This window comes from Mastigoproctus giganteus, chromosome 1, assembly GCF_048544385.1.
Source record: "Mastigoproctus giganteus isolate SK-2022 chromosome 1, ASM4854438v1, whole genome shotgun sequence".
Taxonomy (NCBI): Eukaryota; Metazoa; Arthropoda; class Arachnida; order Uropygi; family Thelyphonidae; genus Mastigoproctus; species Mastigoproctus giganteus.
Window position 1 is genome coordinate 108,382,715 of NC_143575.1, and position 255,849 is coordinate 108,638,563.

The following is a 255,849-nucleotide window of genomic DNA, read 5'->3' on the forward strand; positions in this document are numbered from 1 at the left end:
GCTCAGAAAACTTCATATCTGCCTGTACAATTACCCCCATGGCCTTTTCATTCTCGACCACTGTCAGTATGGTACCACAGAGTTGATACGTTACTCTGGGATTACTGCTTCCCATATGTAGTACTTTAGATTTGTCAATGTTAAACTTCATTTGCCACCTCTCAGATCATCTGCTCAACCTTTCCAGATCCTGTTGCAGCAGCATAGTGTCAGTAGTGTCCTTGACAACCCTGCCAACCTTTGTATCGTCTACAAACTTGGACATTAAGCTTGATATACCATCATCAATATCATTTATAAATACCGAAAACAATAATGGACCCAACACTGAGCCCTGAGGGACTCCACTAATAACATTAGTCCAAGATGAGCAGTGTCCATTGATTACCACTCTCTGTCTTCTCCCCCTCAACCACCCCTTTATCCATAGCAGCAATTTGCCTCCAATGTCACACTGCTCCAATTTGTGTAGCAGTCTTCCATGTGCAACAGTATTAAAAGCCTTTCTAAGATCCAAGTATATAATATCAAAGCTATTCCCTGCATCCAGTTCTTTTGTGACTGCATCATAGTATCCAATCAAATTGGTGAGGCAAGACTTCCCCTTAACAAAACCATGCTGTGTCCGAACTATAACTGAAGTCTTGTCTAAATGATCCTGCAGTGCGTCTTTAACCAGTGCCTCCATTAATTTTCCTGGAACAGAAGTTAAGCTCACAGGTCTATAATTACTTGTGTCAGCCTTTGATCCTCCTTTGTGAATTGGGGTCACATTTGCACATTTCCAGTCTATGGGTACCTCCCCTGAGTCCAAGGAAGCTCTCATAATTATGGCTAAGGGTTTGCTTACTTCCTTTGCTGCCTCCTTTAATATAACTGGATAGATCCCATCCACCCCGGGTGCCTTTCTTGTGTTTATCTTCAACAGTTTCTCCTCCACTTTACTCCCAGTTATTTCAAGATTCTGTAGCTTACTGCTGGAGTTGAATACACCTCTGGCATTCCCCTCGCTGAATAACTCCTCATGTGTGAATGTCGATGCAAAATATTCATTTAGTTTGTTAGCTACCTGAGCAGGATCATCAGCAGTTGACCCATCAATATCAAGTGGACCAATCTGATTCATCCCCTTCCTTCTAGAGTTTACATAAGTGAAGAACTCTTTGCTGTTTTTCTTTGCATCCCTTGCCAAGGATTTCTCGTAATCTGCCTTCGCCTGCCTAACCTCCTTTGTAACTTGGTTGCATATCAACTTGTATCTATCATAGGCGTCTGTGTCATGTGTTAATTTGTAAGTATCCCATGCATTTTTCTTCTCTGCCATGTGCCTCATTAGTTCATCTGACATCCATTTTGGCCTAAATCTTGAACAATATTTCTTAGTTGGTATGTAAAGCCTAGTAGCTTCCAAGATAAGTTCTTTGAATGCTTCCCATTTTGAATTTGCTGTTGGTAACATCATCAGTTGGTCCCACTGTATAGAATTTAAATACTGTCTCAGTCCGTCGTAGTCGCCTTTACGGAAGCAATAACCCTTCCCTTTACCCCTAATGGTAGTTACCTCTTTGAGTAAATCCCACTTCAGCACACTGTGATCACTGCCACCTAGTGGTTCATTTATCTGCAGATTCTTAATGCATGAAGAATCACTGCTGACAATCAAATCAAGAGTATTACTCTCTCTAGTTGCCTCCCGAACATGCTGATGTAGAAAACAATCATCCAATAAATCCACAAAAGCCCTGCTAGCGTGTGAGTGACCAGCCTCCAAATTCCAGTCAATATCTGGGAAATTAAAATCTCCCATTATAAGACTCTCTGATTTACTGGCCCACTCTATTTCCCTGTACAGTTTCTTATTATACTCATCAGAGTCATTAGGCCTATAGCACACTCCTACTCTCAATTTTGATCTCCCAGTGCTTATGTCACACCAAACTGACTCAACACTGCACTGTCCAGCGATGTCGACTGGCTTCACTTCCTTGGTTTTTATGTGTTTCTTAACTAATAGCATAACACCTCCCCCCTTCCTATCCTGTCTATCCTTTCTGTAGACGTTGTACTCCCCAAATTCCAGTTCTGCATCCCTTATATCTGTGTGACACCACCTCTCTGATATCCCAACAATATCTGCCTTTGATGTTTTGAGCAATACCTCAAATTCATCAAATTTATTTACTAAACTCCTAGCATTGGTGTACACGCAAGTATACCTGCACCTGTTTCTATTCTTAGCTACCCTAACACAACCCATGTGTTTACTTGTACCGCAATGGCTCCCAGCAGTCATTGAAATATCATGCATCTTGTTTTTCAGGCTTCTGCTCATTCTAATAGAAGCAGTGCAAGAATCACTTTCACCTCTGCCAGTGGCTACTGTCAATCTATTGGTCTTTGTCTCCCCCCAAGCTAGCAGTTTTCCGACCCACCTAACACTGCCTCGATTGCATCAGCAAATATTCTTGCACCCTTTCTATTTAAGTGTATCCCATCCCTGTAGAACCAATCTCTCCTGTTAACAAGTACGGTCCAGGCTGAAAAAAATTCTACCCCTTGAGCCTTGCACAATCTCTCCAGGGCCGAATTGATCGACAAGGCTCTCATCATATAATTCCTCCTATCGTGTCTGGGCAGAATTGCAGACACTTTCAAATTCAACCCTAATTCTCTGCTTTTGTTCAACAGTGACCTGTACTTGTTAAGTAATTCTGCCGGTCTCCTACTCTTAATATCATTAGTGCCAACGTGTACAACTATATCACCAAGAAAGAGAAGAATGAGGAATCACCAAGAAAGAGAAGAATGATGATATCCAGCTCAGGACCCTGGACGTGCCAAGCCCATACTTACCAGATCTGAGCCCCGGTGGTTTCGACAAGGAGACACAAGATCTCCGAAGTTGTTTACTGCTGCCCTTGAGAAAGCTTTCAGATTAGACTGGTCGCAGAAAGGAGTCAATGTCAATGGAGAGTACCTAAACCATTTACGATTTGCAGATGACATTTTGGTCATAAGCCACGATCCCAAAGAACTAGAACAAAACTTTAATTAGTTATTCAGAGTTAGTAAGGATTTTGGACTAAAGATGAATATGGCTAAAACAAAAGCAATGATGAACAAGTATGCCACAGAATGGGATATAATGATTGAAGGAGCAGTAATGGAAAAAGTGGAGTCATATACTTGTCTGGGACAAGTCATTAGCTGTAATAATTATAAATGGCTAGAAGTCAAGAGAAGAATAAATTTTGGATGAATAGCATTGAGGAAACATAGTCTTATACTGAAGAGCAATATCCCAATTTGTCTGAAACGTAAAATAATGAACCGATGTATACTCCCCACCATGACTTATGGAAGTGAAACTTGGGCACTCACCAAAAGAGTGGCAGAGAAGCTGAGAACTACACAGCGAAGAATGGAACGAATTATATTGGGAATCAGACTGTAAGATAAGAAGAGTAACACATGGATCAGGCAGCAAACTCAAGTAAAGGACATTCTTATCAAAACTAAAGAACTAAAATGGCCTTGGGCAGGACACATAGCTCGAAGACATGATGACAGATGGACTAAGAAAATAATAGAATGGTACCCAAGAGGAGCTAGAAGAAAACCTGGAAGACAACAACGGAGATGGACAGATGAAATTCATGATTTTGTGGGTTGTAAATGGATGGCCATTGCACAAAACAGAAGGAACTGGAAAGTTGCTGGAGAGGCCTTCATCATGCAATGGCTAATGATGATGACGACACCGATAACTATTCGGTTCCTGTGACATCTACCTGGCAGCCATATAAAAGTAGTCGAGAATGGTCACTCCACTTCACACTTCTTTAGCTAGCCTAGTTTTGTTCTGCTGTAGAGCGCCATTATACTGTATTTTGATTACTGTTTTTAAATTTACCTCGCTATGCTTACTGGTTCTTTAAATCTACATTCTCTTTTTGCACTGTTATACAGCGCCATTAGTATGCAGTGAGAGAAAATGTAACTATTGTAGCTCTCCTGTTCTGGTTCGAAGTTTGTTTTCTGAATGATAATTGAAATAGGGAAAGGAACTAGATTTATCTGTGATTCTTTGAAAGTTGTTGTATATTAACGTTAACAGATAATCAGGATTATCGCGATTCAGTGTCACAATTGTCTGGCAAGGTAAGTAAATATTTTGCTGAATGATTAAGATTCTGTATAATTCCATTCGACGCTTATATGTAAACCTAGACTAAATTTTTATTCGGGGGAGAGTAACAAAGCTCGTTACTATATCGTTGTAAAGTCAGATTATCTTATTAGGTTGCCTATTAGAGTATAACTGTTATAAAATTACTGGAATAATAATAAAAAGAGAAGCCGAATTCACTCCTATGTCACAGTCCTGTTTAGCTTTCAACTGTGGGGTATGAGCGGGTACATTTGATATGTAATAATAATTTACAAGCTTGAAGTCTGTGGCTTGAAGTCTGTGGCGGTTGGATGTAATGTAATAATTTGGAGGTCCGTTGATTTCAAGTATAACCTCATCATTTGTTAAGACTCTCCTAACATTTGTTATATATTTATGTGCGTGTATTATCTGTTTAAATATATTTTTGAACGAAATCAGGTATTATTTAACTCAGTCATTGTAGTGAAGTTCTCAATAAAGCAGTGCGCTGAACATTGCATGCAGCGCGCTGCTTGACAAAAGCCAAATGATGTGACAGGGAGATCGAGTACTGGCGACATATGTACATAGAGTATTGGAGTTTGTTTTATATGAGAAAGAACGAAATAGTTAAAGCATGTGAAATTTATTTGACTGAAATTTTGTTTGTTAACCGTTGACTTCGTTATTATTGAAATATTTTTCTTTGAACTAAGGTATGATGATGCTTTGATTGTTACTCTGTATGCCGTATTCTGAGATTTTGGACAAATGAAGTTTAAGCATGTTCATTAGACCATGCTTAAACGTATATGTTCTTACGCGAGTGATAAAAAGAGAATGAGAGTTTCTGAGTTCAAACTAAGTAAATGTCGAGAGAATGTAGCTAATTAGAACTTATTCTAATTTAGACATACGTAACAATTCTGCGTGTGTAAAATTTTGAATGCATGAAAATGATATACTTAGCTTGTGTAAAGATAGTTGTCCGAATTATTCTAATAGTAGTGTACAAATAACATGTGTGTTTAAGTTGAACCAGTTCAAATTAGAAAAAAAAAAAAAAGTTGGTACAGTGGATAGTGTTCATTTTAGAACACTTTATTCACTTTGAAAATTAAATAATAGAGAACAGGTTATTATGTGAATGCCTAAGATATACAAGTTCACAGAACACTCCACTTGTTATTGCTAACAATTTTTTGCTAAGCTTTCTTTGCTGTTAAACATTGTAACATTTTATTTGTTCACAAAAAAACAATATTGAAATTCCTGTAAATAAAAATACTACAGATATATATACACAGTGCTTTTTTGTGACAGTACCTGTGTTAACAGTGGCTTGTGACATTTGGATGCAGTGCATTTCGAAATTAGTAATATTCCGTAAATTTTTTTACATGTTTATCTACTATTCAAATAAGCTTAAAATTATTTAACTAAATTTACATTTTTCACTGTCTGTTGTTAAGATATTTTCTATATAAAACTGTATAACCATTTTTATAATTCTAAATTGCTCACTTGGACCTCTGTTTAATTATTTTGAATTCCCCTTGGAAGTCACATTTAAAATAGTTTCCGTTGAGCGAGAAAATTTTCATGTAGTGAATGGATTAGGAGAGAATTAACTCGGTACGCACTGTTCACATTTCTGGCCTTCAGGCAATTTAGGCAATTAGTGCTGTTGAGCGAATTAAGAGAGCTAAAGGGATTACCATTCTATAATTTAGCGATACCTGGTAAAACCTATCCGACCACCTGTCCGGCGTACGGAGAAGTCACGCTGGTCAAGTGTGAGCATATCAAGGTGTATTCCAAATGGGCTCTGGCCCACCTTCTACTGCAGTGGTGTCCAACCTTTTTAATACAGCACCTGTATGGGTGCTGTATTAAAATTTTTTAATACAGCACCCATACAGGTGCTGTATTAAAAAATTTCAAAGTTAGATTTCTTTAGTGTGTTACATTTTCCATATCTTGTTGCATGTAAAAGTAAAATTGAAAATATTCAAAAATTTTATTAAGTATAATACACAATTACATTTACTGAACAAAACATTTAATGAGAATTTTTTTCATAATTAACAAAATTTAAAATGCTGTTTTAGTTCACTTTTCTCGCAGACTGTAGGTTCGCGAGGAAAGTGAACTAAAATAGCTGTAATCAACTGTAAGCGCTCCGTTCGAGAATTAGGAGAGAGTAATTTCTTTTACCCCCGACAAATAATCATCTGTTGTTTTGCGGAAGTGCGTTATCCACATTTTTCCGTAAATTTTCCCTATCTCTGTTTATATGGTCACAGTACCTGAATATCCGAATGACACTGACATTTTCAAAAAAAAAAAAAAATTCAAATTAAGAACTAGTGACCAATGACGAGAGAAGGAAAACGAGGACAACGAAGGTATTAAACCTTCTAAGCATGAATTGTTGGCATTTAGTGAAAATGAAGTTAGAAAATTGTCAATTAGGTTATAGTTAAATGCAATTCTTGGATTTCGGGGATACCTAATTGAAAAGATTGTTTCGGAAGAATTGATGAATTTGATGGAAGCTCTTGAGTATGATACCAATTTCATCAAGTGAATGTGAACGAGGATTTTCACAAATGAATCTGATTGTCAGCCCAACCAGAGCTTCGTTGATGACAAAAACACTTTCTTCACTACTGTTTCTTAAAATTGTAGGCCCACAGCTGACCTGCTTCGGAAAGGTCATTCAGCAAGAGATACACAAAGAGGAAGAAAAGAAGTCGGCATAGGGTGTCGGATGAGAACTTAATAAAAATTTGGAATATTCTACAAAAACTTTATTATAAAATTATTTTTACTTATGTTATTTATTTTTACTTATTATTTTTAGGGGCTATAGTTTAACGAAGGACTCTTAAGATGTCGCTCGGTTGTCTGCCTGTCCGTCCGTCTGTCACAGCATTGTATCTCTGGAACCACTCAACCTATTGACTAGAAATTTTGCATGGGTTTGCACATCAAGTGGGCCAACATAATGCCATATTGATCACTGTTAACAAAAATTAGTCTGAGAAATAGAGGGGAGGGTAAATGTGGGGGGATAAAATGTTGTTGACACCCTATAGCTATACCGTTGGAAAGAGCTCAACGAGTATGTTTAAAATATTTTTAAAATTAAAAATGGCGGTGTCGGACAGGAAAATGTAAGTCATTTTTGTGTCCACCCTATTTCCGTCGCTAACAGAGCTAAAAATTTAAAAATCACATTAACTATGCATTATTCGATGCTTATCAAGGGAAAACTATTCCGATTGAAGTCTATCATTTATTTTTGTGTTAAAATTGGTTCAAAATCTTTTTTTGTTGCACTTCAATTTATTGAACTTCAATAGCATGCTTCTTTTTACTAAGTAACTCTCCTTTTAATGACAAAAAGGTTGCTAAATAGTTAGTTAATAATTCTATAAAGGTCATTTATAAAATTTGCATCAAGAAGTATTTTTTAACAATTTTTAAAGCTGGGGTTGATTGTCTTGGCAAGGAGGTACTCAGAGAGCCAGTGTTGAGGCAGAGGTGGTGGGGAGGCGCCTACGCAGAGTCTTGCAGGGCCTCACCTGCCAGTTGCTTCCCCGCAAGAATTTAATCGCTTCTGCAGGAAGAAGTCGGAGTCGCTTCTCCCACCCTTGGTATTCACAACAACTGGAAAGACTCAAATAGACAACATTTTTGTTATTTCCTAAGTTTTAGGCCAAGCCGGGGTACTAGAAACTTTTTTTCAGTTACCATAAAGCTCTCTATTTGGGATACTACACTAATGACAATTCGTGTCATCCTGAGTGCCTGGCACTCAGTAGTTGACCGATTTATTTACTTATTTTATTCACATTTTACTTATTTTTCTCTATATACTTGAATAATAAATTTATACTTAATAAACTGTGTTAATATACTAAATTTGTTGTTCTTTTTCCAAAAAACATTACTACGAAAGTAACTATCAGAAAAAAAAAAAATTTTTAGAGTACTTTTCATATCCTTTTAATTTTCAATTTTTCCTGATAGCAAAGAATGAGTACCGGCACCTATTTTTTTACAAAAAAAGCACTGTACACACACACACACACACACTGATGAGCCAAAACATTATGACCAGCGAGTCATTGTGCAGATCGAAGCAGCTGCAGGCGAACTATGGTGTGTGCATGGGTCGGCACGTAGTATAAAAATCGCCTGATACTGAGCTCCATTAATCAGTGTTACTCTAGGTACACCCTTTCATGGGAAAGGCAGTGGACTTAAGTGAGTTTGAAAAAGGCCAAATTGTAATGGCCAGACAACTAGGTCAGAGCATATCCAAATTGGCACAGCTGGTGGGGGTGCTCACGGTCATTCATGGTTAGTACCTACTGAAAGGGATCTGAGGAGGGAAACCCATGAACCGACGGCGAGGTGTTGGATGACCACGGCTCATCGGTGTTCGAGGTGAGTGAAGGCTCTCCTGGATGGTACACGGCAACAGAAGGGCGACTGTGGCGCAACTCACCAGTAATTGGAATGCTGGTGACGGGAGTAATGTGTCGCAACAAACAGTACATCGAACCCTGTTGAAAATGGGGCATAGCCACAGACCGCTCTGAGTGCCCATGCATACCATGGTTCTCCGGTGACAGCGCCTACAATGGGCACATGAGCATCAAAACTGAACCTTGAGTGATTGGAAGAAGGTCGTCTGGTCCAATGAATCATGTTTCCTTTTGCACCATGTGGATGGCCAGGTACATGTGCGTCATTTACCTAGGGAAGTAGTGACGCCTGGATGTACTGTGGGACGAAAACAAGCCTGTGGTGGTGACATGCTTCAGGCGCTGTTATGCCGGGATACCCTGGGTCCAGTCATTTATGTGCCATTCACTCTGATGTCTACCACCTACCTAAACATCATTGCTGACTAGGTACATTCTTTCATGGCAACAGTCTTCCCCCTCTGGCAGTGCCATCTTTCAGCAAGATAATGCACCATGCCACATCGCCCCGGATTGTTTGAGACTGGTTGAGACCGCAGAACATGAGGAAGACTTCCAGGTATTGCCCTGGCCTCCAAATTCCTCAGACATCAATCCCATCTAGCATCTGTGGTTTGTGTTGGAACAGTAACTCCAATCTGCGCCGTCTGAACCACAGACCTGACAGGAGTTAAAGGATCTGCTCGTTACATGTTGGTACCAGATACCGCAAGACATTTAGAAATCTTGTAGCATCCATGCCTTGCCGGGAATGAGCTGTTTTGGCTGCACTTGGAGGACCCACATCATATTAGGTAGGTGGTCATAAGGTTTTGACTCATCGGTGTGTGTATATATATATATATATATATATATATATATCTTTTAATTTTATTTTTATTTTTATTTTTTGTGATCATATCAAAATTGATATAAAAAGTTAAATAACTGTTTCAGCATGCTGACCCTGATAGCATCCAATTGCTCATTGATGAAATGATTGTTGCCTCCATAAAGCAGAACTTTCAGAAGTGAGTATGACTTTATGGCCAAGATGATGTCAAAGATATGCCAAGATGATATCAAAGTGTGTTTCCGCACTTTGACATCATCTTTGCATTGTTTTTATTTTGATTTTCTTGCGCTGCATATACAGTGGACCCCACTTTACAATATTAATCCGTTCTAAGATACCATCGTATCTTTGAAATTTTCTCTTGATAACTAAGCTATTTATCTGTATAAAAGGTGATTTTTATAATGAAATTGTATTAGTTTTATGTTGAATACCAAATATTCTATTTAGTACATTTATGTCAAATAAGCACAACACAAAAATGTTGTGCTTATTTGACATAAATAAGGATGCAAAAAAAAAAAAAAAAAAAGCAAAACGTTTGCAAATGCAGCTATTGGCTAAGAGGAAGGACCACGTGATCTAGTTGGAGATGATTGTAAGTCTATCATAAAGTGAAAAAGTAGGCACCAGTTAATATGATCACTGGTTAGTAGATTTAGCCACTTTATAGAATAAAATTTCAAAAACCAATTAAAATGAAATTAGCTGCACTTTAATCGTCATCATATTTTTGGTTATAAGAATCAATTTTGAATGTCTTTGTGATATTTTTCTAAAGCACATTTTTGGAGTTCACTCCATAAAACAATAAAAGGAATATGCAGTTTCTGATTTATTGGGGTTTTCTGTTAGTGTAATTTATTATAAACAGGCGGTAAACTCAATTTTATTGCATTTACGATAAAATTGAAAGCTGGAATTTGTGGGTTTTTACATTATTATTAGCATTAGCAAAGGCACATGATGCAAGAAAGCAAGCTTATATAGCATCAGCCAAAAAAAAACACACACCCTTCTCATTTCACCCATCCACTTGCTCCAAATGTTTGTCTAGTTCTGGCTTGAATCTATTTAAGCTATCAACTTCTAAAACGGAAGATGGAAGTTTGTTCCAGCAATCAACCACCTGCTGGCTAAAAACAAATTTCCGCACATCTATCCTACAACTGTCTTCCGTAAATTTGAATTTATGCCGTCTCGGGTGATTATTCTGAGCAAGAAGAAGAATCCCATCAGCATTGAGCATGCTCAAACCATTCAAGTCTTTATACACCTCAATCAGATCATCTTGTAGGTGCCTAGTCTCCAGACACTGTAATTTGCAAAACTTAAGCCTTTCTTCATAAGAGCAACACTTTGTTCCATTCACTAATCTTGTTGCCCTTCTCTGCACTCGTTCCACAACCTCTACATCCTTCTTAAAATGAGGCCTCAAGTCTTGTATACAGTACTGAAGACGTGGCCTGACCATTGCCTTATCCAAGGGGATAATCACTTCCTTATCTCTGGTAGAAAAATTCTTGTATATCATTGACAAGACACCATGAGCTACTCTTGCAGACCATCAACACTGGTCAGAAAACTTCATATCTGCCTGCACAATTATCGCCGGATCCTTTTCACTCTGTACCACTATCAGTATAATACGACACAGTTAATACATTACTCTGGGGTTTATTGCTTGCCATATGCAGTACTTTATATTTGTCAATTTTAAACTTCAGTTGCCACCTCTCAGCACACCTGTTCAACTTTTCCAGATCCTGTTGCAGCACCGTACTGTCATTAATGTCATTAACAACCCTGCCGACCTTGGTATAGTTTGCAAACTCGGACATTAACCTTGATATACCATCATCAATATCATTAATAAATACAGAAAACAACATTGGACCAAACTCAGCCCGTGGGGGACTCCGCTAATAACATTAGTCCATGAAAAACGGTGTCATTGATTACCACTCTCTGTCTTTTTCCATTCAACCATCCCTTTATCTATAGCAGCAGTTTGCCTCCAATGCCACACTGCTCCAATCCGTGCAGCAGTGTTCCATGTGCAACAGTATCAAAAGCCTTTCTAAGATCCAAATATATGATATCAAAATTATTCTTTGCATCCAGATAGGAGATAGTATCTAATCAAATTGGTCAGACAAGACTTCCCTTTAACAAACCCATGCTGTGTTTGAGCTATAACTGAATTCTTGTGTAGATGATCCCGCAATGCTTCTTCAACAATTGCCTCCATTAATTTCCCTGAAACAGAAGTTAAACTAAGAGGTCTGTAATTACCTGTGTCTCCCTTTAATCCTTCTTTGTGGATTGGGTTCACATTTGCACATCTCCAGTCCATGGGTACCTCCCCTGAGTTCAAAGCAGCTCTCATAATTATGGCTAAGGGTTTGCTTACTTCCTTTGCTGCCTCCTTTAATATAACTGGAGATCCCATCCACCCCAGTTGCCTTTCTTGTGTTTATCTTCAACAATTTCTTCTCCACTTTACTCTCAGTTATTATAAGATTATCTAGCTTACTGCCAGAGTTGAATACACCTCTGGCATTCCCCTCCCTGAATAATGCCTCATGTATGAATGTAGGTGCAAAATATTCATTTAGTTTGTTAGCTACCTGAGCAGGATCATCAGCAGTTGAACCATTGATATCAAGTGGACCAATCTGATTCATCTCCTTCCTATTCAAGTTTACATAAGTAAAGAACTCTTTGCTGTTTTTCTTTGCATCTTTTGCCAAAGATTTCTAGTAATCTGCCTTTGCCTGCCTAACCTCCTTTATGACTTGGTTACAGACCAGCTTATATCTATCATAGGCTTGCGTGTCACCTGTTAATTTATATGTATCCCATGCATTTTTCTTCAATGACACATGTCTAATTAGATCATCTGACATCCATTTAGGCCTAAATTTTGAACAATATTTCTTAGTTGGTATGAAAAGCCTAGTAGCTTACAAGATTAATTCTTTGAATGCTTCCCATTTTGAATTTGCTGTTGGTAACATCATAGGTTGGTCCCACCGTATAGAATTTAAATACTGTCTCAGACCATTGTAGTCACCTTTACGAAAGCAAAAACCCTTCCCTTTACACCTAATGGTAGTTACCTCTTTGAGTAAATCCAACTTCAGCACACTGTGGTCACTGTCACTTAGTGGTTCCTTTATCTGCAGATTCTTAATATATGAAAAATCACTACTGATAATCAGATCAAGAGTATTACTCCCTCTAGTTGCCTACCGAACATGCTGCTGTAGAAAACAATCATCCAATAGATCCACAAAAGCCTTGTTGGTGTGTGAGTGACCAACCCACAAATTCCAGTCAATATCTGGGAAATTAAACTCCCCCATTATAAGACATTCTGATTTACTGGCCCACTCTATTTCTCTGTATAGTTGTTTATTATACTCATCAGTCATCAGGCTTATAACACACTCCTACTCTCAAATTTGCTGTCCCAGTGCTTATGTCACGCCAAACTGACTCTACACTGCACTGTCCAGCCATGTTGACTGGATTTTTTGTGTTTCTCCCTTGGATTTTATGTGTTTCTTAACCAATAGCATAACCTGTCCTCCCTTCCTATCCTGTCTATCCTTCCTGTACACATTGTACTCTCCAAATTCCAGTTCTGCATTCCTTATATCTGTGTGTACCACATTTCTGATATCCCAACAATATCTGCCTTTGAAGTTTTGACAAACACTTCAAATTTATCAAATTTATTTACCAAACTCCTAGCATTGGTGTACACACAAGTATACATGCACCTGTTTCTCTTCTTAGCTACTGTAACAGAGTCCATGTATTTACTTGTTCCGCAATGGCTCCCAGCAGTCTCTGGAATCCCCTGCACCTTGTTTTCCAGGCTGCTGCTCATTTCAATAGAATCAGTGCAAGAATCACTTTCACCTCTTCCAGCAGCTACTGTTAATCTGTTTGTCCATGTATCTCCCCAAGCTAGCAGTTTTCTGACCTACTTAACTCTGTCTCGATAGCATCTGCAAATATTTATCATCTGTTAACAAGCATAGACCAAGATTAGAAAAATTCTACACCTTGGGCCTTGCACAATCTCTCCCTGGCCAAATTGATCGACAAGATTGTCATCATATACTCCCTCCTATCGTGTCTGGGCAGAATTGCAGACTTTCAAATTCAGCCCTAATTCATGGCTTTTTTTCAACATTGACTTGTACTTGTTAAGTAATTCTGCCGGTATCTTACTCTTACTGCCGATATGTACAATAATATCACCTTTTGTGCCTTTAAAAGATGATATCTGCTCTACAACGTCATTATCCTTTGCCCCTGGCAGACATACCCTGGTCCTGTTCCACCTATCATTTTTGCACAATATGTTCCCTGTTTTCCTGACAATAGAATCACTGACAACAACTTCCTTTGGGACCAGCACATTCTGCTTTGGGGGTTACCGCTGTGTTGCGTGATGTTCAAATGCAAGCTCTGGCATTGATGTGGGCAGCTGAGAGCTTGATGGGCTCCTCAATTTAAATTCTTCGATGGCATCCATCCTGTCCTTCAAGCTCTCATATAGGCCCATAATGCTGAGTTTGCGCATTATTTCCTCACACTCCTTACGTTGCGCACATGCAAAGATATTCCCATTGGCAATATCATGTCCCGTTCCTGATTGTCCACAAACATCAAACAAGCAGTGCATTTGAAAAGGCTATGATTGAGAGGACAACCGCCTCCCTCAGTTCTCTCCTGAGCCACAGCACTCCCATTAGTTTGAGCTGAGTCATGATTTCTATTCAATTTCAAATAAAATTCCAATACAAAGTATAACCCTAAACTTATATTCCGATGCAATTAGAACATTATATATATGTATTTCAGTATTGAATATTATCACCAAGTTACGTTACACAACTTTCTTATCTCCTGTGCAATTATATGTATTAATTTATGTTACGTTTGAAAAATCTCGGTCCTTATATGTATTTAGTTAAAAAAGTACCATTTAATTGGCAGTGAAATTTAATAAGATTAGTAAATTTTACTGATTAATTGATACTACTATACTCACTCTCTAGTTTTACGTTAAACCTTCAAGCTATCTAGTTTGGGGTATGTGTTGTATTGTATAACAATGGTTGCAAGTTACGAACCTAAATCTACGGACACTAGGTATTAATTACTTTCAAAATCGCCTTATCTAATTTCAAAATAAACCACGGAGCTTGACTAGGTCTATAAGCTACTTATAGAAAATAATTTAAAATAACAATTAAGTCAATAAAATGGCTAAATATAATTAAAAACTTAGCGTTCATGAGAGCAGCAAAACTTGTCCAACATGTGAATTAGATACTCTTACCGATACTAAGTAATAACCTACAAAATCTCTATCTAAGTTCAAATTAAACTAAGTATCATTACTAGGAATATAAAGCACTTCTAGAAAATAAATTAATATGCCAATTTAAGTCAATAAAAAAGCAAAAATTTAAGAAAAACTTCTATTAGCTGGAGCTGTAAAAACTTTGCCTTTTCACATGTACTCTGATAACCAAACACTTATTGTGAAATGTTTTCCCTGCCATGAAATTTTTAGTCATATAAAAACATAAATAAATTTTCAGTATCTTCTCTTCATTCCTATTTTTTAAGCTTCGTAAACTTGTTACTACGTGTTATTTTCAATTTGTGTTCTGTGTTCTTTGTTATTGATTGCTTATCTTTTTTACTGTTTTAAATTTTACAACCCAAAAAAAAAAAAAAAAGTCAGTTAACTAAAATATCAACTAGTTAGTATGTGCATATTACAATATGTATTAATTAAGCTATATACGTAAGCTTAAATTTATTTTTATTCTGTTAACCTGTGCAAAATATTCTTCCGATTTTCACATATCATTTAATTTTGCTAATTGGTAATGTAATAAAGTGTAAATTTGTGATCTTTACTTTTATAGCCTGTGGTTAATATTCCTCCTATTTTCGCTTATTAGAATCACCATTTAATAGAATTAAAATTCAATTCGCAAACGTGATCACAAGGACCTGCATATAGTGAACGGTATTTTATTATGGAGAGTCCATTGTAAAATGATTTGATCATATAGTGAACAAATCGTAAAGCAGGGGTTCACTGTATTAATGTAATTAAATGATGATGATGATACAATTAAATAATACATTAAAAGTTGACCACTGTAGAAAGAGGTCATTTGTATGCTTGTTCCAACCCGTGTTTGCATCAGTAAAATTATTTGTTAACAGCACACAGTTTAATTAAATATTATGTAAATGAAATATGGGAGAGAAAAGAAAATGAGTTATTGTTTCTATGAAACTAATCTGAGTAGCTGTTGATTTTGGTGTGGACTTGACAACTGAAAAAACGATAAAAGATTGAAAAGAATATTGCACTCGGTTTTTTTTTTTTTTTCACGTGGGTAGTTAATTTCTTGCTCCACATTAAAGAAATCAAAATTAAAGATGATAGACAATGAATTATGACTTTGGTTTATAAAAGAAAGACGACATGGAAATCTACTCGGCAGATGCAAAAGCAATATCAATGAAAACATCAAATGACTGGTGCTGCAGAAAAAAATTTTATAGCAAAGTGAGGGATGGCTTGAAGGTTAGAAAAAATATATAGTATTGAGTATTAGAGGGGAAAGAATATCCATTGATCAGCCTCCTGCTCAACAATTTGCAGAAGATTTGTCAACAGAAAAAAATGATTAGAGAACTCTACAGTCCAGATGAAAGTGGTCTAAATTATAAGAGGTTACCTACAAAAACAATGGCAAAAAAATAAATAGATAAAAAGGAGCCTGTAGCATCAGGATAAAACAAATCAGAAGAGATTAGTGCAGTAGCTTCTTGTAGAAATACTAGTGAAACTCACCAATGCTGATTTTTGTTCCTAGTAAAGCAACAAAACTGGTATTTTTAAAAGCTTTTAAAAATATCAGTGTACTGCCACCTGCAAATATCAGCTTGGATGGACTCATTCAAAAATTTTTTTCTTATTGAATTTTTATCTTTTATAAAGAAACCGAAGAAAAACTTACCTGAAAAAAATAAATAAATAAAAAGGAGCCTGCAGCACCAGGATAAAACAAATCAGAAGAGAGTAGTGCAGTAGCTACTTGCAGCAATACAACTGAACCTCACAAATGCTGATTTTTGTTTATAGTAAAGACTTATGTTACCCATCTGTGGACAAATTCAATGGAAAAGTTTGGTGAAACTCAAGCAGTTGCTCTTGACATTTCAAAGGCTTTTAATTGTGTTTGGCATAAAGGTCTTCTAAATAAGCTTCCATCTTATGGTTTGCCAACTGTTTTTTGTAAATGGTTATCCAGTTTTCTCTGACTGCTCACTGTCGGTGATGGTGGATGGCTATCTATCTATCTTCTAACTTCTCCACTAATGATCGTGTTCCCCAAGGCTCAGTTCTTTCTTCCACTCTTTTCCTCTTGTATATCAATGACCTTCTTCCCTTGACTGGAAATCCTATCCATGGTTCTGCTGATGATAGCACATTTCATTCCACCTTCCAGTTTGAGAAATGTTGCCCTGCTCAAACAGTTTCAACATCTCGAATATCTATTACCAATTCCTTAAATTCTAATCTCCAGTGAATTCCCCAGTGGGGCAGAGATAACGTATTTGTATTCAGTCCTCCTAAAACTCAGTCCTATCTTATATCGCGCCGAAAGGATTCATTTGCTCCTATTCTTATCTTTGATGACACTCCGATTTCCTGGCAAGATCATATATTTCTTTTGTGGATTACCCTGACTTCTAATCTGTTTTGGCATAAGTGGCATAAATATTACATAAATTTGTAATATTTATGTAATATTTGGCATAAATATTACAAATATTTATTCTTCTGCATAAAATAAAAACTAGATTTTCTCTTTTACTCTCAACATTACTTTTCTTCCAAACATCTGTACACTCCACAAATTGCAAATCTGACCTACCATGGAATATTGTTCCCACATCTGGGACGGTGTCCCCAAAACTGCTCTCAGGCTTCTAGATTCCGTTCAAAAGTGGGCAGTTAGGTTAATTAATGACTCATCTCTAACAGAGTCTCTCTCTCTCTCTCATAGATATTCTGTTTCTGCTGAATGCTTTTTCTGTAGATACTTCCATGGGCACTGTTCTTTTGAATTGGCTTTTATAATTCCTGCTCTCTTTTCCAAAGCAGTCCGAACATGTGCCACACCCATTCAGCATCCGTTTCCTCTCCAGCTTAAAAATCACAGAACCAACTTTTCTTTCATTTATTCATTCAACTTCTGTCTTCTTGAACAACCTTCCTTTATTTGTATTTCCTGAAAGTTACAATCTACAGAAGTTCAAGTCTAATGTCAACAAATATCTTCTTTCATCTCCCCAGCCTTCAATCCATTCACAGTACTGAGTACTATAGGTTCTAATACCTCTCGTGATTGGGGTTTTCATAAAAAATAAAAATAATTAAAGCTATATACATAAGCTAAATTTATTTTTAATTTGCTATCCTGTGGATAATATGCTTCCAATTTCCATGTGTCATTTAATTTTGTTAATTGGTTGGTCAGGTTATAAAAGTGTAAGTTTGTACTTTATATCTTCATTTTTATAGCCTGTGGATAATATTCCTCCGATTGCCGTTTAGATTCAAAATTCAATTCACAAATGTCTTCACAATAACTTGCTCTTACTGTAATTATTTTCTGCCACCAGCATAAAAAAAAAATAATAAAATAAAAATAAATGTTGGCTCATTTGGATTATTGATGTTTCGAATTATTAATGTTCGGATTTTCGACACTACTGTAGTAGCAGGTTAATGTCTGTTATTATTGTGTATATTGTTAAATATTGTTTATGCAAAAATTTAGCATTCATTTAACCCTCCTATTGTGTTTGGGTCAATATGACCTGGTCGCCTTCTTTTAATGCCAATAAATCCTATATTTATTTAAATATTTTGTTGCCGCTCTATGACTTTTACTAATTTACCCTAATAACGGTGTACCAAGATTGACAAAAAATTTTTACAGTTAGTTTTTTTTATAAATGTAATTGTTACACTTATTGTGCTTGGGTCAATACGACCCGACGATCAGTTTTATTAAAATTAAGGAACGAATTACTATCATAAATCATATTTTATTGGTTTTGTTTTTTTTCTTCATAGAAACGACTTACATTACCATGTTTCTTGAACAAGTTTCAGCATGTGCATGCGGTGAATCACAAGTTGATGCCTTTTGATGCTGATGGGGGCTTGTCGGAGCCTTCTTGTATGTATCTGCCAGTGTGCACTTATGTGTCAGTTTCTTGGAAAACATCAAGCTTGGTGCTACTCTAAGAGACAACAGTAGGAAGAAATTGTTGAAGGTGTGTATTAAGAGATTGTTGATGGACAGTGAAATTGAGAATCTTTCATATGCTTCTGATTGTAATGATAGTACTTCTGAAGTAGAGGACCATTTGTCTGAAGCAGAGGTGCATAGGGAATCGGATAATGAAGAAGTGGAACCTATGATTTCAGATGAAGCTGTTGTGGCTAATTATGTAACCTCAAAAAATGACAATATAGTGTGGAACTGCAACACACCTAATCGACAAGGAAGATTTTCGTCAGAAAATATTATTACGTTGAATCCTGGACCAACAAGGTACGCTACATCTAGAATATATGATATAAAATCCTCCTACTGCTTATTTTTTATGCCAAAAATTGTAAACTTAATTTTGCAGATGTCAAATTTAGAAGGAAAAAGAATTTATGGTGACCAGTTGCAAGAACTAACAGTAGTTGAATTAGAAGCATATTTTGGTCTACTGCTTTTAGCTGGAGTGTATAAATCTCATAGGGAAGCAACCTATGGGATGGAAATGTAGGCCGCCATATATTCAAGGCAACGATGTTCCTACAACGATTCCATGTAATTTTGTTAATAATTCACTTTGACAATAAAGGAACTCAATCACAACGTCGCTAGACTGATTAATTAGTTGCCATACGGGACTTGTGGGATGAATGGGTTGCAATTCTACCTACGGTCTATAATGCTAATGAAAATGTAACAGTAGATGAGCAACTGGTACCTTTTAGAGGCCATTGCCCATTTAAGCTGTATATAGCCAACAAGCCAGCCAAATACAGAATCAAGATTTGGACTTTATGTGATTCTGTAAATATTTATGCATATAATATGCAAGTATACCTCAGGAAAAAAGAAGGTGAACCTCCAGAAAAAGGCCAAGGTAAAAGAGTTGGCTAGACCTTACTTATGGTCTAAAAGGGCAAAACATAACGTTTGATAATTTTTTTACATCTTACGAACTGGAGCAGATGCCATTGAAAAGAAAGATTACCATGCTTGGTACTATTCGAAAAAACAAGCCTTAACTGCCAACCGAATTGGTCTGCAACAGGAAGGAAGTCCTTTCTTCAAAGTTCTACTTCAGCAATAACACAGTGGTAGTTTCTTATATTCCAAAACGGAATAAAAATGTCACATGCATGAGCACCTTCCATCACGATTCCGGTGTGTGTGTGGTAAAGATCATAAAAAGCTGTTTATGATTTTAGATTACAATAAAACCAAAGGTGCCCTAGATACTTTAGACAAGTTGATTATAACATACACATGCAGACGACAAACTAAAAGATGGCCAATGTCTATCTTTTATAATATCATGGCATTTCTACTTACAACAGCTACGTTCTGTAGTGCGAAGTAAATCCAACCTGGAGTGCTGGCAAACTTACAAAACGTCGACTATTTCTTGAAGAACTGGATAATTCCTTGATCACTCCCTTATTGCAAGAAAGAAAACACCTTCCTCGGAGTATTCCTGCTGCTGAAATGGTTAGAAGGGCACGACCATCAACCACCACTGCCAAAGCAAGGGAACAGGCGACCACAAATAAGCGTAAATGATGTAATTTTTGTCCGTCTTCAAAGGACAAAAAAACCAATATACTATGTTGTAATTGCTCAAAATAAGTATGTAAAGCTCATGTATATTACTACTGCCAAGACTAAAAAACTAAATGTATGATATACATTCAGTAATGGATAAACAGCTGTTTATCCATTACTGCCATTCATAAACAACCTTTTGGTCAATAAATGCTACATATATTCTTATTTATTTTATTATTTAGTAAACACATTACTGCCATATTAATTTAACACCAATAAAACAACACCCATAGATGCTCGGGTCATATTGACCCGAACACGATAAGTGTAACCAAAATGCAAACACAATAGGAGGGTTAAATAACAATTAATAAAGACCTTCAATCCATTTGAAAATTCATGATTAAAATTCTTAAATACTCTACAGAATTTTATTTTATTTGTTTCACTTAATAGCTTTTACTGGAGCATATACAGTCATGGAGAAAAGAAATGGTATTGCTCAGTCGCGTGTCTCTCAAAGTGAAGCATTAGATCCTGGAACTAATAATGAACCACTGGAATTCATGGCAACCAAAAATGTGCAGAATAGTATTTCTGAAGATCAGGTTAAATATTATGAATTGCAAGGTTTGTGATAATTTGTATTGTTAATTTCTGTAGACTTTTTCTCTTTTCTGCGCTTTAATTTAAAAAAAAAAAATACTGCTCATTTTGAAAACTTTTATGGCATTTAATTTGAATATCAGTTTTGATTAGGAACAGCTAGTGAGAAACATGATGGAGTTTGATTATCAGAAAACCATTTAGTCATGTTACAGTGAATGCTTGTTTTTAACAAAATTCAATTTAACGGACTTCAGAGAGAGAGACATATCCACTTAACTGTGCTTTTCATCTGTATAAGACTGTGTGTGTTACTGTCTCAGTTTGATGGTATTTACCTTCACTTAAAATATTTTAATAGTGAAACATTTAAACTATAGCTCATGAGAAGGCTGGCTCTGTTTTCATTTATGAATACAGTATAAGACAATTAGATCGTAAGCAGAAATACTGTTATGAAGCATTTTTGTTCTCTATTATGACTTGCTGATTTTGAAATACTGTATCCAGTTTGTGTTTACAGTTCTTGCTGTTATGAAGAAATGGTAAATAAGCTGAAATTCATATGACACGGGAAAGTGTCCAATATACAAGCAGAATCTGTATGCTGAAGTGAGAGTGGTGTTAAGTTTTCTATCACAGTACTGCCTTCAAGCCAAAGTTGTCAGATATATTTAGGAAGTGATGATACATAGTTAATATCTAGTAAGATATAAAATATAAAAAAATGTATATATATAAAGACTCTATAAAAATATATAAAGGCTTATTAAGACACTTTTATACTACATGGATTGAAAAAAAAACATGATATCAATTCTAAATTGTCATCTAATATTTCAGGATTCTTTCCAGATCTTATCATAAGTGGGACTCAGTAAGAAAATCTCATTCACCAGACTCTACTGCTAAATGTTCAGCATTCTGATGTGTTGATATTGTGTTTGTAAAATGACAGAAGCATCAATAAAAACCTATTTTTCTTTTTTTTTCCAATCCTATGTCATATTAAAGTATCATAATATATATGTGCACAGTCAGACCTCTATGTAATGAAATCAATCGTACGCTTAAAAAAATTTGTTAAACAGAAATTTCGTTATAAAGAAATATGACCTTTTCAACAATGAAAAATACTGTAATTGAACATTCAGAAATATAGTAAAAGATGCGAAATAAGTGGGAATGAATAAATTTTCTAACATTTTTAAACAATTAATTTATTAATACATACATATTAAGAAATGACTAATTACAGTGCTTTCTTTTACATTTTCTTGGCACCCGTGCCTCTTTTTTTTTAATCTTCTATTTGTAAACCATTTAATTCATGTCATATTCTGTTGAATATTCCTAATTCATGTCATACTGTTCAAAAAATTTACACAAAATAGGCTCTGAAACTGAGTTTTAATGCAGCTTCTCTCTACAATTAGATAAGGAATCATTAGCACTTAGAATTTTGTTCTTCTTACTGAAACTTACGTCTCTGTTTTTTGTGACATTTCAATTTCACAAGTTCCGCAGGTGTATATATCACAAGTGATATGTATATATCACTTGTGGGAAAACAAAACATTTGGACAGTGTAATTTAATACCAGTAACTTGTTGGAGACTCAAACTTTACATTGGTGGAAGTAATGGTCATGATTGTGATATCATATTGAAGGTTATCTTGCTGGTTGGATTGCTCTAACTTTATAGCAAATAACTTTATTTCCTTTATATCAAAAGTGTAAATTTTCTTGATTGTTTACTTGCTTTTGTTTATGGGCACTCTTTATTTTTCATGAAAACTACAGATGTGGCAGGGATTACAAGTTAAGTTACCACATTTACTTGGCAAGAGACAAAGTTGTAACCATTATTTGGTGTGGTCGGGATTGTGAATAATCAACAACTGTTTGATTTGTGCACAGTTTTAGATTTTCTCAACGGTATATTTTTATTCATTAAAAAAGAAATCGTGACAATTAAATAACCGTATGATTGTATAAAGCAGCAGAATTAAGTACATCATAATATAAATGGTTTTAGATTTTCATTTTTGATTATAGTAATTTGGCTGATAACAATAACTAGTGATAATATTGACTTGCATTCACTGTGTGTGTGTGTGTGTGTGCCGACCGGGCTAGCCGGGTGGGTAAAGTGCCTGCCTGGCAACCCAAAGGTTGCGGGTTCGATTCCTGCCTTGGGCTTGGATCAGAGTACTGCAAAAACCTTGGGAGGTGCATTATGGCCACAGAAGCCTATGCACCAACAACTACCAAAAAAAAAAAAAAACTGTGTGTGTGTGTCTGTAAAAATCTGCAGCCATTGTCAATCCACTGCAGGATAGAGACCTCCTTAACAAGTCTTGTTGAAGGAATTGGACCATAACTTGCCACGCTGGTCCATTGCTGGTTGGCAGATTGACCATATTTATCATTCAGCTGCTTCAACCCTTGTTTACTCAAAGAGTATGTGCTACTGCACTCCTGCTCCCAACCATTTGGCTACATAGGCCTATATACAGGGTGTTTCAAAAGTGATGGTCAATAATTTAAAGGTGAACTGTACAGATTACAATATGCAAAAAAAAAAAAGCCTACTAAACATGGGTCCTTAAGTGAATCGTTTTTGAGATATTGCACATTTCTAGTTGGGATCCACCACTGACTTGTTTGTTTAAGTTAGGTTATGCTCATTCTCTCCATTTCCCCTCTCTCTCAATGCTCTGAGATGTATCAGGCATACTAGTACTCGTCAAAGGATTGTCAACATGGATAGAGGTTACAGCAATGAAGAGTATGCGGACATGCACTTCATGTACGGTAAAGCCAACAGCAGTGCACTCCAGGCTGCATGTTTGTACCAAGAAGCATTTCCCTGCCGAAGGCAGCCCAACTGGCACACATTCATCAGGGTACATCAACACTTTAGAGAACATGGGCACTTTGCACATGGAGTACGAGCAGGTAGGCCTAGAAGCATAACACCTGATGTTCAGGAAAGGGTGTTAGAAAGAACATCCTGTAACATCTGTAAAATCCTGTGGTGTTGAAACAAAAAATTTTAAATGTATTATCTTATGTTTAATAAACCACCCTTAGCAAATGTTTCACAGCTTTTTGCTAAACTAGTGCTGCATAGTCAGTGGCAGATCTTAACAGAAAATGTGCATTATCTTGAAAATGGTTCATTTGCTGCCTGATGTTCACTGGGACTTTTTTGCTTATTTTAGTTTGTACTTTTCACCTTTAAATTATTGACCATCATTTTTGAAACATCCTGTAAATATGTATATATTTTTTATCTTAAAAGCTTCAAAGTTCAGAGAGTCATTGGGCATGATCATAAACTTTATTAGTTGGTCTTCAGACTCGGATATATTTTTTTTTTATGAAACCCCCAAACATGAGAGGTATTAGAAACTATAGTAATTAGTACCATGCTTGAGTTGGGGGTTGAGAAGATGAAAGAAGATATTTGCTCACATTAGACTTGAACTTCTGAAGACTAATTTTCAGGAAATACATACGACGGAAGGTTGTTCTGGAAAACGGCAGTTGAATGAATAAACGAGGAAGATAAAAAGTTGGTTCTGTGAGTTTGAAGTTGGACAGTAAATGGATATTGGTGGCAGTGGCATGTGTTTGGACTGTTTTGAAAGAGAGAGAATGGGAATTATAGAAGCCAATTCAGAACAGTGCCCATGGAAGTATCTGTAGAAAAGGCATGCTGCAGAAACAGTACATCTGTGAGACAGCGAGTGGAGAGACACTGTTAGAGATGAGTCAGTAGTTAACCTAACTGTCCTCTTCTGAATGGAATCTAGAAGCCTGAGAGAGGTTTTGGGGGGCACCGCCCCAGATGTGGGAACAATATTCCATGATAGGGTGGATTTGCAATTTGTACAGAGTGAACAACTGTTTGGAAGAAAAGTAACGTCGAGAATGAAAAAGAAAACCAAGTTTTTTAGATGCGGAGGAAGCAATATTTGTAATGTGCTTGTGCCAAGAGAGATTAGAAGTCAGGGTAATCCCCAAAAAAGATATATCATCTTGCCTAGAAATCGGAGCATCACCAAAGATAAACATAGGAGCAGAAGAATCCTTTTTGTGAGTATAAGGCAAGACTGAGTTTTAAAAGGATTGAAATCAACTAAGTTGTCTTTGCCCCACTGGAGAATTACCTGGAGATCTGCATTTAAGGAATTGGTGGTGAATATTAGAGAAGTTGAAGCTGATTGAGCAGGGCAAGGTGTCTCAAAATGGAAAGTGGAATGCAACGTGCTATCATCGCCAAAATTATGGATAGGATTTCAAGTCAATGGAAGAAGTTCATTAATATACAAGAGGAAAAGAGGGGGGGGGGAAGAACTGAACCTTGGAGCATTAGTGGAGAAGTTAGAAGACAGAGAGCCATCAACCTCAGTGAGCGATCAGAGAGAAAACTGGATATCATCAGCCATTTTCAATCCACTGCAGGATGAAGGCCTCTCCAGCAACTTTCCAGTTCCTTCTGTTTTGAGCACTGGCCATCCATTTACTACCCAAAAACTCATGAATTTCATCTATCCATCTCCGATTTTGTCTTCCAGGTTTTCTTCTACCTCCTCTTGGGTACCATTCTGTTATTTTCTTAGTCCATCTGTCATCATGTCTTCGAGCTATGTGTCCTGCCCAAGACCATTTTAGTTCTTTAGTTTTGATGAGAATGTCCTTTACTTGAGTTTGCTGCCTAATCCATGTCTTTCTCTTCTTATCTAACAGTCTGATTCCCATAACTTCGCTGTGTAGTTCTCAGCTTCTCTTCCATTCTTTTGGTGAGTGCCCAAGTTTCACTTCCATAAGTCATGGTGGGGAGTATACATTGATTCATTATTTTACGTTTCAGACAAACTGGGATATTGCTCTTCAGTATGTGACTATATTTCCTGAATGCTATCCATCCAAAATTTATTCTTCTCTTGATTTCCAGCCATTTATCATTATTACAGCTAATAACTTGTCCCAGATAAGTATATGACACCACCTTTTCAATTACTGCTCCTTCAATCATTATTTCCCTTTCCGTGGCATACTTGTTCATCATTACTTTTGTTTTAGCCATATTCATCTTTAGTCCAAAGTCCTTACTAACTGTGCATAACTGATTAAAATTTTCCTCTCATTCTTTGGGATCGTGGCTTATGACCACAATGTCATCTGCAAATCGTAAATGGTTTAGGTACTCTCCGTTCACATTGACTCCTTTCTGCGACCAGTCTAATCTTCTGAAAGCTTCAAGGGCAGCAGTAAACAGCTTCGGAGATATTGTGTCTCCTTGTCGAACTCCTTTCTCGATTTTAAATTTGCTACTGTCATTGTCTAGTCTTATAAAGGATGTAGCACTCTCATATATTTTCTTCAAAATCGTAATATATGGAGTATCTATGCCTTGTCTTTCCAGTGCCTGAAACATTGCCTTATGCTGTATGGAGTCAAATGCCTTTTCATAATCCACAAATGCCAGGCATAATGGTGTTTTATATTCATTTGCTTTCTCCATTAGCTGTGGTATTACGTGAAGGTGATCCATAGTTGAGAATCCTGTCCTGAAGCCAGCTTGCTCTTTCGGTTGATTCTCATCAAGTATTCTTTCTAATCTGTTAGTAATGACCCTTGTGAACAACTTGTAGATGTGAGATAACAAGCTAATTGGTTTATAATTTCCAATTTCTGATTTATCTCCTTTCTTATGCAGCAAAACTATGATTGCATTATTCCACTGCTTAGGCATCACACCTTTTCTAATGCACTTTGTGAAGAGCCTTGCCAGTTTTTGTGTTATGTCTCTTCCTCCCAAGTTTAACAACTCTACAGTAACTTCATCTTCCCCCGGGGCTTTCCGATTCTTCATTTTCTTCAATGCATGTTCTACCTCATCAGGAAGAATATCTGGTATGTCGTATGTGTTGCTACTTTGCAATCCATCTTCCCCACTGCTGGTATCATTCCCTCGCTCCTTGTATAATTCTCTATAGTAGTCTTCTGCTAATTGAATTATGCCTTCTCTGCTGTTTAGAAGTACGCCATCGCTATTCTTCAATTTCAGTATCATTTGTCTTTCTGTATTACTGCTCATGGCTGCTGATTTAAATCCTTTGTTTTCCCTTAATGCTTGTTGTACTTTTCTTGTGTTAAATCTTCTTATGTCCTCTCTGAGTCTCTTTCTAATGGCTTTGCATAACTCAGTATACTCAATTTTCTCCCTGTCAGTGTTTTTCTTGCTCTTCATTTGTCGTCCTCGGTTCATCATGACAAGTGTTTCTTGACTAATTTTTTCTTCTTTGGATTTCTGTTTCCCTATAGGTTTCTTGGGCTTTATCACTTTCAGAAAGTTACAATATTCCTCGTCGATATCTTGGTCCTGAGCAGTCTGCAGAAGCTCAAACTTGTTCTTAAGTTCCAGTACATACTGCTTTTTCTCCTTCTCTGTTATCTCAAAGACCTTTGTATTATTTACTCGAGTCAGTTTTTTCCTTTCCTTTCCTACATTTATATCAAGTGTACATCTTACCATTCTGTGATCACTTCCAACATTTACCTTATTCAGGAGATATAAGGTAAATTACTACGGATATAAGGTGTACATTTACTAACAGAAGATATATTGTGAATGATGTTACCGTAACATCATTCACAATATATCTTCTGTTAGTGAGGATGAAGTCGATTTCATTAGTTGTTAATCCATTTGGACTCTTCCATGTCCACTTTCTGTTCAACCTTTTCTTGAAAAAAGTGTTCATTACTGACAGTCCTTGAGATTCTGCAAATTCCACAAGTCTTTCACCTCTTTTATTTCTTTCACCAATTCCAAAATTTCCTATAGTTCCTCTTTCTGCACTGTTTTGCCTTTTTCCAACCTTAGCATTGAAGTCCCCCATAATAATAGTGTAGTGGGTTTTCTGCTCATCTAGAAGACTCAATTTCGGTGTACATTTCTTAAACCTCTTCATCATCATGGCTCGATGTTGGTGCATAAATCATTATAATCTTTAGGTTGTACCTCTTAGAAATCTTGAGTATTAGTCTTGACACCCTTGGTGATGTACTTTTGAATTCCAAAATGTTGTTTTTAAAATCTTTATGGACCAGAAACCCAACTCCACATTCACTCCTTTTACTGTTTCCATTGGTGTACAGCAGATTTCCACTTGATAAACTTATAAGTGATTCATTTCTTCTTGTTTCAGCCAAACCGATGATATTCCAATTCACATTTTCTAATTCCTTTTCCAGCTCTAATATCCTGTCTTCACCGATGAGTGATCGTACGTTATAACAGGCCAAGTTCAGTTTCCGTGCATGGCAGCCTGGTCGTACCCAGAGATTCTTAGCACCCTCTGCTTCCACTGTGATCCTCTCGCTGCCGTAAGAGGGAGTGTGATAGTTGCTGGGGACTGAGGGCCATTTGTATTGTTGTGCTCTCATATGCTGGAGGGTTTGGTCTTTTCCTCTTCACGCTGACCAGGCGTCTTGGAGAGAACCACTCTACACGTTCGTTGCCACCTAAGTGACGTAACAGGGCTTACCATCGAGAAGTTGTGCATGAGTGGATTTTAGGGAGGCAGGCCAACCGGACTTCTCCTAAATCTTCTGTAATAGAGAGATATTGGATCCATCAGTGTTTTAGGCTGAGTGTCTGATAACATACAATATACCTGTTCCCCTCTTTAAGCCCCCTCTAAAAACAGTTGGCAAACCATAAGATGGAAGCTTGTTTAGAAGACCTTTATGCCAAACACGATCGAAAGCCTTTGAGATGTCTAGAGCAACTACTTGTGTTTCACCGAACCTTTCCATTGAATTAGTCCATAAATGGGTAACATAAGCCAGAATATCACCCATAGATCGACACTGACGGAATTCATGTTGGCGATCGTTGATCAGATGGAAGGTTTCTAGGTAGTTTAAAAGTTGGTGGTTAATTGATTTCTCCATTATTTTAGAAAGAATAGAAGTAATTGCAATGGGACGATAATTGGATGGAGGGATTTGTCTCCCTTTTTAGGAACTGGCTGGATATGAGCAAATTTCCAAGCAGAAGGAAAAACACCTTTGGAATAAGAAAGTGAAAAAAGCCGGCAAAGAACAGGAGTAAGTTCAGGGGCACAGGTTTTGAGAACAAGTGGAGAAATAGCATCAGGACCTGCAGCTTTCTGAGCTTCAAGTTTCTTCAAAATCCTTCTGACATCCTTTTGACAGATGACCACAGGAGGCATTGAATGGAGTGTTTTGTGAATGGTGGGAGGTGTTTTACCAAGATCATTAATACATGAGTTGGAAGAAAAATGGGATTCTAGCAGGTCAGCTTTATCCTTGGCTGAAGTAACAACAGAACCGTCTGATTTTGACATGTGGGAAACAGAGATGGGCAAAAGTTGTGGTCAATAGCTTTGGCAAGAGCCAGAATGCTCAACTACCATTAGGGCAAGAGGCAAGTTTTCTACTCTCAGCATGTTAAAATCTAGTTTGGACTGATTAATAACTGCTTTACAATTGTTGCGAGCTTTGGTGTAGGCAGAAAATGAAACTGAAGCATTGGAAACAAGCCAATTACGATATGCAGCATTCTTCTCTTGAACAGCCTTAGCACATTTATTGGAAAACCAAAGGAGAAGATTTTAAAGTGGAGTGTGGAATAAAGGATTCCATTCCTGGAAGAATAATTTCACTGACACAATCTGAGCAAACATTGACATCAGAAGTTTTGAAACAGTAATCCGACCAAGGAAAAGAAGAAAAGAAATCTTGCAGATCATCTCATTTTGCATCCTTGTAATGCCAAACAATGTGATGGTGGGAATAGCCATGAGATAGTCTCCATTGGAGAAGAGACAATCACCAAGTTGTGATCTGAGGTGTCTAAAGGACCACTCACTTTGACTGTTGTGCTTAAAAAGATCAAGTGTGTTGGCTGTATGGTTAGGATTGTCTCGTATTTTGGTAGATAAATGAACAATCTGTGCAAGGTCATTAGTAATTGCAAAAGCCTCAGCACCTTGACCAGCTGGGTCAGTGTGACTAGAAAATGTAAGCATGCCGGAGTTGTGAACATTAAAATCACCACGGAAAATTGCCTCACTGTTAGGAAAGTTGGACTGGAGGAAGTCAAGTTGCAAAGAGAGGAAGTCAAAAAGCTTCAATTGTAAAATCTCAATATTATTGCTATTAACAAAATCAGAAAAACATGGGAACATTTCAGTATTATTTTGCTCAAATTCAGTTCCAAAGATTAAGTTTATTTTTGAAAGCTTCTAAGTATTAATATATTTGTTCCGTGTCCTTGAAGACTTAAATTTAAATCATTAAGTTTTTCAAATATACCTACCAACAAGGTAGCTAAGTTTTCCAAGCCAGTTTTTAATTGTAAACAGTTGAGCAAGGTTCCGATCTGTATGTGATAAAAACTATAAAATTTCATGTTTGAGGCCAAAAAGATGTTGCATCACTCACTGGACAACCATCGTTACAAAGCGTAGTGAAAAGTCTGCTATTTAAGCTTCAATTCTCAATAAAGTCCATCATACTTACTTCATCTTTCAAAACTTCATGCAAATCAGTTTGCGTTTCCTTCGCTACCAATACCTCCCCATGTGTAATGCAATGATTAAAAACTATTTGGAGCAATTTCCTTTACTTTTCCTTTTAAACCTTTATTTAATGCAGCCATCAGTACAAATTGCAACACAGATCTTCCACATTAGATTATTTACTTGAAAGAAAAATTCAAAAATCTTCTGGCTTGTTGTTCTTCCTTCCAAAGCTTTTCAAATTAGAAAATCCTCTAAAATATCCCCACTTAGCAGTATCCATAATATACAATAAGTTGAGCGTGGTTTGAAATATCTGTGGATTCATCTAACTGTATTGCAAAAATTGGACTTTCTCTAAACCGATTTAATAAATTGAATTTTATGTTGTCCGATAACTCTAATACGCTGCGAGATATGTCTCTGGACCGGAATTGTTTTTAAATTGTTGATGTACGTTTCTCCATGCATAATTGAAATAATTTTTTTTGCAGCAAGGAGAATGCACCGAATTACTAAGCAGAATAAAGCTTGTGTGCTATATATTGTATACACACTTGCTATGTATAATTACTGCTACTGCACATTTGCACTTCTGGCCTTTAGGCAATACAGTACAGGCAGTTTGAGAATTTGTGCTTCAGGAAGCACGAATTAAGAGCTAAAGGGATTAATTGGGTACTTGTCAGCATTTGAGTAGTACTGAGAAGTATCAATACATATTGAGATGTTGCACTAGTCAACTGATTTTTGTGTGTCTGTAGCTGGTGAGCAAATTAGGCATATTCCGAAGTGGTAGGCAGTAGGGAATCTCAGACTTGTAAGGTCTCTATAGTATTGAAAAAGTAATTTTAACAACAGGTTTTTAGCTTTTATGTACACAAAAAATAAATTTATTTAAAAATTTCCGTGACCCCTTTAATTTATCCCGCGACACCCAGAGGGGTCGTGCACCACTGCTTAGACTGTACTGTACTCCATACTGCTCGTCTATAATATTATTATCTAATATATATATATAATATATGTTGTATAATATTGAAGATAAATCAAGCAGACAATACCAAGATGGGTTTAAAGAAACGCAAGGGATATAAATATATTAAAAAAATATATATATATATATACATACAGTGGAACTTCTCTATTACGAACTTCTATTTAACGAATTTCTCTATATTACGAATTTTTTCACAAAACATTGCACCTTGAAACGAAATTAAATGTAAAATTAACCCCATATAACGAAGTGTTAGTCTCTCTATAACGAATTTTTAAAAAAAAATTAGTAAAAGCATTTTTGAAGATTTTCAATCATTTACTGCTAAACAGCCGCTCAAATATACTGCCTCCTTCCTTCCGAAATTGCGCATTAGCATCTGGAATTAAATAATCATTCTTTTAGTGAACACTTGTGGCCATTGATGCCCGTAGGAGGGTCTTTGTTTCATTTTTGTTACAGTTATTAAACCAAATGGGTTTTCTTAAAAGTGGTCGTAAACTTTACAATAAATAGCGTAGATTTGTAAATTGATGTTGGCTCAGGGGAAAGCGAAATTCGCTGCGGTAAACCTTTAGCATGCTGCCGCGGCAATACATAGAATGCTACCATAGTCGGTTTTTAGTAACGCCTACTGAGTGATATTCGCTTCTCACCTCAACTGTACCACGTGACCTTCATATCAATCATTATATGATATGTCCGTTCTCGTCTAACTGGACCCCCAGTAGATGGTTTTCATGATATTTTTTTTTTTTTTTTTTTTTTTCATTCGTCATCAATCACATAGGCTATATGCTCTTGTTTTTTTTTTTTTTTGTTTTTTTTCTTCTGAAAAGTAACATACAGCATACGTTAATCATAAATTTTCTTTCGTGTATATATGAATGAAAGCGGAATAAAAGAAATTCAAAGTCGTATATTTCTTCAAAGGGAGTGATACTGTTGAATTGGCAAGCGAACGTCGTTGAGTAGGCGGTATCTGTACTAACAATTCACTGTATGGCCAGCGCAGCGAAGTTTGCGGTGTATGTATCGACAAAAGCTGCAGTCCAGTAATTTTTACAATTGCGAAAACAATGTCGAAGAGAAAGTGTTTAAGTATTAATGATAAAGCAAAGATTGTTATGATATTGACCAGGGTTTTAAGAAAAAAGATGTTGCGGAGAAATATGGCATATCTCTGCAAGCAGTTTATCTACGTATTTAAAAAAATCGAGAATCAATTTTAAATGCAATTGAAGGAGGAGCAGACAAGAAGCGAATTAAGTTGTGTATATACGAAGATGTTGATAAAGCTGTTCTAAAATGGGTGCAAATGATATGTGAAAAGAATATCCTAATATCGAGCCTAATAATTAAGCAACAAGCTCTGAAATTTGCACAGTCCCTTGGACATAAAGAATTTAATGCGAGCACTGGGTGGCTAGATAAATTTAAGAAGCGCCACAGAATTGTGGAAAAGGTTATTTGTGGAGAAAGTGTTAATGTAAGCGAAGAAGATTGCAACAGTTGGAGAAACAATACCAGTAGATTTTGGAAGAATATGAGCGTAAGGATGTTTCTAATGCTGACGAAATGGGTTTATTCTTTAAATGTTTACCGAATAGAACACTTGCTTTTAAAGATGATAAATGTTTTGGCGGAAAACAAAGCAAAGAAAGAATCACTGTGCTGGTTGGAGCAAATATGACAGGAAGTGAAAAATTAAGACTTTTGGTCGTTGGAATATCAAAAAACCCAAGATGTTTTAGAGGCACAAAATCTTTGGAAGTTAAATTTCATTATCGAAAGAGAATAATAATGAAGATTGTCAATACGTTATCAGAAAATAGAAACTTGGAGGTTACAATTAACCTTAGATTGCATCTCTGAAGTGACAAAAGTTTGGACAAACGATGTCACCGAATACACTATTCAAAATTGTTTTTCGAAAGCGGGATTTGCATTGAATACAGAAGTCGAACAACGACTGGACGAACAAGATGAACTGCCCCTTTCACAACTGAAAAACTTTTGGATATTATTAGAATCGTCTGGAAACATCGAAAATGAAATAACAATGGATAGTTATGTTTATGTAGATCACAGCAGATCATTCAAATGAAGATGAAATACTGCTGAATAGTGTTAGACGCGACCATGATCACGAAGAAATTAACGATGACACTGAAGAGACGCATCAGAACAACCCGTAGAAAAGCCAACTCGTGAAGAAATGATTAACGCTTTTAAAACGGTTCGTATGGGTCTACAGTTTTGTGAAAATGTTCCTGATAATTGCTCTGAACAAATGTGAGGTTTTCTTTGAGAATCAGACAATTTTTTAATTGTACTGTGCAATCGAAAATTACAGATTTTTTTAATTTGTGATATTTACCGGCAAAAATTGTGTAAACGTAATTTAAATAAGTATATATTTTAAATAAAATACATTAAAAATAAATGTAGATTCGTTTTCATTTTCTAATTAGATAACAATTTCTAATAAAAAAGATATTCTCTGTATAACGAATTTTTTCGCCAGATTTATCGAATTTGTTATAGGGAAGTTCGACTGTATATATATATATATATATATATATAAAACTTATTGTTGTCTACCCACAATCTAGGTGACTTCAACTGGGGGCAACCGTCCAGACTGAAGGCAAAAAACGACAAGGAGTTTCTTTAATGATCAATATCTGCTAAGATATATAAATTCAGAGATTAAGTAATTTGAATCTAAACCAATTAAAGGTGTTTTAAAAACTTTTAGAATCAAAAGAAAGATAGTATAAATGTAAGCATATATTGAACATCGTTGACCTGACAGAGACCATAATTTAATAATTAAAATAAGAATAAATGTAAAGTATAAGGCATATCTACCGTATCCAGGACATAATGTAGTAAACAACTAGTCGTCATGAAATAATAATCCCTCTAGTGAGTATATATGTGGTGACCCCTATGTGATGGATGTGGTAAAAATAATTAATTAAAATTAAGTTAACGCAAAGAGAAACATGCAGATAGTAAGAAGAATAAAAACTAATAGAGTAGGAATAATAGAACCTGAACTCCATGAAGGCGAAAATATAGTAGTACAAATAAGTAGTAGTTTCCCCTACATCCTCAGATTTTTTTTTTTTATGAAAACCCCAAACACAAAAGGTATCAAAACCTATAGTACTTAGTACCGTGCATGGGCTGAAGGAGAAGTATGGGGGGGGGGGGGGGGAACTTTGCTCTGGAGACTAAACATGGGTTTCACCACTTCAAGCCTCCAATAAGCAAAGTGGTGGTATTTCACCGGTTGAAGAAAGTCATCTACCACCTTAAGAACAAAGAGTGTAGGACAGCTTAAAGACAATACAAGATATAAGTTGTAGCTCAGGTATGCCCGGGATCGCAAACCCGTTCGTAAAATAGGACCCTGAGCTGAATTTGCATGTCACCTTAGCGTGAACTTAAGTATATACAGTGTGATTATAAAATAAGATAAGATAAAATAAAATAAAATAAATGATACACTATAATTTGCAGGGCCGGTGGGTACAAGTTTTCTAAGTCGTAAGATGCCAAGAAAGCAAAGCGCATTCCTATGTACATAATATACATGGCTCTAAATCCGTAATTATGGTAATTATATTGAAGCAATGCGCATATTCGAGCTACAACTTATATCTTGTATTGTCTTTAAGCTGTCCTACACTCTTTGTTCTTATTTCTCCGAAATAGGAGATTTCGATTACCTTCCAATTACCCCTAATCCGAGGATGTAGGAGAAACTGCTTCTTATTTGTACTACTATATTTTCACTTTCATGGAGTTCAGGTTCTATTAGTTTTTATTCTTCTTACTATCTGCATGTTTCTCTTTGCGTTAACTTAATTTTAATTAATTGATTGATTATTTTTACCATATCCATCACATAGGGGTCACCATATATACTCACTGAGGGATTATTATTTCATGACGGCTAGTTGTTACTACATTATGTCCTGGATACGGTAGATATGTCTTGTACTTTACATTTATTCTTATTTTAATTATTAAATTGCGTTCTCTGTCGGGTCAACGATGTTCAATATATGCTTACATTTATACTATCCTTCTTTTGATTCTAAAAATTTTTAACTACCTTTAATTGGTTTAGATTCAAATTACTTAATCTCTGAATTTATATATCTTAGCAGATATTGATCATTACAGAAACAGAAAACTCCTTGTCGTTTTTTGCCTTCAGTCTGGGTGGTTGGCCCCAATTGAAGTCACCTAGATTGTGGGTAGACAATGAAGATAAGTTTTATGTATGTGTATATATATATATACATATATATATATTTTTTTAATATATATTTATATCCCTTGCATTTCTTTAAATCCATCTTGGTATTGTCTGTTTGAATTATCTTCAATATTATAACAACATATTTTTTACACATTATGGTCATAATGCATAATTGCTCTAGCAAGTGCATTGGCCCATAAGTATTAGTTACAGTTTGTTACAATTTATTAACTTTCTTTCTTTCTTTCTTTCCATATTACTCATAAAAAAAAATATATATATATATATATATATATATATATACACAAAGGGTACTAGGAAAGTTTTGTAATACAGCTTTGTTTATTTAATTTTTTCAAAGTAATTTCCTCTACATTCAATACACCTCTCCATCCTCCGAAACCAATCTTTAAACCAGTTCTGCCAAGTTTCACTAGGGAGTAAAGCACACTCGTTGTCCCAAGCCCATAGAAGGTCCTCATCACTGGAAAACCGCCTCCCTTTTAGCTTCATTTTCACATGCGGGAACAGTGCAAAGTCGCAGGGAGCAAGGTCTGGACTGTAGGGAGGGTGCTCGAGAAGTTTCAGTCCTGTCGTGGTCAAATATTCGGTGCAGGCTTTGGCGTGGTGAGCTGGAGCATTATCGTGATGGAGGTACCAGGTGTCCATTCTTAACTTTGGCCGCAGGTTCTTCATAGATCCAATGACTTTAGGCAGGCATTGTTCAGTATACCACTTAGCTGTGACTGTCTTCTGCGTGTCCAAAACGACACGTGCCACAATTCCACTCGATTTGAAAAATACAGCTATCATTTTCTTCTTTACAGATCGGGATTTTCTGAAAATTACGGGTGTGTCGTCATCATCAAAGACCCAAACTTTGTTTTGAGCCTTGGTCGGCAGATCGTAATAGTACAGCCAAGTCTTGTCACCTGTCACGATGTTGTTCACATACCGAGATTGTCCCTTATCAAACTTTTTTAACATCTCCCGGCACCAAGTCACACGTCGTGTCATCTGCTTTTCAGTCAGTTGATGCGGCACCCAGAGAGAACAAAGTTTCTTCACGTGCAAATGATCTTGCAGAATCGAACGAATTGCTGGTGCATTTAGGCCCAAAGTATCCTCTATCTGTTGGTAGGTCACTCGCCTGTTTTCGTCAAGCATTTTCCTCACAGCAGTAACGTTTTCCTCCGTAACTGACGTTCGTGGCCTTCCCGGCCTCTCAGAATCCTCCAGAGTGAAATTTCCCCTTTGGAATTCTCTATACCACCTGAATATCGTTGTACGATGTGGACAATCATCATCTAGTGCAAGAGTCATTTCTCCTAAGCACTGGTCTATGGTTAAACCACGCACGAAATTATACCGCAAAACTGTCCTTATCTCATTTCGTGACCACGATGCCATCGCAAGCACTTTACACTCTCACTACTAATGAATAACAGCCCATCGACTTGGCGCGCCGGCTACTATGCACATATGAACATGCCTCAACATGCAGCTTCCTGTGATTCATTGTTGCGTCATATTGCAAAACTTTCCTAGTACCCTTTGTATATATATATACAGCAATACCCCGCATAGCACTGATAATTGATACTGAAACTGTTCCGTGTTACGCGAAACTGTGCTGATTGAGGTATAATTATAATGGGTTTTTAATTGAATGTGTACCAGAAATCTATGAACAATTTGCGCTTGATAGCCAATTAAAAATATTTGAAATAAAAGAATATTACAAAAATTTTATTAATGAAAAGGTAACATGAGAGATGAGAAAAAAGCTTTATTGTTTATTTAGGTATTTCAATAATGAAGTCTGGGGAAGTGGTCTCTTCTTTTCCTCGGCATCTTGCCAAATGGGGCAAAACATGCTGCCAAACAGAATGCATGTTGTTGGCAGTGATTTCTAGCCAAGATGCAGATATATTTTTGATCGCATTCCTGATGTTATAATTTTTCCAAAATGTTTGTAAAGATGATGATCCCACTCCTGTTGAAGCTTTAATCGCTTTTGAAAAAGTTCACCACAGATAATGTGTCTTGAATGTAGCAATTACACCTTGATTCATGGATTGTAAGAGAGATGTTGTTTTAGGTGGAAGAAAGCATATTTTTATATTTTCATTGAGATCAGAAATTTCAGGTGGATGGTCTGGTGCATTGTCTAAAAGCTACAAAATTTTGAACTCCATCCCTTCATCTTTGCAGTAACGTTCAACCGTCAGACAAAAATAATTTGTGAACCATTCTGTAAACTGTCTCTTGTAATCCATGCTTTTTTATTGGATCGCCAAATTACAGGCAATGTGCTTTTTACACAACCCTTTAGAGCTCTTGGGTTTTCTGCTCTGAAACGAGTACAGGCTTCAATTTAAAATCCCCAGATGAGTTTCCACCCAACAAAATTGTTAAACGATCTTTTGATGATTTATATTCAGGTTGGCCCTTTTCATTTTTCAGCTAAAAAAGTTAGTGAGGGCATTTTTTTTCCAGAACAGTCCAATTTTGTTGATGTTGAAAATTTGTTTGTCCTTGTAGCCACCTTCCTCAACAATGTCTTTCAATTCATTGGGAAATCTTGCAGCAGCATCTTTGTTTGCACTTTCACCTGAAATACGAACATCGTGCGGCACCTCTGTAGCCAGGTGGGCAGGAGCAGCAGTGCATACACGCTTCTTGACTAGACCGGGGTTCGAGCCTGTGACCACTAAATACGGAGGATGCGGAAAGTCAGGGAATGACCACTGCATATCCCTGGAGCAATATGGTCTTAGTTGCTAATGCTCCTAAAAAACAACAACAACGAACATCGTGAAGCCCAACACAGTTTTTAAATCGAAAAAACCACGACTGGCTGTAAATATTTCTTGTCTCTTCATTTTCTTCTTTTTCCTTCAGTGTGTTATAAAGGCTCATGGCTTTCGCTTGAATGATGTTTTGACTCAAAGGGATTCTCTTTTGATTACAATCTTCTATCCATATCAATAAAAGACATTCCATATTAATCAATAGCGAACATCTTGCTTAGTTATCACTTTCGTCATGTAAGATGCTATAGAAATTCCCTGCTCTTTATACCGATCCTTTCGAATAATCGTTCGCACTGATGCTTCATTCATTCCATTTTCACATGGGATTTTAGCATACGATGCACCACCTTCATGGTACGTGATAATATCTTTTTTTTTTTCTAATGTAAGCCATTTACGTTTAGTAGTTCCACCGCTTTCATTACTTTTCCTTTTTTGACTCATTGTTTTGTATTTAAAGGGGTAAAAAATAAATTGTGAAATAAAAAGTTTGAAAAGTTATTGCCTTGTCTCATCAGGATGGAACGCTGAACACTGTTTCCTCTGACTGCCTGAGGAGAGCTATTGGCACATGTGCATGTGAGACAATAGAGTTGGTACTGCAACATATATGCACGCATACCTAGGCTACAACAATACAGCATATATGTGGAGTACGTGTCTAGGCTATTACTGTAAATTTTCAACTTAAACTTAGTCGTAAAGTTTATTGCTTCCTCTGAAAACTAATAAATTTATTATAAGTTACAAAAATATAAACAAACTGGAGCTTTCGGGGCGATGGAACATTATAGTCATAAAACAATAAACTTTGACTATTATGGAACCCGATACCAGAGGCCTTGTCTGAACTCCATCCCTTCATCTTTGAACTCTGTATATGTAATTATAATTATATATATGTAATTATATATGTAACTAGGTTTCAAAACTCTTGCAAGTATCATTGCTATGGGATTTATGAAGTTTTACTGTATTTTTATAATAAATATTGTTTAATTTACTTTTCCGCAGGGGATGTTGTAGGGAGCAGCAGTCAGTATGGTGCAGAAGACTATTACTATGCTGATGACAGAAGGGAACAATATCAGGACAAAGGCCCATATAAAGAGAGATGGAATAAAAATAAGATTGTACATGACAGGATGAAAACTAGAGATATGCCAAGTAAGAAATTGAACTGATCTTTGTATAAGCAGTGAATTTAGGAAGTAACTTATTATAAATAAATTGTTAATTATTATCAATTTGTGTAAGAATAATAAAACCCATATCTAGGATAGTTAGTACTGAGGATTTGCTGGAATTCTTTATACCTTTTGATGATCTTCGGCATATTGTCTAAACAACATCATAGTACAGCAGTTATTAATCCCATTCTAGTGCAGCTCCATAGAGTGTGGAAAAAGTGTCAGAGTACATTCTGTGCTTTGTCTGACCAAGAAGTTCAGCCATCACTGTGTGCCAAGTAGTGTGATGGCTTTTGCAAGTAAGCAGGCAGCACGCTGAACATCGGAGTGGGCATGATCTTCCTATTTTTCCGTGCTTTAAGTTGCTGTTCTGGATGATTTGTCAGTTACTGTTTGTTTGGTAGAAATTTGTGTCCATGAAATCCTCAGAAGTTCACTGCTTTTGTTTGGTTTGAAAATAATGATTTGATTTTGGATCCAGATAGAAGCAAAATTGCAAATTTTTCTCCTAAAATTTTTACAAGAATGTTTAATTTTCAGTATTAGTTGAGTTCAAGTTTAATTGCTATACAATTTGGATATTAGTATTTGTATGAGTTGAATTTAGCTATTCCAGAAAATATACATCCCATGTTTAAAAAAAAATAAAAGTGAGCCAATATTATCATATATTTAGATTAATGAAAATAAGTTCTGTCAGTTTCTCTGAAGTTGACAGCCCTCAACTTACATTGATCCACATATACATGATTACCAAATTACCACTATTTATTATCTGTGGCAGTCTGACTTGTACTTTCTTTAATATTACATTTCATAAATACAGCACCAATACAGGCCATAGTGAAGAAAAATTTTATGTAGATAAATCATTTTAAAATAATCAAACTGTAATGTGTTAATATCCAAAAAAAATTATTTGAGTTTTCAAAAATATGCTTGTGGCAGTTTGACCTGTGCTTACAGAATGGTGCTGACACAGTTTCACTTCTGTATACAGAAAAGCACATATCACACAGTTAGTGTACTTCCCAAGCTCCAGTGTTAAACATCAGTGTATAGTGTAATTTTGATTGTTTTTAAGCATTTTGAATTATGAAGAGAAATCCGATAGCCGTTAATATGAGTAGGTTGTCAGTAATCCAAGTAATAGGTTATGCTCTTAGTATTAAGAAATAATCACCTATCAAACCATTGCTTGGTAACATAACCTCCTATTATTTCATTGTTTTTATGGGAATATTGTTTTTAACTTACAATACCTTTTATACAGGGAGGTTTTGTGGACTGTATTCAGATATTTCAATAGTGATCTTCTTTTAGCACTATTGATATTATTGAACAACAATTGATATTACACGGACAACTGTTCATGTAATATCAATGACATTAATTAAATATCAGTGACAAGAAATGCATTGAAGTGACAGAGTATAGTACATAAAAAAAAGCCTCTCCTTGTAGAACCAAAAAACTGCTGTAAGTCCAAGAATCTCCTGCACATATAGCTTTGTTGTGTTTTAGATTACTTTTCTGTTATGAGGTGTCCATTTGATATAATTAGCATAAATTTATTTGAGATGACACAACATAGTTTTTAAGAGGTACTTTTTGTTATATACAGCAACAACTTTGTTACTTACTCTAGAAGGAAGGGGATGGATAAGATTGGTCCACTCGATATCAATGGTTTAACTTTTTAGGATCCTGCTCACGTAGCTGACAAACTAAATGGGTATTTTGCATCTACATTCATGCATAAGGAATTCTATAGGGAAGTGGAGGGCAGAAGTATATCAAACTCTAATAGGGAGCTAAATGATTTTGTAATAACTGAGAACAAAGTGGAGGAGAAATTGTTGAAGTTAAACATAAGAAAGGCACCTGGGGTGGATGGGATCTATCCAGTTATGTTAATGGAGAAAGCAAAGTAAGCAAGCAAACCCATAGCCATAATTATGAGAGCATCCTTCAATTCAGGGGAGGTCCTCATAGACTGGAGATGTGCGAATGTATTCTCAATTCACAAAGGGTGACATGAGTAATTGCAGACCTATTGGTTTAACTTCTGTTCCAGGGAAAAATGGAGTCACTGGTTACAGAAGTAATTCAGGATCGTCTAGACAAGACTGCAGTTATAGTTCAGACACAGCATGTGTTTGTTAAGGGGAAATCTTGTATGACCAATTTAATTGGACTATGATGAGGTTACAAAGGAACTGGACGCAAAAAATAATTTTAATAATCATATACTTTGATTTCAGGAAAGCTTTTGATACTCTTGCACATAAAAGACTGCTGAACAAATTGGAGCAGTATGGCATTAAAGGCAAGTTGCTGCTATGGATAAAGGGATGGTTGAGTGGGAGAAGACGAGAGTGGTAATCAATGGACACTGCTCTTCGTGGACTAATCTTATTAGTGGAGTCCCTCGGGGTTCGGTGCTGGGCCCATTGTTGTTTTCTGTATTTACCAATGATATTAATGAAGGTATATCAGGGTTAATGTCTAAGTTTGCAGACGATATGAAGGTTGGCAGGGTTGTTAATGACAGTAATGATAGTATGCTACTGCAACAGGATCAGGAAAAGTTGAGCAGATTGGCTGAGAGGTGGCAACTTAAGTTTAACATTGACAAATGTGAAGTACTGCATATGGGTAGCAGTAACTCCAGAGTAGCATATCAACTGGGTGGTACTACACTTTGGATAGTGGAGAATGAAAGAGACCTTGGGGGTAATTTTGCAGTCAGATATAAAGTTTTCTGACAGTGCAGTCAGGCTGCAAGAGTAGCTCATGGTGTCTTGTCAATGATATACAGGAATTTTGCTAGCAGGGATAAGAGGTGATTATCCCCTTGTGATTGGCAGTTGTCAGGCCACACCTTGAGTACTGTATACAGGTCTGGAGGCCTCATTTTAGGAAAGATGTAGAGCTGCTGGAATGAGTACAGAGAAGGGCAACGAGGTTAGTTGAACAAAGGGTTGCTGTTACCAAGAAAGGCTTTAAGTTCTTCAAATTGCAGCTTCTGGAGACTAGGCACCTGTAAGGTGATCTAATTGAGGTGTATAAGGTCTTGAATGCTTTGTGCAAGCTCAGTGCTGATGGGATTCTTCCTCTTTCTCAGATTACTCACCTGACAGGACATAAATTCAAATTGAGTTAAGACAATTGTAGAATAGATGTGCAGAAATTTGCCTTTAGCCAGAGGGTGGTTGATAGTTGGAACAAACTTCCATTTGTTGTAGTGGGGGTCAACAACTGAAACAAGGCAGAACAAAAGAAACATTTGGAGTGAATGAATGGGTGAAATCGGAAGGTTGTTTTTTTTTTTTTTGCTGATGCTATATAAGCTTGCTTTCTTGCATCATATGCCTCTACTAATGCTAATGTTACAAATTATACAGTGACTGCAATCTGAGTTTGGTCTTGATCCTCAGTCACTGAAGTCTTTACATTTGATTCAATTTTTAAAGTTTACAGTGTAGTTGCCAATACAGTATAGAATCAGAAAATTCCAGGATGGAATTGTTAAAATTACCTGAATATTAAATGAGAAAAGCTTTTTATTTTATTTTGTGGTATAAAATGTATAGAATTCTTTATGGCAGGCGGAATTTTGTTGCATGTGCAAAATTTATATTTTAGTTTTTTAGAATGTCATTTTTTATAAACAAGATCTGTAAAATTTTGTATTTTACTGAAGAACTTGACCTCAGAAACTATAGAAATGATTGTTGAATTTGAAGCATGTGGTAAAAAAGCTTTATGAAGAGGTTGGATATTTAAATGGTATAAGTTCTTTAAAAATGGGCACTGGACACAATATCATTGAAGATGATACATGTGTGAAAGATAGTGGACATCAGCATATATCTAACTCATTGCATCACTTCTATTACGTTATTGGGCAAAAATATATTCTAACTTGAGAAACTGTCATCAATTCTTTGATGACAGTTCTCTTTTTCTATTTTCTTTCTGGAGAATGCTCTTTCACATTGCAGTTGTGAGGAACTCAAAGAAGATGTAACCACCAAATGTAACATCCTCGATCCAATCTGTGGTGGATCAAAGGGTTTTAGAGTATCTAAAGAGGTGACACAGGTGAAAGTACTGATTTGGTGTCAAGTCAATTTTGAAAAAAAATGGAAGTCACAAATCAAGAATCGTTAAAGTCATCATCATCAAAAATGTCTTTCCAGTGTACCACTAGCATATAACGAAATTCCAAGTTCAGCATTTGTTAAATCTCAGAGAAAACTTTGGTCCAAGGTTGATAGTGAAATCCTAGTGAAAGTTCTGAATTACTAGAAGATACTGAAGAACAGAGTTTATTAACTGATTTCAGGCAAACTGAAGGTTATAGAGATGTACAACAGTAGATTCAACAGGGTTTTCAACAGTCACCAATTTGTTGGAAAATTAAATTATGGACAGTGCAGAAACCATACACACCACTCCATGATGGAAATGGATCTAAATATGAAGAAGAAGAGGAGATAGAATCAAATCCAAGGCCAAAGCTTTCCCCTGAAGTCTCTAAAAATGCCCTAGTTACGGGTTTACACTATATTGAAGAACAACCTGATTCAGCAGTCACCCGTGTGATGTTTATAAAAGTGTGGTGGGACTGTGCTAAAAACACCACATTTCATCATCAAAATAGACGAGGATTACTGATTTTACGTAAATTAATGTACATGCATATATTTTAATTGAAAATAAAATTCTTAAGGTACATTGTATACTTTATTATTCTCATCATATACCCATTTAAAAAAGAGTACACTATGCCTTTCAAAAGAAACTCATTAAAACTAGTAGGATACACTTCACCTGCATTTTTGGAATTATAAACATGGCTGCTTGTGTGTGTGTGTGTGTGTGTGTGTGTGTGTGTGTGTGTGTGTGTGTGTGTGTGTGTGTGTGTGTGTGTGTGTGTGTGTGTGTGTTTGTGTGTTATTTTTTAAAAATTTTGTTATTGGTTCAAGTGCACATCTAAGACAACTGTTAGAACAATACACTTTCCAAAACACAGTCTGTTAGAGAATCTCACACTTTTTAAGTGCACTAGCATATTATGCATAAAATATCTATTGTCTGTCCGTCTGCATGTAGTAACTCAACTCTCAATAGATGGATTTTTGTGAAATGTTATACATAGCTCTTTTAGAACAATTTATCGTGCCTTCCCAAATTTTGCTAACTTAAAAAACCAATAGGAATGTGGCAATTGGTATTTCATTTATTTATTTATTTATTTATATTTTCATACATATCATATAGGCTATCCATATATTGCATATTGTAACTGAAGAAATGATTATTATGTTCATTGCTGTGCACAATTTGGAGGAATAAATGGCAGAAACAAAATGTTCTTGCTTCACACAAGTTTTTTTTTTCCATTATAAGTCATGAATTATTGCTTATTTGCTAATGTACCTGAAATGTAAGGCACTGTTTATGTACATTAACTAACTTGTTTTAGTTATACTCAGTAGTAAGCCAAAATCATACTTTCATGTGCTGAGGGCTGAGATTTTCTGATATTTAAAATCATAACAGTATGATGAAGTATCATAACATTTATACAAACCCTTTTAAAACTTAACATAGTAATGCTACAGGGTGGCGAACAAAATATTAACGTATTTGTATCATCAATTATAATGAAACTATTGGTCAACTTTCACTTAAAGTTGATGGAAGTCTGCACTAGTTCTTGAAAAATTTGTTAGAGAGCAACAGTGAGTCACAGCACTTTACATTTTCTTGAATCCTATCCTCCTATCATTAAGTAAAATGGCATAGAAGTTGCACCTCACAATTGAGCATAAGGCTAAAGTTGTGCTTCCTTTTTCACTGAAACAGAGTATAACTACGGATATAGAATTTTGGGCTCATTTTGAAACATATTGTGCACCTGCAAAATACATAATACTTTGTTTAATTCAGCAGTGTGAAGAGGAAGGCTGTGTAAAGGAATGAAAATGACATCACATGGACAGTGTTCATTCTCCAGAAAATGTTGAACCACCCTGAGTTGAGTGCAGTCTTTTCCAGAAAGGTCAGCAAGAAATGCAGCTTGTAACCTTGGAATGTATTAGCATTCTGTTCAATCAATACTTCAGTTGGAGTTGAAAATCTAAATCTCATAAAATATTTCTGTAAAAGATTACATTGCTGCTTAAAATTTCTAAAGAAGACTTCTATTTGCTTGCATGGGCAGAGGGAAGAAATGCAGCGTTACATGTCTGGTTTTCTGATGAAGCTTACTTTCATTGGACAGGACTTGGCATGCAACCTCTTCTTCAGCTCCATGGGGAAAAAAGGGAAAAAAAAAAAAAAATTAGCTATGTGGGAGAAATAATGAATGGTTTGAGTGGTCCTGTCAAGTTATGGTTTAATTGGACCCCTCTTTAACAAAATTTAAATCACAGCAGTAATTGCATTTACTTCAGAATAACTTTCTCTGCAGCTCATGAAAATTCTGCTTCAATTAACACCGAGTGATTTATGCAAGACAGCACCATGCCACATACGACTTGGTTGATTTTTTTCCATTGTTTTTAGCCCTCAATGTGAAGGAAGAAGAGTTTCAATGGGCTATAGTAGAAAGTTATTTGCAGATTTGATTCATAGGGATTCAATTTCTTATAAATAAATAGGTATATTTTGCAGATCCCTTAATTTTTTTAAGAAAATAAATTTCTTCTTTTATGCATACCAGTTGTATGAAAACCAGCTTCACAATAGCAGATCTCTACAGAATGGATCACATTCTGGGAACCATTAATCCGCAAGATTACTTTTTATATTCATTATTAGTCATAATAGTATTTGTTTAATATTTTAGTTAATTTATATTGATTTTTTTTTTTATCTTCCAGTTGATCAATTGATTGTGAACTTTGCAAAATTAGCCAACATGTGCAACTGCTAACTCCTCCAATTTAGTTCTTTTCTGATTTTTGGACAATTTTGTGTTATTTTTCAAATATGCATATATATTTTTTTCTTTTCAGTTTGGACCTATTAAATATAAGGACTTAATAATTCTGGATAATAGTGGTATGATTCTGAGTTTACTCAGAAATAAAAAAAATTCATATTAATGTGTGGAGAAAGTGTTATTTATTTTTCATCTAAAGATTCTTCGCCATGGATTGGCTTATCATTCGTTCATTGTCTTTACTCTTCATTATTAGTACTCTCCATGGTTCTGAAAGAATCTTGTAATATGCAAGATTTAATGTAAAAAGTTGTATATAATTACTTCAATATAAAAAGTAATTGTTAGATGAGAATTCAGGATTTAGTCATCAAGAGATTAAGATTATACTTATATATGGGTGTGTTCCACCTGTATTTTGAAGACAGAAAAGAGAAAGTAATTTGCCATTTTTCAATTTTTGATGCTGTGACATTAATATATCACACTGGGAAAAGGGGTTTTGCTTAACGTATTGAGTAAAACACATAGGAATGTTAAGTGTCAGGGATAAAAAAAAAATAAATACAAAGTTTTTTATTTTTATGTCAATCATGTTTATACATTCAGGATGTTTTCAATAAAAAGGCATTGGGTCGATCTTTTTTATTTTTAAGTTTTGGCGATTTATTGTTTGAACCTTTTATCATTAAAATTGGACTAAGTATTACCATTTAGATTTTACAATTTATAAGTTTAAATTCTGCCTCAGTAGCTGCTTTTTCTTCATTGGGAAAGTTGTTCCCCCTTGTTTGTTTAGTCTAAAAATGTAATTTTTGTACTTTTGAAACAGGCATAAGCTGATTTTTTTTTTAGTATTTGTAGTATGCATTTCTAGTATGCATGTTTATCTGTGGCAGCTATACGCTTGCAGTTGAGCTGGGAATCCTCATGCTACAACCACTGTATTGTTTTAGTTTTATTTAGATAAAATCAGTTTATGCTTGTTTCAGAAGTACACCAATGACATTTTTAGATCAAACTGAGGGTGAGAATGACTTTCCTATTGAGAAAAAAGCAGCTAATTATGCAAATTATTAATTTGGAAATTGTAAAATCAAAACGGTAATAACATTACCATTTTTGGTAATGTTATTACCATTTTAACATTAAATTCAAAAATAACAGTTTTAACATTAAATTCAAAAATCTCAGCCCAAATAAACAAAAAATATCCTGATGACAAATAGCCTAGTAAACAAGATAAACCCTGATGAATTTTTGTTGGCTGTTGCAGGTTGCTTTTCTTCTTTGCACCATTTTGATAATACTAATGTTTCATTTTTTAATAAAGATTTAGCTTCATTATTTTAATTTGCGCTCTTTTTTTGTGAAAGGCATTAAATGATTTAGCTGGAGTTTAGTGTGATTTTTTTTTTTTTTTTTTGTTACTGTGTTAATGGCACAATATGGCCTAAATTGCTGATGCACCTAAAATCCAACAACTTAGATAAGTAACCTGTTCTGTAGTAGTTAATTCTTTTTGTCTACTGTGACAGCACAGTGGTTTAGTCATTTGCTAATTTTCATGTTCTGCAGACTAAAAATCAATATTCCTCTGCCTTAGAGGAATAGGGATTTTTGGTGTACTGTCTAGACACTTGTCTAGTACACAATATGGCCCAAGTTGTTTTGATAAAGGTTACTTAAAATATGTAGATGCTTCATTTTTTTTTTAAAGAGAATTTCTTTGTGAAAGATAAGATTACTCTGAATTTCTTGAGTGATATTACTATGCTGTGGTAGTCGACTCACAGAAGTGGGCATGTTCTGTGGTCACCTTCAACAAGGTTGTGGAAAATAAATGATTTAAATGTAATTGAACAGGGGTGGGAGAGTTGAAATCAAGTGAAGAACTTTAAAATATAGTTATTAATGTTTCAGGGCAATATGTGTAATTTACCTGCTGCAGCATATGCATTAATTAGTTATCATTAATTTGAACTGTGTTGGAATGCAATGCTGGAGCATTCTGTCTGAAATGGGATCTTCTAAAATGTTTCCTGATTCCCAATTTCTAAAAGTTGGCAGGTATGCATATATAATAAGTTCAAAATAGTTCCGGGAATATGTGTGTGTTTGAAATATTTCTTCAAAGTAGTATTTTTAATATCAACGCATCTTTGTCAGCAAGAATATGTTGTATATAGACTAGGAGTGTCTAAGCTTCTTTTATGTTTAAGACATAAAGCAGTACATTTCATATATATTGCTACAGCTGAGGTGCAGTGATGAGTCATTTTGTATAAAATATGAATTATTTTAGGAGAACAGTATTTGTAAAAATAATGAGTATGCTGGAACCCGTTTAACTTGAGAGCAGAGGGACGATTCATTTATGTCAATAGAACCATTCCCCTACTGATCTCCCTCCTCCTCCTCAAAAAATTACATCAGGTGTCCCTGTTACATGTTGGGCAATAATTCAGTACATTGCACAAAATTGACCAAAAGCATTTATTTTGCAAAACAACACTAGAATCAAGCTAAAATTAATATAAATTTAGACATAAAATTACATTAACCAATTTACATTAAATTACATTAACCAAAGGCATCTCTTAAACCAACAACTACAGTAGTCTGTAGAAAAATGTCTAACATGTAAAAGTCCCTAATGTCTCTCTCTCTCTCTTTTTTTTTTTTTTTTCAGTTTTTTTCAGCTGTTCTTTTTCAATTCCATTCGCCACTGCGTCAATATGGCCAAGAATACTTTTATTACCACTTGACAATATGACATACTTTCTGAGAATGTGGGGGCATGCAAAGCATCTTTTACATTTGGGGGTGGGGTTGATTCATCCTCTTCCTCATTTTTCTCGTCACTGGGTGGATGGGTATTGGTCACTATGGCCAGGATTCCTTCATCAGTGCAAGGTGCAGAACATTCAATCCCATCATCGGCCTCAGCTGCTTCTTTCTCAAACTCTTTCTGCTGCATTCCAGTGGCCAAGTAGAATTCTGATCATCATGATCGTCAATTTTGGATGGATTGAAACCTTCAAATAAATCGGCATTGGCATCTGGCAGGAAGGCACACACACATCTTGTTTGTTTATTTATTTATTCACAAAACAATTGTGAATGGTCTCCATCTTCACTGTACCCCATGTTTGCTTGAATGAGTGCATGGCACCCAGAAGGTTCTCATCGTAGCACTTGCCAGCATCGAGCCATGATAGCTTCATCCTCATGATCATCTTGCCATGGCAAAATTTTAGATTCCGGCTAATTCCTTGGTTCATGGGTTGTGTTAAAGATGTTGCGTTGGGGGAAGACAAATCAGGTTGACTGATATCAAGCCTTGGTTGCGAAAGCAGTTGTCAACAATGAAGGCTACCTTGACAGCCTTGAGTCACCATCTGATGATCAAACTGGTGCAGCCTGGCTGCACCAGTTTGATCATCAGATGTCATCCAACAGCAATCATCCAAGCCTTTGTATCTGCCTCATAAGTGAAAGGCAAGTGTTGCACATTCTTAAAGCACCTTGGATTTTTGAATTTTCCAATGGTAAGCAAACCAACTTTATCACTCCCATCCATGTTTGTAGCCACTAGGACTGTCGCAGTTTTTCAGTTGTGTTCCTTGAATTGCATTAGCTCCTTTGAGTGAGTGTGTAGGTCTTGTTTGGGGTGCACTTGAAGAATGGGGCTGTTTCATCGGCGTTGTAGATGTCGGTAGGTGGTACTCTGCCAGCATAGTTTGAAGCCTTTCTTTCCAGTTTTCTAACTGTGACATGTCAGCATCCTTCCTGTGACCACAAATACACTTGTAAGTCAAGTTATAATGTTGCTGCTTAAAATGGGTAAACCATCCATTCAACAGAGTAAAATTTGTGATGCCCAGTTTTTTGGCAAACTGTTCAGCCTTTTCTGTATGCATGTTGAGCCCAGTGGGGAGAGTTGGGTCATTCTTGATGGTGTTGTAGTACCATATGTAAATGGCCTCTTCTAGGTTAGGATTCTTGGTGAGCTTTTATCTCTATTAGCCTTAGAATTTGTTTCCACTCTTGTACTGCTCCTTAATATTTTTCACCCGACCACTCAGTGTGTTGTGTTGTGTTTGATGTTAAATTGGCTGTACACATCTACTTACTTTTTTCCACATTCCAATGCTTTAATTATTAAATATTTCATCTCAACAGTGGCCAGTTCTACCTTTTGTTTTCCTAGCAGCCATTGTACATAGTACAGTACACACACACACACACACACACACACACACACAAACAAAAAATAAAATAACGAACGTTGAAGAATACACCACAGAAAGTAAAGTTTGCTTTTCACATGCAAGGAATAGAATCCTTTTAATAAACACACTGCAGCAACAATATCTGGTAATTTTGCATCAATAAAATTAAAAGTCAACATAGGAAATGACAAAAGTAGATCAAATTGTGTCTTGGACAGCAAAATCATGTTGAGAATGGCAGGTGAACATATTATATATCTCGACATCGAGTTATGTGGTCAAAGCGTATTAAATGCTATAGACAGGTGGCCCAGGACTTGAAAGAAAAAATTGTGGACAAATGTGGGATGTTGACATGAATGGGATTGTCTTAAACGGGTTCCACTGTATTCTGACTTACTTAAAGGGAAAAGAAAAAAACTTAAGTGCTGTATAGGAATAGTAAAACTCATAATTGATAATCAGTTAATAATTACTGTCTCTCTCTCTAGGGACACAGCAGTTATTCTGCAAAATCCATTCCTTGCGCTCATTTCATTCTTTTTCTTCAAATTTATTTCCCTGACATTGAAGGACATTTATCATAAAATGCTTAAATTGAACAAAACTCACCTTTCTTTTATGATGGAAAAATATTTCAATTTTCTTTGTTTGTTTTATGATTCAAAAAATGCCGCTGGGGGAATGTCTATTCAGAATTTCTTGTCTTACAGTGATATCCGTCTCACATTTGCCATTTGGTTCTTGGATCATACTAAAAACAATCTCATTGCCTTTGCTAATTTTTCAGAAAATGTGTTTTTCCTTGGTGCAGTTGGTTATGTCACCTGATAAGAATGATTAAATTTTTCCTGATATTTCCTATATCATATGTCAAGGAATGATATTGACAAATTTGTGGTATGTTTAAATATTTGCTAATGGCATGGCACCTACTACTGGAATTCCAACTTCCAGCTGTTGGCTTTGCACTTTTGCAGATTTGTCATTTCTCACAATATCTTGTACTAGTGGAAGGATGTGTGCATGCTTGTGCACACATTTGCATAATTTTTTGAAATGGAGAAGATGACTCTTTCAATCATCACTGTCATTTTCACTACCTCCAGGAAAATGCTTATGCCACTTGGCCATGTTTTCATTGCACCCTCACCATATGCTATCTGTAACAATAAAAGCATCTCAGCTTTTATTGTTACATGAAACTTCTTTTAATTGCGGAAAAATTTGTCATTAGTAGCCATCTCAAGTTATTAATATTTTGCTATCAATACACATGAAAACCAGAATGCAGTTTTATGAACTTAAATGGTGGACTGAAACTGCAGCCACCTTCAGAACTTGTATAATACTTCCAGATAAGCGTGTTTAACAAAAGATGAAATGTTTTGCACTCTTCTAACCAAGGGAGATTTTTATGATGTTTTTCTAGAAACTTCTTGAACGCACTTTGGTACATATTTTGATAAATATTGGTTTCAGCAATATTGTAAAACGTTAAATATTTTAATAACTTTATAAGTATTGACAGATAAGCGATTGGGGAGTGAATATTATACTTCAGTATTTAGCAATATGTTTATTTTAGAAAGAGGATATAGTGTAAAGTACCAATAAATTTTCTTGACATAAAAATGAATAAAAAGTTAAAATACAGTGCAACCTCGATATACCACACCTGGTTATACTGTGGTGTCAGATATAACATGAGTGTAAGCAGAAGCAAACTATACTTAACAGTGCAGAACCAGCTACTGTGATGGTTTCCAAAGGGTGGACCAAACTGTTGTATTCTCTTCTGCTGTGTATTTTCTCAATTAGGCAATTAAATTTTTTTAAAGAAAAAAAATGCATAACAATGAAAGGTTAATTGCACACAGGGCACTCACAAAATTAAACTTTCCTCTGAGAAAAGAAAGGTGAACTGGCTGCTACACTGCTCGACAAAATTAATATAACATGTTGAAAATGTGGTGTAACTTATGAAGCTTGCAATGAAGTGGGACAAAATTTGGTATGGTGGTATACCATAGAATAACAATGAAATGAGGAGACAGCGAGAAACTTCAGATAGGTATAAGGGACATTTATAGGAGTTGTATAAAAATTACCAAAACGGTCACATTACAGAAGTAAACACAAGATGCTCGAAAATATGATCACATGACAGAATGATGTGTGATCCCCTCCAATGGTTAAACAGGACTGATAGCAGTGAATCATGCTTGATATAAGAGTGTCTTTAAGATTCTGTGGCAACAAATCCTGTTCTTCCACCAGCACGGACCTTAGCTCACCAAGTGACTGAGGCGTTGGCCTTCGGTGTGCAATGTGTCGCCCAAGGGCATCCCGCACATGTTCAATCAGATTTTAAGTCTGGCCACGGCCATAGTTGGATATCTTTTTCTTGAAATATCAGTTTCAAGATATTTCTCCACCATTTTAGCTCTATGTGCAGTGGGGCATTATCATGCATGAAAGGAAAATCTGGGCCAACTGTATACCCTAAAATGTCACATATAGGGTTCTAGGGTCTGTCCTTGGTACCTCTGAGCAATTACAGTACCTCTATCAAAAATATGAAGGGGTGCGGCTGTTGATCATTATTCCTCTCCACGTGAGAACACCACCTCCACTGTAAGTGTCCCTTTCTCTAATGTTGGAGGGGTGGTACTGCATTCCTTGTTGTCTCCAGATGAATTGGTGTCTACAATCTGTTTGTAGGCTAAAACGGGACCCATATAACAGAACTGTACCCCATTTGTCAGTTGTTATTGTTTGTTATTTTGGTTTTTAGGAGCATTAGCAACTAAGGCCATATTGCTCCGGGGATATGCGGTGGTCATTCCCTGACCTTTCCACACCCTCTGTATTTGGTTGTCACGGGCTCGAACCCCGGTCTAATCAAGAAATGTGTGCTACACACTGCTGCTTCTGCCCACCTACTGAGGCACCTCCCATTTGTCGGGGCTCCAAGTCAAATGTTCATGGCACTAGTTTTAACGAGCTCTGTTGTGGTTTGGTGTTAATGGGATACAAACCACTGGCTTCCTTGCATAGAGTCCACTTGAATTGAGCTTTCTTAACACAGTCTAGTTGGAAATGTTTACACCTGTGGCTAGAGCAACCTCAAGAGACAGTTGATGACAGGACATCGTAGTGTTCTGTCTTGCTGTTAGAGCCAGATAGTGGACTGTTCTGATTGATGTAGCCTTCAGGTGACCTTGCCAGTTCTTGTCTTCTGAAACTGCTTCCATAGTGTTGAGATGACACTGCGTGACACATTAAACCAGCATGCCACCTGTGACTGCCTGGCTTCAAGTCTTCCAATGGCGCACCATCTCAAAGAATCATCTAAACAATGATGACTTGCCATCCAGAGTGCTGGAGATGTGGCTATCCCAGTGAGCAAGCCAGAAAACAGGAACGAAGTGATGTGGTCACAACCCTTGTTTTTATAGGCATGAATAATTTGCACAATGTTCGGCTCTGTAAGGTGATTGATTTCTCTTGGATATTTGGAATTTGTATTCTAGGATGCAAATTCCAAATGATATTTTATTATATCAAATATTTGCCTTTGGCAACACTGTTCACGATAAAATATTCAACGAAAAACATTTTGTTCTGTTAATTTTGTCAAGCTGTGTATCTATAAATTTTCATAAACAACCGCATGTGGCATGCTTTTCAATGATGAAATCACACCTAGAATGAGAAAAACTACTAAAAGCATTATGTAAGGTTGTATGAATTAATGAACAGTTTGTATATTTTTGTAACGCTGCTCCTGACTGCAGTTAATGTTCACCATAATTATACTGTGGTACTGTAAAATTCACTTGTTTTCCTTGTAATACAAAATAACATAGACCAAAATAATAGAGACCCAGAATGTAACTCACCGGTATTATACAATTTATTATGGAAAATGATTTCTGAGATATTTGTTGAGTTTTTTTCTCTTCAAGTATTTGCAGGAACTTATTAAAATGGCAACTCTTAGGAAACCCCCCCCCCCCCCCATTCAGTGTGTATAACCACTCAGCTACAATAGCTATTAGTTTGTGGTTTGTTATTATGTGGCTGAGCTGGCTTGTGCCTTATTGGGATGGTGTACTCTGTAAACATGTCTCATTTGGAAGTGTGGGATTATTATAAAAAATTGACAGTATTTACATTTTATTTTTTTTAAGTATGTGAGGCATTGGTGCTTAATATTTACATATTAAGTTAGAGCATTATAAAACACACATTACAGTAATGGTGCATTTTCTATTTAAATTATTTAACCCGTTTCAACCACTGATGGCAAAATGAAATTTGCTTATATAAAAATGCTTGCTTAATAGGTCTTTTTTTAGTAATGTGTTCATATTAAAAAATTGGAAAATAACTGGTTAAACTTTATTTTTGGCTGTAACATGCTTCACTGATAATGTGGGTGTTAAAGTTATCCCCCAACACCCATGTTATATCAAGGTTGCACTGTAGTAATTGCAGTATCTGTTAAAGTGACATAAAAAATAATAAAATTTTTTTAAATTGGGACATAAGTATCCATAAAAAAAAAAAAACACCATTGTATTCAAAACAGTTCATATATAACTTTCTTGAATTTAAAACTTTGAGCCTATATAGTCAGCATTGAGCATTCTACAGTTTCACAATTTTTCCTTGATTATTTCTGAGGCACTCCATTTGTTTAATTGAACAGGAGGAGGACGAGACATAGCTTTTAATCATCAATATTCCGTGTTTACTGCTGCGTCATCCCGAACACTTGCAAATAACTGTCCTCGATCACTTCCACTCCTTCCTCATAATTCTCATCCTGGCATGTTATCTACTGTAGATCCTTCTCAATGGTCATTGAATCCAACTGGAATGAACCCAATGGCATTTATGGGCATGTCAGGAGACCCTAATTTTATGGGAATGATGAATATGGCCAGCTATGGGCAGGTAAGACAATTGATATCATTTCCCCCACCCAGGACACTCATTTTATTGAAAATGTATATAAAATAAAATTTCTTTCTTAAACCACTGAAGTGTTGACTGCTAGCATAAATCAAGAAAATTCAGATTTTCAAGGTAATTAAAAAGTAGCTTCAACAGGTTCAGGAAATAAATCCCTGCAAGTAGTTCAGCAACATTGGGGTAGTAGGCAAATGATACTACCAAATGACTCAGATCCTGTTGCATATTTGTAACATCACCAGACAAGTTGAACGGTGTTCAAATTGCCTAGGTCATATTTGTGTCATTTCATAGTTCAGTGTGTTGAAATTTTCCATCAGGTGGTGTGTGAAATAATGCTTTGCCCTTGGCTTCAGGACTAATTTGACATTATATGAATATCAGTGTGCACTGTCCTAATTGTGATTATATTGAAATCAGGCTACATCTAATTTTATTTACAAAAATTCAAGGCAATGGACTGTGCATAAAGACAGCAACTTATATTACTGTGCACAAAGGATCTCTTTAGTATTAGTGTTAATACTAGCCTATACCTTCTTTAAATTTATGTAAGCTCTATTTCTCTAAAATGAAATAAATTATTTCAACAGTTAGTGACCCTTTGACCAGCAGATTTTTATATGTATATATATATAGTATACAACTATCCCTGTTATTTAATTTATTCACTTGTTTCAAAGTTAAATATCTAAACCAAGTCCCATGCAGATTATACAGTTCAAGAAAAAGCAACTGGAATTGCTTATTGCCAGTTCTTCGCTATGTTGTTAGTGTAGAAGACTAGTTGGACACATCAGACAATTTTTCATTTGAGGTTCGTTATGTACAGGGCGTTCAAAATCTTTTTCAAATGATAAAAGATAATGAATCACTCAAACCTATGTTGGTGTAATTATGTTTGTTTTCAAATTGGAAACATGTAGATAATGGAGTCAAACATTCTGTGGCATTTGCTTACCACTTCTTCGGTGATACCTATTTTTACAATATTACTATCACAGAAGGTCACTTCTGTAATGGTGACCTTCAATCGTCATCACAAGAACTTGTTCTTGTGATGACGATTGAAGAAGTGATAAGAATACAGTAAACCCCCGCTATTCGCGGTATCTGTATTCGCGGTTTCGCGTATTCGCGATCGCCGATTTAATATAAAATGAAACCTAAAAAAATGTGAATTTTAAAGCGCTGTGAACATTTTCCGCCATAAAAAACATGGGCGTGGCTAGAATTATCTTTCCCGGTCAAAACAGCGCTCAGTGGGTGGGGGAAGAGGGGTGACAAAATCGTGAGCGTGGATGTTTCTCGCTAATCCTTGTTCAGTATGTGTTATGCGTTTGTCATGGAAGGTTTCGTCGTTTGCTTTTAATTTATATGCTTATAAATTGAATAAATTTATCAATTTATAAATTGATATGCTTACAAAAATGATAAATCTACCGTTTTGCAGTGTAAAACAGACTTTTTCGAGTGTGTTAACGGAAGAAAATGACTTTATTGTGGACAAGTTCTTTCTAACCCCTACAAAAATATGGCTACGAATAACAAGAGAAATGTGAAAATATCAAAGAAGGTGATGACATTAGCGAATAAAATTGAGTTATTAGATAAAATTTCTAATGGTGAAAGTGTCTCCTCAGTGGCAAAACATTATAAAGTCAATGGTACGATCAATCAAGAAATTGGAAGAAAAAATCCGCCGTAGTGTCCGTGAAAACGCACTAATTGCTTCAAAAATTTGCTCTGTAACTCGTGATGTTAAATTAGAAAAAATGGAAAAAGCTTTAAATCTGTGGATAGAAGACCGAACTCAAAATAAAATTCCGTTAAGTTCACTCATCATTCGTGAAAAGGCAAAACTCCTTTATCAATACTTTAGCGAAACTGGTGATAGCACTGGCAGGATAAGTTTTTTAGCTAGCAAAGGCGCTGGTTTGAAAGATTTGCTTGAAATTTCTAATAAATATTACATTTAATATTAAATTGTTTCTTATTTTCATTTCGATGCCATATGCTTGCATTTCACTATGTACTGTCTACATAGTCATATTATGAAGGTACATATAATACATACATAGACAAAATTTTAGACTAGTTTTTCTTATATATTTCATACTTTGGAACGGAACCCCTTTATTACTATGGGAGCCATAACTCAGTATTCGCGTTTTCGGTATTCGTGACATTTCTCAGGAACGTAAACCCCCGCGGTTTACGTTCCTGAGAAATGTTTTGCCAAATGTTTTGTGATATACAGTAAACCCCCGCGAATAGCGGGGGTTTACTGTATATCACAAAACATTTGGCTCCATTTATGTACATATTTCCAATTTGGAAATAAACATAATTATACCAACGTAGGTTTGAGTGCTTTATTATCTTTAAAGAACACCTTATTATCTTTATTATCTTTATCTATGCACCATGCTACTCAAGGAATACTTTAGTTTCTCACATGGTCAGAAATGAAAGGTCAGTAACACACCTGACATCTTGTAAACAGTTGAAGTTTTGGCGCCTCCATAGCCAGGTGGGAAGGAGCAGCAGTGCGTAGCACGCGCTTCTTGATTAGACCGGGGTTCTAGCCTGTCACCATCAAATACGGAGGATGCGGAAAGTTCAGGGAATGACCACCACATATTCCCGGAGCAATATGGCCTTAGTTGCTAATGCTCCTAAAAACCAAATAACAAACAAACAGTTGAAGTTCATTTTATCTTGTTATGTGATATGGATACATGAAATTGCATGATCTGATTACAGTCAAGTCAGCATTCCACAGTCTACATAGCTTTCTGCTATGTTTAAAATGATGTCATGTTTTGGCATCATAACAAATATATGACTGGCTTCGTTTATCTTATAATGAAATGGCAGTGCAAAAGGTGAAAACGTGTGTTGCCACAACAACCTGACACTGCATGATTTAAACACTTGTATTACTTGTTCAAATGTTAAAAGAATGTTAAAAAACAGCAAACAGTTAGAAATAACTGTAAAAGAATGTTAAAAAACAGCAAACAGTTAGAAATAACTGTAAAAGAATGTTAAAAAACAGCAAACAGTTAGAAATAACTGTCTTGATACAGCACAGATCACCACTTACACTATCCTCAAGTATACCCCTCCTACCGCAACCACTGTGACACACTCCAATCTCTTAGGTAGATTGTCTATCAAAAATGATAGAATGCAATGGGTGTAGTAGTCCATTTCTTGTGCAACCTATTTATTGACCCGTTTAGGACAGTGAGGCTTTCATGTAATGTTCAAGTTCATTCCACAGGTGTTACCAAATTGGAACTCTGCATTTGCCATTTCAACTCTTTTACATACATGTTCATGATGCAGTCTTGAAAAGCACTGGCAGTATGTTATGAGGCATTTTCACATTGAAACAAACATGATGCTGTACCAAAAAACTACCACATCGTAGAAAGCATGGAATTGTCCAAAATATTAAGGTAGGTGTTGGTATTTGTGGTACTATGCACAACCACAGAAGTCCTAGCCTTGTCATGAGAAACAGCCTCACACTAACTCCATCTCCTCCAAACTTCATTGTTACCACAGTGCACTTCAAAGGCATTGTGCTTACCCGTCCATCTGATTGGAATAGGATCTAGCGAGATTCATCACTCACTTTAAACTACTCTGTGAGCCAATTATTATTTGTTACACTTTGAAAGGCAAGGCTGCTGATTGTGTTGTTGTGATGTTTGGCTTATGCACTGCTGCTCTTCCATGAAAACAGAGGCTGTGTTTAAGGCATCAGTGTTCCACTGATGCCTTAAACTTGTGGTTAATGTTTTACAGGGATTTCTGAGATTCTTGTATTATCCTTCTGAATACTCCTGGTCACATGGAGTGAGCTTCTGTGGGCTTCTTGTGTGTTGGTGGAATTGTCATATTTCTGTATCATAATAACATCACTGACCATTGACTGTAGGTGGTGTAGGCAACTGCATGAACCAGCAAGTCAGCGGCGTGCCATCTGATGATGACATCCGTCCCTCCCCATCTGAAAATCAGTTAGCTCAGCTCAATGTGCCATCATAAGGACAGCTAAGTGTTGCTTATGTGCTTTCCTTATGTACCAGTATGAGTTATTTGTTTATCCAGGAAGGCTTAGTCAATTATGACAACAGATATTGATGAAAGACTTAAATGTGAATACTTATGAGACAGAATAATTTTATTTTGCTATCCATATTATGTGCTTTCCTTATGTACCAGTATGAGTTATTTGTTTATCCAGGAAGGCTCAGTCAACTATGACAACAGATATTGATGAAAGACTTAAATGTAAATACTTATGAGACAGAATAATTTTATTTTGCTATCCATATACACAGACAACAGGTTCACTGTAAATAACTGCTAATTGAAGCCAGTGATTTCCTTACTGTGGAGTTAACTGAGTTGTCTTGTTTATTGAGGATTCTAAGACAGTACAAGACTTAAATGATGTTCAGTTGCAACATGAACCATCAGATAAGATGTATGCAAGTACCATCATGTGTATTGGGGATTGCTTATCAAGCAGATATACACATCCCTTCAAACGAATATGCATCTTCACATGATGTGCCCAGTAACTGCTGGCAATGGAAGAGGTATGTGTATATTTACTAATTACATTCTTAGTTGGAACTGTATGTTGTGACCATGCTAACCTGATCCAGGCAATTTGCTGCATGGCAAAATTCATTTAACAAAATTCAGCACTTCAACAACTACTTGCAGAGATGTGTTACTAAAGACTATACAGATGGTATGTATATAACATAAATCTAAATATATTTTCAGTCTTTTGGGGAAGGTATTTGCATTGCTCAAGGAGGTTTAAGTATAAACTAGTATTTTATTATTTTATTTTTTTCTTTTTGTCTCTGTTTGAGGGTGGGGATGACTTTCTCAGTGGATGCTAACTACCTTTGTCATGTAAACAAAATATAATATGTATCTTACAGATTGACCATTTTCTATAAATATAATAAAAGTATTAAATGTGTTGCTATTGCATCTCATTTTGGATCATATTTTTTGTAATTTTTATCTCAGTTTAAATGAAAGATCACTGGTAGCTTTGGATGTAACATAAATAAAACCAAGGTAAGGTGTATCATTTATTCCTATTAAATTAGCCAAGAGTGTTTTTTGCCATGTAAGTTTTTAAAAAGGTTAACATTCATCCAGTGTGGAATATTATTGGAAAAAAGAGGATTTGGAAAATTGAAAATGTTCACATAGGAAGCAGATACAATTAAAACTTTAAAATTATTATTATTTTATGCAAAAATAAACAACTAAATATGCTGTAGATAAAACTGGTGCAAGTGAAGTATGCTAAATCTGCATAAGATGGCTGCTATCAAGAAATAGTAATAAAAAAGTAAGATTATTAAATAAGAAAATACATTTAATGTGCTTCTCTCTTCACATAAGTAACTATCTAGATGACCTTTGAATTCAAACTTTGAACGAGTGCAGAGGAGGGCCTGCAAAGGCAACTTGTTTCAGCAATCAATGACTCATTGGCTAAAAGAAAATCTCTTACAGTCTAGTTTGAATTTATGCCCCCTAGTTCTGGAATTCTTTATAACATTGAAGTTTCCACCTACATTCATTTTACTAATCCCTTTCACAACCTTATGAACCTCAATCAGGTCACTTCTGAGGTGCCTGGTTGCAAGCTCTGTAGCCCACATGATCGGAGTCTTTCCTTGTGTAGTTGCCCTTTTGCTGATCTCACCATGCGAGTTGCCCGTGTTTTGAGCCTTTCAAGAAGCTCAGCGTCTTTTCTTCAGATGTGGTCTCCATACTTGAACACAATATTTCAAATGCAGTCTTGCAATTGCCAATATCTACAGGATAACATTTGAAAAATCATCTGTAGGTCATCTTGGTCTTTGCTGGCTGCCTCTTTACACTGCTTGGAAAACTTCATATCTGCTCATATTGTAACTCCCAGTTCCCTTTCTTCCTCTACTGTTTTTAATTCAACCCCACCAAGTGTATAATTTGTTTTGGGGAATTAAAACATAGCTGCCACTTTTCTGACCATTTTTGATCTGTTCAAGTCATCCTAATCATTAACGACTCTTTCAGTCTGTATGGCATCTGCAAATTTTGATGTCACGCCTTCTATCCCTTCTTTGATATTGTTTATGAAAATCAGAAACAAAAGTACTCCAAGAACCAATCCTTGAGAACCCACTTGTGCATCAGGCAACACAGCGGCAATCTTCAGGGCAGAATGTGCTTGTCCCACAGGAGCTAGTTATTGTCGGTGACTATTGTCAGGAAGACTGGAAACATATTATGCAAAAGGGATAGGTGGAATAGGACCAGGGTATGTCAGCCTGGGGCTAAAGTTGATGATGTTGAAGAGCAGATCTCTTTTAAGGGCACAAAGTGTGAAATTGTTGTACATGTTGGCACTAATGACATTAAGAGTAGGACATCTGCAACTTACTTAACAAGCACGGGTCAATTTTGAGAAAAAGTTGCAAGTTAGGGTTAAATTTTAAAGTGTCTGCAATTCTGTCCAGACACGATAGGAGGTAGTAGCCTCTATAGCCGACTGTTCAGGAGCCGGATTTATGTAGCACACATTTGTTGAGAAGACTGCAGTTAAAGCCCCTGACTGCTAAATATGGTCGATCTGCCAACACACACTGGGCCAGCGTGGCGGATTAAGGTCCATTTCCCTCAACATGAATCGTGGAGGAAGCTTCCATCCTGCAATGGATTGATAATGGCTGCAGTTTTTATATGATTGAGAGCCTTGTCAATCAGTTCTGCCTAGAGCGATTGTGCAAGAGTCATGTGGTAAAATTTTTTCGCAGCATGGTCTGTGCTTGTTAACAGGAGAGATTGCTTCTACAGGGATGGGATACACTTAAATAGAAGGGCACAAGAATATTTGCTGATGATATTGAGGCAGTGTTATGTGGGTCGGAAAACTGCTAGCTTGGGGGATTCACAGACTAATAGATTAACAGTAGCCGCAGGCAGAGGTGAAAGTGATTCTTGCACTGCTTCTATTGAAATGAGCAGCAGCCTAGTAAGCAAGGTAAGTAGTAAGCTGGGGATTTCCGTGACTGCTGGGAGTTATCACGGAACAAGTAAATACATGGGCTGTGTTAGGATAACTAAGAGTAAGAACAGGTGCATGTATACTAGCATTTACACCAATGCTAGGAGTTTAGTTGATGAATTTGAGGTGCTGGTCAAGACATCAAAGGCAGATATTGTTGAGATATCAGAGAAGTGGTGTCACATAAAGGGTGAAACTGTTGACAGATATAAGGAATGCAGAACTGGAATTCGGGGAGTACGATGTGTACAGAAAGGATAGTAAGGGAGGAGGGGTTATGCTGTTAGTTAAGCAACACAAAAAAATCTACGGAAGTGCATTCGGCTGACATGGCTGAAAAGTGTAATGTTGAGTCAGTTTGGTGGAACATAAACACTGGGAAGACAAAATTGACAGTAGGAATTCATCACATCTAACTGTGATGAATACAGAGAAATAGAATGGGCCAGAAATCAGATTGACTTATAATGGGGAATTTTAACTTCCCAGATATTGACTGGAACTTATGCATTGGTCACCCGCACACTAGCAAGACTTCTGTGGATATATTAGATGATTGTTTTCTAGAGCAGCAGCATGTTTGAGTGGCAGAGGGAGTAATACTCTTGATCTGATTATCAGGAGTGATTCTTCGTGCATTAAGAATCTGCAGATGAAGGAACCATTAGGTGGCAGTGAATGCAGTGTGCTGATGTGGGATTTACTTAAAGATATAACTACCATAACGGGTAAAGGGAATGGTTTTTGCTTTCATAAAGGTGACTATGGTGGTCTCAGAAAGTTTGCTGTTTGTAACCGATAATGTTACCAACAGCAAATTCTAAATGGGAAGCATTCATGGAAGTAATCTTGGACTAGGCTTTTTATACCAACTAAGGTGTAGGCCTAAATGGATTGCAGATGAACTAATGAGACTTGTGTCAGAGAAGAAAAATGCATGGGATGCATATAAATTATCAGGTGACACAGAAGACTATGGTAAGTATAAGCTAGTCTGTAATCAAGTTGCAAAGGAAGTTATGACAGCGAAGGCATATTATGAGAAATCTTTGCAAAGGATGCAAATAAAAAAAAGCAGACTTCTTTACTTATGTAAACTCTAGAAGGATGGGATGAATCAGATTGCCCCACATGATATTGATAGTTTGACTATTGGTGAGCCTGCTCAGATAGTGGACAAACTGAATGTGCATTTTGCATCTACATTCACACACAAGGAAGTCTGTACGGAAATAGAGGTCAGAAGCTTATCAAACTCTGGCAGGGAACTAAATGATTTTCAAACTCTGGCAGGGAACTAAATGAGAGCAAAATGCAGGCGAAATTGAAGTTAAACATAAGAGCTTCCATGGACTGGAGTTGTGCAAATGTGTTGTCAATTCACAAAGGGAATCAGAGGATGACATGAGTAATTACAGACATGTTAGTTTAATTTCTGTTCCAAGGAAAATAGTCACTAGTTAAAGAAGCAGTTAAAGTCATCTAGACAAGACTGCAGTAATAATTCAGACACAGCATGGGTTTGTTAAGGGGAAGTCTCTGACCATTCTGATTGGGTACTATGATGTGGTCACAAAGGAACTGAATGCAAAAAATAATTTTGATATCATATACGTGGAACACGTGAAAATTTATGATTCAGTTGCACATGAAAGACTACTGTACAGATTGGCATTTAAGGGTAAGTTTCTACAATGAATGAAAGGATGGTTGAGTGGGAGAAGACAGACTGGTAATCAATTGACATTACTCTTCATGGATTAATGTTATTGGTGGATTCTCCCAGGGTTCGTTGTTTGGCTCATTGTTGTTTTCTGTATTTATCAGTGATATTGATGAAGGTATATCAGGGTTAATATCCAAATTTTCAGACGATACGATGGTTGGCAGGGTTGTTAATGACAGTAATGATAATATACTGCTGCAACAGGAAGTAGGGAAGTTGAGCAGATGGGCTGAGAGGTGGCAACTGAAGTTAACATTTACAAATGTAAAGTACTGCATATGGGTAGCAGTAACCCCAGCGTAATGTACCAACTGGCTTGTACTATGCTCAGGGTTGTGGAGAATGTGTAAGACCTGGGGGTAATTGTGCAGTCAGATATAAAGTTTTCTGACAGGGCAGACAGGCTGCAAGAGTAGCTCATGGTGTCTTGTCTCATGCTGTATGTACAGGAATTTTGTTAGCAGGAATAAGGAGGTAATTGTTCCCTTGTATAAAGCAGTGGTATCCAGTACTCAGTCACACCTTGAGTACTGGATACAGGGTGGAGGCCTCATTTTAGGAAGGATATAGAGCTGCTGGAACGAGTGCAGAGGAGGGCAATGTGATTGGTGAGTGGAACAAAGGGTTGATAGTATCAAGAGACTTAAGTTCTGCAGATTGGTTCTGCAGATTGCAATCTCTGGAGACTAGGCACTTGCATGGTGATCTAATTTAGGTGTATAAGGCCTTGAAACTCACCTGAGGGGACATAAATTAAAATTGAGTTAAGACAATTGTATGATAGATGTGTGGAAATTTGCCTTTAGCCAGCAGGTGGTTGATAGTTGGAACAAACTTCCATCTGTTGTAGTGGAGGTCAGCAATTTAAATTAGTTCAAGGCAGAACTGGACAAACATATGCAGTGAATCAATGTGAAATTTTTTTTTTTTTTCTTTCGCTCATGCTGGCTTTCTTGCGTTATATGCCTCTACTAATGCTAAAGCTAATTCCAATTACAGGAAAACTGGCTGTATGTACACATTTATGTGCATTTGGATAAGTGAGTTGCTGAAAAAAAAAAATAGTGCTAGTGCTGGATGTATTCCAATGAAGTTTGATATCAGAAATTGTGGGAAAGTAAGAGGAGAGAAGTAGGAGTGAGAGGGAAAAAAATTAACATTGAACATACAGTTATTCTAGGCCTGGCAAATGCCTCATAAATAAATTCATTGACTGAAGATTATTTTGTCTTAGTCGTAGGCATTTTTTCTGCCAATAAAATTAATTGAGCAAAACTAATGAATAGCATTATATATATATTCGTTTATAGCATAGAAGTTAAATAAAGAGGTGGTAAAGAGAATGAAATGTATAAAGGATTATAGCCCTAGATTACTACATTGAAAGTAGAAACACCCCTGGAACTATAAGGAATGTAGATAGTAATATAGACTTTGAGTATGGGGTAAAGTATAGTCTAAGGAGCTATCTGTTGAATCCATAGTAAAAATGCATGTCAGTACCTATAAAGAAAATATTGTGAAATAAGTTTAATGAAAGTACTTAGTAAGGCCTCTGTTTCGAACATTTCGTTTATATATATATATATATATATATATATAAATAAAAACACCGTATTTCCCCATGTATAAGACGCTCCCATGTATAAGATGCACCTTAATTTTGGGGCCCGAAATTTGAAAAAAAAAAAAAAAAAACGTATTACATAAAGTTATTGAACTCTAATTTTATTCATCATAAAATTAATACACCTCATCATCACTGTCAAAACTCTCATCCATTAGCTTGTCCTCATCTGTGTCTGATGACGAATCACTGTCTTCATATATTGCCTCGTCCTCAGTTCCATCTATGGCATTTGAAATGCCACACTTCTTAAATGACATGAGAACGGTCTCAATCTTGATATTGGAGCTGGGATGTCAAGCCTCCAGGTACGACGGCAAGTTTTGTTTTTTGCTCTGCAGCAGTCTTCTTTGTGTTTTTTATGTGCGCCCTGAACTGAAGCACCAATAGGGCAGATTTGCTTACGTAAGAGCCCACCTGGTCTCCTGCTCCAAACTTTCTCAAACCAGATCTTCATCCCATCCTGGTCCATCCAACCCTTGTCGTGAACGTGGACAATCACTCCTCGAGGAATGTCTTCTTTTTGTTTTGCGTTCGAAAATCAGCATAGGAGGCAGCTTGGTTCCATCGGCACAACAAGCTAGAACAACTGTATAATGGCTCTTTTCATGTCCACTTGTCTTCACAGTTACAGTTTTCGCCCCCTTCTTATCAACAGTTCTGTTACTTGGGACATCAAATTGAAGGGGGACTTCGTCCATATTTGCAATTTGTCCCAGCTCAAACTGATGTCTCTTCTGACATTGAATGACAAAATGGTGAAATTCAAGGACCTTCTGCACATAGCTTTCAGGCATCTTTTGGGCAAGTCTGGTGCGTGTACGCATGCTTAGTCCATTCCGTTTCATGAACATGAAGCACCAGTTGTGTCCTCCTTTGAAATCAGTAACTTCTTTTTCATCAGCAATTCTTCTTGCCTCATGCTAAACCATCTTTGTGGATACAGGAATTCCAATTGCCCAAAAGATGCCTGAAATCCTTCTTCTTCATGGCCTTCTTCTGCCGTGGCGTTTTCAGTAGTGTTTCTTCTTCCCTTAGCCAGTCTCGGATTGTTTTCTCAGTTGGAGGAGGACCAAACTTACGTTCAGCAGCACGATTTCCATTCACTTTTGCAAACTGGATCACTTTTAACTTGAATTCAGCACTGTACGAAAATCTTTTCTGAGTCATTTCTGGGCAGAACGTGGCAAAATGTAACCTAATATACCGGTAACAAGTGCAAAACAATGAGCGCAAAGACAAAAAGCGGGAAATGCAAGTAAAAAAAATCTACAGCCACTGTATAAGACGCACCCAGTTTTTAGATCCCAAATTTTTCGAAAAAAGGTGCGTCTTATACATGGGGAAATACAGTATATTTTTTTAAATGACAACCTCTGGGAACCGGGGGAAAGCCAGTTGTAGTCAGCCTTTATGCAGTAAGTGGGACTCTGCTGCAGTCAACTTTCTCTTACTGAGCATCTCGTGGGATAAATGACATTCAAACCTAAAACTCTCCATACCACTCTTCCTATGATTAAAGCCTTTCCCTTTCAAAATCAGCCATGTGGTAGGCTGATTTTGAAAGGGGAAGTTTTGTTGTGATCTCCGTGGCATACCAACATGCCACAGAGACCACAACAAAAAGAATTCCAAAAGCTGTTGTTAATCAGATCCCTGATGTCACTGTATGCCCTACAAAAATTAAATTTTAGGAAGAAGAGGGTAAACATGGCCACATGTTTACCCTCTTTCTCTTACTGAGCATCTCGTGGGATAAATGACATTCAAACCTAAAACTATCCATACCACTCTTCCTATTATTAAAGCATTTCCCTTTCAAAATCAGCCATGTGGTAGGCTGATTTTGAAAGGGTAAACATGGCCACATGTTTACCCTCTGTAAAAATGTAAAAAGTTTAAAAGAAGAGAATTTAAAAGATGGAAATGGTCATCAGTGAAATGGATAGATACAAAACAATGGGTCTTTGGTTATTTTTTCTGGGAAAGACCAAGTAAGAGAAGGTGGTGTCGCTGTCATTTTGTATAAAGAACATTCACGGTATATCCTTGGATACAATACCATTAATAGTAGATTGATGGCTATTGTACTTCAGAGCCAACCAGTAAATCTCTCACAGTTTTAGTTGCATATGCACTGACATCAACAGCCACAGATGAAGATGTGAATGTTTATTATGAAAATCTCCAAGCAGCTCTTGACCTGATCCCAAAAAAAAAAAAGTGATATTTTGATACTCATGGGTGATTTCAATGCAATGTGGCAGGTTTGGTTGTGGTACTAGAAATGAATGGGGAGAAAGATTAATTGAATTTTGTCAAATGTAACACCTGCTTTCAGCAAAATTGACTGTATCCTTATTCAGCAAAGATGGCTTTCCAGTGTTATCACAGTGAAGACACTTCCTGGTGCAGATTGTGGCACTGATTATCAGTTACCTCACATTAATCTCAAGCTGAAGCTGAAAAGGATCATGAATACAGTTGTCCCTACACAACTGGATGTAGAAAATATTCCCAACGATTATATAATTGAAACAAACAATAGTTTTCAAGCTCTATTAGAACAGATGATGAAGAAATCTGCCTGAGGAAATGTGGGAAAATACAAAAAGCATTATTATGGATTCAGCAAATAGATACATTAGAGAAAGGAAAAATATTAGGAAACCATGGATTACAGCAGCTTTTCTCAAACTGTGTTCCACGGAACACTGTTGTTCCATGAGATGTGAACAAGTGTGCGAAAAATCGTAATTAATAATTAAAAAAAATAAAATAAATAAATTTTGCACATTTGTAGTGTACACCACTTTTGTATCATTATAACATTTAACATAATTTTTTTTTTGGTTAATATACTGGCATAGATTGATAATCTAATACACTGGCATAGACTAATAATCAAATAGACTGCGGAACACTTTATTTTGGCAGGCTTTGCATAGAGAAGTATGTGTAGAGGTAATGACACCAACGAAAAAGTAGCAATATAGTGATCTATATGCCATTTGTATGCAATTTAGCCTGGAGTACACAGGTTGAAGGAGAAGAGGAAGCAAACTGATATCATAACTAAACTCACTTGTATAAATTTTTTTTTTTTTTTTTTGATAATTATTAGTATTTTGAAATACAGCATTATTATTAAAATATGTGACTATGGATTTGTGGTTGAAAAAAGAAATTTAAAACGAGAAGCAAAGTACTTCTAATAGTGCAACTGGTTGATGAAAACGAACACAATATTGTCACACTTCAAAGTGAGATGAACAATCGCAGCGTTTTGTTCCCCAGAAATCTGAAGGGAAAAAACAGGAACCAACTAATAAAAGACCAAAAAGAAAGTATAATGACAGTTATTTGAATTTCTGCTTTATATGTGTTGGTTTAAAATAAAGATGCTCCTTATACACAGTGTGCCATACGTAATAAAATATTAGCAACAGTTCTGTGGCTCTCACTAAACTTGTGTTCCGTGAATGTGTTGTGAGATGAAAAGTGTTCCGTGACTAAAAAAGTTTGGGAAACGCTGGATTACAGAAGCCACTTTCATTTCCATGGAAATGTAGAGTATCAGGAACTGAGCAAAGTCATCAAACGTTTATGCTAGGACAAACAGGATTATATTATAGGATGTTCTAAACCTTGAATAGTATCCCTGAGTTATCACAAAATACTGTGGCTTCTAATTAGCTCTCTGAATTAGCTCCATTTAGCAGTTATATTTTTAAAAATCAGTCGAAAAGAGTATAAATGTCTGAGCTTATTATAGTCATTCTGTTTGTGAAAACAAAATCCCTTCCTTTTGCCCATGACAGTAGTTTTCTTTGAATAAATCCCATATATCAATAAGCTACAATCATTACCATCTAAGGGTTTTTTACTTGAAGATTCTAAATTAAAAATGAATCACTGTTGTTAATCACATAGCTGCCAACTCTCCAGATGTAGTGGAGACTGCTTTTTTTTTTTAGTTCCAATTTAAGCCTTCTCCATTACATTATCATAATATACTTTTATGATGAAGAGTCTCTGTATAGTGTGAAGCTAATTTAGCATCTTACTGAAAGCCATTAATTAGCTTCACACTATACGGAGAAACTCTTCATCATCAAATATATTATGATAATGTAATGGAGAAGGTTAAATTGGAACTAAAAAAAAAAAAAGCAGTCTCCATTACATCTGGAGAGTTGGCAGCTATGTGATTAACAACAGTGATTCATTTTTAATTTAGAATCTTTAAGTAAAAGAACCCTTAGGTGGCAATGGTGGTGTAAAATTTCAGTTGACACATGTGTAAGATTTTCCATGTATTGTAAAATCTGAAAAAGGGAACATGTTGCCGTGTGTTCAGTATATAGATGATATATTTCACTTTTAACTGGCTGGAAATGCAATGTAATCAGACATGCACAAACAGATAAGTTTAATGGCATTGTGCAGTGCATAGAAAGAAATGTAAATATAGATTATGTCATGTGTACCAAATGCTTATTTGAATCTTTTTTCATAGAACAAAATTGTCTTTTGAGTTGTGTTGATTGTGTGGGTGCATTGATCAGAAATATGGTCTCTGAAAGCAAAATTGCAGAAAATTATGGTTTTGGAAGAACAAAAACAATGGTCATTATTTGTGACATTGCACGGATAGGAAAAGAATATGAAGCGATGGCCCATTTTCAGTTAATAGAGATGGTAGTAATCAAAGTGATTTCACGTAATATCCCATTATGATGACTAAAAAAAAAAAAAGTCAAATCAGAAGCAGTTTGTTCTTAGTATTAGTAAAAACAAGTAGCAGGGGTATTAAAGAGGAGAGCCCTTGGTGGTAATAGTCTGCCCTTGTCATCTTTTTAATTTGTGTGCTAAAAAGGGTTCTATATGTTTTTTTGTGAAAATGGATGAATACTTGCTAGAACTTTACTACTACTTAGAAAGGAGTGCAAAAAGAAAAGAAAAGATAGATTTAAGCAATTTCAACTGATGAATGTCACAGAATTAAAAAAGATTTTGAAACGTGTACATGTCTGTCTTTGGTTAAATGGATAGCCCTGTCAACTTTTGACAGGACTATCTAAAAAAGTAGTTAGATTGAAAAGTGCACCAAGCATTTGCTACTGAGTTATACTGACTCATGTTCAGATCCAGTACATGATCCAAAAAGTTTTGAAAGATAAAGTGATGAACTTCTGGTAAAAGTAATCCTAAACAGGCCAAGCAACTGATAATTCTAGGCTTGTTATCCTAGCTCAAGCAGAAATTCTGTTCATGTTTCTCTTCTGGCTTGAATAAAGCAATTTGCTTATTTATTTTAAATGTTATGCCAGTATTTGAAAATCCAAACATAGCTCTTCAATACAGTGCATCTCACAACCATATACTGATGTCATTATTCTTAGATATGTTGAAGAAATGTTATATGCAAATTTGTTTTACCTACAGTTTTTCAAATCTTCCATGTTGGAAACTGAATACTATTGCAGTCTAAATAAGGTGGATTATTTTGACTTAGTCATAGGCATTTTTGCTGCCAATGTTGTGGAGAGTCTAAAACAAGAGAAGGTTCTGTTCTTTTCCTCAGTGAGGAAGTAATTTATGGATGCATGTGGACTGTGTGGTGCACAAGTTCTCACGGAAAAATGTTCTTATAAATCTTGCAGTAGCATAAATTTCATCAATTAGCAACTCATCATTTTCAAATTTCAAATTTTTGGACAAGTTTTTAGTATTTCTTGAAGCTAAAGAAATATGTTTTACAACATCAGTTCTGTGAGTTTCATCGTGAGAAACTACCAGATGCAATTATGAAAGAAGAAAGAATTGATGTACATTGGTACATCAATTCTTCCATGCCATGCTTGGCATTTTAACATTTTAATAGCAGAATAGAAATTGGAAGCAAAGAAAAGTTAGCAAAACAGAAATTGGAAAAATTTAGCCAAATAGAAATTGGAAATGCTAAGTCAAAGTTGGCAGCTATGTAATTATATCAACGATATTGAAGAATATTATTTGAATATATTTTGTATATGTTTTATTGTATTATTATTATTATTTTTTTATTGTATAGTTATATGCTCCAGATTCACTTGTTAACAATTCAACACACTTCGTCTAACAGTTTGTTTATTACTCTGTGCAGAAATTCACAATTAGCCAAATGTTGCTGAGGTGAGTAGTTTGAATAAATTTAATAAAGTTTTGGCCAAATTATTGGAAGGAATGGTGTGTGTGTGTGTGTGTTATGGAACCCCCAAACACAAGAGGTATTAGAACCTATAGTACTTAGTAATATGCTTTGATTGGAGGTTGTGAAGACGAAAGAAGATTATTTGTTGACATTAGACTTGAACTTCTGTAGACTGTAAATTTCTACATATGAAGCGGAAATTATAAAGCCAATTCAGAAGAATAGTGCCCATGGAAGTATCTATAGAAAAGCCATGCAGCAGAAACAGTACATCTATGAGACAGTGAGTGTAGAGACTCTGTTAGAGAGGAGTCATTAATTAACCTAACTGCCCTCTTCCGAATGGAATCTAGAAGCCTGGGAGAGATTTTGGGGACACCACCCCACATGTGGGAACAGTATTCCACGGTAGAGTGGATTTGCGATTTGTACAGAGCTGTTTGGAAGAAAAGTACCACCGAGAGCGAAAGAGAAAACCAAGTTTTTTAGATGCAGAGGAAGCAATGTTTGTAATGCGCATGTGCCAAGAGAGATTAGAAGTCAGGGTAATCCCCAAAAGAGATATATCATCTCGCCTAGAAATTGGAATGTCACCGAAGATAAGCATAGGAGCAGAAGAATCCTTTTTGCGAGATAAAAGACAAGACTGTGTTTTAGAAGGATTGAAATCAACTAAGTTGTCTTTGCCCCACTGGAGGATTACCTGGAGATCGGAATTTAAGGAATTATAGCAGATATTTAAGAAGTTGAAGCTGATTGACCAGGGCAAGGTTTCTCAAAATGGAAAGTGGACTGCAATGTGCTATCATTGCCAAAACTATGGATAGGATTTGCAGTCAATGGAAGAAGGTCATTAATATACAAGAGGAAAAGGGGGGGGTGAAAGAACTGAACTTTGGGAGACACCAGCATTAGTGGAGAAGTTAGAAGACAGAGAGCCATCTAGCATCACCCTCAGTGAGCGATTAGAGAGAAAACTGTATAACCAATTACAAAAAACAGTTGGCAAACCATAAGATGGAAGCTTGTTTAGAAGACTATGCCAAACACGATCGAAAGCCTTTGAGATGTGGTGGAAGCAGAGATGCGCAAATGTTTCCACCAATAACTTTGGCAGGAGACCAGAAAGCTTGGCTACCATTAGGGCAAGAAGCAAGTTTTCTACTCTTAGCCTGTTCAAAATCTAGTTTGGACTGATTAATAACCGCTTTACAATTGTTACGAGTTTTGGTGTAGGCAGAAAATGAAACTGAACAATTGGAAACAAGCCAGTTACGATATGCCACGTTCTTCTCTTGACAGCCTTAGCACATTTATTGGAAAACCAAAGCAAACATTCACATCAGAAGTTTTGAAACAGTACTCCGACCAAGGAAAAGAAGAAAAGAAATCTCGCAGGTCATCCCATTTTGCATTCTTGTTATGCCAAACAATACGAGATTGGGAATAGCCATGAGATAAAGGCTCCATTGGAGAAGAGACAATCACCAAGTTGTGATAAGAGGGGCCTAAAGGACCACTCACTTCGACCGTGTACTTATAAGGGTTGTTTGTGAGAAAAAGATCAAGCGTGTTGGCTGTATTGTTAGGATTGTCCAATATTCTTGTAGGTAAATGAACAATCTGTGCAAGGTTATTAGTAATTGCAAAAGCCTCAACATCTCAACCAGCTGGGTCGGTGTGACTAGAAAATGGAAGCCAGCTGGAATTGTGAACATTAAGATCAAAGAAAATTGTTGGACTGGAGGAAGTCAAAGAGCTGCAAGTGATTTAGTTGGGAGAACGGTAGAGACAATAGATGAATTTGACAGAATGAGGTAGAGAGATTTTAAGCCAGAGAAGATTCCAAATTACAAAGTCTCTGACACGGAATATCGGAACGGGAATATGCACAAGTACCACTTTTGAGGCGAAAGGAATCATACAGTGAATAATTTGGGCAAGTAGTTGAATAAACCGATAACTGAGATTCTGTCAGAAAAAGTACAGGGGTTTGGCATATTGCAAGTGGAAATGTACATCATTGAGATTAGAATTGAGACCATGTATATTTGTGAAATGAACTAGGAAGTTTTTGGGAGGTTTAGATCTTTTCGCAGATAAGCTTACTCTATTAGTTTGACAATTCATGGTGTATTCAGTAGTAAGAAAAAGTGTGTGGGGGGGGGGACATGCTGTATGAAGTAATGAAATTTTTGGATATGGTGTACACATGTTAAAAATATACCCAGATCCTTGATAATGCCCCCCGCATACACACAACTCGGACTCCCTCCAGTCGTAACTTTTTATAATATGACCGGTATTTGGCGCATTATAGCCTCAGTTGCTGATGCGCCAATAAAACCCAAACCAACCAACCAACCCTCCAGTCACTATCTGGCAGAGTAGAGGTAGCAAGATTATACAGTAGCCTCCTAAAGAGTTACCAATAGGTTCGGGCCGGTCTGTGAACACCATTTTAGAGCTGTACACTCGAAATGTAAGGAAGATTGGATCTCCCCAGGATGTTCATCATAACCTGAAAAGTCACCAGTCATACTGCATAATGGAAGAGATAGGGAAGGGTTGACCGGAACTTAGCTCTGGAGACTAATCATGGGTTCCACTACTTCAAGCCTCCAATAAGCAAAGTGGTGGTATTGCACCAGTTGATCAGCATTAGCATTAGCAGCAGACACATGGTGCAAGAAAGCAAGCTTATATAGTATCAGTTAAAAAAAAAAAAAAAATCCCTTATTTCACTCATCCACTCGCTCCAAATGTTTGTCAAGTTCTGCCTTGAATCTATTTAAGCTATCAGCTTCTACGACAGATGGATGTTTGTTCCACCAATCAACCACCGCTGGCTAAAGGCAAACTTTCGCACATCTATCCTACAACCGTCTTTCCTCAGTTTGAATTTATGCCCTCTCAGGCAATTATTCTGAGCAAGCGGAAGAATCCCATGAGCATTGAGCATGCTCAAACTATTCGAGGCTTTATACACCTCAGTCAGATCACCTCGCAGGTGCCTATTCTCCAGACACTGTAATTTGAAAAACTTAAGCCTTTCTTTGAAAGAGCAACCCTTTGTTCCATTCACTAATCTTGTTGCCCTTCTTTGTACTCGTTTCAATAGCTCTACATCCTTCTTAAAATGAGGCCTCCGGTCCTGTATACAGTATTCAAGGTGTGGTCTGACTATTGCCTTATATAAGGGGATAATCATCTCCTTATCCCTGCTAGAAAAATTCCTGTATATCATTGACAAGACACTGTGAGCTACTCTTGCAGACTGTCTGCACTGCTCAGAAAACTTCATATCTGCCTGCACAATTACCCCCAAGTCCTTTTCGTTCTCTACCAATGTTAGTGTAGTACCACAGATGTGATACGTCACTCTGGGGTTACTGCTTGCCATGTGTAGTACTTTACATTTGTCAATGTTAAACTTCATTTGCCACCTCCTTTAATATAACTGCATAGATTCCATCCACCCCAGGTGCCTTTCTTGTGTTTATCTTTAACAATTTCTCCTCCACTTTACTCTCAATTATTACTGCCAGAGTTGAATACACCTCTGGCATTCCCCTCCCTAAATAACTCCTCATGTGTGAATGTTGATGCAAAACATTCATTTAGTTTGTTAGCTACCTGCGCAAGATCATCAACAGTTGAACCATCAATATCAAGTGGACCAATCTGATTCATCCCCTTCCTTCTAGAGTTTACATACGTATAGAACTCTTTGCTGTTTTTCTTTGCATCCTTTGCCAAAGATTTCTCGTAATCTGCCTTCGCCTGCGTAACCTACTTTGTAACTTGGTTACTTACCAACTTATATCTATAATAGGCTTCTGTGTCACATGCTAATTGATATGTATCCCATGCATTTTTCTTCTCTGTCACATGTCTAATTAGTTCATCTGACATCCATTTAAGCCTAAATCTTGAACAATATTTCTCTGTTGGTATGAAAAGCCTAGTAGCTTCCAAGATTAATTCTTTGAATGCTTCCCATTTTGAATTTGCTGTTGGTAACATCATCAGTTGGTTCCACCGTATAGAATTTAAATACCGTAGTCACCTTTACGAAAGCAAAAACCTTTCCCTTTACACTTGATGGTTGTTACCTCTTTGAGTAAATCTCACTTCAGCACACTGTGATCACTGCCACCTAGTGGTTCCTTTATCTTCAGATTCTTGATGCCTTACAAATCAGTACTGATAATTAGATCAAGAGTATTACTCCCTCGAGTTGCCTCCCGAACATGCTGCTGTAGAAAACAATCATCCAATAAATCCACAAAAGCCTTGCTAGTGTGTGAGTGACCAACCCACAAATTCCAGTCAATATCCGGGAAATTAAAATCCCCCATTATAGGACAATCTAATTTACTGGCCCACTGTATTTCTCTGCACAATTGCTCATTTTACTCATCACATTCTTTAGGCCTATAACACACACCTACTCTCATTTTTCCTTTTCCAGTGCTTATGTCACACCAAACAGACTCAACATTGTATTGTTCACCCACATCAATTGGATGCACTTCCTTAGATTTTGTGTGCTTCTTAACTAACAGCATAACCCCTCCCTTCCTGTCTATCCTTTCTGTACACAGTGTACTTCCCAAATTCCAGTTCTGCACTGTTTATGTCTGTGTGACACCATGTCTCTGATATTCCAACAATATCTGCCTGTGACGTCTTGACTAGCACTTCAAGCTCATTGAATTTATTAACTATACTCCTAGCATGAGAGTCATCTACCCCCTAGTATTGACTGGTAACACAGAGGGGTGGCATTCCTCCATGTGGTGTGGGCGCCACACCTCAACCCTGCTTACGTTGGTTCACACCTGGGTGGTCAACCACAGTGTGTTTGTACATGGAGATTATACCCGGGATTACTAACAGTCCCACCATTGTGAAGATGCAAGCAGTGGATTTGGCTGTCACAGACGTCCAGACTTCACGTAAGTTTTGTTCACTTTACTTGAATGTCACCTGAATATTAGTTCCATCAGCATTTTAGACTCCCAGGTAGTAAGCACAGCTTGTCTGGCATATCTGAGATAATGTCTGTGATAACCTCAAGGACCGATGTGCTATTATTTTATTTTATTTTTTGGTTGGTGCTGTATAAGCTTTGCTTCCTTGCATCATGTTGCTATTATTTAATCCAGGGGCAGGGAACCTTTTTACATTGGAAGGCTAAATTTTATTTGACCAAGATACTATTAGGCCACATGCTGAAAATTAAATGTATACAAAAAAAATTATATTTTTGTAGGCATATTTTCAGTTTTAACTACAGCCCGTTATTGTATGAGGAATTTAAACAAAAAAAGACATTCGTTTAGCAAAGATGATAACAAAACTAAAAATGAACAAATTTAGACTACAAACCATTTAATGACTTATATGACTGCTTAATGCCAGATATGGTCTGATATTTGGTTCCAACATTGTTATGCATAGTTTTAATTGGTTTTCCAAGTGAATATCCATTATCTGAGAACTCAAGCTTGTATTTATTTGTGTCATATATGAAAATATTGAATTCTTCTTCGCGTCAAATAGGGACATCGCAATATTCTGAGAGCTTAGTTAATTCCATCTATAAGTCATCAGGAGGCGCCTCCGTAGCCAGGTGGGAAGGAGCAACAGTGCGTAGCACACGCTTCTTGATTAGACCGGGGTTCGAGCCCCGTCATCACCAAATACGGAGGATGCGGAAAGGTCAGGGAATGACCACCGCATATCCCGGAGCAATTTGGCCTTAGTTGCTAATGCTCCTAAAAACCAAACAAACAAACAATAAGTCATCAGGTGGGTGCGTTAGAGACATCAATCAATTGTGGTTGAAAAGCTAGTTTCAGTGTGGGATCATGTTTCTCAAAATCAGCAAACCCTTCATTGTATTCTTCAGTCAGGGAGTCTAGAACAGCTGTGTATTCTTTCATGTCGCATTTTCTTAAATTTGTTTATATCCTGTTCATTAATTACTTTTTACAGTTCAGGAAAGTGTTCGGCTGAAAGTTCCGATCAGTTAAGTAAGGTTTTGAAAAAGGTCAGCTTTTTCCAAAATGCCTGTATTTTAAGCCACATATCATATTTAGGTTTTGTTTTACCTTTCAAAAAAATATTCAGTTCATTTTGCTTTGACATTATATCACAGAAAAATGCAATATCTCTGCAGAATTCCACTTTTGACAATTCACACTGTTGATTCAGTTCCTCAAAAAAGCTTGTGATCTGTTTACACAAAGATATAAAGGTTTGACAAGTATTTGTCCTTGGGACAACCAGCACTCTTTAGACTGATATTATTATTATTATTATTAGCCATATGGTGTAAGGAAGCCTGTGGCTTATGCTGCAGCCAAAAAAATAAAATAAAATTCTGAATTATCCCGAGAGAGAGAGAGAGAGAGAGAGAAAGGAATTGAAATCAAAATGTTTGGATCTGGGAATTCTTTCTGTAGTAATGCAACAAATCCTTCATGTTTTCCTCTCATGGAAGGTATGCCATCTGTGCATACACTTAATAAATTACATAAATTCAGTTTTGCTTCACGGCATTTTTCTGTGAAGATGTCAATTCCACATGTCCTGGCAGTAAGGGTACCCAAAGCCAGTAATCTCCTGTGACAATGAAAAATCCGCAGTTATAACAGAAATAAAAAATAACACCTACACTGAGTTAATAATGTCAGTGGATTCATCCAAGGCGATCGAATAATAAATGGCTTTGCTTTGGCATATTACATCAAGTTGTTCTGTTATATTACGAGTTAATTTGTGTTGCCGATCAGTTATGGTCCTCGTTGAAAGAGGTAGTTGTTTATAATTATTAACCTTAGCTGAATCTAAACATCCCACAACTTCACCAATGCATTCTTTTACGATTTCCACATTGCTAAATGGCTTTCCTCTTTTTCCAAGTATATAAGTTATTTTGTGTCGCTTCAGTGATGTCAGTCCTTTGTCCTGACGTAGTTTTGAATACTTGTTGTTGCTTTCCATCTTTCGTTTTCTTAAGCGCACACTTTTGAGGTTCTCCTTCTAGTTTAGCATATTTATTGTCCTTACGAGTTGCATAATGCTGATATGCATTGTATTTCTTCACTGTTGCCAATATGGCATCGCGGAGCAAACATAATTTTATTGTTCACTGCAACAATGCAATACTGCAATTCCTATTCTTCATCGAATACTCTCTTTTCTTCCTTTAATGTTGTTTTCTTATTTCTTGACATAATCGGGTTACTAGTAAAAATTAAAAATGAAATATACATATTGAATGAAGAGTCAGTTTTAAAAGAAACAACCACTGGAAACTGATGGCACTGGGGAGAATGACCGGAATGTCAACTGATACTGACAGTGGTCAGCGAGATGAGTCATCAATAATAAGAAAGGCAACATTGCCAAATGAATTTCAGTTTCAAGTGGAAGTGATGCCATATTATCTATATAGGAAAAAATAATATTCTGTAACGAATAGTGAATTAGAATAAATGCTTTATTTTGTATTTACTTTAATATATAATTCATTATTATTTTCCTTAACTAGAAAAGGCAATACATACATTTTATTTAATGCAAACATTTCCTTTAACATGTTGCAGTTGTTTCTTAAGAAGCTCTCAGGCCTCAAATCACTGTGTGGTTGCCATTTTGTCAATTACTGAGTTGCTACCGACAGGCCTCTCGCTAACTACACAGTTACCGATATAGATAATTTTTCCTCTACACTTTGTTTTGTCCTCTATCGATCTATCCAATATTTTTATGCCTTTTATGTTTCTTTTGCTAATGTAAGGCATAATTGTAAACAAATTTATATGAGGAGAATAACAATATATAAAATTTACCTTAAAAGTATTTTGAGTTGGGTGTTATGTCATGAAATAAAAGGTAGATTTTGCATTTGAGAGAAATAGACAAAAGGCTGCAGGTTCCCCACCCCTGACTTAATCTTAGTGTATCTTATACACATTACATAAACAGTTTGTGTACTACAGTAAAGCAATGTACTGGCTCAGGTTTATTTTATTTATTTTCACCACTGTTCATTGTTGGAGCTATCCTCAACATATTGCTGTGGTTTGTCAATCTGAATTGCATCCTGAAAATTCAGTTGTATACACACACCAGGTGATATATAATAAATATGTATGAAGATTCCACTCTCCGAAATGACAGGAAAGACTCAGTTTTGTTTAGAGCAATGTATCCAGAAGTGCTGTTAAAACAGGACATAGATGTTTCCTTGCTTTTAGTGTTGGCATAAAAGATTTGTGAATATCAGTACCCAGTGCTTCTACTGTACAATTTTTTCCCCTATAATTGTCAAAATTTGTTCCCAATTTATGCCGTATGTCAATCTAAATAAAGAGAGTAAGTTATGTGCCTGTCGAGTGAGTATTTTTATATATATATACAGTGCTTTTTTTGGTATGGTACGCAGCGGTACGGCATGCCGGCATTGAAATTTGCAATATTCCGTAAATTTTTATCACATGTTTACCTACTGTTCAAATAAGCTTAAAATGATTTAACTAAATTTGCATTTTTTACTGTCTGTTGTTAAGATTTTTTCTATATAAAACTGTATAACCATTTTTATAATTCTAAATTACTCAGTCAGACTTCTGTTTAATTATTTTGAATTCCCCTTGGAAGTTACATTTAAAATAGTTTCCGTTGAGTGACGAAAATTTTCATACAGCGAACGGATTAGGAGAGAATTAACTTGGTATGCCCTGTTTGCTTTTCTGGCCTTTGGGCAATTTAGGCAATTAGTGCTGCTGCGCGAACTAATTGCTAAAGGGATTAGCATTGTACAACTTAGTGGTACCTGGTAAAACCTATCCGACCACCTGTCTCACATACGGAGAAGTCGCGCTGGTCAAGAGTGAACAAATCAAGGTGTATTCCCAATGGGATCTGGCCCACCTTCTACTGCAGTGGTGTCCAACCTTTTCCTGTACAGGGGCCATATTCAAAAAAATTTAAAGTTAGATTTCTTTAGTCTGTTACATTTTCGATATCTTGTTGCATGTAAAAGTAAAATTGAACATATTCAAAAATTCTATTAAGTACAATACACTTAATTACTGAACAAAACATTTAATTAGAAAATGTTTTTGATAATTAACAAAATTTAAAATGCAATTTTAGTTCACTTTCCTCGCGAGCCGTAGGTTGGACACTGCTGCAATGAATCAGCTGTAAGCGCCCCGTTTGAGAATTAGAAAAGTGATTTTCTTTTACCGCGACAAATAATCATCTGTTGTTTCGTGGAAGTGTGTTATCCACATTTTTCTGTAAATTTTCCCTATCTCTGTTTACATGGTCACAGCACCTGAATATCCAAATGACACAGTTTCAAAAAAAAAAAAAAAAAAAAAAAAAAGAATAGAAAGAAAGATGAAAAAAAGAAAAGAAGAAAATTCAAATTTCAGAGCTAGTGACAATACCAATAACGATATTGTCACTAGTTCTGTCACTAGAGAGAAGGACAGCGAAGGTATTAATCCTTCAAAATATTGAATTGTTGGAATTTGGTCAAAATGAAGTTATGAAATTGTCAATTACAGTTAAATGCAATTCATGGATTTCGGGGATACCTAATTGATAAGAAGGTTTCGGAAGAATTGAAGCATTTGATGAATGCTCTGAGTACGATACCAATTTCGCCGAGTGAATGTGAGCGATGATTTTCACAAATGAATCTGATCACCAGCCCAACCAGCACTTCGTTGATGACAAAAACAGTTTCTTCACTACTGTTTCTTAAAACTGTAGGTCCACCGCTGATCCACTTCAATCCAGCAAAATATGTCGATTCGTGGCTGCTTCGGAAACGTCGTTCAGCAACCGACACACAAAGAGGAGGAAAAGAAGTTCGCATAGGGTGTTGGATGAGAACTTAATAAAAATTTGGAATATTCTACAAAAACTCTATTATGAAATTATTTTTACTTATTTTACTCACAGTTTACTTATTTTTTTATATACTTGAATAATAAATTTATGCTTAATAAACTGTGTTAATATACTTAATTTGTGATTAGACCGGGGTTCGAGCCCTTCACCACCAAATACGGAGGATGCGGAAAGGTCAGGGAATGACCACCGCATATTCCCGGAGCAACATGGCCTTAGTTGCTAATGCTCCTAAAAAAAAAAAAAAAAAAAACGACTTAATTTGTTGTTCTCATTTTAAAAACATTACTACTAAAGTAACAATATCAGGGGGAAAAAAATTTAGAGTTCTTTTCATATCCCTTTAATTTTCAATTTTTCCTGATAGCAAAGAATGAGTACCTGCACCTATGTTTTTTTATAAAAAAAGCACTGTATATATATATATATATGTGTGTGTGTGTGTGTGTGTATATATGTGTATATATATACACACACACACACACACACACACACACACACACACAGTAAACCCTCAATATAATGGATTTCGAATTTAACGGACCGGACAAATAATAATACAATACAGGTCACCGCCGCTTAATGCTGATAATTTGTTCCGGAAAACTAGAGTGCTAAGTGAATCCGCGCTAAGTGAGCGCTGCATTTCCATAAGGTAACATATGTAAGTTGCGGTCGGTGCCATAGGATATTTCCTAATCAATAATAAACGGTAGTGAAAAGATGCACAAATGTCGGTCAAAATATTTAATATTCAAATATTTGTATATATAAAATATTCTGCATTACGTACGTATATAGTTATGTGGTAACTACTTACACAGTGTTTCCACCCAACAATCAAGTCAACCGGTCTTTCGCCGCTTTGAAACCTGGTGTGTTTTTTTCTTATTTCAGTATGAAACTACTTTTAGGCATTCATTTCCAAAAAAGTCCTGCTTCATCTATGTTAAAAACTTGTTGAGAAGTTATAACACATAATACCCCTCTACAATAATTTTGACAAGTTGTTTTTTGAAAGTTTCTGCTCCTTGATCTGCACTTGCGTCTTCTCCCTGGATTTTCAATCTATTCAACCAGCCCTTACTAGTTTTAAATGGTTCCACATTTTTTTTTTTTTTTTTAGATGAGTTTTTTTCAGATCATCATATAGGCTAATCTCTCTCTCTCTCTCTCTCTCTTTTTTTTTTTTTTTTTTTTTTGTATTTAACTTAACTGAGTTCTGCATTGGATATTTTCTTCAATAAAATTAGTTAGTCTCTCCATTTCGATCCTAATAGCCGGCTTAGCCCTAGTTGCTTGCAGTAGAACAGCTGTCTTTCCTGGTGATAAAATTAATTCTTTATTTTTTATAATTGTTCTTACATTTAAACTTGCCAGTCCAAAATTATGCTGTCGTTGACCGGAATCGATTTGCTTTAAAACGTCTAATTTAATTTTCAAATTCAGTCTTTTTCTTACATTTGTAGTCTTCGTACTGCGTCCAGACATGTTTCCCCCCCCCCCCATTATTATCCGCCATTTTAACTCTTCGAAAATGTAACCACGTTGGTTGCATTAATTATGATACAGTGTTCGAGTAAACTGTCCATTATGTGCAAGATGTCTAATACTGTACTGAGTGATGACTAGACTTCGGATAAATGCATATGATGCAAATATTACAAGCAATATACATGATCATTTTTTTAAAATGTTGATCTGGGAACTACGTAACAAGTCACTGTACTGCAATTAAATTAGCGTGCGAGAAAATTTCACCGAGCGTGGAAAAATTTCTCAAGTTGGCGTGGGAAACATTTTAATGCTGTTTTGCTATTCATTTTCAGCCTATCGACTCCATCAAATGAAACGATTTCGTTACATATTCCAAAAATGCAATCTTTAAAAGAGAGTTATAGTTATTTGTGACAGCATTATAGTCAGATATGGGTTATAATATAAGAACAGCATTATAGCGAATCAGCGTAAAGCGAACCGCATTATAACAAGGGCCTGCTGTAATGTACATATTATTATTATTGACTATATTATTATTTTTTAGATTATACAAAACTTCAGAGTTATTATTAATAAAAAATTAATAATAATTACCTATTTCCATTATTGTTTTGATAATTACCTACTTTTATTTTTATAATCAAATTCAGGAAATTCAGAAATCACAGAGTGTTTCTGTGATTTCTGAATTGTGACTTTATTTATTAAATAATTTTGCAATCCTTACAATTTAAAATGGCATCAAGTGATAGAGGAGTTAAAATAAAGCATGTGAACTTAAATGTGGCACAGAAATTAGAGCTAATTAAGAAATTAGAACAAGGCATCTTGGTAGCACGTGTTTGTGAAATTTGCAGCGTAAAGAAACAAACTGTTTCTGATATCCGTAAATCAAAGGCCAAATTGCAACATAATTTTATATTGTATTAAAGCTTTTTTTTACATTAAGAACAATAAAAAATGCCCTCCAGGTTACACTCGATTTAACAGACTTTCGGAATTAACGGACACCCTTTCTCCCCTATTAGTCCGTTAAATCAAGGGTTTACTGTATGTATCTCCTCTAACTTAGTATGTCCCATTTTTCTGCAACAGTGTATCCTGTTTTTAATTGTGATGGTAATAGATGAGAGGTATTATAGGTGAACTCCTAAGGTAAAATGCTGTTTGCCACTCTTCAAAAGTTAATGCTGGCTGTACCTCTTAATATATAACTGGTTGGATTGCACTATAAGTTAAACCATTTAGGAAGGTAAGCTATCTCTGACTATAGTTAGTTCTTGGTGATGGAATTGTTTGCTTGACCAATAAGATTCCAAAGTATTCTGGTGTAGAGAAATTGATGGGAAGGATTTCTTGGACAGAAACAGTTGATGTGAAGATTCCCATTACTTAGGTACTGTATATTCATTTCAAAATGTTAGGATTGGCAAATTGACATGGGAAGGCTTAGCTCATATTTGTCAAAAACAGGTAGGATCTATTCTTTAATACAGCAATTGTCAAAGTTAGGTTCCCACACTTTCAAAATCTAGTTGAGGGGCATGGAATCATGTACCAACTTAGTTGGCTTGGATGTTGGGAATGGGAAGGAGGTGGGAGAAACATCAGATTTTATTTGAAAGTTGTATAAGTGATCAATTGCTTAAAGGTTGTTTACACTAAAGACAAGCGTTATGCTTTCACAAACTCAATAAAAATTCATGGTTTCTAATGTCTTTTTTGCACTGTTTCAGATCAGTGACACCAGCTTTATGACTAGATGTAGCACAATATTCTTGAAGAAAATATTGTGCTATGTCTAGTCTGCTTTTTACATTGTATCAGTAGGCTCAGTTTCTATATATTTTCTATTCTATATACACTGAGTGATCACCAAATTATGACCACTTACCTAATACTTCGTAGTTCATCCTTTTGCCATCAGTAAAGCAGCTATCTGACGTGGCATTGATTCAACAAGATGTCGTAAGTGTTCGGGAGTTATGGCCAACCAAGCTGTGTATAATGTGGTTAGCAATGCAGGTATGGAAGTGATTGATGTATCCAGATGCTTGATATGCCTTTCCATAGTGTCCCACAAGTGCTCTTTGGTATTGATATCGGGAGGTTTTCAGAGGCCAATTGATATGCTGGAAGTCAGAACTGTGTTCCTTAAACCATTCCTGCACATCAAGTGCCAGGTGGCTCAGCGCATTGTCACCTGGAAGACACCATTGCCATTCGGGGGAAAGTGTAAACAGTCAGCAAGCAGTTGACAATAGCGGAGGCCAGTGATATGTTGTTACACATGCACCAGGGGTCCAAGTTTCTGCCAGTGTTACATGCCCCACACCATACAACCGCCTCCACCAGCCTGCACTTTTGATACCATGCATGATGGATCAAGAGCCGTATGTTGTTGATGCCAAATCCATACACGACCATCCACGGTGTGAAGTAAATAACATGACTATTCCAGTCTTCTAACGTCCAACTTCCATGCTCTTTGCACCAGGCAAGTCTTTTATGCCGATGAACCTTGGTTAGCAGACGATGCCATAGGGGTCGTCTGTTGGTATAGCCCATATGTGCGACGTATGGTCATGCCAGGTATTGTTCCGGGTTGGCCCATGTTGTATTGGGTAGTCAACTCTTGAACAGTGCTGCGCCTGTACGAATCATTGGACATGGCACTCACCCTCTAACGTCAACCTTTCACTGACCTTTACAGTTTTGTCGTCCGGTCGTTGTTTGGCCCTTTTGACTCCAGTCCTGGTACACTTTAACAATGGTGGCTCTCAAACACCCCACCAGTTCAGCCGTTTGAGAAATCGAGGCACCAGCTTGTTGAGCTCCTACAATCTGCCCTTTATCAAAGTCTGATAAATCCTTCCTTTTACTACCTACTGAACCACTGACACCTTATCTATGCTACGTAGGTCAACTAACTGCGTGCTCTCGTACCTCACGTGGTTAAAGGGTTGCATTCGGTTTTCATAGGGGTGGTCATAATTCAGTGATCACTCATTGTATATACTCTTTTTTCTAAGCATTTTAAGTACAGTTTTAAAAAACGTTCCTTTGTGTATTAATAAGTCTGAGAGAATACTGATTGTGTCCTTGAGAGACACTTTCATGATGGTGGTTGTAACCAGCATGTCAAGATCAACAAACCAATTAGCTATTTTAAAAGTGGCGCCATTTTGCAGTGGGGGTTGCTGTGGTTTGTGTTCTGGAGTAGAGTACACTAAAGCATTCAGTAAAAATGAGCAATGGTCAAATAAGCATCTTGCATTTGCTGTCAAAATTTTTTTTAAAATCGGATGACAGTTGAATACTACATTGTGAATATTCAACACAAATATAGATGCTAGTATCATTAGTATTTTCATACTTTTATGAAAATACTAATGGTTCAGCAGTTACGGTGACTTCAGTTCTATACAAGGAGTGGGTGTTAAATAACGAGACTGATGCATAAAATAAATAATGAAATATTTCTTACCTTACAAGTTATCCCATTCAAAATAATTGCTTTGGGCTTGTACACATGTTTCTTCCAAGCACAGACACATTTCTATAAGTCATCTTTTAACACTGGTTGTTTTTTCTGAATATCTTCAGTGGATTGAAATTGGGTTTCCTTAAGTACAATTTTCAGCTTAGAGAAGAGAAAAAAGTAACACGGGGCAAGATCTGGCAAGCAAGGTGCAGGTTCATGCAGAGGATTTTTTTTTTTTTTTTGGGGCAAAAACTGGTGAATATGTGTGCTTTCCGTGCTGCCGTGCCTTGATGGAGCATCCAACGATCCTTCCACAATTCAGGTCTCTTCCTTCAAATGTTTTCATGCGGCCATCATGTTTGATTAACAGTTTAATTTGGTAGGACTTATTCAGCCATAATAATTCCTTTAATATTAAAAAAAAAAAAAAAAAAAACCCAAGAAGCATGGTTTTCATTTTTGATTTTGACATTCTTGCTTTTTTTAGTCTGTGGGATTGTTTTGTCTTCCATTGCATTGACTGTGTTTTAGTTTCTGGGTCATACTAAAATAACCAACTTTCATCAAAAAGTAATTTACAGTACTCAAAGTCTGGATCTTCTTCAATTTTTTTCTAAACATTTTCACAAACATGGAATCTTCTCATTCTGTGATCTTCATTCAAAAAATGTTGGCACTATCTTGGAACACACACTTCTCGTGCTAAATTTTCAATTAAAATTGGTCTGTTTCTTTGGTCATATTCTGAAGCAACCATTCTAATGCTTAAATGGATGATCACTTCTAATGAGTGTCCTTACCTGTTCCACATTGTCATCAGTTTTCACAGATACTAGATGACCTGGTCATTCATTGTCTTCTGCATTCTCTTTTCCTTCAAAAAACCTTTTATACCATTCAAACATGTGAGCTCTTGACATAGTATCTCCCCATGAACTTAATGTAATAATTCATAAGATTTTGTTGGTGTTTTATTAAGATTTGTTAAAAATTTGATGTTGATTCATTGTTCATTTCTGTCATTTTTTTGGCACACTCAAAAAACACAAAAAGTAATGAATATTTGTCTAACTGCGAAGTGAATGAGCATTAGCAAGGGCACATGATGCAAGAAAGCAAGCTTATATAGCATCAACCAAAAAAAAAAAAAAAACACACACCCACTTCTTATTTCACCCATCCACTCGCTCCAAACGTTTGTCTAGTTCTGCCTTGAATCTGTTTAAGCTATCAACTTCTACGACAGATGGGAGTTTGTTCCAGCAATCAACCACCCACTGGCTAAAGGCAAACTTCTGCACATCTATCCTATAACTGTCTTTCCTCAATGTGAATTTATGCCCTCTTAGGTGGCGATTATTCTGAGCAAGAGGAAGAATCCCATCAGTATTAAGCATGCTCAAGCCATTCAAGACTTTATACACCTCAATCAGATCACCTTGCAGGTGCCTAGTCTCCAGACACTGTAATTTGCAAAACTTAAGCCTTTCTTCATAAGAGCAACCCTTTTGTTGGCCTTCTCTGTGTACTCGTTCCAAGAGCTCTACATCCTTCTTAAAATGAGGCCTCTAGACCTGCATACAGTACTCAAGGTGTGGTCTGACATACAAGGGGATGATCACCTCCTTATCCCTGCTAGAAAAATTTCTGTATAACATTGACAAGACACCATGAGCTACTCTTGAAGACTGTGTGCACTACACATAAAACTTCATATCTGCCTGCACACTTACCCCCAGGTCCTTTTCGCTCTCTACCATTGTCGGTGTAGTACTACATAGTTGATACGTCATTCTGGGTTTACTGCTTCCCATATACAGTACTTTGCATTTGTCAATGTTAAACTTCAGTTGCCACCTTTCAGCCCATGTGCTCAACTTTTCTAGATCCTGTTGCAGCAACGTATTGTCATTAGTGTCATTAACTACCCTGCTGACCTTCGTATCATCTACAAACTTGGGCATTAAGCCTGATATACCATCAATATCATTAATGAATACAGAAAACAACAGTGCACCCAACACTGAACCCTGAGGGACTCCACTAATAACATTAGTCCACGAAGAGCAGTGTCCATTGATTACCACTCTGTGTTCTTCCACTCAGCCATCCCTTTATCCATAGCAGCAATTTGCCTCCAATGCCACACTACTCCAATATGTGCAGCAGTCTGCCATGTGCAACAGTATCAAAATCCTTTCTAAGATCCAAATGTATGATATCAAAATTATTCTTTGCATCCAGTTCCTTTGTGACTACATCATAGTATCCAATCAGATTGGTCAGACAAGATTTCCCCTTAACAAACCCATGCTCTGTTCGAGCTATAACTGAAGTCTTGTCTAGATGATCCTGCAATGCTTCTTTAACCAGTGCCTCCATTAATTTCCCAGGAACAGAAGTTAAACTAACAGGTCTGTGATTACCTTTTTGTCTCCCTTTGATCCTCCTTTGTGGATTGGTTATATGAATCATGAAACAGTAGTGTGAGAAATCATTGGGGTCAGATTTGCACATTTCCAGTCCATGGATACCACCCTTGGGTCCAAGGAAGGTTTCATAATTATGGCTAAGGGTTGGCTTACTTCCTTTGCTGCCTCTTTTAATATAACTGGATAGATTCCATCCACTCCAGCTGCCTTTCTTTTATTTATCTTCAACAATTTCTCCTTCACTTTACTCTCAGTTATTACAAGATTACCTAGCTTACTGCCAGAGTATAATACACCTCTGACATTCCCCTCCCTGAGTAACTCCATTGTGAATGTAGATGCAAAATATTTATTTAGTTTGTTAGCTACCTGAGCAGGATCATCAACAGTTGAACCATCGATATCAAGTGAACCAATCTGATTCATCCCCTTCGTTTATAGTTTACATAAGTAAAGAACTCTTTGCTGTTTTTCTTTGCATCCTTTACCAAAGATTTCTGGTAATCTGCCTTTGCCTGCCTAACCTCCTTTGTGACTTGGTTACAGACCAACTTATATCTATCATAGGCGTCTGTGTCACCTGTTAATTAATATGTATTCCATGCATTTTTCTTCTCTGGCACATGTCTAATTAATTCATCTGACATCCATTTAGGCTTAAATCTTGAACAATATTACTTAGTTGGTATGAAAAGCCTAGTAGCTTCCAAGATTATTTCTTTGAATTTGCTGTTGGTAACGTCATCAGTTGGTCCCACTATACTGTCATAGAATTTAAATACTGTCTCAGACCACCGTAGTCTTCTTTATGAAAGCAAAACCTTTCCCTTTACCCCAATAGTAGTTACCTCTTTGAATATATCCCACTGCAGCGCACTGTGATCACTCCCACCTAGTGTTTCCTTTATTTGCAGATTCTTAATGCATTACGAATCAGTACTGATAATCCGATCAAAAGTATTACTCCCTCTAGTTGCCTCCCGAACATGCTGGTGTAGAAAACAATCATCCAATAAATCCCCAAAAGCCTTGCTAGTGTGTGAGTGACCAAACCACAAATTCCAGTCAATCTCTTGGAAATTAAACTCACCCATTAGAAGACTCTGATTTACTGGCCCACTCTATTTCTCTGCACAATTGCTCATTATACTCATCAGATTCATTAGGCCTATAACACACACCTACTCTCATTTTTCCTTTCCCAGTGCTTATGTCACACCAAACAGATTCAACATTGCATTATCCACCAACATCAATTGGATGCACTTTCTTAGATTTTATGTGTTTCTTAACTAACAGCATAACCCCTCCGCCCTCCCTTCCTGTCCTGTCTATCCTTTCTGTACACATTGTACTCCCCAAATTCCAGTTCTGCACTGCTTATGTCTGTGTGACACTATGCCTGTGATATCCCAACAATATCTGCCTTTGATGTCCTGACTAGCACTTTAAACTTATTAAATCTATTAACTATACTCCTACTATTGGTGTACATGCAAGTATACATGCAACCGTTTCTATTCTTAGTTTCCATAACACAGCCCATGTATTTACTTGTTCCACTATGACTCCCAGCAAACCTGGCAATCTCCATTGCCTTGCTTTCCAGGCTGCTGCTCAATTGCATTTCAATAGAAGCAGTGCAAGAATCACTTTCTACTCTGCCAGCGGTTACTGTTAATCTATTAGTCCATGTATATCCCCCCCCAAGCTAGCAGTTTTCCGACCCACCTAGCTCTGCCTCGATAGCATCAGCAAATATCCTTGCACCCTTCCTATTTAAGTGTATCCCATCCCTATAGAAGCAGTCTCTCCTGTTAACAAGCACAGACCAGGCTGAGAAAAATTCTACCCCTTGAGCCTTGCACAATCTCTCCAGGGCCGAATTGATCGACAAGGCACTCATCATATACTCCCTCCTCTCGTGTCTGGTCAGAATTGCAGACACTTTCAAATTCAGCCCCAACTCACGACTTTTTTTCAACATTGACTTGTACTTGTTAAGTAATTCATCTGGTCTCCTTCTCTTAATGTTATTTGTGCCAAAGGGTGATGTGTACAATAACATCACCCTTTGTGCCTTTAAAAGATGATATCTGCTCTACAACATCATCAAACTTTGCCCTTGGTAGACATACCCTAATCCTGTTCCACCTATCCTTTTTGAAGAATATGTTCCCCATTTCGCTGACAATAGAGTCACTGACAACAACTAGTTCCTTAGGGAACAGCGCATTCTGCCTTTGGGGGTTGCTGCTGTGTTGCGTGATGTTAAAGTGCAAACTCTGGCATTGATGTGGGTTCCTCAGTTTAAATCCTTCAAGGGAATCCACCCTGTCCTTCAAGCTCTCATATAGGCCCATAAAAACGCTGAGTTGTCGCCTGACTTCCTCACACTCCTTACATTCTGCACACACAAAGATATTCCCCTTGGCAGTATCATGTCCCGTTCTTGATGCTCCACAAACATTAAACAAGCAGTGCATTTCAAAAGGCTGAGGTGAACAGTTTTAATTTCATTTTAAATGAATTGATACTATTTACTAAGCTAGGAAATAATTTATTTGTGCCTTGTAGTTTCGAATTTAGATCATTGAGATGACTAGTAATATCAACTAAAAATGCCAAATCAAATAGCCAGTTATCTAATAATAAGGTTCTTTCATCAGGTAGTTCCTTTTCCTGTTCTAAAAAATTATAAACAGCATTTTTCAATTTCCAAAATCTACTCAAAACCTATCCAGAAAGCCAGCGCACCTCACAATGAAGGACAAGTTCACCATATTCCAACTCTAACAACTCACAATATTCTCTGAATTCTCATCTGTTTAATGCTCTTGCTCTAATTTTATTCACAAATTTCACAACTGGTAACATAACATGCTGCATATTTAAAGTTTTTTCATATAAGTGCCTCTTGGTGTATAATGCAGTGATATTTTAGTACAGGACGATTTAAAAAATTTTCAATCAAAGTTGTAGTGCCATTGACGGTGGTGCTCCGTCAGTACACACACTGATGAGTTTACTATAAAATTTTAGATTTTCTAGGCATGATTTTACTTTTTCAAATATGACTGATCCTCTTGTTTTACCATGCAATGACTCCAGACTGGCAAGTTCTTCAAAGACATTAAAATTATCATCAATTCCTCTTATAAAAATGCTTAACTGAGCTACACCACATATGTCTGTTGATTCATCCAAAGCTAGAGAAAAGAAAGTACAAGAATGGACAAGATCTTCCAGTTGCTGAGATACATCCTGAGAGAGTTGCTCGATACGTCTCGTAACTGTCTGCCTTGATATAGCAATTTCGTCTGCTTTCCTTTCAATACCTTTATTACCAAGATGGTGTGCAAATATTTGGAGACAAGGCTTAACAATTTCTTCTCAGTCAGAAAAAGGTTTCTTTTTTTTCGCCAATACTAAAGCAATTTCATAGGACGCTTCTATCATCGCCAAGTCTTCACAACTTACTTTAGCAAATATATTTTGTCTTCTTCTGATTTCTTCCTTTTTCTTAGTCACATATTCTTTTCTTAGCTCAGTCATTAAGGTGGTAGATGACTTTCATCAACCGGTGAAATACCACCACTTTGCTTATTGGAGGCTTGAAGTGGTGAAACCCATGTTTAGTCTCTAGAGCAAAGTTTCCGGCATCCCCCTCCCCCCATACTTCTCCTTCAGCCCATGCACGGTACTAAGTACTATAGGTTTTGATACCTTTCGTGTTTGGGGTTTTCATAAAAAAAACCCAAGAACGAGCTTCATTTTTCCTTCTATGTTAGTCTGATGCTGTGGTTTATAGTGTCTATTAAGATCATGTCTTTTATTATGTGAAAGAGTACTTTCACAAACAATACAAAACGATTTTCCTGATGAACTTGCTATAAATAACAACTCATTTTCCCTGTTCATTAAATTCACGTTTAATATCGCTTTCTGCTTTTTTTTGCTCATTTTCTTTTGCACTGTGGTGGATAGAAGGAATAAAAAAAAAACAGAAAAGTACAAAACTCTAGAAGTCTAAATGTTGAAAAAGAACAAACAGATCACAAGTATGTACGTCATATCACACAGAATATCAATTGTAAACTGTCGAAAAATTTCGACGAACTGATGAGCAGGCGTGACTGGGGAGGGAGCTCCCCCCTACTATTTCTTGAGTTGGCAAAATGCGATTTGGAAATGCGATTGATGGAAATTTCTCGTAGATGAAAATACCTCAAATTTATCATTTCATCGTTTCCCTTGTGCATAGAGTCGGGCACCAGAGGCAACGGCTGTACAAAAGAATGGACGACTAGGTGCTCTATATATTTTCATAGCCATAGATCACTTACGGTCAAAATTCAGAAATGCATTTTTTTGGAGACTATTTAATTTATTTCTTTTGCTAAATTGAGGGAATTGACACGTTTATGTGCGTGTGAGTGTCGTAAGCCATATGCGGAAAGACCTGAAGTGAAAGGAAATAGAACCAAAGAATCGGCAATATGGGCTTTGGGTACTAGAGAAATTTTATGATGAAATGCGCCACGTTTGGCGCATGCGCCACAGGTTTGCCACCCCTGTCCTATGGATACATTTCAAAGTTCATGAGAGTGCGTGGTCACTAACCACTCTATTTTTGGAAAAGTAGCACAATTAATGCATAGAAGAACTCAAAGTATAATAAACTTCACCATGCAAGAGAAAATTGCAACTTCACGGTAGTACAGCCCACATTGCATGCATGGTCAGTCTATGGTATCACTACATATTTAGTTTCACGCTACATGATACACTTATCTCACACCAGGAAGTAAACTACTGGTTACAGACTCTTATATGCCTTAGCACATTGACTAGCCTCATGAGTTTTTAATTTTACATATGTTCCCTACTCGTGTTATGGGCCCATTATTCATTATGAGTTCTTCCCATGGGCACTCTAAAGAGCAGGCATTCTGTTGGGGACCACTGCTATAAAGGAAATGTTTTAAAATCGCATTGTTTTTATCACATAGTTTGGCACCACACTCACGAGACTTTTTTTTTTTTTTTTTTTTAATTTTTTGGTTGTTTTTTTTTTTTTTTTTTTTTTTTGCTTTAGTGTTATTTCTTATAATCCAAAGTTTATGAAAGCCATCCACAGACACTTCAGCAATTGAAACAAAAATTATATAGAGCAATGGCAAGAAATATGCATTTAGTCAAAACTTAATAAAGAGACAACACTAACCTCAAAATGTTGTGGTTATATGAATCATGAAACAGTAGTGTGAGAAATCATTGGTTAAACTAAAAATGGAGTTTAAAGATCCCAATAAGGAAAGCGTAATTGAAAAACTTAGCCTAGAGGAGAAGGGGGTGCACCATATCATCCTCTAGTTGTCAAATTAAAAGCTGGGTAAATAAAATAAAATTATCTGAAATTAAAATTAAAAATTAAGAATAAAAAAATGGAATGAGGCCAATAGTTTTCCCTTTACAAAACCATGCCGAGTATCCTTTCGATAGATTCATCTTCAGTTGGTGATAAAAAGAAGAGCGAAAGGGTTGCTGTAGATCTTAAGTACCTGAAATGTTTTGCTGAACATGGTAGACAAGGTAATTGGAAGTTTTGTATTTAAGACGTCAAGATCGGTGCTGAGACGATACCATTGTATTATGAGGGTTTCGTATAGGAGGAGTTTATAATTTGAATTTAATTTGATTTTCTACTCTACCAATCTTTACATCAACTGCAAATTTAGACATCACCCATCCCTTCATCAATGTCATTTATGAAAATCAAAAACAACAGTGGTCCTAATACTGTTCCTTGGGGAATTCCACTTCTTACGTCAACCCAATCTGAGGAATAACCATTTATCACAATCCTCTGCCTCCTGCCCTGAAGCCATCCAGCTATCCATCTAAGGATTTTCCCCGTGATTCCAACCTGTTCCAGCTTATAAAGTAACCCCTCATGTGGGAGTGAGTCAAATGCTTTGCTGAAATCCAAATAAACAATGTCAAAATTATTCCCTGAGTCCAGCTCTTGAGTGACCCTGTCAAAATAGCTAACCAGATTAGTTAAACATGATTTTCCCTTTACAAAACCATGCCGAGTATCCTTCAGAATTCCATTTCTATCTAAATGATCCTGAATTCTGCCCTTGATCATTGTCTCCTTTACTTTCCCTACTACTGAAGTTAGACTAACCGGCCAGTAATTTCCTACTTCACTCTTAGAACCGCCCTTATGTATGGGAGATACTTTGGCACTTTTCTAATCCAACGGAATCACTCCCAAGTCCAGTGGTACTCTCACAATTAGCCTTAATGGTTCAATGCACTCACTTGCTGCCTTCTTTAAGATTATAGGGTATAATTTAAGGGTATATGCCATCAACCACAGGACCCTTACTGGCCTGTATGCTCGAAAGTTTTTTTTATTAAATAAACGTGAAATTTCAACATCATTAATTACATTTTTTTAAACTTCATTCCCATAATTTGTCATTGACATCAAGGGTTTTTCTTCTGTAAATATCGATGCAAAGTAACTGTTGAGTTCATGTGCAACTTCAGCTGGGGTATCTAATACTATCTAATATCGAGGACTTTTAACAGATCAGTTCAAGGACATAAAATGAATAATTTAATGATAATATTAATGCATTCGTGAAAAAGTTGGTATTATGGGAAAGAAACACGGAATTAACTGGTACTTTTGAATAATATCCTGGTAACAAACAAATGCTAGTAAAAAAAACTTTTCATTATCTGTTTTGGAAACAGTTTTCATTTATTTATAACATGTTGATGTTTCAAAATTTAAATGGTTTAGAAACCCATTTGCTGCTAGCATATTATCAGACTAACAATTTGTAATTTGTGAACAAGAGCAATACCTTGACATAAAGTGAAATGCATGTTGGCATAGGCAGACTAACTCAAATTTGGCTGCATATAAAAAAATAAGTATCCACGATATCAGACAAAGCATAATGAATTGATTTCTTTCATGACAACACCTTTGTGAGAAACTGTATTTTCTGCTGTTACAAATGATTGTGAATGATAATGAAAAAGAAACTTTGAGTTACCATTTCATGAATGACACAATTATTTCTTAAATTGTATGCTGAAAAGCAAGCTTATGCATCACATTAAATCGGCTTATGTTCAACCTGAAAACCCTTGTAAGATATCATCTTACAAGGGTTTTCAGGTTGTCTCGTCAATTTTAAAAATATCCTTTGCCTCATATTTTTCAAGGATGGACCGACCGTACCGAACACAACCAGTCTGTAGCCTTTTCTTTGGCGACTAATCCAGACTCACCGCAAACATTTCGCAAAACCAAGTTATTCCTGTCTGTAAATATTTGGAGTCACTATGAAGTCAATCACGGGATTAGTGACTTCACATATGAAGTCACTAATCCCATGTTGCTGATTTAGATAATTTGACTTTTCTTGCAAATTCGGACCTGATTTGGCAAATTAGATGCGCGCATTTGTTAGTACCACTCGAAAAGTTTTGTTTCGAGCTCCTCGTGTTTTGCACCATGAATTTGTTTCCTGTTTTTCATCGCTGCTCCAGTGTCACACACTTCTAGTCTTTTTCGGTTTTTCAGTAATGTAATTAAAGTAGGTAAAGGGATGCTGTATTCCTTTGCAATGTCCATTTTGCTTCATTCCATCCTATCAGCTTCTTGTATAATTTTTAGTTTAATTTCCAGGCTTAATTCTGTCCATCTACATTTTGTCTCCATAACACTGCTAAATAAGATTTAATATAAACAAATTTTAAATTTATTTAAAGACCAGTTCCGAAAAAGACATCAGATAAAATATCACAAAAAATAGATTGCTGTATACGATAGACTCTTTGAACTGGGATAACACTTCCAATTAACCTTATTCCCGTGGAGAGCGAGGGAGTGCATGTAAACAACTTAGAAAACTTTTTATTCTTTTGTTAATTTAACAACTCATCCTTCAGAAAAATGTTTTTCAGAGTGCACTTGACATTGCTACCATAAACTGCTTTTGTTTACACAAAACTCATTTCTAACAAGTCAGTGCCGTCCTTTGGGAAGTAGGGAGCCAGGTGTCTGGGAGCAATAATCGGATTGCTCTGCCAAGATTTGTATTAAACATACAAAATGTTAATATTTATTTCTCATGGGGTGAAAAAGAGCTTTGTAATACATATTAACCGAATTTTGTAATAAACTAATATATTTACATAGAAAAGCCCGTCGTTTCGAAGGGGAATGATATGTTCTTCATATAAATGAGTACTTTGTATAAACCGAGTTTGTATTAACAAGATTTTACTCTATATGACAGTTATTCACAGTATTGCTATTGTGGGTAGCATAGTTGGTAGAATCGCATCCGCCCTACCCTGTGTGGAAAAAACCTGGGTTTGAGTCCCATCCGAGGAATTTTTATGGGCCTTTTTCACAACATGGCTGAGTTAGTTTGTCTCATGTGAGGGTAGGTAGCATGGTTTTCTTCTGGCAAACAGAAAGTTGACCACAGAACACGCACAATTTACATATGGTATATATGGAGTTACTAATGTTCCTAAAAACCCAGTAACAAACAATCACAGTATTCATGGTATGTTATTGCAACAAGATCTAGACAATTTGGTAGATGAGCTAAGAAGTTGCAAACAAAGTTTATTTTTGACAAATGCATGGTACTTCATATGGGGGAGCAGTAATCCTAGATTAATGTACCAGTTATGTGGTACCATGCACAATGCAGTGGAGAAAAAGACCTGGGGATAATTGTGCAGTCAGATATGAAGTTCTCTGAGCAAACAGGCTGCTAGGACAGCTCGTGGAATTTGTGATTTTTCCACAGGGAAAAATCACAAATTCCACAAGTGATATATGCGATTTTTCCACAGGGAAAAAGAGATAATTATACCATTGTATAATGCAATGGTTAGACCACATCTCGAAGCCTCGTTTTAGGAAGGATGTGGATCTGTTGGAATGGGTGCAGAGAAGAGCAACAAGATTTGTAATAGGAGTGAACAGGTGCTCTTATCAGGAAAGAATTCAGTTTTGCAAATTGTAGTGTTTTGAGACTAGGCACTGTAAGGAGAACTGATTGAGGTTTTAAGGCTTTGAATGGATTGAATAAGCTCAATGCTGATGGAATCCTTCTTGTTTATCAGACCACATATGAGGGGGCATAAATTCAAATTGAGGAAGAATGGTAGCAAATTTGCTTTCAGCCAGAGAGTGGTAGATAATTTCAACACACTCTCATCTGGCATCGTAGAGGTGGGTGGTCTAACGAAATTCAAGGAAGAACTAGATAAACCATTAAGAGGAGATAAACAGGTGAAATGGGAAGTGTTGGTGTTTTTTTTTTTTTTTTTTTTGGTGATGCTGTATAAGCGTGCTTTCTTGCATCGTTTCTTATTAATAATAACAAAAAAAATTGTGAAAGTTGTTTCAGTGGGCCTACCTTCCCCAAGGTAGAAGTGATGGCTGAGGAAGATTGTGTCACCGTCGATTTACCACTACTGGACATAAGCCAATGTTAAACAGGTTGGGCTCCATAGATGGATGATGATATGAAGAAAAGTAATAACCATACTCCATCGAGTATGGCACAGGATAAAGTCACTTGTGCCTTAGGCAGATGGGTCAGTTCAAAAAGTTGGAGACAAGTTGGAGTGTGACAGTGGAGCAAGTGGCACTGTCCCCTGTATGGATACCACAAGGGAAGGGCAAGACTATCTACCCCAACCAACTGGAATTGTTAACCATGCTAGTGACCACTCAGGATGGAAGAAAACAGGAACTCATGAAGTGGAGCATCAAAATAAATAAGTTCATCGGGCGAGCATACTACAAAATAACCAAGCTAGAGACCGATATGACAAATGTACAGGTCGAGACTACATGTCAAGTGGTTAGAACAATTTCCGGATGTTCAGGTCACCGAACAATGAATAGCGGACCAGGGAAGGACCATTGTCATAAAGAACCCGATAGCCCCTGCAACCTTGGAAAAAAAATCAAGAAGGAGTGAGCAATCAACTACTAAGAACAAAGATTACGGATAATTCAGAACCAGAGGAGAAAGATTAAGAAAAAATACAACCTAGAGCAGTCGAAGTGGAAAGAGATGTTATGATATCCAGAATAGAAGATTAGTGGAACAAGGCCCTTACAGAATTTGAAGGAACGGACCTCACAAAGACCCCACGTGATACCAAAGCAGAGTCACAGACCACCTCAATTGGCAAATAATACTGCATACTGTGTTGCCGTAGCAGCCGCTAGGATTAATGGAAGAGAAACATGAGACCAGCAGCATAAGAACTAAAAAAAGAAGAAACCACCAGCTTGGGAAAGAAGACTTCAGCAGAATATAGAAGAATTAAGAGTCAAGATAGGCTAATTGACCCAGTACCAACAGGGTAATAGGAGTAAGAAATTGATTGAAAAAGTGAAGAGCATTCTCAAGAGAGACAGCATCCACAACAAACATGAGACCAAAAATCAGAGTAGAAGAATACTTAGACACAGAACCTGAAGCAGAACCTCCTCACACTCAGCAATAGACTACTACAAAGAGAGCTCTCAGAGGAAAATAAAAAACTGAATTGTCGATGAAAACCAAAGAGCCTTCTACAGGAGTCTCGAAGAAGACGGAAATGACAGAAACGGACCACCTGAGTTCAGGGCGATCAAGGTGTTCTAGGGCAACATATACAGGGTGTCTCGAAAATATTGGTACAAACGTTTAGGGGAGGTAGGTAACATCTAACGGAATGTGAATCGCATAAGAACCCATAACCGGAAACGTCACCGTAAGTCGGTACATGGCACTGTTCATCAGTTCGCGAGAGGGAAAATTTCTGGTTTACTCATTCAAGCAGTATCGCCGCGTGAAGAGCATGCATCGATATACAAACTGTGAGCTGGCAGACATGCACCTGGTGTATGGATTAGCAGAGGGCAATGGACGAGCAGCTCAACGAATTTATGGAGAACGCTTCCCAGACAGACATGTACCGGACCACCATTTGTTTGCACCTGTGCATCAAAATTTGTGTGATTATGGGTCATTTAGAGGTAACAGGAGTAGTGCGGGCAGACCACGTTTGACGCGAACTCCTGCCATGGAAGAAAGTGTGTTGAATGCCGTCCAGAATAATCCTACTACCAGCACACGTGCCGTTGCCTCTGCCTTAGGAGTGTCTCGTTGCAATGTACAGCGTGTCTGTTACTACGATTCCTTACACCATTTTCATCTCCAAAGGCTTCATTTACTGCTCCCCCAAGATCATCCTGCACGTGTGGCTTTTGCGCAGTGGTTTCTCCAAGAAAATGTTCAAGACTTGAATTTTCCAGCTTATGTTTTGGTCACGGACAAGGCTTATTTCACTCGGGAAGGCGTATTCAATCAGCACAATGCTCATGTGTGGGCTGGTATGGTCAGTGACTGCTTAGTCGGCCCATATCTGTTACCATCCTGCATGAACTCTGCTAAATATCAGATCCTTCTTGAACAAGTTCTACCAGGGTTACTTGGCGATGTTCCAGCAAATGTGAGACGCAACATTTGGTTTCAACATGACGGGGCGCCTGCCCATTATGGAAGGTGTGTTCGTGACCATTTGAACAGGCGTTTTGGGCGTCGATGGATTGGCCGTGGTGGACCCGTTGCTTGGTCCCCACGCTCACCTGATTTATCGAGCCTTGATTTCTTTCTGTGGGGGGGGCCCTCAAATCTATCGTGTATGAATTGCCTGTGGAGACGGAAATGGATCTTGTGGCGAGACTCCTCTGCGCTGCTGCTACTGTCAAAGAAATTCCAGGTGTGTTTGACTGTGTCCGCCAATCCATGCTTCGTCGGTGTCACGCATGCATCGCATCTCACGGTGGAACCTTCGAGCATCTGTTGTAACATCATGAAATGCATCCATCTCGTACTCCATTGTTAATATTATGTCAAATAAATGTTTGCCACTAATTACTGTCTTGTGTCATTTCTGCTTCTTGTGCCTCTACTACTACTTTCCCGTGACGTTTCCGGCTATGGGTTCCTATGCAATTCACATTCCTTTAGATGTTACCTACCTCCCCTAAACGTTTGTACCAATATTTTTGAAACACCCTGTATAACAGTAAAGTAAGGCATGAGAACTGAGCTACCTGGATAGAAATAGAATGGAAGAAAACCAAGGATGTACAAGAGATGGGAGAGACAAGAGCCTAGCAGAGCAGTTCGTCCGAATGATAACGCACCCAGAGTTTCTCAATCAAGGAATCACATATCTGAAGGCTAAAGACCAAGATACAAGAATCTTGGCAGATCACCTGTCTCCCAACGATGTACAAGATTCTGATCAGCACTATAACCAAGAAAATATCAGACTACTTGGAAAGCCAGAGCATAATGGCCGAACATTAGGAAGGATGCAAGGAGCAGTTACCCATAGATGCCTGAGTCAAAGAGCAAGCCTACAAGAAGCAACAAAAGCGTACATGGCCTACATCAATTATTGCAAGGCCTTCGACTCCGTGCCTCATAGCTGGCTAATAGATATGCTGAAGATCTATAAAGTCAATCCAACAGTGACAAACTTCCTAGAAACAACTATGGTGAAATGGAGTACCACCATCAAGGTCGAGAACATCACAATGAGACCAATCCCCATCAGGAGAGGAATATTTCAGGGAGATGCCTTGAACCTGCTGTAGTTCTGTTTAGCACTCAACCCACTATCCACCATGCTCAACAACAGCAAGTATGGATATAACCTCAAAGAAGGAAGAACCTGTATATACAGTACCATCTCCTTCCTGATGTACACAGATTACATCAAACTCTATGCTGCAACCGAGAAGCAACTCCAGCAGCTACTCTGGATCACTGAAGAATTCAGCAATGATATCAGGATGGAAATTGGTCTAGACCAGTGGTTTTCAACCGGGGTGCCATGTAATTTGGGTTTAAGTTGCTTAAACTTATTTTTTTTAAAACTTTATCACAAAAATACAGTTAGTAATACAACAAAATTATATATAATTAATGCAATGAATGTAGTTGTAACTAGGCTAAGTTTCGTAATATCTGGTTTAAAAGTACTAGTTCCAGTTTTTAAAGTCATGTAAATGCAGGTTAGACATGATCATATTTTTGATTTTACATATTTCGTTTTTGAAAAGGTCTGCATGTACATGTACTTCCAAAAATTGATGTAACCTTTCTTGCAAAATATTTGATTTTCATTTTTAAATATTGTCTTCAGTGCCTCATTAGATTGAAGATATACCAACTCTAATTGTAAATTCTCATCAATATCATTGACGGGTATGTCAAACAGAGTGACATACCCGTCATTTTGATCGACATTGACATTTTGAAAAAGTTCAAACACCTTTGAATTATTTTTAAAATCAGAAAATCTAGCCGCAAAATTTTCTTGCAACAAACTAACATTGTGAACAAAATTTTCAGTGGAAAAATTACAACTAGGCATATTTTTAGATAAATTGTTGCAACATGGAAAATGTGAAAAATTATTCTGAAATAGTTGACTTTTAAATAACTCCAGTTTTGTTTCAAATGCATTGACATTATAATACAATTCATTGACACGTTTATCTCGTCCTTGTAGTTTCATATTAAGGAAATTCAGGTGTTCACATATATCTGTTAAAAAAGCAAGGTTCCACAACTATTTGAGACCTGACAGTTCCAGAATAGGTTTAAATTTTTCATTCATAAATATATCTAGTTCGATTCTAAGTTCAAAAAATTGCTTCAACACATTACTGTGACTCAACCATTGTACTTCAGTGTGGTACAACAAATCACCGTATTCAGCCTCAATTGTTCCAAGGAAATTTTTGAATTGTCGATGATTCAGACCAGTCTTGCGAATAAAATTTACTGTTGATATTACAGTTGACACGTCCTAATCTACACCCGAAGACTCCTGCTGAATTATACAATGAAATTGCATTGGTTTTTTAATATTTTTACTCTCAAGGTAGTTATGAAGCCAACCCATGAACCCAATTTTACTACCAACCATATTTTTAGTGCCATCCATCGTAACCGCTGAGAGCAAATCCCAATTCAATTTGAGGCTGTCCATTGCTTCTGACACTCTCAAAAATATATTTTCACTTGTTGTATCTTTCAAGCTTTTTAATGCAACTAACTCTTCAGTTACTGCAAAATTTTGATTTTCACCTCGGATATAAATTAGTAATTTAACTGTGTGACTTATATCTTCACTCTCATCAATCGCTTTTGAAAAATGTATGAATTCATGAACTTTTTCTACGAGTTGAATTTGAACATCTGCTCCTAAATCTTCAATTCTTCTCGTTACAGTTGATGAAGGTAAACTTACAGATGCAAAATTCTTTACTTTCTCAGGACATACTTCTGCAATTGCCAAACAAATTCGTTTTACAAATTCTCCATCCGTAGAGACCCTTCCTTCTTCTGATAAATTTTGATGAGTAAAAGTTCTGCTGACTTGGAAAAGTTTGGGTTAGTTCTTGGAGTTTTTTCTGCCACAAAGCTCCTTGAAATTTATCATAATTTGAGGCATGTTTTGTAGTGTAGTGACATTTCACATTATATTCCTTGAAGACCAACAAGGCTTTATTGCAAATTAAGACAGGTGCAAGTATCATTGAGCAGTGCAAAAAAGTAATTAATTGGCCACCGCCCATTAAAAATGCGACACTCCGCATCAGCCTTTCTTTTTTTCGACATCAACTTCAACATGATTTTTCATGTTGATTTTTCAACATGATAAAAAAAAAATACTAGTGAATATTGAAGTAAGCAAGCAATGACATGTCTTAAAATTTTATGAAATATTTTAATATAAAGGTTATTATTATATTCATATAATAATAACCTTCATATAATTTATATAATAATAATTAATAATTTAATAATATTACTCATATAATAATAATTTCACTCTTATATCACGTGAAATTAATAATATAGTTTATTGTTTGCCTAATAAACTGTATGGTGAAAATCGCATGTTATAGGTGCTTGCAACAATTAGCTGGCTGAAGTGGAAGCTTGCGGTTGTTACAAGCATTCCCAAGTTACAATATTTGGGAATGCTCTGAGTGCCAACATTTGTTAGCTAGGAGGATGGTTGCCTCGGTGATCGGGTTGATGCGACATCCTCTGTTCCGGTTAAAGGAACTGCTACAACGCGAGATTTAGAGCAATTCCAACAAGGCACAGTGACGGTAGTTGCGGGATCGGTCAATCTCGACATTGTGGCGTGGATTGATGTTGTGCTGGGTAGACTGTTAGTGCTCAGCAGTCGCTGAGCACTAACAATCTACCCAGCACATTCTGCCGAATGGATGGCTTTCTTGTGCTCAAAGACCCGATTACTGAGTCTTTTACGGGTTCCCTCAACGTAGCAAGCGGTGCAATCACGGTACACTAATCCACTCTGCAGTGTGTGGGGGGAGAAACTGGTGTCTTAATCCTCAAAATGAGGGTCTGCAACTTTCTCTCTGGAAGTTTTAAACACTTTATCCCATGAGCCTAAGACTCTAGAAGTTTGTTGCAACAGGTTCAGGTAGTATGGGATAAATGTGGCCGAGGTGGGGTCATCATTGTGCGGGCCCTGCGGTTGGCAATGTGGTCACGGGCCTGTAGGTTGCATCTATCCAGGGCACTGGAGGGTATCTGCACCTTGCAAGATCTGCCTTAATATTAGTAATCTCAGTGCACCTAATCCTCAGAACTGGAGTGGGTCCAGTTGTGGGTTAGTAGGGTTCGCTCCTTGCTGAGAAGATGGCTTCATGCATGTGCTGACCGGTAGTTGGTGAATTGGCCAGCACACATATTGGTTTGCGGAAGACTGAAGCCTTTAAATTCGGACCCTCGTTCCGGACAAGGGTATCCAAGAAAGGAAGGGTATTGCCCGACCCCAGTTCAATGGTGAATTGAATGGGGTGGCATAGGAGTCAGTCTCCTGAGGAATGACCACGAATACATCGTCAACGTAGCAGCACCAAAAGACTATGGAATCTGGCAAACACACACACACACACACACACACACACACATGCGACTCTCCGGTTCCTCCGTGACTGAACTAACCAGTGAACCCATGGCTGTGCTGTGTATTTACCGATAAATGGACTCTCCAAGCAAAATGGATAGCCTACTAACTTGGTTCAAGAATTCCCCACTATTTCAAATGGCATGGGCAGTCTTGCCCACCAGGGATGAGAGCAGACTGAAAACAAACTTGGATAGTTCGTATGCTGGGGGACATCAACAGGAGATGATGGGTTGCAAGGGTACACCCTCCTTGGGCACCTTTGGCACCCGGTGGCATGTGGGTGCCAGCGTACAGACTCAGTGGAAGTTTGAAGTGATCAGCCTTGTCTATAGTTGGTTTCGATTGGGGGAAGGTCACCAAGTCTGTACAATGGCGCCTATGTGCCATCATGTGCCAAATTCCACAGTTCTATGGGCTGCCAAAGGTGCACAAGTAGGGTGTGCCCTTGCGACCCATCGTCTCCTGTTGTTGTTGTTCCCTGACATACGAACTATTCAAGTTTGTTTCCAGTCTACTCTTGCCCCTAATGGGCAAGACTGCCCATACCATTTCAAACAGTGGGGAATTCTTGGACCAAGTTAGGGTCTATCCAGACCCTGAGCAGCAGAATCTTCTCTAACTGCTGATGACATTTGCATCGCCCTTTGATTGTGCCTGACTGGTGGTGCTGTTACGTTTGGTGAGTCCATCTACAGACAAATGCATGGTACAGCCATGGGTTAACCAGTTAGTTCAGTCACGGCAAACATTGCAATGGAGGAGGCGCCTCCGTAGCCAGGTGGGTAGGAGCAGCAATGTGTAACACACACGCTTCTTGATTAGACCGGGGTTTGAGCCCGTGACCACCAAATACGGAGGATGCAGAAAGGTCAGGGAATGACCACCGCATATCCCCGGAGCAATATGGCCTTAGTTGCTAATGCTCCTAAAAACCAAATAACAAACAAACAAGAAGCAATGGAGGAACTGGAGGGTTGTGCGTTTGGCAGATCCCATAGCCTTTTGGTGCCGCTACATGAACGATGTGTTTGTAGTCATTCCTTGGGAGTCAGGAGACCGACTCCTATGCCACCTCAGTTCTCTTTCACCCTTCATTTCTTGGATACCCTTGTATGGTGTGAGGGTTTGCATTTAAAGACTTCAGTCTTCCACAAGCTGATGTGTGCTGCACATGCATGCAGCCATCTTCTTGGTAAACCCTACTAACCTGTGCCTGGACCCACTCCAGTTCTGAGAATAAGAGGCGCACTGAGATTACTAAGGTTAAGGCAGATCTGGCAAAGTGCAGATACCCTACCAGTGCCCTGGATAGATGTGACCTACAGTCCAGTGACCACATTGGCAACCGCAGGGCTCCGTGCAATGATGACCCCATCTCGGCCGCATTTATCCTGTAACGCCTGAACCTGTCACAACAAGGTTGTTTACAACTTCCAGGGAGAAAGTTGTGGTCCCTCATTTTGATGGTTAAGATACCATCCCCCCCACACACATGCTGCAGGGTGGATTAGTGTACGGTATTTCCTGCCATAATTGCACTGGCTGCTGCGGTGGGGAAACCGGTAGACGATTCAGTAATCAGGTCTCTGAGCACATGAAAGCTATCCGTTCGGCTGACATGGATTACTCAGCGATTGTTGAACAGTAAAGGTCTACCCAAAAAAAAAAAGTGCAGCCATTATCAACCCACTGCAGGATGGAAGCCTCAACAATTCATGCTGAGGGATATGGACCATAATCTGCCACGCTGGTCCAGTGCGGGTTGGCAGATCGACCATATTCAGCAGTCAAGGGCTTGAACCCCAGTCTACTCAAAGAGTGTGTGATACTGCACTCCCGCTCCTGACCACTCGGCTACGGAGGCCGTTGGGGTAACACAACATCAGTCCATGCCACGATGTTGAGATTATTGACCGATCCCGCAGCTACCGTCATTGTATCTTGTTGTAGCAGTTCCTTTAACTGGAACAGCGGATGTTACATCAACCCATCACTGAGGCAACCATCCTTCTAGATGGCAAACGTTGGTGTTCAGAGCATTCACAAGGATTGCAACTACAACCACAAGCCTCCACTTCAGCCAACTAATTGTTGCAAGCACCTGTAACATGCGATTTTCACCACACATGACCACCATGGCACGCACATGATATTCTGTATTTTTACAATAACGGTCATAGTCACAACTGAAGGACGTCCTCTGCCCGAAAGCTTTTGTGTTTATTTCTTTTGTTTTTGTTCCTGGTTTATTAAATGAATTTTAACTCGGTGCATTTATTTATTTCTATTTTCACAGTGACACAACATTGTTTCTCCATCGTAGATCATGATTGGATGCCACATCTGGAACTGTGACTTTTTTGAATTTTTCAAAATCATCGTGGTGGATATTGTTCAGTGATGGAAGATCGTAGGTGATATCTCAATAAAAAAAAAAAGGTGTGGACACACTCACATAACATGTCTGAAGAACCTTAAAAAGGCTGGTTCATGCATCACTTTTGTCATCTGCATAAAACATCACATAGTGGGCTCTACAGGTTATGGGAACATTTGTCAGTACATCAGCCATCCATGGGGGGACTGGGTTGTTGCAGTGTTGCACCCACTTGGTCATTTTGGACAATTATGTGCTACTTACATTGAGGTAGTACTGTGAAAACAGTGCCTGTCAGTATCAGCATGACAGTGTTCTATATCATTGAGTTAAGATCATATACGACTGTTTTGTAGACATTGCTATTGAAAATTTGGATTAGTCAGCCCAGAGCCCAAACTCACTGAACACTAGTGGGATGAATTAGAATACCAGATTTGGTTGTGGCCAAAATGGCCCTCTGTGAGAAGGCTAGTGCCCTTGGAATGGAGGAAATTCCACCCGAACACTACTGGTAGCTGCAAAGTATGTCCAGGCGAAAGGTGGCCATACGGTGTATTAGAATTTTAAATTGTAATTCCTTTGTGCAACTAACTGTGCTGCATGTTCAAATATTTTTGGGCAGTGATCATGTGGCATGTGTTCATGTGTGTTTGTATGGGTGAAATTAATGCAGAGCAAGTATAGTATATTCCATTTTTTAAGAAAATGACATACAATTTATGATATTACATTGCTGAAATAAACAGAAGTTGCTTTCTAATTTTCAGATAAGTAGTGATTTTTGATTATAAAAATTTTACTTATGAGAATTAACTGTCAAAAAAAATCCTTAGTACAAATTGCTGTAAAAAATATTTTAGATGGGTTTATTGAGGACACCCGAAACTGGAATGATCGTTTCACCTTTTTTGGGACCAGTAAAAGAAATAATTCAGTTGAAGGATTGTACTCTGTATCCACCAAAACCAAGTAAGTATACAAATTAATTTACATAAATTAATTTAAGTCCTTTAAAAAAAAAAAAAACTGTTCTTTTAAATCCACTTTTTCCTTAAAAACATTAACTACTCTACTGTTAATTCTTATAACCAGAGTAAAGTTTTAAACATTTATTAGCTATCGGTTGCTTATTTCTTATATTTAAAAAAAAACAACAAAAAAAAAACAACTGTATTTTCTTCTCCAAAAAGGTACTTATTTGGACAGATGAATCAGAAAGTTATTTCACAGTGATCTTCAAATCAGTTACTACTTCTTGGTGATTTTATGTTAAAGTTTGTTGTGAATTCTGCACTATGCAACTCACACATTACTAAATCATGTGATCTGTGTTATTTTTAATGTATACATATGGTTCTGTGTTCTTTTTATGGTATACATAGGGCTTACAATACCGGAATCACAGGATCTCGAATACCGGGATCCCGGTACTTTTTTTCCCGGTATTGATACAGAAAATACCGGTTTTTCGGTACTAATTTTAAAAAAATAATAATTGTTTATAATTTAATCACATAAAGGTTATAAAATCACCTTTATGTGATTATGACGCTGCTATCTCTACTAGCAAATGTTCGATAAATCATCAATAGGACACCATGGGCCTTCCTTGCAACCAGTCCACAATGCTCGGAGAATTTCATATCTGACTGTATCGTAAGTCCCAAGTCCCGTTCCTCCACTACTGACTTTAGTTCAACCCCACCAAGTGTATAAGTTATTTTGGGGTTGCTGTTCCCCATGTGTAAGACCTTGCATTTTGCTGAATTAAACCATAGCTGCCACTTTTCTGACCATTGCGGAAGTCTATCTAGTTCACTCTGAAGCTCGGCTTGCTGGCGATCATTAACTACTCTACTGATCTTTACATCATCTGCAAGTTTAGACATCACACCCTATATCCCTTCATAGATGCCATTTAAGATAATCAAAAACAACAGTGGTCCCAATCTGAGGAATAATCATTTATCACAACCCCCCTGCTGGTGCAATCAAGCCATCGTGCTATCCATCTAAGGATTTTCCCTATTATTCCAGCCTGCTCCAACTTATAAAGTAACCACTCATATGGGACTGAGTCAAATGCTTTGCTGAAATCCAAATAAACAATGTCGAAATTATTCCCTAAATCCAGTACGAGTGACCTGTCAAAATGCCTAACCAGATTTGTTAAACATGATTTTCCCTTTACAAAACCATGCTGTGTATCCTACAAAATTCCATTTCCATCTAAATGATTCTGAATTCCACCCATGATCATTGCCTCCATGATTTTCCCTACTACTGAAGTTAGACTGGCCGGTCGATAATTTCCCGTTACACTCCTAGAACCACCTTTATGTTCCGATTTACACCAATCCAAGAGAGCATCACTGGACAGGAATCCCTCCTGTCCAGTGATGCTCTCATAACTAGCCTTAATGGTTCAATGCAACTCACTTGCCGCCTCCTTTAAGATTATAGAGTATATGCCATCAACCACAGGAGCCTACAGGCTCCTGTCGTTGATGGCATATACACTATAATCTATAATTTTGTGCCTACACGTGTTACTCGCCTGTAGGCACAAAAGTTCTCATTAAATAATCATTTGAAATTTCAACATCTATAATTACATTTTTTTCAATTTCACTTCCATAATATCTCGTTGACAAAAAAGGATTTTTTTTATGTGAATATCGATGCAAAATAATGTTGAGTTCATCTGCAACTTCAGCTATGTTATCTAATACTATCCCACGTCCATTACATAAGGGTCCAATCTGATTTGTCCTTCTGTTCTTTGCATTTATATATGTGAAGAATTTCTTAACTGCACTCTTTGCTCTCTTCTTTATTCCTTATCCCCACTCTTTGCTCTCTCCCAGACTCAGTAAGGCTACTATAGTGAAAATTATACTTCGCTTAATAAAATTCTTTCTCCTTCAAAAAATGATGAACATAATTCAACCATGGAAGACCAACATGAAACAGAACATCAGTGTTCCGCAAATTCTTTCCAAAAAATAAGAAATTGCCTGACTCCAATGAGATTTTAAAAGATGAACTTGAGTTGGAAATTAATGAAATACTTTTATCTATTTTTGCTTAAAAAGTTCAAAGCCTAAAAAATATGGACTGAGATCATCTACGATTATCTCAGTACAACAGTACCAGAATACTGCAATAATTAAAGACAAACACCAGCCAAGGAATAAAAAATTTTTACTATAAAAATAATGTAAAAGATCCAGAGCTTTTGCACAATAATCTTCTTTGTTCAGTATAACTGTGGATCTGCCTTTATCGGCAGGTAACATTATAATATTTTCATCCTTACTAAGTTGTCTTAATGCTCTTTCATGTCTATGGCTAAGATTAGAATGCGCCGTCCTGGCCTGACTTAAAATAGCCGCAGTCCTAATCCGTGTCTCATCAGCTTGGGTCACGGGTAGTTTGTTGATGGCTTTTTCCACTCCCATAGCTATCTCTACAATGGGAAGCCTAGCAGGTACTAAAGCAAACTTTGGACCCAGGCTCAGTACTTCCTCCTGTTCTTTAGTAAACTGTTTGCCGCTAAGGTTATGAATAAAGTTACCAATGTCCCTATTACGTACCACCTCAGATTCCTCTAGCAACCTATTGAATTTGTTGATTTGCCTACGCTTATAAATGTCCGCAACCCTGGTTGCTTTATCTGCCACTACTCTCAAGATCAAAGCACAATGAACCGGGGTTAGATTGGTATAATGTATTCCAACATCAATCCAATGTGTCTTCTAATATCTATCAGATCATTATGTAATTTTGAAATTCAAATACTTAAAACTTTTCTTTGATAGAGTTTAGTAACTCTCCTTAGATGGTCATCATTAAATGGCATTCTGACCCGAAAGCCACGTGGCACCAACTCGTGTTTTGCACCTATGGGCGAATCTCAGATGTTGTCTCTGTTTAGCTTCAGCTATGCTAATTTTCTTGTACTCGTGTATGTGTCGAAGCATCAAATGGCCATAATTATTCACTATATCTTCAAACAGGCCTATGGGGCTGGGAAATTCCATACTGCAATAATTAAAGATAAACACCAGCGAAAGAATGAAAAAAAATTTTTACTATAAAAATAATGTGATACACTATCGGAAGACTAAAATATTACAATAAATTACGATAAAATAAACTACGATAAAACGTTAAAAATATACCGAAGCAATAAAATTATCTAAAATAAACTGGATTAAAAGCAATAAAACCTGAAGCTTTCGGAGACTGCTGTCTCCTTCTTCAACAGTATACTATTACTGCAATGAAACATCCTTAAGTAGCAGACCCATGGCACTCATGCACGTGGTCCATCAGACACATGGTCGGCATTCCCCACGCGCGCATCGGAAACGGAAGTGGCTCCAGAGCGTGTCAAACAGGGTGTGTAAACGTGTCCCCCTGTCCCTGTTAATAGTATTACGACTGGATGAACTGATTTGCAAGCTCTCGAGCCACTTGCGTTCCCAAAATCCATGGGCACGGTCCGTAATGACTGCGTCTTCAGGGGAGATCCGATGCTGCTTCTCCCAGAAATGTTCTGCCACAGCAGACCTCGCATAATTAGCAGTCTTAATAGCGGTCATGTGCTCCCCCAGACGGTCTTTTAAACGTCGCCCCGTCTCCCCCACATAACATTCCTCACAATCCGAGCACTTAATTTCATAGACCACACTACTAGTGTAGTCCTGGGCTACGGGATATTTAATTTGAGACACCACTGTGTGCAACCTTCGTCCCGGAAGCTACACACAGCGGTCTGACACTCCCGCAGTGCCCGTACAATGCGTTCTGAAAGGCCCAGATAGTAAGGAATGTATGCGGTAGCCACAGGGGCAGGCGACTCCCTACGATTGGACTCTTTTTACCCTATAAATATATTTGTCCAAGACCCTCTGGGGATACCCACACTTCCTGAGGTCTGCCGTGACTCTACAAATTTCCATTTCCTTATCCTTGGGGTACTACAGTGGGTCCCCACCCTATTCAACAACGCCCTGGCTACATTATTCTTATGATGATAAGCCTGTGCCGAGCTGTAATGAACATACTGGCCACGGCACATAGGCTTTCTATAAATCGTTGTCTTAATTCTAGACCCATCTCTGCTAACCAGGACATCCAGAAACGGGAGGGACCCAGCTTTTTCCACCTCCGAGGTGAATTGTATAAATGGGGAGAAGCTGTTAAGTAAATTGAGCACCTCATCTTCCTTCCCCTTTTTTAAAATGGTGAACGTATCGTCCACATATCTCCTCCACTCGCGCATGGGGAAATCCAACTGATGAAACATCCTAGTTTCCAGTTCCTCCATTGCCAAATTGGCCACAATGGCACTAATGGGGGAACCCATGGCTGTGCCATGGACCTGCTTGTACATAACTTTTTGAAAGATCATGGTAGTGCTAGCGAGGCAAAACTCAACTCCTTTATAGATATCATCAATACTTAGTAAACATCTAGCACTTAAGTTATCATCCTGCTCCAAGGCCAACCTTACACAATGCACCCCATGTCCAATAGGGATACATGTGAACAGAGATACGTCAAACGAGATCATAAGTTCATCTTCACCTATAGACTGGCTTCTTATAGAGTTCACAGATGTGGGGGAGACGGGGCGACGTTTAAAAGACCGTCTGGGGGAGCACATGACCGCTATTAAGACTGCTAATTATGTGAGGTCTGCTGTGGCAGAACATTTCTGGGAGAAGCAGCAGCATCGGATCTCCCCTGAAGACGCGGTCATTACGGACCGTGCCCATGGATTTTGGGAACACAAGTGGCTCGAGAGCTTGCAAATCAGTTCATCCAGTCGTAATACTATTAACAGGGACAGGGGGGACACGTTTACATCCCCTGTTTGAGGCGGTTGTCCTCAGATGGGATGGCCGGTTCTGTTTGACACGCTCTGGAGCCACTTCCGTTTCCGATGCGCGTGTGGGGAATGCTGACCATGTGTCTGACGGACCACGTGCATGAGTGCCATGGGTCTGCTACTTAAGGATGTTTCATTGCAGTAATAGTATACTGTTGAAGAAGGAGACAGCAGTCTCCGAAAGCTTCAGGTTTTATTGCTTTTAATCCAGTTTATTTTAGATAATTTTATTGCTTCGGTATATTTTTAACGTTTTATCGTAGTTTATTTTATCGTAATTTATTGTAATATTTTAGTCTTCCGATAGTGTATCACATTATTTTTATAGTAAAAATTTTTTTTTATTCCTTGGCTGGTGTTTATCTTTAATTATTGCAGTATGGAATTTCCTAGCCCCCATAGGCCTGTTTGAAGATATAGTGAATAATTATGGCCATTTGATGCTTCGACACATACGCGAGTACCAGAAAATTAGCATAGCTGAAGCTAAACAGAGACAACATCTGAGATTCGCCCATAGGTGCAAAACACGAGTTGGTGCCACGTGGCTTTCAGGTCAGAATGCCATTTAATGATGACCATCTAAGGAGAGTTACTAAACTCTATCAAAGAAAAGTTTTAAGTATTTGAATTTCAAAATTACATAATGATCTGATAGATATTAGAAGACACATTGGATTGATGTTGGAATACATTATACCAATCTAACCCCGGTTCATTGTGCTTTGATCTTGAGAGTAGTGGCAGATAAAGCAACCAGGGTTGCAGACATTTATAAGCGTAGGCAAATCAACAAATTCAATTGGTTGCTAGAGGAATCTGAGGTGGTACGTAATAGGGACATTGGTAACTTTATTCATAACCTTAGTGGCAAACAGTTTACTAAAGAACAGGAGGAAGTACTGAGCCTGGGTCCAAAGTTTGCTTTAGTACCTGCTAGGCTTCCCATTGTTATGGGAAGCTATGGGAGTGGAAAAAGCCATCAACAAACTACCCGTGACCCAAGCTGATGAGACACGGATTAGGACTGCGGCTATTTTAAGTCAGGCCAGGACGGCGCATTCTAATCTTAGCCATAGACATGAAATAGCATTAAGACAACTTAGAAAGGATGAAAATATTATAAATATTATTATAATGTTACCTGCCGATAAAGGCAGATCCACAGTTATACTGAACAAAGAAGATTATTGTGCAAAAGCTCTGGATCTTTTACAGAATACCAACATATATAAAGTTACCCATCGAAATCCGTTAGCTGGTTTGGAGAGACAAGTTAACAACATCATACAGGGCTGGCATAAAGCTGGTAAAATAACTAAAGAAGTTTATTGGACTCTTCATGCCTCAGGATGTCAATTATCCCGGTTCTATGGCCTCCCAAAGATGCACAAGGTGGGCATTCCATTGGGCCAATAGTATCGTTTGTGGGTAGTCCCGCCTATGCCTTATCTGAATTTTTAGCTAGAGTTATTGCTCCTATAGTGAGATGCACCAGTTTAGTAGTTATGGATAGCAAGGAATTTGTGAACTTTATAAGAAGCCAGTCTATAGGTGAAGATGAACTTATGATCTTGTTTGTCGTTGTATCTCTGTTCACATGTATCCCCATTGGACATGGGGTGCATTGTGTAAGGTTTACCTTGGAGCAGGATGATAACTTAAGTGCTAGATGTTTACTAATTATTGATGATATCTATAAAGGCGTTGAGTTTTGCCTCGCTAGCACTACCATGATCTTTCAAAACGTTATGTACAAGCAGGTCCATGGCATGGCCATGGGTTCCCCCATTAGTGCCATTGTGGCCAATTTGGCAATGGAGGAACTGGAAACTAGGATGTTTCATTAGTTGGATTTCCCCATGTGCGAGTGGAGGAGATATGTGGACGATACGTTCACCATTTTAAAAAAGGGGAAGGAAGATGAGGTGCTCAATTTACTTAACAGCTTTTCCCCATTTATACAATTCACCTCGGAGGTGGAAAAAGCTGGGTCTCTCCCGTTTCTGGATGTCCTGGTTAGCAGAGATGGGTCTAGAATTAAGACAACGATTTATAGAAAGCCTATGTGCCGTGGCCAGTATGTTCATTACAGCTCGGCACAGGCTTATCATCATAAGAATAGTGTAGCCAGGGCGTTGTTGAATAGGGTGGGGACCCACTGTAGTACCCCGAAGGATAAGGAAATGGAAATTTGTAGAGTCACGGCAGACCTCAGGAAGTGTGGGTACCCCCAGAGGGTCTTGGACAAATATATTTATAGGGTAGAGTCCAATCGTAGGGAGTCGCCTGCCCCTGTGGCTACCGCATACATTCCTTACTATCCGGGCCTTTCAGAACGCATTGTACGGGCACTGCGGGAGTGTCCGACCCGCTGTGTGCAGCTTTCGGGATGGAGGTTGCACACTGGTGTCTCAAGTTAAAGATCCCGTAGCCCAGGACTATACCAATAGTGTGGTCTATGAGATTAAGTGCCTGGATTGTGAGGAATGTTATGTGGGGGAGACGGGGCAACGTTTAAAAGACCGTCTGGGGGAGCACATGACCGCTATTAAGACTGCTAATTATGCGAGGTCTGCTGTGGCAGAGCATTTCTGGGAGAAGCAGCATCGGATCTCCCCTGAAGACGCGGTCATTACGGACCGTGCCCCTGGATTTTGGGAACGCAAGTGACTCGAGAGCTTGCGAATCGGTTCATCCAGTCGTAATGCTATTAACAGGGACAGGGGGACACGTTTACACCTCCTGTTTGAGGCGGTTGTCCTCAGACGGGATGACCAGTTCTGTTTGACACGCTCCCGAGCCACTTCCGTTTCCGATGCGCGCGTGGGGAATGCCGACCATGTGTCTGATTGACCACGTGCATGAGTGCCATGGGTCTGCTACTTAAGGATGTGTCATTGCAGTAATAGTATACTGTTGAAGAAGGAGACAGCAGTCTCCGAAAGCTTCAGGTTTTATTGCTTTTAATCCAGTTTATTTTAGATAATTTTATTGCTTCGGTATATTTTTAACGTTTTATCGTAGTTTATTTTATCGTAATTTATTGTAATATTTTAGTCTTCCCAATAGTGATATTTTTGTGATATTTTTTGCTTTGTAGTTAGAGAGTGAGTTTGTACTATTAGTGAGATGATGCTTTCCAATAAACCTGAAAAAAGGGTCTGTTACTGATGGATCACTTGCCCAGTCATCCTTCGGCTGATGTTTTGAAATCGAAAGATGGCAAGATCAGAGTCACATTTCTGTCAAGGAACACAACTACACTAATTCAGCCCATGGATCAGGGTATTATTTGAGCCATCAAAGCTTACTGTCATAGTGAGCTACTTGCTGCTGTTGTGTATTTAGAAATTCAAGTTGTAGAATTTCTGAAAACATTAACACTGAAAGACATTGCATACAATATTGTATTAGTGTGGGAGAAAGTAAGGTCAACAGTAATTGAAAACTGCTAGAAAAAATGCATTAAAAAGACGAGATCGCTAATAATAACCTTAAATTAGCAGCATATTCAGAACAAGAAGCAAAGGTTACTTGTAACCTACTTGGTATCAGTTTTGGAGCAAATGACCTGGCTGCTTGAGGTGAATGCGCAAGTTCCAGTTGTGTGTTACTTGAGTGAGGAAGAAATCGCTGCCTTTGTGCACAGTGGGAAAACAATCGAGAAACAGAAGGCCAGTGACATAGGAAGTGACTCAGAAGATAATGTGGATGACTCATGAAGGAAAAAGGCAATAAATTAACAAAGTGCTTGAAAATATTGAGATGATGGCATGGTTAGAATGTCAGAGTGATAGTGAACATCTTCATTTATTGTATCTGATCACTTTTAAGAATTATGTACTGAAAAAATGCTGTCATCAGTTCTATCAAACCAAATTACATGACTATTTCAGAATGGGTGGTGAAGGTGCAAGCAGAGGATTTGATAATTGCAGAATGAGTGGACTTCACCGAATATTAGTTTCAGCAATGATTTAGACTCCCAGATAGCAAGCCCTAACTCCCTGTGTGTGCAGTGTAGAGAAAACTTCATCTCAGATTGTTTAGTTACTTCCAATTGTTTAGTTAATTCTCAGGCAGGGAGCTAATTGAAGCTAGTAACACTCTGAGAGGGGTTGGTAAAAATGAAGGAATAAGGGATTTTCATTGTTCTAAAGAATTTTTGAAATAGGTAAATTCAAATTACACAGGAAAACGTTTATAGTAGATAGTATGAAATTTCCTTTTAGCTAGTGAATTGTTGATTACTGGAACAAGTTGCATCGACAAGTAGTTGAAGCTGACAGTTTAAAGAAATTCAAAGATTTTTGGATAGTTAGCTACATGAGGAGGGATGGGCATAATTGTGCTGTTTTCTTCGAATTTTTACTTCTCCCCCTCCTCTTGTTCAGGAGAAGCCTGTGGCTTCTTTGCATTATATGGAAAATACTATTTATGTCAATTAAGTTCCATTGTAAACAGTATTCTTTTAAATTGTCTCTCCTGGGTGAATGGAGGCAAATTCCAGCTGAAGTCTACTTGAAATTGTTAGAGTTATGAGTTATGTTTTGTTTTTTTTTTTTTTTTTTTATGAAAACCACAACCATCAGAAGTATTAGAAACTATAGTACTTAGTAAAGTGCTTGGGTTGGAGATTGAAAAGATGAAAGAAGACATTTGTTGACACTAGACTTGAACTTCTGTATACTGTAATTTTAAGGAAATACATATGAAGAAAGGTTGTTCAAGATAATGGCAGTTGAATGAATAAACGAGGAATATGAAAAGTTGGTTCTGTAAGTTTGAAGTTGGACGGTAAATGGATGTTCGCTAATGGCGACACTTGTTTGGACTGTTTTGAAAGAGAAAGTGGAAATTATAGAAGCCAATTCAGAAGAACAGCGCCCATGGAAGTATCTGTAAAAAAGGCATGCAGCAGAAACAATACATCTCTGAGACAGTGAGTGTAGAGACTCTGTTAGAGAGGAGTCATTAATTATCTAACTGCCCTCTTTCGAATGGAATCTAGGAGCCTGGGAGAGATTTTGGGGGTCACTGCCCCAGATGTGGGAACAGTATTCCATGGTAAAGCGGATTTACAATTTGTACAGGATGAACAGCTGTTTGGAAGAAAAGTAACGCCGAGAGCGAAAGAGAAAACCAAGTTTTTTAGATGCATTGGAAGCAATATTTGTAATGTGCATGTGCCAAGAGACATTAGAAGTCAGGGTAATCCCCAAAAGGGATATATCATTTTGCCTGGAAATTGGAGTGTCACCAAAGATAAGGTTAGGAGCAGAAGAATCCTTTTTGCAAAATATAAGACAAGACTGAGTTTTAGAAGGATTGAAATCAACTAAGTTGTCTTTGCCCCACTGGAGAATTATCTGGAGTTCGGCATTTAAGGAATTGGTAGCAGATATTCAAGAAGTTGAAGGTAATTGAGCAGGGCAAGGTTTCTCAAAATTGAAAGTGGAATGCAATGTGCTATTATCGGCAAAACTATGGATAGGATTTCCAGTCAATGGAAGGAGGTCATTAATATACAAGAGTTAAAGAGTGGGAGAAAGAACTGAACCTTGGGGGACACCGGCATTAGTGTAGAAGTTCGAAGGCAGAGAGCCATCTAGCATCACCCTCAGTGAGCGATCAGAGAGAAAACTGTATAACCAATTACAAAAAAACAGTTGGCAAATCATAAGATGGAAGCTTGTTTAGAAGACCTTTATGCCAAACACGATCGAAAGCCTTTGAGATGTCAAGAGCAACTACTTGTGTTTCACTGAACTTTTCCATTGAATTTGTCCATAAATGGGTAACATAAGCCAAAATATCACCAGTGGATCGACACTGATGGAGTCCATACTGGCGATTGTTGATCAGACGGAAGGTTTCTAGGTAGTTTAAGAGCTGGCGGTTAATTGATTTCTTCATTACTTTAGAAAGAGTAGAAGTAATTGCAATGGGATGATAATTGGATGGGAGGGGTTTGTCACCCTTTTTATAAACTGGCTGGATATGAACAAATTTCCAAGCAGAAGGAAAAACACCTTTGCAATAAGAAAAAAGGCGGCAAAGAACAGGAGTAAGTTCAGGAGCAGAGGTTTTGAGAACAAGTGGAGAAATACCATCGGGACCTGCAGCTTTCTTAGCATCAAGATTTGTCAAAATCCTTATGACATCCTTTTGACAGAAAACCACAGGAGGCATTGAATGGAGTGTTTTGTGAATGGTGGGAGGTGTTTTACCAAGATCGTTAATACATGAGTTGGAAGAAAAATGGGATGCTAGCAGGTCAGCTTTATCCTTGGCGGAAGTGACAACAGAACTATCTAGTTTTGACAGAGGTGAGAGCAGAGATGGGCAAAAGTTGCAGCCAATTGCTTTGGCAAGAGACCAGAATGCTCAGCTACCATTAGGGCAAGAAGCAAGTTTTCTACTCTTAGCCTGTTCAAAATCTAATTTGGATTGATTAATAACTGCTTTACAATTGTTGCGAGCTTTGGTGTAGGCAGAAAATGAAATTGAAGAATTGGAAACAAGCCAATTACAATATTCAGCGTTCGTTTCTTGAACAGCCTTAGCACATTTATTGGAAAACCAAGGTTTAGATAAAGGACAAGATTTTATAGTGGAGTGTGGGATAAAGGATTCCATTCCTACATGAATAATTTCACTGACATGATCTGAGGAAAAGTTGACATCAGAAGTTTTGAAACAGTAATCCGACTAAGGAAAGAAGAAAAGAAATCTCGCAGGTCATCCCATTTTGTATTCTTGTAATGCCAAACAATACGAGGTTGGAAATAGTCATGAGATAAAGGCTCCATTGGAGAAGAGACAATCACCAAGTTGTGATCTGAGGTGCCTATAGGCACCTCAGATCACAAGTTGGCTGTATAGTTAAGATTGTTCGGTATTCTTGTAGGTAAATGAACAATCTGTGCAAGGTCATTAGTAATTGCAAAAGCCTCAGCATCTCGACCAGCTGGATCGTTGTGACTAGAAAATGGAAGCCAGCTGGAGTTGTGAACATTAAAATCAAAGAAAATTACCTCACTATTAGGAAAGTTGGATTGGAGAAAGTCAAGTTGCAAAGAGCTGCAAGTGATTAGTTGGGAGAACGGTAGAGACAACAGATGAATTTGACACAATGAAGTAGAGAGATTTTAAGCCAGAGAAGATTGAAAAGAAGAGATTCCAAATTACCAAGTCTCTGACAATGAATATCGGAATGGACATATGCACAAGTACCACACAGCGAATAGTTTGGGCAACTGAGATGAGCAGTAGTTATATCAACCGATAACAGATTCTGTCAGAAAAAGTACATGGGATTTGGCAGACTGCAAGTGCAAATGGACATTGTTGAGATTTGAATTGAGACCATGTATATTTGTGCAATGAACTAGGAAGTGTTTGGGAGGTTTAGATCTTTTCGCAGATAATCTTACTCTATTAGTTTGACAATTCACGGTGTATTCAATAGTAAGAAAAAGTGGAGGGGGGGCATGCTGTATGAAGTAATGAAATTTTTGGATATGGCATACACATCGTAAGAATATATCTAGATCTTTGACATAACATGGCCTAGACAATGCCCCCCTCCCCCACATACACAATACACACTACTTGGACTCCCTCCAGTCACTATCTGGCAGAGTAGAGGTAGCAAGATTATACACTAACTGATCTTGAAGCCTCCTAAAGAGTTACCAATAGGTTCAGTCCAGAGTACTAACTAGCGGCTGGCCTGCGAGCACCGCTTTAGAGCTGTACCCTCAAAATGTAAGGAAGATTGAATCTCGCCATGATGTTTATCATAACCTCAAGAGTCATCAGTCATACTGCATGATGGAAGAGATGGGGAAGGGTTGACCAGAACTTTGCTCTGGAGACTAAACATGGGTTCCACCACTTCAAGCCTCCAATAAGCAAAGTGGTGGTATTGCACCGGTTGATGAGAGTCATCTACCACCTAGTATTGCCTGGTAACACAGAGGGGCGGCATTTCTCCATGTGGTGTGGGCGCCACACCTCGACCCCTGCTTACGTTGGTTCACACCTCGGTGGTCACCCACCGTGTGCTTGTGCATGGAGGTTATACCCAGGATTACTAACAGTCCCACCATCGTGAAGGTGCAAGCAGAGGATTTGGCTGTCACAGAACATCCAGATTTTGCCGAAATTAGGTCCACTTTACTTGATTGTCACCCGAATATCAGTTACATCTGCATTTTAGACTCCCCGGTGGCAAGTACAGCTTGTCTGGCATATCTGAGAGAATGCCTGTGACAACCTCAAGGAACGTGGGCAAGAAGACCCAGATTGTTGTGAAATCCAAAGGTGTGGCCCACTACTGATTGTAGTTTTGAATTAATAAGTAATTTTTGAAACTGTCTCTTTGTGTGCATACTTCTGGTCATGTAATGTCGATGATGTAAAAGTCAAAGCAAGTTTGTTGGCCTAGGAAAACATTAAAGTAGCACCTTTGAAATGCAAGAAAAAAATAAGAAAATATACCTGAATATATTTGTCTCATTTGGTGACTTAAGGCCTTAAAAATCCAGATACACAACAACACTGTTTTACTTAAAATAGTGATTCTTTTAAGCATAAAATAATCCTTGGCTTGCATAATAGTGTGTAGCAATTTACTGCCTCACATTTTTTCCCCCAGGCTCCATGGCTATTTTAGTTGTACTGTTATACTTAAATGAAAGGAAAGCAGTTTTTTTTTTTTTTTTTTTTTAACACAAACATATTGACAACATAAAAAATATATCAAAGCATTACAGAATTGACACCAGTGTCTGCTATGCCAACGAAAAAAGTTCCATCTTATATTGTAAAATTTACTGTTATCAAAAAAGAAGAGCAGGGTGGGAAAAAGAGTTGCATAAATTCAGAATGCACTTTCTTTCATGTTATAATTAAGCAGATATACCTGAAATATATTAATACTTGTATTTTAGCAAAGTAAAGATAAAAATGTTAGATTCAAACAGTATTATCTGAAACTGATTAGTTCTAATTTTTGTTGTTTAGATGCACCGCCTCCTACAACTCGCGAAAGACCACCTGGTTGTAGAACAGTATTTGTTGGTGGATTACCAGAAAATATAACAGAGGACACACTAAAAGAAATATTCCAAAGATGTGGAGAGTTATCTACAGTGCGCATGAGTAAAAAGAACTTCTGTCATGTTAGGTTTGAGAACGAAACTTTTGTAGATTATGCAATTTGTTTGTCAGGTAATTATACAATATGTTTTTTTTTTTTTTTTTTTGAATATACAAATTTTTACATTTTTATTGTTTAATTATTTATTTTGGTACAGAAATACATAAGCATAAAAAAGCTTGAATTGCTCTGTTTCATAAAGGACTTCACATTTCTGAGAATGTGGTTGCTGTTTATCCAATAGCATTTGTGTGCCTACAGAAATTTTCCATAATTGCAGCTAGTATTCAGTGCTCCTTTCTCTCTGATTAACTCTGATTTCAGTTTTAAATCTTAACCAAACCTTCTTTACACTTTGTCTTTTAAAAATTCTGATAAAAAGTAGTCATGTGGATTGAAATCTGGTGAGTAAAGTGGTTAAGGAAAAAAAGAAAGAAAAAAAAAAAGAACCACATTTCCTACTGGTCTTTTGATGGAAAAATGTTTTTTACATATTAATGCTCTAGTGGGGTGTACTTTGAGCAGTTCATGCAACAAAAACAGATAAAATATCTCTTAGAACTGTATTTTAGTGTGAATTTTAGTATGGTATTCACTCTCAGTTTATATCATAAAAAAATTTTTCTACTGCTTGGTACAGATGTACCAAGTCAACGCAAGACTCAATTTTGTGTTGATTTTGATTTTGTTTGTTCATGCTTGAGCACATTGGGTCCTTATGTGGGTAATGGATGGCTATGCAAGAGGAGACAAAGGATGGTCATTAATGGTTACTCTGTAATGTGCTAGGGTTAGAAGTGGAGTCCTGGGATTGGGCATGGACTGCTCCTCTTTCTGGTTTTCTTAAAGGAATGATGGAGGAATATGTGGTATGATGTCAAAATTTGCAATTGGCATGATGATTTGGAAAGTGGATAATGATGAGCATCAAGAAGAAATCCTTCTGGACAACTTAGCTGTGCTCCAAGAATGGTCAGCTAAGTGGCAACTTATCTGACTGCTGCGAAATGCAAGATTTACACTTGGTTAGTAACAATTCAAAAATAACATACACTTTGTTATATGCCATATAACTTTGTAAATAATGCTTTTAGTCTTTGATACAGATTTGCTTTTTTTTTTGAACAATCTTTTTATTCACCTTTAAAGTGATGCCATACAATTTTTCTAAAATTGAAAAATTTAGATAATTTTTTATATATTAACAAATTCTCAATGCAGATTCTTGTCATATGTCCCATAGCCTTCTAAGGATTGAAATTTCTTTAATTTCCACATTCAACTTTTATTTCCGAATGAACCCAGGCAAAAATTTTCCTTGGTTCATTGTATGTGGAACATGGCCTTTGGATGTAGTAGCTGTGCTCTATTTTCCCTTCACCTTTCAGCATTTCTGTTCTAATTTCATGTTTCTGTCTAATTTCACCATATTTTTTCTATAAATTTTCTACTTCAGCAATAGAAATAGCGGATATCCATTGATATCTTCAGCTCCCTCATTTGTGAAATCATCAAAATTTTCTCCATATCTAAAATCTCTCTCACCTGTTTTAACTTCAGCCTCATGATTTTTGATTTATTTAGCTATGATTTTTCTGATTATCAGCAGACCCCACCCACTTGCATTAGAAATCTTCAGATAGGTGGCAGTGATCACACTGTATTGATGAATATAAACTTACTTGCAAACTATGCACCTGCTCTTAGATAATTTTTTATTTTATTATTATTTGTTGCCACCTTAAATCTATTTGTAAAGTACCTTTCTTACGAAACAATCATAACATAAAGAAAGAGTGGAATGAGTAAAGGACTTGAGGAAAGTGCCACTGTGTTAATAGCGGTTGAATAATGTGTACACATATTAATTTGGGAAATATGTAGAGTGTTAAAAAGAAGTAACAGAGGGTTCAAAGTGACCACCCCAGGTGCCTTTTTTTTTTTTCGCCTCCTCAGCTTCAACAATTTCTCTTCTACTTTCCTTTCAGTTATCACAAAATCATTTAGCACGAATGTTGAAGGTTTTAACCATTAAATTAACTTGGTTTTCTCTATGTTATATGGTTGATAAGTAGAAAAGCGAAATTTTTTTATAATGTCAAATGATAATTCATCTTTTGAGAAAATTTGAAGAAACAATTAAAATAATCAAATGCTTACTTCATAAAACAAAATTTAGAATAGCATTAATGTTGAAAACTTTACATGTTTTCAAGCTATACAAATTATTATGACTTTCAAGGTAAGTTTCTTTGGTCATTCCAAGACAGCATGAGGTATCACTAAAATAATTATTGTGTGCACATGGACATGCACACACTCCCACACAAGAGAAACAGCATATGTGAAGAAAAAGGTTAATTTATATAGATTATAGTCGGTGAGGGAAAAAACTTGCTGGAGAAAGATAAATCTTTTAATTCTAGCTGCTACAAGACAGATTGACACATTCACCATTGAGACTTGTTGTAGATAGTTTTAATATCAAGTTATTTTTATCTTTTATTCAAGAAGCTTCATAGAAAGATTGATGCATAGATTTCCATTTGTTTGGATAAACACAGAACCCCTACGTGAGAATTTTTTTTTTTCCATATGAACCTGTGGTGGAAAGGGGGACAATCAATCTGAATATATCTTTTTCTGCCTGGAAGTTATTTGATTTGATTAACACAGGAGATCTTTGGCGTGATCTGTGATAGGGTGTGCTGTTCTAAAAGTTACTGATATTTTTATTGTTGTAGAACTTTCACTGGTAGCTGAAACAAGTCATGCATTTAACTCATCTGGTGATACCTTACAAATTGATGAAATCAATGATGTTTATGATGGTGTAGTATTAATAGTAGAGGCAAATAATGGAAGAAAGCAAGCTTAAACAGCATCAGCCAAAAAAAAACTTCCTATTTCACCCATCCATTTCCTCCGATAGTTTTAGTTCTTCCTTCAATTTATTCAATCTATCCACATCCATGACAACAGATAGAAGTTTGTTCCAGGATTAAACCACCCACTGGTGGGTGGTTTAATCCTGGAACATCTGGTTTAATCTGGAATCCTGGTTTAATCTCTTAGAATGGGTGAAGAGAAGAGCAACCAGTTTAGTCAAGAACAGAAAGGGGTATTCTTATCACAAAAGACTTCATTTTGCAAATTGCAGTATGTAAACCAGCAACTTCAAGGATTGAAGTTTTGAAGGCTTTAAAAGGATTGAATGAACCTTCATGACAGTGGTATTCCCTTTCTCAGACAACACACACATACACACAGGGCGCCTCCGTAGCCAGGTGGGCAGGAGCAGCAGTGCGTAGCACACACTTCTTGATTAGACCGGGTTTCGAGCCTGTGACCACCAAATACAGAGGATGCGGAAAGGTCAGGGAATCCCTTCCCTCCCCTTCCCACTGTTTTAAAATAGGAAAACGACTTCTACAGTCAGTGCGTGTTATCAGTAGTGGCAGTAGAAGTCCTTTTCCTATCGGGTTAAAACAGCGGGAAGGGGGGATAAACACCATAAGACTGAGGCAGTCTGGAGGGTGTACCCATAAGTAAATTTCAGCCCACTCATAAACTCCAATAATCTGCTTTTAATAATTTGAAGCACCATTTATGCCTTGTCGCCTGACTACTATATTAGTGCCCATGCCTAAGACAGACTGGTGAAAAGTAAAATACACTGCCCACTACAAGAAGATGTGGAAAAATCTAGAGGATAACAATTACACCAACAGTTGATGCCTTTTTCAGGGCAAATGATGTAAACTCCTTTGATTATTATTTGGATTTGCTGAGAGCGGGCATAAATCAACCCAAGGTATTTCTCAAATGTCAGCCGAATGAGAAGTGGCACAATCTGTTCAACTCGTTCATCTGTAACATTTTGAAATCAAACACCAGCATCCAATTCGTTACGGAGGAATGCTCTTGGCTTCATATATCATTGAGTATGTGAACAAGACGAACCGAGGGATCAGCAATTTAATGTGACATATGGTCGTGAATGAACACCCAGAATTCGTCATTGCTGAAATCACGAGAAAACTATCCATCGACATGCTCAACAGCGTCGAGATCACGAGTAAAGAAGCCATCTGGTACTTGCTACATCAGCCAATGATGGAGAGCTCTCCGGTGATGGTTTACATTCCCACTGTTTGGCCGACAGAGAGTAAGGAAGTCCAACTAAGAGATGAATGGGGAGAACCCAACGGCCAAGTGATACTTACAATGGCTTTCTCTATTTCTCCTAACAGTGACATACAGGATATAATTGACTTGGTTCATTTCGTTTTGCTGTCTTACCCAATTCAAGATGCAGCGCTGTTAAAGAAAGATTTACATAAAATACCCATGACTATGAGCAGAGATTTCAATGTTAACTTTAGATTGGAAGAAACTAAACAGTTAATTACTTTCCTGTGAGAAATATTTGAGCTAACTTTAAATGCTAATCCCTCAATTTCAACTACAAGATTGGGTACCTCATTTGATGCTGTTTTCCAGAGACATTTAGATATATTGCAATCGCAAGTATTTGTCTCTTACTTTAATCCATTGTATCTTGTCTTCCAGCTGAAATTAAGTAAATTTGTGAATGATCAATAAAATATTTACAATACAAAAGCTCTTTTATTTCGTAATCAATATACAGTCATCCCTCGATTTATGTGGATTTTTATTGTGCATTCAGGTATTTACTACCAAAATATTTTAGATTGTGCTTCGAGTTTCACTGCTTGCATGATTTTTGTTTATGGAGCTTCAAAAATATGAATGAAGAGCAGAATTTGAAAATTTATTTAACACGATTGAAGATTTCATTGAAGGGGAAATGCATTTCACCATAATAATGTAAAATCCCATAGAATTCCAGCTATTGGTATTATCGCAAATGCAATAAGATCGAGTCTACTACCCATTTATAATAGATTGCACTAACAGAAAAGCCCAATAAATAAGAGTGCAAATCGTTTTTACTGTTTTATGGTCATGACCTCCAGAAATGTCCTTTACAAAAATATCATAAAGTTGTTCAAAACTGATTCTTATAACCAAACATAGCAATAAACGGTGGTGTGTTTGTCCAGTTATTTTTGAAACAACTTCCTTAAATCGGGAACCCCCTTCATCAGTTATCCTACTTTAGTTGTTCAAACAGAATCCTTTTCTGGTTTGTGCAACATAAAGTATTTTAATCGGTAAGCATTGCTTTTGCTGATTTAATATTTCTTGTCTATATAAAGTGTGTTTAATTAGTGCCTAAAATAAAGAAAGCTACAACAAAAAAATTTTTAAATTTATAGGAAAATTAAGAATCATTGAGTTATAAAATGCTGAAAAGGTTGTGACATTGACCAAGAAATACAGCATAAATGAATCTAGCAGTCGACAAATTAGGGAAAATGATGAGAAAATTAAAAGGTTAGTTATCTGTTCCACATAATTGGCTGCAAAAAACAGTACAAAGGTGAGAAATCCTTTAATAGAGAAAACTGAAAAATTACTTTCTTTCTGGATAGATCTTATTCAAAAAGAATGCCTTTAGTTCAGATATTATTTGCACCAAAGCTCTGCAAATTTTTAATTGCTTACAAGAAGAGAAAGCTGGTCCATCGAAAGGAGATATCTTTTAAGCCAGTAAGGGTTGGTTTGAAAATTTTAAAAAATGTCAAAACCTTCACAATCTAAAATTAACGGGCAAAGTAGCCAGTGCAGATATGGAAGCTATTTCTTTGTATCTGAAAACTTTAAAGGATGTTATTGCTACTGAGGGCTATCTAGCAAATCAACAAGTTAAGTGTTTAATGCTGATGAGACCGACTTATTTTGGAAATGTATGCCAAGCTGAACATTCATTTCAAAAGAAGAGAGAACTGACGCAGGTTTCAAAGCTGCAAAAGATAGGTTAACACTCTTGTTATGTGGCAATGCAGAGGGTGATTTGAACTGTAAACTGCTTCTAATTTCTACTTCATTAAATCCTCATGCTTTTAAAGGAATATCAAAAACCGCCTTACCTGTTCGTTGAAAATCAAGCATGAAATCTTGGATGATAGCTAAAATCTTTGAGGATTGGTTTTTAAATTGCTTTTGCGTTGAAACAAAAAGATATTGCCTGAAGAAGAACATAGCATTCAAAATCCTACTCATTCTTGACAATGTGCCCAGTCATCCTGCACATTTGTCTGATCTGCACCAAAATGTGAACGTTACCTTTCTTCCAGCGAATTCAAGTTTGTTAATTCAGCCTGATGGACCAAGGTGTTATAGCTACCTTTAAACTTTATTACCTAAGATCTTTTTTAAAATTGGTAGAAGTTAGTGATGGAATAGGCAGTCTTTCAATTCGAGATTATTGGCGGAATTATAACATTCCGATGAAAAAAACTTGGGAGTAATTGTGCAGTTAGATATGAAGTTCTCTGATCAGTGCAGACAGGCTGCCAGAGTAGGTTATGGAGTTTTGTCAATGATATATAGGAATTTTGCTAGCAGACACAAGGAGATGATTATCCCTTTGTATAAGGCAATGGTCAGGCCACACCTTGAGTACTGCATACACTTCTGGAAGCCTCATTTTAGGAAGGATGAAGAGTTGCTAGAAAGAATACAGAGAAGGGTAACAAGATTGGTGAGAGGAACAAATGGGTGCTCTTGCCAGGAGAGGCTTAAATTCTGAAAGTTGCAGCATCTGGAGACTAGGCACATGTGAGGTGATCTGATTGAGGTGTATAAGGCCTTGAATGGTTTGAGCAGGCTCAATGCTGATGGGATACTTCTGCTTGCTCAGATTAACCTGAAGGGGCATAGATTCAAATTGAGGAAAGATAGTTGTAGAATAGATGTGCGGAAGTTTTCCTTTAGCCAGTAGGTGGTTGATTGCTAGAACAGATTTCGATCTGTTCTTGTGGAAGTTGATAGCTTAAATAAATTTAAGGCTGAACTAGACAAATATTTGGAGTGACCAGATGGGTGAAATGGGAAGGTGTTTTTTTTTTTTTTTTTTTGCTGATACTGTGTAAGGTTCCTTTCTTGCATCATATGCCTCAACTAATGCTAATCTAATTCTTGATGCTCTAAAAAATACTGAGTTCATGTGGGGTGAAGTTAAGAACTCAACAATGAATGCAGTTTGGAAAAAGCTATGGCCACAGTTAAAATGCTGGAGGTAGTTGAGATTGTGAGAATTGGCAAAACGATTAGTGGAGAGGGATTTGAAGAACTGGGACCAGCAGGTATTGCAGAAATCCTCGCATCTCATAGGGAACAGTTATCAGTGGACAATATTTTTTCACAATGTGAAGAAGATAGCAAAAATGATAAAAATTAAGACGATTCACAAAAATTTGACTGCGAAGGGACTAGCTGAGTTTTTAAGATTTGCAAATCAGCTTAGCCAAGAAGCTCTGGATGTGAATCCTAATTTGGAGAGGAGTTTAAAATTTTGCAGAACTTTATCATTGGCTTTAGTTCCTTATGAAATTTATAGAGAAACACAGCGTGCTTTCTAAGCAAACAATTTTAACTAATTTTTTCCAAAAAGTGTTGGATACTGCTGCAAGTTTATCACAAAGAAGCAATGAATTTAGATTAAAAATCTAGAGGTACATATTAGTAAGATTAATTTTATGGACATGTTTGTAATTTTTTCCTTTTTCTTACCGAATGAAGACAATTTTTTTCGATAATTTTTTATTTTTTTGTGTGTGTACAGGTACAGAACCCTCATCATGTCATATAAACTAAGTTTCACATTGCGCTGATTTGGACTCAGTACTGTTTTCCCGGAGCGTAACCCCCACACAAATTGAGGGATGACTGTATACAAATCAGAATACGTAAAAGAAATGTGAAGGATGTTTCACATAAAACCATCTACTGCATGTGCTCTCACGTGTGCCAATTCCCCCCCCCCCCCCCAAGTTTTAGTGATTTTGCTGACTTAAAAAAGCAGCAAAGTCTGCTAGTGTTTTAAAGTTTGGACTGAAAGTTTATGTATTTAATGCACACAGGTTGAAATTAAAATTTATTACTTTCTTTTGAAATTTTATGTATATTTTACATGAACAGTGGTGTCTGTATCTAATGTTTGGATCATTTACATAGATGAAATTGTTAAATTTATAACAATTTGTTCCATGAAACTGTTATTATGGAATAATATAAAATTGTTATTGTTTGACTATTTCAAAGTCAAGTAAACAAAACTAACAGTAGTTAATTAAGGAAACAAAATATTATTATATTCTTTAGGATATCGAGTCAAATTAGGTGATAAGGATGATGCCCCAAATACTGGACGTTTACATGTTGATTATGCTCAAGCAAGGGATGATCAATATGAATGGGAATGCCAACAAAGAGCACTTCAACGTGAAATGCGTCACAAAGAAAGACTTGAGCAAGAGCGTTTGAGACCAGCTAGTCCTCCACCAGTTGTTCACTATTCTGACCACGAAGCAGCTCTTCTTATAGAGAAATTAAAAAGTAAGTAATTTTATACTAGTTGCATAATTGCTTCATAATTATTTACTCCAAATACAATAACTGATATATGAAATAGGTTCAAAAGTTGCAGTAATGAATTTATCAATAATTGAGTGAAGTGTGAAACTTAGTTTATATGACATGATGAGGGTTCTGTACCTGTACACACACAAAAAAATAAAAAATTATCGAAATCTGATCTGAAGGCAGTTTAAATATCCTTCTGTTGAGCACTCATTTGAATTTTGCCACAAACTGGGTTAAAACCTGTGGTGACTGCAATTATTTCAATTCACTTGTTTATAGTGAATCAGATGCAGCATCGTCTCTGCTCATTAAAAGGAAAGATTGCTTCTACAGGGATGGGATACACTTGATTAGAAAGGGTGCAAGAATATTTGCTGATGCTATCCAGCCAGTGTTAGGTGGGCTCGAAAACTTGTAGCTTGGGGTGGGCTCATGATGACCCACAGCAGACCTTGAAATCCCAAGTACCAAGGAACTTGGGATTTCAAGGCCTGCTGTGGGTCATCATGAAACAGGGAAATGCATGAGCTGTATTAGGGTAAGTGACTAAGAGCAAGAACAGGTGCATGTATACTTGCATACATACCAATGTGGAGAATAGTAAATAAATTTGATGAATTTGAATTGATTGCTGTTCAAGTCATCAAATGCAGACATTGTGGGAATCAGAGACGTGTATCACACAGGTATAAGGAATGCAGAATTTGAATATGGGGAGTAAAATGTTTACAGAATTTATAGGGGGCAGGGTTATGGTACTAGATAAGAAGCATCTAAGGCAGTGCATCCAGTTGATATAGGTGGCCAGTGCAATGTTCAGTCAGTTTGGTTCATCACTCACATAATAGCAAAACTTTTCTTGATTTATTGGATGAGTATTTTCTATAGCAGTATGTTAAAGAGGCAATAAAAGAGAGAGAGAGAGAGAGCATTACTCTTTATATGATTATCAGCAGTTAAGATCTTAATGCATTAAGAAACTGCAGCCATTATCAATCCACTGCAGGATGGAAGCCTCCTCAACAAGGTTGGCAGATCCACTGCATTTAGCAGTCAGGAACTTGAACCCCTGTCTAATCAAAGAGTGTACTACTGCAACCCTCGCCCCTGATCACTTGGCTACGGAGGCTGTAAAAGAACCACTAGGTGGCAGTGATCACAGTGTACTGATGTGGGATGTACTTGAAGAAGTAGGCGCCTCCGTAGCCAGGTGGGCAGGAGCAGCAGTGCGTAGCACATGCTTCTTGATTAGACCGGGGTTCAACCCCTTGACCACCAAATATGGAGGATGTGGAAAGGTCAGGGAATGACCACCGCATATCCCCGGAGCAATATGGCCTTAGTTGCTAATGCTTCTAAAAACCAAATAACAACAACAACAACTTGAAGATGTAAGTATTATCAAGAGTAATGAGGAGGTTTTTTGCTTTCATAAAGGAGACTACAGTGGTCTCACACAGTGTTTAAATTCTATACAGTGGGACCAGTAACTAATCTTGTTACCAGCAACAAATTCTAAATGGGAAGCATTCAGGGAAAGAATCATAGAAGCTATTAGGCCTTTCATGTCAACTAAGAAATACTGTACAAAGCTTAGAACTAAATGGATGTCAAATGAGCTATTGAGACAAATGGCAGAGAATAAAAATGCATGGGATGCATATAAATTATTAGGTAATATAGTAGCCTATGATAGATATAAACTAGTCTGCAATCAAATCACAAAGATGGTTAGTGAAACCAAAGCAGATTATAAGAAGTCTCTGGCAAAGACTGGCAAGAAAAGAAGCAAGACTACTTATATTAACAGTAGAAGAAGGAGGGGGTTGAATCACATTGGTCCACTCGATGTCAGTGGCTTAACTGTTGATGATTGTGCTCGGCTTGCTAACAGGCTGAATAGGTATTTTGTATCTATATTCACATATGAGGAATTTTTTAGGGAGGATGATGCCAGATTTATCAAACTCTAACAGAGAGCTAAGTGATTTTGTGATTAATGAAAGGAAAGTGGAAGAAAAATTTTGAAGTTAAACATAAAAAAGGCACTTTGGGGTGGATGGGATCTATCCATATATATTAAGGGAGGCAGCAAAGCAGGTAAGCAAATTCTTAGCCACAATTATGAGAACATCTTTGGTTTCAAAACAGATTCCTGTAGAAGTGCAAATGTATCCCCCCATTCTCAAAGAGGGATTATAGGGTGACATGAAGTTACACAAATGTTAGCTTAACTTCATCAAAAATCTGTTTTGGTCTAAACTTTGAACAGTATCTCTTAGTTAGTATAAAAAGCTTAGTAGATGCTATAATCACTTCACTGAATGTCTCTACTCTAGGATTTGCATTTGGTAACATCATCAGTTGATTCTACTGACAAGAACTTAAAAACTGTCTAAGACCATTGTAATCACCTTTACAAGAACAAAATCCCTTCCCCCTTTACTTTTGACAGTTGATATCCATAAACAAATTCTACACCAATTATTATAATTTAAAATTTCCGGATAAAGAAACTAATAGGGGGGTTCCTTTATCTGGAAATTTTAAATTATATCTGATTTTTATGCATAATTTCAAAAATAATTCTTAAAATCCATCATTGTAACATCATGTTAAAATTTAAACTTAAACAGCTTTTTGAGTTTATCCATAATACATATACCTTGCTGCAATTGAGGGATATATATGACACATTTGGCCTTCAAAGCATTAACCAGTTCAGCTCTGTTTTTTGGGGCAGTCTCCCCTCACATGCATCCAATGATTCGATTACTCTCAGAGGTTCTCTGTACAATTGAAGTCAGGGTTCTGGGCTGGTCAGTCCAACTTTTTTATGCTCATGTAACCAAACCACTCTGTCAGAATCCAAGTGATGTTAAGTGGAATGTTCTCCTGCTGCTACAGATACAAGCCTTTCCCAATGTGCTGCCACAATGTAGGTAATGCATTATTGCCCAGGGCGTCTAGATAAACCTCAGAATTCATTGTTTTATCTGAAATAACCAATGGTTACAGGCCAAACCATGAAAAAAAAAAGCTTCAAACCATCATACTGCCTCCACCCAACTTCATCGTTGGGATGATGCATTCCAACAGGCACTTTTTCTGGGTATCTCACATCCAAACATGACTCTCAGACCATATACCATGAATCTTGTCTTGAAATCACAGCTTTTCATTGGTCTCTGGTCCAAGAACGGTGGGCCTTACATCAAACTAGATGGCATCTTACATTAGCCAAGCTACCTGCAGTGTTGGAACTGATGATGGATCTTCTTCACTTCTTTTCTCATCTTTGTTAGATCAGTGTTCCACCAAAATACTGTTATTCCCACAAGTTTATGCTTTTTCATTGAACAGGAAGATCTGTCTTATATAAGAGTATTTAAATTAAATTAGCTTGTCATTTTTATTCAAAGAATTCCAGTCATTTCAGATAATACATTTTCTGACTTTTGCTCAAACTTGTCCCATTTAGTAGCCTAACAAGAAACCTATTGGTGTCATAGACCAGTCTACTCCTTCCTATCACATCTTGGCTGACATGATGTAATTATGGTTACTAGTGTTATATTCTGCACATACCCTCCAATCTTGAATTTTAGCTCATATTGACATAGTACAAATTGTGAGATAAATGTATGATGTATTGTATATGGAGGAATAAGTTGGTGGATGGCCAATGACATTTAAGGTTTCCATCCCCAAGGCAAAGAGGTCTTCCAGCAGAATTCTTTTATCATTTGAAACCAAACCCACAATGATATTGAAGGGCCTGAGCACATCACACAACTTATGTAAGTAGGATATGCACAAGTCTGTCAATCTCCAAATGCAGTATAAGGAAATGACATACACTACACTATGATTTCCAGTTACCTTGCAGCAAACAGCTTGATCATTATGAAGTGATAATATCTTTGTCATCACTAAATCTTTGTTCATTGTCATAAGTGCTGCTTGAGGTCATTTTCCTTCATAAAGAAACCTGCAACAACTGGGATAACCATATATCTCATTCCCCACAACAGGTGGCTATTGTATTAGGGCCAATTCCATATAATATTTCTCTATAACTTGGCTTGGTTGTAATGCTACACTCTTAGCCCTTTGTATATTTAACTGCCAATTTTTTACTTTTATTCATAATTCATCCTTCTCTTTATGCTCTCTATAGCTTTAACATAATCAGAGCAATGAGGATTTATTGCAGTGTGTTTAGCTACTAAATATTTACAATTATATCAGTTTAGCTGCTCACTTAAAGAGGAATAGTTCTTAAAGGAGTATCCAGTGATAGACAGGTGAATTTTAACAATTTTGCTACATCTCAAAAACCTAAGCATTGAAAGAATTGGATGGCAGTATAAATTTATTTAAACTGTATTAGTAGATAAATCCATACATACCCCCCCAAACATACCTTTCCCCCAAGAATTACCAAGCAAGATCTTTAACCTCAATTATCCAGTTACACGAATTCCTTTTTTTTTTTTGCTTTATTGACTGCCTCTTCACATATCATTTTCCTAATATAATTTAAATCTTTTAAATTCTTCTACTGCATTTGATTTAGCAATTCATGATTGACATTGCAAATAAAACTTCATTCCCAACTTCTTTAGGTGCACCATAGCCCCAGCAGCTTATGCGCCATCTTTTAATCTTAGCAATGCCACCATCATTCTCTGTCTCTATAACAATACCTGTATCACTGTTTGTCTTTATATATTCTTAAGGCACCTCTGTAGCCAGTTGGGCAGGAGCAGCAGTGTGGCACGTGCTTCTTGATTAGACCAGGGTTTGAGCCCGTGACCACCAAATACGAAGGATGTGGAAAGGTCAGGGAATGACCACCGCATATCCCCGGAGCAATATGGCTTTAGTTGCTAATGCTCCTAAAAACCAAACAACAACAACATATATTCTTAAATTTCATTTCACTAAACTGTAGTTACACTTAGTTTTAACTTCTTCACTTGTTTTAAATATTTCCCTTCCAGCTTTTATTGAAATCACTTCAGGAGATCTTTCCTTTTTGATAATGTTTTTTCTTTCACAATAGTTGCATAAGACAATAATTTTTTTGCTAATTCCCTAGTAGTTTCTAGTAACTAGAAGGGCTGTTAGTAGTGGCATATGATGCAAGAAATCTAGCTTAAACAGCAGCAGCCAAAAAAATACACATTTCACTTATCCATTTGCTCCAAACGTTTGTATAGTTCTTCCTTGAATTTTTTTAAGCTATCAACTTCCATAATGATAGATGGAAGTTTGTTCCAGCAATCAGCCACCCGCTGACTAAAGGAAAATTTCTGCACATCTATTTTGCAACTGTCTTTCCTCAGTTTGAATTTATACCCCTTAGGTGCGTAATCTGAGCAATAGGAAGAATTCCATCAGCATTGAGCTTGCTCAAGCCTTGCTCAACACCTAAATCAGATCACCTTGCAGGTGCCTAGTCCTCAGATGCTTTCATATCTGACTGTACTACCCCACAGTTGATACGTTACTCTGGGTTTACTGTACCCATATGCAGTACTTTGCATTTGTTAATGTTAAACTTCAGTTGCCACTTCTCAACCCATCTGCCAAACTTTTCTAGATCCTGTTGTTAACTACCCAGCCAACCTTTGTTTGATCTGCAAACTTGGGCATTAAGCCTGATATACCTTCATCAGTATCATTGAGAAATATAGAAAACAACAATGGGTCCAACACCAAACCCTGGGGGGACTTCACTAATAACATTAGACGAAGAGCAGTGTCCATTGATTACCACACTCTGTCTTCTCCCACTCAACCATCCTTTTATCCATAGCAGCAACTTGCCCTTAATGCTATATTGCTCCAATTTGTATGGCAGTCTTTCATGTGGTATTAAACAGTATCAAAAGCTCTCCTGAAATCCAAGTATGTGATATAAAAATTATATTTTTGCATGCAGTTCCTTTTGACCACATTGTAGTATCCAATCAAATTGGTCAGACGTGATTTCCCCCTAACATACCCATGTTGTGTCTGAACTGTAACTGCAGTCTTGTCTAGATGATATGATCCTGCATTGCATCCTCAGAACAGAAGTTAAATTAACAGGTCTGTAATTACTTGTGTCATCTTTTGATCTTTCTTTATGAATTGGGAATGCACAGTTGTCCCTAAGTCAAAGCATTCACTACTTTGAGCTCTTTGCTTTGCTGCTCCAGTCTGAGGTATGATTTTAGCTCCAATCTGAATTAAAAATACAATAATAATGCTACACTATTCCCATGAAAGTGACAGTAGGATCTGCTATGCTATAAAATAACATAACAATTTACATAAGATATTCTTATAATAATAATTTTTATATAGTATGAATCAGAGCTGTATTACTCAATATGTTCTACGTTGGTAATAATATTAGTAAATTGATAAGAGGAGTTTACCTCAATATAGTACGTGGAACACTTCCGTAATAATCAATTTAACACAATTCAAAATCAATTCAAAACAATTAAAAATTCAAATTAACGCAATTAAAAGAATCTAACGAAAATATTCAAAACGATTTTTGAATATTTACGGAAGATACGGAAGTGTTCCACGTACTATATTGAGGTAAACTCCTCTTATCAATTTACTAATAATAATTTTTAAGAAAAAAAAAAGTCTATATAGCAAGTTTTAAATTGGTCCCACACAGTAGCTAGCCTCTGTATAACATTTTCAGCCAGCATTCTCATGATTTGTACTGTATAAAAGCACTAAACAAATAAGAGCCAAACCAAAATGGCAATCTAGTTTCAAAAATTGCATCTCCAGGATTTTAGGAAAATAGTGGGATCTTTGAACATCTTTTTATCAGTAGATGCCACACCATCATAATGCAAGATCTGAATATACACCGACAAGCCAAAACATTATGACTAGTGAGTCGTTATGCAAATCGAAGTAACTGCAGGTGGACACAGCCTGTGCATGGGTCAGGATACGGTATAAAAAACACCTGATACTGAACTCCATTAATCGGTGTTACTCTTCTTCTTTAGATGGGAAAGGCAGCAGACTTAAGCAAGTTTGACAAAGGTCATACCACTGGGTCAGAGCATATCCGAAATGGCACGGCTGGTGGGATGCTCACAGTCAACCTTGGTTAGTACCTACCGAAAGTGATCCGAGGAGTTTAAACCCACGAACTGCCAGCGAGGTGTTGGACGACCACGGCTCATCGATGCTCGAGTTGAGCAGAGGCTCTTCAGGATGGTATGTGGCAACAGAAGGGCGACTGTGGTGCAACTCGTCGGTAATTTGGAATGCTGGTGACAGGAGTAGTGTCACAACACCCAGTACATCGACAATGGGCACACGAGCATTGAAACTGAATATTGAGTGATTGGAAGAAGGTCGTCTGGTCTGTGTGTGTCACTTACCTGTGGTGTTGGTGGTGTTATGCTTTGGGCGATGTTCTGCTGGGATACCCTGGGTTCAGTCATTCATGTGCCAGGCACTCTGACATCTACCACCTACCTAAACATCATTGCTGACCAGGTACATCCTTTCATGGCAACGGGTTTACCCTCTGGCAGTGCCGCCTTTCAGCAGGATAATGTGCCATGCCACATCACCTGAATTGTTCGAGACTGGTTCGCAGAACATGGGGAAATCTTCCAGGTATTCCCTGCCTCCAAATTCCCAAGACATCAATCCCATTGAGCATCTCTGGTTTGTGTTGGATCAGCAACTCTGATCTGCAGCATCTCAACCACTGACCTTCAGGAGTTAAAGGATCTGCTGGTTACGTGTTGGTACCAGATACCACAAGACACATTTGGAAATTTTGTAGCGTCCATGCCTTGCTTGGTACGAGCTGTTTTGGCTCATCGGTGTATGTGAACACATTATGCTTCAAATTCTCCAATTTCCAAAAGAACGATGGCAACTACAACTTCTATTTTTTTAAGCAGAACCTTTTCTAGCGATGAAAGTTTGAGCTTCAAACTTTCATCATTTGCAAGTCATATACAAAACAGGCAGTCATGAGTTTGCAAAACTAAGTAAATTTGAAGTAAATTTGAAAGGCAGATCAAAGTGTGAAGTGTTATTTAGGTATTTTATGATGCAAATGAAGTTGTACATAATGAATTGACCTTTCTTGTATAAGAATTAACAAGGTGTTAGTTGGCTGTAGGAAGCAATCCAAAGAAAGCAGTGGGATTTGATACAAGAACTGACTTCTGTTTCATCATCTGCACTACCTTACTGTCTTTTGCAGGTAATGAGTACCCGTCAGCTACTGGTTATTGCACTAGGTCATCCACCATATTCCTGCTACCAATGACTTTCAGTTTTATTATATTTTATTTATGTTGCTAGCATTTAGAAAAATTTTAATTTCTGTGCAGAGTTGGCTTGTCAGGTGTAAGATTTTTGTAAGATTTAAAATAAGATTAGTTGGTGAAGTATTTTAATTAGTATTGGTATGCAAAAGATCAGTTAGTATAGATAGACCCCCAAACAGTTCAAACAACTAAATAAAATTGGTGATATTTTGGATTTCGGTATTGAAATCTGTCTTTAATCCTAGGTTTTTGGATTTGGGAGGAATTCTAAAACTTGACCTTGGAAACCAAACTGTATCACACTGAGGAATGCTGCTTCATGGTATAGTTTGTTCAAGTTTTAGAACTCCTCCCAAACCAAAAAAGCCTATGTCAGATATTGAAATCTGAAATGATGAGTTTATGTAGTTGCTTTGATTGTTTAGGGTATAATTGTACCAAGTATCCTTAAAATACTTCACATGAAAAAGGGTCTTTTTTTAAATCTTACTTAGTAGTACTCCTGGAGTTTAATTGTAATTTTTTTATATTACTGCCAACAAAACCATGGGTAGAGTTTCCAATCAGCAGAAGGTTGTTAATATACAGAAGAAAAAGAGTGGGTGAAAGAAAATATTCTTTAAAAATCAGCTGTGGTTGAGAAGTTAGAAGTCTAAGCCATCTCTATCACACTTGCTACTCTAGTGCAAAAATCAAAAAGCAGACCAAGAGAGAGGGCCTTTGTTCTAAACATAATTGAAAGGCTTAATTAAAAGAAACTGTGTGAGTTACTTTTGATTAAGTAGCATGAGATATCATTTAATATGCATTGATTCAGTCTGCTATATTGGCAATCATTAATTAGGAGATTTAGCACAATAATTGGTTATTGATTGATTTTTCCATAACTTTCGAAGGGGTTGATGTAAGTACAGTGGGCAATAATTGGTAGATGTGGATTTATTGCTCTCTCTTTAAGAACTGGCCAGTATGAGCAAATTTCTGTGCTGAAGGAAAAAGACTAGTGCAATTAGCTATTGTAAAAAGATGACACAAAACGAGAATACTGAAACACAGATTTTAAGAACAAGTGGAGAAATGCTATCAGAACATAGACTCCTTGGTATTGAGATTGTTCAGGATCCTTCTGATCTCTGTTGGAAAACCAAGGTAAGCTTTGAGTGTAATGTGTTCAGTATGGTAGATTTAGTATTAGCCATGTGGTGCAGGTAAGCTGGAGGCTTGCTACTATTCCATTTCATCCTCATGTGGGTATTTATCCAGCTGATCTCTGAATTTCCCCACTCTGTCAGCATTACCCTCCCCCCACTGAGGTAACTTATTCTAGTAATTAACAACTTGCTGGCTAAAAGAAAACTTTCTATAATCTAGTTCTAAGCTTCTTCCCCTGTAATTTGAATTTATGGCTCTTGTTCTGGAAACAATTATTCTCAGAGCCTTATGTGCCTCAATTAGGTCTCCTCTATGGTGCCTAGTTACTGGACCTTTGGAGTTTTTCCTCATCTGGATACCCTTTTGCCAACTGTACCAGGTGCATTGCCTGTCTTTGTGCTATTTCAGGAAGCCCTGTTGTTTTTGGTGCAGTTCCCATACTTGAATAGTATTCCCAGTGAGCCCTTACAGTTGCTTCCTTATACAGTGGGATTTTGATCTCCCTATCTTTGCAAGGGAATGTTTGATAAATCATCAATAGGACACAGTGGGCTTTCCTTGCTTTCTGTTTATATGTCCTGGACTTGGCACACATCCCAAGTTGTCCACACATCATTTAAAAAAATCAATCAATCGATCTACACTGCTCAGAGAACTTCATGTCTGACCATGTTGTCAATCTCAAATGCCTTTGTGTTTTTAATGTCCACAAAATGTATAAGTTTTTTTTGGGGTTGTTTACCTTACATTTTATTAAAATATATTTAACCCTTTTGTAACTATCCCTGAATTGAGTAAGGCATCTGGAAGAAGCATTTCTTGGTACTGATCATTGATGTCTTTATTAACAAGAGCAGTCCTGGTACCAATCCTTGAGAACCCCACTTCTTACATTAGCAAATTTGAAGTAACCATTAATTACCCTCCTCTGCCTCCTACCCTGCAGCATTCATTCAAAGATTTTCTCTGTGATTGAAACATTCTCTAGCTTGTGCAGTAACCTCTTGTGCAGGACTAAGTCTGATGCTTTGCTGAAATCTAAGTAAACCGTGTTGAAATTATTTCCTACACCCAGCTCATGAGGGTCCCTGTCAAAATTGCTGATCAAGTTGGTTAAACATGATTTTGCATTTTACATTTATATATATTTAAATGGCCTGTACTACATTCTTGATCATTGTGTTTGTGATTTGCCATTTCTCTTACAACTGCTTTTATGTAAAATGGAAATACACTAGCACCTCTCCAATCCAAGAGGGATTTCTACTGAGTCCAATAGTATCCTCATAATTAACCTCGGTTCAGTGCACTCTTGCTGCCACCCTCAAAATTATTGAGCATATGTAAAGATCAGTGCATAGTACCTCTTCAGTTCATTTGTAGCATGAGCTGAGTTACCTAACTTAACTGCACCCATTTCTCAAGGGTCTGTGATCTGATTCATTCTTATCTTCTTTCTATTCATATAAATCATTGATAGGATATTGTGGGCCTTCCTTGCTTAAAAAGTCCTTGTTCCTATTCTTTGCTCTCTTGGCTGGTTTTTTTGTAATCTGCCTTTACCAACATGACCTTTTCTGTGGTACTGTTAGAGGTCACCTTGTGGCTGTTATAGACTGAACTAACTTTTGCATACCATCCTTTTCTGCTCTGTTAAACTGGCTAGCTCGTTATTAATCCATCTCAGCATCCAGCTGTTGCTGTATTTTCTTAATAATATAGCATTCAAAGCTTCTGTGACTAGCTTTAATGGGAAACTGCTAGCCTGCAGAAATCCACAGATTAGTTGATTTCAAGAATCATTTTCACCTCTGCAAGGGAATGTTTGATAAAGGTGAAATTGATTCTTGCACTGCTTCTATTTGAACATGCAGCAGCAAGGTGTCGGAATTTCAGTGCTAAGGGGTCCTTATGAAAAAAAAGCAAATACACTTGCTGTGTTAGCATTAGTAGAGGCATACGATGCAAGAAAGCAGGCTTATGCAGCATCAGCCAAAAAAAAAAAAAAAAAAACCCTCCCGTTTCACCCCTCCATTCGTTCCAAATGCCTGTCCAGCTCAGCCTTAAATGTATTTAGGCTATCAACTTCCACAGCAAAAGATGGAAGTCTGTTCCACCAATCAACTACTCGCTGGCTAAAGGCAAATTCTATTCTACAACTGTTTTCCTCAGTTTGAATCTGTATCCCCCTCAGGTTCTTAATCTGAGCAAGAGGGAGAATCCCATCAGCATTCAGCTTGCTCAAGCCATTCAAGGCCTTATAAACCTCAATCAGATCACCTTGCGGGTGCCTACTCTCCAGGCGCAGCAATTTGCAGAACTTAAGCCTTTCTTGGTAAGAGCACCCCTTTGTTCCCCTCACCAATCTTGTTGCCCTTCTTTGTCAACTCTACATCCTTCCTAAAATGAATCCTCCAGACCTGTACCTGGTACTCTAGGTGTGGCCTGACCATTGCCGTGTATAACGGGATAATCACCTCCCTGTCCCTGCTAGCAAAATTCCTATATATTATTGACAAGACTCCATGACCTGTCCTGGCCGCCCGTCTGCACTGCTCGGCAAACTTCATATTCGATTGCACAATTACCCCTAGGTCTTTTTCACTTTCCACTTCCCTGAGTGTAGTACCACACATTTGGTACATTTCTCTTCGGTTATTGCTACCCATATGCAATACTTTGCATTTGTCAATGTTAAACTTCAGTTGCCACTTCTCAGCCCATTTGCCCAACTTATCTAGATCCAATTGGAGTAGCATACTGTCTTTACTGTCATTAACAACCCTGCCAACCTTTGTATCATCTGCAAACTTCGACATTAAACCTGAATATATGTCTAATGTCTGAGATGAGTATAACAAACAGAGAAATAGAGTGATCCAATGTCAGAATATCTTATAATAAAGGATTTTAAACTGCAGGGTATTGACTGAAACTTGTGGGGTGGTCACTCACACAGTAGCAAGATTTTGCGTATTTAATGAATGACTGTTACACCAGTATGTTAGAGAGGCAATAAGAAAAAGCAATACTCTTGATCTGGTTATCAGCAGTGTCCCCATCATGCATTAAGGATCTGCATGTAAAACCGGACCAAACCTATTGGTAACTCTATACGGGGCTTCTGGGTCAGCTATAATATTGCTACCTCTACTCTGCCAGATAGTGACTGGTGGGAGTCTGAGTAGTGTGTATGCGGGGGGGGGGGGGGCATTGTCTAGGCCACATGTCAAGGATTTGGGTATATTCTTACTATGTGTACGCCATATCCAAATATTTCATTACTTCATATGTCATGTCACCCCCCCCCCCCCACTTTTTCTTTCTATTGAATACACCATGAATTGTCAAACTAATAGAGCAAGCTTATTATTATTATTAGCCATATGATGCTAGGAAGCCTGAGGCTTATGCTGCACCAGCCAAAAAAAAAATAAAAAATTTGAATTACCCTGAGAGAGAGAGAGAGAGAGAGAGAGAACAAGAGTCAGAAGTAGAAGGGAATCACCAAGAAAGAGAAGAATGATAATATCCAGGTCAGGACACTGGGTGTGCTACGCCTATACTCATCACATGTGAGCCCCTGATTATGTCGTAAAATATTTGGTTATTTTTTGTTGTACACTGGATTCTGCTGTACACCATTCATAAAAATGTTTGCATTTGTTTAAACATTCAAATATATTTTCTGTTACATTTTCTTCCCACTAAAGGCCCCGACGCAAAGTTTCAAATGCTGCCAACATTTCTTGTTTGGAAGGTTAAATATTGCACTCATTTTCATCCAACTCATCGTTCGTGGTCTCAATTCTAATCTCAACGATGTCCATTTCCACTTGCAGTCTGCCAAACCCCATGTACTTTTTCTGACAGAATCTCAGTTATCGGTTGATTCAACTACTGCTCATCTCAGTTGCCCAAATTATACACTGTATGATTCCTTTTGCCTCAAAGGTGGTACTTGTGCATATGTCTGTTCTGATATCCCCTGTCAGAGACTTGGTAATTTGGAATCTCCTCTTTTCTATCTTCTCTGGCTTACAAACTCTCTACCTCATTGTGTCAAATTCATCTGTTGTCTCTACCATTCTCCCAACTCCACTAATCAGTTGGAGCTCTTTGACTTCCTCTCTTTGCAACTTGACTTTCTCCAGTCCAACTTTCCTAAAAGGTAAACTGCAGCCATTATCAACTCACTGCAGGATGGATGCCTCCTCAACAATTCATGCTGAGGGAAATGGACCATAATCTGCCACACTGGATCAGTGCAGGTTGGCAGGTCGACCGTATTTAGCAGTCAGCTGCTTGAATCCCGGTCTACTCAAAGAGCGTGTGCTACTGCACTCCCACTCGGCTACGGAGGCCTCAACTTTCCTAACAGTGAGGTAATTATCCTTGGTGATTTTAATGTTCACAACTCCAGCTGGCTTCCATTTTCTAGTCACACCGACCCAGCTGCTCGAGATGCTGAGGCTTTGCAATTACTAATGACCTTGCACAGATTGTTCATTTACCTACAAGAATACCAGACAATCCTAACCATACAGCCAACACAATTGATCTTTTTCTCACAAACAATCCTAAGTACACGGTCGAAGTGAGTGGTCCTTTAGCCACCTTAGATCACAACTTGGTGATTGTCTGTACTCCAATGGAGCCTTTATCTCATGGCTGTTCCCAACCTCGTATTGTTTGGCATTACAAGAATGCATAATGGGATGACCTACGAGATTTCTTTTCTTCTTTTCCTTGGTCGGATTACTGTTTCAAAACTTCTGATGTGAATGTTTGCTCAGATCATGTCAGTAAAATTATTCTTGTAGGAATGGAATCCTTTATTCCACACTCCACTTTAAAATCTCGTCCTTTATCTAAACCTTGGTTTTCCAATAAATGTGCTAAGGCTGTTCAAGAGAAGGAAGTTGCATATCTTAATTGGCTTGTTTCCAATTCTTCAGTTTCAATTTCTGCCTACACCAAAGCTTGCAACAATTGTAAAGCAGTTATTAATCAATCCAAACTAGATTTTGAACAGGCTAAGAATAGAAAACTTGCTTCTTGCCCTAAAGGTAGCCGAGCATTCTGGTCTCTTGCCAAAGCTATTGCTGCAACATTTGCCCATTTCTGCTCCCACCTCTGTCAAAACCAGATGATTCTGTTGTCACTTCAGCCAAGGATAAAGCTGACCTGCTAGCATTCCATTTTTCTTCCAACTCGTGTATTAATGATCTTGGTAAAATACAGGTGACCCCCGCTTAATGCTGATAATTCGTTCCAGAAAAACAGAGCACTAAGTGAATCCGCACTAAGCGAGCGCCGCATTCCCATAAGGTAACATATGTATTTGTGAGTTGCGGTCGGTGCCATAGGATATTTCCTAATCAATAATAAATGGTAGTGAAAAGATACACAAATGTCGGTCAAAATATTCAAATATTAAATAAAATATAAAATATTCTGCATTATATACATATATAATTATGTGGTAACTACTTATGTATCAAAATTAAACTTAAAATTCCAATTAAAATCATGAATTTAATTGATGAATTTAATCATGAAAAATGTGTTGATTTTTGTCCTCTTCCTGGTAAACTAAAATGGGTTTTAATTTTAAATCTCTCGCAGCGTTACCACCCAACAATAAAGTCAACCGATCCTTCGCTGCTTTGAAACCTGGCATGTTTTCTTCTTCTTTCAATATGAAACTTCTTTTAGGCATTCGTTTCTAAAAAAGTTCTGCTTCATCTATGTTAAAAACTTGTTGAGAAGTATAACACATAACACCCCTCTTCAATAATTTTAACAAGTTATTTTTTGAAAGTTTTGGCTCCTTGATCTGCACTTGTGGCTTCTTCCTGGGTTTTAAATCTATTCAACCAGCCCTTACTAGTTTTAAATGGTTCCACATTTTTTTTAGGTGAGTTTTCTTCAGATCATCGTATAGGATAATCTCTCTCTCTCTTTTTTTTTTTTTTATAATATTTAACTTAACTGAATTCTGAATTGGATATTATCTTCAATAAAATTAGTTAAAAGTCTCTCCATTTCAGTCCTAATAGCTGGCCTAGCCCTAGTTGCTTGCAGTGGAACAACTATGTTTCCTGCTGCTAAAATTAATTCTTTTTTTTTTTTATATATATATATAATTGTTCTTACAGTTAAACTTGCGAGTCCTAAATTATGGCACACATCCACTTGTCATTGACATCGCTTCAAAAAAGTCTAATTTAATTTTCAAATTCAGTCATTTTCTTACATTTGTAGTCTTCATACTGCGTCCAGACGTTGTTGCTTTTTCATTTTTATCCGCCATTATTAACTCTTTGAAAATGTAACTGCGTTGGTTGCATTAATTATGATACAATGTTCGCGTAAACTTCCATACACACGATGTCTAATACTGTACTGAGTGATGACTAGACTTCGGATAAATGCATATAACGCAAATATTACAAGCAATATACTTGATCTTTTTTTAAAATGTTGATCTCAGAACTATGTAAGAAGTCACTGTACTGCAATTAAATTAGCGTGGAGGGAAAATTCCACTGAGCGTGGGAAAATTTCTCAAGTCGGCGTGGAAAACATCTTAATGCTGTTTTTCTATTCATTTTCAAGCTATCGACTCCATCAAATGAAATGATTTTGCCAAATTCGTTTCATTTGTTGCCAAAAATGCAATCTGCAAAAGAGCGTTATAGTGATTTGTGACAGTATATTTGTGACGTTATAGTCAGATACGGGTTATAATATAAGAACAGCATTATAGCAAATCAGCATAAAGCGAACTGCATTATAACGAGGGCCTGCTGTACCTCCCACCATTCAATGCTTCCTGCGGTGTTCTGTCAGAAGGATTTTGACGAATCTTGATGCTAAGAAAGCTCCAGGTCCTGATGGTATTTCTCCACTTGTTCTCAAAACCTGTGCGTCTGAATTTACTCCTGTTCTTTGTCGCCTTTTTTTTTTCACTTTCTTATTCCAAAGGTGTTTTTCCTTCTGCTTGGAAATTTGCTCATATCCAGCCAGTTTCTAAAAAGGGTGACAAATCCCTCCCATTCAATTACTTCTACTCATTCTAAAGTAATGGAGAAATCAATTAAGCGCCAACTCTTAAACTACCTAGAACCCTTCCGTTCGATCAACGATCGCCAGTATGGATTCCGTCAGTGTCGATCCACTGGTGATATTCTGGCTTATGTTACCCATTTATGGACTAATTCAATGGAAAGGTTCGGTGAAACACAAGTAGTTGCTCTTGATATCTCAAAGGCTTTTGATCGTGTTTGGCATAAAAAAGTCTTATAAACAAGACTTTCATCTTATGGTTTGCCCTCTGTTTTTTTGTAATTGGTTATCCAGTTTTCTCTCTGATCGCTCACCGGGGGTGACGCTAGATGGCTCTCTGTCTTCTAACTTCCCCACTAATGCCGGTGTCCCCACAAGGTTCAGTTCTTTCTCCCACTCTTTTCCTCTTGTATATTAATGACCTTCCATTAACTAGAAATCCTATCCATAGTTTTGCCGATGATAGCACATTGCATTCCACTTTCCATTTTGAGAAACCTTGCCCTGCTCAATCAGCTTCAACTTCTCGAAAATCTGCTACCAATTCCTTAAATGCGGATCTTCAGGTAATTCTCCAGTGGTGCAAAGACAACTTAGTTGATTTCAATCCTTCTAAAACTCAGTCTTGTTTATATCTCACAAAAAAGGATTCTTCTGCTCCTATGCTTATCTTTGGTGGCACTCCGATTTCTAGGCAAAATGATATATCTCTTTTGGGGATTACCCGACTTCTAATCTCTCTTGGCACAAGCACATTACAAATATTGCTTCCTCTGCATCTAAAAAACTTGGTTTTCTCTTTCACTCTTGGCATTACTTTTCTTCCAAACAGCTGCTCACTCTGTATAAATCCCAAATCCGCCCTGCCATGGAATATTGTTCCCACATCTGGGTTGGTGCCCCCAAAACCTCTCTCAGGCTTCTAGATTCTATACAGAAGAGGGCAATTAGGTTAATTAATGACTCCTCTAACAGAATCTGTCCACTCACTGTCTCATAGATGTACTGTTTCTGCTGCATACCTTTTCTACAGATTCTCCCATGGGCACTGTTCTTCTGAAATGGCTTCTATAATTCCCGCTCTCTTTTTCAGCACAGTCCAAATGCGTGCTGCCACCAGCCAACATCCATTTACTGTCCAAGTTCAAACTCACAGAACCAACTTTTCATCTTCCTCGTTTATTCGTTCAACTTTTCTGAAACAACCTTCCTTCATACGTATTTCCTGAAAATTACAGTCTACAGAAGTTCAAGTCTAATGTCAACCAATATCTTCTTTGCCTTCTCAACCTTCAACTCAAGCATTGTACTAAATACTATAGGTTCTAATACCTCTCGTGTTTGGGGTTTTCATTAAAAAAAAAAAAAAAAAAAAAAAAGGATCAATTAGGTGGCAGTGAACACATTGTATTGATTTGGGATTTATTTAAAGACGTAACTACTCTTACAGTCAAGGGAAAGGGCTTTTGCTTTAGTAAAGTTGACTATAGCAGTCTTAAACAGTTTTTAAATTCTATATAGTGGACCTACTATGAATTTACTAACAGTAAAATCCAAAAAGAATGCAGAGAAAAGCAGCAAAGATGTCTTTATTTGTGTAACGAGTAGATAGAATGGATTGAATTACATTGGTTCACAACAATTTGGTCAATTGGTTCATTGACCAAAGGCTGATAATATTAGATATGAATGAATTATCTGTTGATGATTCTGCCCAGTTGTGGATGAACTGAATGGGTATTTTGCATGTACATTCAAACATGAGGTATTTTTTTGAGATGAGGTTGCCTGTAGTGTATTAAATGATTTTGTGATAACTGAGTGGAAAGTGGAAAAATAATTGTTGAAGCTAAAGATAAAAAAGGATCTGGGATAGATGGGATCTGTCTAGTTATATTAAGGGAGACAGCAAAAGAGGTAAACAAACTTTTAGACATAATTAAGAGAGCATACTTGGATTCAGGATAGGTAGGGACTGGTGATTGGTAAACGTATCTCCAGTTGATAAAGGGAGACATGAGTAATTACAGATCTGATCGCTTAATGTCTGTTCCTGGGAAAATAATAATTGCAATTATACTGCAGTCACTGCATGGCTTTAAGGGGTGATCTCTGACCAATCTGTTTGAATACTGTGATACAATAACAAAGGAACTGGATGCAAAAAATAATTTTGACATCGTATATAAATATAAAGACAACTATACAGATTGGATCACTGTTGCATTAAGGGCAAGTTGCTGCTCTGGATAAAGGGTGATAGAACGCGAGAAGACAGAGAGTGGTTGTCAATGGGCACTGTTCTTGGACTAATGATATTAGTGGAGCCTCCAGGGTTCAGTGCTGGGCCCATTGTTGTTTTCTATATTTATTAATGATATTGATGAAGGTAGATTGGGCTCAGTGGCTAAGTTTGTAGATTATACAAAGGTTGGCTGGGTAATAGAGAATGGAAAATAACTGGGTGTAATTGTGCATTCAGATATGAAGTTTGCTGAGCAGTGCAGACAGGCTGCCAGGACAGCTTATATGGTTTTGTCAATGATATATAGGAATTTTGCTTGTAGGGATAAGGAGGTGATTATCTCATTGGTTTGGCCATATCTTTAGCTCTGCATACAGGTCTAGAGGCCTTATTTTAGGAAGGATGTGTATGTGTTGAAGCAGATATAGAGAATAGCAGCAAGGTTGGTGATGGGAGCAAAAGGGGTGCTCTTACCAGGAAAGACTTTAGTTTTGCAAATTGCAGCATCTGGAATACCGCCTTGAATGGATTGAATGATTTCAATGCTGATGAAGGTACTTCTTCTTGCTTAGACTATGCATATGAGCGGGCATAAATTCAAATTGAGGAAGAATTTTTGCTGGCTAGATGTGTTTAAATTTGTCAGCTAGAGGGTAGTTGATTATTTGAACAAACTCCCATATGGTGTTGTAGAGGTGGGAAGGAGAATAAGTTTAAGATAGAACTAGATAAATTGTCAAAGGAGATGGACAGGTGAAATGGGAACCGTTGGTTTTTTTTTTTTTTTTCTAAATATTCTCTCAATGCTTGCTTTGTTGCATCATTTTATTTTTCACTAATATGAATATTAAATTGTATGGATAAAGAGAAAGAAGAGATAGTAATGCCTCTGAAAAATAGAGCATTTTCTGTTGCTTCAGATGGCAGTAATAAAAGCAATTCTGAACTATATCCTATTATGGTGAGACATTCTAAAAACTGCCAGTTCTAAAGCAGCTTGCTCTCAGTGCTAGAATTGGAAGGTGACTCTACAAGATACAACACTGGATGTCTTCTGAAAAACCTGGAAGCATGTGGAATTCATTCAAAATCTCTGCAACTCAGTGTCAATAATCTGCCTATTACGGTAGGCCCTAAATCTGCAGTAGCAAGGGTATTGAGCACTTTGTAATTAATACACTGCCCTTGTCATTATAACAATTGTGTTCTAAAAAGATATCTGCATTCTTCATGTGTAAGTGGATGAATACTTGATAGAAAGAAGCTACCTAGAAAGATGTGTTGAAGGAAAGATAGATTTAAACAATTTCAACTGATGCATTCCACTGAAGTAAAAAATAATTTTGAAGCATGTTTCTGTGCATTGACTGTCTTTGGTTAAACATGTAACTGGACCAGTAGAACAGTGGAAACCTTGATACGGCTATTTAAAAAAGATATTAGAAGTGGTGAGAAAAGCAATGTGGGAACGAACTTCTCAGAGTTACCAAATTAAAAATGGAACAAGTGATCACTAGTTGCCACTGACTCATGTTTAAATCCATCGTGATCCAAAAGTTTTGAAAGGAGACAAATTTATGAACTTAAGGTGGGGGGACCCTTCTGAATTGCAAACTTCTGGTAAAAGCAATCTAAACAGGCCGAGAAAGGCTGATAATTCTGGTTGTATTATCCTCACGTGCCTAAAGTCTGTTCATGTTGATCTTTCTCAGCTTGAATAAAGCAATTTGCTTGTTTCTATTAAATGTTATGCCAGGTGTTTCTAAATTTCAACATAGCTTTTCAATCCAGTCTACCTCACATCCATATACTGTCATTAGGCCTAGATTGTTTTGAAGGATGTTTTGTGCAAATTTATTTCATCAATTGTTTTCAAATCTTCCATTTTGGGAATTAAATGCCATTGCTGACTAAACACGATGGATTATCCTGACTTAGTGATAGCCATTTCTGCTGCCAGGGCTGCAGAGTGTCTAACACAAGGAAAGAAGATTCTTGTCTTTTGCTCAGTGAGGAAAAGCATGTGATTACATGGTGCCACAAATTTCATCAATTGGCAGTGCATCATTATCAAATTTGAAATTTTTTGTGGACATGTTTTCAGTACTTTGACATATATAAATGATGTCAAAGTACTGAAAATGAATTGTCAAAGATTAAGATGATGCAATAGATGTTTGGCAGCATCAGTTCTATCATTTCGGTGTGAGAACCTACTAGATGCCATTACGAAAGAAGAAAGAACTGATGTACAGCGGTCCTTCGTTGCAAACTGATTTTGACAAATGCACAAGGAAGCTTGAAATATATCAAATTTTCCCATCTTAGTGAGTGTGAGAGAATATTGAGACAAGTTAGAAGAACACAGACTGAGTATTCTCTTTCTGGTGAAACTTTGTAAATGTTCTGACATCCAAGCCCACACAGCAGGACCATTGTTATGCATGAAACTTCGACATCATTTCTGAAAAGATCAAAGTCTGTAATAGTATCTTTCTTGAAGTAATCAAAATCATTTGATCTCTATTAGAATATACAGAAATCCACCAATTGAAGTGTTAGGTAAGTTAATACGTAAAGGCGTACTGGTAAACAATTCTATACCAGTATTTTAATATAAAATGTGTATTTTGCCAGTGAAATTTAATTTCTAGTGCAGTGTAGATTTTAAAAAAACCTCTTTGCTTTTTCTGAAAAATCTGTTTTCCTTTCCTTACAAATGCCTGATCTCCAGCTTTTGAAAATAAAAAGTTGGCAGCTATGAGGTTAGCAAGCATATTCTCCTCCTTCACTTCTCAAAGCTACTTTTCTGTTGCCATCTGTTACAAAAAACCTACTCTATAATAAGTCGAAAACAAAAATAAGAGAAGACGGCACTTACTAGAAAAAATTTCAGGATAATTCATACCTTCTCGAACACACTGTTTGAAGATATCTTCAAAGTAATGTAGATCTATGACTGTACTCTTCAAAAGGTTAGTGGCATCAGCAGACAGTTCTGAGTTGTTAAGATTGATGGTGAAATAAGCTTTGAGCAGCTGCAATACTGCTGTCCTTTTTATAATATGCACTTATAACTGCACATTCCACACTGATCCATTACAACACAATTAGCTGAATTACCCCCCTACAGAAGGTGGAGTGCAGGCAATCAAATATTTATAATTGCCTATTTTTCTGCCATATCCAAAATAGATTAAATAAGGTTGTTTAACTCTCCGGCTGATGAGCTGATTAGAAATTCTATATATGTAGTGTTGTGTGCAAACCTCCAATATGTTAAAAATGTTAAATAGAGTATTAACATATAGAAGAAGGAATTGTGTTGTGATGGCTGAATATATAAGGAGTTGTAATATGGGATTAATTCCTTTATGAGTAATAGTTGCTAATATGTAGGTTAGTGCAAATGCATCATTTTAACATAGCTATCTACCAAAGTAGTTAAATTAATTAATTAAATTGGCATTGTTTTGGTTATATCTCATATTGTGACTGCCTTCACAATGAGTTATTATTATTATTATTATTATTAATAGCCATATGGTGCAAGGAAGCCTGAGGTTTATGCTGCACCGGCCAAAAAAAAAATTTCCCTATTACCCTGAAAAAGAGAGAAGTAGAAAGGAATCACCAAGAAAGAGAAAAATGATGATATCCAGCTCAAGACCCTGGGTGTGCCAAGCCATACTCACCAGATGTGAGCCCCTGGTTGCCATGGTATTGTGCTACCTCAAATAAATAAGACTTCACCAGTGGAGAAGACTATTGTTATTTATTCTCAGCGGATACCACCACCCAGATGATACTGTTTCAAAGCTTGTTGGCTTCTCTTCGGTGGGTGGGCAGGTACCCTGGTGTTGCAATAGTGACAACCCAGTTATGAAGTATAACTTCACAATATGAGAGATGCCTGATGGTGCGCAGTGATATAGACTATGAAGTATTTAAGGGCAAAGGCCTCGTGCTACGAGGTAGAATGACTAATATGGAGGTTAGTGCAAATGCATCATTTTAACATAGCTATCTACCAAAGTAGTTAAATTGGCATCGTTTTGGTTCTATCTCATATTGTGACTGCCTTCACAATGAGTTGCCATGGAATAAATAACACTTCACCAGTGGAGAAGACTTGTTATTTTTTCTCACCGGATACCACCACCCAGACGACACTGTTTCAAAGCTTATCGGCTTCTCTTCGGTGGGTGGGCAGGTACCCAGTGTTGCAATAGCTGGGTTGTCACTATTCCACCCACCGAAGAGAAGCCGATAAGCTTTGAAACGGTGTCGTCTGGGTGGTGGTATCCACTGAGAATAAATAACAATACTCTTCTCCACTGGTGAAGTGTTATTTATTCGAGGTAGTACAGTACCATGGCAACTTGTTGTGAAGGCAGTCACAATATGAGATATAACCAAAACAATGCCAATTTAACTACTTTGGTAGATAGCTATGTAGTAGTAGTAGTAGTAGTAGTAGTGGCATGTGATGCAAGAAAGCAAATGTATGAGCTTATGCAGCATCAGCCAAAAAAAAAAAAATCACACCATTCCCTCCAAATGCCTGTCCAGTTCCTCCTTAAATTTATTCAACCTATCAACTTCCACAACGACAGATGGAAGTTTGTTCCAGCAATTAACCACCCGCTGGCTAAAGGCAAATTTCCGCACATCTATTCTACATCTGTCTTTTCTTAATTTGAATTTATGCCCCCTTAGGTTCATAATCTGAACAAGTGGAAGGATCCCATCAGAATTCAGCGTGCTCAACCCATTCAAGGCCTTATATACCTCAATCAGATCACCGCGCAGGTGCCTAGTCTCCAGCCACTGCAATTTGCAGAACTTAAGCCTCTCTTGGTAAGAGGATCCCTTCATTCCCCTCACCAATCTTTTTGCCCTTCTCTGTACACGCTCAAGTAAATCTACATCCTTCCTAAAATGAGGCCTCCAGACCTGTACGCAGTACTCAAGGCGTGGCCTGACCATTGCCTTATACAGAGGGATAATCACCTCCTTTTCCCTGCTAGCAAAATTCCTATATATCATTGACAAAACCCCATGACCTGCCCTGGCAGCCTGTCTACATTGCTCAGAGAACTTCATATCTGCCTGCACAATTACTCCCAGGTCTTTTTCATTTTGTACCACCTTAAGTGTATTACCACACAGTTGGTACGTTTCTCTGGGGTTACTTCTACCCATATGCAGTACTTTGCATTTGTCAGGTTAAACTTCAGTTGCCACTTCTTAGCCCATCTGCCCAAATTATCTAGATCCTGTTGCAGTAGCACACTGCCATTACTGTCATTAACAACCCTGCCAACCTTTGTATCATCTGCAAACTTCGACATTAAGCCTCATATACCTTCATCAATATCATTGATAAATATACAAAACAACAGTGGACCTAACACCGAACCCTGTGGGACTCCACTAATAACATTAGTCCAAGAAGAGCAGCACCCATTGATTACCACCCTCTGTCTTCTCCCACTTAACCATCCTTTTATCCATTGTAGCAACTTACCCTTAATACCATTCTGCTCCAATTTGTACAATAGTCTTCCATGCGCAACAGTGTCAAAAGCTTTCCTGAAATCCAAATATATGATACCAAAATTATTTTTTGCATCCAGTTCCTTTGTAACCACATCATAATATCCTATCAGATTTGTCAGACAAAACTTTCCCTTAACAAACCCATGCTGTGTCTGAATTATTGCTGCACTCTTGTCTAGATAATCCTGCAATGCATCTTTAACCAGCGACTCCATTATTTTACCCGGAACAGAAGTTAAACTAACTGGTCTGTAATTACTCGTGTCACCCTTCGATCCCCCTTTGTGAATTGGGGATACATTTGCACATCTCCAGTCCGTGGGAACCTCCCCTGAGTCCAAGGATGCCTCATAATTATGGCTAAGGGTTTGCTTAGTTGCTTTGCCGCCTCCTTTAATATAACTGGATAGATCCCATCCACCCCAGGTGCTTTTCTTACGTTTAACTTCAACAATTTCTCTTCCACTTTGCTCTCAGTTATTACAAGATCATTAAGCACCTTGCTACAATTTGATAACCTTCTGCCATTTTCAAACCTTAATAACTCCTCATGTGTGAATGTAGATGCAAAATACTCATTCAGTTTGTTTGCTATCTGAGCAGGATCATCAACAGTCGAACCATCGATGTTAAGTGGACCAATAAGATTCATCCCCTTCCTTTTAGAGTTTATTAGTAAATTAATAAGAGGAGTTTACCTCAATATAGTACGTGGAACACTTCCGAATGATACCCTCCAGAAATTAAAACGGAAAAAAACGAAAAAATCGACAACTTACCAGTACATTAAAGTAAAATAAGGAAGTAAAATTAAAGTAAGGAAGGAAAATCGTTTTGAATATTTTCGTTAGATTCTTTTAATTGCGTTAATTTGAATTTTAATTGTTTTGAATTGATTTTGAATTGTGTTAAATTGATTATTTAATTATTTATATTTTACTTTAATTATTTAATTATTTATATTTTACTTTAATGTACCGGTAAGTTGTCGATTTTTTTCGTTTTTTTCCGTTTTAATTTCTGGAGGGTATCATTCGGAAGTGTTCCACGTACTATATTGAGGTAAACTCCTCTTATTAATTTGCTAATATTATTATCAACGTAGAACATATTGAGTATTACAGCTCTGATTCATACTATCTAATTTTAGAGTTTATATAAGTAAAGAAATCCTTGCTGTTTTTCTTAGCATCTTTTGCCAAGGATTTCTCGTAATCTGCCTTCGCCTGCCGAACCTCCTTTGTGATCTGCTTACAGATTAACTTATATCTGCCATAGGCTTCTGAGTCGCTTGATAATTTATATGCATCCCATGCATTTTTCTTCTCTGTTACGAGTCTCATTAGTTCATTTGACAACCACTTAGGCCTAAACCTTGAACAATATTTCTTAATAGGTATGAAACTTTTAGTAGCTTCCACGATTAATTCCTTGAATGCTTCCCACTTAGAATTTACTGTTGGTAACATCGTCAGTTGATCCCACTGTACAGAATTTAAAAACTGTCGGAGACCACTGTACTCGCCTTTACGGAAGCAAAAACCCCTTCCTTTACCCCTGATGGTAATTAAATCTTTAAGTAAATCCCACGTCAGTACACTGTGATCACTGCCACCTAGTGGTTCTTTTATCTGCAAATTCCTAATACATGAATGATCACTGCTGATAACCAGATCAAGAGTATTACTTTCTCTGGTTGCCTCTCGAACATGCTGCTGCAGAAAACAATCATCCAATAAATCCACAAAAGTCTGACTAGTGTGTGAGTGCCCAACCCACAAGTTCCAGTCAATATCTGGGAAGTTAAAATCCCCCATTATAAGACATTCCGATTTACTAGCCCACTCTATTTCTCTGTACAATTGTTCATTGTACTCATTCGAGTCATTAGGCCTATAACACACTCCTACTCTAATTTTTGCTTTCGCAGTGCTTATGTCACACCAAACTGACTCAACAGTGCACTGTTCATCTATATCAACTGGATGCACTTCTTTTGATTTTATGTTTTTCTTTATTAACAGCATAACACCTCCTCCCTTCCTATCCTGTCTATCCTTTCTGTACACATTGTACTCCCCAAATTCCAGTTCGGCATTCCTTATATCTGTGTGACACCACGTCTCTGATATCCCAACAATATCCGCCTTTGATGTCTTGACCAACACTTCAAATTCATCAAATTTATTTACTATACTTCTAGCATTGGTATACATGCAAGTATACATGCACCTATTCCTATTCCCAGCCACTCTAACACATCCCATATACCCACCTGTTTCACGATGACTGGCATCCGTCCCTGAAACCCCCAACACCCCTCGCTCCAGGTCGCTACTTATTCTAATAGAAGTTGTGCAAGAATCACCTTCACCTCTGCCTACGGCTACTGTTAAACTATTAGTCCTTGTATCCCCCCAAGCTATCAGTTTTCCGACCCACCTAACACTGCCTCGATAGCATCAGCAAATATTCTTGCACCCTTTCTATTTAAGTGTATCCCATCCCTGTAGAAGCAATCTCTCCTGTTAACAAGTACAGTCCAGGCTGAAAAAAATTCTACCCCTTGAGCCTTGCACAATCTTTCCAGGGCCGAATTGATCGACAAGGCTCTCATCATATACTCCCTCCTATCATGTCTGGGCAGAATTGCAGACACTTTCAAATTCAGACCTAATTCACAGCTTTTTTTCATCAGTGACCTGTACTTGTTAAGTAATTCTGCCGGTCTCCTACTCTTAATATCGTTAGTGCCAACGTGTACAACTATATCACCTTTTGTGCCCTTAAAAGATGATATCTGCACAACGTCATCAACCTTTGCCCCTGGCAGACATACCCTGGTCCTGTTCCATCTATCCTTTCTACAAAGGATGTTTCCCGTTTCCCTGACAATAGAGTCACCAACAACTACTAGTTCCTTTGGGACCAGCGCAATCTGCCTTGGGGGTTGCCGCTGTGTTGCGTGATGACCAAGTGCAAGCTCTGGCGTTGATGTGGGCAGCTGAGAGCCTGATGGGCCCCTCAATTTAGATCTTTCGAGGGCATCCACCCTTGAAATGATAAAATGATGCATTTGCACTAACCTCCATATTAGTCATTCTACCTCGTAGCATGAGGCCTTTGCCCTTAAATACTTTAGAGTAATGATTGCTTATTAAATTATAATTTTTCAGATGGGAAGTCAGAGTGAATTTTCTGGATAGAGCGACCTACCTCTTCGTTGGGGTGGAGATGCCGTCCCCACCACGTGGCTAAAAGTAGTTCCATGTTTTTGTTACTTGTTGACTTGTCAAATTTGATTTGTTGTGATAAATTTGACCATTAGAAGTTAAGAGATGTCACACAATATGAAATAAAGGCATATGGACGAGAGTCCAGGTGGCCTAAATCCAAGTTTGACAAATAACAAATACCCTATAAAGGAGATGGGGAGATTTAGCCCCACAGTAAAGGCCAGGACTTTGCTGTGGGGCTAAACATGTGTTTGCCACAGTTGTTCTTCTGTGTAGTGTGAAGCAGTGTAATCTGAGGATACTTCATCCTAAAATTACATTGATTCATTGTTTGTGGTCACTTATTATGCTATGGTCTCAGTAATTTCACATGGGGGGGGGTTACTCAGGGTTATTAATTTTTTTTTTTAGTATTAGTAACGGCCGTATGGTGCAAGAAAGCCTATGGCTTATGCTGCACCAGCCAAAAAAAATAAATAAATAAAATAAAAATAAATAATAATAATTAATAAATAAATAAAAATAATAAAATGAAATAAAAAATAAATAAAAAGGAAATTAATCCTATCATCCTATGCGCTTCCCTTACCCGAAAGTACTATCCAGATGACCTTTGAATTTCCCCAAACTGTCGGCCTCTACCACCCATGAAGGCAACTTATTCCAGTAATTTATAACTCGCTGGCTAAAATAAAACTTCCTGCAGTCCAATCTAAACATTTCCCCCCGTAACTTGAATTTATGTCCCCTAGTTCTAGCATCATTTATAATCTTGAAAATTTTGTCCTCATTCATTTTACTGATGCCTCTCAGAGCCTTAAACACCTCAATCAAATCTCCTCTAAGGTGTCTAGTTTCCAAACTCTGCAACCCACATATTCGAAGTCTTTCTTCATAAGGACGCCCTTTTGCCGATCTCACCAGGCGAGTTACCCTTCTTTGCACCCTTTCAAGAAGCTCGATGTCTTTCTTTAGGTGCGGTCTCCATACTTGAACACAGTATTCCAAGTGTGGTCTAACGTAAGCCTTATATAATGGGATTATCACGTCCCTATCTCTACTTGAAAAAGTTCGATAGATCGTCGATAGGACACCATGGGCCTTCCTTGCAACCTGTTTACAATGCTCAGAGAATTTCATGTCTGACCGTATCGTAACACCCAAGTCCCTTTCCTCCAGTACTGGGTTTAGTTGAACTCCACCAAGTGAATAAGTTATTTTGGGATTACTGTTTCCCAGGTGTAATACCTTACACTTTGTTGGATTAAAGCACAGCTGCCATTTTTCTGACCATTCTTGAAGTCTGTCGAGGTCTCTCTGAAGAAGCTCAGCTTGACAGTGATCATTAACTGCTCTACCAATTTTAACATCATCTGCAAATTTAGACATCACGCCCTCTATCCCTTCATCAATGTTGTTTATGAAAATTAAAAACAACAGTGGTCCTAATACTGATCCTTGGGGAACCCCACTTCTTACATCAACCCAATCTGAGGAATAGCCATTTATCACAACCCTCTGCCTCCTGCCCTGAAGCCATCCTTCTATCCATCTAAGGATTTTCCCAGTGATTCCAACCTGTTCCAGCTTATAAAGCAACCGCTCATGTGGGACTGAGTCAAAAGCTTTGCTGAAATCTAAATAAACAATGTCGAAATTATTCCCTAAATCCAGCTCGTGAGTGACCCTTTCGAAATAGCGAACCAGATTTGTTAAACATGATTTTCCCTTTACAAAACCGTGCTGAGTATCCTTGAGAATTTCAATTCGATCCAAATGATCCTGAATTCCACCCTTGATCATTGCCTCCATGATTTTCCCTACTATTGAAGTCAGACTGACAGGTCGATAATTTCCCACTTCACTTTTAGAGCCACCCTTATGTATGGGAGATACATTTGCACTTTTCCAATCCAAGGGAATCTCCCCAGAGTCTAGTGATGCTCGCATAACCAGCCTCAGTGGTTCAATGCACTCGCTTGCCGCCTCTCTCAAGATTATAGGGTATATTCCATCAACTCCAGGAGCCTTACTGGTCTGTAGGCTTGAAAGTTTTTTCATTAAATAATCTTGCGAAATTTCAATATCATTAATTACATATTTTTCAACTTCGCTCCCACAATTTCCCATTGCCACAAAAGGCTTTTCATTTGTAAATATCGATGCAAAATAACTGTTGAGTTCATCTGCAACGGCAGCTGGTGAATTTATTACTATCCCCTTTCCCTTACATAAAGGTCCGATCTGGTTTGTCCTGCTCTTCTTGGCATTTATGTATGTGAAGAATTCTTTATCCCCCCTCTTTGCTCTGTTTGCTAGTGATTTCTCATAAACTGCCTTTGCCTGTCGAACCTTTTCTGTGGCTCTGTTACACATCACCTTGTAGCTGTTATAGGCTTCAGTACTTTTTATTGCTCTGTAACTTTTCCATGCCACCTTTTTCTGCTCAAGTAATGTGGCAACTTCACTATTCATCCAACTTGGAACCCTTCTCGTGGAGTATTTTTTTAATGGTATATACGCATTCAAGGCATCTGTGATTAATGTTTTAAAAGCGTACCACAGTTCAATTGTATTCATTCTCTGCGCGATATCTACCCAGTTAATAGAGGCCATGTAGTATCTTAAGGCATCGTAATTTCCTTTTCTGAAATTAAAACCCATTCCTTTGCCTTTTACTTCTGCTACCTCTCTCGTCATCATCCACCGTAGAACTCCATGATCACTTCCTGCTACTGGTTCCTCTACTGTCAGCCCAGTTATGTCGTCTGATTCATGTGTGATAATGAGGTCTAGAATATTCTTTTCTCTAGTACTTTCCCTGACATGTTGATACAAATAACAGTCATCTAGTTGATTTAAAAATTTTGTTCCCCATGTCGAGTTTCCTTCCCATTTACTCCAATCAATTAGAGGCAAATTGAAATCACCCATAATAAGACATTGACGCTTACTTGCCCATTCCATTTGCATGTAGAGGCTTTTGTCATAGTCTTCACAATCACCTGGTCTATAGATTACTCCTACTCGCATTGTACCTTTGTTTCCAACTATCTCACACCATACAGACTCTATACTAGCATGTGAAATGTCTGAATCCGGGAAAGCTATCGTCGCACTCAGGCTGCTTCTGATAAGAAGCATTACCCCACCACCCCTTTTATCTACTCTATCCTTCCTAAATACATTATACAAGCCGTACTGAAACTCATCATCCCCAATTTCCGGGTGGCACCACGTCTCTGTAAGCCCTATTATGTCCGGGTTACTTGTTTTAACCAGCAGTTCGAATTCGCTCATTTTATTGACGACACTTCTAACGTTACTGTATAAACAATTAAGATTTACTGTTCTTGTATATTTAACAACCCTAACACAACCCTTGAAGTTTTTTAGGCTCTCTTCCCTGATATTAGCTACCCGCTCACGTGAAACGTCTTTGGCCCCAGAACATCTAGATAATACGTCCAGTTGGGGTAAAAGATAATTACTCTTAAGGTATGTGCAAGAGTTACATTGACCAATATTATCAGATAAACGCGTGTCAGTATTACCCACATCCCCCCTAACTAGCAGTTTCCCTGAGCCTTTAAGGTATCCTCAATAATACTGGCAAAAACTTTTGCACCACCTTTGTTTAAGTGTATCCCGTCTCTACAAAACAAATTCCTTCTACCTACAAGTGTGGGCCATGCTGATAGAAATTTACCCCCTAAAGCCTTGCAGATTCCTTCAAGTCTTGAGTTAATCCACAAGGCTCTTAACATATAATCCCTCCTATCGTGTCTGGGCAGAATTGCAGACACATAGACATTATGGCCTAGCTCGCGACATTTCTTCAGCATGGTCCTGTATTTTTCCAACAAATCGTCAGATCGTGTACGTTTAATATTATTTGTTCCCACATGAATAATAATATTTTCTTTACCCCCTTTAAAATCTGACAGTCTGTTGGTGACATCATCAATAGTTGCTCCCGGCAGACATACCCTGGTTCTTCTCCACCTATCTTTATTACAAAAAATATTCCCCGTTTCCCTGACAATGGAGTCTCCTAATAAAACAATGTCCTTTTTAACCAGGGTAGTTTGCACTTGGTTTTTCTGTTTTGAGGCTCAAATCGGGTGTGCATCACTTGGTAGATTGCTGGAGTTTTGAGTCCCTGACGAGCTCCCAGAAGCATTATTTTCGAGGGCAAGCACTCGTTTTTTCAGGGATTCAAATTGTTCCATCAGTGCACCAAATTGTAATTTAAGATCGGTGCACTCCTTACATCGATCACAAAGAAAAGAATCCCCAGGTGAGGTAGGATTAGTCACCAGGTCGACCTTGGAAAACATTCCACAGGTTCCACAACGGATTAAATCATGACTCACCCGTAAATCGCCATCTGCTATTTCCGTGTGAGTCACGATACCCTGTGACGTGTTTAAGGCAGATCTCGTAACTACCATTATAAAATTAAATAAATATCAATGTAAGTAACTTTAAAAAATTATATCTATAATATTATTAAAATCAAACAGTTACAGGAAAACCTATAACAAAATAATCCAACAATATCTAAATAAATCAAATATTTAAAAGCACTATCCAAAAGTAAACCACTTAACTGAGGAGCCCTGTCTAAGCGCGTCCGCTCACCTCGAATGCCAACGTACGAATTAACACACTTATCAGCATGAAAATGCAGACAGGATTTAGCTGTTGCCAAACAACCTAAATTTGCTAAGCTCACTTTGTAAGTGCAACTTGAATATCATCTCTATCAGTGTCTGAGCCTTTCAGGTGTTGCCTTAGCTGTCAATGTTGATTAGACTGGGGTTCGAGCCCGTGACCACCAAATATGGAGGATACGGAAAGGTCAGGAATGACCACCGCATATCCCCTGAGCAATATGGCCTTAGTTGCTAATGCTTCTAAAAACGAAACAAGCAAGCAAGCTGAAAGAATGTCTCAGACTAAACCTCACGGACAGTAGTTAGTAAACTAACAGAGACGTTGGTGAAGGAGGCAGCAAAAGAAGTCTGTGAAAGATGTACAATAGGTCTAGAATAGAAGAATAATACTCATTGTAGATAACTAAAGATATGTTAGATATGCATAAAGCAAGAACGCATGGATTTGCTATGAAAGCAAAAAAAAAAAAAAAAAAAAAATTTGCAGAAACTTACGAAAGAGTTTAAAATATCAGCAGCATGCTTTCCTGTATGTATTCAGTGGTCTGAATCACCCTGACAATCAGAAACTGAGGGATACATTTTTGCAGTATCAGTGCTAGCAACTGCATCAATACTTAAAAAAAGTGCTGTTATTTGAGCACTGCACAACTGGTTAAAGTGTAAACACCACATTCCTTTGCTCTCTCCCCATATATATAATGTAGTAGTACAATTTTTTTTTTTTTTTTTTTTAAATGTGTGTGTCTGTGAATGTGGAAATATACTGTTCGATAACAAATATTTTGTGAATTTTTGAAGTGTGTGTGTGTCTGTGAATATGGAAATATACTGTTCAATAACAAATATATTTTTTTAAATCCTTTTTTTTTTTCTTTCAGGAGAGGATTCTTTTCAAAAAGCAGTGCAAATTTTAATTACATGGCTTGAAAGAGGAGAATGCAGTAAAAGAAATGCCGGTCATTTTTATTCAATGATTCAGAGTACTAATAGTCATGTTCGCCGTCTAATTAATGAAAAAGTTGAATATGAAGATGAGCTACGAAAAGCAAAGCAACAGCTTAAGCAGCGAATGCAGGGAATTCTTATTCAGTGTGAGTGTAGAGAAATCCTTCTGTACATAATAAATTTTATTCAATTGGAGTAATGTTTAATGAGCATAATTTTTGCTACAAATTATAATTGTAACATTCCAGTTTTCTCTAGAAATAAAATATACAGATTTACAATATAAAGAAGTAAAATTAAAATGATGTCTGTAATTTTTAGGGAACATTTCTTATCAAGAGAGATTTGAGTTTCAGAACAGTGTGATTAGAAACCAAGCATCTGTGGCATGGTTTGATTGAGTATTTAAGGCACTGACTAAGCTAAATTCTGAGGCAACTTTTACGCTTAGGCAACTTTTTTTTTCTCCTCTTCTAATAGTACAGTGGGATAATCTGTGAGACTTATATTCTTTTCCTTAGTTGGATTACTATTTTGAATCTTCTGATGTCAATATTTGCTCAGATTTTGTCAGTGAAATTATTCTTTTAGGGAAGAAATCCTTTATTCATTCCCTTAAAATCTTGTCCTATATGTACTTGGTTTTCTGATGTTCAAAATGAGAACAGCCCTTGCACATTTAAGTGTTGTTCAGACCAGTAGTGCTCGGCAACAGTGGAGTGTTCAGAGTCAGCACACTGGAGGGGCCCTTTTGTGTCCCGAGACTTGATCTTTCAGGCTTCTAGCAGTTTTGCCTATATAACAACTACCACAATCACAGCATGTGATTTGGTATACAGAACCGCTATGTAAGATGGATGGATTGGTGTTTTCACCCTAGAAATAATTGAACGTAATTTCCTACCAGGAAGTTATAAACACCTTATATGGTAGGCACATAGGATTCTGGTAAGGTGTTCTGATGTACTCGGGTAGTAGGGAAAACAGGCCTGTTATCTCAAAACAGGCAGTTGAGATAAATTCATCGTTACAGGGTGGATTAGGTTTTATGAGCTTGTAAATCACACTTGTCTAGAATATGAGATGGATAGTAGCATCTGGAAAGGTCTGGCCTTACCTTGGAATTTTCCAACTGCCTGTCATCTGTACAGCTAGTGTGGGTCCAAGTATGGGTAAACAAGACATGGCAGTACTGAGTAAATGACTAGAAGCATGTGCAGACTCATAGTTTGTAAATTGGCCTGCACACATGGGTTTTCTATAAACAGAAGTTCTAAAACACGAGCCCATGCATTAGACCAAAACATCCAGGAAGGAGAGGGTGTTGTTTGTTTCTAATTCGATGGTAAACTGGATGAAGGATAACAGGGAGTTTGAGATGTTGCAGCAGTTTGGGGTCTGATCCCCTGGGGGATAATCGCAAAAATATAATCGACATATCGACACCAGAGGGTGATGGGTATGGGCAGGTTTGATACACGGATGTTATTTTCGCGATTATCTCTGGGGATCAGAACCCCAACTACTGCAACATTTCAACCCCCTGTCATCCTTCATCCAGTTTATCATCGAACTAGAAACAAACGATACCTTATCCTTTCTGGGTGTTTTGGTCCAATGCGCAGGCTCGAGTTTTAGAAATTTGGTTTATAGAAAACCCATGTGTGTAGGCCAATTTATAAACTATGAGTCTGCACATGCTCCTAGTCATTTACTCATTTACTCCCAGTCAGTACTGCCATGCCTTGTTTACCCTCGTGCTTGTACCCATTCTAGCTCTATAGATGACATGCAGTTGGAAATTTGCGAGATAAGGGCAGATCTTTCCAGATGCAGCTATCTGTCTCATATTCTAGACAAGTGTGATTTACAAGCTCATGAACTTGTTCCACAACATAATCCACCCTGTAACAATGAATTTATCTCAACTGCCTATATTCCCTACTACCTTGGCATATTGGAATGCCTTACCAGAATCCTACACATCTACCATATAAGGTGTTAACAGCTTCCTGGTAGGAAATTACGTTTGATTATTTCTAGGGTGAAAACACCAATCCAAATTGATTGGATTGGAGGAAGGGTTCTGTATACCGAATTGTGGTAGTTGTTATAAAGGCGAAACCGCTAGAAGGCTGAAAGATCGTGTCTCCAAACATGAAAGGGCCCTCCGATGTGCTGACTCTGGACATTCTGCTGTTGCTGAACACTGTGCGTGCACCCAATTATGGAGGCAGCTGTATGTTCCTTTCATTCCCAGCACCAGACGTCTGATTCTGCCCAGTGATCATTTACTGTTTTATTTCTTATAATGTCCATCCACCTCATGCACATGCCTTACTTTGTCTAATGCATGATCATGCCCAGTCTTATATTATTATTCTATATCTAACATACCAACATCCAACTGAAGAAGAGGCACCTTGCCCCAAAAGCTCCTGTTTGTTTTTTATTTTGTATCTTAGTTTAATTTGTTATCTTAATTTATTTTATAATAAATGTATCAGTTTTCGGTGTTTTTGGTAGTAAAATACATTTCATAGTAATGTACATTTTATTCATTACATTTCCTTATTTAATGCATAGAGGATAGTTGCCAGTACTATACTTAATGATTTGAGTTTGTTTGCTGCTTCTTTTTGTGTTTGGTATTGTTTAGGGATATTCTATTGGAATTTAGCTAGATAATCATCAACTGTAATACAATCCTTTTCATAGTTCACAAATGCTTGTGAGTCCTCTATGTTGTTTTATTTTTATATGTAAGTGGCACTCATGCGTTGGTAGTTGTGCAGTATCACTCCTTGGGCGGAGAGTTGTATGCTTGCCTTATTGCATGTTCTCTCCTCCTCCTCTCATTTTATGGTTTTGTTTTATTTGAATATTAGGGTATCTTAGTTTTTTTATAGAAATAGATACGCTATTTCTGTATCTTAGTACAGAAATAGCGATATCCCCAACCCACCCCCGACATGGGCATCTGTATGTAACATGGTGGGGGGGGGACCTGCCAGTGACACTGCTAGGCCTTCCAGAATAACATCACGATGTCCACCCTTGGTTTCCAGGGTTACATCATTGGAATACTGCATGTCCAGTCATGCACCATGGCTTGTGGAAACTCAAAGGCAGGATCCTGGTGGGTTGGGACCCAGCCCTAATATACCACTTTGGCCCAACTGGGATCAGTTTGTGGATGATTCTTATTGCCAGAGTTCATTGCATTCCAATTCCCTTTGGTCCTGGAACAGGGTCAAGACTTATTGGAAATATGGCAGTGGTGGGGTTCAGCAGGTTCGTGCGAACCTGTTCCTGGAATTTCCTGAGTTCGCTGAACTGATCCCTAAAGGCCATTTCACACCAAACGGCATGCGAGCTATGCTACTTTTGGTCACTACGTCATCCATGCTCTGCCCATTTCACACTGCCAGACACATACCCTCAGCTATTCTATTCCCAGTTGTGATGGAGAGCGGTGTTCCATGGTGTGATAGCTCCAGTGATGAAGGAGATTTATTTCTACTTACATATTTCCTTCTGCAAGAAAAGAAAATAGGTTGACAAATGTAATTCAAAGCGCTATTTACCTGGCGAATTTAACTTAATACCCGATATTAGCGAAAGTGATAAGTTTAGACAGACTGTTTTATGGATAGTTAAATAACTGATTACTTGGCATTTGATGAACAACATACGAAAGACAAAAGGATTTTGCTGATAATTCTAATTCAATGCTTACTGCAAAGTAAGTGGCTGTGAGTCAGTATGCGCCTGTGTGAGTTACGTTCCTCGTGCAAAATTCTAACATTTCCAACTTTGTTATAGTGATATATATTTCCCTTAAAATCGAAAATAATACAAATAAAACACTTTTCAAAAGAAGGAAGCTATTTGAATGCCACCAGAATCCTGAAGTCTAATATATTTGTTCATTCATTTGAATGGTACTGTTTATGAAGTTAAAATGAAATTTTATATAATAAGTTATATGTAGTCCTTTATATTTTGTAGTTTATAATAAATTTATAAAAAAATAATTAAAACTAAACAATTGACATATTTCAGCCTCAAAAATGAAGCGAAAACAAGTTTTAGAGGAATTTTCCAAGAAAAAACCTGAGATCTGTAATTGTGAATGAATATTCCAGTAAAAATCTATCACTAACACATAATGAAATGACATTTTCCAATACCGCCCAAGTTAGAGATGAAGATCCTGGTGAAGCAAGTTGAGGAATTTAAGAAGAAATATGGTGGTTTGGTTGTTCATAACAAGTTTTGATTTGATCAGTGTGCAAAATTTGACTCCATAAACATGAAGGGAATTCATGTATAAAAGGAATGGAAAAGTTGCAGTATTGAAGTATGAGAAAAAACTAAAGCCATCCAGCAAGCATCTCTCAGAAAAAAAGATGAAAGAACATTTTTCATCAAAGGCACACTGTATGTGTAGAACTACTGAGAGGACGTACAGATGATTTAATTAGCAAATGCGTGGATAAAATGAACAAAAAATATATCAGCAGTACATGTAGAGTCTTCAATACAGTTTACTCCATAGCAAAAAAGAAGATGCCTTTTTCTGATATAGAAGATGGAATTGAACTGCAGGGAAAAAATGGGTTGGATATGGGAGTAGGACTCCATTCTCGGAAAACTGCTGTTAAAATAGTTGATCATATTGCAAGAGAAATTAAAAAGGAAATATTTTCTAAAATAATTGAAAAAGAATTTTAAACTTTGTGTCATCACTGATGAAGCTTCAACCATATCTAATAAACCAGTGATCATAACTTTTATCAAAAAATTTTTCTTGATTTGGTTGAGATGGAAGCACAGGATGCTGAGACTATATACCAAATTTTGTTAAAAAGTTTGAATGATGTTGGATATTGAGAACAACCCGATTGCATTCTGTTATGGTGATGCAAGTGTAATGCTTGTTCACAAATGGGGGGGGGGAGCACCAGACTTACAAAAGATTTTCCTGACGTCATCATTTGGCATTGTTTAAATCACCACCTGCAACTAGTCTTAGATGATTCTATCACCGAAATAAAACAGGTGAATCACTTCAAAATCTTCATAGATAAAATCTACACAATTTTTCAGCAATCCAACAAAAAGGAAATATTTACTAAAATAATCGAAAAAGAATTTTAAACTTTGTGTCATCACTGATGAAGCTTCAACCATATCTAATAAACCAGTGATCATAACTTTTAAATCAAATGGAACTTTTCAAAATTTCTGAAGAATTTGGACTAGAAATTACAAAGATTGGTAGAGTTTTTGGACCAAGATGGGCTGCTTGCAACTTAAGAGCAACACTGTATGGCGTGCTTATCCAGCTTTGTACAAATATTTTTCTTTACATAAACAATATTCAGGAATGGCTTCCCATGTTTGCAACAGATTCTTCATAGATGATTTAGCTTTCTAATGGGCTTCAAAACAGAAAGTTTGATGAGAGCCAAAAAATTAATAAAGATCCATTAGAGCATTTGAAATGCTCTGGAAGAAAGTTAGTCCTATCATAATTTCTGACACTTTTACGAGTATTGGCTTTGTTGAGAATCAAAAAAATGTCAGCTTTCCTCATCAAAAACTACTGGAAACAATAATAAAAAATATGGAGCCAGGTTAATGGACTGTGATCATTTAAAATCAAGAAATAATGCACAGAATAGAGATAACAAAATTCACGAAGCACTAAGCTTACTAGAACCAGATTGTTGGAATATTGATGAAGTTGTCCCTTGGAAAGCTGCCAAAGAAAAACTGAATTTCATAAACTGTTCCATCATGAAATCAACATCAATGATTTCTCTATGTGGAAAGTTTTCTAAAAAGCTGCCACAACCATGAAATTCAGAGTAACATGAAATTCCAAGTACGAACTCACATTCAACACCCCCACAGCCTCCAGTTTTTATCATGGCAGGCTACTTAAACTGCCTAGTAAGGATTTTCATTCCAGATCAACTGAGGTGTTTTCAGTGCCAAAAGTATTGCCACTTGCAAAAAACCTGTCGTGGTAATTCTGCTTGTGCTCGATATAATGTCAAAGACTACAAGAGCAAGGAATGTTCAGCTGCAAAGCCAATTTGTACAAATTGCCAAGGAGAGCACCCTGCATACTTTTAAGTAAGCCAGCAGTGTAAGGAAGAGAAAGAAATTCAAAAACCGATAACAGAACTGAACTGGCCAGGATATGTATCCAGCAAGTAAATAGCATCAGATCCTTATACACCCAGGTTTCTGGGAATGTACCATTGAAACTCTTTGCAGGAGAAGAAATGAACATAGGACAGCATCCATACTTCCCCAAAAAATTTTAAATCCAGTATTGAAAAAACTAAGCTCTCAGCACTTCAGAAGCTGACTAACAGAACCACCAAGCCAAAATAATGGCTAAATTCCTACAGTGGAATCGTCATGGATTCTGGCAAAATATTGATGACACCAAGGCCCTTCCAAATTGCTTTTGCTTGCAGGAGACATATTTGAAGACAAATGAAAACCCTTCCTTTCATAATACTGCTATTAATGGTACATTCCCAGAAACCAGGGTGTATGAGGGTCTGCTGCTATTTACTTGCTCGATGCATATCCTAGCCATGCGTGGACATGTGTTTTTGTAAAGGGCGGCTCCTGGAATGTTCATCTCTGCCTTGTATCTCTGTGAAGAACAGTATCAATGTAAGATGGCCAGAATTGTGAGTAATGTAGGTTAGTGTGTATTATGGTGTATTATGTGTGTTCTGTTGTTGTTTCTGGCCACTTGGCTACCCAGAAGCATCGATCACCTGGAGAGATGATTCTAGATACTTGTTCACACCACGGGAAGGTGGGCCAATCCCAATAGTTCTCGTGCTGTCTCAATTCAAGACTCTGACCCACCTGATGTTGCCAAAAGGTGGGCCAGATCCCTCTGGGGAGCCCACTCCATAGGGGGGGGGGAAGAGAAAAAGAAAGAAAAGGCTCCTGGTAAACCAGAAGAGAGAGAGAAAAAAAAAGTTGAGATTTGCTTGGCTACAACCAATTAACAGAAAACATAACAGCAAAATAAACTGTTCTATAAACAGGTGAAGACACAGCCAGACAATTCATCATAAACTCCACATTGCAGGTCAAGTTTAGTTCGGGCCAGAGGCTTGAATAATTGCTGTCATCTGAGACCGTACAAGTCTTCTCATGAATGCTTCTTTTGCAAAAGACTGCAATGCTCAATAGTCAACATCCTGCACCAACACTGACTCTTGGCCACTGGAAAGATTAGGCACTGCTTCTCTAAGCCTCGCCCTAAAATCTGTATAGTTAGGACATGAATACAGCATATTTTGCCAGTCTTCAACTTCTCCACACTGACATAGATCTGTTGTTGACAACCTAAATTTATATAATTTCATGTTCATCGAACCATGACCAGTCAGCAAGTATGAGGTAAACATATCCATACTGAACCACCAGACATTCATCGTCTTGTTCATCAATATGTAGGACTCGGGGAAGAATTTTCTCGTAACACAGCCAACTGATGAAGTGTCCCATCTACATTGCCAAAGGGTTTTAGTTCATTCCAAATTATTTTACATTCATGTTTGACATCCGAGTCTAAATTAATTGTGAGAATTTTACGTTTTAGTCAGTAACTGAATCCTTTGGTTGGTTGATTGGAGATTTTTTTGGCGCATCACATCTATGGCCATAGTGTGCCAGAATCCTCTGTTGTTGTTATTTGGTTTTTAGGAGCATTAGCAACTTAAGGCCATATTGCTCCCGGGATATGCAGTGGTCACATTCCCTGACCTTTCTGCATCCTCTGTATTTGGTGGTCACAGGCTCGAACCCCGGTCTAATCAAGAAGTGTGTGCTACGCACTGCTGCTCCTGCCCACCTGGCTACGGAGGCGCCAGAATCCTCTGTAAATCATGTGTAAGTCGAGAGGCAGAAAACCCACCAGGACCTGAAGTGCAGCCATCGAGACTGTGTGGCAGGCTTTCAGAACACTTAGTAACATTATTGTCCGAAGTGTCATCAATTTAGCTTGGAACTTTACAGTTTTGACCCTATGAAACCATGCCCCTCAAGGACAAAGTATGGTAGAGGCTCAAGGATCGTCTAAAGAGGCTCCACTCATTTCGAGAAACTAACTATAGCATTGGCAAAGCATTTAAATTTTGCAACAAGGCATGACAGATGTGTCATGCCTTCTATAATATATCGAAGATATCCTGTCTTCGATATATTATAGAAGATATCCTATTCTTTAAAGGTGCATGTGCCAAAGTGTGCTATGTTTACTGTCAGAGCCAAAAGGAATTACAGATCTGCTTTACATTCAGTATTCCAATCAACCAGCACTGAGGCTATCTGGGACAAAATCTTGAAAATGAAGGGAAAGTATACGTTGCATCCTTCATCAGTCCTGGAACGTAATGGATGCATTATTATAGACCCAACTACAATAGCCAATGCTCTTGGAGAGACTTTTCTACCATCTGTTCAACATCTTACTTCCCAGAGTACCTGGTCCTTGCAGACAATGAAAAGCAGCCAATTAATTTCAAATCTAACGATTCTTATTCTTATAATGGGCCTTTTACCAGAGAATTAAAAATAGCTCTAGCTCTTACCATGGCAGGTGCTGTTTGACCAGATCTCATCAATTATGAAATGATTAAACATCTGTTAGCAAAATCCATTGATCTCTTTCTAAATAATAGAATCTTTCTTCACGAGCAATTTCTGGATTCCTGGCATAAGGCACTTGCCTTTCCTAAGCCAGGAAAAGAGCCCGAAGTCCCAACACACCATTGTATATTATTGTTCTGACTAGCTATCTGTGCAAATTGCTGAAGAGAATGGTCAATGCCCACCTGATATAGTATTTGGAGGCAAATAGCACTTCTCCCCAAAGTGCAGTGCAGTGCAGTTTCCAAAGGAACAAGCCCAATTTGGACCATTTAATTAGGTTGGAAACATCTATCTGAGATGCTTTTTTAAAATGACACCTGGTGTCTACGTTCTTCAATATGGAAAAAGCGTATGACACAACTGGGAGATACTGAATTTTAAAAGGCATATATAACATCAGCCTTGGAGGTAATTTTCCAGCTTTTATTAAAAACTTTTTATTCTGTTGTTCCTTCCAGGTTCACATAGGATCTGCTTTCTCTTGGCTTCTGCCAAGAGGAGAAGGGAGTACCCCAGGGATTAGTTTTAAGTGTTATGCTTTTTGCAATCAAAGTGAATTCCATCACAGAACAACTTCTTCCAGCTGTAAACTGTGCCCTACGTGCTGACAATTTCAGCATATTTTCTCAATCCTGCAACATGCTGTTGATCGTTTGAACTCATGAGTAATGATGTGGATCCTGGTTCTCAGTGCAGAAGACTATTTGCATAGATTCTTGTCTTAGGCATGACCTTCACCCTGAACTGGAACTGAGACTTGGACAAAAAAATTCTATTCCAGTAGTACCTGAAGCTAGATCTTTGAGGATTGTATTTGATGGGAAGTTGACATTTCTACAACATATCAGCTATGAGTGCGAAGTGCACAAGAGAGCTTAAATATCCTATATACAATGTTCTCTAAGTCTTTGGTGCTGATTGATGCACTTTGTTCATTTTTGCATTTGTGCATAAATTAGATTACAGATACCAAGTGTAGCATCTGCTATACTATACTCAGTGTACTCTGAGGGCCAGATCCTATCCACCATCAGGCAATTTGTATTGCTGTTGGAGCATTTCAAACATATTCTGTACAGAGCCTCTATGTCAAATCAAATAAATCATCATTATTGCTTTGCTGGAAACAGTTTTCTACAGCATGCTTTCAAACTGAAATCCTTGCCAGACTATGTGGACACCAGTTTTTGTGACACACTGGAAAAATCTATACAACACTCACCAGACTGCCAAATCATCCATTCGGTATTCGTGTCCAATGGCTGCTCAGAGATTTGAATATCATGGTATACAACGTTGCCCCATCCCTTCCACCCTGATATATACTTGTGTTTCAGCCTTTTACTTCTCTCTTGACAACTAGGGGAAGAACTGCTCCATCTGCTCTCTATGCAACTCTACTCAGCACACCAAGCCAAACACTGTCTTCTTGCCAGTATATTTAATTCTTGTCCAGTCCTGTCCCAGGCTACACTCTCGTTTTTGAGTCTGAATTTTATATTTGTTTCTGCTGGAATCCCAGCTGCATTAGAATCTTGGGAAATGATTTGGGAGAAGCTGCAACCAAATCGGCAGCAACCCTTTATAATTCTTGCCTGTTAATCTCTTACACAGACCACAGGCAAGTAATAAGAAAAACTGTTTTCTCCCAGTGGCAACACTCATGGCATGGCATGGCATGGGCAGGCTGCAAACAAATTGTACCAGGTTAAGCCTATGATCAAATGTTGGCAGTCTAGTCAGCACAGGAACTATAAAGAGGAAGTTGTTCTTGTTTGGCTGTGCACAGGACAGTCATCTGGCACATCTTTTCTTCTGAGGGCTGATGACCCTCCTATGTGTAAGCACTATGCTACCATTTTAACTGTCAAACATTCTTACCGAATATCCAGATTTTTTATATACATGCATTTTATGTTTTAGTGCTTTATTCACTTTACTGAGCCTTATACACTCAGTCAGATTTTATCTGACAAAGGTGGCGTGGCTGAAGCTTTTAAATTTTTAAAAACTGTATGTTTACATATATATAAATGTTCTTTAATAGTCATTGTATGTACTTCTGTTTCTTTACATCTTTTTACTTCTAAAGAAACAGAAGCATATTTCAACATAACCTATTTGTAGGTTACTGATGTTCTTAATATTAGTATTGGACTTGGTGCATCATAGCCTTAGTTGATCATGCATTGAAAAAAACTAAAATCATTCACTCATTGCACTTTCCTAAAAATTTACCCTAATTGTAGCAAATACTTCTTTGCAATAAATAGCATTTCTTTTTTTGTAATAATTTTAAAAATTCTGTTGTAAATAGCTTGTTATTTTGTTATATTTTGCTTTGATGAATTTGTTGAAGTGTTTCTTACATTTCCTTTATTTTGTATCTCATTTTTAATATTCCATCTTTAGTAAAGACTGTTCATAGCTATATCCAATTGGGATATTTAGTTATCCAGTTTATTCAAATGAGAGCCAGCCAGGTGGGTAAAGTACCTGCCCGGCAACCCAAAGGTCGCGGGTTCGATTCCCGCCTCGGGCTTGGATCAAAGTACTGCAAAAACCTTGGGAGGTGCAATATGGCCACAGAAGCCGATGCGCCAACAACTACCAAATCAAAAAAAAAAAAAAAATATTCAAATGAGTTATTTAGTCTGTACTCTAAATTTTTCTTGTCTCTCCAAACTTTCATGATTTTTATTTTTATGTCGCTAATCTTTGTACCAAATTCTCTACAACCTGTAATTTATTCTGATATATTCTTGAAGATTTTGAACATTACAATTATCATTCACATATAATAATGATCCAGTTTGTATCTTCCACATTAATTTATATTTTATGAAAAATGTTTCATGAAAATTATAAAAAGTAGCCATAAGGTGCCGTCCAGCTTTCCCAGTGTTAAACTGTAATGTTCCAGTGCTACTTTCAGTCCTTGCTACAAATGTTTCATTTTTATACAAACTTTTTATTCCACTTAAGAATTTATCCTTGATGCTAGATTTTTATAAAATTTGGAATAAACTTTTTTTGCATTATCCCAAAAAAAAAAAAAAAAAACCCACCGCATTTAAATCAGGGTTGTTATTATTATGTTCTCATGATTTTTCTATATGTGTTAATGCAAATATTTGATCTTTGTTTCTCTTATTTGGCCAAAAACACAACAGCATTTCTCCAAGATTACATTCAGCAGTTTTTATGAGTCTGTTTTCTGAGATACATACATTGATTTTAGCTGAAATAGATTTTTTTTTTTTTACAATTTACAAAATTTTGATATTGATTTTATTTTTACAGTCATTAGACTTACATGTTATTGATCCACTGTGGGCATATTTGGAGAGGAGAGCGAGAAGCAGATGTTCTCCGCCTTCAAGGAGCTTGAAATGTTCCTCCATGAAGAATGGTTCCATACTACTCATAAGACAGCTCAAAATTTATTTGAATCTATTCTATGTAGAATGCAAGCTGTTTTAAGAGCAGAGGATGGCCCAACACCATTTTAGTGCATCCTGTAACTCTTATCACAGGTGTTTCCATTATTTTGTCTACCACCTGTACTTCTCTTTATACTTTTTGATTACTTTAGTTATGAATTTTCTCCCTTTTCTGAGATTTTTACACTAACACCAAAACTCTTTCTGATCTTATTTTCTACATCTTTCCAGGATTTTTCTTTAACCTCTTTCAGTCTTTTGCACTTTTCCAATATTCCAGTACCAAAAATTTCTTACTTTTTTTTTTTTTTTTTACTGTAATTACTACTTTAACTTTTTGCATTCACCATGGCATCCTGAATTTCCTGTCTTTATAACTATTAAATCAAATTCTCTTAAATTTTTGCCAATTATCTTTTCAATGTTTTTTAAGAATGTTTTTATATTTAAGGACTTTTGGCAGATCTGATTGCTGTTCAGATTTCTTTGTTTTAACATTATTTTTAATACCTCCTATTTTTGATACTAATGACCATTCTTAATTTGATCAGGGAGATCAGTTCAACTATTGTTTAAGATCCTTTTCTGTAATGATAAGAGTTGGCTTTTCTTTTTATTATGCTCTCCTCTGTGTAAAGTTGTATCTTTATACTGAAATACTCTTTGTAATTAAGGGATGCATGGCTTATAGCCTTTTACTGTTTTTGTTGGACTTATACCCCTTTCTCTCCCCCCCCCAAATTCTCAAGATGTAATTGTCATTTTCTACTCCCTATTATTTAACCTTTTTGTGAGTGAGTTTACAGAATGTATGTGGAGTGAGTTTCATTGAAATTCTGAAGATTTTTTGTAAAAATTATACTGTGTGCCTGTTGAGGTTTCCTCTTGTCTTTACTCAAAATTAAATTTTATTTCAGTTTTTATGCAGATTGATTATGCAACCAAATTATATTAAAAGATGTGCATCTAAAATTGTAGCATAAAACACCGACCAACTGGCATTTTTAAAAGCAAAAGATAAAGGGTTACATCACATATAGATTTAACATATGAGGGATGGTCAATGAGTATTTTCCCTCACCTAGCAATTGCAGGTGAACTACGGTGCATGCATGGGTTGGGACATGGTATAAAAAACACCTGATGCTGAGCTCCATTAATCAGTGTTACTCTTGTTCTTCAGATGTGAAAGGCAGCAGACTTAAGCAAGTTTGACAAAGGCCAAGTTGTAATGGCCAGATGACTGGGTCAGAGCATATCCGAAATGGCACAGCTGGTGGAATGCTCACAGTCAACCATGGTTAGTACCAACTGAAAGTGGTCCAAGTAGGGAAAACCCATGAACCGCCAGTGAGGTGTTGGACAACCACCACTCATCGATGCTCGAGGTGAGCGAAGGCTCTCCTGCATGGTACACGGCAACAGAAGGGTGACTGTGTCGCAACACACAGTACATCGAACACTGCTGAAAATGGGGCTGCGTAGCCACAGGCCACTCCAAGTGCCCATGCTAACCACGGTTCACTGGTGACAGCACCTACAATGAGCATGCGAGCATCAAAACTGGACCTTGAGTGATTGGAAGAAGGTCGTCTGATCCAATGAATCAAGTTTCTTGTTGCACCATGTGGATGGTCGGGTACGTGTTTGTTGTTTACCTGAGGAAGTGATGGCGCCTGGATATACCGTGGGACGAAAACAAGCCGGTGGTGCTGTGTCATGCTTTGGGCGATGTCTGCTGGGATCCCCTGTGTCCAGTCATCCGTGTGCCAGGCACTCTGACATCTACCACCTACCTAAACATCATTGCTGACCAGGTACACCCTTTCATGGCAACGGTCTTCTCCTTTGGCGGTGCTGTCTTTCATCAGGATAATGTGCCATGCCACACCGCCTGGATTGTTTGAGGAACATGAGGAAGATTTCCAGGTATTGCCCTGGCCTCCAAATTCCCCATACATCAGTCCCATCGAGCATCTTGGTTTCTGTTGGAACAGCAACTCCGATCTGCAGAGTCTCAACCATGCAGATCGGAGTTGCTGGTTACATGTTGGTACCAGATACCACAAGACACATTTAGAAATCTCATAGCATCCATGCCTCACCAGGTACAAGCTGTTTTGGCTGCACGTGGAGGACCAACATCATATTAGGTAGGTGGTCATAATGTTTTGGCTCATTGTTGTACACTACTAAGTCTGATTAGTTAGTGTATATTTTTTTGTTTTTCAGGATCAACTGGTTATTGAACTCAAGCCATGAATACAAGGTATGTTCGTGTCGGACGGCACCTGGGATTTCTCCCATCTCTGCTAGGAGATATCCCAGGTGCCATGAATACAGTGAGAGGTGGTAAGCTGGAAAAGGCTAAGGTCCAATCCATTATAAAATTTCTTAGGCACATCCGTAGCCAGGTGGGAAGGAGCAGCAGTGCATAGCACACGCTTCTTGATTAGACCACCAAATACGGAGGATGCGGTTCAAGCCCACCACCACCACCAAATACAGAGAATGCGGAAAGGTCAGGGAATGACCACTGCATATCCCCGGAGCAATATGGCCTTAGCTGCTAATGCTCCTAAAAACCAAATAACAAACAATTATAAAATTTCATCATTTGCAAGGCAAATGAGAAAAACAAATCCATGAGGAGATGAAAGCTTATATGGAGAGTATTGCGTATAATATCAGACTATGAAAAATTGGAGAAGACAGTTGAAGTGTGGATGAAGCAGTGTGCATAGTGCCCCAAGAGAAGGAAGGTCCATCTTTGTCAGAGACCCTGCCATTGCGGAACATCTCAAGAGAGACTAGTCCTCTGAAGACATGTGACTATAAACTTTATAGCAGATGAAGTGAGCTTTAGTGGGGGTTCTGTTTACACCATAATGCATGAGTTCCTGCAAGTACTTGTGGTGGCAGCCCAATGGGTTCAGAGATTGTTGACACCTCCTCAAAAACTCCATAGGAAAAATTGTTGTAGAGAGAATGATTTTTCACTGATCCCAAATAAAGCTGAGGTTTAATTGTATGCAAACAAGGTCATGTTGCTAGTCTTTTCAGACTCTAAAAGTATCTTCCTTACAGATTACCTCACTAAAGGCAACAGCATCACTGAGGAGTACTAACGAAACCTCCTGGGAAAGTTAAGAGAAGCTATCAAGTTAAAGAGACATGGGAAACTATCCAAAAGTGTCTGCCTCCTAGCTGACAATGCTCCTACTGACTATAAATTTTAGTGTTTGCAACCAGGTGTGGCTTTGAAAATCTGCAGCACTCGCCCTTTTTTTGTCAACCTTCAGACCTTACCTAAAATGAAGAAACCATTTTTTTTTTTTCATTTATCACTTAATTCTAATATTACTTGCCATTTTGAAATTTCTAGATCTATTTTTTTTTCGTGTGTATATGTGCACCCCCCCCTTCTTTTTTTGTAAATTGCATAAAGATTTCAGAGTGACGAGGAGGTAACTAATGAAGTGGAAGCTTGATTTTTTGCCCAAATTGAGTTTTATTCAAGAGGCCTAAAAGAGCTTATCCACAGGTGGGAGAAGTGTGTAGCTCTAGAAGGTAGTTACTTTGAGATGGATGAAGTTGCCAGTCATATTTTGAATCACTAAACCAAATATTTCTGGGTGAGGTAAATACGTATTGGTCACCCCTCATATTTTAATGCCACTTAACATATGCGATTTTACAATTCAGCTTCTTAAACTGGCTAACTGAGGAATTCAGTTAGCCAGTTTAAGAAGTTTGCCAGTTTAATAAATGAGGAATTCAGTTTCACAAATGAACTTAATGTTTCTGTAGTATAGTCTCTATTTTCCATAACTTAAGGTTAAAAAGATTTATGGATGCAAACTTCTTTGGTGTTTCAAGTACAGTTGTTTTATTTTACCTCAGTTCAGCTCTGGCTATAAATGAACATTCTAATGCTTTTTTAGCAAATGTACATATTGCCTCATAATAACTGCAATGGAATATACCAACTGTATATGACTGAAACTTTATTAACATAAATTAAAGCAGAATAATAATAAAGACTGGATAAAATTTTGTTGTAAAAATAAAATACACTGACAACTCTAGAGTTAAAAACAATTTAACTCTAGAGTTGTCAGTGTATTTTTTTTTTGTAAATTGCATGAAATAAAATTTAGGTGGTACAGCCTAACCTGGATCTCACAATCCATTACTGTCACCACCTGTATTCTGCCTGTTTAGGAAAATGGCAATTCCAGCAAATGAATGAAAATTGGCAAAAATTTAGTTCTGGGATTGGCCATTTTCCCAAAAGCAGTGCTTCAGAGATGATTATGCAGAATGGAGATTTCACCTCAGAGCTGTAAATTTTTACCACACTCCAGTGATATTGAGAAATTTATTAAATTATGGAATTATCTAATTTCTATTAATGAAATTAACAACTCACTGATAATAAGCAGTGGACTATTTTCTGAGTTTCACGGCTTGAACATGAAGCATTAGGCTAGGATAAAGATCCATTTTATTGTTTAGCATATTAAAAATTCTTAAACATATTTTTATAAATTTAGATTTTTCATTTGTAAATACACTACTTAAAAGAAAACTAAAAGGGACCAGCAGGTTGTTACCATTAAAAAAGCATACGTAGGCCATTTTCTAGTCTGGAAAAGATACTATCAAGAGCACATAAAAGTATACTTCATGAAACAGTTGTGTGAGACATTTAGATTTTCTCCTTCCAAAATATACACTTTCCAAAATATTTAGTTCCAAACAATATTCATCTAAAATTACTGTATACAGTACATGTTACATTACATGCTATATTTTGGAATGGGTTATTGTATGTTTATTGAATCAAATATTTACTGCACTTCACAATAGTTACTTATAATTTTACAGGGTTATGTATAAAAAAAAAATTTTTTTTTTTTTGTTGAATGCAGTAAGGTCAAATTAAATCCAGAAAATTCATGATCTGGTATGGATGAGGTCTCAACTCAGTGTATATTTTAGAAATTTGATGGGTAAAATTTAAAAATAGTTCACAATTACTTCAAAAAAACATCCATTCAATTTCCAAATAAGTAAATCTCTCTCTCTCTCTCTCTCTCTCTCTCTCTCTCTCTCTCTCTCTCTCTCTCTCTCTCTCTCTCTCTCTCTCTCTCTCTCTGCGCGCGTGTGTGTGAACCATGTGGTATGTGAATATAATATATAATGATTAATCCTGAATAGGCAAGTTATCTTTAAGTTTTAATTAAAGAGATTCTGTTTACAAGTGTTTTTATTTTTTATTTTTTCAAGTCAATATGATAGAGAAGGTATTCTTGGCAACCAATCATCAGAAAGTGTGGGATCATTTCACTAAAGCACAAAGAAAAAATATTGATTCTTGGAGAAAGCAGACTGAAGTAAGTATTACAGCTTAATAAAGAAGCATATATACATTAATGCAAAAGATTATTCAAATGAAAACTACAAAAGTTAAATAAAATCTGTATTTCACAAAAAACAAGGAAACTTTGCATGACAGTGCAGTCCCATTACATTCGGAAGCGTGTCGAACATAATGAGGACTGCATGACAATCTTCATTGCAGTCCCTATTACTTTCGGCACACTTCCTCTAACAATACACTAATCTGGATTTCTTGAAAGAAGTTTTGTGGTTGGTGTTGAAGCCATTTGCAAACCTCCATCTTGACATCTTCATCTAATGAGCAGTGACTTCCATCTAGTAGCCATAAAAGGTGATAATCACATGTAGCTAGGTTCAGAGAGGATAAGTTAATACCTCAAACTTCATTTCCTGTGTCTAATTCAGTTCAGGATGTACAGTGTTAGGATGGCCACTAATGTGCTGCAGGTACAAACCCAAGGAGAACAAGACCACATTTCCTCTTGAATTGCTGGCTTAATTGGTTCAGAAGCACATCACAGTATTTGCCACTCATCACTGTTTCTCTTCTCTCTAGATAATGTTTCAGAATTATGCTTATGATCCCAGAATACAGTGAATATCATTTTTTTGGTCTCATACCATCCAAAAAGCACAGAGAATGTACATTATCATTTCTCCTTCAGTTCTGATATTAAATGACAAATCTTTTCAAAAGTGCAACTGCTCACTAACATTAATATGTGCAATTGTAGCAATTTCTTCAATAGTAATATGAAGTACTTCTATTGAAGTATATCAGTGAAATATAATTTCTCATGCAGTTTGAACTTTTTAAAAAATTCTCCTGCTTTTCTTAAAAATTCTGGTTTTCGTTTTCCTTACATTTACCTGATCTTCAGGTTTTTGAAAGTCAAAAGTTGGCAGCTGTGTTTGCGAACCAATAAATTCCATATATTCCAATGTATAAGTCAGCCCCCTGTTTTACAGTCTCCTTTTTAATTTATCTATTTTTGCTCTTTCCTTTAAAAGTTTACATTGTGACATTTTGTTACACAGCACTCCTTTACATTACGAAACAAAAATCTACAGCCATGTTGACAATGTGACTTTACTCTTATTGGTGCTATTATGCACATAGGATACTTTGATTGTGTAAGTGAGCCATACCTTGTTGCATGTTTAGTACTGTACCACAAGTTGGTTTCTCTGAAAGAGTGCCTCAATATGGCTCAACTCTTTTGCTATAAGAAATTGGCGAGAACTTGAAAAGTAAACCCAGAAATGTAACTTCTGATGGATTCCACAAACTGTGTTCACTTGATGGTGAAGATGAGCAAATTCTTGGGTGTTAAAAAGTGAGAAACAATATACAAGGGTGGGTCAATAAGTAATGCACTATAAGCTGTAACATCTTTATTATCTAAGATATTGTAACCATACTTCACATACATAAAATATAGTCTTTCAACTTTGTGTGAAAATATCACTCAATGTGAAAACCACCACACTCTCAGCATTTTCTCCAGCATTCTTTCCACGGCAGTGAATGCACTTTGGTAAAGAGCAGGAGGTTGATGATTACACCACTGTTTTAATGTCAGAAATGAGTTCAGTATTATGAGGTGTGGTCAGGGCTATAGGGTTGGTGGGGCGTTATGCTCCACTCCAGCTGGATGATCTTTGACAGTGGCATTAGTGCTGTGTGGCTTTTTGTTATTCTGATGAAACTTTGTCCTGCCAATTCACTTCAGGTCTTTTGGATTTCAGAGCTTGATTAAGCTTTTCCCCAGGGACAAGCAGTGTCTTTCTTTGTTGATCGTTGTTCCACTTTCCAAGAAAGCAATAAAAATGAGGCCATTTTGATCCCAGAAGAAAGTGGCCATAAGTTTTGTTGAAAATTTATATTAATTCTTTTATTAATGGCCCTGATATCGGCATGTTTTGGTCTCGAATCAACTTCACCCACTTAAAAAATGGCTTCATCTATATCTTCATACTGGGTCACGTTTCCTCAAACAGTTTGAAAATTGAAATAGTTTTTCAGAAAGGTTCACACACTACTGGTAGGAATACCAAATTTTAAAGAATATATATTTTTTTTAACACCCCAATCTACACTATTAAGCACTCACTTTTTCACACTACACTCAAGGAGTTTCTCTTGGACATTTGTAAGGTTACTTTCAAGGCAGCTAAAACAAAACTGATTTAGGGACCACTTGTTACACAGCACTGCTTTACATTACGAAACAAAAATCTACAGCCATGTTGACAATGTGACTTTACTCTTATTGATGCTATTATGCACATAGGATACTTTGATTGTGTAAGTGAGAAATGTAAACAGAGACAGGTGGAATTTAGCGAAAGCATAGATGACTCATTTCTTCAAAACAACAGATGAATTTCTGGGATCAAGAAAAATCACTCTCTTCTAATTATCTAATAGGGTGCTTACAGTAGAAAACAGGGTGATCAGACCCGATGTCGGGAATATGCCTTAATCTTTGCCAATGGCTGTGGACACAGATAACAGTTGACCAGCATGACCTCTCGCACTGGTCAACTGTTAGGCCTTTCCCAAAACCTTCTATCCTTTTCTATCTTACACCGTGGTTGGCCAGTTCCTCCTGCAGGGTTTTACGGGCATCACTAAATTGTAAAATGTTTTAGCTCTTAATTCATGGAATTAATTCTTAATCTTTTTAGTTTGTAATTCATGCTTCTACGACATCAGCTGTATTGCCTGAAGGCCAGAGGTGTGAACAATGCCCGGGTCTCTTGAAATCAGTTCGTTATATGGAAACTATTTTCAATGCACGGACCAAAGAGAAATCAAAAATTCACTGAATGGAAAAACATGCTGTCTGGAAGTTCGTTAAAGATAGGTCTGACTGTACTGCTATATAATTAATTGAATCTGTAATATCCTCATATGGAGGACAGTACATAGGTAACAAATAGAAAGAAATAAAACTAGTAGAAATATAGACATGTATTGTTCTGCATACAAAAGCTGTTCATTACCATTGTAGTTATATCACTGTTAAATATTACAATAGCAGATTTGGGTCTATTTTCTGAAGACCGAATTAGCCTTGCCATTAATGGAATACTAGTTACCTTAAATATTGACTGATTTGTCTGATTAGCGTAATGAGGTTCTTGTATGCATACAACGTCAGAGTTATGCTCAACAGTTGCAACTCTCACTTCGTCCATAACTGCACGTGACCGTTGACAGTTCAGTTGTAAAATTTTTATCTCACTGATTACTGTTTTGACTCGGGAATTCATAAATCTATTGCCCTTATTATCCATTATTGGTATTCAGTTTTGACAACTCTAGCTTTGCCGTACTCCAGACACTTTGAATCTCTAATGGAATGATTACAATCCCTTTTCCTTCTTTTATAATTTATACATTTTGGTGGTTGATCTTTATTCAGACAGTCAGCATAAACATGTCCATTCTCAGCACTCTGAACACTGGTTTATGAAGACAGTTGTGAGCTGTGTGCCCATATCCCAAATATTTAAAACATTTTGACACAACAGTAAACCTACGAAATTCATGTGCTGAAAACCCCAAATAAATTCTATCTTGATTTATAATACATTTATACATACTTGGGGGGAAATCCTATCACACAATTAGTTTGATTTAATTTATTTCATGACTTAAATCTAAACATCACTTCTTGTGTAACTTCCACTTTTTGAAAACCATACTCCTTCAGATTTTTAGAAAATAGATTTCAATTATTTCTTCTGTAGAAATCTCCCTTAACACATCATACACTGAATGATCACTGAATTATGACCACCCCTATGAAAAAGGAATGCGACACATTGACCACATGAGATATGAGAGTGCGCAGTTTGTTGACCTATATAGCATAGATAAGGTGTTAATGGTTCAATAGGTAGTAAAATTCTGAGCATGATGGGTAAAAGGAAGGATTTATTGGACTTTCATAAAGGACAGATTGTGGGAGCTCGACGAGCTGGTGCCTCGATTTCTGAAATGGCTGAACTGGTGGGGTGTTCAAGAGCCACTGTTGTTAAAGTGTACCGGGACTGGCATCAAAATGGTCAAACAACGACCCGGCAGCAAATCTGCAAAGGTCAGTGAAAGGTTGACGTTAGAGGTGAGCACTGGGTCTGACGACTCGTACAGGCGAATATGTGCAGAACTGTTGAGCTGCTGACTACCCAATATGACATGGGCCAACCCAAAACAATATCTGGCATGACCATGCATCGCACGTATGGGCTATTCCAGCAGATGACCCCTATGGCATCCTCTCCTAACCAAGGTTTATCAGCATAAAAGACTCGCCTAGTGCAAAGAGCATGCAAGTCGGATGTTAGCAGACTGGAAGAAGGTGTGCTGGTTGGATGAGTCACATTATTTACTCCACACCATGTACGAATTTGATGTCAACAACATGAGGCTCTTGATCCATCATGCATAGTATCAAAAGTGCAGGCCAGTGGAGGCGGTTGTATGGTGTGAGCCACGTTTCACTGGCAGGAACTTGGGCTCCTGGTGCATGTGGAACAATGTATCACTGGTCTCCGCTATTGTCAACTGCTTGCTGGCTGTGTACACCCCAAATGGCGATGGTGTCTTCCAAGATGACAATGCGCTGAGCCATCGGGCACTTGATGTTCAGGAATGGTTTGAGGAACATAGTTCTGACTTCCAGCATATTGATTGGCTTCCCAACTCCCCCCGATATCAATCCCATAGAGCACTTGTGGGACACTATGGAAAGGCATATTAGGTGTCTGGATACACCAATCACCTCCATACCTGCATTGCTGACTGTATTACGCACAGCTTGGTTAGCCATACCTCCCGAACGCTTCCGACACCTTATTGAATCAATGCCACGTTGGATAGCTACTGTACTGAGGGCAAAAGGAGGACCTACAAAGTATTAGGTCATAATTCAGTGATCACTCAGTGTATATCAAGATTGTAGGATCATTTAACTTTGGTCTGTCACACTTTACTCCCCCAGTGAATAGTTTCCGATATGACAAGTTGGTCTATATCTTCTTGATTTTCCATTTCTAATAACACTCCTTTATTCGCTTTTAATTGTGCACTCAGCAGTTTCTTTCATCTCATAATAATAACACTGTTTCCTGGTAGCAAGGACTTCAAATTCTTTTTTCTGTACAGACTCCTGATCTTTTGAAATAACTTGACCAATCTGTGCTTCCCCAGTGTTATTTGTTTTTACTTTCTCAACATAAGCCACAGTAAAAGGGTAACCCCTAAATATGTCGTCAGTTAAAGAATCTTTCTCTTGTAACTCTTATATTTTTGCTTTTAATCTTTTGTTATCTATTATTAGAGTTGTTGTAATTGTTTTCTATTCATTTTTCCAACACAAAATTTGATGCTGATTTGGCCACTTTGCTGCCTTCATTAGTTATATAGTCCATCGATTGTTTTTTTCAGCTTTGTTACTAAATCATAAATAGAAGTGGCATGTTCATATCTGTTCAGTATTATTACATGCTATTACTTCACTTTCTCTGACACTTACACTTATTTCTCTTTTTGAATCATCTTGAAATGCATAATCTATATCGTCCTCCAGCCCTATTTCTTTATCCAATTCTATTTCACATCAGTAACTTGCGTATCTGCATCTATTACCTTATTATCAGGTGTACTATCTAGACTTAGACTTAATACCTGGCTGGTTTTAGAATCTGCTTTCTGTTAAACATTTTCTCCTGGACTGCTTAATTCCCCTGTCTGCTCTATGCTAGTATATCGACTATTTTGTTAATTTCTAGTAATAACTTGAAAGTAATATATAATAAGTTGAAACTCTTCCTCTAACATTTTTATTATCTATTTTTCTTGGTATCCCTACCTGTTTAGTTAATTTGGAGGTTCTGAACAGCACTCATAATAGTGGGGGAAATCCAGAACCTTCCTTCCACCTCCTTTCATACAGGTGACCCCCCCGCTTAACGCTGATAATTCGTTCCAGAAAAACAGAGTGCTAAGTGAATCTGTGCTAAGCAAGTGCCGCATTCCCATAAGGTAACATATGTATTTGTGAGTTGTGTGGTCAGTACCATAGGATATTTCCTAATCTGTAATAAACGGTAGTGAAAATATGCACAAATGTTGGTAAAAATATTCAATATTTGTACATATAAAATATTCTGCATTACATGCGCATATGGTTATGTGGTAACTACTTACGTAACAAAATTAAACTTAAAATTCCAATTTTTTTTTTTTTTTTTTTTTATAATATTTAACTTAACTGAATTCTGCATTAGATATTATCTTCAATAAAATTAGTTAAAGTCTCTCCATTTCAATCCTAATAGCCAGCCCAGCCCTAGTTGCTTGCAGTGGAACAACTGTCTTTCCCGCTGCTAAAATTAATTCTTTATAATTGTTCTTACAGTTAAACTTGCCAGTCCTAAATTATGACACACATCCGCTTGTCGTTGACTGGAGTTGATTCTCTTCAAAACGTCTAATTTAATTTTCAAATTCAGTCTTTTTCTTACATTTATAGTTTTCGTACTGCGTCCAGACGTTGTTCCTTTTTCATTCTTATCCGCCATTATTAACTCTTCGAAAATGTAACTGTGTTGGTTACATTAATTATGATTCAATGTTCGAGTAAACTGTCTGTTACGCACTGTCTAATACAGTACTGTACTGTGTGATGACTAGACTGGATAAATGCATTATCGCAAGCAGTATACTTGATCATTTTTTAAAATGTTGATCTCGGAACTACATAACAAGACACTGTACTGCAATTAAATTAGCGTGCGAGAAAATTTCATTTGTTTTAATATTTGTTCTGAGCATGGGAAACCTTTTAATGCTGTTTTGCCATTTATTTTCAAGCTATCGCCTCCATCATATGAAACGATTTCGTTAAATATGCCAAAAATGCATCTGTAAAGAGCGTTATAGAGATTTGTGACAGTGTTATAGTCAGATACGGGTTATAATATAAGAACAGCGTTATAGCGAATCAGCGTAAAGCGAACCGCGTTATAACGAGGGCCTGCTGTATTACTTTCCATAATATTTTACTCCACATATCTTACGTTACGTTTTTGTTCTCAGTTATCTTCAACAAAAATACCTATTTATTTATAGATAAATGTTCAGCACAAGACTGTTTAAATCAAGTGATAACCCTGTACTCACAGTTTACCTTGTTCGACTATAAATTACTGCTCACTTCTTCCCACCAAAATTATAACATCAACACCAATCATTACCAAATGGCTGCCATATTAAACCAGCCAAATTTGCACCACTCTGCAACTAATTGATATATCTTCACCAAAATTTTATAGATATCAGAAATTGCTTTTATATTACCACTGTGCAGTCAACAAACCAATTGACCTCAATAAACTGAAGATATACTCGATAACTCGGGAGCTCACAAAAGCACTGGCACACTCACTCACTACTCTTAATGATCCACATTCCAGTGAATATGTATATATATGTTATTTATTGTGCCTCCAGGGCAATGAGCCTATATGCACCCATATTCCAGTGTGAAGTGGTTTCTCCCTCACAGCAATGCCAGGCCCCATACAGCTAATATTGTGCAGGCAGTGATTACTGCCATAGGTGTCAAGGTTCTGCCACATCCCCCTTATTCGTCAGACTTATCCCATGAGATTTCTTCCTGTTTCCATGTCTGAAGAAAGCTCTGAAAGGCAAGCATTTCACGTCCGACACAACGATGCTCGCAGAGCCACAATGGAAGCATTTAATGCTTAGATATGACGGTGGCAAAAGAACTCCACAGAAGATTCAAATGATGACAATTAAGATAAGACCTTGCACCAGTCTGCGAATTAAATGATTACCCCTCATAGTTCAACCATTTATTCAAATATACCAGCCGAGAATAATCCTTGCTCAATTGAAAATACTCGTATCACTTACTTCTGAGGGATCAAGACCCAATAACAGTACAGCACTTTATATTAAACTGTCTGAATTCAAAAGAGAACATCATAGAGCATTTCAAGTGTTGATTACTGTCCAAGGAAATGTAACACTTCAAATAATTATAACTAACTTAGACTTTACTGACGTTTTCTTCTTTTAGGCTAATTAGTTATATCCAGCATATATAGTTGAATATAACATATAGTGTGGGAACTATTTGATTATACTGCAGAATTTTGGCATGCTGACACACATAAGATATTATAGAACTACCCAATGTTGCTTCGTGTGAAACTTGTCTCATAACCTTAGCTAGCAGTGTTGAATCCAGTGGGAGGTGATAAAATCGCCACCCCTTCCAGTGAAAAATAGTAATTTTTATTTTAATATTTGTTCAAAGACATTAGATTTTGAAATTTTTTGTTTAATTTTAATTGAAATTTTCTTCTTATTGCACTCTTTAGGGGTCATATCAGTTTACACAATGTTGTAATTATAAAACACGAATTCAATAAATTTATGTCAAATAAACACAATGCAAAAAATCACAGCAACTAAGTGTGGTACTCATTAGGTGGTACATGGCAAAAATAAATTACTAAAATTCAAAAGACAAAATTTTCAAAATAATTAAATAAGCCATATTTCTGGCTGCACAAATTGTAACTAAAAGCCACTATTTCAAGTGTTGGCATTTTCATTTTATGGTTCCCTTTATTTTCACACAAACCATCTCTTGATAGTATTTCAAAAAGGTGGTCTACTTGCAACTAATTATTTGTTTGTATATTGCAAACAAGACCGACTGGATCGCAGGCCGTGAGTAGTTCACCTGAATTGATCCTATTGTGATTAGAAAGTTGTCACGCAGTTTCAGGGGAAGGGCTAAACAATGTTTGGGCAGAGAGAGGAGTGTACTGCAGCCACTATTTCTCATCAGCAGTTTTGCTTTATGGTTTTCAGATTCCCTTTTATTTTTTTCACAGAAAGAGTCTACTTGTGGCTAATTCTTTCTTTCTTTGTATACCGCCAACAAAATGGTTTGGTTGCAGCCTATAAACAATAGATTTTATTTCTATTTTTTTATTATATATGTATCTGTACTGTGATATTTATTATTATTATTATTATTAGCTATATGGTGCAAGGAAGCCTGAGGCTTATGCTGCACCAGCCAAAAAAAAAAATAAAATAAAAATAAATTCCGAGTTACCCTGAGAGAGAGAGAGAATTCACCAAGAAAGAGAAGAATGATGATATCCATCTTAGGACCCTGGGTGTGCCAAGCCCATACTCACCAGTTATATTGCAAGATTGCATGAAGATAAGCTTAGAAGTCCCAAATCGGTTATTGGAAAAATTTAAAAATGAAGTGATTGATACATATGCAAAGAAGAATAAGATTGTTATTATAATGCGTGTTTGATTATAATTTGTATGATTTTTTTGTGAATTTCATATTATTAAACTGATTATTGTCAGTAATGTGGTTTTTGTGAACTGACTATTAGTATTTAGATGTTAAATGATAAATATTTCCTTTTGTTTTCTCATATTCTCTTATAACATTAATAAATATACAGATTTGTTTGTAACATAAACATATGTTGTAAATATTAAATAATAATAAAAATATACACATTTTTATTATTAAAAATTTACCCCCTGAAGTTTACATTCTCTCCCACCAGTGAAAACACTCTGGATTCAACACTGTTAGCTAGGCATATTATAGCTAGGTTGGCTCTTGCACCAGTAACTCTCAAACATCAACTACCACCAATATCAACAAATACCTTCTGTCCTCTCAACTTTCAAGTCATTCACAGCACTAGAATACTATTGTTTCTAATATCTTTCATTTGGGGTCACTATAAAAAGTATAATAAGGGAATGCATTCCTGACCAAGGGTCCAACCTGCAAATTTTTATAGATATAAGTACTTATTATATAAAGTATGCAATAGTGCATGTTTTAACTTCTAAAGTAATGGCCTTTCTGATGCATTTCATAACACTATTACTTTTTCACTGAAATTTCCTTCATTGGCTACTTTTTAGGAAGTGAATAAAAATTAAAAGCTTAAAAATAATCAGATGTCTAGCACTAGCATGCTTCAGGGAGCAGACTGAAAATGTCACTTATTTCTTAATATCTGGAACTGAAAATGGAATTATGTCAGCCTGTTACAAGTGGATTTTTAAAATTATTTTTGTATATTGATACTGCATTTAGTATTAGTGGTGGCAAAGGGATTCAAGGAAGCAAGGTTATACAATATCTGCCAAAAAATAAATAAATAAATAAATAAATAAATAATAATAATACTTTTGCTTGTCCATTCCTTCTAATAATTTGTCCAGTTCTTTGCCCTGCTCGGTGAAATATTAAAATAAATTAATAGGTTTGACTGCCATAAATAATGTGGAATTTGCTGGTGATGTGATTGCAAGTCAGCCCAAATTAATCTAAATTTGCATCACTACTTGTATAATATTTACCATTTTCCTTTGACCATTCATGTTGTACTAATGCCATCATATCAATTAAATGTTTTTATCTGATGTTTGTCAAATTTGATTTTACAGGAAGTCAAAAATGCTCAGCTAGAAGAAGTACTAAATGAACGTGAAGAAGATGAAATGGAACTAAGTGACGGTGAAGCAGATTCGCCCATTCTTATGAAGAAGCCAAGGATAGATGAAGAAGATTCAGATAAAAGTTGGGAAGGTGAGATCATCAGAGAAATCTTTTTAAAATGCATTGCTTTACATTTAAATTCTTATAAAGAAACAATAGTTAAGTCATGGTTATCCCTTGCAACAATGTGGTTCGCTCAGCACTTGTTCACTATACCACTCGGTATTTTTTGATAGCTTCAGCTCTGTTCTCATGGAATAGTGCTAGTCAGTCCAGTCATCTTGGGAGGAGTTGCCAATTATTGGATGCTTGGATGCCTGATAGGCCTCATCATAAAATGCTTAATGGTCTTCAGTTTGATTTTCCAATCAACTATAATTCACAGTGCATGTCTTCAGAGATGTGCCCTTTGATTTTGGTATTAAAAAGTAATTTAATGATACTTTAATTAATGAGAAAGTGGCTGAATTACCAGTCAAAACTGGAAATTTTGCAAAGCATTTCCATTTTATGATGAATAGAATCTTTGAAAGTGCCTGTTTATTTCACCAAAAGCTGTTTTTCGTGCTCATGAGTATACATCTCTGTTTACTTTCTGTAAGTGTTTGTACTGGCACAATTTTCTGTGTCCATATCTGTAAAATGCTGCTGTCATTCGGTGGGGGGGGGGAATATATTGAAGCAGTCAGAAGAGGGGTTTCCCAGGGATTGGTTCTTGGACCACTGTTGTTTTTGATATTTATGAAGGAATAAAGGGTATGATGTCAAAATTTGCAGGCAAAGAAGATTGAGAGAACTGCTAATGACCATTGATAAGCAGTGGTCCTTCAGGATGACTTGACTATGCTTCAGGAACAGTCAGAAAAGTGGCAGTTGTGTTTTAATGCAAGGTCTTATTATTATTATTAGCCATGTGGTACATTGAAGCCTGAGGCTTATGCTGTACCAGCCAAAAAAAAAAAAAAAAAAAATTCTGAATTACCTCGAGAGAGAGAGAGAGAGTCAGTCAGAAGTAGAAGGGAATCACCAAGAAAGAGAAGAAGAATGATGATATCCAGCTCAGGACCCTGGGTGTGCCAAGCCTATATTCACCAGATGTGAGCCCCTGGGGTCCGCTTGGGGAATAGCAGCCTCCAGAATAACTTATATACTTGGTGGAATTGAATTGAAAACTAGAGGAAGAAAGGGTCCGAGAGTTATGATACGGGCAGATATGAAGTTCTCTAAGCAACTAAACAGGTGTGGCTGGGAAACTCATAGTGCCCTGCCAATGATTTATCTAACATATCCTTTAGGGATAGGGAGGTCATAATCCTACTGTATAAGGCAATTGTAAGATTGCATCTGGAATATTGTATCCAAATATGGGCAACTCGCATAGCAAGATTGGCAAAACTGCATCCGTATGAGAAAGGACTGAATATGTGGGCTACAGAGCTTGGCAACCAGACACCTTAGGGGGGGGGACCTGATTGAGGTTTACAAGGCTATGAAAGGGGTTAGTAAAACGAATGAAATCAAAATTCAAATTACAGGAGAAGAGTTTTAGACTAGATTGTAGGAGGTTTTCTTTTAGCCAGTGAGTTGTTGATTATTGCAATAAGTTGCCCCTGCAGGTAGTTGAGGATGACAGTTTGAAGAAATTTAATGGTCAACTGGACATGTTATTTGTGTAATGAGGGAAGTGCATAATTAGCCTATTTTCTATCTACTTTTCTTTTTTCTCTCTCTCTTTTTTCTTTTTTTTTTTTTGACAGTGCAGCAAAAGATTGGCTTTCTATATGGCTAACACTAATACGTGTACTAGTTCTTTCATGTATTTTACACATCCTACCACCCAGTGGTTTTATCAGATTTTGTTTCCATACACTTCAAGTTTACATGTTGTTTATGTGCATTTTGTGTTTACTTGACTGATTTTTAGTTTACCATGTTGACAGTTTTTACTTCCTCCCTCTCTCTCTCTCTTCTTTTTTTTTTTTTTTTTTTAATGGCTTCAAAGTGGTCAAGTGAGTTAGCAAGTACTAGTAACCTGAAAAATGTGAAAAGCTTACCATTATAAACTAGACAGGCCATTCTGAAAAAAAAAATTGCTTGGGACAGCATGAGACTGACCTATGGATTCACCACCAGAACCATAAAAAAGAATAAGTGGAAAATATTAGAATGTGGGAACCTAAATTTCTTTAAATGCAATGAAATTAAATCAGTTTAAATATTCAATCATGATTGAGATGGAAAGATTAAAATTGTTTATAGAGGACAGTGTGCAGAATAGAATTCCCTTAAATTTTACATTAATTCAAGAGAAAGCAATACAGTAAAACATCAATTATTGTAGGGTCAGATTAACCATGGTCCTCTATGTATGTAGTTTTATTTTCAACAAACATTTAAAGAATATTATTTATCTGTGCGAGTGGATTCGAAAAGTACATACAGGAAATCACTGTTGCATCTCTCATTTTGCCACCTGGTAAATCACATCAGATGTTTTTACACCTGCAGATGCAAAGCCGAGTGTCTTGGAACACCTGCTGCATTTGTCTACTAACATCTTGAAAAGTTTGTTCCTGTGCTTGCCATGTGTTGTGGGTAATATTTCTCTCGCATTTCAACCCCTAGAAATGTCAGGTAAACAAAAACGAGTTGTTTTAATAGTGGAAAAGAAACTGGAAATTATTAAAAGATGTGAAAAGGGTGAAAGTGTTTCAAAGCTTGCACACTAATTTGGAATTGGCCAGCAAACTGTACGGGACATCATTAAAAACCCAGCCCAATATAGTTTGTTTGTTTCTATAATTTAGAAACAAAATTATCTATATTGGGCTGGTTTACAAGAAAGAAATGCACTAGGATATAAAATTAGCAAAGACAGGATAACAATTTTATGCTGCACAAATGCTTCAGGGGATGACAAATTAAAATTAACTGTAGTGGGAAAATCAAAATCTCCTACAAGTTTAAAGGACACGACTAATATTCCAACAGATTATTATAATCACCGATATGCATGGATGACTAGGGATATATTCAAAAAGTGGTGGACAGATAAATTCATTCCTCACGTTAAAAAATTTGTCTCGTAAAGGTCTCCCCCACAAAGCAATTTTATTATTAGATAACGCTCCATCTGATCCTCCATTGGAAAAACTATCTGCAGAAAATGGCAATATTGCGCCATTTATCTTCCGCTCAATGTAACACCACTGGTACAACCTATGGACCCGGGAGTGATTGAGAGCATGAAATGATTGTATAGAAAGACTTTGATGATGGACTTTATCATGGAAGAAAAGAATCCTCTTTTATTTTGGAAGTCACTAACAATTAAAGATGCTATCTATAACATTTCTACTGCATGGGTGGAAGTTAAAAGTAAACAATTATAAAATCATTCAAAAAAATATTGCCCAATGACTTTGTCATCGCCAAAAATAACTTGGAAGTGGGAGACTCAAATCGTTCCTGATGTTTTTAACTCAGTTCAAAATATTGAAGGATGCAAAGGCTTAGACGAGGCAGGTGTTAATCAATGGTTAAATAATATAGACAAAAATTAATCCGGCTAAAATGACTGATGATGATGACTTGAATGTTTTGAAAGTTATTTAAACAAATAAAAACATAATTTTGATTTACCATGTTTTTCAATTATCCAGGCTCTGACAGTCCTGAATTACCACAGATAATCGACGTTTTACTGTATCTTCGTATAAACATACAAATATTTGAAGAAAAATTTGCAGGATGCATCTACTGCCAGTAAGGGCTCATTTAATAGGTTCCATAAGCATTGTAACCTTTATGACATTGCTACCATTGACCAGTGCTGATAGGGAGAGGGCCAAAAAATTTAAGATGGCACTTTTGAGCATATTGAAGGAGGAGGTTACAGCCCTTAATAGATGAATGCGAATGTGATTTTGGAAGAGAATGCAAAAAATAACTTTTATTTCCAGGGGAAAAAAATTCACATCTAGATTAGTGTCAAGAGATAAATTAATGGTGATGCAGTATAAGAATGGTGCTACCGTCATTAGGTTGTGACTGTCCTGTTAGTCTGCCACTCAGAAAACCCCAAGGCTCTTAAGAGTTTTATTAAATCAAGGTTGCCAGTTATATAGAAATATAAGAAGACTTGGATTGATAGAAGTCTCTTCCAGGCATGATTTTCAGATTATTTTTGTCTAGCAGTTGAACAATATTTACAGCCAGTAACATTTCCAATAAAGTTCCCTTCATATTGAATAAAAAAAAAGTGCTTCATGAATATCAATTAGTTTAGAATCAATTAGTTTAGAATATACCGGGGGTGGGCAATGAGTCAATCGCAGATTTAATTTCGGTCGATCACAACGAATTTTAAATATACAGTCATCCCTCGAATTGTGCACCTTGTGCAATGAAATTTTTGAGATAGTAGATCGCGGCACATTTTGAAGTAAAAAAATAGATCGCATCACAAATTAAGTTGGCCACTCCTGGAATATACCATTTCTCTCAATTAGTTTAGTGCCGTAAAAGCCATATTTATGTCTCCCAATGCCGCATTTCTCCTCTGATGACCAGTGTGACAGAAATTTTCAGGCCTGTTACATCAGGAGGGCTTTCTTTGCAGGCTGTGGATAGTGGGGAAAGTTGCACTAAGATAGAAGTTTCCAAAGTGTGGGAAAAGCTTGTTGTTTTCATGAAGCACTTTTTTAATGAAATATCGACAAACCATCTCAATGATAAAATGTATTGAAATATATATTAATTTATAAAAGTATGTCTATTCATAGTTAACTTTTAGGTCAAATCTGTTTATTTTCACTCGTTCTGGAACTTGAAGGGAGGGTGCATGAAATTTATGAAAAATTTTAAGGGGCTCAACCTCTGCACTAAGCTTCAAGGAATTTTGGAAAGCATACAACATTAAACATGCCATTGATGGTATTGTTTAGTGCCTAGCAGGAAATGCAGCAAAATCAGTAAATGGAGTGCGAAGAAAGCTTTGAGAAGATTAATGTTTTCCATACTTTGATATATGAGGTTAAAAACAACATGGTACAGCTTGGCAATGATATTGGGTTGGTTGATATAGAATATGAAGGCATATAAGAGCTTATTGAGAACCAGAAAGTTGGCTTAAGCAATGGAAAACTCATAGAAATGGCTGATGAACAGGAGTAAGCCTTTGAAAACATCAAAATGGAAACAGAAAAGGATGAGCTTAGTAGTATTACTAGTAATGACAAATGATGCAAGAAAGCTTATACAGCAGATCCAAAAGAGTCATTCACTCCCATTGCACATTACCTCTTAAGCTCACAAAAACCTGCATATAAAGATCAACAACCGTCACTCCCATATCGGTACCTCCAAATGTTCTGTCAATAACAAAAACAAGTGCCGGAGAAAAGAATAAAAAGCCTGAAGTTTCTCCTAAATCGCAAGAAAATATGGATGTTGAAGAGGAGGTACAAGGTGATCCAGCCTTGGAACACTTTGCAGAGGAAGAAATGGACACGGGACAGCATCCATACTTCCCCAAAAAAGATAAATCCAAGACTGACAAAAGTAAGCCCTCAGCACTTCAGAAGCAACCTGATGGACCCACCATGCCAAAATAATGGCTAAATTCCTACAGTGCAATTGCCATGGATTTGCCAGAATCCATGGCATCAAAGGCCCTCCTTCAAAAACATGAGCCAGTTTGCTTTTGCTTACAGGAAACATATTTGAAGGCAAACGAAAACCCATCATGTAAGAGTATTACGATCATACGTAAGGACAGAATTGGGGTTGGATCTGCCTATGGGGTAGTCGCAATCCTTGTGGCAACCAGACCACATTCCAACCTGTGCTGCTCTCCACTAACTTAGAAGTGGTAGCAATTTGCCTTAGAGTCGGGTTTTATTAACAGTCTGTTTGATTTATTTGTCACCTGGGGCTGACAGTTCGCATAGAGATTCATTGATGATCTCATTGTGCAGCTGCCTGCCCCTGTCTTAATTCTCTTGGATTTCAATGGACATACTACCCTGTGTGGTAGTGCTAGCATCAATGGAAGAGGATGAGTCATAGAGCTCATGGACATGACGTCTCTCTTCTGAATGTGGGAACTAACACCTTCGTCCACATGCCTACCTGTATGTTTTCTGAGATTGACCTTTCTATCTGCTCCCCTTCTCTCTTCCCTTTATTTACCTGGGAGGTAGAAGAAAACCTGTATGAAATCGATCACTTCCCCGTCATAACCTGCTTACATAGAGGGAGACCTTGTCAGGCTGACTGGAATGCCTTTCAACATCTGGCAAATTTTGACATCAGCACAGTCAGTCAGGAATCTATCAATGATGCAGTTACGTACATCACAGAAAGTATCATCCATGCCACTGCAATCGGCATTCTAAAAACATCTACCTGGTTTCCACCATTTCCCAAACTATAGTGAAATTAGGAATGCACAGCAGCAAAAAAGGTGCAAAACAAAGCTTGGGGGATAATTCAACAATATTCTACCACAGCTAATTTATAGCTTTTAAGCATGCCTGGGCTAATGCACTTCTTACCCAACGTCATAGTGAGTCTTGGATCCATTTTACATCTTCTATTACTCGGGCAACCAGCTCGAAGGTAGTCTGGGACAAAATCTGGAAAATGAAGGGGAAATATATAATATATAATCAAATGACCTTCTCTCCTGCGTTCAGTGTGGCACACCCCTCTTTGGTCCTGGAATATAATGGATGCATTATTGCAGACCCAACTGCAATAGCCAATGCTCTTCAGGAGTCTTTTTCTAACACCTCAGTAGTATCATCTTATTCCCCAGAGTTCCTGGTCCTTAAACGAAATGCTGAAAAAGAAGCCTTCAATTTTACATCCAAGGGTGTTTACCCATACAATGGGCTATTCACCATCGAAGAGCTGAAAACAGCTCGCCCTTACGATGGCTAGTGTTGCTGGACCAGATGACATTCATTATGCAATGAATAAACACCTTCCCCCACAATTCATGGGCCAGCTGCTCTTTCTATACAATAGAATCTTCCTTGGAGAGCAGTTTCCACACAACTGGTGCAAGGATCCGAAATTTCCAAAAAAATTATAGACCAATTGCTCTGCAAAATTTTAGGGAAAATGGTTAATGCTAGTCTTGTATTCCACTTGGAATCAAATGACCTTCTCTCCTGAGTTCATTGTGGCTTCCGAAGAAACAGGTCCACTTTGGACCACTTAATTAGACTGGAAACATCTATCCGAGATGCTTTCCTAAAAAGAGAACACCTGGTGTCCATATTTTTTGACATGGAGAAAGCTTACGACACAACTTGGAAATTTGGTATTTTAAGAGACCTTTACAAACTTGGTCTGTGGTGCCTCCGTAGCCAGGTGGGCAGGAGCAGCAGTGCGTAGCACACGCTTCTTGATTAGACCGGGATTCGAGCCCGTGACCACCAAATACAGAGAATGCCGGTCAGGAATGACCACCGCATATCCCCAGAGCAATATGACCTTAGTTGCTAATGCTCCTAAAAACCAAATAACAAACAAACAAACAAACAAACTCTGTCTAAGGGGGTCACCTTCCCATTTTTATAAAAAAAAAAGCTTTTTAACCCGTCTCCTGTTCCAAGTTAGAGTAGGATCCACCTTCTCTCAGTCCTTTTGCCAAGAGGAGGGTGTACCACAAGGATCTGCTTTAAGTGTTACGCTTTTGCCATCAAAGTAAACTCCATTACTGAACAACTTACTCAAACCATAAACTGTACTCTTGTCCAACTGGATTCAATCTGTCACCGACTATGCTGCCACCAAACGAGTAACAGTGACTCTCCGTTCCAGATCGTGGTGGACTGCTGACCTCAGCAACAGCTTCAAAAAGAAACAAGTCCTACATAAGAAATGAAATCTTATGAATGGCAGTCAAGACAGAATCGCCTTTTCCTGCGCCAGGGTCCACTTTAATCGGAAGGAAGCTGTCGCAATCCAACTAAATCTTGACCACACTCTGAGGAAAGGAAAGTCATTCTATGCTGCCCCACATGGTGGATTCAATCAAATACTTGATGCTCAAGAATGGCTCAAATACATCGCCAGATTTTCAAATACAACAACAGTCCCATCTACAGCTGTCCAGCCTGACTATGAAAACCCTTCAGATGTCCTAGGGACTATCCAGATCACAAAACAAGAGCTCATATGGCCATCAATTCCCTTCCCACAACAGCCACTGTTGGGGAGGATGGAATTCCGCAATTTATGATCAAATGCTTGAGGACATTCATCATAGACCCTCTTCTCTCGATCTACAACAGATGCCTCACTGAGCATTATTTCCCACCCCAATGGAATAAGTACAGAGTTTACCCCATCCCTAAAAACCAATTTTCCACAAACGTCAGCCAGTTCAGACCCATATCAGTTGCCTCTTGTCTGTTAAAAACTCTCAAAGGCTCTGCTACCCACAATTACTCACCAAATCCTCCAGACGAAATTACCTGAAATCCACTATGCCATCCCAGGAAAATCATCAATCACTAACTTGGCAACCACCACAGAACGCATCCTCTCAGCTTTCGAACAAAGAGCTGAGCTGTCAACCCTATATCTCGATGTAAGCGCAGCCTTTGATGCCGTGTGTGTCGATCCTGGCCTTGCTCCTTCTACTTAAGGAGAAATTTCATATAATCGAGGTGATATGCTGTGCTTTTTGGAATCTCTTCTCTGTCACAGAAAACTTATTCTCCATCGGCAACAACACACCCTATCCTGCGACATTACTGCTAGAGTACCACAGGGGGGCAGGGTGTTCCTGTCTGGTGTCCTGTTCACGGCTATCATCGTGCCCATTATTGCCTCCATGAATGGTCTCTTATGCTATGCCGATGACCTCAAACTGCTGACTCAAATTAACCCTGGCGACAACCCCGTTCAGCTCAGCAACAGGATCAATTCCCAAATTAAGGATCTTGAATTGTACCTGGCAAACTTCAATCTAAAAATCAACCCACAGAAGTCTGGTCAGGTTATATTCTCCCTCAAATCCATACCAACAGTATTCAACGTGTCACTGGGGCACGAATACCAAACGTACCCTCGCGCACAGACCTTGGTGTTCTGTTTGATCAAAGGATGGCCTTTTTCAACCAGCTCGACAAAATTTCTCATCTACGGTGGATCTCAAAGCAGCAGCTGCTACATATCCGACATCCTCTCACTGTTAAAAAGTTCATCACCTCCACTATCTACCCCGCCACTAATGCTGGTGTCCCCCAAGGTTCAGTTCTTTCCCCCACTCTTTTCCTCTTGTATATTAATGACCTTCTTTGGAAATCCTATCCATAGCTTTGCCGATGATAGCACATTGCATTCCACTTTCCATTTTGAGAAACTTTGCTCTGCTCAATCAGCTTCAACTTTTCGAAAATCTGCTACCAATTCCTTAAATGCCAATCTCCAGGTAATTCTCCAGTGGGGTAAAGACAACTTAGTTGATTTCGATCCTTCTAAAACTCAGTCTTGCCTTATATCTCATAAAAAGGATATAGAGGAAATTTTGCTAGCCCGATAAGGAGGTGATTATCCCAATGTATAAGGCAATGGTGAGGCCACATCTTGAATATTGCATACAGGTCTGGTGGCCTCATTTTAGAAAGGAGCTGTTAGAACAAGTGCAGCAGAGAAGGGCAATGAGATTGGTAAGGGGAACAAAGGGGTGCCCCTGCAAAGAAAGGCGTCGGTTCTGCAAATTGCAGTCTGGACACTAGCCACCTGTGAGGTGATCTGATTGAAGTGTTTGTGTTTGAATGGATTTAGCAAGCTGAATGCTGATGGAATTCTACCTCTTGTATACACATGAGGGGGGCATAAAGTCAAATTGAGAAAGGATGGTTTCAGAATAGATGTACTGAAGTTTGCCTTCAACCTGCAAGCGGTTGATTGTTTAAACAAACTTCCATGTGTTGTAGAAATGGATAATTTCAATAAATTGAAGGAAGAACTAGATGGTGTATTAAGGAGATGGACAGCTGATGTGGTAAAGTGCTCCTCCCACTGATGCTATATAAGCTTGCTTTCTTGCATCATTTGCCGCTACTAGTACTAATACTACTAAATTTAAATATCTCACAAAATCATCAAGTTCACTTTGTGCAAACTGCTGTGGTCCAGATTTGTGAAAGTTCTTTATCACAGTAGTTAACTTCTAGATCACTTATATCAGATTTGGATGCTGATGGCATGTGTTGAAGAATTAATTGAGGTGGTACTGGCCTTAGAGCTGAAATATTGTTGTTGGGTACATGTTGCTCTGTTTATCCTTTGCATTATAACTTGCTACATTTACATAATAAAAGTAGTAATCGTGAATATGATCCTGGGGATCTCTCGATACCATAAGTATGGCAAACGTCATGGCTTTCTTTTCTACAATACCACATTTCTACAATAGCAAGCCCTTCACATATAAACAGCATACTTCCTGGGAGACCAACTTTTATTTTGGTCATCTAATTTAGTTCCAAAATATGGGGCATATTCATTTTTCACAAATGATGTTATTTCTTGCCTTTGTTTCTCCACATAGTTACTGGAAATGTAACAAAATATATTTGGATTGTTCACACAACCAAGAGTTGCCATTGTTAAAGACACAAAATTAAAAATCACATTGGAAGAAAATACTAGTTAGCACAGCTCTACTAAAAACAACTGAATGTGGAAGGAACGCTTCACAGGTATACACCTACCTGACAGTGTCTAAGCAAATTTGGGCATATCTACTTGGCAGTCACATAGTGATCAGTGTGCATGTTGTATATACATGGTATACACATATATATACACTTCACAGATATACACCTACCTGACTTGCAGGTCTTGACATTTCTAAACAAAATTGGGCACATCTCTACCTGACAATCACTAGTGAGTAGTATTGATGTTGTATATGCATGAAATGCATAGCTAAGAAATTAATTCTTACTGTTTGTATAAAAAAAAAAAAAGAAAGCTATACACGATGTGTAAATATGTTTCAATTTGTCTCAATTAGCACCAAAAGTACACCCATAAACACTGTGAATTTTGAAAGCATCAAACTCTATGCAGTCTGCTGTAATTTTTCAAAGGAAATATATCACCCACTGGAGAACTGCTTGCCCTATAGACATAAGCATGGCATGTCTAAATTCCAGCGACAGAATTATAGGTATGCTTTGTGCCAAAACATGGTCTTATTAATGTGTCCAATTCTGAATAGTTGTATAGAGCTATGCCTTTCTGAAGTTATAAAACTTGATATAGAGTTTTCAGTACTGAGAGAAATGTTTAAAATAGTAAAATATAAATAACCATGTATCTACTACAAATGAACAATTTACTTGGTATATGGCTGCTTATTCTTAACCATCCAAGAACTCCATTTTTATTTTTTCCCCTCATCTAGTAAAACAGGCAAAAATAAGTGAAGAATAAAAACATTTAATTAATTTTTAAATTCAGGTCAGAATTTTGAGCATTTTCTCTTTGAATAATTTTAAGGATGTACTAAATGTTGTTGAGTGCAGAACAGAACATACTAGTGGTGGTTAGTCTTTTAGATAATCTTACTTTATTTTTATTTGTTTGTTTCTTTACTTCTTATAATAGCAGTTTACTACATTTTTCTTTCTAGGTTCAAGAGTAACTAATGAAGAATACAAATTACAAGAAGAGAATGATGCATTAAGATGCCAACTTGAAGCATACCGTAATGAAGTTGATGTTCTTAAATCAGATAGTAGACATGAGTTGGAGGAAAAAGAACGTCAACTACAAACCCTACAACAGGCATTGCAGAATTTGCATCAGTTGCTAAATAATGCCAAAAAAGATTCCAGTGACTATGAAGAGCCTGAGAAAGTAAGATATTTTATGATTTTTATAACTTAAGAATAATAATAATATTTTCTATTGAGATTTGTATGTAATACGTAAATCAGTATTATATACATATACTAGAGATAAAAATTTAGGGATTTGTTACTAAGTGTGATCTTAAGCAATGGACACAACTCCACATAAAATTTGGAAATTTGATTGGGCACTAAGTTTGATTGATTTACACTTTAGTGAGCTAACAAGTAAATAAATTAACCGTGTGTCCAACTACTTGACATGTTTAACCCTTCACTTTTATCTTCTGTTTGCCAGGTATAAGCAGTGCTACTTGTCTAAAATTCACTGTTTCTAGATGAAATTGAATCACTGAAGAAATGGGTAGATGCCCTAGAGACAAAACTGGGGGCTCTTCAAGGACGCTTGTATTTAGTAATGTGTGAGGTGATGCACTGCCAATTTAGGCCAGGGCACTTGTTGAAGAGGTTTTAGTTTTAGAAAATATGGTGAAAACTTAGTGGATTAAATCAATATTTGAGGGACTCTGCAACCTTTTGGATAGAAACATTTATCAGCATGGCCTCTAGATTCCTTCCAGAGGCCATACTGATAGCAGGAATTTATTTTTTAAAGATGGAATACATTTTTTTTTATCAATTTCATTTAGGAGGCATTAGGGATTCAGGGAAACTGATAGTTGTGGTGGGTGAGGGCAAGTATTACCCACACCACAAGATATACAAGTATATCTTGTGGTGTGGGTAAAAATTACCCTTGCATACATCTTTCTTGTATAAGTTCTCAGATGTCAGAGAGTCATCCTATTCAGAAAGTGTGCTGAGGACACCTATGTTTTAAATTAAAGAAGGTAATGCTAGGTAAAGAAATTTACATAACTTTAAGGAATGTGTTAGCGCAGTACACGACACAGGAACATAGTCTAAATTGTTTGTACGATAATGCCAGGAGTATTGTCAATATAAAGACTGAGTTTGAGCTCCTAGTTAGGACAGCAAATGTTGACATAATAGAAACTTGGTGTCACACAGATACAGAGGATGGTGAGTTTTGTGTAACAAAAGCATTCCCAGTTTTCCCAATTTTTGACCACATGTATGGGTAGCATAGAGTCTGTTGGGTGTTGAGATAACTGGAAGCATAAGGAAAATCGGAGGGTGTATGTTACAGATCCAAAGGTTGTTAAGTTTATGGTGAGAGCCTCTGTATGCAGAAGGAATGGATGTGCAAGTGTGAATTTCTTCTAAGAGGCTACTTCAGTTTGCTCCTTATTAATTGGAGCAGGAGATAAATGATAAATTCCCCATCATAGGAGACAGAGTTTTTAAATCAACTAGACAATTGTTTATATAGCATGTTAGGGAAAGTGCTACAGGAAAGAATATTTGATCTACTGATCCAGTTGAAAATACAACAAACTATCACATCACTAGTTAGTGCCACTGACTCATGTTCCAATCCAGTTCATGATCCAAAAGTTTTCAAAGAAGAAAAATTATTAATGAACTTAATAAAAAAAATTTATGAATTGCAAACTTCTGGTAAAAGCAATTCTAAACCGGCTGAGGTAATTCTTGGCATGTTATCAACACTCATGCAGAAAGTCTGTTCATGTAGTAGTACTAGTAGTGGCAAATGAGCAAGCTTATATAGCATCGGCCAAAAAAAAAAAAAAAGCCTACACACGTCACCCATCCATAATACTCTCCAAGAATTTAACTAGTTCTTCTTTGAATTTATTCAAATGACCCGCTGGCTGAAGGCAAACTTCTGCACATCTATCCTGCAACCATCCTTCCTCAACTTGAATTTGTGCTTCTTGAGTTGCTGAATGGCAATAGCAAGAAGCTATTAACCACATTAGTTCCTAGCATTTCCCTTGAATGAATATAAATTATTTCCTAGTAATTGGTCAATGGGGTTCAAGTTTTCAACTCAAAATACCATTTTTGTGTCTTTTTGTCACAAACAGAATCTTCACTTTGACCATATGCTCAGGCCTGGACAAAATGCTATTCCAGTGGTAATATATATATTTTTTTATTTTTGTGTTTTTTGTACAGGCGGCTCCTAGAACAAAAGTTCATCTCCACCTTGTTGCTCTGTTCAGTTTTTACAGACTCTGTCAAGGTAAAGCCAGTGTGTGTCATATGGGGGGGGGGGGGGGAGAGAAGGTGTTCATCCTGCACAGGATTGGAATCCTGTGCCGGTTGAACCGGATAGTGGAAGAGGAAGGTAAGAGAGGGGGTGGGGGGGGAGAAAACAAAATCAACGTTAGCTCCATGGAGCCAAAGATGGAACTGTGAATAACGTCATGTGAAATGAAAAAAAAAAAAAAAAAAAAAAAAATACAATTTAAGCTTAATAAAATCAGTTTTATTTTATTCGGTATTTTCATTTACAATCAATAATAAAGGTTTGTGGTAACTAAAACAGGATACATGTTTGAAACAATTCAAACTATTAACATTACGATTGAAGACCAAGTAGATTTTGTAGGATCTGATGCTAGTTTAAGATTCCGTGAAGTCAAGGAATGTGCTTGCTTTTCAATGTTATTAGATTTGTGATTTTGTTGAAATCTTTGAACACGTTTAGTTGATGTAACTTTTGACATCGTCACAACTTAAACTAAATGAAACACAACTGCACTGCTTGACAAATTCGAAGTAACTGAACTAGTTACTTTAACGAGTTGTTCAACTCTTGAAAACTAAAAATCTGATTTGAAATCTAGTTATAGTTAGAGCTGTCAGAGGGCAACAACTTTGTTGCTCAATTGTACGCAACTTGTTGCATCACTGCACTTGTTGCATACAATTGAGTTTTCTTGGGTGCATGCGTTGTACTTGTTGCATCACTGCTATTGAGAGTGAAAGTAACCAAGGTGCAACAGCAAATGACCAACGTGAACTTTTTAGTTTTTTCGAAAAAAATTATATTAAATGTCAAAATTTCTAATTTTTTATTGCATATTCGTCGACTGCATTATATACCCGACAAAATAAGTATAAATTGTCTATTAGTTTCGGAGATATAGCTGCGGTTTAGGCTTTTCACTTTTTGTGACTCCCTGAGCACCCTAGGGTACCCCCAGTATAGATGTTATTCACGTCAAAAAAAGTTTTTCATTCGAAATGGGAAAAAATGATAGCACAGAAAAAAATTTGTCTGTGTGTAGTGTTGTGTTTCGGCCTTTTGGCTACCAAGAAGCAGCGATCACCTGGACATCCACTTCCAGGTACTCGTGTGCTGCTACTCTTTGCAGCACACAGGGCTGAATATTCTGACTTCTTGCAAGTATATACAGATGAATCGAAGTCTGAAGCATCTGTGATGGTATGCTTGTGTTTTATCAAGAAACAGTCTGCAATCAGATTCTCTGTGAATGTAATATATACACTGCTGTGCTGCATGCAGTAGAACTAGCCTTGGATCATATAAAAGCCCACTAATACCTAAGGTGTATGATATATACAAGCTCTATCAGAGGTGACATGCATTCCTCATCCAGTATTGCATCAGGTACAGCAAAATGCTACACTCTTTCAGAGTTTGGCTTTGATATTTGCTTTGGCTGGATTAATAGGGCCACATGATGTGGGAGCCAAATCAGCACTGCTTCAGAATGACATCAGAATGAATGCTGGTCCCTGATACAGACAAGCATCTAATCCATAACAAATTACTCTCATGATGTAAAGAATCTTGGCATGGACACACCAAAAATAAACTATACAAAATCAAGCCTATAAGTGTAATTATACACTGGCAGCCTAGTTAGCACATGGTTCACCTGGAGGAAGTTGTCCTATCTCAGCTCCATATCGGATGTAGCCACTTCACACATTCATATCTTCTGAGAGAGGATGATCATCTTATGTCCAGATACTGTTGGCACTTTTCAATCCGTTATATTAGTTTCAGTAATCAAATCTTTTTTCAGTAATTACCTGACTCATGTAACTGAGTCTTATGCATTGTCACCTTGGCCTGATTTCATTGGACAGTGACCATATGTCAAGATATATTCAAGTTTTTACAGCTTAGTAATTTGTGTTAAGGATTTCAAAAATATTATTTTGTTTCTTTGTTGAGTATCATTAAAATGGAATATCATATGAAATGAAATGGAAATTAATTGTTCCAATAAACTCAAAGTTGTTTTGCTTTTAGCTCCTGCTAAAATAGGAAAAAAAAAATACTTAGAAGAAATTAATTCAATATTTTATTTATATTATATTAATAATATAAATAAAATATTGAATTAATTTCGAAATTTTTAGAAATCTTCAAGTACCGTGTTAGTAGACTAGAAAAGTCTACTAACACGGTACTTGAAGATTTCTAAAAATTTCGTATTATTATATTAATAATTATTGCAATTTAAATACATTTCAATGAAAATTTTGTGTGTTTTTTTCCCTTTGAATGTATTGTTTTAAATTTTTATTGTTTTAATAAAAAAATTAATTTTAGTTAAAAAAATATTTTTGTGCACAACCCTTCTTGGGGGATCATTGCCCTGTATGTACATCATCATCAACAAATGAGCTAATATAGTTGCCAAAATCAAGTTGGAAAGAACCTGGCTGTATTATTGTTTATAAGTAAAGTGCATTTCATAACCATATTATGTCTGGCTACTCAATTTAAGTGAATTTGTCCAACTCTATAATAGATTATGTAGTGGTTGACAACTCCAGATTTCTTAAAACTTGCATTATCATCTTACTCCGTGTCAGAAATCTATTTTTAAAAAAAAAAACACAAATTTTCAGAAAGTTTGTTAAAGTAGCTTTTATTGTTACAGTAAAATTTGGTTTAGTTTCCAGAATCAGCATGTTTGTTGGTTTTAGTCACTTGTTTAAGAGACAGATTATTATAAAATAGGGCAACATTGTTCTGTGTTAATTCTTTGAAAAGCAATTGAGTGCTTTTAAAGCCAAAAAGTTAATTTTGAGCTATATAAATGTACTTCTCTGTTTACAGTTTATAATTTTTTTTACTTGGTGTTTCCTTAGCTTCTTCCAACACAGATTTATTTACATAAACAATGTACTGCAGGTTTATTAGGCTTTTATTATTTTCTCTCTCTCTCTGACAAGTGATTATAACCATCTTACAAAAGATACTAATAGTGCTGTTATTTGCAGAATAATTAGATTTGGGTGAATTCAAAGAAGATTAAAAATTTGTACAAAACTATGAATTATAAATAGATGATTGTTTTCTGTATTAAAACAGTGGATTCCTGTTATTTGATACATCAGTTAATTGGGGCAAATCTTAAAGAACAGAACCCAATTGAGAAAATGGCCAGGGTTTACTTCGCTTAATTGGGACAACATGCCATTTAATCGGAGCAGGAGACTGCAGCACTCAAGATTACCCTGTGATTGTTTCCGACCATACCACGTGGTTCGGTCAGATTTCTGAAGGTTACAACCATAACCTCCAGAAATCTGAACAAGAAAAACAATTAGCAGTCCCCTGTTTATTGGGCTTTTTTGTTAGTGCAAGCTATTGTAAATGGATAGTAAACTTGATCTTATTGGATTTGCGATAATACCAACATTGGAATTCTGTTGGTTATTATGGTGAAATGTATTTACACTTCCATGAAATCTTCAATCATATAAAAAAAAAAATTTTTCAGAATCTTCTCTTCATTCCTATTTTTTTAGCTTTGTAACTTGTTACTCCATTCTCACTTGCACGTATTGTGTTACATGCAATTTGTGTATGTCGTGTTCTTTGTTATTGATTGCTTATCTTTTTTACTGTTTTAAATTTTAACCCACCATCCACAAATATCAGTGAACAGAAATATCAACTAGTTAGCATGTACATATTACATATGTATTAATTAAGCTATGCACGTAAGCATAAATTTATTTTTATTTTGCTAACCTATGGAACATATTCTTCCGATTTTCTTGTATCATTTAATTTTTTAATTGGTAAGTAATAAAGTGTAAATTTGTACTTAATATATCTTTACTTTTAAGCATGTGGATAATATTCCTCCTATTTTCCCTGATTAGAATCGCTGTTTAATAGATTTAAAATTCAATTCACAAACGTGATCACAATGATCGGCACTTACCATTCACTATACATATCGTTTAGTGAATGGTACTTTACTTTGGTGAGTCCATTGTAACATGATTTGATTGTACAGCTGTATTTTTAACTATTTACGTGAACCTTTGCATAATTGGGGCAGCTGCTTAATCAGGCCAAAATGCACTAGTTGCGATGTGTTCCAAATAACTGGAATCAACTGTATTATAACTAATAAAATTTTTCTAAGAATTTTTTAAATATTATTACAAGAATATTCAGGGTGAAAAAGAAAATGAAAGTACTCAGTCTGATGGAGAACAAGAGCAAGGTCACAGTGTAACTACAGAAATATCATCAGTGTCATCAAGTTCTGTAAATATCACAGAAAAAGAAGCTCAGCTGATAGGTAGGATTTTTTAATATAAAACTTGTATACATTTAATGCAGTGATCCCTATTCATGGATTCTCTTGAGGTCTTGGAAGTTATATGGGTAATTTATTGTTCAGAAAGGTTTCATGATACACTACATACATATTGGGTTAGTATCGGGATAGAGAACAAGTTTAATTATCAGTTCTAACAAAGTGATTGGCCCACTGTTGGCTAGGAGGACCAAGTGTATTAAAATTCACATGGTAGCTAGTACAGTACTGCGGCAGTGCATAGCACATGCTTCTTGATTAGACCGGGGTTCAAGCCCGTGACCACCAAATACGGAAAGGTCAGGGAATGACCACCGCATATCCCCGGAGCAATATGGCCTTAGTTGCTAATGCTCCTAAAAATCAAACAACAGTACAGTACTACAGTATATCCTCTTTAATTCAATACCAGATAATTCAAAATATAGTGTATTTTGACATCACTGTCAAATGATATAGAGCAGGGGTGGCCAACAAGTTGATTGCAATCTACCAGTCGATCGCGGATTTAATTTTGTTTGATCGCAACGAATTTTAAATATATCTATATAAAATAGATTAGTCAAAATCTAAATATTATTATTATGCGCTCCGCTGCATACGTTTATTACAAATCCGTTGAACCATGTGACTACTCTTGTCGCTGCACAGCCGCTAGGTTTGTCTAGTGAAAATTCATGGTTACGTTGTGGAGAACATAGTGTATGTGTCGAATTCTTATTTAGCTTACTTAATATTAATAAGGCACCTCCGTAGCCAGGTGGGAAGGAGCAGCAGTGCGTAGCACACGCTTCTTGATTAGACCGGGGTTCGAGCCCGTCACCACCAAATACGGAGGATGCAGAAAGGTCAGGGAATGACGACCGCATATTCCCGGAGCAATATGGCCTTAGTTGCTAATGCTCCTAAAAACCAAACAACAGCAATAATATTAATAACTGGACAGTTCTTATAAGTTAATTTAATACCCTTTGATTTAAAATGAATACTACCAAAAAAAAGAGTGAAACGTATCATTTTCATTAAGAGTGGGAACTAGAATACTTTTTGTAAAGATAAAAGAGATATGTTGTTTGATTGGCAATACCCAAAAAAGAAGTTTAGAAAGGCACTTCAACACATTCCATAGTAAATACCAATTAGATTTTCCACCTAATAGTGATCTTAGAAAAAATAAATTAAAAGAACTTAAATCCAGAATATTCGCACAACAATTTCTTCATGACACCTAATTTACAATCTAAAGCAGTAATTGTAGCGTCATTTAAAGTGAGTCGTCTTGCAAAAAAATACAAACCATTTTTGATGGTAAATTCATCAATGATGTATTTTTAGAAATAACAGATTCTTTTTTGAAAATTTTAAGAACGAAAATGAAAGTAAAAGTGCTCTTCAAGATATGTAATTATCTCGAAGTACTGTGATCCGACGCATCGAAAAAATGAGCAAAAATGTGAGCAAACAATTGTGTGCTCATATTGCTAATTGTGTGTTCTATTCTTTACAACTGGATGAATCTACAGACGTCAGTGATACAGCTGATTGTTTGTTTGTTATTTGGAGCATTAGCAACTAAGGCCATATTGCTCCGGGATATGCGGTGGTCATTCCCTGACCTTTCCGCATCCTCCGTATTTGGTGGTGATGGGCTCGAACCCCAGTCTAATCAAGAAGCGTATGCTACGCACTGCTGCTCCTTCCCACCTGGCTACAGCTGAATTACTCATTTTAATTTGTATGGTTTTTGATGATTCTGCCACTAGAGAAGAAATACTGGATATGGTTTCATTAAAAGAAAGAACTAGAAGTCTTCATATATTTAACGCATTCAAAAATTTTATTGAAAAAATTAAATTACCATTATTTTAAGCTCATGTCATAAAAACAGATGGAACTAAAGCAATGAAGGGGCATCTTTAACAGATTCATTGCATTGTGCCAAAAGGATGATGAATTCGCAGATTTTTTGAGTTACTACAGTATCATCCACTAACAAGTGTTAGCCAGCAAAAGATTAAATACTAAAAGTATTATCAGAGGACTTTTCAAAATGCAACTCGATGAAAATGAACCAGATGTCAGGTGGCTGAATCAGAGTAGGTTTCTACAGAGATTTAGAAATTTGCTGAATGAAATTAAAAAAATTGTTGATCAAAGGGGAGATGATTATCAGCGGCTACAAGCTATGGAGTGGTTGTGTGATCTGGCTTTTTTGAGAGATTTTACCAGTAAATTAAATGATCTAAATTTGGAATTACAAGGAAAAAATAAAAACGTAGGTGACATGATTAGTAGTATTTTTGCATATAAACATCAATTTTTGGCAATGGATAAGGATCTCAAATGGGGGGGGGGAAATCGATTATTTTGCAAATATGCAAGATCATTTGCAAAAATATCCTGTTTTTGAATTTAATAGTGAGAAATATGTTTCTGAAATTGAGAAAGTTGCAAATGATTTTGAAACCAGATTCAGTGATTTTAAAACAATTGAAGACACTGTTCAATATATTTCTTATACATTTAATGTCGACTTAGATACAAAACAAATTGCAGAAGGGGGGGGGGAAGCTGAGATTTTTCACATGGAGAAAATATTACTTGAAAATGAAATTAGTACATTGTAAAATGATATCTTCCTAAAAGCCAGATCATCAGAAAAATACTTTTGGAAATGTTTGTCAAGAAAAGTACCCAAATGTAAAATAATGTAGTGAACTTTTAAATTCCTGTTTTGGTTCCACATATCTATGTGAATCGCCTTTTCGTATTCAAAACAAACAAAGAATCACTCTACTCTTATGGACTTGCATACGGAAGATTTACGGTTGGCTTTATCACACTATATCCCCGATTTTGAAAGATTGGCAGATGACACGAAGACACAAACTTCGCATAAATTAAAATATGTATGAATTTAAAATAAAAATTCTGATTTGTGTTTAATTTTAAAATTTATAAACAACATTTTTCAATATGTGTTGATTAACTCTTTTAACTATGTGCAATGAAATTCTTGAGATGGTAGATCGCAGCACATTTTTCTGTGATGCGATCTACTTCAGCAAAAAATGTGCTGAAGTAGATCGCATCACAAATTAAGTTGGCCACCCCTTATATAGAGTTTTATATGCATTTCAGTACGGATAAATTGAAATATGTCTACAATGAAATTCAAAGTCTGAATTGGATTTTGCAGCTTATAAACAGCTTATCTAATTTGAACCTACCAAAACCAGGTATACTCAAATATTATAACAATATTGAATGGAACTAGAACAAAAATTTGCTAATAATGTATTGTTATAAAATTTGCTAATTTATAATGATACATTACTGTATCATTATAAATTTATAACGTTACAACAGCTGCTATATGTCATTATTCCTTTCTTAAGGAATTCACAAAAAGGTATGTGAAATGTCTCTCAATTTCTCATATGTAATTACAGAAATTGGTGTGTTTCATTTTTGCCACCATAAGCAATGTACAGTCAGTCCTCGTATAGCACAATAGTTGTGTTCCTAGAAACCCTCGTGCAATATAAACAACAGGCCCTATGGGAAAAATAGGGTTAGGTGCCGACCACCCAAGATTGAACACACATTTGTAACCAAAACATTACCAAACAATAAATAATCGTAATAAAATACTTACGTATTTTATTACGTAATAAAATATTGCTAATGCTTTTTCTTCTATTGTAAGCAACCTGTTTTTTTGTTTGATTTTCCGTCCAAACAGATGACAGCCGTTCCATCTCTTCCAATTCTTTGTGTCTTAATCTAATGGGTTTTAATTACACTTTGAGTTGCTCCTGCTATGAAAGTTGTTTTTATTTTCTCGGCGTTGCCTCATTTAGGTCTGTAGCATGTGCAATATCACATGGTCTTTCATTTCGCTCAAAGCGTTTCACAATTTCATATTTTTTCTCTATCGACAGAAGCGGACTGGCCATAAGCCTTACCGGGGAAATCCCAGTGGGCTGGAGGCCAGTGTGATTTTGGCCACAAACCATAGTATGAGGCCACTATAAATTTTCCCTGGTAAGAATTTTTGATCCAGTCCGCCTCTGTTTATTGATATTGCTTTTCTTTTTCTCTCTGATTCTGCAGTGTCTTCACCAGGACGCTTCCTTTTCACACCTTTTAAGTATTTTACTCATTTTTAGGGAATAAAGCACAATTACAAAACGAGGAGGCACACTTGATACACATAAACAAAGCTGCATGTGTGTGTAGCAACTGAATAAACAACACCGTATAGGCAGAAATACACTATTAACACCTCACATTTTACCAAAGCGCATTTCTGGGGGTTACTACCATAAAACAAAAATAATTTCCAGTTGCATTCCTGCTAGTGGAATCTGTTATAAACTGGTAGTAAACTCGATCTAATTGCATTTGCGATAATACCGATAGCTGGAATTGTGTGGGTTTTTACATTATTATGGTGAAATGTGTTTCCACTTCACTGATATAAAAAAACAAATACATTTTCAGAATCTTCTCTTCATTCCTATCGTGTTGCGTTCAGTTGGGGTGATTCCGCGTTCGATTGCCATTTCTTGTAAACACAAAGGCGAATCGTGCATAAGCGAATTCGGTTTGTGTTATATAAGATATCGTTCCCCTATTTATAAATCATGTATGATCGAATTCGTGTAATATAAACACGTGTTATACGAGGACTGACTGTACCTGATAACAAAAATATAAGCTGTACATTAAAACAAGAGGTATGTTGGTTATTATATATAATTGTACTTCTCTGCTGAAGAGGACCCCATATATTGGGATATTATATGCTGGTTATAATGGTATAATGCAAATGAACTTGTATGAATGCAGAAAGGCTGACATTTCTCCCTTTTCTTGCTGTCACTTATCTAGTAGACTTTGCAACTTAGTGTGAACTATTCTTGCCAATTATTGCTATGTAAGCTGCTTGTGGGGAACTTGCATTAACCAGTGACCAATTCAATGTTCCTTTTGAGCAGCTGAGAGAAAAAACGCCTAGCAAGTGGTTACAGTTGTAAAAAGAAAAGGGGGAAAAAAAAATTTTTTTTTACTCTAATTGTGCACATAAATTGTCACTTTTTTTCTCTCTCTTTTCATTTGGTTCTGTGTTGTTTATTTTAGAGTGCAGTTCCATAAGTAGACATTTATGCCCACACAAAAAAAAAAAATCCATACGTACAAGGTAAAATGTTGCTACCATAATCTAACATTTGTCCAGCTATTCTAAAGCGGTAATAAGCTGGTCTTCGGCTCATGCAAAATGCTGTATAACTGTCTTTAGTGGAATTAGCAAGAGTAGTTATAAAGTTATAAACACGATAAGTTATAAAGTTTGTTGGACAGTACCACAAGAGAGGAACATTACATTTTTACATGCATAATATCTCTATCAGTTAAACATATGTTTATTATGTATCATAGCAATTATTTTAACATACAGCTTATATAGATTGAATTGTACAACTAGTAATAGTGGTAATAAGAAAAATTAGCAAGCTTAAACAGCATCAGCCAAAAAATAATAAATAAATAAATCCTTCCCATTTCACCCATCCATTTCACTGCAAATGTTTGTCTAGTTCTGCCTTGAATTTATTTAAGCTATCAACTTCTACAACAACAGATGGAAGTTTGCTGAACCATCCACTGCCTAAAGGCAAACTTCCACAATCTGTTCTATAACTACATTTACTCAATTTGAATTTATGTCTCCTCACGCAATTATCTGGGCAAGAAGAAAAATCCCATCAGCATTGAGCATGCTAAAACCAAGGCCTTATACATCAGTCAGATCAGCCATTTGTTCCATTCACCAATCTTGTTGCCCTTCTCTGTACTCATTCCAGCAGCTCTACATCTATCGTAAAATGATAGATGTAGAGCTGCAGGCCTGTATGCAGCACTCAAGGTGTGGCCTGACCATTGCCTTATGCAAGGGAATAATCACCTCCTTACCTCTGTTAGAAAAATTCCTGTATATCATTGACAAGACACCATGGCTACTCTTGTAGACTGTCTGCATTGCTTAGAAAACTTTATATGTGACTGCAGAATTAAACCCAGGTTTTTCATTCTCTACCACTGTTAGTGTAGTACCACACAGTTGATACATTACTTTGTGGTTAATGCTACCCACATACAGTAATTTACATTTGTTAATGTTATTAAACTTCAGTTGCCACCTCTCAGCCCATCTGTTCAACTTTTCTAGATCCTGTTGCAGTAGAGTACTGTCATTAGCAACCCTGCCGCCCTCCATATCGTCTGCAAACTTCAACATTACGTTCATACCTTCATCAACAACATTAATAAATACAGAAAACAACAATGGAACCAAACTCGGGGAGAGTTGACGAAGGGCAGTGTCCCTTTATCCATAGCAGCAATTTGCCCTTAATGCCATACTGCTCCAATTATACAGTAGTCTTCCATGTGCAACAGTATTAAAAGCTTTCCTAAAATCCAAGTATATGATATCAAAATTAATTTTTGCATCCAGTTCCTTTGTGACCACATCATAGTATCCAGTCAAATTGGTCAGACAAGACTTCCCCTTAACAAACCCATGCTGTGTCTGAACTATTACTGCAGTTTTATCCAGGTAATCCTGCATCACCTCTTTAACCAGTGACTCCATTATTTTCCCAGAACAGAAGTTAAACTAACAGGTCTATAATTATTTCCGTCACCCTTTGTGAATTGGGGATACATTTGCACATCTCCAGTCCATGGGGACCTCCCCTGAATCTAAGGAGGGTTTGTTTACTTCCTTTTGCTGCCTCCTTTAATATAATGGGATAGATCCTGTCCAACCCAGGTGCCTTTCTTATCATCAGTTGGTCCCTAACCTCCTTTGTGACCTCATTACAGACCAGCTTATATCTATCATTATTTTTCTGTGTCACCCATTAATTTATATGTATCCCATGCATTTTTCTTCTCTGCCACATCTCATTAGTTCATCTGACATTCATTTAGTCCTAAATCTTGAACAGTATTTCTTATTTGGTATGTAAAGTCTAGTAGCTTCCAAGATTAATTCTTTGAATTCTTCCCATTTTGAATTTGCTGTTGGTAACATCATCAGTTGGTCCCACCATATAGAATTTAAATACTGTCTCAGACCTCCATAGTCGCCTTTACGAAAGCAAAAACCCTTCTCTTTACCCCTGATGGTAGTTACCTCTTTGAGTAAATCCCACTCGAGCACACTGTGATCACTGCCACATAGTGGTTCCTTTATCTACAGATTCTTAATGCATGAAGAATCACTACTGATAATCAGATCAAGAGTATTACTCCCTCTGGTTGTCTCTCAAACATGCTGCTGCACTAAACAATCATCCAATTAATCCATAAAAGCCTTGCTGGTTTGGAAGTGACCAATCCCATAAGTTCCAGTCAATCCCCCTCTATAAGACAATCCAATTTACTGGCCACTATTTCTCTGTACATTTGTTCATTATACTCATCAGAGTCATTAGGCCTATAACACACTCCTACTCAATTTTGCTGTGAGAAAGTGATTGAATTCTCCATGATACGATTATCTTTCTCATAATGACAATTAATGCAGTTATTTATTCACAAATGTCTACCACAATAAAACTAAGATTTTTCACGCCTGGATTTTAAACATTCAAGATCTTTTGATTAATACCAACACTCGTATCTTGTCTAGATACTTCAAATGATATAAAAAAAAAAAAAAAGGAAAGAAAACTGAAGTAGTTAAAGGGTAAAAAATAGGATACAAGTTGAAGCACTATATACAATTCTATAACAAATGCGTAATTCAGCATGCTTGTTTACATAAAGTCTTGATAGAGAAAGAGGTTTCTAAAATTGTACTCTACATTATTTAAAGAGACAGGAACTTTCTATTTTACAGTTTCCACGACTGCTTTTTAACTTTAATAAACATAAGAAAGAAAAACAAATCAAAATATCACAATTTGTGATTTATAATTCTAAAGTGAGACCTCCCCAACCAAATGAACTTATTTGCATATGTATAAAAATGTATAAGTACAGTTTATGGTAGTCGAAAATTATACAAATTACAATGTATTTTGATTATAAACCACACACAATTTCAATATCCTTCCAAATTGAAATTGGGTAATTTTCCAAGCTTCTCAACTTGACATATGTATAGGTATGTTTAATGGCAAATATAATGCTCAGATTAGACACTACCGTCAAACCTGTTTGTCTGGTAAGTAACGTTTTCTACCCTATTGTTTCTTCCATAGCAAAAGCAAGTATGACACTTCCAAAATTGATCTTTGGTGAATAATAAAGCTCTTAAATGATTTATTCCTTCTGGTGCCATGGAGAATTTCCTTGCATTTAGATTGAAATTACTGTCATTCAAAAAGTGGATGACAGCAGACAGTACCATCTTGGTTTTGCTTTCCCACTGTTTGACTTACTCCATTTTACAATGAAGTTTAACTTCTACTGCATCTCATTTATTACAGCTGCTTAGGGCTAAATGTTCTGTACCCAGGCAACAATCAGACCAGTCTCAGTGATATTGTTGGTTTTTGTGGGACTTAACAGTATTTATAGCAGACTTCATTACATATTCATAAATATGTTATATATACAGGGTGATTCACTACCAGTGCGACAAACTTGCAGGAGGTGTAGGGGGCACAAAGACGAATCGGAATCACATAGCATTGCAGGGTCCGAAATGCCTTCGTCATGCGGTAGAGGATGTTGAACAGCGATCCCGCTGGAAGTCAGCATTTGTGAACCGGTTCCCAAGGCAGTAGGATAGATGAGTATTCAAACGTTGAACTGGCCGACATGCATCTCGCGTATGGAGCTGCGGACTGTAATTGGTGCGCGGCTCTGCGCTTGTACCAGGAACGTTTCCTGCACAGGGATGCTCCTCATCATACGATTTTCGCACGTGTGCACAGAAGGTTACGTGAGACTGGTTGTTTCACAAGAGGTACCATGAATCAAGAGCAAACGATGAGGATGCTAGACAATGAGGAGAATGTCCTACGTCTTGCAGAAGGCAATCCGAGTAAGAGTACTCGATCGATAGGCCAACGATTGGGTATTTCCCAATCCACTGTATGGAAGATACTGTCAACAAACCAAATGAGTTCATACCATCTGCAACGCATCCAATCATTGGAGCCTGCGGATTATCCACTCCGGAGGACATTTGCTACTTGGTTTCTTCAACAGAAACGGTTTGCAAATGCTGACTTCCAGTGGGATCGCTGTTCACGCGACCTCCTGTTCAACGTCCTCTACCGCATGACTAAGGCATTTCGGACCCTGCAATGCTATGTGATTCCGATTCGTCTTTGTGCCCCTACACCTCCTGCAAGTTTGTCGCACTGGTAGTGAATCACCCTGTATATATATGGGGAAAATATAGAAAACCTTCCATTCAACAGACTATATGGGGGGGGGTCTGTTCATTAAACTCAAAAGAAATATATATATAGACTCCAAATGAACAGGTAATTTCCCCTAAGGAATACCTTACAATATTATATCTGTAATGAAATACTGTATTTACTACCATTTACCAGTTGCCAATTTCAAGTGAAGTAGGCAGGCATGAAATTTTGCCATGGTGTTTAGTAACAGCAGACACTCAAGGCAAAATTTACACAGAATCTGAAGAGCTCAGATGACATCTCTACTGATGTCTGGCCCACTGGCAGTTTATGGAGGGTGATGAAAATATTTTAAAAGTACCAGTATTCATATCACGAAGTCCCATGTGGGTGCTACAGTTGAAGACAGTTATCTTTGTAAATAAATAAATAAAAAAATCTAGCATACCCTACAAGATGATGACAAAGACAGTTGGGAGAGCAGGGAGAAGAGCATGTTATATGAAACAGTTGTATTTTACATATAATACAAAATGTCATATTTACTCATTGTATACATTTTTTTTTTTTTTTTTTTCACAATACTTTCCTCTTCCCATTAAATTTTTTTTGTTTTATTAGTAGTAGTTATGAATTTTTACGTAGAGCTACTAAATCCATTCTCCCCATCATAAGCAAGAATAATATTTCTACACAATTCTGTCCTTAAATTAAAAAAAAATTTATTTCATTTTCCTCCATTGCTGCTGAGTTGGCGTGCTGCTTCTGTTTTTTTTTATGAAAACCTCAAACACGAAAGGTATCAAAACCTATAGTACTTAGTACCGTGCATGGGTTGAAGGAGAAGTATGGGGGGAGGGGGATGCCGGAAACTTTGCTACTCATTTGGAGAGTTAAGGTTAAATTCACATCTGAAACTGGTGGAAATCTTTGTTCCTCTTCAGTTGGAGCTGTAGTTAATCAATCTCAGACAGAGGAAGCAGGGGTTTCTCCCTGTTAGTTAGTCTTGGATTTTATTCCCACATGTACAGACAAATGTCACATACACAGCTGATATTAGGATTATTCACCCACAACAATGGTTCTGTAGTATAAATGAAAGCCTTATATTTCAACCTGTTATCTACAATGAATTACTGGCAGAGTATTTATGCTGTTAAAACTGCCTGTTTTTAAACCAGAAGATTTTTGTATTTTGTGAGAGTGTGTTGTCTTCAGTGTCTGACTATTGTTGATGTGGTTTCACTCAAATTGGTAGTCTGAAACATCTCTCACTTTCCCATTGTTATGACTATTTTTTAAACTATCTAGCATTAAGTGGGTATTCAGATTATAAAAAAAAAAAAAATAAATCAAGAAATTAATCAGATGTGTTGCAAGACTTTTCACATGAAATCTAAAATCACTAATGATATATATCTTGTAGCATTATTAAACTGTCAGCTCTACACAGTTTTCCATGGATAAATGTGATTGATCAAATCATGATTTTCATCTCTCTTCATCTGGGTTTTTTTTTTTTTTTTTTTTTTTTTCCCCCAATGGCAATTATGATTGAAAACTACTCTCAATGGCATGCAGACTTTACATGCTGAATGTTTATTAGGCCAGAAATTCAACATATATAGTAGCACTGGTTGTGAATATGGCAGATGACTTTCTTATTGTATCAGCCATCTAATATTTGTCATTGTACTTTTGAAGGCAGTACCTCAGTATATCTTGCATTTGTTTTCCAATGGTTTATAGTCAAAAATACAAAAGTCCTGTATCTAGTAATTAAATTAAAATAATTCCCATATTTATTGCCAAATGAGAGAAGTAAAATCCACACTGAACTAAATGGAGAATGCATGATATCCTGTAGTTTTGCACACATTTTACCCTTATCCTGTTTAATACTTTTCAGATTCCCCTGATATAACAATATGTAATAGTGTGCAGTTATCACTCAAATTTTGGAAGCAAGATGAGAATAGAGAAATGCACACATAATATTGCCTTTACCTTTGCTTCAGTTTTTGTGGAATATGTTTTTTCATTCCATAGCACTAACCTTATTTTAAATATTGTCCATAATTTGTTCTAGTTTTAAGCTGTTACATAAATGAATGTTCCATAAGTGAAACATTTGTAAAAATAAAATAAAATAATAAGAGAAGTTTACCTCAATATGATACGTAGAACACTTCCATATGATACTCTCCAGAAAATAAAACAATTTTTAAGAAATCAATTTAATGCAATTAAAAAATTAATTTAACGAAACAAAATTGCAAAACGATTTTCCTTCCTGAAGCTGACAGTGCTTTTAGACCATATGTCGTGATCACAGGAATGAAAATTACTGAATAGGGGTGACATGGAACTTAAATGAGGATTATTTGTCTTCATGCATGCGTGTAAAGGACCACGAGTTGGAGATTAGATATTGCTGGTGAACATTAACAGAATTCTCATGTAATTTAATTTCGATGGTTTCTGCAATTAATAGTCTCGTATAATTACATTGGACACTAAGCATTTTGGCCTCATTAAATAAAAAAGTATGTTTTTCATTAATGGCACGAAAGGCTAATTCTGATGCTGCTGAATGAGAAGCATGAACTGAGACAACGTGTTGATTAACACGAAAATTCAGGGGAACCGTGTAGAACTGACTATACGACGAGTCTCACTCATCGCAAGATGAGTGAGACTCATCTTGCGATGAGCGAGTCATTTATTTCTATAAATCATCTAGGTCATTTATTTGTGTTGCAAACAAGGAAAGGACTGAGCGATTGTTCAGTATAGTGTGTAATTTCTATATTGGCTTAGATATAATTTTAAATTTGGTATCTTTAAAGAATCTGTTAAGTTGTTTGTGCCACTGTTCAATATATGGGACAGAAATAAAGTATTTTTTGATATTATTATTGTTGGTTGGTGTATTTTTTTGTAACCTAACCTTAGCTTGTACCCTAATTCTGTATTGTAGCAAGTAGGTAACCCCTGTTTCAGAATCTGCTGGTTAATATTTGCATTTCTGAGCCCAAAGCAGATTCAGTCGCTGAATATTTATACACATTAAGAAATTGATTAAAGATAATCGATCTTTTGTAGGTAAATGGGTGATAGCTGTTATAATGCAGAAGCATACCGGTGTTTGTAGGTTTACGATATATGTTAAATTGGATTTTATTCGCGTCCCGAGTAAGCGTGAAATTTAATGACTTAGTATCCGTATTCTCCATCTCCAGTGGAAATTTGAGTCTAGAATGAATATTATTAAACAAATGTAAAATGTCTTGGATAGTGCTACTATTGGTAATGACTAGAACATTGTCTAAATACCTCCCATAGTATGTGATACAAGGTAGAAAATGTGTCAAATGTATACGTTCAATCATTGAGAGATAGATCTCTAATATTAGGCCACTCAGGCTTAATTCCATTGGCAAACCAAAAATTTGTTTGTATACTTTGTCTTGAAAGATGATATAGTTGGCTTCAACTAAGAGTTTAATTATTTCCTTAATAGAAAGCTTCATATAATTAATCGGTACTGAGTTATCATTTAACATATCCCAAAGAATATCTAATGTGGTAACATCTAGTGAGAATAAATTATCATTACTGCCAAGTCTACAATCCTTAAGGTTATTAAGTAATGTATTGTAGTTCTTAATCCCAAACTGTATTGCCTGTCTAAAAGGTTTTATAATGCTATATACATGTGTGGCCAAGGATGAAAATGCCAAGTTTCTGTAGGAAGCAGTAGGCAGAATAGGAAATCTGGTCTCGTAATTTTACCTGACCAAAAAGTGAAAGAATATTGTATGTTCTGGCCTTCAATTCCTTTAACTGAGCTATAGTAATGTGGTTAGCATTTCATTGTATCGATTGACCAAATTAGTAAATAGTGCCAGGTCTACTTCAATATAAGTGGAGGTATCTGGTACAACTGACTAACTTATTAATATAATCAGGTTTATTGAGTATTACCACTGTATCTCCTTTATCAGCTCTCTGAATAATGTCTTTATTTTCCCAAAGTTCATGTAAAGCTGAACTGTCATGTATATTCAATTTAGGAAGTTGCGTTTCTTTTATGTTATTCACCACATGGTTAACTTGTTGAATAAATAAATCTTTTTGTGGAACATTAGAGTCCAAATTCAATTACGCACTGTTTGTTTAAGTAGTTTTCGAGGTGGTAAATTGTAATTTAATCCTTTGGATAAAAGTGTGATCTGGTCCTGCAATAGTGTATGAGGAAAAATTTATAACCTGTTGATATGTTGGTTCATTGAATGTTGGGCGAGGGGGTATTCGCAAACTAGCTAAGTATTCTGCGGTAGACCATTATGCATATTGGGTGGGGTTGTCTCAGAATTCTATGCATTTGGTTGCAAGTCAGGACAATATGTTAGAACTCGTATGAACGTATCTTGACCCTCCCAATAATGTATTCAGTTTGTTTACATGTCTGTTTTTTTATTTCTGAGGCCTGTGCTTCATGTCACAAATCTATGGAGTTCTTCAATACAGACCGGTCATTAGGATGCAGATAATTTTTTAATTTGTTGCAAAGTTTCCTAACTTGGGAAAGGTATTTTTTTTTATTAGAAAACTGAGATTTTAAGGCAAGCCTAACTATAATATTATGCGATGTGGCAAGTGCTGGTTGCTTAATGCCCGAAATTGTATGATTTAAAATGACCCTGGCAAACTTCGGAACGATGTTGTTTTGAAGGCAATAGAAAAGAAATATGGTAACTTTGGGCTGAGTATCTTACTGTTAATCTAATGTAATTATGCACCAAGGTATTCGAAAAATTCCCCATAATTGTGTGTATTAATAGGTTATATCCTATTCAGTAATTTTCATTTCTGTAGTCACGACATACGGTCGAAAGGCATTGTCAGCTGCAGGAAGGAAAATCGTTTTGCAATTCTTTTTGTTAAATTGATTTTTAATTATTGTTAATTATTTCTTACTGTAATGCAAGATTTGATTTTTTTAAATTGTTTTTGTTTTAATTTCTGGAGAGTATCATAATGGAAGTGTTCTGCGTATCATATTGAGGTAAACTTCTCTTATTCTTTTACAAATATTGTTATCAACGTAGAGCATTATAGCTCTGGTTCATACCATCAAATTCATTTTTAATTTCTGATCTACTATTTCATTCACTTCCTTTCTCTCCAAGTATAACCTATCGATACACACAATTATGGGGGATTTATAGGGTTTATAAGGCTCTGAGAGGAGACTTCAGGTGAAATTTTCATTGTTGTAAATGATTCCAATACTTGGGGCCATGAATTCAAATTACAAGGGTTTAGACTAGAATCCAGGAAGTTTTCCTTTTGCAAGCAGCTGAAACAAGTTACCTCAGTGCATATTGAAGCTGAAAGCTTGGATAAATTCAAAGGTCAATTTGATAGTTATCTACATGAGGAGGAAAGTACACGAATTAGTCAGTTTTATTATTATTTTAATTTTTTTTTTCTAAGTGCTGCAAAAGCAATGGCTTTCTTGCACGATATGGCTAATACTAATATCAAATAGGTCATGCAAAAAGTCTGTTCACATTCCTCTCTTCTAGTTTGAATAAAAAATTTGCTTGTTTCTTTTAAATGTCATTATTTGTAAATCCAAACACAACTCCTAGATATGTTGAATAATAATTTTATTTGCTAATTTTTTATACCATCAGTTTTTAAATCTTTCATTTCCAATTTGGAAGTTAATTACCATAACAGATTAAACTACAAGGATAATTTTGACCTATTCATAGGCATTTTTATTGTCATAGTTATGGAGAGTCTAAAACAAGAGAAAATTCTGTTATTTATTTCAGTAAGAAAGTACTTTATTGGTAAATTTGACAATGTGTTCAAGTTCTCACTGCAAAGTCATGTTCTTATAAATGCTGAGGTTACACAATTTTTAGATTTCTTAGTGTCAGTGAACAGTTGATTTTTTGGAGCATCAGTTCTGACAGATTTAGCTTGAGAACTTGCCAGATACTATTATGAAAGGAAAAAGGTATAGTGATCCTTGATTGGAGAGCTGAAAAGGCACAAGGAAGCATGAAATATAACAGGTTATCCCCAGTCATTCTTGAAAATTTAATAACACTGACCAACATGATTTTTACCTGCACTAATATATCAGCCATTTCCAGTCAGTTTTTGTGTAAATTTAAAAAAGGACAATATTTACTTATACAGGTTGTTTACCCACAATACATATCTTACTAAAATTCGTGGAAGTAGATATAACACTATCTGTTGTATTACCTTGAAATAATGTTTGCACATGCTCATGGATGGCAGTAATGTTCACCCTTTTCTACCTCCCACCTCTCTTTTTCAGTAACAGAAAGGCAGTTACAGCGCAAGTAAGAGTACAGTTTATCTAGGTATCTCGCTGTATATTGCATTTTAACAAATGTAAACATTTGTTAAAATGTTTAAGAAGAAGCAAAGTAAGGGTATGTATGAATCACCTTGCCAGTTTCTGCCATGTTTGGATGTTTTACAATGAACACTCAGGAAGAAAATCTACAGTGTTGCTAAACGTAATTTGGCTGCAAGATTGGTGATCAGGCAAATCTTGGACCCCCACATATGTGCTGTATTAGCTGCACAGTAAATCTGAGTATATGGCTAACTGGGAAATAAATAACGTATCATTTGTTATTGCAAGTGATATGTTAATATCAGAAAATGTATAACGTGCCAGACTTAAGCAAGAAGAGTTAAATGACTTAGTTTGATTTAATCTTATCTAAAGAGCAGGTGAAGCTCCTTGGTTCTAGATTACAACAGTGGAAGTTACTTGAAGCAGGAACTAAAATTGCAGCATATCAAAAATGTAACAGATTTCAAAATATTTCATTATGAAAGATGGTATGTGTTTCTGTAGAGATATGTGATCTTGTAAGTGTAGTACCATACTGTCAGTACATTAATCTGTAGTTACTGCCATTTGCATAGCAAACTGAAATTATTGTCATTTTCACCCTGCCAACCTTTGTATCATCTGTAAACTTGGATATTAAGCCTCATCAATATCATTAACAAATATAGAAAACATAAATGGGCTGAGACCTGAGAGGCTCCACTAATAACATTAGTAGTGTCCATTGATGGCCACTCAAGCAATTTTGTGTAACAAAATGAAAAGCTTTCCTGAAATCCAAGTGCAGCCACTCTCCGACTTACATAAATACAAAATAAATGAAGGACCCGACTGGGATGGCAAAAATATGTGGACTGTGTAACTCCATAAGCCAAGTGCCTTAAAAAAAGTACATACAACATTCATTGTGTTTATATTGTAATTTATCTCTGTTTTAAATGAAATGCTGAATATACGATGCTCCCCATCCCCCCAATCATCTGCTGTCATGAATGTGCTTGCTTGCTATAAAGAAATAAGCCACTGTCCAGAATCTCCCCAGCCTTCAACCTCTTTTGAAATTAGTGAGGCATCTCAACTATTAATGTTGCTGGTACTGCTACCACTGATACTCAGCATCGCCAGCTGCTATAGTTCCACACCCCTTATGCCTTGACCAATGCTCTGCCAGTGCCATTATGCCATTTATCTTGCGCTTCTTATATATTTTTGATTATAAGGTATTTGTACTGGCACTTGTCTTAATCTTTTTATTGTACATTTTGAAGCACACTTTTGTAATTTTTGCTGCAAGTGAGATAAAAAGAATTGAATAAATAATTCTATTTGCATATTCATCAAACATTTATTTTTTGTTTCAATCAAATTCAGCACACATAGTTGCAAGTGCTGCAAAAACATATAGTGAAATTTCAACTTGCATACAGTTCCGTGGAACATAACCCTTATGTAAGTTGGGGCGGAGGGGGAATGACTGAATATGATATCAAAGTTATTTTTTGCATCCAGTTCTTTGACTGCATTGTGGTATCCAGTCATGTTGGTCAGACAAGATTTCTTCTTAACAAACCAATGCTGTTTGAAGTATAACTGGAGGCCTGTCTACAGAGTTAACCAATAACTCCATTATTTTCCCTGGAACAGAAGTTAAGCTAGTGTCACCTTTTGATCCCCCTCCGTGAATTTGGGATACATTTGCATATCTCCAGTCCGTGAGGACCTCCCCCGAGTCAGCTCTAATAATTATGGCTAAGGGTTTGCTTACTTCCCTTGTTACCTCCCTTAATATAACTGGATAGATCCCAGATACCTTTCTTAGGTTTAACTTCAACAATTTCTCTTTAGTATTAGTAGAGGTGTATGATGCAAGAAAGCAAGCTTATATAGCATTAGCAAAAAAAAAACCATTTCATTCACTTCAAATGTTTGTCCAGTTTTTCCTTGAATTTATTTAAGCTATCAACTTCCACTACTACTACAACAGATGGAAGTTTGTTCCAACAATCAATAACCACTGGCTAAAGGCAAATTTCCACACATCTATAACAGTATTTCCTCAATTTGAATTTATGCTCCATCAGCGCTGAGCTTGCTCAAACCATTCAAAGACTAATTCACCTCAATCAGATCACTTTGCAGGTGCCTAGTCTCCACATACTGCAATTTGCAGAACTTAAGCCTTTCTTGGTAAGAGCAACCCTTTGTTCCCCTCACCAATCTCGATGCCTTTCTCTGTACTCATTCCAGCAGCCCTATATCCTTCCTAAAATAAAGCCTCCAGACCTGTATGTAGTACTCAAGGAGATAATCACCTCCTTATCATTGACAACACCCTGAGCTGCTCTGGCAGCTTGTCTGCATAATTACCCCCAGTTCTTTTTCATTCTGCACTACCCTGAGTGTAGTACCACATAATTAGTACATACTTTGGTGTTACTGTTACTCATATGCAGTATTTTACATTTGTCAATGTTCAAATTCAGTTGGCACCTCTCAAGCCCATCTGCCCAACTTTTCTAGATCCTGTTGCAGTAGTGTACTGTCATTACTATCATTAACAACATTGTCAACCCTCATATCATCTGCATACTTGGACATTAAGCCTGATATATCTTCATCATTATCATTGATAAATATAGAAAACAACAATGCGCCCCACAGCGAACCCCGGGGCACTTCACTAATAACAATAGTCCGTGAAGAACAGTGTCCATTGATTACCACTCTCTGTCATCTTCCACTCAACCATCTCTTTATCCATTGTAGCAACTTACCCTTAATGCCATACTGCTGCAATTTGTACAGCAGTCTTCCATGTGCAACAGTATCAAAATCTTTCCTGAAATCCAAGTATATGATATCAAAATTATTTTTTGCATCCGGTTCCTTTGTGATAGTATCCAATTAAATTGTTCAGACGAGACTTCCCCTTAACAAATCATGCTGTGTTTGAACTATAACTTAGTCATGTCTAGCTGATCTTGCAATGCTTCTTTAACCAGTGGCTCCATTGTTTTCCCCAGAAAAGAAGTTCAATTAATAAATTTGTAATTATCCTTGTCACCTTTTGATCCCCTTTTGTGAATTGGGAATACTTTTGCACATCTCCAGTCTGTGGGAACATCCCCTGAATCCAAGGATGCTCTCCTAATTATGGCTAAGGGTTCGCTTTTTCTTTTGCTACCTCCTTTAATATAACTGAATAGATCCCATCCAGCCCACATGCATTTCTTATGTTTAACTTCAATTTCTACTCCACTTTGCTCTCAGTTATTACAAAATCATTTAGGTCTCTGTTAGAGTTCAATAAACTTGTGGCCTCCCCCTTCCCTGCAAAAATCCTTGTGTGAATGTAGATACAAAATACTCATTCAGTTTTGTCAACTACCTGAGCAGGATCATGGAGAGTCACACCTTCGATATTAAATGGACCAATCTGACTCGTCCTCCTCTGTTTAAACCTAACCTTCTTTGTGACCTTATTACAGACTGACTTATATCTGCCATAAGCACCTGTGTTGCCTGATAATTTATATGCATCCCATGCATTTTTCTTCTCTGTTACATCTCATTAGTTCACGTGACATCCATTTAGGCCTAAACCTTTAACGCTTCCCATTTAGAATTTTCTGTTGATAATATCATCAGTTGGTCCACTGTATAAGACTTAAAAACTGTCAAATCCCTGTAGTCACTCTCTCGTTATCTGCAGATTCTTAATGCATAATGCTGATAATGAAGATCGAGTATTACTTCCTCTGGTTGCCTCTCTAACATGCTGCTGTAGAAAATAATCATCCATTAAATCTACAAAATTCTTGCTAGTGTATGAATGACTAACCCACAAGATCTGGGAAGTTAAAATCCTCCATTATAAGACATTCTGATTTACTGGCCCACTATTTCTCTGTTCAGTTGTTCATTATGCTCATTAGAGTCATTTGGCCTATAACACTCCTACTCTCGATTTTGCTTTTCCAGTGCTTATGTCACACCAAACTGACTTGACACTGCACTGTCCACCCATGTCAACTGGATGCGCTGCCTTAGGTTTTGTGTTTCTTAACTAACATAATCCCTCCTCCCTTCCTATCGTTTCTGTACACATTTTACTCGTAATTCAAATTTTGCATTTCTTATATCTGTGTGACACCATGTATCTGATATCCTAACAATATCCACCTTTGATGTCTTGACCAGCACTTCAAATTTATTTACTATACTCCTAGCACTGGTAGCTGAATGAGTCCCCATTTTAATTCCTTCAAGGGCATCTACCCTAAAAATGCTGAGTTGGCACCTAATTTGTTTACACTCAATGTACCTAACACGTGCAAAAAAACATCCTCCTTGACTAGATCATGTCCTGTTCTAGAAAGGTCCTAAAACATTTCACAAGTACGTTTATTGAGACTATGATGCATTGGAGAATTGCCCCCCGCGGTTCTCCCTCCAAGCCACAGCACTCCCACTACTTTGTGCCCATTTTGCTTTGCTGCTCTAGTCTGGGGAATGATTTCCATAAAATACAATTTAATTGATTAATGGACAATACTACACTAAGCAGATTTTTAAATGTAGTGTTATGCTATCTAGTTTTATTTATACCTTAAGCTACACTGTAAAGATCTGAATGTTAAATTAGTTATATCCTTAGTTAAGCACAAAAAGATATTGTATTTTCATATATGTATTAGGCTGTACCATTATTCTTGAAAGTTATAATTTAATTATAATAAGAAAATGTCATACTAACTCCAACCTACGTAATTTGAACTTTAAAACTATGTATTTACCACAATAAAAAAAATTAGAATTCCCATTGCATCATTCTACAATACTATAACAATGGCAGAAAGTTTCAAGTGATACAAAGGTTTGAAGTATATTAAGTAGTAACCTACAAAATCTGTAGCGAAATTCAAAATAAACTAAGGAGCGTGACTAGGACTATGTAGCTACTTATAGAATATGATTTAATATGACAGGTTAGATAAAACAGCAAAAATTTATCAAAAATATCCATTTCCGGGAGCTTAAAATTCTTTGACTAGCATGTGGGGATAATCTCATCTTCCATTTCCATAAATAATTCCTCATGTGTGAATGTATATGAAAAATACTTATTCAGTTTGTCAGCAACCTGAGCAGGTTCATCAACAATTGAACCCATCAATAGCAAGTGGACCAATGTGATCATCCCCCCCTTCCTTCTTATGTTTACATATATAAAGAAATTGCTGTTTTTCTTTGCATCCTTTTCCAAAGATTTCTCATTTTTCTTAACTTGCCTAACCTCCTTTGTGACTTAGTTTATATCTGCCATAGGCTCACATGTTTCATTGGTTCATCTGATATCCATTTAGGTCTAAGCCTTGAAAGGTATTCCTTAGTTGGTATGAACAGCTTCTGTAATTATTTCCCTAATTGCTTCCCAATTAGAATTTGTCATTAGTAACACCATTAGATGGTCCCACTGTAGAGAATTTAAACACTGTCTGAATCACTGTAGTCTCCTTTATGAAAGCAAAAACACTTCCCTTTACCCTTGATGGTAGTTACTTTAAATAAATCCCCCATCAATACACTGTCATCACTGCCACCTAGTGGTTCTTTTATCTGCAGATTCTTACTGCTGATAATGATAATTGTGAATTTCTGGTATTGACTTTACTGCAGTGTTAAGAAGGAAAGCAAAATGGATTATAAGAGTAACTCTTATAAAAGTAGCAAACTTTTAAAATAATAAGATTCATTTTTAAGATAACATTTATTATTGTATGATAATTGCAATTTGCTGTTCATTAAGTTGCTAAAATATCAGTATATATCTCAATGGAGATGTAAAAGAGACATAATTTTGATATGTTTTAAATCAGCAGACCATTTTCTTTTAGAGGTACAATTTTTTTTTTTTTTTTTTGACTGGTGGGGGGGGGGGGAAATGAATTCAGAGCTGGTAAAAGCTTTTAAAATGTTCTCTGGCAGTGGTGCCATTGTAAACTTTGACTCAGTAATGCTGTACAAAGTCTGCAACAATATCTTTCTCAAATCAGCTTAGTGGTAATTTTAAAGCAGCTGTGCAGAATCCCACTACTGTAGGATTCTGCACAAAACTTCTTGGGAGAAGAAAAGAAGTTTCCTTTTCAAAATTTCATTTTTCTTGTGCTCACAACTACCTTATCTCCAGCTTTTTGAAAGTTGATAGTCATGCAACACAAGGACCCCTCTGGTTAAATTACAGAATCACAAATACTAATGTTACAGAATCTAAAGCAATAGGCAAGATGTGATGTAGCATTATCATTTTATTTGTACGCTATTACTATTGAATCAGAATATTTTGTGAGGCGTAAGGTCAGTTATTATTAACATTAACATGCAGACAAGCTAAGCAAATTTTAATGTGCTAGGATACTGTGGGACAATACTTAGCAATTGCAAATTTCAAAATACATAGAAATCTACATATTTCGTAGCAACAAATGTAGATGGTATCATTTATCAGAGGAACTGAAACTAGTTCACAAAAATGAACCTCCATACAGTGTTTTGGTCAGATGTAAGAACTTTAGTATATGATGGTATACTAAGAGAACATTTTGGATGGAATAACAAGCACAGTGGTGTCAATAATTGATTGGCTTGCTTTGCACACATCATTCTTATTTTGGAAAGAACCATTTCTGAATCTCTTGTCATTAAAGCCATTTAGTAATTCCAAAGTTGTATTATTATAAAATCATTTGTTCTATGTTTTATTTATTTTTCCCCCCCTTCCAGGTGTGATTTCTACTTTCCTTCATGTACATCCATTTGGGGCCAGTGTAGATTATGTTTGGTCATATCTACATCAAATGGACAGTAGTCTTCAACCCAGAGATGTAGATAGTCTAATGCTGAAATTTCCTACTGTGTTTAAACAGTGTATTTCTGGAGTGGGTGCTACTTTAGAAAGAAGGTGGACATTCTGTGGTTTCAAAACTCAGTAGACATTATTTCAACAAGAGTATTAGTAATATAATACCCTTGTTGAATATATTAATAATTTCGACAGTAACTTTAGTTACACAAAATGCATTCATTGTACATTTAAATAACATGATGCCTGTTATTTCTGTGAAATACTGTAAAGGAGGCTAACTTATGCCGACTCCTTAGGCACTAGTAGGAAATATGTCTGTATATAAAATATCACATAATAAAGTTATCCAAAAATCTTTTTTTTCTGTCTGATTCACTGCCTTCTGTAACACTGAGATGCCATGTGGTACCACTCTGTCATTCATGTATATTCATCATTTACTTTTAAACTCCATAAATTCTAGACACTGATGCACACTTGTGTTTTTTTTTTAAATATATATATAAATAGTGGTATGAAAGTAATATCTCTTTTTTTTTTTTTCAGAAAATTTAATTCCTACAACTATGCCTTTTACATCAATTAATTCTCAATCATTAATAAATACTTATTTTTCCACAAAGTCACCATCATTTTCTATGCACTTCCGCCATCTCTGAGTCAGATGCTGTATTCCAGTCCTGTAAAACCTGTACTTACTCTTGCTCTGGACGGCTTTGCGAACACTGTACTTTAGCTAGTTGCCATCCACAAAACAGGTTCCACGGAGTGCATCCTTCACTGAGGTGATAGTTGAACGGTGCAAGATTTGGGCTATGATAGGGATGAGGGAGAAACTGCACCCTGGTTTTGCAATGGCTTCCACTGTGCACAGACTGGTGTGGGGGGTCATGCGATGTCATGGAGAAGAACCTCATTAAGGTTTTTGTCCAGCCAAACTATTGATGCAGGCTTTCAACTTTTCCCCATATTGATCTGAGTTGATTGTGGTGCCTTCCAAGAAGTCCACAAGCACGACTCCATTTTTGTCCCAAAACACTGTCGCCATGAGACAGCCTTCTGCCTTACAGACAGAAGGCTGTCTTTTGAACTTCTTTTTGCACAGTGAATTTTGATGGTACCACTCCAGCTGTCTCTTCGTTTCAGAGTCATATGAGTGGACCCACGTTTTTGTCACCCATGACCGTGCTTAAAAAAAAAACTTCTTCACTCTTGTGTCAGCTTCTGCATTCACACTTTGATGAATATTAGATGATCAGGTGGCTACACGCAAACATAACCTCACAAATGACATCCACACTACTACCACCACCACCACAGCAGCCCTTAATTATAGAACTATGAAATCAAAGGTTGAAGAAAGAAGACTGACTGCCACCATAAAACTGATTACAGGCTTCATCAATCCATCTGATTTCTGGGACATTTGCTATTGGAGGATCCAGCATCAAATACACGGAGCCTTTCCCTCTCTGCAGCAAGTGTAATAGGCTCCATCTAGTTGAACGCTTCATTCCCACCAGCATGCTTCAGACTGTCCAGAACCTGGATGCAGATCTCTACATTATATATATAACATAAAGTACAGAAAAGATGTCATTTCATCTCCATAATTTATGTAATATTTTGACAAATTACACCAGACGCCTAGAGACCCTGGATCCCCTGGATCTCAGTGTGACCCTCTATATAAATATATACATATGTATACCTATGAATATAAATTTATTTCTGGTCAGTATTCATTGACAAGAACTGAATTTAGGCTTTAATCATTATATTTATGATAATTTTTGTAATTTTAGTTTAACTTTTTAGGGGGGGGGGAATTTGAAAGGTAAATCACTGGTGCTTATTTTAATACTGTTATTAAATCTTCACACTCATTTAAATAATGATTTCATCTATAAAATGTGTGCATAACACATCAAGATGTCATGACTGATGGGGGAATTGTCATTCACAATTCACTTGTAAGTTTTCCTTATACTCGCAATGGCATATATGCAGAACTTTCTCTAGCTAATGGCGATTCTTTTTCTGTGTGCTAGATGTAGGGAATTCAGTGACCTAAAATTACAACTCTTAAAGACAGTTGGAACAGAACCAGAGTATGTCTGCCAGGAGCAAAAATGAGTGTAACTAACTAGTTATCAGTTTTTAAAGGTAATAAAGGGTGTATGGTTATCCATGTGTATACTAATGAGACTTAAAATATAAATGAATTGATGACTAGGTTAAGGTCATAAAATGTTTTAAGAAAGGACAAAATGTTCTTGTATCTGCAATTCTGCCTAAACGTGATAGGAAGGGATACATGATGAAAGCCTTGTGGATTATCTCTAAACTTGTGGGGCTAAAGGGAGGAAATTTCAGTGTGGCCTGCCATATTAATAAAAGAAGTTTATTTTGTAAAGATGGAATTCATTTGAATAGACATGGTGCTACAGCTTTTGTTAGTGTCACTGGGAAAGTCTTAAGGGTTCTGGGAAACTGCTAATTTGGGGGTTAGGAGAGCCATTGAAATGACGCAGTTAGTAACATATGCCAAAATCACACTTATTGCTCTTTTCTGCACCTGCGCCAGCAGATCTACATCTTTCCTAAAGTGAAGCATTCAGCCCTATATACATTGCTCATGATGTGCCCTAGCCATGGCCTTATACAATGGGATAGTCACCTTATCCCTGCTAACAAAGTTCTATATAAAATCATTGAACTGTCCTGGCAGCATGTCTGCACTGCTCAGAGAATTTCATATATAATTGCACAATTACCCAGAGGTCTTTCATTATCCACTACCATGAGTGTAGTACCACACAGTTGATAAATTGCTGTAGGATTACTGCTACTCATGTGCAGTATTTTGTATTTTTCAATGTTTAACTTCAACTATTTCTCAGTGCATCAACCAAATTTTCCTAGATCTTGTTACAGTAGTTCACCCTGATGACTTGTTAACCACCCTGCTAACTTTTGTATTGTCTCCAAACTTAGACATTAAGCCTGATATATCTTCATCAATATCATTTATAAATGTTGAAAACAATGGACCTAGAACAGCCCTGGGGTACTCCACAAATTACAGTGTCCACTGATAACTTTCTGTCTTCCACTTAATGATCCCTTGATCCATAGCAATAACTTGCTCTTAATGCCACAAAGTTCCAGTTTGTCAGCAGTCTTTTATGTGCAACTGTAGCAGAAGCATTCCTGAGATCTAAGTATATACATATGTCAAAATCATTTTTTGCTTCCAGTTCCTTTGTTACAGCATCATAATAACTATTGATGGTACTCTCTAACCTATCAAATTGGTTAGAGAATACCACCCCTTGGCAAATCTATGCTGTGATTGCAGTATAATCACAAGGTAATGTTTTTTTTTTAAATGAAAACCCCAAATGAGAGGTATTAGAACCTATAGTACTTAGTACCTTGCATCGGTTAGAGGTTAAGCAGACGAAAGGATATATTTCTTGACATTGGACTCAACTTCTGTGGACTATAATTTTCAGGAAATATGTATGAAGGTAGGTTGTTCCAGAAGACGGCAGTTGAATGAATAAACGAGGAAGATGGAAAGTTGGTTCTGTGAGTTTGCAGTTGGACAGTAAATGGATATTGGTGGTGGTGGTGGCGGCGGCGGCATGTGTTTGGACTGTTTTGAAAAAGAGGGAATTATAGAAGCCAGTTTAGACAAACTGTGCCCATGGAAGTATCTCTAGAAAGGCATGCAGCAGAAACAGTATGTCTATGAGACAGAGAGTGCAAATACTTAAATATGTCATTAATTCACCTAACTGCCCTCTTCTGAATAGAATCTAGAAACTTGAGATTTTAGGGGCACCACCTCAGATTTGGGAACAATACCACGGTAGGACAAATTTGTGATTTGTGCAGAGTGAACAGCTGTTTGGAAGAAAAGTAACGCCGAAAGAGAAAACCAAGTTTTTTAGATGCAGAGGAAGCAATATTTGTAATGTGCTTGTACCAGCTCAGGATAGTCCCCAAAAGAGATATATAATTTTGCCTAGAAATCAGTGTCACCAAAGATAAGCACAGGAGCAGAAGAATCCTTTTTGCAAGATAAAAGACAAGACTCAGTTTTAGGATTGAAATAAACTAAGTTGTCTTTTCCCCACTGGAGAACAAGGAACTGGTAGCATATATTCCAGAAGTTGAAGCTGATTGAGCAGGGTAAGGTTTTTCAAAATGGAAAGTGCAATGCAATGTGCTATCATCAGCAAAATTATGGATAGGATTTCCAGTCAATGGAAGAAGGTCATTAATATAAAACAGGAAAAGCAGTGGGGGAACCTTGGGGGACACACTAGGAAAACTGGATAACCAATTACAAAAAACAGTTGGCAAACCATAAGATGGAAGCTTGTTTAGAAGGCCTTCAGGCCAGACATGATCAAAAGCCTTTGAGATGTCAAGAGCAACTGCTTGTGTTTCACCAAACTTTTCCATTGAATTTGTCTATAAATGGGTAACAAGCCAGAATATCACCAGTGGATCGACACTGGCTGAATCCAAACTGGCAATCATTGATCAGATGGATGGTTTCTAGATTGAGTTGGTGGTTAATTATTTTCTCCATTACTTTAGAAAGAGTAGAAGTAATTGCAATGGGACGATAATTGGATGGGAGGGATTTGACACCTGTTTTAGGAACTGGCTGGATATGAGCAAATTCCCAAGCAGAAGGAAAAACACCTTTGGAATAAGAAAGAGAAAAAAGGCAGCAAGAACAGGAGTAAGTTCAGAAGCACAGATTTTGAGAACAAGTGGAGAAATACCATCTGAATCGAGCTTTTTTAGCATCAAGATTCGTCAAAATCCTAATATCCTTTTGACAGAAGACCACAGGAGGCATTGAATGGAGCTTGCTAGGAATGGTGGGAGGTGTTTTACCAAGATCATTAATACATCAGGTTGGAAGAAAAATGGGGTGCTACCAGTTCAGCTTTAGCCTCGGCTGAAGTGACAACAGAATCATCTGGTTTTGACGGGTGCGAGCAGGATGGGTAAAAGTTGCGGCCAATAGCTTTGGCAAGACACCAGAATGCTCGGCTACCATTAGGGCAAGAAGCAAGTGTTCTACTCAGCCTGTTCGAAATCTAGTTTGGACTGATTAATGACTGCTTTACAATTGTTGCAAGCTTTGGTATAGGCAGAAAATGAAACTGAAGAATTGGAAACAAGCCAATCACAATATGTAACATTCTTCTCTTGAACAGCCTTAGCACATTTATTGGAAAACCAAGGTTCAGATAAAGTTTAGATTTTAAAGTGGAGTGTGGGATAAAGGATTCCATTCCCCGCAATAATAATTTCACTGATACGATCTGAGCAAACGTTGACATCAGAAGTTTTGAAACAATAATCTGACCAAGGAAAAGAAGAAAAGAAATCTTGCAGGTCATCCCATTTTGCATTCCTGTAATGCCAGATAATACGATGTTGGGAATAGCCATGAGATAAAGGCTCCATTGGAGAAGAGACAAATCACCAAGTAGTGATCTGAGGTGCCTAAAGGACCTCTCATTTCAACTGCATACTTAGAAGTGTTGTTTGTGAGAAAAAGATCAAGCATGTTGGCTGTATGGTTAGGATTGTCCGGTATTCTTGTAGGTAAATGAACAATCTGTGCAAGGTCATTAGTAATTGGAAAAGCCTCAGCATCTCGACCAGCTGGGTCAGTATGACTAGAAAACGGAAGCCAGCTGGAGTTGTGAACATTAAAATCACCAAGGAAAATTACCTCACTGTTAGGAAAGTTGGACTGGAGAAAGTCAAGTGGCAAAGAGAGGAAGTCAAAGAGCTCCAAGTGATTAATGGAGTTGGGAGAACACTAGAGACAACAGATGAATTTGACACAATGACGTAGAGAGATTTTAAGCCAGAGAAGATCAAAAAGAAGAGATACGAAATTACCAAGTCTCTTACAGGGAATGTCGGGACGGACATATGCACAAGAACCACCTGTGAGGCAAAAGGAATCATACCGTGAATAATCTGGGCAACTGAGATGAGCAGTGGTTGAATCAACCTATAACTGATCTGTCAGAAAATGTACATGGGGTTTGGCAGACTGTAAGTGGAAATGGACATTCACAGAACTGTGACCACCTATATTTGTGAAATGAACTAGGAAGTGTTTTGGAAGTTTAGATCTTTTCGCAGATAAGTTTGCTCTATTAGTTTGACAATTCATGGTGTATTCAATAGTAAGAAAAAGTGTGGTGGGGGATATGTTTGAAGTAATGGCATGTTTGGATAAGGCGCACACACGGTAAGAATATACTCAGATTCTTAACATGGCCTCGACAATGCCCCCGCATACACAGTACTTGGACTCTCTCCAGTCACTATTTGGCATCTGTGCGGCTAGCACAGTGGTATTGTCACTGTCCTCACCACACCAGGTGGAAAAGGCCTGGGTTAAATCCCGTCGATGACGCGAGGAACTTTAGTGGGCTTTTTTCACTCCGTGGCTGAGTTAGTCTGTTTCAGGCGTAGATAGCAGGGTTTTTCCCGCAGAAAACGGGTTTTTCGTCCAGCAAACAGACACATGCAATTAACAGACATAAGACACCACGCCAGATGAATTTAATTATTTGGGTCGCTAAATATAATTGTATTTTTTTTTAAGTCACCATCTGGCAGAGTAGAGTTAGCAAGATTATACACTAGCTGATCTGGAAGCCTCCTAAAGAGTTACCAATAGGCTCCGTCCGGTGTACTAACTAATTAGTGGCTGGAATGCGACTGCCGTTTTAGAGCTGTACATTACAAAATGTAAGGAAGTTTGGATCTTGCCATGGTGATCATCATAACCTTAAAGGGCATCAATCATACTGCATGATGGAAGAGATGGGGAGGGTTGACCAGAGCTTAACTCTGGAGACTAAACATGGGTTTCACCACTTCAAGCCTCCAATAAACAAAAGTGGTGGTATTGCACTGGTTGATGAGAGTTATCTACCACCTAGTATTGCCTGGTAATGCAGAGGGGTCGCATTCCTCCGTGTGGTGCATTAGTAGAGGCATACGATGCAATAAAGCAGGCTTATGCAGCATCAACTAGGGGGAAAAAACAGTTCCCGTTTCACCCCTCCATTCTAAATACCTGTCCAGCTCAGCCTTAAATTTATTTTGGCTATCAACTTCCACAACAAAAAGGTGGAAGTCTGTTCCACCAATCAACCACCCGCTGGCTAAAGGCAAACTTCCGCACAGCTATCCTACAACTGTCTTTCCTCGATTTGAATTTATACCCTCTCAGGTGATTATTCTGAGCAAGAGGAAGAATCCCATCAGCATTGAACATACTAAAACCATTCAAGACTTTATACACCTCACAGGTACCTAGTCTCCAGACACTGTAATCTGCAAAACTTAAGCCTTTCTTCATAAGATCAACCCTTTGTTCCATTCAGTAATCTTGTCGCCCTTCGTTGTACTGGTTCCAACAGTTCTACATCCTTAAAATGAGGCCTCCAGACCTGTATACAGTACGGAAGGCTTGACCATTGACTTATACAATGGCATAATCACCTAATTCCTGTATATCATTGACAAGACACCATAAGCTACTCTTACAGACCTGCACTGCTCAGAAACTTTTTTCTGCCTGCACAGTTACCCCCAGGTGCTTTTCATTCTCTACCACTGTAAGTGTAATAGCACAGAGTTGATAGGTCACTCTGGAGTTACTGCTTCCCATATGCAGTACTTTACATTTGTCAATGTTAAACTTCATTTCCACCTCTCAGCCCATCTGCTCAATTTTTCTAGATCCTGTTGCAGCAGCGTATTGTCATTAACAACCGTGCCAACCTTCGTATCATCTGCAAACTTGGACATTAAGCCTGATATAACATCATCAGTATCATTTATAAATACAGAAAATAATGGACCCAACATAACCCTGAGTTATTCCACTAATGACAGTCCACGAAGAGTAGTGTCCATTGATTACAACTCTGCCTTCTTCCACTCAACCATCCCTTTATCCATAGCAGCAATTTGCCTCCAAAGCCATACTGCTCCAATTTGTGCAGCAGCCTTCCATGTGCAACAGTATCAAAAGCCTTTCTAAGATCCAAATATGATATCAAAGTTATTCCCTGCATCCAGTTGCTATGTGAAGACATCATCGTATCCAATCAAATTCGTCAGACAAGACTTCCCCTTAACAAACCCATGCTGTGTCGGAGTTATAACTGAAGTCTTGTCTAGATGATCCTGCAGTGCTTCTTTAACCAGTGCCTCCATTGATTTCCCTGGAACAGAAATTAAACTAACAGGTCTATAATTACTTGTGTCCCCCTCTGTGAATTGGGGTCACATTTGCACATCTGTCCATGGGTACCTCTCCTGAATCCAAGGAAGCTCTTATAATTATGGCTAAGGGTTTGCTTACTTCCTTTGCTGCCTCCTTTAATTATTTTTATCTTCAACAATTACTCATCCACTTTCCTCTCAGTTATTACAAAATCATCTAGCTCACTGCCAGAGTGTAATTCACCTCTGGTATTCCCCTCCCTGAAGAACTCATGTGTGAATGTAGAAGCAAAATACTCATTTAGTTTCTTAGCCACCTGAGCAGGATGACCAATGGTTGAAACATCGATATCCAGTGGACCAAACTGATTCACCCCTTTCCTTCTAGAATTTACATAGATAAAGAACTTTCCTGTTTTTATTTGCATCCTTTGCCAAAGATTTCTCATAATCTGCCTTTGCATGCCTAACCTCCTTTGTGACTTGGTTACAGACCAGCTTATATCTATCATAGGCTTCCATGCCACCCATTAATTTATATGTACCCCATGCATTTTTCTTCTCTGCCACACATCTCACATTAGTTCATCTGACATCCATTTAGGCTTAACCTTGAACAATATTTCTTAGTTGATATGTTCCTAGTTGCTTCCAAGATTAATTCATTGAATGCTTCCCATTTTGAATTTGCTGTTGGTAATATCATCATTTGGTCCCATCGTATCGAATTTACATAGTGTCTCAGACCTCCTTAGGAAAGCAAAAACCCTTCCCTTTACCCCTGATGGTAGTCACGTCTGAGTAAATTCCACTTGAGCACACTGTGATCACTGCCACCTAGTGGTTTCTTTGTCTGCAGATTCTTAATGCGTGATGAATCACTACTGATAATTAGATCAAGAGTATTACTCCCTCTAGTTACCTCCCTAAAATGCTGATGTAGAAAAATTATCCAATAAATCCACTAAAGCCTTGATAGTGTGTGAGTGACCAACCCATAAATTCCCGTCAATATTCGAGAAATTAAAATCCCCCATTATAAAACCGTCCGAATTACTGGCCCATTATTTCACTGTACAGTTTTTTATTTACAAAGTCATTAGGCCTATAACACACACTCCTACTCTCAATTTTGATCTCCCAGTGCTTGTTTCTTAACTAATAGTGCTCAATGTCTATTAGTGCTTAACTAATAATCAGTGGTTACACCAAACTGACTCGACACTGCACTGTCCAGCTATATCGACTGGCTGCACTTCTTGGATATTATGTGTTTCTTAACTAATAACATAATCCCTCCTCCCTTCCTATCCTTTCTGTATACATTGAACTCCTCATATTCCAGTTTTGCATTCCTTATGTGTGACACCACGTCCCTGCTGTGGCGCAGTGTGGGCGCCACCCACCTCGACCTATGCTTACGTTGGTTCACACCCCTGGGTGGTCACCCACAGTGTGTATGCGCATGGGGGAATACCCAGAATTACTAATAGCCTCATCATCGTGAAGGTGCAAGCAGAAGATTTGGCTGTTGCAGACCGTCTGGACCTCGTAGAAATTAGGTCCACTTAATGACCAAACCCTCCAGCACAAGGCAGCAAGACGAAACAAATGGCCCTTAGTCCCAGCGGCTTTCACTCACACTATTACAGCAGCAAGAGGATCACAGTGGAAGCAGAGGGTGCTAAGAATCTCTGGGTACGACCAGGCTGCCATGCACGGAAATTGAACTTGGCCTGTTATAACGTACGATCACTCATCGGTGAAGACAGGATATTAGAGCTGGAAAAGGAATTAGAAAATGTGAATTGGAATATCGGTTTGGCTGAACCAAGAAGAAATGAATCGCTTATAAGTTTATCAAGTGGAAACGGTGAAAGGAGCGAAGGTGGAGTTGGCTTTCTTGTCCATAAAAATATAGAAAACATTTTGGAATTCAAAAGTACATCAAGTGTGTCAAAACTACTACTCAGGATTTGTAAGAGGTACAAACTAGAAATTATAATGATTTATGCACCAACATCGAACCATCATGATGAAGAGGTTGAAGAAATATAAACCGAAATTGAGTCTTCTAGATGAGAAGACTCAATTTTTCGGTTTGAAGTCCGAAATTTTTCATTGAAGTCCCCCATAATCACCTACACTATGATTATGGGGGACTTCAATGCTAAGGTTGGAACGAGACAAAACAGCGCAGAAAGGAGAACTATGGGAAATTTTGGAATTGATGAAAGAGGTGAAAGACTTGTGGAATTTGCAAAATCTCGAAGAATGTCAGTAACGAACACTTTTTTCAAGAAAAGGGTGAACAGAAAGTGGACATGGAAGAGCCCAAATGGATTAAGAACTAATGAAATCGACTTCATCCTCACTAAAAAGAAGATATATCGTGAATGATGTTACCGTCCTGAACAAGGTAAATGTTGGAAGTGATCGCAGAATGGTCAGATGCATACTTGATATAGATGTCAGAAAAGAAAGGAAAAAACTGAGTCAAGTAAATAATACGGTCTGAGATTAACAAAAGGAGAAAAAGCAGTATGTACTGAAACTTAACAAGTTCGAGTTTCTGCACACTGTTCAGGACCAAGATATCGACGAGGAATATTACAGCTTTTTGAAAGTGATGAAGCCCAAGACACCTATAGGTAAAAAGAAATCCAAAGAAGAAAAATTTAGTCAAGGAAAACTTGTCATGATGAGCCGAAGATGACAAATGAGAAGCAAAATAAACACTGACAAGGAGAAAATTGAGTATATTGAGTTATGCAAAGCCATTAGAAAGAGACTCAGAGAGGACATAAGATTTAACACAAGAAAAGTAGAACAGGATTAAGTGAAATCAAATGATTTAATCAGCAGTAGCCATGAGCAGTAATACAGAAAGACAAATGATACTGAAACTGAAGCGATGGTGTACTTATAAATAGCAGAGAAGGCATAATTCAAATAGCAAAAGACTACTATAGACAATTATAGGAGCGAGGGAATGATGCCAGCAGTGGGGAAGCTGAATCGCAAATTAGTAACACATACGACATACTCGATATTCTTCCTGATGAGGTAGAACATCCATTGAAGAAAAGGAAGAACCAGAAAGCCCCAGGGGAAGCTGAAGTTACTGTAGAGTTGTTAAAATTGGGAGGAAGAGACATGAAAAAAACTGGCAAGACTCTTCACAAAATATATTAGAAGAGGCACGACGCCTAAGGAGTGGAATAATGCAATCATAGTTTTGCTGCATAAGAAAGGCGATAAATCAGAAATCGGAAATTATAGACCAATTAGCTTGTTATCCCACATCTACAAGTTGTTCACAAGGGCCATTACTAACAGATTAGAAAGAATACTTGATGAGCATTAACCGAAAGAGCAAGCTGGCTTTAGGACAGGATTCTCATCAATGGTGAGAATTACGTGATCACCTTCACGTAATATCACACCTAATGGAGAAAGCAAATGAATATAAAACTCCATTATGCCTCGCATTTGTGAATTATGAAAAGGCGTTTGACTCCATAGAGCATAAGGCAATGTTTCGGGAAACATTGCCTTAGGCTCTAGGGAAAGACAAGGCATATATTATGATTTTGAAGAAAATATGAGAATGCTACCTCCTTTATTAGACTAGACAAGACAAAGCCAGTAGCAAATTTAAAATTGAGAAAAGAGTTCGATAAGGGGACAATATCTCATAAGTTGTTTACTGCTGCTCTTGAGGAAGCTTTCAGAAGATTAGACTGGTCACAGAAAGGAGTCAATGTGAATGGAGAGTACCTAAACCATTTACGATTTGCAGATGACATTGTGGTCATAAGCCACGCTCCCAAAGAATTAGAGGAAAATCTTAATCAGTTATGCAGAGTTAGTAAGTATTTTGGACTAAAGATGAATATGGCTAAAATAAATGTAATGATGAACAAGTATGCCACAGAAAGGGATATAATGATTGAAGGAGCAATAATTGAAAAGGTGGAAACTTATCTGGGACAAGTCATTAGCTGTAATAATGATAAATGGGAGGAAGTCAAGAGAAGAATAAATTTTGGATGGTTAGCATTCAGGAAATATAGTTGCATACTGAGGAGCAATATCCCAATTTGTCTGAAACGTAAAATAATGAACCAATGTATGCTCCCCACCATGACTTATGGAAGTGAAACTTGGGCAGTCACCAAAAGAATGGAAGAGAAGCTGAGAAGTACACAGCAAAGAATGGAACAAATTATATTGGGAATCACACTGTTAGATAAGAAAAGAAACACATGAATTAGGCAGCCTACTCAAGTAAAGGACATTCTTATCAAAACTAAAGAACTAAAATGGTCTTGGGCCTGGCACATAGCTCGAAGACATAATGAAGATGGACTAAGAAAATAACACAATGGTACCCAAGAGTAGCTAGAAGAAAATTTGGAAGACAACGAAGGAGATGGACAGATGAAATTCATTAGTTTGTGGGTAGTAAATGGATGGCCATCGCACAAAACAGAAGGAACTGGAAAGTTGCTGGAGAGGCCTTCATCCTGCAGTAGATTGAAAAGGGCTGATGATGATGATTGACGAGTGTCACCCGAATATCAGTTCAGTCAGCGTTTTAGACTCCCAGGTAGCAAGCACAGTTTGTCTGGCATATCTGAGAGAATGTCTGCGTCAGCCTCAAAGACCAGTCCAAATGGTCCTGCATTACTTCTTTAACCAGTGATTCCATTTTCTCTGGAACAGACGTTAAGCTAACGGGTCTGTAATTTCTCATGTCGCTCTTTGATCCCCTTTTTATGAATTGGCGATATATTCGCATTTCTCTAGTCGATAGAGACCTCCTCTGAATCCAAGGATGCTCTCACAATTATGGCTAACGGTTTGCATACCTCGTTTGCTGCATCCCTTAATATAATTGAATAGATTACAAGCATGTCAATTCTCAACAAATTCTCCTGCACTTTCCTTTCAGTTATTGAACTCCTCGTTAGAGTTGATAAACGTTTGGCCTCCCCTAACGCAAAGAATTCCTCGTGTGATTATAAATGCAAAATACGTAATCAATTTGTCTGTATCCTGCGTAGGATTATCAACAGTTAAACCACAGACATCAAGTGGTCCACTGTGATTCAACCCTTTCTTTCTACTGTTAATACACGCATAGAAGTTTTCTCTTTCTTTGCCTTAGCTTGATTAAGGTAAATTATGACTTGACTTGATTAGTTGCTGCTTTTTTTTTTTTTTTTTTTTTTTTTGTTTCAATAAAAAAACCTTAATTCTGATATTTTAAAGTTCGATATGAAAAATCTTTTAAATCAGGGTTTTCTAAACTTTTTCAAGCGCGGACCGGTGTTTGCAGTTTTTTTATTTTTTGCCGCCCAGCTATAAATTAATGTATTTTCGAAAAATTATACTCTTAGGTTCAGGAAATAATAACACTACCATTAGGACATTTAACATACTAACAGTGGCGGCTCGTGACTGATGTATGCGGGTGCTGCTTCTTAAAGTTACATTAAATTGCCTTGGTTATAAGACATGTAGACATACACTGTGCTGCCACTTTATTAGGTACACCTACCGAGTAGCGTGCTGAGCCTCTTTAGCCTTCAAAACAACCTGAATTCGTCTAGGCATGGATTGAACAAGACTGAAAACGTTGTGCGGGAATGAAGTACCATGCAGACATGAATGTGTCACGCGATACCTTGAGATTCGACGGAGGTGTAGGCCTGCAGCGAACAGCCCTTTCGAGCTCATCCCAAAGATGTTCATTAGAATTGAGATCCGCAGACTGAGCGGGCCACTGCAGCAAAGAAAAGTCATTGTCATGTTCCTGGAACCATTCCATAGTGATTCGGCCTTTGTGCACCGGCGCATTATACTGCTGGAAGTAACCATCTGACTGAGGATAAACTGTCAACATGAACGGATGAACTTGGTCAGCAACGATCTTTAGGTATGATGTGGCATGCAGACGTGAATCTATTGGTATCAATGGACCCAACGTGTGCCAAGAAAACATTCCCCACACCATAACAGTGCCCCAACCACTTTGCACAGTACTCGTCAGACATGACGGATTCATGGATTCATGTTGTTTTCGCAAAATTCTGAGCCTTCCATCAACATGATGCACCAGGAACTTCGATTCGTCAGAACAAGCAATTGTTTTCCAATCCTCGATAGTCCAGTGCAGGAGGCGTGCTCTTGTTCTTCATTAATAACAAAAAGGTACGCGATGTGGCCGTCGGCTGTTGTAGCCCATTCGCGACAAAGTGGGACTAGTGGTCCGCTGCGATATTTTTTTCTGCGCCCCACAGTTGTATTCTGACGTGATGTGCGACATTGTGGCCCACCTGTTTGCTTTCACAATTCTAGCCATCCTCCTCTGACCTCTCTCATCAACAAGCGATTTTCTTCCACAGGAGTGCCGTTGAGATGTTTTCTGTTCGTTGCACCATTCTCGATACACCCTTGAAACTGTGGTGCGTGAAAGGTTCAGGAGAACTGCCGTTTCAGAGATGTTTTGTCCAGCACGTCTTGCACTTACTACCATGCCACATTCGAAGTAGAAATTTTTTCAGCCTGGTCTGTACTTGATAACAGGAGAGACTGCTTCTACAGGGATGGGATACACTTAAATAGAAAGGGTGCAAGAATGTTTGCTGATGCTATAGAGGCAGTGTTAGGTGGGTCGGAAAACTGCTAGATTGGGGGGACACAAGGACTAATAGATTAACAGTAGCCACTGGCAGAGGTGAAAGTGATTCTTGCACTGCTTCTATTGGAATGAGCCGCAGCCTGGAAAATAAGATGCAGGATATTTCAGAGACTGCTGGGAATCATTGGGGTTCAAGTAATCACATGGGTTGTGCTAGGGTAGCTAAGAAAAAGAACAGCTGCATGTATACTTGCGTGTACACCAATGCTAGGAGTTTGGTGAATAAATTTGATGAATTTAGGTATTGCTCAAAACATCAAAGGCAGATATTGTGGGGATTTCAGAGATGTGGTGTCACACAGATATAAGGAATGCAGAACTGAAATTTGGGAAGTACAATGTCTACAGAAAGGATAGACAGGAAAGGAAGGGAGGAGGGGTTATGCTATTAGTTAAGAAATACATAAAATCCAAGGAAGTGAAGCCAGTCGACATTACTGGACAGAGCAGTGTCGAGTCAGTTTGGTGTGACATAAGCATTGGGAGATCAAAATTGAGAGTAGGAGTGTGCTATAGGCCTAATGACTCTGATGAGTATAATAAGGAATTGTACAGGGAAAGAGTGGGTCAGAAAATCAGAGAGTCTTATAATGGGGGATTTTAATTTCCCAGATTTTGACTGGAATTTGGGGGCTGGTCACTAGCAAGGCTTTTGTGGATTTATTGGATGATTGTTTTCTACATCAGCATGTTCGGGAGGCAACTAGAGGGAGTAATACTCTTGATCTGATTGTCAGTAGTGATTCTTCATGCATTAAGAATCTGCAGGTAAATGAACCACTAGGTGGCAGTGATCACAGTGTGCTGAAGTGGGAATTACTCAAAGAGGTAACTACCATTAGGGGTAAAGGGAAGGGTTATTGCTTTCGTAAAGGCGACTACGATGGACTGAGACAGTATTTAAATTCTATACAGTGGGACCAACTGATGATGTTACCAACAGCAAATACAAAATGGGAAGCATTCAAAGAACTTATCTTGGAAGCTACTAGGCTTTACATACCAACTAAGAAATATTGTTCAAGGTTTAGGCCTAAGTGGATGTCAGATGAACTAATGAGACATATGGCAGAGAAGAAAAATGCATGGGATACATACAAATTAACACGTGACTCAGAAGCCTATGATAGATACAAGTTGATCTGTAACCAAGTCACAAAGGAGGTTAGGCAAGCGAAGGCAGATTACGAGAAATCTTTGGCAAGGGATACAAAGAAAAACAGCAAAGAGTTCTTTACTTATGTAAAGTCTAGAAGGAAGGGGATGAATCAGATTGGTCCACTTGATATCGATGGGTTGATGATCCTGCTCAGGTAGCTAGCAAACTAAACGAATATTTTGCATCGACATTCACACATGAGGAGTTATTCAGCGGGGGGAATGCCAGAGGTGTATTCAACTCTGGCAGTAAGCTAGAGAATCTTGTAATAACTGAGAGTAAAGTGGTGGAGAAATTGTAGAAGATAAATACAAGAAAGGCACCTGGGGTGGATGGGATCTATCCAGTTATATTAAAGGAGGCAGCAAAGGAGGTAAGCAAACCCTTAGCCATAATTATGAGAGCTTCCTTGGACTCAGGGGAAGTACCCATGTACTGGAGATGTGCAAATGTGACCCCAATTCACAAAGGAGGATCAAAGGGCGACACAAGTAATTATTATCCCCAGGGGCTCACATCTGGTGAGTATGGGCTTGGCACACCCAGGGTCCTGAGCTGGATATCATCATTCTTCTCTTTCTTGGTGATTCCCTTCTACCTCTCTCTCTCTCTCTCTCTCTCTCTCTGGGTAATTCAGAATTTTTTTTTTTTTTGCCTGGTGCAGCATAAGCCTCAGGCTTCCTTGCACCATATGGCTAATAATAATAATAATAATAATAGACCTGTGAGTTTAACTTCTGTTCCCGGAAAATTAATGGAGGCGCTGGTTAAAGAAGCACTGCAGGATCATCTAGACAAGACTTCAGTTATAGCTCAGATACAGCATGGTTTTGTTAAGGGGAAGTCTTGCCTTTCCAATTTGATTGGATACTATGATGCAGTGACAAAAGAACTGGATGCAGGGAATAACTTTGATATTATATACTTGGATCTTAGAAAGGCTTTTGATACTGTTACACATGGAAGACTGCTGCACAAATTGGAGCAGTGTGGCATTGGAGGCAAATTGCTGCTATGGATAAAGGGGTGGTTGAGGGGAAGAAGACAGAGTGGTAAATCAATGGACACTGCTCATCGTGGACTAATATTATTAGTGGAGTCCCTCAGGGTTCAGTATTGGGTCCATTATTGTTTTCTGTATTTATAAATGATATTGATGATGGTATATCAAGCTTAATGTCCAAGTTTGCAGACGATACGAAGGTTGGCAGGGTTGTCAAGGACACTACTGACACTATGCTACTGCAACAAGATCTGGAAACGATGAGGAGATAGGCTGAGAGGTGGCAAATGAAATTTAACATTGACAAATGTAAAGTACTACATATGGGAAACAGCAACCCCAGAGAAACGTATAAAATCTGTTGTACTACACTGACAGTGGTAGAGAATGAAAGGGACCTGGGGGTGGTTGAGCAGGCAGATATGAAGTTTTGTGAGCAGTGCAGACGGACTGCAAGAGTAGCTCATGGTGTATTGTCGAATATATATAGTTATTTTTCTAGCAGGGATAAGGAGGTGATTATTGCCTTGTATAAGGCAATGGTCAGGCCACACCTAGAGTACTGTATACAGGTCTGGAGGCCTCATTTCAAGAAGGTTGTTTGTTTGTTATTTGGTTTTTAAATCATTAGCAACTAAGGCCATATTGCTCCGCGATATGCGGTGGTCATTCCCTGACCTTTCCACATCCTCCATATTTGGTGGTGACGGGCTCGAACCCCGGTCTAATCCAGAAGCGTGTGCTACGCACTGCTGCTCCTGCCCACCTGGCTACGGAGGCGTCTCATTTCAAGAAGGATGTAGAGATGCTGGAACGAGTACAGAGAAGGGCAACAAGATTAGTGAATGGAACAACGGGGTGCTCTTACGAAGAACGGCTTAAGTTTTGCAAATTACAGTGTCTGGAGACTAGACACCAGCGAGGTGATCTGATAGAGGTGTATAAAGCCTTGAATGGTTTGAGCATGCTCAGTGCTGAAGGGATGCTTCCTCTTCCTCAGAATAATCACCTGAGAGGTCATAAATTCAAATTGAGGAAAGACAGATGTAGGATAGACATGAGGAAATTTGCCTTTAGCCAGCGGATGGTTGGTTGGTGGAACAGACTTCCATCCCTTGTCGTGGAGGTTGACAGCCTGAATAAGTTTAAGGCTCAGCTGGACAGGTATTTCGAACGAACAGAGGGGTGAAGTGGAAGTGGTTATTTTTTATTTATTTATTTTATTATTATTTTTTTTTTGGCTGGTGCTTCATAAGCTTGCTTTCTTGCATCAAATGCCTCTACTAATGCTAATGCTAAAAAATTCCGTTAGATCACTCTTTTCGCCCCATTTTTGCTACGGTTTGTAAACTTAATACTAGAAAGGATGTTCTGCTGCATTTATATACACAACTGTCGTGTGACTTGCAACGTTGTGGGACAAACCATTTTTGTGCACAGCAGGGGTATGCCTAATAAAGTGGCAGCACAGTGTAGATGGTAATAATAATAATAATAAGCAAGTTAAAAATACTACAAAACATTAACTGGACATTTACCATTAACAGATGGATAATCTCGAAATTGTATTTAAAAATAAAATCCATTCTTCGTGGTTTTTTTTGTTGAAAACAGATTAATAACTTTCATTCGAAGTTTGGTGTATTGTTCAAATCGGTACTGCTCAATGCGCAGTTCCTTCGACTCGTTTTATCACTTCTAAAAAAAATGCATATTGGCAACCTGCCAACTAGACATTGACTCAACCAATGGGAGCGAAAATCTGAAACTGTAGCGTACAGTTCCATCTATGGTTAAAGTTGAAAACGATTTCATATTTTTATTCATTCGTTTATTATTGAAATGATTATTAGAAATTGAGGATGAGTATACTGAATGCGGGACCTGTTAATAAAAATATTCACTGCGTTGACTGTATATTTAGATTTAAAACGCTAGGAGTGCTGCAGTTCCGAAGTGCCTAGCAAGGAGCCGCCCGTGCATACCAATAATAATGCAATTAGGTATTCATTAACATCAGCTATTATTTGGTTTTTAGGAGCATTAGCAACTAAGGCCATATTGCTCCGGGGAAATGCGGCGGTCATTCCCTGACCTTTCCGCACCCTCCGTATTTGGTAGTCATGGGCTCGAACCCCGGTAATCAAGAAGCGTGTGCTACTCACTGCTACTCCTGCCCACCTGGCTACGGAGGTACCATTAACATCAGTAAATATAAATAAAAGATAGGTAATTCATTTCTTTGTTTATTATCAAAAGTGTACATAAAACTGACATCGTTTTGAGTCAGTTTTTGGGCGAAGAAATATTTATTTAATGAATAGTGTGATGTTGTTTTCCATCAAATATTTAATTTTAAATCAGGGGGGAAAGATATCAACTTGATTCTGAAATCTTGCTACACGTCCAATCTGTTCCGGCATTTGTTTTTTCAAAAAAACTAATGTTGAAAATCCAGTTTCACATTTGTAAGTTGTTACAAATTGCATAAGAAATTCCAGTGCTTTTTCTGATAAATGCTGATATTCTTCACGACAACTTAGCCAAAAAATTTATCAATGAGACCTGATTCGGGCGGTCTTTTAATGCTGTGTCGCATGACAGTTCAATAACAGAATCAATTTCTGTTGTTAATTGAGACAGAATTCTTCCACATGTTCCATATTAAAAGTACATGGGTTTCGAATCCACATTTTACTGCTGTCAATTAGAGAAAAATATTCTTGAAAGTTTGATTTCAATTCCAAGAGGTGTTCTTTAATCGCCGTAAAAATCTAGGCAGGAATGGCGTTTCGAACATACTCCTTTTGTGATTTAGTCAAACTAGGAAGAAAATAATTCCCCTTTTGAACTTGAAGTACCCACGGATGACTTTTCTTCATAGCTGCTTCTACTTTTTCCTGAACTTTAAAAATATTTATATCAATATCTTGTAAATTTAAATTTAACGCATTTAAAAAACCGAAAATATCATAAAGTAGGACATCTTAATTAACCAATTAAAACCATTAAACCTGTCTTTAAATTAGAATATTGCGTCCTTTACTGATGGAGGATGTTGCTCCAAAAAACAATAAGTACTCATTCTTCATTTCGATACATTCCCTCTTGATAACCATCGAATTTCACTGTGTAAGAGATGTTCATAATCGCTTCCTAATTCTTTGCAGTAAAGATTCTGGAATTCAAGTGAAAAGTAGTAAAGATCCTAGAATTCAAGGAATGGGCTTTTATATAGTTAAAAAATTTGACACATTATTGAATAGTTGTATTCAAAACCAAACTAAAAAACACTATGTCACTAGTCCCCCAACGCGACTCTAAAATATTTTTTTGGAGTCGGGTTGGGGTCTCAACGGCGGTTCCGGATTATTAAATCGCTGTCGTACTGTCGGTATGGAACGCATTAAAATGAATTTTATCATTGTGTTTTAATTGTTTTACGTGATGGATTAGGAGAGTTAGAAAAGAAGCCTTCCTATAAAGAGACCAAGGTAATCCCTGTACTATTTATTATTGGTATTTTATTACATTTTCATTTTTTCAGGAAATTTTCTTGTAGTTTTATATACGTATATTTCAAATAAGTTGTTCTCGGACGGGTATTTTCTTTTCGCGGACCGGTATTGGGCCCGCGGACTACACTTTGAGAAACCCTGTTTTAAATAATATGTACTTTGCAATAACAATTATCACATGTAAACTAAAGTTAAATCACTACAACGACAAAACCTTGAACTGCACGTTATTGCCATAATCCCCCATCCCACTCCGTATGCCAGTATATTATTATTATTATTAATAATAGCCATATGGTGCAAGCCGGAGGCTTATGCTGCACTAGCCAAAAAAAAAAAAATTCCCGAGTTACCCTGAGAGAGAGAGAGGGGAGGGGGGGTCAGAAGTACAAAGGAATCACCAAGAAAGAAAAGAATTAGGATATATCCAGTGTGCCAAGGCCATACTCACCAGATGTGAGCCCCTGGGGATACCGCGAACATGGTCAAAATATCCCGCATACGGAAGTGAAAAGGTGGTCACCCTATTTGTACAGCTTGACCACAGTGGGCCGTGAGCAACCGACAAGTCGTGCCGTTTCCGCTATGAAAGCACCCGACGCACGAGCTCCCACAATCAT

General features: G+C 37.2%; 1 protein-coding gene across 1 annotated transcript; it reads left to right on the plus strand.

The window, feature by feature from the left end:
• The first annotated feature begins 4,035 nt into the window (after positions 1–4,035).
• On the plus strand, positions 4,036–234,672 carry LOC150091089 (ecto-NOX disulfide-thiol exchanger 2). The gene is made up of 14 exons (XM_090382875.1): positions 4,036–4,161; positions 9,589–9,662; positions 20,884–21,057; positions 39,710–39,862; positions 55,796–56,043; positions 109,403–109,511; positions 123,475–123,681; positions 131,864–132,097; positions 165,275–165,487; positions 182,777–182,883; positions 193,440–193,581; positions 205,157–205,383; positions 211,717–211,852; positions 234,464–234,672. The coding sequence occupies exons 3-14, from the start codon at positions 20,907–20,909 to the stop codon at positions 234,670–234,672; spliced, it is 2,136 nt and encodes a 711-aa protein (XP_090239001.1). The 5' UTR covers positions 4,036–4,161; positions 9,589–9,662; positions 20,884–20,906.
• Positions 234,673–255,849: the final 21,177 nt, after the last annotated feature.

Coding starts and splice junctions, on each gene's coding strand:
- LOC150091089 (XM_090382875.1), top strand. CDS start 20,907: ATGGAGAAAAGAAATGGTATTGCTCAGTCGCGTGTCTCTCAAAGTGAA. Junction 132,098..165,274: donor TCTTATAGAGAAATTAAAAA/GTAAGTAATTTT, acceptor TTTTTCTTTCAG/GAGAGGATTCTTTTCAAAAA. Junction 205,384..211,716: donor ACTATGAAGAGCCTGAGAAA/GTAAGATATTTT, acceptor TATTATTACAAG/AATATTCAGGGTGAAAAAGA.